The 288,358-nt window shown below is 37.4% G+C and overlaps 2 protein-coding genes, 1 long non-coding RNA gene, 1 other non-coding gene and 4 pseudogenes across 16 annotated transcripts in view; 3 read left to right on the top strand and 5 right to left on the bottom strand.

Moving 5' to 3' along the window:
- Nucleotides 1-78,111: 78,111 nt before the first annotated feature.
- On the bottom strand, nucleotides 78,112-81,759 carry BBS10 (Bardet-Biedl syndrome 10). Its single transcript, XM_019755070.2, has 2 exons — nucleotides 81,511-81,759; nucleotides 78,112-81,118 (listed from the first exon to the last, which is right to left on the bottom strand). The coding sequence occupies exons 1-2, from the start codon at nucleotides 81,693-81,695 to the stop codon at nucleotides 79,153-79,155; spliced, it is 2,151 nt and encodes a 716-aa protein (XP_019610629.2). The 5' UTR covers nucleotides 81,696-81,759; the 3' UTR covers nucleotides 78,112-79,152.
- Nucleotides 81,760-83,025: 1,266 nt separating this feature from the next.
- Nucleotides 83,026-236,038, bottom strand: OSBPL8 (oxysterol binding protein like 8). 13 transcript variants are annotated; one of them, XM_019755048.2, is made up of 26 exons: nucleotides 235,633-236,038; nucleotides 213,970-214,114; nucleotides 189,771-189,879; nucleotides 174,523-174,561; nucleotides 168,384-168,420; nucleotides 158,626-158,763; nucleotides 132,242-132,312; nucleotides 126,929-127,006; nucleotides 124,869-124,970; nucleotides 122,739-122,942; nucleotides 118,090-118,174; nucleotides 116,629-116,800; nucleotides 112,682-112,919; nucleotides 111,890-112,074; nucleotides 108,857-108,938; nucleotides 108,469-108,567; nucleotides 106,621-106,717; nucleotides 103,105-103,203; nucleotides 100,696-100,793; nucleotides 99,097-99,186; nucleotides 97,701-97,837; nucleotides 95,915-96,100; nucleotides 95,484-95,571; nucleotides 91,320-91,425; nucleotides 89,546-89,648; nucleotides 83,026-87,797 (listed from the first exon to the last, which is right to left on the bottom strand). In XM_019755048.2, the coding sequence occupies exons 3-26, from the start codon at nucleotides 189,810-189,812 to the stop codon at nucleotides 87,668-87,670; spliced, it is 2,706 nt and encodes a 901-aa protein (XP_019610607.2). In that variant the 5' UTR covers nucleotides 189,813-189,879; nucleotides 213,970-214,114; nucleotides 235,633-236,038; the 3' UTR covers nucleotides 83,026-87,667. The 13 variants fall into 13 exon arrangements, with proteins under 13 accessions (XP_019610607.2, XP_019610609.2, XP_074181493.1 ...); XM_019755050.2 differs by having other exon boundaries at nucleotides 158,626-158,754; XM_074325392.1 differs by lacking the exon at nucleotides 168,384-168,420.
- Nucleotides 147,670-147,743, bottom strand: TRNAT-GGU (transfer RNA threonine (anticodon GGU)). The gene has a single exon. It is a non-coding gene; the product is annotated as a tRNA-Thr (tRNA).
- LOC141568551 (kinetochore protein Spc25 pseudogene) lies at nucleotides 161,189-162,042 on the top strand (annotated as a pseudogene).
- A 7,673-nt stretch (nucleotides 236,039-243,711) lies between the features above and the next one.
- On the bottom strand, nucleotides 243,712-244,078 carry LOC109460029 (large ribosomal subunit protein eL30; annotated as a pseudogene).
- A 15,201-nt stretch (nucleotides 244,079-259,279) lies between these two features.
- On the bottom strand, nucleotides 259,280-260,202 carry LOC109460036 (MKI67 FHA domain-interacting nucleolar phosphoprotein; annotated as a pseudogene).
- A 15,084-nt stretch (nucleotides 260,203-275,286) lies between these two features.
- LOC109460030 (14-3-3 protein theta) lies at nucleotides 275,287-276,201 on the top strand (annotated as a pseudogene).
- Nucleotides 276,202-286,454: 10,253 nt separating this feature from the next.
- The window catches only part of LOC109460037 (uncharacterized), an 8,368-nt gene continuing 6,464 nt past the window's right edge, over nucleotides 286,455-288,358 (top strand). Inside the window, exon 1 of the long non-coding RNA XR_012491695.1 lies at nucleotides 286,455-286,576. This is a non-coding gene — a long non-coding RNA (uncharacterized LOC109460037). The remainder of the gene's footprint in view (nucleotides 286,577-288,358) is intronic.

The raw sequence follows: 288,358 nt of genomic DNA, 5'->3' as shown, positions 1-288,358 counted from the left end.
TGATTCTGAATAATACACTTTAACACCAAGTTTGAAGATTGCTTCGTGTGGTACAGATCATTCATTGCACATGGATATCTTGCCAAGGGGGCAAGTGAGGCTGAAATATTTTTGGTTTTCTTTATTTATGTTTAATTCCAAAGCTTCATTGTGACTCTTAAGGATAAAGCCTGGAAGGCTCAGAGTAGAAATTGCATGTCATAAACCACAGAAGTGGAAAGAACAGATGATAATATCACAGAAGACAGAGAATGCAGCCATGAGCCATACATTATGAATGTCTAGATAATTCATAAGACCCTTCTAGAAATTTAGATCAGATCTGGAAAACCCTGAATTGGCAATTTATCTAAAGAAAACACATTTTTCAAAAATGACTGAGTTATAATGATTTGGGAAGATTATGTTTTCTGCAATCTACTCAACAGAAATTGAGAACCTGAGATCCAAATTCAGTTATTAAGCTTTTATTAAAAAAAAAAAATACTGAGTATGTGCATACCTGAGTAATAACGTGTGGGACTACAAAATTTATACCCAGCATACTTGGGTTTATTGAGCTTCTATAGCATTGTGGGCACAATGCTAAGAGCCTTATACACATGGTCACATTTAGTCATTCCAGGAGGATAAGTAGTCCAAGAGGCTGGCTGGATAGTGTCCATCTGCCTCTCCAGATCCTTATGCCCCCCGTTCTGTACCAAAGAACGCTGACCAATAGAAACCACATCAACTGGTCACCTTACCCACCGGCTTCTTGTTGGGTTTGGCCAATGGGAGGGCTGGTGAAGAGTGAGAGCAGGGCATTTATTCCTCTGGTTCTCTTTATGTCATATTGCCATTGATTGTTGTTATCCCTCTATTAAAGGCGGTAGTTTCTATCAGGCAGCCCTCTCCATATTAGTAATTATGGACTCCGAGTTTGTGTCCCTCCACGTTGAAGCCCTAAACCCCAAAGTGATGGTATTTGGAAATGGGGCCTTTGGAGGTAATTAGGTTTAGGGGAGATCATGAAGATGGGATTAATGCCTTATAAGAAAAGGAAGAGAGACCAGAGCTTGCTCTCTCTCTGCCATGTGAGGATGCAGTGAGAAGGCGGCTGTCTGCAAGCCGGGAAGCAAGTTATCATTAGGAACTGAATCTACCAGCACCTTGATCTTGTACTTCCCGGCCTCCAGAACTGTGAGAAACAGTTTTCTGTTGCTTAAGCTACCCAGTCTATGGTGTTTTCTTATAATAGCCCCAGCCAACTGAGACAGCTACTCTCTCAGAGCTCCAGGAACTGCTTGTTGCCTTCCATTGCCCCTCAGATACAGGTAAGGTAGGGTGCTCGCTGATACTGCTAGTCTGCGAAACTACTTTTTGGTTTCCATAAAGACTGCCACAATTTTGTCAATAGTCACTCTCCAGTTAGCCAGCTGGAATGTGCTGTCTATTTCCTGCTAGGACATTTAGTGATAAAGATGTAGTTCCTAAGCAGACATTTCTTAGCCGGGATTTTCCTCATCTTTGGGCTAAATAATATTTAATGCCTTTTAGAACTCTGAGAGTCTTTCTATGCTGCTTACAGTTGTACCAATACAGACATTATGTTTTTATTCAATTATACATGAAACAGCAACACTTTCCCATAAAAACTCTACATTCTGTTGAGCAAAACCATTTTGTCTATCCTCCCCAAAATGCTCTTATTTTGTGACCCCTGCATTCAATTGAAAAGAAAACAGAATGGGAGAAAAGTGAGTGGCGGTCCAATGTCAGTACTGAAGGGTAGCCATCGACTCAGAGTCCCTCAGGAAAGAGGCCCAGAGAGTCTGTGGCCTCGCTGTCTGGGGCAGCTAATTCAGAACACAAAAATGCTACTCACCAGATGACATGTTCCCGCCAACAAGCTCAGCTAGTCACAGGGCTCAAAGCTTTTGTTTCCAGATGCATCTTAATACTTCTGAAAGCAGCATGTCTTGGTGCTTCCTGAGTATTCAGCTCCCCTGGAGAGACTGAGTCTTGCAAACTCTATGGCAAAATACAGCGAAAAAAAAAAAATAATGAGGGAAAGGACCCAGTGCTTCTCAAACAATTGCAAATCTCTATTTCATCTCTTCTTGTCTTAAATCAGGAACAATAGCCAAATTGTTGTACATGTGCAAACAATACCTCATACTTGTCTAAGGTTCTACAATTCATGGAACCTCTCATTTTTATTCTCTCAAGAATATCACACACACAACTGTGAAAATAGATAGGGCAGGTATTCTCTTTTATTTTTATTGTTGGTATTTTTGTTTTAAAGGTCTCTCAATGTCTATCTATTTCCATTCCAATCCTTTAATATTTTTTATGAGATCTCATAAATGTGACTTTTCTGGATATGAGTAATATATTAGTAATACCATATGTTCTATATTGTTTGTTACATATTCATTTGTCGACTATTTTCTATAAATAGAGGGCTATGATAGGTGTTGTGGGGAATAGTACAACAGTGCTGTCCAATAGTACTTTCTGCTATGATGAAGATATTCTATACCTATAGTGTCCAATAAGGTAGCAACTAGCCACACATATGGCCACTGAGTACTGGAAATCTGGCTAATGCAACTGAGGAACACAGTTTTACATTTTATTTAATGCCAATTTAATTTATTTTATGTTAATGTTATTTAAATTTTAAGTATTTGAATGTATATAACTACTATCTCAGACAGCGCAGCTGTAGAATGAAAGTAGCTACTCTTATTCTGTAGGACCTTAGAATGCACAGGGGCTGTGTTGCAGAAGTGGGTGGCCAGCAAGGACCTGGTTTCAGAACAATTGCAAACTAGTGCATACAATTTAAATTATACATACAATTATATCTAAACACTAACATTGTCTGGTGGAGTGACCTGAGTGGGATGACGTTAATAGAAGAAAGTCTTTCAGAAAAAAATGGAATTTCAGAAACTGCTATGATGGAGGAAGGAAGAACAGAGAGAAATGAAAGAAAAAGGACTGCTTGGAGGAGTAAAAGAGATGCACGAATAAAGAATAGTTAACGAGAAAGAGACAAGTGGTTCACACATCTTGATGAAAGAATTTGAGGCAAAAGTGAAGTGAATATAGATATTGACCCTAATGATTAGTGAAGGGTGGCAGAATGGGTGACCCCCAAATATGCCTCATTGGCATAAGGATTATTTTGAGAAACAACAGACACAGGAGAAGCTCTGAAAACAGAATAGAAGTTACCCTTTTGTAAAGGGAATTAATATTTATAAAGAAATCTCCAGGTGTAAGGGTGTCTCCTTCTCTGTACTGGGAAGAGAAGGGTGAGTAAATTACAAAAAACTCTTATCAATGGAGAAGGTACCAACTTAAATCTGTGTAACAAATCTTACTCTTGTTTACTATACTTTTCCTCCTGATAACTGGCCTCCTCCATACCCTCTCTCTTTTGTCTTTAGCTGAAGATGGTATTTAAGCTTGAATTCTAAGCCAGATCTGAGTTACTCATTTTTTTCCCTGGGAATCTCCCATGCATCCATGAGGCACACATGTTATCAACTTCTGTTTGTTTTTCTCTTGTTATCCTGTCTTTTGGTACAGGGTTCCCAGTGTAGACCTTAGAAGGGTAAAAGGAAAATTACTTTTCCCTCCCCTAGATTAGTAACGTGGGAAGCCATTATTGAATAGTGTGTACACTGTAAGCGGAAAATGAGTGGAGAGGAAAAAATAAATCAGAGAAGAAAAAAATACTAAAAATGTTCAAGTGCTGTGACCTGGCACATCTTTTGTTGTTTCATTTATTTCCTTAAAGTGGTTTCAAATAATAATAAGAGATTAACTAACCCATTTGCTGGCTTATGAATTTGTTTGTGGAGGGGAGGAAAAATTTTTCCTTCTACCTATCTAGGTTCTGTGGCTGACCTAACAATCAAAATGACATAAGATAGATTAAGAGAAAAACAAATTTAATTACATATGTGTAGGAGGGGCCCCATAAAGATAGATAGAGACCCAAAAGGGAACAAGGCAATTGGAGCTTCAAAGGGGGGAAAGCAATTCATGGGAAGGTGAGAGGAGAAAATGTTTGATAAACAAAGGTTGCCCTGTTAGTAGTAAGTTTCTTCGGTAAAAAAAATGATCTGTGGTAGTAGCTCTCTTCCTGGTATAGATCCCCCCCACCCCAACCCTTTCTAATGTACTTGCCTTTATAATTGCAGATTTCCCTCACAAATGGAGAAATGTATTTTTTTAGGCAGTTAAGGGGGAAGTAAAGAGCTTTCCCTGAGTCTGCTGTATCTTAATTGACTTCAGCTCAAAATAAGCTCCATGTCAAAGTGCCATATTTTGGAGGGACTTGTTCTGAACCACTTCATTTGCATCATATTGAGAAATTGTAAGAACAATGCCTAAATATATATGGTCTTTAGTTATTCAACTCCAGCTATTTCACACAGGATATTTCTTTGATCTAATGACTTTCTGCTTCACCTCTTTCCCACGCACACACACATACTCTATTCCACACTACTGCCAAACACCATTTTCAGGACAGTGCTTCTCAAACTACCCAAGGTAAAGAACCAGCTTTTCTTTTCCCAATCCATCATGAACTCACAGTTTTATAAAATACAAAATACATAAATAAATAAATAAATAAAAATAAACAAGAAAAATGGAATAAAGATATATAGGAAATACAATACAGGTTTCTATTCTTAGATTCAACATATAGAAAAGCACTCTGATGTATTGGTTTGTAAGTTTTCAAATGCTTACTCTCAATTTATTGTGTATTTCCTTACAGACGGTGTTAAAAAATGATTAAAGAATACAACCGAGGTGATAAAAACAAACTTGAACACTTCATGAAGCTAACAGTCTCCTTTTGAAGAACTGCAAAATGGGGTAGAAGCCAGGAAGCTTTTATAGCATAAACAATAAAGAACAAAAAAAAAAAAAAAAAAGAAAAAACAGAAACTACCTGAAGGATTAGAGCCCCATACTTAGCCTTGTTTGGGGTGAGAAGGAACAAGGAAGTAAGTATAGAGCCCATTGGCTTGGTGTGTTGGGATTGGCTGATGGGAGATACTGTGTTTCTGGCCAAGTGGAGCCTTTACAGGGACATGAGAGCTAAGTTTCAATTTGCTGACGTGGCTCCAGGGCAGGAGCGGCTCCATCTTGGGCCTAGAAATTTATGTCAACAACCGAAAATAAATAATTTGCTATTTGGCACCTGCCGATGGACTACATTTTGAATAGCATTGACTTAGATACAGGAAGATTCACTGAATATTAAATTTCTATATTGACACAACACACTACATATGAGGTCGGACAATTAAGTTTGCAAACTCATCCTAGAAAAGGTGCTACATACCTTATCACTATGGTCACCTTCAAAGTACTCCCCTTAGGAAGCTATGCACAAACACCAGTGCCTAGCCCACCCTTCAAAGCAATTTTGAAAAGCAGAGCTGTCGTCATATTACCCTTGATGTCCTGAATGTCATCAAAATGTCTTCCTTTCAATGTTTCCTTTACCTTTGGGTAAAGAAAGAAGTCACTGGGGGCCAGATCAGGTGAGTAGGGAGGGTGTCCCAATACAGTTATTTGTTTACTGGCTGAAAACTCCCTCACAGACAGTGCTGTGTGAGCTGGTGCATTGTCGTGATGCAAGAGCCATGAATTGTTGGTGAAAACTTCAGGTCGTCTAACTTTCTCATGCAGCCTTTTCAGGACTTCCAAATAGTAAACTTGGTTAACTCTTTGTCCACTTGGTACAAATTCATAATGAATAATCCCTCTGATATAAAAAATGGTTAGCAACATCGTTGCAAGAAGTTCTCAACTTAGTTGTTAGACCTCGTAGACAATACAGTAGTCCTCTTTTCCGTGGGGGACACGTTCCATATGGACATGTGAAACTGGACGGTCCTGAACTCTATACATATGTTTTATCCTACCCGTACACACCCTTTCACTTAAAGGAAGCACTTTACAGCTTCTCTTTGGCATATCTGAATTGACAGCATCACTCCTCTTGTGCTTTGGGGCCATTATTAAGTAAAACAAGGATTATTTGAACACAAACATCGCAATACTGTGACAGGTACTACGTGACTAATGGGTGGGTAATCTACACAGCGTGGATACACTGGACAAAGGGAGGATTCACCTCCCAGATGGTGTGAGATTTCATCACCCTACTCAGAACACTGTGCAATTTAAACTTATGAATTGCTTATTTCTGGAATTTTCCATTTAATGTATTTTCAGACCGCAGTTGACCACAGGTAACTGAAATTGTGGAAAGTGAAACCGTGGATAAAGGCAACAACTGTATTATATTTCTGATCTTCAATTATTTGTGCCTTTAAGAATAAAGCAAATCATTTGAAGATAATTTTTAGGAAGTCAGGATTTTGTTAGAAAAGGCCTTTATACTTCTTTTCTCATATTTTAAAAAGTTAGTCTTTCCATAGACTCTTGGGCTCAAATAAAAACATACTGAAAACTCCAAATGAATATCTAAGGGTATTGATCTCTAATACCCAATGCTTGTCTGTTTAATGTGTTTCTTCTTAAGAACACTTTCATTTTTGAATAAAATTGTATAAGATAGATGCTTATAACATTACAGTGTGTTGCCATGAAACAGAATGAGCTATCGGCAAATGACTGAGTTTTCATAAACATCAATGTTTTACTGCCACACATGAGGACACAGAAAGAAAAGTTGGACCAAAAGAGAGGTAAGAAAATCAGTATTTAATACTGCAAGGATTTGCAAATATGCAAAAGCACAAATTTGTTCATTAAAATCACATGAGCACAACTGGCTTAAGGTTTGATTTACTTAAAAAATTCCCTCATCTGACATTGCCTTTATTCCTCTTAAATTTTAGGATTAATGACGTCAAATTAATCAAGCCATAGCAGAAGCCTACAAAAGAAAAAAGTAGATGCACATCATTTAGCAATAACAGCCGGGGAAAAACCTGTGAAATTAAAGCTTGAAAGCTGTAGGCATTTATTCTCCCCACACTCCCTTAAAATTCTGAAGACTTGGTATTCTATTTTCATAAAATGTGTTTAGTGTTTTAACATTTCCACCAATTACAGTGAGGAATCTAAGTTGACTTCTGTTTATAATAAGAGAAAGGCTTTCTTGGTGTTTTCATCATTTCACTACTACACAACATGAAACACAAATGTAATGGGTAATCCTTGATTGGATCCTTGATTGGGGGGGAACCCCAAACAAAAGACTCTCAACAGGGCATTTTTAAGACAATGCAGAGTAGTTGGAATGTAGGCTATATGTTAGATAATTTTATTACAGCAACATTAAACTTCTTTCATGTGATATGGTACTGTAGTCATATAGGAGAATATCCTTGTTCTTAGAAAAACACATAGTGAGGTAATTAAAGTGTCATGATGATGTCTGCAACCTACTTTCAAATGGTCCAACATTTTTAAAAACAGGCACAATGACATAGATAGATGATAGATGGATAGATACTGAGTTGGTGCAAAAGTAATTGCGGTTTAAAAGGTTAAAAAATTTAAAAAGTGCAATTACATTTGCACCAACCTGATGATAGATAGATAGATAGATAGATAGATAGATAGATAGAGCAAGCCAGTGTAGCAAAACGTTAATTCATATATTTAAGCAGGCCTGTTCCTAACCCTGCATGGCCTGGGGCAAAAGTAAAAATGGAAGCTCATACACCTTGTGTCTAAATATTTAAAATTGTAAGGCAAACTAACAAAATAATGATATGTGTTATATCCTCTACTTTGACCAATATATCTTCATAATGATCTAGAAGTCAAGTTCAAATTTAGAATTCACAAACCCCTATAAGTTTCATGCTAGAATACAGCAATGCAAGGGGAGGGAGTCCTGGTCTTCCGGCCTGCAGCCAGTCCCCTTTTTCTTCCCACCCCTAGGTCCATCCTGCATCATAAGGGGCCGCATGCACGTGTGTGAACACCTCAGTTCATGTAGTCAAGCACCATCTGAAGGGTAGAAATGCCACTCCCTAAAATATGCCACTTTGGTATAATAATAATTTTGAGCTGAAGGCAATGGAGAAGAAACAGATACAAGAAAGGCTCCCCCTCTTCCCTCTATTTGCCTAGAAGCAGGACATAAGTTGTCTTTCCTGCTCTCTCTACCAGGAAGGACAAAAGTTAACCACCAGAGAGAATTTGAGACCCTATCTACCTGGAAATGGCACCAGAGGAATCTACATAACAAATTTTACTAAGCAGATTATATCTACTATCAGTTTCCCACCTATTTGCCTTCCCATTATTTGCTGCCCATAGAGACTCAAAGTATTTTTTTACCTTTGATTTGTCACTTCTATAAACATTGATTGTTTCTTTGCTAAAATACTATATAAACTCAAGTTCTAACTAAACCTTTAAGTTACTCATTTTTCCCTGAGTATGTCCAATGTGTATATGAAGTATACATGTTAATAAACTCCTGTTATTCTCTTATTAATCTGTCTTTTGTTATAGGGGTCTTAGCCAAGAACTTAGAAGAAGACAGGGAAATTATTTTTTTTCTCCCTGATACATCCATACCACCGCTTCCTACTTCCACAAACAGCTGTTTCTTGGCCACCTTTGGGCCAAGGGTGTGCATAGTGGCTATGGCCTAAACTCAGAAAGTCAGACCCCCCGCCCCAAAATATGAAAGTAGCAGGAGTTCTGGGGCCTATGATACCTGAAGCATGGAATAAAAATGAGGACTGTGGGTGGAGATGAGCTCAGATGGGTGTGCCTCTTGTCCTAGAATATTCCTTATGCCTTACGAACGAGCAAAGCTGGAGGACATAAAGGGCCCTCTAAAGTGTGGGGCAGTATTGGATCTAGGTGAAGGGGTATGGATTTTCAATGAGCTTATTTTTTCAATTTTTAACTTTAACATATTGGCATATTTTTCCTACTTTTCTAAAAATGTATCACAGATGATTTAGAAGAAACAATTTTGTGACTTTTTTTCATATCATTCTAACAATTGTAGGGGAAGAAAATAATTTCCTCTCCACCCTCTGAATTTTTAGCTGACATCCTTGTAATAAAGGACAGATTAACAAGAGGAACACAAGAAATTTGTTAACAGGCACGCCTCATGTATACATGGGAGATACCCAGGAAAAATGAGTAACTCAAAGAAACAGCTTTAAGAGTCAGGAATACCATCTTAAAAGGAAAAGTGGAGAGGGGATGCAGGCCTTTTTGGGGAGAATAAGTGATTTTTAGGAAAGATGAATGGGCCCTTAGAAGAATAGATGGGGATAGTTGTGACAAAGTCTTTTCTGTGATAACAGTCAATCTTCCCTGGTTGATGAAACTCCTGAGAGGGGATCTATGACAACTGAGTAAGGGGCAGGTAAGGGGAGTTCAGAGAAAGCCTCTCCTTGCCTTTACTGTTTTTCAAGTGTCTACAGCTCAAAATAATCAATATACCAAAGTGACATATTTTGGGTGGCATATTCTGCTCCATTGACAGTAACAATATTTACATGATTAAAAGTTCTTTGAAAACAAACAAGCACAAAGTCCAATATGGACAAATTGAATGTTGAAATTATACTATTTCTTAATAGAAGCCAATTATCTTGGTCCAGGATGCAGGGCGTCAGCCTGGTGTCGAAGGAAAAAGAAGATTTCAGTACCTAGACAGAAGAAGAACAGAGAGAACATTCGTGGTGGAGAATGGCACAGGTAACAAGTAGTAGGAACACCTTTGACATAACTGGGAATGCGAAACATCTGCTTGACCAGTTTCAAAATATCTTCTGGTATTATCTCTGAGGTGGAGCAGAGTTTTGCCACCCCCAAATAAGCCTTTTTGGGGATATTGATTATTTTAAGATGCGTATTTTGAAGAAACAAAAGACTAAGGAAGAATCTTTGCCCTTCCCTCAAACTGCCTAAAAGAATTTAGAGGACCTGCTCTACAAAGGGACCTATCATCATAGACAACTATACTTTAATAGGAACTAAGTGTGGCAGACAGGGAGGAACCTAGCAAAGTCTGTTTGCTAGACTCCCCTCTGTGTCCCATTGCTTCTGGGGGGACTGGCAAGAATTTGTTTACTGAATGTTTGCTCCTTCTCATCTACCTGTGAATCGCCTACCTTCCTTTTGAAATCCAAACCACTAGCCCCTTCACCTTAGCTCAAGATTACACACAAGCCTCAACTGCCGATTTGTCTTCAGGTCCCATATTCTTACGGAAACCCCATATCTACATACCTAAAATATGTGGTTATTTTCTCCTGTTATCTTTCTCATGTCAGTTTTATTATTAGACCAGCCAGAAGAACTTAGAAGTGTAGAGGAAAATTATTTTTCCTCCCCTACACCTCCCTCTGTAACAGATAAGAAAAGGAAAATAAACTATCTTCACTCTTGTAATGAAGAGCCCTTGCTTGAATTTATAGAAATTGCTTCCCAATGGTTTCTCTGCATTTTTTAAAATGATGACTTTCTTACAAAGGAGGTCCAAGTTACTTATTTTAGTTTAAAACTATGGTGTTATTTTTGTAGTTGGAGCAGAGAGTGACTGTGTGCTATTCACTAAAATTTCCAGAATATGTCAGGCCTTAATGGATTTATGTTTCAAACCTTCTGACTTCACTTTTTTTTGCATTGATTTTAGGTATTGACTGAACATATAATCAAGTGGAATGTCAGTCAGAGTTGGAGAACACTCAGAGGCTGTCATGCTAAATAAAGGCTTTAACCTAGAGAAGTGGAAGTTAAAAAGATAACTTTAGATTAAAGGATAGGGGTTCATGAAAGCCTCTCTGGGGAAAAAGAAGAAAAGAAAAGAAAAGAAAAGAAAAGAAAAGAAAAGAAAAGAAAAGAAAAGAAAAGAAAAGAAAAGGCCTCAAATTACCAAAAACTGCATTAGCCCTCAGGATGTCTCACTGGAAATACTTTTAGCTAGTGGGACTAGCAGTTAGGCTAGTGGCCAATGTTTGCTCCCACGGAGCAAGAAGGTTGAAGTTGACTTCAGATAGTTAGTCATTGATACACACGTGGAAATCTGCCAAAGAATCTTCGAGGAGCGGAGACTTGGGTGCAGAAGGGCTCAACTCAAATTTTCAAAATATTGGGGAAATACATTAATAAGACTACTGAAGATACTAGTTATGTTCCTTAGAGGCAACATTAACTCTGAAATTGTTTTTCTGTTGCTTTAGGAAAAAAGCTAAAATGAAAGAGATGCCAGAAATATGTTGCTATACATAAATTGTTTACTGTTAGTGAAACATTCATTTACTCAACAAGCATTAATTAAGCATTGGTGCTAAGTACTGAAGATAAAGTAATAAATGAACTGAAGTTTCTGCCCTCAAACAACAGGTAGCCTCAAGCAGAGGACAAGAATTGCAAACAATGTTTTAGGGGCTGTAATGGAGGCATGCATGAGCGGTGGAGAGGGCATAGAGACGGTTTGGATAGGGTGGTCAGGAAAAGATTTACAGCAAAGACCATTGGGCTGCTTCTCAAAGGATGAACAGGAGTTTGTCAGTATTGTCAGTATAAGCAATGCTTTCTTGAGAGAGGAAAAAGCATACCAAGGCATATCAGACTATAAAGGCAGGCAACAACTTTCAAGTCAATTCAGGTCATAAGCTCTTTTCATTACAGAACGTTTTTGATTTCAACTTTTCCCTTTTAATTTACTTTTCTTTATGTTTTAGAGGAGGTGTGTGTGTGTGTGTGTGTGTGTGTGTGTGTGTGTGTGTGTGTACGCGCATGCCCTGTGTGTGCACAGGGCAAGAAGGGAGTATCTAATGGAAAGCCAAAGCAATCTCACCATTGTGGAGTCTATAGTACCCAGGAAGACATCTTCTGAATCTATTCTGCCAATGTAGTTTTCCCAACAGATTCCTGGCAGAACCATATAAATCAGATCATGAACATTAGAAAAATAATATTTTAAAACTCTGGTTTTTCTCAAAGAAAAAAAATGTACTCTTTTATTTAGTCACATAGTTATTCAGGGAAATAAGGATGGAATTTAGGATGACCAAACCAGCAAAAATAGAGAAAAGTAAAAAGAAAACAACAGAAAAGTTAATTTAAAAAAATCAGAGTAAAATGGAAGAATTAAAATCAAATATATCAAGTTTCTATACTAATTGTGAATGAACTGAATTTGCCCCTTAAAATCAGAATCTGAGTAATTAAATTTAAAAAACTGTCCTAAATGCTGTTTATAAGGACCACTTGAAAACACAATGACAGAAATACGATAGTAACAGAAATTTGTAAGTTACCTCAAAATACACATTTGCTCATAATTTTAACTTTTCTTCATCAAACTTCATGCCTCAAGTGACATTATAAAAGTTAAACTGAACTTCTCGTCAAGATGGCAGAGTAAGTAAACTCTGTGTTCATTTCCTCTCTGGACCACATTAATTACCACCAAACCACAGAACCACCATTATTGGGTATTTCCTGAAGTCTAGCTGAACTCTCCTGAAGTCTAGCCCTACAACCACATACAGAAGCCACCTTGAGACTGGTAGGAGGGGCAGAGACACAGATAGGCTGGTTCCACACTTGTGTGTGACCATTACAAACTGGGAGGGATATCTTGACTGTGGAAGTCCCCTGCTGAGGAGCAAGGGGACCCAGCCGCTCCCAGGCCCAGGGTTTCAGTGCTGGGGAGAGAAGTCCCTATAACTTCTTGCTGTGAAAACCAGGAAAGGTTGTGGCTGAGTGAGATGAAGGGCTGCTGCACTCTCAGGTAATTCTCTTAAAGGGCCTGCGCATGGACTTACCCACCATCAGACTCACTTGCTCTGAGCTCCAGCACTGGGGCAGCAGCTCGGAAGGCACCAGAAACACACGGGGAGGAACTGAATTGTCTAGCTTCAGGGTGAGAGCTGAAGGGGCAGTTTTCTCCTGGATGGAAGAGCTGGTGGAAACCATTATTTCTTTGTTGAAAACTCTCCCTCCCTGCATGCAGACACACGCAGATGCATATCTGAGTCTCCATCAAACTGGCTATCACCTTTTGTCTGTCCTGCCCTAGTGATTCCCTGAGACCACACCCCACCCAACTTTCAGGCACATCCAAGCTGCTTCCAGTGGCTACTTCACATAAACAGCTTGCCTTGGCTCATGCTGCAGACTTTCCTAAAATCAAGATTAACAAAACTCAAACAGGCAGCATCTGGCTTTGGCGTGTCCTGTTCCTCTGGTTGAGTAGCCCTAAGCCTAGCATTAGTGACAGCTGGCCTTGGTTTGCGACTGACCTGTCAAGGCACCTCCAAGCACAGCACACATGGCAGTCATCTCTGCATTGCTTTGTGGCTCATTCCAGGTGGCCCCAGGCAGGGCACAGATTGCAGCTGAACTTGGTCTGCAGTGGATCCTCTCCCAGGAGACCCAGGGCTGGCAGCCCCAGGGGCCAGCTTTGAACTGAGCTGGAGCATCACCCAGCCACCTCTAAGGGTGACACCCCCAAAGGGCACACTGGGCAGGCACCAGAGCCCCACTAAAGCAAACCCTGCTCTGTAGGGCCAGCCCCTGCACCACAGCTCCTCCACTGTAGTCACAGCCAGGCCTCACAACCAATCAGCCTGAGGGTCAATGTCTCCCATTGACATACAAATAGCAATCAAGTTTCAACTGCAATAGGAAGGCACACACAACCCACACAAAGGGACATACCTGGAACACCCTGCTCTGGTGACCAGGGAAACTGCATCACTGGGTCCCATAAGATACCTACTACATAGGACCAGGAGGCATAGAAGCCCTACATAAAACCAAACACAGAGAGGCAGCCAAAATGGGGAGATAAAGAAACATGTTCCAAATAAAAGAAAAGAACAAAGCACCAAAAAAAAAAAAAAAAAAAAAAAAAAGAACAAATGGAGATAAGGAATCTATCAGATGCAGAGTTCCAAACACTGGTTATAAGGATGCTCAATGATCTCAGCAGGGAGAATTTCAACAAAGGGACAGGAAACATAAAAATGGAAATAGAAAACATGAAAAAAGACCATCAGAAATAAAGAATACAATAACGGAAATGAATAACACATTAGAGGGAATCAACAGTAGATTAGATGAAGCAGAGGATCGTAGCAGAAAACACCCAATCAGAACAGCAAAATGCAAAAAGAATCGAAAAAAAAAAAAAAAGGATAGTTTAAGGGGCCTCTGGGACAACATTAAACATACCAACATTCACAACATAGGGGTACCAGAAGGGGAAGAGAAACAGCAAAGAATTGAAAACATATTTGAAGAAATAATGACTGAAAACTTCCTTAACCTGGCAAAGGAAATAGATATACAAGCTCAGGAAGCACAGAGAGTCCCAAACAAGATGAACCCAATGAGGCCCACAGCACGACACATCATAATTAAAATGCCAAAAGTTAAAGACAAAGAGAGAATCTTAAAAGTAACAAGAGAAAAGCAGTTATCTACAAGGGAGCTCCCGTATAACTATCAGCTGATTTCTCAATAGAAACTTTACAGGCCAGAAGGAATTGGCAGGAAGTATTCAAACTGATGAAAAGTAAGGACCTACAACCAAGATTACCCTACAAAGCTATCATTTAGAATTGAAGTACAGATAAAGAACTTCTCAGACAAGAAAAAGGTAAGGAGTTCATCACCACAAAACCAGTATTACAAGGAATTTTAGAGGGACTTCTTTAAGACAAATGAAAAAAAAAACAGAAAAGAAAAAAGATAAAAAATATGAGTAATAATAAAGATGGCAATGACTACGTATCTTACTTTAAATGTAAATAGATTAAATGCTCCAATGAAAACATAGGTAGTTGAATGGATAAGAAAACAAGACCCTTACATATGCTGCCTATAAGAGACTCACTTCAGATCAAAAGACACATATAGACTGAAAGTAAAGGGATGGGGAAAAAATATTTCATGAAAATGGAAAAAAAAAAAAAAAAAAAAAAAAAGCTGTGGTAGCATTATTTATACCAGACAAAATAAACTTTAAAACAAAGGCCATAACAAGTGACAAAGAAGTACCCAGTATTCCCATTTCTGGGTATTTACCCGAAGAAACCCAAAATGCTACTTCGAGGAGGCATGGGCATCCATATGTTCATTGTAGCAGTGTTTACAATGGCCAATATGTGGAGGCAGCCTGGGTGTCTGTCAATGAATGAATGGATAAAGAGGAGGTGATACATATAAACAATGGAATATTGCTTGGCCAGGAAAGGGAATGGGTTCTTGCCATCTGCGGCAGCATGGATGGACCTGGAAGGTACTGTGTTGAGTGAAGCATGTCAGATAGCAAGACAGATGCAATGTGATTTCACTTATATGTGTAATCTAAAGAACAAAATAAACAAACAAAACAGAAACAAACTCATAGATACAGAGGAGATTTTGATAGTGGCCAGATGGGACAGGGGTTGGGAATGGGTGAGAAAAGGGAAGGAATTAAGAAGTACAAATTGGTAGTTACAAAATAGGGAAATAAGAGGTTCAAATTTCCAGGTATAAAACAAATAAGTCATGGGGATGTAATGGACAGCATGGGGAATGTAGTCAGTAATATTGTGACAGCATGGTACAGTGTCAGACGGTTGCTGGACTTATCATGGTGATCACTTCTTCAGGTAAATAAATGTTGAATAACTATTGTGCATACATGAAACTAATATAACATTCTACGTTAGCTATATTTTAATAAACATCTTTTCAAAAAAGTCAAATTGGCAACTTTAAGTAGCACTAATATTCACCTACAGTGCAATTCTCTGATAGAAATATAAATAAGAGTTTATCTTATTGAAGAGTATATCTCAAAGTCAGCTATGTCTGACAGGGTCCACTCAGGAACATGGAATTGCACTCAGTACTTCAATATAGAAAAGTTAATGTGAGAAACTAGTTACATAAGTGTTGGGGGGATGTAAGAGCAAAAGGAGATCAGTGAGGTGTTGCAGAGATAACAAGTGCAGGAAACAGCTACCACTACTACGGTTGGGGGAAACAAAAGGAAAGTGGGGGTTAACAGAATCTAGAAGCTTGGAGAAGAGGTCATGGCTCTGGAGCTCAGGCCGTAGAGCTGCCAAACTCGTGCTGACACCTCGGAAGTGGTGAAATATGACTGGTCCTAGGGGTGCCAGAAAGAAGCTGGAGTTTGTAACCAATTAACACTCCTGGGATGAAGTGCTGTTGCTGGAGTAATGCTGACAGAAACAGCAAGCAGGAAGAAGGAATTCCCCTGTCCCTTCATCCTGCCCTTTTCTAATGTGCTCTATTCGCAAACCCAACAGGAAGCGAGCTGGTAAAGAACAGTAGATTTGGAACCCAGTGATAACAGGTAAATTAACCAGCACCATCTCTCCCCTTTGACTAATCTGCATTCACACACGAATACATGTAAACTCTTTCTCTCTATCTATCTATCTATCTATCTATCTATCTATCTATCTATCTATCTATCTATCTATCCATCCATCCATCTATAGAGAGAGCACATATATATATATATATATATATATATATATATATATATAGAGAGAGAGAGAGAGAGAGAGAGAGCACATTAGAAATACATATATATATACTTGAACATCCACACCTCAACACTAACATCTTTATGCTTCTACCTGACAAAATGCAAGTATCCTTTGCACAAATGAAGGTGCTCTAACACTTTCCCCCCCAAAATATAAAAGCACCAAGTCCCAGGAGTATTGATATTCATTTATGGCCGATGATCACAGTATCCATCTCTGGATGATGTTGATTTTTCTTCTAGTTCAGTCATAGTCCTATCTGACATTAGATAACCTAAAGACTATATTATAAAAGTAAACAATAAGGAGAAAGGAGGGGGGGATTAAAAAGAAAATTAGCCAGGAAGAAAATATGCAGAACTGCCACTGCCATGGTCTTCATTTCTGTATCTGCTCAAGATCCATCTTTGATATTTATAAATTCCTTATTCTGCCACGTGTTCTGTATTTTTACCTAGTGAAATGGTCTACACATTTACTGTCAAAACTCTGAATCCTCCATTGTCTTTTTTTTTATTGGATTGCTGCTGTTTTCCATTTTTTAAAATTTAAGATTTACATCTAGTGCCTCTCCTTCATTCACTCTTTTTTTTTTTTTTTAAGGAGGGCATACCTCACAGTGGCCAATGTGGGGATTGAACCAGCAACATTGGTCTACCCCACTCTCTAAATAACTGAGCTAACCGGCCACTTTCCATTAAAGGTTTTTATTGGCCCCATTCTCAGGGATGCTGCCAGAGGCCCCCTGGGACTCCAGAAATAGCTCTCTCTACCCCACAGCAACCCAGTTTCCCCTTGATAATCAGGATCCATTATCCAGCCACTTTGGTACCCTCTTCTTTGCCTGTGGATCTAAAATTCTTGAAAACTGAATCAGTTGCTAGTCAAGAATTAAATGTCAGACACTTAACTGTATTTACAAGCTAACAATTTATCCCAGTACAGTTTTGTGGATACTAAAAGACAAAAGTCTCCTGGATCAGCCCCAAAAGATGTTTTATTATTTACAACAGCATTAGCCAGAGTATCAGCATTTTTCACCAATTCCCACAGAGCAAAATGAAGAAGGCCAGATGATACATGGATACAGAGAGGATTGTACAATAGGAGACAAACCCTGAGACTAGGGAATGGGAATTTTTTATAATGGGCACCGAGCGTATTCTTCACTCTGGAGAGAGGCATTATCTTTATTTTCCAGAGTTATAAGAAAAACTGATGTTTGCTCTGGAGGCAGAGATTATATCTTCCGAAGCTGTCACTATTTAACGATCAAGAAAAGATAGTATGGAGAACAAAGGGCCGTCGGTACCTAACTTGCGACACCGGCAGACACAGAAAGACGCTTGGAGAATTGTCTCCCAGCACTGCACACTCTGAGCCATATTATAAAGATCTATGTAGTAGGCATGCTCCAGGAAAATTCAGTCTGTTCATTACCATAGGTTTATCCTTCACCCTAATTGTTTCCTGGTAAAGAGGATGGACCACATGGAACCACAGGGTTTCGTTTTATTTACAGAAATTACCTCTAAATCCTACAACCCTAAAAGTTGGCCAAGTAGCCTCCTCTAGGACATACCAAAATTGTAAATGTGGCAAATAAGATCATTCCATTGGAATGGGAAAAAGTATAACCCAAATCATATAGTTTGAATATTTGTGTCCCCTCAAGATTTATATATTGAAATCCTAACTCCAAGGTGGTGATATTAGGAAGTGTGGCCTTTGGGAGGTGATTAGGTCATGGGTGTGGAGCCCTCATGATTGCAACTATCACCCTTATAAACGAGACCCCGGGGAGCTAGCTTGTCCCTTCCATGTGAAGTTACCACGTGTCCTGACCAGACCCTGAATCTGCTGCTGCCTTGATCCTAGACTTTTCGGCCTCCAGAACTGTGAGAAATAAATGTTTGTTGTTTATAAGCCGCCCAGTTTATGGTACTTTGTTATAGCTGCCCGAATAAACTAAGACATCAACAAAGAAAACAAAGAAAGGAATGGACTTGGGATTGTTTTTATAGCCCAGAGCAGAGCTGATCTAAGCCATTCCAGGTCATTCCATAGAAATCAACAATTGCAACCTCATAGGACATGGACTATATCCTCCCAGGAGAAGATGTTTGTGGTTTCTGCACAACTTTTTCTGAATTCCAGATAACAGAAAACATCTTCCATCAACCCAAATCAAGAACTTCTTCTTGATTTATATATATAAAAAAATTATACAAATTTATTTTGTATAAAAGCAAAAGCTTCTATTCTAGGTCACTTTTCACCTAATGGTCAAAGGATATTCACTGGAGATGGGCCTTCTCTAATTTTGCTGAGAGAACACCTGGAAAGGTAATACAAAACAGGGACTGTCACAATATTGTCACACACGGGTGCAGCACCTTGGACAGGGTTTTAATTCATTGTAGTTGATCTGTGCCCCCTGAGAGCTGAGCCCTGTGCTGGAAGCCATAATAAGATTATGTGACTTTCTCTGCCCATGTTATCAATCAACCCTGTGGCTGATGAAATGACATAAAATAATCAGACAAGACTTTGATGCGATGATGGCGATGACAGAAAGCGGTGAAATAAAATAGGACCAGTACAAATGGATCCTCTTGTGTAAAAGTTCAAGGTAGAAAGTTTGGGAACCTAGGACAGCGCCATTAGATATCAGGATTTATCATTTACAACCAAACACTGGATTATCACCATTCCATAAGGCAAATATTTCAAGACTCTCAGGTTGAAAGTACCTTAAACATTATTAGTTGCAGAGATAACAACCTGACCATCGGCCAAATGTGTAGACATGTTGTGTGGCTCATAGTGTTTTTTCTTTTCTCCCCAATGGAATTTTTGATAGCACATTTAAGAATCAGGCGGTTTTACATAAAAATGAGAATTCCCGGCTCCTCTTGAAAAACAGAAAGATTTCTCAACACAGGACCCATATTCCTGCACATAAGCTATTGATGCTAAATAGCAATTGTCCTCGTCAGAAGGACTATGCACAGACCCTATTACTCTCTATTTCCAATTTAGAAGCTGAAGGCCAGCCCCTGTTTGTCATGATGCTGTAACTACTTTACTCGGTGTTAAGGGGGAAATGAGTACTTCTTACACTTGTCCTCTTCTCTTATTTATGCTTTGTTCCTGGATTCTGTAGGCATCTGAGTGTGGGACCCTGCCTGGTTGACAGCCCCCACTCCACTTGAAGCTTGGGTCCCCATATAACATCTTCAATCTATGTATAGTCATAGGGAATTCATAAAGATGGAGGCAGCCAACTCCATCTGTAGTCAGATTTGGACAATATAAAGTTCTTAATGTTGAATGGAAATGCATCTTCCTATAGTCTCCACTAGTCCCAGTGTGGTTCCTGGACCCATAAAGCATGCAGAACACGAACAAATACCAAAGAATACAATGATTTTTGCAAAGCACTTACCCCAGAGCCTAGCATGTAGTAGTTGTTCAATAAATGTTGGTTTTCTCTCCCACTTCATTTTTTCATTTCACAACCATTTGACAAATATTTGTTGTGTGCCTACTATGCACAAGGCGTTATACTGGGAGCTAAAAATAAAAGGATGACTAAAACGCAGTCCCTGAATTCTGAAATCGATAATCTAGTAGGCTGATATTGGTCATTCTGTTACAATGCTAGGTTAAAAATATGTACAGGGTTCCCAAACTAGAGCGGGACATGCTATTTGATTTTTGTGGGGAAGTCGGGTAGTCCGGATGTGTAGTTTGAAAATTATTGGTTTTGGTTTAGTACCTAAAGACTGGTGTATACTTCGGGAGCCAAATCATATTGCCCATGGCTTAGTGAGAATATACAATACATTTGGCTTTGTATTAGTGAGTTAAGGACCTAAAGAGTCTCAGTATCAGTTGGAACATGACTTCGTTAATACTTTCATTTTAAAATCTTAGGAATGCGATAAATTCTGAGATAGTAGTTAGAACAGTGAGCTATAGGAACAAAGAAAAAGAACATCTGATCCATTTTTTTTGTTATTTACAATGACCATGAAAGACAGTTTCAAGGGTAGAGAGGAAATAGGGCAGGAAGATGTAAAGAATCCCTCCCCAGAACTTGGGGTCTATAGGTAATACTTAACTTGGTGGTTTCCTCATTGTCCCCTTGTAGCTCCACACATATACTCTGTTTCCTTTCAGAAAGGATTCAGAGGGTGACTTCAGTTTGTTACCTCTGCAACTAGATAATGTTTAAGGTAAGATACCTAAAGGGGAGAATTCTGACAAGTAAATGGGATGAGAGGTTTTTTAAATACATATTTAAGAAATTCTCTGACACTAAAACCACAAGCTATAGAAGAAAAATCAGCAAGTGGGACTGTATCAAAGTAAAAAAGCTTCCACGCAGCAAAAGAAAAAAATCAACAAAATAAAAAACAAACCTATATAATGGGAGAAAATATTTGCAAATCATGTATTTACCAAGGGGTTAATATCCAACACATATAAAGAACTCATACGACTCAATAACAACAAGAACAATAACAAAAACCCAGCAAACAACATAATTAAAAAATGGGCAGGGGAACTGAATATACATTTTTCCAAAGAAGACGTCTAAATAGCCAACAGGTACATGAAAAGATGCTGAACATCACTAATCATCAGGGAAATGCAAATCAAAACCAGAATATCACCTCACAACTGTTAAAACGGTTATCACCAAGAAGACAAGAAGTAACGATGTGGAGCAGAGGGAACCCTTGGGCACTGTTGGTGGGAATATAAATTGGTTCAGCAACTATGGAAAACAGTATGGAGAGTCCTCAAAAAATTAAAAATAGAACTGCCATATGATTCAGCAAGCCCACTTCTCGGTGTGTGTTCAAAGGAAGTAAAAGCAGGATCTCGAAAAGATATTTGCATTCCCAGTATTCATAATAGCTAAGATATGGAAACAACCAAAAAATCTGTCAATGGATGAATGGATAAAGAACATGTTATTATATTATTCAGTCTTGAGAAAGAAAGAAATTCTGCAGTTTTCAACAACATGGATGGACCTTGAGGGCATTATACTGAGATAATTCAGACGGAGAAATACAAATACTTTATGATATCACTTGTATGTGAAATCTAAGAAAGCCAAACTTTTAGAAACAGAGAGTAGAATGATGGTTACCAGGGGTTAGAGGTTAGGGGAAATGGGTAGATGTTGTTTAAAGGTACAAACTTGCAACCAGAAGATGAATAAATTCTGGATATTTAATGCACAGCATGGTGACTATAGTCAACAATACTCTATTATAGACTTTCAAAGTTGCTAAGAGATAAGATCTTAAATGTTCTCACCACGTTGGGTTAATTACGTGACCATAGAGGTGTGCGCTAAGCTACAGTAGTACTCCTATTGCAATACTTAAATGTAGCTAATCAATACATTGTACACCTTAAATTTATACAATGTTATATGTCAACTACATCTCAAGAGAGAGAGAGAGAGAGAGAGAGAGAGAGAGAGAGAGAGAGAGAGGGAGGGAGGGAGGGAGGGAGGGAGGGAGGGAGGGAGGGAGGGAGGGAGGAGGAAGAGAGGCAGGGACTCTGTTTTACTTTGCCCCAGTGGCTCTTGCCAAACTGCCTGGCAAAGGATGTGGGAGAGCTGAACAGCATGGCCTCTCTGAGGAGTGACACAGAGCAAGCAGGCTTCCTGGAGTTGCAGGGGGAGAGTCCAAACCAGGGCACAGTCACAGCCACAAACTGCAACCAAGGCTGTTTCCAGAGAGGCCACCTGCAAGGCTCCCAGTCCTGTACCTGCTGGGCTGCTGACAGGTACGTGCCCAGATATAGAACAGCACCTTCCAAGGAACAGTTTCAGGCATGGAGGCAGCGCTGGGTCATGTGTCCACATCCTCACTCACTGTCTCCTACACTCCACATCTCCATCCTTGATCTCTATGCCACATAAAACTTGGGTTTATATGGAACTGAAAATCCAAGGTCACAGACCTTTCTAGTCCTGATTGTTTTATTCTGCATCTCTTTGGGGTGGATACACTGTCCCAGCTTTGTATTTAGACGAGTAAGAAAATTTTTTTCTCAGATCCTCTTTGGAGTGTTTACATTTCCAAGAGTCAGGATCATACCATCAATAAGATGGACGCTATCAAAGTGAGAGCAAGGCTCTGCCACCCTAAATAAAAATATAGGCTGTAGGATAAGAAAAGTGAACAGTCAGGTTAACTATGTCCCAAATTCCTCTGAAGTTTGTGTTCTGTACAAGTGTTACACTGGAAGAAGGATTTTAAATTATTATTTTTCTTATATCTCTACCTTTTCCAAATAGAATTTAAGTAATTAGACACATTGAAACATGTTTAAAGCTGGCAAACAGGATAGTAAATTTCCTCCAAACCATGTCAGGTAAAACAGGAACAGAAAGTTGCTCTCTTTGCCCTAAGTGTTCTCAGTATCTTTGTTTTATAAATCTTTCTTACTGAAATAAAAGCACCAGCATACACAGCTATAGGTACTGGGATATTTTTTGAAGCATTATTGTTTTCTTCTTTTAAAATTTTTATTACATCCATACATTCCATCATCAATATATAGTTTCATTTTATATGTTTAATGTTTTATGTAATAAGTAATTGTATTCTGTATTTTTTTCACTCAAGATTGTTTTTAAGAACTAAACATGTTGTTACATATATATCTAGTCCATCTATTTTAACTATGGTATTTCATTATATGACTACATCACAGTTTACTTATTGATTACTATATTATGAAGCATTATCTTTACTAGTAAAGAACAGGAAATAAAGAGCATATCCACAAACAAAGAAATTGTTGAATAAATAATGATATGACTATATCATTGAATACATGCAGCCATTATAAAGAATGAGGAAAAGGCATTAACTTGGAAAGATGTTCGTAATGAATTACTAAGCATATAGAATGATCATGTTTTTGTAAAAAGAAAAAACCTCATAAAACCCTACATACACGTATCATGTATATGATACACGCAGACGTGAGTTTGTATAAACATGAAAAACCATACCCAATAAGCCCAATGAAAAGATACTCAATAAAAAAAATGTTAATATGGCATTTACATGGCAGTGGAAGTAAATTTGGGGAGGAGGAGACTACATTTTATACGCTTCTATATTGTTTTATTTAGCATGTGCTACTTTTATAGTTTAAACTAGCAACAGTAATAAAGCATTATAGAGAAAAAAGAAATTGTTCGACTTAATTTTTGCCTCAGACTCTTCTTTCTAGATAATTTGTGTTAAAATATCATCTCCCAAACTATCTCTCCCTTCCCCCTCCCTCAAAATGTCCTCCAATGTCTCAATGCCTTACTAATGTCTTATTTTGGTGCCAGATAATGAATTAATTCACAGTAACGATTGACTGACTGATGTCATCTTAACTGTTAACCTTCCCAGGGATGTTTGCATTTTTTGGAAAGGCTGCAAACTATAACTTCATTCATCTGAATGGTTGTCTAATTTTAGACAAGGGTAGGGGCAGCTTTAGGGAAAGAAGCCTTTGTGGCAGCCCTCACTCCTGGACCCCTCGCAGACCACTTACTCCAACTATATGTGCCCAGGCCCAGTCAAGGGAGAGGGGCCCTGTCAGCCTGTTATGATTACAATTTCAGGAAACCCCTTTTCATTTCATATTGAAAAACTGATAAGGGTTTCCACAGTTCCATCATGCTGTGGAAACTGAATCATCCAAACAGATTCCAAGAGGACAAATTTCACATTCTGGACAGCAAAGGTGAAGAGAAAATTTTATTTCTGTTTTCTTCCTGCTTGCTACACATCAAGTTCCTGAATCTATAAAGAAATCAATGATCAGTCACTTATCTTTCTTCAAGTGGACTGGCCACCTGGCTTTATCCTGCAAGGATAGAATTGCCTGGGGCAATCTCAACAACTTGAGGCAAACTATTAATAAAGTTGGCGATATCTCTGAAGCTGTAATTCCTCTTACCATGGATCTGCCTGAGGTCCTGGAAATCCTGGGTCCAGTTGTCAAGTTGATGTTTTCAACAATCTAATTTGGGAACTTTCAGTTGCAATGAAGGTGGATGAGAATGATTCACTCTCCATTTCAGGGTCACTTGAAATGCTGGAGAAAGAAAGTGCAGCTGGCAAGGATCTCTGACCCACCCCCAGCCTCCCACTTAAGGTCCAGAAGGCACCTGGTGGGCCAGCGAGGATCCAGGTGTTTGTTCTTACTTACTTTGAATGTAATGTGGCCTTTAACTAGCTCTCTGATGTTTTGCTTATTTCCCTGCAATACAAAACTATTTAACCAAAGGGAAAGAAGCAAGAAGAAGGGAAGTTATCATGGGACACTTCCCTGATTTCCTTTAGAGCACTGTTCTCAACTGCAGAGTTTGCCCCCAGAGAACATTTTTGGCAGTCTGGAGACATTTTTGGTTCTCACAGCTGGAGGTCAGGAAGGAGGTGCAAGCTACTGGCGTCTAGTTAGTAGAGACCAGAGATGCTGCTTGTCATGCTACAATGCACAGGACAGCTCCCCACAAAGAATTATCCAGCCCAAAATGTCAAGAATGATGAAGCTGAGAAGCTCTGCTTTTAGATAATTTGATCTATTGCTCAGGTGTAACTCTTGGTGAAGTATAGGCGGCCCAAGAGCATATTAAGTACTTCTGTGCTCTCTGTTTCAGAAACCAAAGTGGCTTGAATGCCTTTTGAGTTCTAGAGCACCAAAATAGCATCAGAATAAAATCCTTTGCAAACATTAGATATATCAGCGTTAGAGAATATACATTAGATGTTTCTGAATCTGAATGAAAACATACCTTTTTGCAGCGTTGAACTAAACAGGGTAGAAGAGCGTTTACACTGCTTGAAAGGGTATAGTTTGTCTCCGCGGAGTAATCGGTGGGCACCTGAGCTAGAATCCTGGAAAGTGATACTAAAAACACCGGTTCCTGTGCCCCACCCTCCATCTACCATGTCAAACGTCAAAATCTCCACGGGTTACACGTTGTTTCCACCTTTGCCTGTCAGCCCCCACCTCATAGCAGTGAGCAAATGCCTATGTAGCACTCAGAACACTCTGGCATCCAACAAAGTTAATGATTAATGTTATTTATCATGATCATTTAGAGATATAATAAAAATGTGGTTTTTGTCCTTGATTCCTGGTACAGAGCTCCTAAAACTCTTGGAATTTACTGGCTATGTATGCTAATGAGATGACTCAGGGAGTGCCCAATATAGCCAGGATGGGGGGTTGTTTGCCACCAGCAAACATCTGTGTGATCAGAGAGTTAGAATTTTAGGCCCACCTCCACCCCTGGCTCTGGAGAGGGGAAAGGGACTGGAGAGTGAGTTCAATCACCAGTGGCTGCTGACTTAAGCAATAACGTACAGATATATAATGAAACCTCCATAAAGCCCCTAAATGGTGAGGTGTGGACAGCATCCTGGTTGGCGAACACATCAAAGTGCTGGGAGAGAGGTAAGGCTTGAGGGGTACGGAAGCCCCACCCCAGCTCCCCATACCTTGTCATATGCATCTCTTCCATTTGGCTTTCCTGAGTTACGCCCTTTATAATAAACCAGTAATAGTAAGTAAATCACTTTCCTGAGTTCTGTAAGTCACCACAACAAATTATGGTATCTGAGGGGGAAATTGTGGGAAGCACTGAACTGATAGACAGAAGTGCGGGTAGCCCAGGGACCCCATTTGTAGATGGAGTCTGAACCTGTGGGGTCTGTGCTAACTCTGGGTAGTTAGTGTCAGAATTGAATTGAATTGTTGGAAACCGGTTGGTATCAGAGAATTGGAGAATTGGTTGGTGTTGGAATGATATATTTGGTGTCAGAAAAACAAAACAAAACCAAAAAAATGCACACAATTATTTTACCCTCAAGTAACAAACAAATCATGGAAAGAGAGTAAATCAGATACCAAGAAAATAATATAGTCTTAAAATCTTAACAGGATAACTTAAATGATATTTTCAGTAACTTAAACTAGTCTAGAAATGCTCTCCTAATTTCTGATTCCACATATATGTTGTGCTTAAATATATCAAATTGTAAAGTATGGATTTCATGTTCAAAACAAGATATTTAAATTTTTTTCACTCCCCACAAATGTTCCAAGATATTATGTAGGACATTTATTAACTCAGAATCTATAGTTTATCTAGGAATGATTCTATCAACAGTTAGTAATAACTCCCAAGGCATGTCATTGATACACTACTTAGAATATGGCACCCACAGAAATGAATGAGTGACACATTTTTAGATGTTTCTATCCACACTGCACATTATCTGTGGGAGGACAAGGAGAATCCCCATAGACTCAGCTTTACACATCATTTACTTCTTAATGGCAAACTGACAACACGTGAACAGTGAGAGAGAAAATTGAACTCAGTTCTTTAAGAAAAAAATAACTGATACTGCAACTTTGCCACTGGGGACAAGACTTGGTGGACGGCCTGTTCATCATCCATCAGGAGAATATTGTGGTCATTCGTTTACTCTTCCTTCTCTGTGTATGAAGGTTACTTTGCACTACTTTGACTTTCTCTGGATCCCACTGACCTAGACCAAGATCACTGGCTCCTACTAATGCCGGCCGAGCATGAGCGGATACTTACTCTCGGAGTGTTTTTGTCTTTACCTGTTTATGCTGAGGAGCCAGCTTCCTGGACTTCATTCCAGTCCCTGCCAAAGGCCACTCAACTTCCCAACCCAAAGTCTCTCACCCTCCTAGAAGACAGATGATGGAAAGAGGGTAGGACAGGGATATTAGGACATTAGGGTTAAAAAATTACATGTTTTCTTCCCTTTCACATGTCAAACTGTGAGCATCATTTGGCCAACTCACATCACAGCATAGGAAAGGACACTGCCAGCAGGGATCAGCTCCCTTTCTCTGACCCTCTTTTGTTCTCCTTAATCCTCAAAGCATTTGAGCTTTTCGTGTTCAGTAAATGAAGAGGTGACTTCAGGTGCTTGACAAAGAGAACTTGAGGCTTAGGGAAAGCATATAAATAACCCCCCAAATGTATTTTTAAATTGTACATATATGTTTCATTTTTTAAAAAATGACTGGAAATCTCTAAGGCAGCTCCATTCAATAGAAATACAGCTACCTATGTAATGTTAAAGTTTCTAGTAGTCACATTAAAACAACTAAAAAGAAACCAGTTAAATTAATTTTAATATTGAGTTTCCATACTACAATCCCTTCTATTTAAATCCAGCCTGAAATTTTCCATGTAACCTTTACAAATGGGTATGAAAAACGTTAACAGGGGGTTGCCAGATGGCTCAGTTGGTTAGAGCACAAGCTCTTAACAGCAAGGTTGCCTGTTCAATTCTCGCTCAGGATGGTGGGCTGCACCCCCTGCAACTAAGACTGAAAATGGCGACTGGACTTGGAGCTGAGCTGCACCCTCTACAACTAGATTGAAGGACAACGACTTGACTTGGAGTTGATGGGCCCTGGAGAAACACATTTTTTCCCAATATTCCCCCCCTCCAAAAAAAAGAATCTAAAAACCCAAAACTTTAACAGGAAACCCTCATACATGCAGTGAGTGAAGCTGGGATAGACAATTGATGGTGTGATACAGGAAATAACCGACAGTATTTGGAAGTGATGAGAGCGATCTTTTCAGGTAGTTCTCAACATGCTCTGTGACTGTTGTTTCAGTCACTCTGTGACTGAAAAGAGAGGACGGATCACCTAAATCAGAGCATTCTGTGACACAGAATAGACAGCAATTTGTAGCCTACATTTTGCAGCCTATATTTTTACAGAACTGTCATTGTACAGATCAGTCCTGGAACAAATAAGAGAACTATCCAGAGTTTTAGGAAAGCAGTTGATGAAACCTCTGTATGACCCCTAAGAAAATCTGCCCTCAAGAAATGTTATAGTTCATTTAAACTTACCGTGTTTCCCTGAAAATATGACCTAGCTTGACAATCAGCTTTAATGCATCTTTTGGAGCAAAAATTAATGTAAGACCGGTATTATATGTTATTATATTACACCCAGTCTTATATAAAATAAGATTGGGTATTATATTATATTATATTATATTATATTATATTATATTATATTATACCCAGTCTTATAGTAAAATAAGTCCAGGTCTTATATTAATTTTTGCTCCAAAAGACGCAGTAGAGCTGATTGTCCAGCTAGGTCTTATTTTCAGGGAAACACAGTAGTGTGAATTTCTTTTTTTTTTTTTTTAAATCTTCTCCCGTTCAGTTGGTTGCCTCTTTATTTTTTATTTTTAGTTTTTTTTTAAAGATTTTCATTGGGGAAGGGGAATGGGACTTTATTCGGGAACAGTGTATACTTCCAGGACTTTTTTCTAAATCAAGTTGTTGTTGTCCTTTCAATCTTAGTTGTAGAGGGCGCAGCTCAGCTCCAGGTCCAGTTGCCATTGATAGTTGCAGGGGTCGCAGTCCAGCATCCCTTGTGGGAGTCGAACCGGCAACCTTGTGGTTGAGAGGATGCGCTCCAACCAACTGAGCCATCCGGGAGCTCAGCGGCAACTCAGCTCAAGGTGCTGTGTTCAATCTTAGTTGCAGGGGGCAGAGCCCACCATCCCTTGTGGGACTCGAGGAATTGAACCAGCAACCTTGTGGTTGAGAGCCCATTGGCCCTCAGCTCCAGGTCCAGTTGCCATTGCTAGTTGCAGGGGTCGCAGTCCAGCATCCCTTGTGGGAATTGAACTGGCAGCCTTGAGAGTTAGGAGCACGGAGTTTCAACCACCTGAGCCACCGGGCCAGCTTGGTAGTGTGAATTTAAACACTGTCTCAGGAGTATTTGCTTTTTGATAATAACTGTGATTGAGGATGAGATGGCTTAGTGCAATGCAAGATATTTAAGGCCCTTGTGAGCCGAGGAAGAGCTATTTCTGAGGAAGGAGCATCTTCCTGTCACTCTGTCCCAGTAGGGGCTCCATAAGTCAGAGCCAAAGGTAAACAGTAACTGTGGAGGGGGCGGGGGCATGTGAATGCTTTGCCTTTAGGAATAGAAGCGGCACAGGGATGGGATGCGGTGCTGGACAGAGGTGATGGGGTGGATGGTGACTATTCTGGGGGTTCTCCAGGCATCAATCATCTCTGGGAACAGAAAGGAGGGTCATCATCATCATCGTCAGAAAAGAAGGCTCCAGACATCTGCCTCTGAGAAGTGTTGCTCTTTATTCCTTTCCTTTCCTTCCCAAGGCTCGTGAATGCAAAGTCCCCTGAGCACTCCAGATGCAGAAGGAGCTGAGAGGAGCGTGCTCACCGACGTCTGAGAGGGCACACGCAGAGGGCCACAGACAGAGGCAGAGTGACTGTGACAGGGGCAGGGAGGAGGACTTCTGCTACGTAGGAGAGTTTCCTTCTTCTCAGAACCACCTTGGAAAACACCAAAGTAATGTCGACTCTTCTGACCATTCCCAGTAATGACAAAAGCAGGGACAGCAATAGCCACACCTGTAGTCAGAGCTTGCCTCACACTGTGGCAAGCTCTGTCTGTGCTCAGTCTTTCCTGCGGGTCGTTACACTGAATCCTCACAATACCCCTTACAGAGGTATAAGCACTGTTACCGCTGTCATTTGGATGCGAGGCTTGCCCAAGGACAGTCCGCTAGCAAGCGGCAGAACAGAACAGAGAGGAGTGTTGTACCCAGAAGAGCCTATGCCTGTGATAGGAGTCCCCGGTCCTGCCTTATTCCTGACGAGTAAGTGGAGAATCTGAGGACCTGCTTGGCTCTGTGCAAAAGTACAGACGAGGCTGAACCTGAAATGCAAACATAGCTGAGATATTGAGACCCCTTTCATTGAGTTCCTAAGAGCCCAGGTTTTCTTCGAAAAAAGGAAGCGCAAAAGGAGAACAGCCCTCACGTATCTTTTCATTTTTCTCAAATTGTATTATTTTCTGGATCAATATTTCTATAATTCCAACTCTTAAGGAAAGAAGTTATAGGATATTTTTGTATAGTCAACAGTCCCTTCTCAGAAACCTTTGTGGCTGGATATTTCATAATTTAGAATTTTAAAGATTTTTAGAAAGGTTACGCATTTGTATATCATATTTTACATAATACCTCAGTGGAATCTGCAGATGCTATGAACCAGTTTTGTCCCCCAAAAATTCATATGTTGAAGCCGCAACTCCCAAGTGACTATATTGGTGATAGGACTTTTAAAGAGGTGATGAAGGTTAAATTAAGTCATAAGGCTGGAACCCTGATCTAATAGAACTGGTGTGCTTATAATAAAGGAAGATACCAGATCTTTCTCTCTCTGTTATGTGAGGACACAGTGAGAAGTTGGCCACCTGCAAGCTAGGAAGAGAGTTCTCACCAGAAATCAAATCAGTTGGCACCTTGATCTTGGACTTCCCAGTTTCCAGAACTGTGAGAAATTACGTCTGTTGTTTAAGCTATCTAGTCTTTGATATTTTATTATGGAAGCCTGAGCAGATCCCCCAAAGCAAATATATTAATATTTCTGCAGTGAAACATGACTATTCAAATTAAGTGTGCTAAAGACTGTAAATAGTATTATAGTTCATTTATATAGTAACAAATTGGTAAATAAAATAGTGAAATAAATATTAACCAAATATTATGTTTTATTTTTAAGAGAAATAATCAATAAAATTTCAATTATACACAGGTTAAAACTAAGTTAAAGGTTTTACATACACACACATATAAAGTTATGTGTATGCATATGTATGTATATGTTTACTCTTAGGTGTGTATACACACACACGCATACATACATATACACATTCTTGAAGATCTTAGAGAAGTGGATATATTGGTCATTTGGATACAGTTAGATAGTAGATGATGGGTCAAGACCAAGATTCTCAAATGATGAAGCAGCAGCACTATCCATGGCCTTTAAAACACTTGCTCCACCTTTTGCTTCTGGCCATGATTGAGTAAGTGGGTCCAGACTTGCTCTCCTGCTATAAAAATGAAAACTGGATAAAATACATTAAACAGCTGTTTTTGAACATTCGATAGTATTCAGTGCAAGACTGTGATGTCCAAGAGAAGGAAAACCAGTAAGGTGAGCCCTTCCACCCCCCTTGCTTTCCTGGTGGAGGCACGCTTTGGACCACAGCACAAGGAGCAGGACCCTAAGCGGAGCATGGTGGTATCATTGACTCACCTCAGAGGTGGAAGCGGCTGGAAGTTGTGACAGGTACACCAGAATGGAGGGTGTGATGCAGAAAAAGAGCTCTAGATATCTGACTAGGGCTCCCCATAAGTCTGTTGCTGAAGAATAAACTACAGATACAAAGAGTGCAACTCCAGGAGGCCCGGCGGAGCCAGACCAGGGATCTGTATGCTGAATAACTCCTAGAGCTGACACAGAGTTGGGAGACTTTCAAGTTCTCACCAGTCAGAATGGAGAGTCCTTGTTGAACACCAAAGCATTTACTAGATACCCTAGAAAAATTCCATATTATCAGAAAGACTAAACTAGCCTTAAAGCAAAGACTAATCTTAAACCCACCATCATAAGGTTTAAAAAAATAAACCTTGAAACATTCAAGCTTTGAAATAATCAAGCCTACCACAACAACATCCAACACTCTGTAACGAAGGAGACCAACGAGATACAATTTTACATTCCAACATCCAATGTCCATCTACTAAATACTTGAAAAACCAGAGAACTAGAATGCACACCTACAAGAAAAGGATCAATCGATAGAAACAGATCTAGAAATGACAAAGATGAGGGAGTGAGCATTTGGGACTTTAAAGTAGCTATCATACGTACGCTCAAGTATTATACTTAAAAGAAAACATCAACAGAATGAGGAAAGCAACAAAAGACATGAAAAATTCACTGGATGGGCTTAACAGAAAATTAGACATTACAGAAGAGAAAATAAGTGAACTTAAAGATGTAGTAATAAAAACGATCCAAAGTCAAGCAGAAAGAAAAAAAAGACTGAAAAAAGAAACGAACGGGGCCTCAGTGCCAGTGGGACAATATCAAGCTAATATATATGCAATTGATGTCCCAGAAGGAAGAGGAGAAAGACAGAAAAATATTATATTTCAAAAACTAATGGTTGAAAAATTTTGAAATTTATGAGCATTAATTTTCCATCACTGTGCAATAACTTAACCACGAAGTTAAGCAATCCTGCCTCAAGATGCTAACACAATAATCCTGTCTCAAATTTCTAGCTTGTTTACCTGCCCTACAGATTTTGGAATTGCTAGCTTCCACAATCATGTGATCCAATTCCTTAAAATAAATCTCTTATGTATATACTTAAAAAATAATATCCTATTGATTCTGTTTCTTTAGAGAACCCTGACTAATGCAGCTGCCTGCTGACTATTTGCATTGTTTTCAATGTTTAATTTTTATAGTATATGAGTATTATAACTTGCTTCATGACCAAGAAACTAGTGGTATATGTTCACGTCTCCATTGTCAAATACATTTTACCAGCACATGGTCATGATCTGTACTGTTTGTCCTTTGCGATGTTTTCTTACTTTTCTTTAGTTCTTGATCGTCACTATACAGGAAATCTTCCACAACATGCCATTTTGGTTTTGTTTGTATATTGTTTTTATATTGATATTCTATGTTTCATTAAGACAGACACCATGATATGTCTTCTGCAGGACAATTACGACATTATTGATTACAACAGATACCGTCTTTTCTTCCTTTCCTTCTCTTACTTGTTACCTACAGAGGCAGCTTTAACTCGTCAAAGAGTGAAAGTAAACCCAAGTTTTAAAATAACAAAAATGCCTACAGCAGATGTGATACTTATGGGTAGGAACTCTGAGACACAACTAATGTCAGAACTGTTTTTGCCACCAAATGAGTTTTGTCCCTGCTCTTACAAAAAACACAAAAACAAAAAAACACTTCTCTTTTTCAGACTTTTGGGAATTTGCAGAGAACGGATTATGGACCTGTACCTGCCTCCTGCTAAGATGTCACACATTTGAAATGTACTTGTCCTTGTTTGACTAAGCAATAAGACAGAGTGTTCTGTGGGAAGAGAACTCTCCCTGCCACCTACTTTTGTTACACATGGGACATTAAGAAGGTGACAGTGATCTCATCCTCCTGGCTTGAGTTCCTTGGCTGAGCTTCCAAAGCGGGGCAGTCGGAGGCTCTTGATCCATCAGGCAGAGCTGAGTGATGAGCTGACCTTGGCTTTCACACCTCTTTGCTGATCTAGCATTTTGAGTCCTGGGCAAGCTGGCACCCAAAAGGAATCCCTTTTTCTGCTAATACCAAATCCTATAAAAGCTTCCCTCAATCTCTGAGGGCCTCTACTGCCGGCGATGAATATGCTTGGTTGGTCCATCAAATGTGCCACCTATTAGAAATATTGGGTGATGAAGGGATTGATGCCAAGAAACTCTGCACACCTGAATTCTGTTCTAGAGTGAAGTGCATGTACAGAAAATGATACTGGTCAATGAAAGCGTGTTATAGTTTGTTGGGCTCTGGCCCAGCCCAAGTGCACACCTACATGACCTAGAGCAGACCACACGCAATTTGGTGAATGTATTTTGCCCAGACTAATCTGGGCTCTTAGTTTTTCTGTCTTCGTTTCCATCCCTATAAAGAAAAAGGCACGTAGAGCTTACAGCATGTCCACACTCTTCCATTTGGGGTAAAATGAGGGGACCCCAAAATGAGGGGATACCTCATTTGGTGTGAAATGAGGGGATCCGTGGGGAGAGTGGGAGAAGCTATGAATATTTCCTAGTTAATAGATTCCCTGATTTTTATTCTTTGAGCTATTCTCCCATAGACTTAACTTCTAGGCCCATCTCATCTCATCTCGCCTTGTGGGATGACAAGTACAGATCGAGTCAGTATCACCAGAACATTGTCCCTAAAATAGAATAATTTGAACCCTTCCAGTAAGACTATACTCCCCAGAAACCTATCTCAGCGACGCTTTTTGCTGTTGATCCTGTTGTTGAGGGAAGAGCAAAGGTAGCAGAGAGGGTGGAACTCTGAGCTTCTCATGGCCAACATGGTGGATGTTTTACAAAGTGATGGTTAATACATGAAAATGGAACAAGACTTCTTATAATCACGATCATCCCCTATCTCAGAATGTGGCATAAAGGATGCTGCTCAAGTCATTTGCTTACTTACTATCCTGGGGGGGGGGGGACAATCTCTTCAGTCTTGGGCTAATGGTGAGCTGAGGCAATAAGAGATTGAAATGCAGTATATGTTGCATTTGGAAACAAGGGATCCATATAAACCCCAACTTCTCTCCACTTGTGTTTCTTTCTCTTTCAGAAGCGAATCAAAGGCATTGAAGATGTTGCACTGTCACATATATATCAGACCTCAACACATACTCTGTAACAGAGGTCGCCCTTTAATAAGAAACAACAACCTCACAAAATATCCTCATCCCACTTTGTGAATTATAATCTTGACTTGATGTACTTGTCTGCTTGTGTTGTTTTCATAAGAGTCTAGACCAGAAATCTAATTATACTGCATATTAGAACACTAATGCTGATGTTATTCCATCAAGGCCCATCTTCCTTTATAGGCTATATATATCTTTATGGCCTAGATTTGTCTTCGTTTACATAACTTGAGCCCTCTTGATGAAATGCTCTGAATTAGGCTGAGAGAAAGTTCATTCTGATATGCGGTCGGATCCAGAACTATTTATTCTCAAGTCTCATTGGAAACCCACTAATAATATGCCTGTCTAGAAAAAGTTGATTGCTTTTTCCTATGATGGCTTGACTATCTAAATGTGAAAAGGAAAATGATACTTCTAGAGGAAAATTTAGGAAAGGACCTTTATGATTTGGGGCTAGGTAAAGATTTCTTAAGACAGAAGAACAGCAGCCATAACTAAAACAATAGATTGGACTGCATAAAATTAGAAATTTCTTTTCATCAAAACACACCATAAAGAGAATGAAAAGGGAAGTGGGAGAAGATATTTGCAATACTTACAACTGACAAAGGATTCTTATCCAAAGTATATAAAGAGTACTACAAATCAATAAGAAAAAGCCAAGTGACCTAATAGAAAAGGGGGCAAAGGTACTTCACAAAAAAGAGGTTATCAAAAGGGCCGTTCAACATATGTTTATTTGTTTTGAAGTCTACCAAGCATGTGGGATTCTCAATTAATATCCAAGGATCAGAGAATCCAGAAAAGTCAAGTGCTGCGCTGATGTGGTCAGAGAATCAAGTATAAATAAGACAGGATTTGTGTCCACAAGGATGAAATCATTGAAAGACACAACACCGTAAAGAGCAAGGCACAGGACAGTATGAAGACAAGATTTAAAACTCATGGTGACTACATAGCTTAAGTCTGAATAAGAAGCAAGGCGGCTTCAGAGGAGGTGACACACAGCACTGCCTGCCGGGTGCCTGATGGGTGATCAAATGCATGAGCTAATAACGTGTAACTCCCCTCTCAAGGGGCTTTGCAGGTGGCACTGTTGATGGTGGAAGGGGAGGAAGCACAAGGGAGCAAGTCTGAACAGTTTTCCCAAAGCAGCACCTTGTCAAGGATCGGTAAGACATGGGACCAAAACCTCAGGCATCACTCCACAAGCACTCCAAGAGAAAAGTGATCAAAAGGCAGCTCCTCTTTCAACAGTGTACTCTGTCCACCGGTGGAATAGACCCTGCCCCTGTTCTGGCTCTTATTCTTTGCACCCCTCCCCCAATTCCTAGGCAGACCTTGGCTTGCAGGCCACTGAAATAGAGATTCCTCTTGGTTGTTCTACGTTTTAGTCAGGGGTCAGGTTTGATCTGTTATCAGCACAACTCGTTTGAATTTTGTTTCTACATCTTCCGTGAAGCCACTTTTGTAGGTCGTCAGCCTTTAGCCTCTGGAAGCTTCAGGATGCTACTATTTCAGTTAATTTCTCCTGGGTGTGGGACACAAAATCCTGCTCCTTTAAAAGATTTCCCATGTGAGGCTTCACAGAAATAATGAAAATACTGTCAACCAGTCAGCAAGAATTTCAAAGCAACCCTTTTATCTCTGGTGTGAGGGCATTGAGGTCGGCCTCCTTTGCTGTCAGTCATTCCAGCTCAAGGCACGATAGCTTTGGTGTTCTTCTCAGAAAACAGTGAAACCCTCCTGGAGCCATTTGGTAAAGGCATTAGAAAAAAAAAAAAAAAAAGACAAGAAAGAACAAAACATTATATGACTTTCCAGAGAAAATAAGTCATTTGCAAGTGGGTCTTAAATGGAATTGTAGCGACACCCTCCTCAGTGCAGAGCTAAGCAGAGGTGTGTGATGCTTACTGACACACTTTGCTCCAACTCATTGAAGTTGTAAAGATTTAGGTAGACTGTTTTATCTTTTGGTATTTCCATTTTTTTTTTTTTTTTTTTTAGGAGAGTCACTATAAATTGTCTAAAAAATAACAACTCCCTTAAAATTTCCTTATAGTTTTGTGTAGGTCAATGGGAAGCAGGAGAAAATGGCAAGACCTAATAAAGATTTGAATTGGATTTCTGATGGAAAAAGGGAAATGTAACAAGCTAAAGAAAGTGGCTTCAGTTCTTCAACAAACTTTCCAACAGATTAGAAGACACCACGTGGGAAATAGTAGTGGATGGCTACAAGAGTGGGGTGAACAGCAATTCAGCCTTAATTTCCGCTATCAGTCTATGTGCACACTCTTTAGATGTGTGGTTTTCAGACTGTGTTCCATGGAGCCCTAAGGTTTTCCTAGGGTTCCCAAGAGACAGAAGTGTCTCAGGCATAGAGGTGCTAAACTCGGTACATCAACGAGGTTTTGAACCCTCATGTCCTAATTCAAACACTATGATCTGGGCTAGTATCTGTTTTACATATTGGTGTTCCTTGTAAGATTTATCTGAAAACTATATGTATATGTATATGTACATGGATATGTACGTGTATGTATATGATCAAGAGAGAGGGATGGGGAAACGAGGGTTTGGAATGGATCATTTCCCTTAGCATCTTCTAAGAGTCTCTTAACTAAACCTCCAGCCCTTCAGTACAGTGCGACCTGAAAACCGTAAGCACTACCTTTAGACATGGGCAGGCAGGGCTGCTGTCTAAGGCCCTGTGGCAAAGGGGGCCTCATGTTTCAGAATGCCTTCCTTGAAATTTTCTACACTCTCTATTGCCTGGTGGTTCCATTACCACCGTCCAGGCAAAGCACTGCTGCCCTACATAGTTCTTGGCCCCTGTTTTTTTTCTTTCTCTTCAGAGTACTTTCTGAAACTCTATCTGGTATGTGTAGCCCACCACTTGCCCCAAGGAACTGTGGAACCTGCCGCTGTGGGTTGTTCTGAGGTCCTGTGGCTGGACCCTAGTTCCAGGAGTACAGCCTGACCCACAGATTGTTTTTACTGAGCAGTGTGGCATTTCTTTCAAAGGACTGTTTAAGATTGGGTTGCCAGAGAAGTGCTGACATTCTAATCTGGGGTTATTGACACTCCTAACAGGCATGAGAAGAAATCCGGCTTTGGGCAGCTGACAGCCCTCTGCCTATCACTGCACTTGAGCTGCCTCTGTGGGCATGTGCATGGGCTCTGGAGTGTCCCTGCTCCGACTGCAGTGCCATCTCTGGTCTCCAGCAATCAAGGTTATTGACAGCAGTAGAGGGAACCCATTACCTCCAACCCCTTGCTATGGGCACCCAAGGCAATCACCAGAGTCCCTTTGCAGGCTACCCACCACATGTCAGGGAGTCTTCGAGGAGGGACCAGGCCCGCCTTCTCCAAGGGCTTTTGAGACCGTTGCTGTGCATGGCAGCAGGGTCTCTGATCAGTGTCTTTTCTTTCCTCTGATTGATATGGTGGCATTGTGCTCTCAGGTTGGTCTTCAGCCTGGCCAGATGAGGGATGGATGCTCCTTGAGCGAGTGGACTGTGCTCCTCCTACTGGGCCCACCGGCTCTTCTCCTATCCTTATTGCAGATGGTGAGGGGGAAGGCAGGAGTGTGGTAAAAGATGATATTCTAGGAGTGCAGTGATTATGGCCTAAAGAGTTCAAGAGAAGGGTTCCTTGGAATATGTGCTATTTTACAGTGAGGGTATGGTTCTGAACCATAAATTTCCCATAAGTAGAAAATGAATTATTGCTCGCATTTTCCTGCGTACCCTGGGCAAGACTTGCATTGGTGGTCATCGTCAATGCACAACATAACCACCTCCGAGGGAACCACTGGAAGCCAGTGTTCACAGGCAGTATGACGGATGGCGCCACGTCATGAGCAATGAAGTAACCAGCATGAAATAACTGGTGTTAGGGGACTGCAAGAGCAGAAAGATCTATACTGTTGCTCTACTAACAGATTACAAAGAGCCACGGCACTGCGAGTAATAACTGCGCTGTACTTATTTTTCTTGCAGTGGGAGGTATAAATTAGCCAGGAACAGCGTATTTAAAAATAAAGAGCATGAAGTGATATTTCCTGGACCTGAACAGGAACAGCTGGGGCCTGGACACCATGAAGAATCTTTGTATGCACTAATTGGATAGAAAATCGTTATAAATACCTCTCCTCTACTTATGTTCTAAGTCATCAGTTAATCATCTTTCATGGACCCATAAACTTTGCAATACATTTTTAATAAAAAAATTTATATAGAAAACCCCCCCAATATTTTGCCTAGGGACTCACACCATGGGAACGGCCCTGCTAAGACCCTCACCACACCTTGCCTGATATTTTGTAATAACCTCCTACTTGGTCTCTGTTTTGTTAATGTCTACACTTTCCAGGGCATCTTCCAAACTGCCAGAGTGCTCTTTCTAAAATGCAAATCCAATCAAGTTTTTCCTGCTTACAACCCTTCAATATCTAGGGGACTAAACCAAAAGTCTTTGGCTTGGCACATAATTTCCTTCGTGATCTGGCCCCTCCTGTCTCTTTTAGTCTCATCGTCTACAAACCCTAATAGACGTTCTAATGACACACTTGGCAATTTTCAAAATCCTCAGTGCTCTTCAATGTTCTACTCTCTCTTGGGATTTCCTTACCATCAACTAACTGTCTCCATAAACGATTCCTACGTGTCCCACAAGACTCACTCAGGCTCCCACCACCACCTCCCTGAATGCCTCCTTCCATCCCACCACTCCCAGGCTGAAGAAAAGCAAGGGGACCAGTGAAGTCACAGAGAAGTAGGGGAGGGAGGGAGGGAGGACGGAGTTGAGGTCAGAAGCTGTAGGGTACGATTCACAGAGATCTTCAGAGGATTTTATTCTGAAAGAGATGGGAAGCCATCAGATGCCTTCCAATGAATTACACCTCCCAGTATTCACATCGTCTGTAGTCTTTCCCACTCTGAATCTAGGCTGGTTGTGTGACTCAGTTTCACCAGTACAACAAGGCAGAAATGACACTGCCAATTTCAAGTTTAAGTTATCAGAAGGTATGGCAGCTTCTGCTTTTGTGTTTTGGAAATCCCTGGGTGCCTTGTAAGATGTTCAGCTACCCTGCTGGAGAGACCCCGTGAGGAGGCCATATGGAAAAGGAGAGGCCTGAGTCGACATGGGGAAAGCAAGACACCCAGCCACCAGTAGCCCAGCTGTGTCCAGCTTCTAGCTGTCCTGGCCAAGGGGTCCAACTTGTGAATAAAGCATCTTGGATGCCCCAGCCCCATCCACAGCTGCATGAGGGTCCAGTGAGACATCCACCTGAGCCCTAGTCAATCTTGTGGAATCCAGTGAAATAAGAAAAAGGTTATATCAAGCCACTAAGTTGACTGATGACTGAACCAGAGCTCAACGGGTAAGAATGGGTCTTGGCATCAAGCGTCAATGAAAGAATATTGGATGGGGGATGTGCAGTAAGTACCATTAGCAAACCCCACAAGTGGCATTGGGAAGCAGGGCTCAGAGACTGGATGGGCAGGCAGGATGCACTAGGAGGCATCCAGCGAGACTGTACCTACACTCGTTGATCTTTCACACTCCCTATGATGCTCACTCTGTCAGTCCCACACTTGATCAAGAGAGATAAGGCCTCAAACAAGTTCAGTGTGACATCTATCCATAGCTGTGCCAGGGCAATAAGGCAAGGGGCCCATCCAGCTGGCAGGACACTGAGGACAGGAAGCCAATACCTGATTAGATGTTACAACAGAAATGACTGGAGCTGACCACCAGTGAGTCCTTTGCTCTTCTGTTCAAGGGCACAGATTCCATCCCAGTTAATCTGGCTTTATTCCATGGCCACAGACTAAACCTTTAACCCAGCCAGCTGTCCAAATTGGATTCCCTCCATACATCTTGGAAAAGATAGGATGAGACACCATGTCCAGTTCACAGCTCTTCTCAGGGAAATGCTGTGTCGTGAGTGAGTCCGTCTGTAACAGTGGCATTCTCAGAAAAATCACTGGGTTCTAAAATCCATTTGCTCTTCCCCTTCCTCCCCACATTCCAGCCTAAACTGGTTCCTCTGTTTGAGTTCACTATGTGTGGCAATGGGACGAAGAGTCTCCACTCCATCCCTCAGGTTTCAACTCTGACATCATTTTGAAGTCTGTCTTCTCTCTGTCCCCTGTACTCAATCTATAATACAGAAGGTGCCAAAAAAAGTATACACATTTTAAGAGAGAAAAAAAAAACAGTATTAAAATGGTAATAATATAAACCAATAACAAAAGATGAATTCAAGTCTTGTGTATACATTATTTTGGCACCCCCAGTATACCTTTATGTCACTTCTGCAATGTCTCTTAACAGTCTTTTGATTCCCACGGTTCTAGTTTAGGTACGTATAACCAACACGGAGGGTTCCGGGGACTTCTTAACTGGTATTGCAGTTTCAACACTATTTTTTTCTTCTTCTCCAATCTATCCCTCACATCTCTGCAAGAATAATCTTCCTAAAATATGTTTTGAGCGTGTCATTTCCCAACTCACAATCCACCAGTGGTTCCTAATTTTTGCAACAGGGCTACAAACTCAAATGCCCTCAGGTGCTTTAAGTATAAGATGTGACCAAATGCTTAGGACAACTGCGTAGAACCTCTGGCAAGCGGAGAGAATGGATCCTGCTACAGGCATTTACAGTCCATATTTTTAGAACTACTGTTCTGACCGAATGAACCACAAAATCCCACAAAATAAATGCCAGACTCTTCATTCTAATATTCAAAGTTTCTAGGACTAGATTCCAACCTACTTTTCTAAACCCAGACTTCCAATGTCAATGTGTAGTTCAGAGACGGTATGTATATGGCCATGACCATTACGCTTCCGTCCTGGGTCTACGGCAGACACTGATCATGACCCTCTTTCCTCTTGGGCTCAGGAACAGCCTCAGGACCCTCATCAAGACAATGCTCCAGAGAGCAGCTATGAGCCAGGCAGGCCTAGTGTGCCAGTTAAAACCTATTTGCCATTGTGTGGAGCATATTTCTGATCAATCCCAGCCCAGGCTGAATCCTCTAGGTTCACTCTACTGTGCTTATCATGCAGAGGAATTCAGAATTTTGACATAAACTGCCTGATTTAGCTATTTTTCTCTTGCTGACACTCTGGGCTCTCTCTTAGGCTACTATGCTCTAGACTCAATCCCAGTTTAGGTGAATTGCCCCACTGGTCACTATAGGTCATGGGAGAAGACTGACCTGATCCTGGCAGTTTGCTCTGGAGAGCGTCATAGATGAGGTTTCCCATCTTAGCAAAAGCAGATTTCTTGGAAAGTCTGCCATCCCCACATCCCACCTTTACCCTTTTAGGGGTGAGTGATTTCAGGGAGACCAGATCCACAGTGATGCTGCTGTTTTAACTGGACTGGCGCACAGTTTTCAGTCTGCTCATTGGTCACCTGTTAACATGGTGTACATAGATTCAAGCTCCGTAGACGCATCATAACTTAGGCTGCCAGTTGGATGTGGCTCCGTGGTGTGTGTGGTTTGTGGGAGATATTTATACTACGATACCTACATCAGACTGAGTCCAAGACTTCCCCATTGGGGTTCATTCCATTCTGTAAGCATTGCTTCCACGACTCGGGGGCTGCTTCACTTTTTTTCTATTTAATTGGGGCCTGCACATTCCTAAGACCTCAGTTTAGCATGACGCTTATACCTTCCTCTATAGCAACTGACTTTATTCTTTGTCCTAAAGGAGAGAGTAGGATAGGTGCTAATAATATCTTGCAGACCAACTCAAAAACCCAAGGGAGGGGAAGGAGGAGAAGAACCATTTATTTTACAACATAGTTAATGGAGCCAGTTTGTCTTCGTTTATGATCCTCCTGAGAGGTCTTCAGCCTGGTACCTGCTGTGGTGGACCTCACACCTGCTCCCTGTGGGCTTCGTGCCCCAATAACAGGCGTGGATAAGGCAAAAGTTGACAGAACAAGGAGGCTTTCTTCAAATGTCACCCTAAATTCTACTCTGATTGCCTATACAGGTTGACATGCTTCCTGCAAAGCCTTAGAATGATCTGGTCTCTGGGGCAACCACAGCTAGTGATGCAGCAGTTAGGAGAGTGTGTGTGTGTGTGTGTGGGGTGTTAAATGCCGCATTGCAGCTGGGACCCAGGACCTCAGGGACTCCTATAACCCCATGACCTTAGCCACTGAGTGTTTTTGATCTGTTCAGAGTTCTTGTTTTTGTGTGTATGTGTGTTGTTCTGTCTTGATTTTTTAAAGTTAGGAATAAACTCTGCTATGGACTGAAAGCTTGTGTCCCCCCCAGATTCATATGTTGAAGCCCTAATCCTGAACATGACAGTATATGGAGGGGGAGCCTTTAGGAGGTAATTAGGCCGTGAATGGGCTTAGTGCCTTCACAGGAAGACACATGAGAGGGATGATCTCTGGCTCCACTAAAAAGTGGGTCCTCACCAGACACTGAATCTGCCTGTACCATCACCTTGGCCTCCAGAGTTGTGAGAAATAAATACATGATGCTTACAAGCCACCAGTCCATGGTAATTGTTATAGCAGCCCAAGCTGACTAAGATAAACCCCCACAAATATTTGAAGAAAAGAGGTAAAATCCATGCTAAGGACCATTTGCCAAAATATCTCCCAGGGAGAGTGATTATTTCCATCAGTTTCATCTATACAAGAGGGAGGCATTATACAGTCAGAATCCCCCAGCAGAATGGGAATGTGTTAAAGTTGGTTTTTTTTATATCTTTAATAAAGACAAAGATACCAGTGAGTTTGTGTTTATAACTGAGGTGGCTTCATGGAGAAGGCAGAACTTGGTGGTCCCTGAGGAAATGAGCCCGGAAACCACCCCTGTTTCACCAAAGCTTGTTCCTCATTGGGAGCTCACCTCAACTGCAATGGTAGGGTCAGCCCAGGCCTGGGGAGCTAGGCCTCCCACATGATCCCTGTCCTGGCTCAGGGAATATACATTGTCCCCTGGGCCTGAAGTCCAGGCGGAGGGGGTGCTTCAGCCTTAAGGTCCCCAGTGTACGTGGAGCTGTGTTCTGTGAAAACTCCTGAAAGATGTTAAAATAAATTTTTATGTTTTATTAACCATTTTCCCCAATTAACTGATATGATTACTTTGTGTGTGTGTGTGTGTAGAAAAAATATATATAATTTTACCAAAGAAAGATACTATGGCATTCTTACTCCCACCCCCCCACCCCCCATAACTCTGTTTGATTGTTGACAGGGTGACTCCAGATTAATGTAATGTACCACCCAGTAAGACTCCTGCCAGAAATAGCCTCCCAGCTCAGGCCCTCTGGGCTAAGGATGACAACATGGCTGGTAAGGGGAGACCGGGACCTGTGCTATTCAACAAAATGTTTGCAAAACAACGAAGGAATACGTCTGTTGAAAAACTGACAAAATTATGTCCCTTTCCTGATCATCGCAGGGATCGTAGGATTTTTTTCATAGTTAAAATTTTATCAGGAAATAGGAATACTCAGAAAGACTGAAAAAAAAAAAATCACAAGATACCATGAAGAATTAATTAGGAAAAAGCATAGAGAGAAGGCTGTAACAAATAAGAGCGTATACAATTTCTCTCATGGCACCAACAGTCGATCTCTTGATACTTCTCCTTTTCTCACAGCCACCTTTTATTTTTATCACCCTTCAATTTCTTTCTCATCAAATATTTAGGTTTCTTATTCATTGCCTTATATAAAGTTAACAGTACATCTCCTGTATTCTGTCTTGTCTTTTTTTTCCTCCCCTAAATGCTGCCTGAAATGGCAGGTCAGGGTGTAGGGTGTCTGATGTTCTCTGAGTTACCAGGATTTCTGGGCTGTAAATAAATCATAAATGTACCACATCATTCATGAATTATTCATTTTCACTTGTGGTTTCTATAGAACACTATGCATCCAAAATAGAATCCAAAATACTGAAATCTTAGGTGGTTTAAAATGATTAAAATAGCTAGTTATTCAGCCTTGCAGAAAGATTTTCTAAAAGAGAGCTATTTCTCTGTAAAAATGCTTACCAACTGGAGGAAGTACACTTACCAATGCCACAGTGCTGATGCATTATGCCACAGAGAACACAAGTGGTTTAGAGTCCTAACGTCGTAGGGTCTATATCTCAATTTTTTTAAAGTTGAAAATAGTGCTTTCCTGTAATGTGTATCCTTTTCAGTCTTTGGGCTTGCAGCCCGATTCCATGACTGTCTAAAAGGATATTTTCTCCTCTTCCACAAATGGAACACAGGCTGTTCCCAGCTTACTAAGTTCCAAAGCTTCATTCACAAGTTGTTTAGATGGGACAAATTAAACACATATTCCTATAGAAACAAGATGAGTGGTTCTGTCCCCAGGTGAGCTCACAGCCTATTAACCCACAAAGTACCAGAAATATAGACCTAATGATAACCTAGAAAGTGATCAACAGATAGAAACAAACTTCTGTGGAAAATCATGTTTAGTATTTCAACTTAGGATAGGAAGAACAGATCCCTTGTCATTCCTTCTTTGTTCCTGCCTTCCTTAGCTGTTATGTCACACAGATCTGTGGCTGTTCCAGCCTGGCCAAGACTGGGAAGAACGAGAAAACAGAAAGGAGAGGGTCAGTATACATGGGAGCACCCATGTGGAGGGTTGATTCGTAATTCTAGGGGTCTTCAAATTCAAAATTATGTTTCATGCATGTGTGTGCATATCAACACATATTTTCAAGCAAGATACCCTATTTCTTTCATTGGATTCTTTAAAGGATCTCAGACCCTCAAACTCAAAAAAAGAATGAAAAATCACCACTCTAGCAGATATGAACAAAGAATGGGATGAGCATTGCCAGCTCACCCACTCAGCAGCATTCTTTCATCTTAGGCAACCTCCCAAGACATTTAGGATAAGTGAAAAGGTTCTCCTGCTCTGTGTGCTCCACTAATATCTGACTTTTAAATCAAAGTTCCTCTTCTTTCTGACGCCCTAGGAAACAAGGCCTCCTGTTCTGGAAGCAGTTTTTACCAGTTCTTGCTGACTTGTGTATTTAATCGTGACAGCTGGGGCAAGCGGTTTCAAGGAAACCACAAGATATTTAACCTTGGCTCTAAGAGGTCCAGGTGTGATATCCAGGTTCTGTATCCCCAGTCCAGGCTGAATGCTTCTGCTTTATCCTCTGCTAGGCTTGCACTTTGGATACAATTCTACATAACTCAACATATCACTTTCTTATTTGTTTATATAGTTGCTTTTTTTCCTATACTTTCAGAGGAGTGATTATTGTATCCCAGTATTTTGCATAATGCCTGACATTTAGTGTGTACTCACTAATGTTTGTTGACTAAATGAAGAAACACTGCCTGCTGCCTACCAAAGAGGAGGCTTTTTACCCTGGTTAAACACACCTCGTACGTCAGCCTTCATAAGCTGAAACCCTGCAGGGCACAGAAGACCAGAGCAGCAAGACTGGGTGCAACGATCACTCTAATTTTATGGTCTGCTGCCCTAGCTCTAGGAAAAGGGAGATAAAAATAATATTAATGAAAGAAAGAGAGAGCGAGAAGCAGGGAGGGAAAACAGAGGAAGACCAGGCCATAGACTTTCAGGACCAAATGCACATCTCTCTGTTGAGAGGCACTTTCTCTCTTTTCTCACAGCTAAGGTAGCATAGTAAAAAATTGTTAAAAATGATGCCTGGCCCATCAATGCTATTTTTGTAAGGAAGAATGTAGAGTGCGGAAGAGAGGCTAAGAACACGTATGAGGGTGTGTATGACAGAGAAGAGTGAGTGAGCTTGCAACTGAGCAAGGCAGCTTGCATGAGAACAACAGAAACCGAGTGTGTATAAGAGAAAAAGACAGAAATTGGAAGGAAGGAAAGAAGGAAGGAAGGAAGGAGAAAAGACATAATTCAAATAGTACATACCTAGCATGAAAATAATTTTCTCATTATCAATAGAAGCTTTCAAAACAAAATAAAACAACAACAACTTCATAAAGGTTAAAAAGCAAACATGTCAGCCACATTTGGATATGGGGTGTGGCATCCGTGGTAGTAAGATATACCTGGTTCCCTGGAAATATCGCCCTTAGACTTGGACCAATGGGGCTAGTGTCTCAGAGTGGCCTAGGATTTGGAGCATCTGGAATTTCTTTATGTCTCTTTCTGGTGCTTGGGACCAGCTTGCGCTAGCAATGCCATATGGACAGGGTAGAGCAAGCCTGCCTTAGACTCATGCCTCTGGGGATATCCTGGGATGTTCTTGTCAGGCCTGATGCCAGACGGGCAGCTTGGTGAGCAGACGTTTCTCTCATTATATAAGACTGGTCCACCAGAGTGATGCTGACAAGCTAATTTGGGGAGGCTCCAATTTTTATATAGATGAGCCCCATACACACATGGGGCAGCGTCCCCACTAGTTCTGCTCTTCCATGATCATGTTATTCGCAAGAAAGAAGGAAGGCAGAGGAAAGTTTACCTAATCAGCTGGGGAGGGGATTATTGAAATAAAGGAAATATATTTCCCAGAGGACACTGTAGGACTCTAGAAGTACATCTCCAGTTTGGGGCAAAAGAATTCTGTAGAGAGGAATCTTGCAGAAAGAATATCTTAGTTGTAGAGTATATCTTAAATCAGTCTTGGCCAGAGTGCAACTGATTCAGAGACATAAGAGACAGATTGAAATTTCCCCCTAAAAATGGAAATTTAAGGACTTTGCTTGACTCAATAAAACTATGATCTCAATGAGTAGGAAGTGGGAAGAGTAGAAGATAGAAGAAAATGAAGAAAAAAGGGAAAGAATCAGGGACTAGTAGGGGATGAAACATGATACTATTTCTGGAAAACCTGTTGTCAGGAAGGACTGGAAGTTGAAATTGGGAGCTTTGGTGGTTTTGATACAAGAAGATAATAGCCCTGAGCCTGATAACCTCTCCAGTGTCTGGGCCAACAAGAAGAGCATAGCCTACAAGGATTCTCAAACTTGAGAGATGGGTGACTTGTTGAAAATGTAAATTCCAGGGTCCTGATGCCTTGGTTCTAATTTGTAGTCTTACCTGGGGCTCAGGCATCTGCATTTAAACATGCCCTCAAGCTGATTCTGATCCAGATGGTCCATGGGCCACACTCTTGGAAACACAAAGTCAGGATTCTTTTTCAATGATTAAAAGAAAAACATATTACAAATACAAACACAAGCACTCTCTCCAGGTCACAGGGTTAAATTCCAGGCCCCTGCAGAGCCTACCTTTGGGTTCCACCCACAACTTTCTGCCCATCCGTCAACTTGAGGTCTCAAACTCTCTCCTTTTACGGGCTCTCCAAGCCCCAAGCTGCTTGGATGGAAAGGAAGGCTCTGTCTGAATCTAAAGGCTGTTTTCTCTCATGCAAACAGTTCTTCTACAACACTGTGTAACTGGTTTTTTCCATGGAGAGATAACAAATAGGTAAATGTGATAGTCTTTTTTCTGTGTTCAGAAAGAAAGCAAGAAGTTGACTAACACTTGAGTCTAAGAAGAGCTTAATTTCTGCACATATACTGCAACTTAAAAAAAAAAAAAAAAGTTTTTAAATACTTTCCCCAAGTAGTTGAAATGTAATTACTTACGCCAACATTTGTTATGTAATAAATTAAAGTGATCAAGAAGAGATCTACTATAATTGATAATGAAAGACTATTCAAGAGACTGCAGAACATATAAATAGCCCCTTTCCAATCCTGAGAGGGTGGGAGACAGACAACCTGCTTAATTTCACTTGTGCTCAGAATATGTTTATTAGAATTAAGTCCATTTTCTTTTTTTATCAAAAATCATTTTCTTTAATTTTTATTTCTCATTTATATACCCAGAGAAATGAATGGGTTTGAAGGTTATTTAATTCAACAGGTATTTCCTGCTGTCTTAGAATTTCAGCTGACATCCAAAGCCGAGAACCATAGCTAAGGAGTACTACAAGTTCCAAAGAGAGAGATGTTGGACACATCTACTCAGGACTTGCTAAGTGGCCAAATGTGATCATGTGACTCTCAGCCTATCACCCACTGTCAGCTTGTCGAAGAGAAGGCTAGAAATTTGGTAGAGCAAAGAGGCTATTTTTGAAGAGCGTTGTCAGTTAGGATAGCAGGCTCTGGAATGCCCTTCGACCCGAAGCCAAGTGAAGGAAGCAGCCAGAGAACCTTTTGAAGCCAGGGGTGTGGTGTCTGCCACCAGGGGACAGGGACAGCTCACCTAGTCCCCAGCTAGATGCACACTGAGGTGTGCCAGTTCTCCTACCACAGCCAGGAATCTACATGGGATCACGAGTTTGGGTGTGTACATGATGAAGACAGAGGCTGCCCCTGGTGACCCCTGATGGCAGGTCAAGGAGAGTGGCCTGATCTTCTAAGTTTCAGTGGTGTTGTGGGGCAAGACAGGCAAGCCTACGTAATGTGCTCTAGGGAGCCAAGTGGACATTAGGGAAAGAAGTTTGGCAAGGAGAAAGAGCTATGTGGAAATTACCCAAAGAGTGCATTGGACAGAGTGGGAGTCTGGGTGTGGTCATGGAAAATGTCATTCAAAGAACCCACAAATGTTTGTCACAAGAAAAACAAACCAGCCTTTGAGCTTTTTCAAAGAGAGAGAAGGCAGTTCCAGTCAAGATGGCAGTGTAGGTAAATGCTATGTGTCATGCAGGGTCTCAGCACCCGTTCCCCACATAAGAATGCAGGATATGGTGAGGCCAAAAAGGAACACCCACGGAGCCATAGATAGGGGAGCCATACCACTGTATTCTCGCTGGCGGCCAGGCAAGACACACGAAGTAGGATCCTCACGATCCACAATCCGCCATCTGCTTTTCTGCCTGCCAACCAACCAACCAACGCAGTCACGGAAGTTACATCAGTGGCCAATTGGCCAACTGGTTACAGCTGTTGGCCAACCAGTCACAGCCGATGACCATCCAATAATCACAGCTGATGGTCATTTACTACCCGAGCCAGCACCTTTCCACGTGAGGCCGAGAGCCTGGAAACTGCACTCCTGGCTTGGACCCCATTCTGTGCTCACCTTCTCTCATGACCACATCAACATTACAACTAACTATAAAACAAACATCATTGAAAGTCACCTGAAATCTTGCTGAACCAAAGCTCTACAACTAATGACATACAGAAGAAGCCACCTCATGACTGGTAGGAGGGGTAGAGACATGGAATGGGCTGGTCCCACACCTGCGTGTGACCATTAAAAATTAGGAGGGATACCTTGGCTGTGGAGGTCCCCCCTCAAGAAACAAGGGATCCCAGCAACACAGCAAGCTCCCCAGCCCAGGGTTCCAGTGCCAGGGAGACAAGTTCCTATAATTTCTGGTTGTGAAAACCAGTGGAGACTGTGGTTGAGTGAGATGGAGTCCCAGGTGCCTGCACATAGACTTGCTGACAGATTGCTCACTTTGAGCTCCAGCGCTGGAGCAGCTTCTGAAGAGGTGACAGGGACATATGGGGATGGGGGTGGGGGAGGGAAGGAAACTGAGTTGTCCAGCTTCAGGATAAGGGTAGAGGGGCAGCTTTCTCCCGGACACAGGAGCTGGCAGAAGCTCCTGTTGAGCATTCCCCCTTCCTGGTGTGCAGACACAGCTGCCATATATGAGTCTCTATCAACATCACTAATGTCGTTCATTCACCTGCCCTGGTGATTCTGAGACCACACCACACCAAACTTTCAGGCACAACCAAACTGCTCCCAGGGGCTTTTTCATACAAACAACCAGCCTTGGCTCATGCTGCAGACTTTCCTAGAGTCTCTCAAATGTTCATGGAACACAGACAAGCAGCATCTAACTTAAGGGTGTCCTGTATCTCTGAGCAGCCCTAAGCCTGGGACTAGCAGTACCCAGCCTTGGTTCCCAGCCTGGCCTCTGGGGGCACTTCCAAGCACAGTGTGGGTGGCACTCATCCATGGGATTTCTTTGTGGCTCCTTCTGGATGGCCCTGGGCAGGGCACGGGCTGCGGCTGACTTGGCCTACAGCCGCTGGCCCTGAGGCTGGCACGTGAAGTATCTAGCTTTGAAATGAGCTGGAGCATCACCCAGCTGCCTCCAAAGATGACACATGCAAGGGGCAGATTAGGCAGGCCTCTGAGCCCTGTTGAGGCAGATCTTTCCCTGTAGGGTCAGCCTCTGCAGCACAACTTCTCCACTGTAGTCACAGTCAGTCCTCACAACAAATGAGCCTGAGGGTCAATCCCTCTCATTGATGTGCAAACAAAAACCAAGGCCCAACTACAAGAGGAGGGCACACACAACCCACACAAGGGACACACCTGGAGTGCATGGCTCAGGTGACCAGGAAGCCTGAGCCACTGAGCCCCACAGCATACCTACAATGTAAGGCCACTCTTGTAAGACCTGGACACATAGCAGCCCTGCCTAATACATAGAAACAGACACAGGGAGGCAGCCAAAATAAGGAGACAAAGAAACATGTCCCAAATAAAAGAACAGAACAAAGCTCCAGAAAAAGAAGTAAACAAAATGTAGACAAGCAACCTACCAGATTCAGAGTTCCAAACACTGGTTATAAGGATACTCAGTGATCTCAGAGAGAACTTAACAAACAGAGAGGAAACAAAAATGGAGATAGAAAACATGAAAAAGAACCAGTAAGAAACAAAGACTACAATAATTGAAATAAAGAATACATTACAGGTAATCAACAGTAGATTAGATAAAGCAGAGACTCGAATCAGCGATTTAGAAGATAAGGTGGTAGGAAACACCCAATCAGAGGAGCAAAAAGAAAAAAGAATCCCAAAAAAATTAGGATAGTTTAGGGACCTCTGGGACAACATCAACCATACCAACATTCACACCATAAGGGTACCAGAAGGAGAAGAGAAAGAGCAAGGGATTGAAAGCCTATTTGAAGAAATAATGACAAAAAACTTCCCTAACCCAGTGAAGGAAACAGATATTCAAGCCCGGGAAGCACAGAGAATCCCAAACAAGATAAACCCATAGAGTCCAACAAGAGGTGTACAACAAAACAAATCATAATTAAAATGCCAAAGGATAAAGACAAAGAAAGAATCTTAAAAGCAGCAAGAGAAAAGCAGTTAGTCACCTACAAGGGAGCTCCCAAAAGACTGACAGCTGATTTCTCAACAGAAACTTTGGAGGCCAGAAGGGATTGGCACAAAATATTTAACGTAATGAAAAGCAAGGATCTACAACCCAGCAAAGGTTATCATTTAAAACTGAAGGACAGATAAAGAGCTTCCCAGACAAAAAAAAGTTAAAGGATTTTATTATCACCAAACCAGTATTATTAAGGAATTTTGGAGGGACTTCTTTAAGACAAAAGACAAACAAAAAACAAAAACAAAAAATAATATGAATAATAAAATGGCAATAACTACATATCTATCAACAATTTCTTTCAATGTACCGTGTTTCCCCAAAACTAAGACCTAGCTGGACAATCAGCTCTAATTCATCTTTTGGAGCAAAAATTAATATAAGACCCGTTCTTATTTTACTATAATATAAGACCTGGTCTATAATATAATATAATATAATATAATATAATATAATATAATATAATATAATATAATATAATATAATATATACTGGGTCTTATATTAATTTTTGCTCCAAAAGATGAATTAGAGTTAATTGTCCGGCTAAGTCTTATTTTCAGGGAAACACAGTAAATGGATTAAATGCTCCAATCAAAAGATAGGGTGGCTGAATGGATAAGAACATAAGACCCTTATACATGTTGCCTACAGGAGACTCACTTCAGATTGAAAGACGCACACATACAGAAAGCAAAAGGATTATATGGCAATAATACATAGGTATAGTACCAGGTGGATACTGTTGAATAACTACGAGGTACACCTAAAACTAATACAATATTGTATTGTAATATTGTATATTAGCTATACTTTAATAAAAATCTTAAAAAATAAAAAAAATAGTTTCTAATAAGGAGAGAGAGAGAGAGAGAGAGAGAGAGAGAGAGCGAGAGAGAGCACTAAATGACCAGAAGAGATGTTCAAACACTGCTGGCTAAATAATCAATTTTACCCCTTTCCTATCATCTGTCCTCCTCTGCATGCACCCCTTGCTCTGAATGTGGAGGCGCCAATAGCCTCCTGGAGGACAGGAGAAGACGTGGAGTCAGAATAGACCATAGTCCTCTTCCTGAGCATAGGTAAGGAGGAGAAAGGGAAGAAGCTTTGAACTAGATGAGAGAGCAAAAGTCTGGCATGAGATTGGTCTGGATTTCTTAATTACTGACAATAAGAGTGTTCTCATACTTGGACAGGTAAAGCCAAGGGATCTGCCTGAGATATTGTCTGAGAGCAGAGAAGGAAAAACCAACAGGATGTCTGACGTTAGTGATGGAGGAAAAACAAAACAAAACATGTTTATTTCCTGATTTAGTCCTCCTGAGTCCATTTATTAAACCAGATGTCTTTATAATGTGCACTGGCAGGAAAGAATAGAAACAAGAGTGAGGCTATGCTGTCGCCAGATACCTTGGACAAGTGCAGCAGGGATCCTTATTGAGCTAGGAGCTTGTCACTGGTTCTTTGTGATTTTTCAGCCTCCCCAAGGCTAAGAAGATTGCTGTGCTCACAGGTGCCTTTTGCCTCAGGGAGGTTTGTGTTTCAGGGCAGAAAGTAGAATTATGGAGGACAATCCTTCCTTCTATCTTTTGTGAAAGGTTTTATGACTTTTGTGAACATATTAGGTATACAGTAAAGAGAGGCAGAGAAAAAGGAGTATCTTTGAGGGATAACAGAGGAGAGAAATTTCCCTTAAATGAAAAGGGAATAAAATTCAGCTGTGTCTAAGGGTCGCTGGAGTCTGTCTTTTCTTCCAACAGCACCATAAACAGGGCAGAGCTTAGAGCAGGGGTGTTCAAACTTTTTTCAACGTTTTTCACCAAGGGCCATATGCGGTAAAATACACAAACAGCCGGGCCACTCACTCAAAGTGAAGTACGTATTGCCTCACCTGGTTTATTTAAGTAAACTAAATATATTTTTGGAATTTGCTGCAGGCCAATTAAAAATGAATTGCAGGCCACAGTTGGCCCGCAGGTCGCAGTTTGGACACCCCTGGCTTAGAGTGAAGAGAGGACCACGGAAATACAATATGTCTCAGCCACGGGGCTCCCTTCAGGAACCGAGAAGCCCGGGACAATGAGATCTAACAATGGGCTAGAAACTAAAGGCTCATTGCCCTCACTGTGTGGGCTCCATCTGAGGACCATTTAGCCTCTTTAAGTTCTCATTCATCCCTAGGGAAGACTGAATTCTCCAGCAATCTGGAGGCATTCGGACTCGGAGTCAGATATAATATGGTTTTTGAATTGACATTTACTGACCATTTGAATTTGTAGTTGTAAAGTCATATCCACTGTGTGAGAAAAGAAATAACCAAACTGTAAGTCTCTTGATAAATGCCATAAAAGAGGTATATGGTAAGCGGCTCAAGGAAGAGGTCACCAGCAAATGATGGAGGAGATAGGATTTGAGGGAGGTAAACCTTGCATGATACGTAGGATTCCAAATCGTAGTAGGGCCAGAGGGATGAATGCAAGGCATTCCAATGTCAGCAACTGCATGGAGACGGAAAAGTCAGAGGGGAACAGTGTAGAAAAGCACTTTACTGTAGTTATTCATAGAAGATGCGACATGGGGAAATCAGGGGTGAGAAATGAAATTGGGTGGGGCCTGAATGGGAGTCTGAAGATTTGTATTTATTTTGGCAGCAACCGGAAAACACTGACCATTTTTAAGCAATAATGTGACATCATCAGAGCTAAGCTTTAGAAAAAATTAAGGAGGGAAGGAGAAAGTGATTGAGATGGATGGGAAATAGGAGGTTATTGTAGGAATCCAGGTGAGAGGTCATGGAGGGCATGACAGCAGTAGTGACCTCCGGTTGTAAGAAAGGCTGTGATAGACATTGAGGTGGTTGTCTCAGACCTGCGTGGCTGTGAGACGAGAGAGACTTCTAAGTGTCAAGTCAAGCCCAACTGACAGGAAATTTCATAATGCCATCACAGAGATGGGAAATAGAGGACGAGGAGCTAGTTTGTAATTGACAAGTTCTAAACTTGAAGTTTAACCTGATATCTGGATTTACAAGTAGATAAAGATTCCGGAGAGAGGAAGAGACTAAAGATGAAGCAGTGCCTTCACAGCAAAGTTGCCTATCTCCCTCCGGGGATGTCGCAATGATTTGGGGACAGGAGGCAACAGAAAAGCAAAGTGCAGAGTGGGGCAAAAATGTGGCTCAGTCCAGATACTGAACCTGAACAGTACTGGTTTTAAATCATTTTCTGGTTTACTTGGGATTCCCCATTTTCCCCAGTGCTCTCTTTAGCCCTGGGCCCCTATGTCTTTCCCAGTACCTTTCAGGCTTTCTGTCCCATGGACTTTTCTCAAAAAATGGGATGAGAGCCAAATAGACTTCCTGAGTTTGGAGAGGCTCTGCCACTTTTGACTTGGTGGACCTGGGGAACATTTCTTAACTTGGTCTGCTTCATTACCCGCCTCCAAAATTATTTCTAATTAAAAAAAAATGAAATAAGTAGGTTTTTTTGTGGACAAGAAATGAGATCATGCATAATAAACCACCCAATAGTGACTGGTAAATATTAAGCCTTCAACAAACATTATTCCCTTCCTTCTCTTCTGCCCTGCACTGGCGAGTAGTAAGTGCTGGTAGAGATAAGAGCCCCCCAGGGTAGCACCACTGAATTCCACCCAGAAGAAAGCACAGAGACCTACAGCCCCATTCAGCTCTACAGATGGCAACTCCATCCTGTACTTGCTCAGGCCAGACCTGGAAGTCCTAGCAGATCTCTCTTCACTCTCACATCCTACACAAATCCCTTCGGCAAGCCCTTTTGGCTACACCAAAAATGTGTCCAGAACCTGACAGCTTTGCAGCTCCTCCACAATACACACAGACCTGTCCACAAGTATCTCTGCCATGGATTATTGCAGTAGCCTCCTAATTGCTCTCCCAGCCTCCACTCTGTCCCCCACAGAGACTGTTTTCCACACAGAAGCTGGAATGATCCTTGTAAAAATATCAATCAGATCACGTTCCTCTTCTGCTCAAAACTCTCCTGTGATACGCCGTCTCACTGAGTACCAAATCCAAATGCTGGGCTGTGGTCGAAACGGGCACGTGTCAGCTCAGTTTTGGCCCCTCTCTGCCATCGCCTCCCCCCCAGTCTCCAGCCCCTCTGACCTCCTTGCCTGTCTGGACAGGCTTGCCCCTCACTCTTCCCTGCCTTTTGAATGTTCTTCCTCAGATACTGCATAGCTCCCATCAAGCCGGAGATATTTCCCAAACTCTTTTTTAAAAAAGGAAGAAGAACGAGAGAATCTTCAAATCTTACTTCATTAGGGAAAGCGTGCTCTCTCTCTCTTAGACAAAAAAGCAACCTCCACCCCTTTACTCTTTTCTATTATTCTGCTTTATGCATATTTTTTCCTTCCTAGCATTTACCATCACCTGTATTCTATGTTTACTCATTGAGTTGTTTTTTAAATCTCTTTCCACTAGATCATAAGCTGCGTGAATAGAAAATTTCATTCCCCCCATCCCACCCTCCCACACACTGCTATATTCCCAGTGCCTAGGTGGGCGTGGTGCCTCATTCCTTTTTAAGCAAGAAAAATATACCTGAATATCCCCCACCCCCCGGAAAAGCCCTTCCAGGAGTGCTCTCACTCTAGTTTTTCTTCAGGCACATTGGTTCCTTTCCACCGTGCAGGATATTTACTTAGTGTCTTCTCAGAACACTAAAGTGGTTTGAACGTGCTAGCCCGAGTCTCTGTCACAGTACAGGTAGCCCCGTCTTTTAGAAAGTTCATTGTACACCACTTTGCTTTTACACATGACCTACATTAGTAGCTGTTTTTGCTAACAGAAAGAAATCCAAAGCGGTTACTTTCACAAAAAAGGGATGATGTGAAAATAACATTCAGCGTTTATCTTGCAATGAGCAGTGAGCACCCTGAGCAGGAAATGGGACCCCACCCAGATCCTTCTCTGGGAACTACACTCAGCATCAAGCGCTGTTTCTTCCAACTGTGTGAGCACTGGTGCTTTATCTAGATTTATTTTGTGGATCCGTTAGCAAGATGTGTCCTAAGGTATCGCAAAGGCCCAAGAGAGCTTATAAGAGTGTTAATGCTTAGCCTAAAACTGGACATAATTACGTGGATTTGGTATGATTTGGTAGGTTATTTGGGGGTCTGAGAATGCGCAACATTTTTTTCATTTAAATTAATGGTAATTGCCTTTTCACTTTTCAACATTTCTTCTTACAAAAGTTTTCATAGGAATATTCTACTTTTGGATAGTGGGGGAAACCTATATCTGTTTCTTTCATTACAGTCCTTTATGATTGGCAATTTCTGTTTCATTGATCTGCTTACTCTGTCGTGTCTGTCTTCCCACTGGAATGTGAGTCCCACGAAGGATGGAGCTGGTCGGCTTCCCTCAGGCCGCGCGGCTCTGACAGAGTGGCACGCGCACTGGAGGCTCTCAAACTACTGTTGGACCAATGGGTGAATGAAAGCATGAGAATGACGTGGGGAGGGGAAACTGCTGTTGCAAGCAGACAAAAGAAAATCTGCCTATAGATGCTTCCAGCTTTTCAGGAGGTGGCATATTCCTTGTTAAGGAAGAATAGACTTTTATACTGCTCCCTTCCAACTTAGAGACTGGTGTGCCGAAGAGTTTGGTCTCATTCAAGATTCAATTTCAAGCTTCTACGGGTGCTCTGTGCTACTAACGGGCAGATATCCTGGGAGAATGGCCTTTGTTTAGAAGAGAGCCGTAATGAGGTGAAGGATTTACCAACAGAGGCTTCCATGAGTTCAGAGCAGGGAACTGGAGAATAAAACTGTTCTACATTAAAATGAGCAGTGTATTAGTTTGCTAGTGCTGTCATAACATACTAAAACAGACCGGGGTGGCTTAAATAACAGAAATTTATCTTCTCACAGTTCTGGAGGTTAGGAGTCCAAGATCAAGGTGCTAGCAGTGTCGATTTCTTCTGAGGCCTTTCTCCTTGGCTTGTAGATGGCTGCCTTCTCCCTCTCTCGTCCCATGGTCTTTCCTTAATGGGTGTCTGTATTATAATCACCTCTTCTTGTAAGGACCATTAATATTGAATTAAGGCCCATGTTAATGAACTCATTTTCACTTACCCCTTTAAGACGATCTGCTGTGTGACAGACTTATTCCACTTAGCATCACGTCCTTCAGGTTCCTCCACATGGACCTGGATTTGCTTTTGCACATTGTAGGATTCCCTTCTTTTTCAAGGCTGAATAATTCCACTGTATGTATATACCACATTTGCTTTATTTATTCATCCGTCAGGGGACAGTTAGATTGTGCCTATATCTTGGCTGTTGTGAATAGTGCTGCAATGAACACGGGAGTGCAGGTATCTCTTTGAGATTCTGATACCAATTCTTTTGGATACATACCCAGACGTGGGATTGCTGGGTCCTATGGTAGGTTTATGTCTAATTTTTTTGAGGAACCGCCATACTATTTTCCACAACAACTACACCATTTTACATTCGCACCAACGACATACAAGGGTTTCAATTTCTTCATATCCTCACCAACACTTTTCTTTTGTCTTTATTTTTGACAATAGTCACCCTAACAGGTATGAGATGATATCTCATTATGGTTCTACTTATATGAAGTATCTGAAATACACTCATACAAGCAGAAAGTAGAATGGTTATTACCAGGGCCTGGGGGAGGCAGGAAATGGGACGTTCCCTGCCTTACTGGGTATAAAGTTTCAGTTACACAAGATGAGTAAGCTGTGAAGATCTGCTGTACAACACAGTGCCTATAATTAACAATATTGTGATGTACACTGAAAACTTTGTTAAGAGGGTACATGTCAAGTTACATATTCTTAGCCCCCCTGCCACTCTCCCCCCAACACACACACAAACGGAGGGAGCAGGAGGAAACTTTTGGAGGAGATGGATAGTTTATTACCTTAATTGATGGTTTCATGTCTGTTTGTATACGTTCAAACCAATCAAATTTTTTATATACGTACAGTTTTATTTTTTGTATGTCCAGTTACACCTCAATAAAACTGTTAAAAAACCAAAGACCCTATCTTCAAATACAATCACATTCTGAGCTACTTGGATATTATAACTTCAACATATGAATTTTGGGGAGGGACACAACTCAGCCCACAACAAAGAGGGATCACAAAGAGGTAGGGAAGTGGAGAGAAAGAGATGGATGAGTGAACATGGAGGCCCCATCCCATGGTGGGAGGCCAGGGATCCTGCGGAGGGAGACACGCAGTGTGGCGGGGGCTGCCAGGTGTCTTCCTTTCTTCCAGAGTAATAGCGTTTAGCGGGGCAGATGGTCACCTCACTAGAGGGTGCATTTCCTAGTCCCCCTTGTGGCCAGGTGTGGTCATGGACTGTGCCATGTGCAGGAAAGGGATGCATGGGATGTCTGTTCACTGGCTTAGAAAACATGTGTTCGCCTTGCTTTCCCACTCTGTTATCTGTGAATGCGAGCATGAGCTTGTCTGCAGCCCAGCTGTGACTGTGCAGTCCAGGACCAGGTCCTCGGGGAAGGCGGGGAAATGAATGGAAAGAATTTGGTCCCTGCATGGCCATGTGGAGTCATCCCACACACCCGACTACTCCCCTCAAGACCCGTATGTGAGAATGAAACCAATTTCTGCATTGTTAGTCTCTGTATTTGGGAGACTCTTTTTTATGTTAGTTACCCTAACTAATATAGATAGCAAAATATCTCCTATGGTCCCATGATTAGTGTATTTTTTTAAGTGGTTTTAAGAAGAGGCATATTTTATTTTAAATTATCTACTATGCCACTTGGCAGTATAAAACTATTGATTGTTTCAAACTTCAGTTAATGTCTACTACACGTGAACTTCTTGCATTGGTGAAAAAACATGTGCTGTTTTTTTCTTGTAAGATGACAATGGATGAAGGGAAGTGGAATTTGAGGTGGGTTGAGAGTTTAATGGGACCAGGAAATCTGAGCAAGAAGTGAGCACAGCAATGGAAGCAGCTTGGGCTTGCAGAAATTTTGGGAAAGTCACGGAACTCTCCACAGAATGTATGAGAGGGACCCAGCCATTTTTATTTAAACATGAAACATATAAACAATTACATAGAGGACTTAGGAACACCAAGATGAGAGCCAGCATGTGTTTAGGATGTACATGAATGAAGAGATGGATGAAAGAATGAACCTAGTATTGTACCATTGGGTACAATGCCAACTTTGGTATTTAAACCCAAGAGGGAGGGCTCTCTGAGACCAAGAGGAAAGCAAAATAAATGGAGCACACTTGTATGACTCCTCTCAGTCTTCTGACCCTCAGTCTAGAATTTTAACGGATGCTCCTTCACCTGGGCCTGTACTGAACCTTCATTGGGCTTTGCCTTTGCAATTATTGATGCTCAGCTTCTGTCTCCCCCTCTCTCACAGCTGTGAGGAGGGATACTGTCTAAGAGGTTGATCTTCCACCTGGTTGTTCCATTTGTGAGGTGTTCAATGTGCTTTATTTGACCTTTTTTTTTTTTTTTTTCTCTCAGTAAGGAGTAATCAATCCACTGTGAGCTCTGAGGAGCAATCCCACCAGACCGTGTGTTTCTTGATCCTCTACAGAACCCAGTGTGTGCGTCTTGCTTCCTGATACAAAAAGTCAGCATGAAATATCCAAATGTAAATACTGTGTGTCCAGGAGGCAGGTGGGGGCCAGATAACAGGGGTGCTAGTTTAAAGTATTTTCTTCATGATTTTCAGGCTTTTCTAATTTGGGCTACAAGTCCATATTCAGATATTCTGTTTTGTCTGATTTTGAAATCTTAAACTTATTTCCCTCTGTTATAGAAACCCTAGTTTCTGAGATAGCACTCCATCTGCAAGTACACCTCAAGGTGGGGTGTCACGGCTTGCAATAGGATTTCCCAATGAGCAGGGATAAATTATCCTAATTAAAATGAATGGGGGAAACTAGAAATTTCGATGGCTATTGTGTTGTCACAATGCCCATCAAGTGGATTTGGGGACTGTATGAAAATAGAAGAATACTTTTAGTTTGGCAGCAATCCATAGTGTCATATTTGGCAGGAAATTTCTCAAATTCAGTTATTCAAATCTCACTGCTATTTTAGCCAGTCTGTAGAACCTGTGTAGAGGATCAGATTGTGCCGATGAAATTCTTGGCAGAATCCCTGGAGAAAGGACCCGTTCAAGACTATCTGATTCTACAGGGGTCTGTGTCTTTCATTGTCCTTAACTATTTTGCAAGTCTGGGGAAACTGAAGTTAACTGTGGAAGGCTGATGGTGATGCAACTAATTCCCATTCTTAGAAATACAAATGTATTTTGTCCACTGAAAATGCATCAATTGGGTCGGCCTGGTGGCTCAGGCAGTTAGAGCTCCATGCTCCTAACTCCGAAGACTGCCAGTTCGATTCCCACATGGGCCAGTGGGCTCTCAACCACAAGGTTGCCGGTTCGACTCCCGCAAGGGATGGTGGGCTGCGCCCCCACCAACTAGAAAACGGCAACTGGACGTGGAGCTGAGCTGTGCCCTCCACAACTAAGACTGAAAAGACAACAACTTGAAGCTGAACAGCATACTCCACAACTAAGATGGAAAGGACAACAACTTGACTTGGAAAAAAAAAAAAAGGAAGTACACACTGTTCCCCAATAAAGTCCTGTTCCCCTTCCCCAATAAAATAAATAAATAAATAAATAAATAATAATTAAAAAAAAAAGAAAAAAAGAAAATGCATCAATTTCCATTCTGTGGAAGAGGCCAGTTTTGCATTGGTCAGCAAATTAAGTTCAGAATTCCTGATTGCCTGCCTATAAATGTGTTTCTTCTTTGGATTCTCTTTTGAATCAGTTTTTACTTCTTACTGGTTCTGTCATTAAATAGTGAGTGAAATAAAAAATCTTTTACACATTCATTTTATAGTTGTATGAAATTACCTTTTGGCACCCTGATCTCTAGCAACTTGGTTCATCCCCAAAGGTAGGGTTGGCAAGGGGCGAGGGGAGAACCCTGAAATTCTGACTGAGCATTTACCCCGAAGAGATTGATTGAATGACTTACTTAAAAGGGCAAGATAATGTTTACCCTCATTCCTGGACATAGAGGCTCTAAATTTGGGTGCATTTCAGTATAGAGTTATAAAAAATATTATATGTTTGCGCAGCTAAATTTGAGGACTTCTGTGATTCTCTATTTTTTATCCTACATTTTAACTAGTTCACTTATATAACAACAACAACAACAAAAATGGTAATAACAGATGTTGTGCTGGCCTCAGAGAAACGGAATGGAAAAATAAACCCTGTTGGATCTCTCTCTCTCCCTCCCTTCAGCACTTATCTCCTCACCTGTTCCCATGTTAATTTCATTCTCCCAGGCTGCCTCCTCCACAAGTTTTGACCTACTGGCTGCTAGCATTTCAGCATCTCTTACTCACATCCTCTGTGGAAAAAAACAAGAGAACCATTAGCATAACTCTTTTTTTCAAAACTGTCAGCATGAGGAGCTTTCTAACTTGGGAAGAAGGGTGGAATTTTTTATAGGGCTTTAGCAGGCAGGGTCAGCTGAAGTTCAGATAGTTTCAAGAAAATTTGTTCCAAGATGGTTCTCAGGAAAGGGAGGACTAATTCTGACTAATTAGCAGCCATTGTGTGGACAATTTGGATTTACCAAGAGGAGTGGGAGAATGTGAGGGGCTGAGGTCATGTGCAAATGGGGGTACAAGGACACGGAGGGCCACAGTGGCAACTTTTCAGTCCTCAGACCATAGAGACCCTCTCCCCACATTCAGCTGGCTAACTCCTAGAAAAGGATTTTCATTGATCTGAGTTGGAACACGTGCCTATCTCTGGACCACTCACTGTGGTCCAGGAATAGGATTAAGGACAAAGAGGCCTCTCTCCAGCCGCCCCAAAGGCTAGAGCAGGGGGAGGGGCAGCTCGTGAAAGGAGAGAGTAGCCTAGACCTGACCGCTGAGGGTATCACAGTGAGCAGGGTGATACCCTCAGCTCTTCTCTCCTTCTGTGTCCTTGAAACACTTCTTTTCCTCTTTCCAGGTGAAGGTCTCAACTTTGCCTTTAGGGGACAAGCCTTAGCGGAGGGTCACTCAGAGAACTTTTTGTCTAATGAATGTGAAGAGGTGAAAGCTTCTTCTGGAAGCAGCCCCCAACTAAAACTGCTGAAAGGCTGTACACAGCCCTCATGCCCAGAGTTCTTCTTCTGAAATCCTGAGTACTTTCTAAATGATCACCATGGTCATTTAGGGAAGAAAAACAAGTTTGATTTTCACAAACAACTCAACCTTGGCTGTGCTCTGTGCCTCTTCATTCTTTTCTCTCTTGTTTTTGACAACAAAACCCCTTTCAAACATCCAGTGCCCATTAGCCCTTCTTTCCTATAAAAATGAGACAGACCTAACCCATGAACATAGTTACTGGTGAAAAAAAAATTAAGATTCAGGGGAAGAAAATAATTGTCCTTATCGTTTGTATTTTGCTAGAAGAGCAAGTTGCCTACGTATTATATACTCTACAGTCAAAAGCCCCGGAATTTGAATCCTGACTTCCCACTTACTTGTTCCGTAACCTTTGGCAAATACTTAGCCTCAATAAGTCCCAGTTTTCTTATTTGAGACATACAGATAACACCTACCTCAAAATTTACTTCCCCAAGTTAGAATGCTCCTCATGCTCAAAAAGATAATCGGTGTAAAGAACACACCATTGTATCTGACATATATTAAACTCCAATAACTATCATTTTTTGTGATGAAGATGATAATGATAATTATGAAGGTACTAAACCCTGCTCTTCAATATGTCTCCCACAGACACACCCTGAAATTCTAGTAGAATTTCAGGATTAGAAGGGAACTCACAGAGGACATTAGCCAGTGGTCAAGCCTCCCTGAAGAGATCTCAATTGCTCCAGGGCCAAGAAGGAGAAGAACCAGGTGGGAATTTGTGTGGGAGCAGAGTAAACCTCTGCCCTGCAGAAGAAAGTAAGTGAGCCAGGGACAAAGGAATCCTCATTTTAGAGAGTTGGGTCCAGACTCACTCTTTGTTATTTAGTGTGTGGGTGTGTGTCTGGATCTGTGTATGTTCATGGGATGTGATGATTAAATGGAATGTGACATCAAGAAATTATTGACATTGACACTAATTACAGATCAGCATCTGTAATTAGCAATGTAGAAAAGGGAAATGAAATTTGGCTTAGCTGTGAAAAAGTAACACTAATTACAGTCATTTATATGAGCCCCTTACCATTATGCTGAATTATCATGCAGCCCAATCATAATCACGTGTATCATTAAATATGTGCCCAGTTAACTTTCATGTAAGTTGTCTTGATTAGAGTCATCATCTCTGCTTAACGCAGACACCTGCTCAGAGACACATTGCTTCAAGTCCCTCCTACTTCAGCAGCTATCAAGAGCAACCAGAGTCCCTGAAATTCCGGAGCTGACCGTCAGGTTGTACTGATTAATCCAGTTTGCGAAATAGTCGTCTCAATCATATCCCAATGCAGGGGAACGCACAGAGGTGCTGAGGTCTTCCCCTTCTTCTTTTCCACCAGAAGGTCTTCAGAGAGCCCAGGGAACTCACCTGCCATAGCTGAGGGGACACACACAGTTAAGGGGAGAGAGAGAGAGAACAAGAGATAGTGATAAAGACACACAGAGAGAATGGAGAAAGACATGCAAACCAAGAGACAAGGAGAGAGTCAGAAAGAGACAGATTCAGAGAGGCAGACAGAGGTGGAGACAGAGAGTCAAGTAGGCAGAGAGACGATATAAAAAGTTGGGTGGAGGTGCAGACACGGACGGTTGTTGAGTAAGGAGAGTGCATTCAGAGGCCTCATGGCGCTGGTTGTTTGTCTATGATACTTCATGAGACAAAAATATTTCCCACAAGCAGAACCAGACAATTGTAGGGTCCCGCATTGTCCTGGATGGTGAGGAAACAGGAAGGAGAGGTAGAAAGAAAAGGGGAGGGAGGGAGAAGAGAGGGAGATAGAGCAACAGAAAGAGAGACTGGGAAAGACAGACATGGAAGTGTCAGTGAAAGGCAAGAGGGGCTGGAGGGGGTTAATGAGTTTGCTGGACGCTGGGTCAGAACCCATCTGCTTAAAGGCTGTGGAGACAGTGAAACGGGGGACACATTCAGGTCTTACTTTTGTTGTGATAAAAGTCCCAAGTCCCTAATGATCATTTATTGGGCACCTAAGATGTACCCAGAATCAGGCTAAGTGCGTTTACCCATATTGACTCATCAGTCCTCAAAATGACACTACCTGGCAGATATTATCGTGATGCCCATATTATTGAAAAGGCACGTAACTTGACCAAAGTCAGCCAGGTAGTAAGATTCAAACCTGCCATCTGGCTCCAGATCCTGTGTTTTCAACCACAGCATATCACCAGCAAAGTCACTCATGTCATAAATAATGGTTAAGGGATCCGCAGTTTAAAAGCATTCTTTGTGTGTGTGTGTTTTAATTTTCTTTATGGAAAAATGATGAAAATACATATAGGGAGAAGTATTTAACTGTAATAAACTGGCCCCATAGGGCCCTGCCTTCAAAGAAAAGAGCATTCTTGCTTAATTATAATATATTTCTAATTAATTTAAGATGTAAGTCAGTCGACATTCCCAGAATAAAACATATTCATTTCCATAAAGACTTCAATACCTTATCAGCTTAACAAGAGAAGCAGGGGTAGAGTTATAGAGTTGTGGTCGACAGAGAACTAGAAGCCTTGAGGAGTTTGGTTACTTCATGACTTCACACAGTGAGTTGGACAGATTCCAGGTCCCCCCTCTGTGGGCCCCACTTGCTACAGTGAGTCTGATTCTGTTGCTTTTCTGTGCAGAGACCTTAAAGGGATTGGAATTTGGCTCCTCAGTGACTCCAATTTCCCTTGTGGAAACTTGTGCAAAATATCTTCATCCGCTTTCTAATCTGTTAATAAATAATGATAATTTTTAAAATAAATCATTTGGTTATCATCCTTGGAGATTAATTGGGTAATTAATTTTAGCTAAGTGCTTCTGAAGTATAAAGTGCTCCGTACGTCTTAAGGATTTATGCTCCTGTGTTCTCCGTAGGCCTGTAGGGCAGACATTCTCTGTGAAATGAGAAGCTGGTTTGAATAACCCTGATCAGTGCTGACTCTCACTAGATTACACCAACCCTCCTCAGAGAACTCACTGGGAAGGCGGATGATTGTCAGGATCATATCTACTCCCCAGACTGAAACTCTGAGCACTGAACTGAAAAGCTAAAGGGACTGGCTAGAAAGAATTCAGCCTCCTAGTTGCTCAGTGGCAGGTCATCCATGCACTGTATTAATTTTCCAGTAGGGGAGTCGTTTTGGGGGGTGGTGGTGCCGCAAAGGGCTTCGTATGTCCATGGGACCCTCGCCAACCCAAGGACCTAGGGGATATTGGTGCCACTGAAGCCTGTGCTTCCTTTCTATAGTTGCTGACTTTTGAACATATTGACAACTATTGACAACTATTAAAAAGGCAAGAAGGTAACAGTATTGGCTAGTGATTAAAAACATAAACTTTGGAGTCACACAGCCTGGGTTTGAATCTGGCATAGCTGTTCACTAGCTACATGTTCACCACTTTAACCACTGCTTCTATGCAGATAACTTATATTTATAAGTTGAATTTATTGTATAAAAATGACTATACTAGAACCTTTAGAGAACTTGGTGACTAGAGTAGACTGAGACAAAAAGATATGTCTACATTCTAATGCCAAGAACCTGTAAATATTACTTTATATAGCAAACACACACACACACACTCACACACCACCACCACCACCACCACCACCAATAACAACAAAAATACCCAACAACAAAACCCCCAAAAACGTATATGGCAAATGAAGTGGTTGCGGTAAGGGCTTCTCGAGTGTTTATCCAGGAGTATCCATTTGGGCTCTAAATCCAAAGACAAGTGTCCTTATAAGAATGAGGCAGAGGGAGGTTTGACAGATAGAAGAGGAGGACGTGATGTGACCACGGAGGCAAAGAGTGGAGTAACGTGGCCACGAACGCGGGAACTCCCGGAGCCTCCAGAAGCTGGAAGAGGCAAGAGACAGATGCTCCCCTACAGTCTTTGGAGGGATCACAGCTCTACGGACACCTTAATTTCAGACATCTGGCTCCCAGAACTGTGAGGGAATAAATGCCTGCTGTTTTAAGCCACCCAGTTTGTGGTAATTTGTTACAGCAGCCGCAGGAGACTAATACAGTGGCTACTTAGATTCGGGGAGTAAGTAACAGAGTCGGCCTGAGACAGTTGCCGGTTTCTGGTTTAGGTGATTGGGGTTGAAGGTGGTCCCCTTCATCAAGACTGACAACAGACGTGCAGGTCTAAGGAAGCTGTTGGTGAGTTCCGGTTGGACATGCTGACTGTTGGAACAGACATTCTTCCCTCCACGTCTTACTGAGTATGGCAAGGGTGCAAGGCCCTGACTGCTCTCTACCTGGACCATTTCTCAGGCTCAGTTTTGCAGTGAGTAATCCTGAGGGACTCCTTGCAAGACAAGGAGCAGGCTTGCTCACCGCTTGTAATAAAGCAGCAGGTTCCTAAAGCTCAGTGTCCCTTTCCTGTCACACAATCCAGTGTGCGTACAGGCATGTCATCTGGCCCTCCATTGCACTCTTGCAGGACTTGGAGTATAAAGGACTGGCGGCAACATGCTGAGGCTCATGCTGTCTGCTGTGTTGATTAAGGACCTTTGTCTCTGAACCAAGAGTCTCTTTTCTTTTGCCTGCATCCATAAAACAGTGATAGGTGAACTCACTGACTCAGAAGTAGAGTGAAATCAACCTCACCTGGACCCCGAGTTGAGGGTCTATGTATGGGTCCTTCTGGAAACACCAAATAGGGAGTTGAACAAATTAGTCTGCAGGTCACCAGGGACATTTGGGCTAGAGATAACAGATTTGGAAATTGTCAGTTGAGAACTCAGTCAAAGCTATGAATTTGAATCATGTCAGCCAGGAAAATTTTATGAAGTAGGAAGAAAGGGAAAGGGAGGGGAGGCGAGGGAAGGGGAGTGGAAGGGAGGGGAGGAAACCCAAGAAACACTGATATTTGTGGGGGAAAGAGAAGAATGCAGAGTAGATAAAATGGTGCCAATATTTTCCTACTTAGTCTTTGTATCTCAGTAATCTTTCACTTACTATCTTCGACTCCTTCCTCTGCCATCTTCTCCTGCATCTAATCAGTTTTTCATTTCAGTTAATCTTTGAATCACACTTTGTCCCACATCCATCCTTAGCTGACATGCTTGCTCCACATCTATTGCATAAATTCTTTGCAATAGCCTCCTAATTGGTCTCTTTTCTTTCTGTTATTCCCAAAACAATCCATCCTACACAGTGCTGCCAGATTAATTTTCTTAAAATGTCACTTGGATTGACTCATTCTCCCTGGTTAGAAAGAGTCCATAGTTCCCTAGTATGTCTGAGATTCCTATTCTTTCTGTGTCCGGTGACCCTGATTTTTATCACAGAACAGGAATTGGCATCAGAAGGAATAATTTTTTTTTTTTTTTTTAAAGCTAGAAGGAATAAAATTTAATTGTGAAGAGAGAACCAGCAAAAGGATGGATGGGGAGAAAAATGAAAAGGACACACTTAGGTTGTGAGGAAAAGTCATCTTTGTGGGGTATTGGATGGGTCTCATTTCAGGCTAAGCAAGCTATAACCTACAGACCAAATTCAGCCTCCCCCTGTGATTGTAAATAAAGTTTTATTGGAACACAGCCACAGCCATCCTTTGCATATTGTCTAGGGCTGCTTTTGTGCTACAACTTCAGAGTCCAGTAGTTGCGGCAGAGACTATGTGGCCTGCGAATGCCTAAGATATTTACTCTCTGGCCCTTTACAGAAAAAGTTTGCCAATTTCTGGTGTAGTTACAGCTGCAATATGTGAGGTATTTGACCTCTTCAGAATGTAGAAAAGGATATTTTAAGAAGTGATACTAAGGATTACCAATTGGGTGAGTCGCTGCAGACAGCCTCTGAAAGGTTCCAGTAAAGACATGAATTACTTTTAATGCTAGACAGTTTCTCTGAATATGTCTTCTCAGAGACCGAGCCACAAGGCAGTCCCAATTAAGCACCTTTGTTTACACTGCTAATCTCGCCTCTGAAATTTCTCTTCACATTTCCATGTCTACTTTATTCCTTTAAATTCCTTCCTTCAAATTCCAACTCAAATTCCGCCGTCTTTGAGAAGCTTTCCCTGTCCTATACTGAACAGAGTAGTTAACCCTGCATGCCAATAGCTGCATTTAATCAGAACTCCCCCCATTCGAATCTTATTTACTGCTGTGTCTTTTGGGTCAATCTTTTTGTGGTGTGGAGCTCTCTTCCTATAGATCACAACCCCATTGAAGCCAAGGACTGTGTCTCCTGTATCTTTTTATTTCCCCAAGTCCCTGGCAAAGGGACTTGAAGAAAATTGTGTTTGATAAATCTGCTTGTAAATAGTGAAATCATGAGAAATACTAGAAAACAGATTTTCCAACTTCCAAGCCATACAGAAATGCTATGCACAAAGACTGTCACACATTGACGTCTGGGTCAGTTTTTAAGCAACTGGGTTTATTGTGTAAAGTTGCAAATCTGATAATGAGACAGTGAGGGTGGCTGGGCTCTGATATGTGTCACCTTGTTGATTGCTAGGCTTGATTTGCTGTCCTTTAGCTTTTTAGCCCCTCCTGAGTGTTGCCTCCTACAGCCTCCTGCTCAAAAAGGGGTCTTAGACAGGACAGTTCTGTGGTCACATGTGCAGTAGCCTTCCATCAGAAAGATCTGTGATCATGGTGAAAATGTGGGCTAATGTCCTAAGTTTCTGTTTTAGGACACATGTCTCCTGTAGGTGTTCCATATATTTCTTTTTATTTTTTAAACACTTCTTACTGAAAAATAACATATACACATAAAAGTATACTTATCATAAATGTATCGCACAGTGAAAATCACAAATGGAACACACCTGTGTAACCAGCGCTCAGATCAAGAAACAACATTATCCATACCAAGAACCCATATCACGCTCTTTCAGTGGCTGGCTTCCCCAACCCTTCTGCAAAGGGACTGCTCTGCTGACTTGTAACAGCATTGATTAGTTTTGACAGGTGTTGTACTTCATATAAATGGAATCGTATGATATGCACATTTGTATGTGGCTTCTTTTGTTGTGTGTAGTTGTAAGCTATTCCTTCCTGTTGCTTCGTAATGAGTAAACAAATAGTAGTGCATCTGTACAATGGGATACTATCCATTTTGTTTTCATTAACAGCATCTTATATTGGAAATCTCCAGAGCTCAGCTGTTGAATGTGAAGTCCAATGCTGCAGTGAACACAGTGTTATTCTCAAATTTTTAATTCACGAAAGCTTAACAGCATCAGTGTCTTGCCTAAGGATAATGTTACAGGCACTATACCAGCTTCGGAGCCAAGAAAACCTGTTTTGCTTCATATCTGTTATTGGTTTGTAACAAAATAATAGTCTCTTAAATTCCATTGTTAAGTATCATTGTTGATCTTAGAACTGTATTCATACGGCGACATTTTTTTTCAGAATGAAATTAGAGCAACCAAAAAAGCTATCATGTACATTAAGTAACTTGATTCATTATCTCCGAAAAATTTCCCCATTCATGCTTCACATACTTATGAAAACATCTTACTTTTAATGACAAAACTACTATATTTAGTTTACTTTGATGTGCGTTTATTCCTTTTACACACACACACCCCCTCACTCTCACTGACTGCAGAGTTTTAACTACAGCCCCACTAGTGGCATTAAACTTCATTTTGACCGTCTTCTGTTGATACTGCAGGAATTAATGCTGTTTGGAAGAAACCCAAAACCCATATTATAGGAAAAGTCACAATGTTATGGTAACTCTCCATAAGCGTGCCTGCAGAAAAGGTTTACTGAGGTATAATTTACATATAATAAAATTCGCACTCTTTACAGTTCTTTGTGTTCCAACACTCTTGTAACCTCTACCACAATTAAGATACAGAATAGTCCATCATCCCCAAAAGTTCCTTCATGGCCCTTTGTAGTCAACTCCAACCCCCAGCTCTACTCCCTGGCAAACAGCAGTCTCCTAAAAGAGTGTAAAATGGAGTTTCCCGCTCTTTGTCAGACAGAAAAGCAAAGCAGAGGCCGGCTCCTTGCTGCCTCTCCCACTGTAACCCACAGCGCTTCTCCTGCCGCTTCCACAGTGGCCTCATCCAGTGCCGTGTCCTCTCCATGCTTTCACCCCCGAGTCTTACCCGTCATCCCTCTTCCCTAGAACGCTCTTCTCTTCCCTCTGCACCTAAGTCCACTCCTACTCATCTTTGAGATCTCAGGTCAACATTATTTCCTCAGAGAAACCTTTCCCGACTAGTTCTAATCCTTCTACGTTGCATTGTGCACATGCGAAGCAGCGGTTTTACATTGGTTTATGTATTATCTGATTAATGTCTATCTTCCCATTACACTGGGAGCTTCATGAGGGCAGAACTCTGCTGGGTTTTCTCACGATCCTATGCTGAGCGTGCAGCACAGTAGTAGGTACTCAATAAAGACTAAGTAGATGAATATATACTTTGAAGCCAGCACTGTCCTATATGTTAATCTTTGGTTCTTTCAACGTTGCAGTAAAATCAATATTATTATTTCTGTTCTACAAATGTGATGACCTTAAACCATATTTTTGCCATTCCTCCCTCCACCAAAGGGTGGAGCCTAATTCCCCTTCCATTGAATGCAAGCTGACTCAGTGACTCACTTCTTATGAATAAAAGAATACAACAGAACAGACAGTATCGTAAAGGCATTGTGCTTTCTTCTCGCTCTCTCCGGGGGAAGCCACCTGCCTTGCCCTGCAGACCTCAGCAGCCCTATGGAGAAGCCCACGTGGAGAGCAACTGAGTCCTCTTGCCAACAGCCATGTGAGTGAAGGAAGTGGGTTAACCCGTCAAGTCTTCAGATGATTGTGGCCCTGACCAACATCCTGACTGCAACCTTATGAAAGTCTCTGAGCCAGAACCACCCAGCTAAACCGCTCCAATTTCTGACTCACAAAAACCCTATGACAGAATAAACGTCTGCTGTTTTGAGCTACTAAGTCTGAGGATACTTTGCGCAATAGACAACGAAAAGAACTGATAAGGAAAGTAAAGCAGTTTAAGTAAGTTGTTCAATGTCACTCAGCTAGCAAATGGCAGATCCAGGATCCAAACACAGGTCTGTGTTGCTCTAAAACCCATGTCTCTGTACCGTGCCACACTACCTCCTAAATTTGCTTAGTATGGGATAGATGTCCAAGATGGCGGATTGGGTAAATGCTAAGGATCCCACCAAAATTACAAATAAATTACAGCACACTCAACCTCAATAATCCTGTGAAGACTAGCTGAACAAAACCCCTATAACTAAGGATGTAAAGAGGCCACATTGAGACTGGTAGGAGGGGCTACACATGAAGCAGGCTGACCCCAAGCCCGTGGATGCTGTTTGAATGCTGGGAGGGACACCTCAGTGGCAGAGGTACCCCATGAAGAGGGAGGGGTCCCGGCCCCACTTTGGGCTCCCCAGCCCAGGGGTTCTGTGCCAGGAAGAGGAGTTCCCACGGCATCTGGCAGTGAAAATCAGCGAGGAGTCTGTCAGCCAGTCTCGGTGGGGTGGAAGGCAGCTGGAAACCCAGACACCTTTTTATAGAGCCGGCACATGGACTTGCTGGCTTGCAAACACTCACCTGGTCTCTGGTGGAGGGGCGGCAGCTCAGGAGGCCCATTGATATGCGGGAAAGGACTGAGTTGTGTGGCTTCAGAGTAGGAGCTGGAGGGACAGGAGCCATTGCTGTCCCTGTGTGGAGCCTGACACACCTGTGGCCTATAGGAGGGCACTATCTTTTCAGGGTTAAGCCCGCCCCCAAAGGTCAAGTCTGGGACCACATTGGTCTGGTGGAATCCGCATGTGCGCACTGCCTTGGTGATGCCCTGGGTCCCCGCCCCCCACACAGCTGGTGCTACATCACCCAGGACACTCTTGGCCGCTGGGCTGCTGGGCCCACCCCACAGGCTGCTGAAGCCTTTTAGCCACAGCTTTGGGCCCTTGGTGGCCCAGAAACGTTTGCTAGTGGGCAGTAACCCAAGAACTGCAACACAGCATTTGCTGGGCAGGTCTCGGGAACATGTGGGCCTGAGATGGTCTGTGGCTGGCAGCAGTGCCCTTTCAGGGTGGTCGCAGGCCCAGCACAGTTGCAGGAGCTGACACTGCACTGACTTTGTAGAAACCACTGACCACACCCCTTAGCTCCCTGGAACCCCTACCCACCCACCTAGGGCTGCACTGCCAGGGGCACTCTGGGCGCCTGGGCGACCGGCCCCACTTCACAAGCCATGAAGGCCTTTTACAGCAGTGGACAGAACGCGACAGCCTGGGGAGATTTTGGTGGTGGACAGTGACCCAAAACCTTTGCCGTAGCCACTCTCAGGAAGCTCTCAGGGATTTGCAAACCTGAGGCAAGCTGTGGTTGGTTGCGGTATTCCAAGGGCATTTAACGAAATGATCACAGGCCAGGCACTGCCCCCACGCGAGCTATGGCTGGTTCTGGTGTCCTCAGGGTGTTGTGAGAAGTGGTCACAAGGGGGCACAGGCATAAGAAGTGAATCTGCATTAACTTTGTGAAAACCACCTGCCATGTTATGTGACTCCCTGGGACTCTGCTCTGCCCAGCTAGTGTTGTATCGCCAGGGACACTCAACACTGGGTCAACCAGCCCAGACTGCACCCCAAAAGAGGCTCTTTCAACGGCCGGGCCTTAGGGACAGTCGGTGGGTGGTGATAGGCCTAGGGGCCCCTGGGCTTTTTGCTAAGCTGCCTCAGGCCAATGACTGGTGGCAGCCAGCCTCGGTTCCCAGGAAGGCCTCCAGGTCCAGCACAGGCAACAGCCAACCATATATACCTTTGTGGCTCCTACCAGGTAGCTGCGGGCCGGTCACAGGCAAGGCTGAAAGTGGCCTGCGCGGGAGCCCCCTCCCAAGAGACACCAAAAAGAACACACCCAGAGGCTTGCTTCACACCACACCATAGCACTGCCTGGTTAGCCCCACAAGTGGCACATATAAAGGGAGTAGTCTCAACAGGCACCAGAGCCCATGGGGGTGAATCCCCCTCTGAGGGGTCAGCCCCCACACAGCAGCTCATACACTGTGGGTACAGCCAATCCTCAGTCAGTCAGCCTGGGAGTCAATTCCACCCAGACGTGGCAAAAGCAATCAAGGCTCAACTACAATAGAACACACAAAACACACTCAAGGGACACTCCTGGAACACACGCACAGATTAGGGAGGCTGCACCTGATATTAAAGCAGGTATACCTGAATGAAGTGAGGAAGTGAGCCATATGATAGGAGGGGAACAGTGTTCTACACAGAGAGAACAGCAAGCAAGTGGAAAGCTCAGAGGCAAGGATGAACTTGTGTGTGTTCAAGGAGCAGAAAGACTATTTTTGTACTCATTAGGGCTGTTTGTCAAATGTTCTGGTTGTCTCTCCTTCCAGGCATAAAGTAGGATTGAACTTCCTAGTTCTTCTTTGGATGGGTAGGCCATGTGATTAGCTCTGGACAGTGAGTCCTGAGCAGAAATGACATAGACCATTTGTGGAGTGAGCCAAAGAAAAGCCCTGCAGAGCTCCTTTGTTCTCTATGGCACGGTCATTAAAATGCTCTAGAGAGTGGCTGCTCCATCAGCCTGAATCTGAGTGAGGGAGAAAACAATGGGGAAACAGAGTCACCAGCTGATCCCTAATTGACACGAATGTGGCAAGAAATAAATTTGTGTCCTAAGCCTCTGAGATTGGGAGGTGTTACCTCAGTATGGTATAATTTGTCCCGACTGATACAGTCACTGTAACTGGTGGGGAGAAGGCTAGAGGAAAGGTGAAAGAGGATCTAAGGGACGAGCAGGGGACAGATTATGCAGAGCCTTTCACACAATAATAAATTTGGATTTCATTCTATGTGAAGGAACTTTAAACAAGGGGAATGGCATGACTTGCATATAAAAAGAATCATTCAGTCATGTCCAGGAAAGTCCTTTTCATGGGAAATACATGTTGATGTATTTAGAGATAAAGTATGTCTACAACTTCCTTTCAAGTGGTTCATAAAATGTGTGTGTGTCTGTACAAGCACAACAGGGTAAAGTTGTAATTGTGGGTGAAAGGTATATAGGTGTTGATTGTCCTCTTTTTCAATTTTTTTGTGGGTTTAAAATTTTTTTAAATAAAAAATTGGGAAATCACTTTAAAGAATTACAAAGTTAAGTCAGAAGCAAAGAAGACCATTAGGAGGCTGCTGTGAAGTATGGTTTAGGCTGGAGTAGTCATGGTGAGAAATGGGTGGATTTGAAATGTATTTTGTATGTGGAGCCAGCAAGATTTGCTGAGACAGTAGCTGCAGGGTATGAAACAAAGAGAGGAGTCAAGGTGTCTCGTATGTTTCTGTCCTGAACAAGTGGAGCTAGGTGATGCTGTTAACTGACATGGATGGCAGGGGAAGCACTAGGTTTATGGGATGGCAAACAATTCCATTTTGGACATGCTGACGGTGAGCATCCAAGAGGAGACTGGGCTGGCAGTTGGACAAATGAGTTGGGAGTTCAGAGCAGAGGTTGGCTAGAAATACAAAATGTGGAATTATCAGCATGTAACGGCACATGGAACTGGACAGAGTCCCCTAGGAAGCAAATGTAGGTGGGGAAGAGGGCCAGGACTGAGCACTGGGGAACTGGAGCATGGACATCCTGGGAGGAGGACCATGAAGTTAATTTGATTTCTCTTGTTCTGATGCCATGATTACTGGGCAATCACCTCATTATTAGTTGACTTCCCACCCACACAGTAAGTATTGGTCAGATGAACTTGGAACATTCTAATTCCTGGGACTGTTCTCATTGTAAATAAATTGATCATACCAGTTTGGTTGGAGTCAGCCCGAGACAGGTCTGTTCTCAATGTGCTGACAAAATTTGATGGTGAGTCTGCCTAAGAGGGAGCCAAATTCAGGACCGTGGAAATTTCCTAAGAAAATGAATGCCACACCGCTTGCTGGCACTCTTCCTTAGCTCACAGTGGCCTGCTAAGCAAAAATGTTTCCAGAACTGGTGAGAAAACCCCAAACTAGGTATAGCTAAGAGAATATTCCCTTTTTTGGTTATATCCCATTCTTCTGTCAAAGTTTTACTGATTTGTCACTGTGTCTCTCAAAGTTTTTCTTCCATGTTGATCTTGCATTTTTTTAATATCAGGATCCTTATTACTTTATTACTATTTGGGGAGTAATCTCTGTGTTTGCTGTATTTTTAAATTTTTATTTCATTTTTGGATAGCATTCAAATAGTTCAAAACTCAAAATGATATAAAGTATACACTGAGAATTCACCTTCCCACCTCTTTCTTATGCATGTTTCCCCCCAAATCACTGTCCTTACCCATTTTAGTTTGTGTATCCATCTAGAGTTTAGGTTATCAATCTCTTGCTATTACAAACTTGCAATGAATAACAATATATATGATTTATGAGCTGTAGTTTTTGTGTTCTCTGCTATGCGGTGATGGAAAAGATATATTCTATTCCTCTGAGAGGGGATGAGTAATTTCTGATAAAAGTTCAGCTCAAATTGCATTCCTCTTTCCCTTCTCTTTCAGTCTGAAACACGGATACCAAGGCATTTCCAGTATAACATGACTAAATAGCTCCCCCTAGCTAAAGCAGTTCAGGGATGTTGAACTATTGCCTATTGTTTTGGGGATAAAAATGGCTTGTACTGACCTAATAAGAAAAAAAAGAGGTTTATAAAGGTTATTGGAGAATATGTGTTTATGGGAGGTGAACTGACATGTGACTTCCGAGACCAATAATAAAACACTCAGCTAAGTAGTTCACGCATATTTGTCCTCTTTTCCCTCCCATGGGTGTAGGAGGTTGTATTTTCCAAAAAGAGCTACCTCAATATATCTCATCCCATATGCTCTTCTTATAACATGACAGTGACACTCTTCCCACAGTGGTGGGGCCTATGTTCCTCCCCTTGAACTTCAGCTGACCTTAGTGATTGCCTCAACCAATGGAATACAGTGGACGTCCCAGCTAAGTCCAGGCAACTCTCAGAACCATGAGAAGTATTAACAGTGATTCCAATCTAGTAAGTCTTAAGGTTATTCACTGTGTATCAACAGAAAACAGGAACATGGTCTTGACTTTTAATCATCGTTTTTACATTTTCTTTGGTTTTGATTCTTTAATTTTTATTCAGATTTTACTGTAATTTTGTCTTTTCTTATTGCATGTCACCTCAAATCCTTTGTTGAGGATGGTTTAAGTACAATGTAATTACACATTAAAAAGTGCTCTAGCTAACCCAGTGGTGTAAACCCCCTGGAGTTCTGTAAATGGTAAGGTTAACCCATGAAAGCAAGACTGATCACCATTTTTGAGGGATTTTTCTAATTAAAAGAAAGACTGCTTTGTGTACACCTGTCTACATTTTCTGCTTCTCCCCCAAAACAGATCCTTTGTCCATGAAAGTTTGATAGAAATAATTATGACCTCATCCATGAGGACCAAACGACTCATTCAACAAGCAGTTCCTCAACAAACACTTATTGGCTACTATTGTGTGCCAGATAAAATTGTGTGCCAGATATCAGATCAGGTGCCAAACATACAGACTCATTCCCAGCTTACAAAGGGACTCTTGAACCAGTGATAATTTATAGCTACAAAACACCTACAATGTGCAAGTCACTGGGCATGTCTGCAAAAGTCTTCAAATGCCTTCAATGATGGAGGGGTATTTAAAAAAACAACAACAAAAATAAAGCAAGACTATCAAATGACCTGTCAGGCAATTTAAAAAAAAGTAAATGGAAAAAATTATACAGCAATTTTACAATAGGTTCATGTATCTATGAATTCGTATTAGAAGTAGAGGTAATTTATTTTCTCCATAGTCACAGAAATTAATGTTATCATATGGCATTAACCTTACAAAAATGAAATTATCTGTGGGTAGATGCAAAGTACTATTTGCATTTATAAACCTTTAAAATAAAATACAAACATTTTGAAGTTCACATTAGGAATAAATGTCTTAAATTATTTGTTACTACTGAATTCTGGCTATGCACCAAATACAAGAAAAAAACAGCAAATACATTAATTATTTTTACAAGCTCTTAGAGGCCAAGAGAAAATTGAAGTATGAATTTCATATCCTTTTTGGAATTAACTTTTAACTACAGAAATGAAAATAAGTTCATAATGCACCAAATCGTATTTTTGGTAACATATCTTCAATAGAGTATGGATGCTGAGAATCCCTTCAGGTTTTTCCACATGAAATTGAAATAAGGGTCATATAAAGTAAAAACCAATTTTATGTATATGCTTTTTGAGGAAAAAAAATAGACTTTTTACTTATTGTTTTAGAAATGATGAGTAGGGGAAATAAATTATTTTAAATGAAGCAAATAATATGTCTTGTATTATAGAAAATTAATAGGATGGGATTTCCAGACCCCATCCAAATCTGAGATTAAATGAGTCTAAGAACTAAATACAGAAAGGTAAGGGAGTAAAGATGAAGAGAGTGAAAAGATACAGAAAAGTAAAAAGAAGGATCTTTAAAGAAACACCCTACCACAAACACACGTAGAGGTGAGACACAGGGACATTGAGGGGGACGAACACACTTAGTCAGATCTTGGCTTCCCTCATTGGGAAGGCTTCCTCCTCAGAACGGTTCCATAACACAGTCTAATACTTGTGTCTGAATGTCTGCTGGCCTCTTAGTGTACTTCTTCTGATGACTTTTTAAATTAGGCTGTTTTCCTAACTACATTGAATGGACTTGAGAATCAGCGGTCACATAACTGCTTTATGTCTTGAGTTGGAGTGTAACTTAGGGTAATAAAAATGTTCCAATTTTACAGTTCCTCTTCTGAATCTAGATCATAAGTTTCCTGAGGTTGTCTCTTAATATTGATTACCAAATCAATGGTTAAAATTTTTGTCAAACACTGAAGAACTGAAGTTAGTAACTGGTACTTACCAGATACTGATTCTAAACCTGTCTGACTGCTTACCATGGGTTGATTGGTTTGCAGTGAGTGAAGAGCTCTTATATATATTTGTGGAAAGCTGTGAATTCCTTTCTTAGACTTATACAGGATTTTGGGAATGCCTAAAAGTGCATTAGCTATGATCCTACCAACCATGGCTGCTTCTGACTGCTGGCATTTTTTGGCATAGATGAGAAGATAGTAATGTAACAAAATCTCAAAATTACCACCCACTGGCAAAACACAACCTGCTGGTATAGATGAGAAACAGTAATTCTGGGAAGTACCCATCTCCAGTGACTTATATCTCACTGGTAACGTATACCCCTTTCCAGCAATTTTTGTGGCCTGTAAACTTTCATAAGAAATTTCTATTCTAGAGTTTTCTCTTGTTGAATTAGTAGAATTACTCTCAATAAATGGATCATGGTCATCAATTATCCTGGTTTTGTTTGGAGATAAACATCTCAGTGTGTCATCTGTCTGGTATGTATCTGTTGGTGTTGAACATGGACCATGTGTTTCTAATTCTACACTTGGAACTACCAAATTTGAATATACTTTTACATATGTTTGAATTTTTTCCAGTTCATCTTTGTTCTTTACAATAGTGCCCTGATATGGCCTTTGTATTGAGCCATTAACAATTTCTGGTAACTGACTACTTTCTGTTGTATTCTTATAAATAGGACTAGATATAAAATTTTGGTCACTAACTTGTGTCATATAATTTAGATCAAGGTCTTTAAATAACTGCCGAAGCATTTTAAATGCTCCATGTAAAGCATCCTCATGTTGTTTAACAAGACCCTGCACTGGTCCACAAAGAACTAAACAGTGTGGTATAAACGGGCATGTGGTAATCAAGCCAAGATGAACATACCTTTTAGATCTAAGGATAAGGGGCTCACAAAATTTCACCAAAGCAGTGTTCGAGATTTCACACTGTGAAGAGGCCTGTGGTAGTATAAAGGGAGAAAGACCAGTGATCCTCTGAATAAGAGAAATTTCATCGGATGATAAACACTCTACCACTGATATGCTATTCAGTCCTGCATAATAAACAACAAAGTCTGGTTGTTTCACACTAGATAGGAGCAATTTTACATTCTGACTCTGTAAATGTTTCATTATTGCTTTTGTCCTTTCCATAATCCAAAACTGAGATGTCTGAAACTGTGCCTCTGAATTTAGAATAAACTCTGTCCCAGAAGTTGAAAAGAGAGGCTGAATAGTTTCTGTTACTAGCACTATTCTTATGTCACCATCTGCTGGACAGTATACAGAAAAGTCTCTGTGAAGCACAAGCCCAGCAATGATCCTGGAATCTGAAACAGGAAGGCCGGTTACACCAACATTCAACTCTACAAAACAGTCATCCACTAATTCAAATACTTCTTCAAACCCACTTTCACAAGGCATACACTTGAAAAAGAAGTCACACATCAATTGTGAAATAAAGTTGTGATTATTTCTTCCCACTCTTCCACAAAAGTATGCCCCTAACAGCAACTCTAAAGAGCTCCTACACAATGTTCTCTCTTTAGTGGATGAAGAAAAGATGGACAAAAAGTGTCTACTTAAGTATTGGTCCATAACGTAGTCTAATATTTGTGTCTGAAATGTTAGAAGAGCTTGAGAAATAAATTTCCATTGACAACAATTTTTCCAATGTCTTCCATGGGTTTGAATATTTTTGGAAATAAAAGAATCTTTTTCTTTGTGTGTGACAGCAGTAAGTCCTCTGAGCAAATGGCAAAGAAAGATAATAAATGTCTTAGCACCATCTCCTGTTTTTCTTAGATGACTGGAAACACATGCCACCATCATCCTAGACAAAAAAGAAACAAAGCAACTCAGATTTTCAGTGGACTGCCTTCCTAAATGCCCACAAAGTTGAAACCATGCTTTCACAGCTATAAGCATAAAATGAGAACACTGTCCCTTTGAAATGTCCTTAGTTTCAGTTTTTCCTTTTCCAAGTTACTTTGTTCTATTCCAAGATTCTAGGGTTGGGTAGGTAGGGGAGGAGCGTTCTTGGGACTTGGTAAGATTTGACGAACGGGATGTTCCCTTGGGCAGCGCTCTAACCCTGAGCGTACACCGGTCTCATCCAAGGTCATTTTCCCAGGAGCATAGCCTCAGGGACAATAAATTCAGAGAGATGGCCTGGGGTGCCCGTCTATAGCATGCCCTAATGGGCTGGAGTGCGGGACCGAGTACCTGGCTAAGGGATGCTCTAAGTGTAGCGCCTCCAGGAGGCGGCCTCCATCCAGGCTGAGCAGCACCTCACCGGTGGGCTTCGTACACAGAACTTGACGACCCTCGGGCCCCACACAGCAGCTCACGATGGTTTCCAGCACCTCCGCGACCTGTAACGCCGCCTTCACAGACCCGGCAGCAGCCATAGCCCTCCGGGCTCGGACCGTTCTCAGAACAGCAGGACAGCCAGGAGGGGCGGGGCGGGGCGGGGCGGGGCATGGCCGGAAGCGGAAAAGGCGGGAGGCCGGAAATCCGGGCAGCTCGGCTTCTTGGTTGGGCGAGGGGGCTGTCCTTCTGCCCCCTCAGCTGAAAGCCCCGCTATTTTGACAGTTGGGGCTAGCGCGGTCCACTAGCTCGTGAAGATAGAAAACAGGTCAGGACTTTCGGGGAATTGTCGGTGGAGCGCAAACCGCAAGCCCTTCCCCACGTCCCTCGGTAAATTCATTGCCCCCCAGTAGCTGCCGCCAAATCCCTCCGTCTCCCAGAAAGCTGCTTTCCGAAGTCGGCACGATAGTGGGGCCTACGTGAAGGAGGGAGTCGGCTTTATGCTTTCCTCAAGGGGGCTCTGCCACATTTCCTGGGCTCAGTTAGCACTGTGAAGTCTCAGCCACCATAGTTTATTCTTTAGCAGAGGTGACAGATGTGAAGGCTTAGCCACATTGGTGGTAAATAGCATGCTTTAAAAACAGTAGCCTAACATTGGATACAACAGCAGAAAAAAGAACACGTACTGTTAGGCAGAAAGAACATACTGTTTTATATATTAAAATGCACTCTTGTAAGGATGAAATGGTTAAGTGTGGGCTTACGATTCAGCCTTGGATTTGCTCTGCCATTTATCTGTGACATTCAGCAAGTAGCCTCTTTTGTCTTATCTTTTTTAAAAAACGGAGATCATAGATATGTAAATGAAAAATCTAATAAGGCTTTGGGGAGGGTGGGGATGTTTATAAAGCGCTTTACCTGCATGGTGCCAAGCATATACTAAGCACTCGACAGTCAAATATTTACAGCTCACTCACCAAATTACTGTGACATTTCACCACTGTATGGGCCCACTGTCTCTACAAGAAAGGGCAATTTTGTAAGGCGCAGAAGAGTTGAATAGCATAATAACATAACATAGCATAATAGCATAACTTAAGAGTGTGATCAGTATTAGTAAGAAATTTATTTATCTTGTAGATGTTTCATTGAGATTGAACAGTGCGGGGCTGTTTTCCTTACCCCTTATTATTCCTATGCACAGGGCAGGAGAAACTTGTAAGCCCTCCCCCGCCTCCCCCCAATTATTAATAAGACAGAACAAACTATTAGCCAGAAGCAATTGGACCCTGAGGAGAGAGTAAGAAAGGGAGGGGAGGAGGATGGAGGAAAACCAGAGGCATAATTTGTTGGAACTCAACTGATGTTGACTCAATATAAACTAATAGGTGATTTGAGGGGGAAAAAACTTTCATATGGGTTTTGTGTATATGCTTAATAGTAAGGTTTTTATTTTTTCTGGTTCTACGCACCACAAAGGGATTACATTACTCAATATAGATTCGAGCAGTGGATTATTACAAACACTTAAAAGTGAAGTGCTGGGATCAGAGTTCTATTTAAGTGTACAGTGGAAAGAGAATGGACATTGAAGTCAGACATAGATTCAAACTTGGGCTCACTATCACTCTTACTATGAAGCTTTTGAAATCATTTAACTTCTCTGAGACTCAGATTCTTTATCTATAAAATCGGGCTAACTTCCACTTATTTTAAGGTTATTATGAGTACTCAAGAAGAAAGAATATAAAGCACCAAGTAAAGCATACATTAGGGATTCTGTTAATCCCTTCTAAGTCCTGTACCACCCATCACAACTACCCCCACACAAAATTTATTTTAATTTAAAAATTAGCACTAATTTAGTCACCACATGTTATATTCAAAGTCATTTGGTCACAATTTGTTCTTTTTTTAAATTTTTATTTAGAATGCCTACTTGTAGAAGTTAGCATAATTTTACAGATTTTTAGAAAAACTCTATTCTTTTGTCTGCAAACATTTATAATAGGTTAGGAATAATAGATTAGAAATGTAATACATTATAAAACAGTAGCCTATGACTATCTATACATTTACAATGCACCTTAAGGAAAATAATCTGACAGTGTGCTGTACTTAACACTGCAGATAACATACCTTTATTCTATTACACAAAACTGACCAGTGGTAGTATTTGAACTTAAAAATGGCCATCAATCAGGTTATTTATCTTAGATGTATATTTAGGCATGCTAAAAAAGTGGAAAATTTTTCAATTGAAGTTCTGTGGCTCATCAGTTCAAATATTTCATGGCATTTTTCTTTAAATAAATTTCAATCTTGTAATACTAAAGTAATTTTACATGATAAATGCATAAAAGAATTTTTCTAAATATTTTAGAAGGTATATTCACATTCATTTTGTCACGGGTTTCTTGTGGCTCTTCTAAATATGTTAATCATATTAAGGAGACACTGGTCCTACATAATTTTAACAGTCCATCTTCAATTAAAAACTGTAACTAAACAAACAGTATGTTAACAGTAACATAAAGTAAATATACTAAATTCACACTATAGGTAAACGAAATGAAACTACATTACATAATAGTGACAGGTTATACATTTTTAAGCATCTCTTTTTCCATATAGTCAAATGAGAAGTTGAAATGCAATGTTAGTGATTTGTGTTGGGTGTCCCCCATTGGTTCAAATTAGAAAGTTTGGTATAAATGCTAATTTTAATATTTTATTTCTGTGTATTTAACATAATTCAAAATAATCTGCAGCATCACATATGGCTCATCAATAATGCCATCATCACTTTATGTCAAACAACCCCCCCAATATAGTCATTGCTCACTAGAAATGCTAAACATGGGAAAAAATGGAATTTTATACATTTGTTTTACTTAAATATGTGACTAAGATATTCTTTAAAAAGTTAAAACTGCCTTTAACAGAATTTTGTATGTATATGGCACAAGTTGACACCCAAAACAGTGTGAATTCCATCAAAAAGGCACTGTTTACAATACTCAGAGTAATCTGACAAATCTACTTCAATGATGTGATAAAGAATATATTTGAAATAAGTAAACAGACAAACCCTTGTAAAAGTACAGCATCACCAACTTAGATATACGTAACTATATAAAAGGAAATAAGGTGACACAGAGAAATGACCCTTTTATGACAAGTCTATAAACACTTTGAATCATATAATAGTTCTGTAACACAAAATGACAAAAAGTATTCTCTTAAAGGCACAAAAGCGTGAATACTAAATGACGGCTGTATTTAACAAGGCCAACTTTTTCAGTGGAATGGTGACAAAGATTACACTGTACCTTTACAAGTGGTACAAAAAAGTGCTGATATGGAATACAAGTAAAATATCTATTGCTGAAACTAATTTCACATGCCCTATTTATTGTCTTTTCCTGGGTCAACTACATCTCAATGGTGAACAACTGAAGGCATAGCACATTTAACAATTAAAATAGAAATGCACATTTCAATAACTCTTACCTAAATTTTCATGAGAAAAAAATAAATTTTTGATCAAATGAAAAAACAGGTCATACGGTTCTAGGTTAAATCCTAGAAATCATTATGAGGCTCTCAGACAACTGGAAACTGTAAATCACAATTTTTATGAATCCATGTGTGAAGGGAAGATTAATCTCAGGTAGAGATCATTCAAAGTCAATTACATATATGGCTAAATACAAAGTTAACTGCGAGTTTTAAAGGATTCATATAGTTAGCCTGGTATAAGCAGTGATCTAAAACTAAGCCACCAGTTCCTGAGTGTTTTCAGTTTGCAGAAAGGAACTCACACAACTAAAAGCATAATAAGACTACTAGATTAATGCTTTTAGAGTACAAGAAACAGTGATGAGTAACCCTGCTCTTTCTCATGAAATAGTTTTTGACTCCTTGGGTAGTAAGAACGCATAACATCTGCCCTAAAAAGAAAATTCAAAAAATAAAACAACTACCTTTCCAGTCTTAGAAGGTACTCATACAAATAAAACACTATTTAGAGCAAATGAAAATAACCCACAAGTGGATTAGACTAAAACCCCAAAGGGGGGATACCAACAAGAAATTTTAAGTTTTCAGAGTTTAATGATGAAATGACTTTTGTGATCAGCCAATCAAGTTATATATAATATAAATACTAATTTCAACCATAAAAAGATCAAATTGTACAATATTTACAAAATGTATATCAGTGAATAGGCAGTTGAGCATAACATTGGAAACAAAAAGTGAGTACAAAAATTGTATTGACAAGTATGAAATACAAATGAAAAACCCCCATTTGTTCCAGTGTAGTCATATTATACCTATACTTATACTGAGTATAGGTATATCTTATTTATATTTTAATCAATTAAAAAATGTTTTCACATGTACATATGGAATATAGCATAATTTTGCCAAAAAAAAACACAAAAAACCATGGGAAATGGCTCTTCATAAAACCTAAGGATACTTAAGGTAGCTACATTGATTAGGCAGGAAAAAAGCTGGCTCTTTTTATCATTTTCAATTTTCATGATTTAGCAACCATTCTTTAGTTTTATATTTATCATGGCATTCAACAGTTGATTATTATTTTACTAGTGTCTAACAGTCTCTTCTCAGTCAAAGGCAAATGTAGCCAGAGCAATTATTTTGACCTACATTTTCATTAAGAAACATTTTAAAACTATACTTTCAAGGATTCTACGATATATCTGAGAATAACATGTTCCTAACTTTAACTTACATTTGCAAAAATTGCTTTGAGGACTATAAATATTTATGTAAAAACATGAAGTAAAAATATTAAAATAAAATAAAAATTAGGAAAAAGTTTGCCTGAGCCTGAACAAAAGGAAATCTTGAATTGTGGTTTCTGATACAGAATGAAGTTACTAAGAACCAAGGAGGAGAATAAAAAATTAAACTTCAAAACCTGATGTTCTTCTTAGATGCTCAACTTATTGCACATTGTAAAGAAACCAATTTTAATGTACACATAAATGCCACCACACAAAGCGTCTTTTCTTATTGCCTCTCATATTTGGCTTTTGAAGTAAAATATTAGTTATAATTTCTTCTATCCTACTTATTCACTGAACAACTAGGGTCTAAATGAAAGATAAAATAAGTTTTTCATAATGAAAAAAACAAGAGTTATCAGCATTTCATATGCCCTATAAACATCTCTAGAACTTGGCCTGTGTTATTGGACCAACTGAATTAAAAAACAAAAATAAGAAAAAAGGACAGCAACTAATTTTGATCACATTTTTTTAAGCAAGTGCTTAAGGTGGTATTATATAGGTATGATAAGATATAATCAATAGATCCAAGTAGCTGCATACCATTTTTTATGTTGATATACACATACGTGCATTTGTACCTGTATCTATAAATATTAAATTCTAGGCGTTAAAAAAATCTTGTGTAAACTTTTAAAAAAGCAATTTACCACCTTGTATCTCTCAACAAATCAATTTTAACCACACTTTGTCTTGCTGTTTCTAAGAAGACAATTGAGCTGGGTGCTTTGGAAATGATCTTTTTTTTTTTAACAGTACAGTGTATTGAACTATTTATGATATGTCTATTATTCCATCATTTCCCATTTTGTAATTCCTTATTAATAAGTTTTGTGCCTGTTTTATGAAGAAAACAGATTATTATACATGTACTTATAATATTGATAGCTTTTTTTGTTATGAATGTTAGTGCTGTACCTCAGAACATACTATAGAATACAAAGACTACTGTCAGGTATACATAAAACACTACTGTGTATACATGTGGATTTATTATACTCACATGTAGACACATTCTCACAAAAGCTAGAAATGGTCTGGCACTTAACACATAGTTCACTTTAATAACCAAACAGAATAGCTCTTGTTTCAGGTTAAGGATAAAAGGTATGAAAGGTCAACACTTCTACATTTAAATCTAAGATTTTGTTTCTGAAATATTGTGATGTATTAATAAAGACCAAACCAGTTTGAACTTTGGTCCCAGGCCAAATCTGATCATTCCAGTTCATTGATTCAACTGTGAAGAACTTCTATTTAAAAATGAAGTTTATTATGACTTGAAGCAAGATCAGGAGGAAAATGATGAAGTAGTCTTTTTGTTGTAGAAAATCTGTGGCAGGTGTGCTTGAAACTAAATGATTTCGAAGAGCCGTAATATTTCTATAAAAATAAGCAACAATAAATTTTATAATTATTTGTCAAAAAAGTTAGCACAGAACCCATATTTGATACATGGTCACAGAGCACTTAGTTACGTTAACAAGTACTTACCAGGATTATGCTATGTGGAGCCATTATTAGGTCCTGTCTAAATCTATGTTCCACATTGTACCAAATATATAAATTAATGATGCATCAAACATAGTTATTAAGTTTGATAATGTGAAATATATCACCTTCTCTGTAATCACAGTAGTTTTAAAACAAAATTTTTGCTTCTTACCGTGTTTCCCTAAAAATAAGACCTAACCAGAAAATAAGCCCTAGCGTGATTTTTCAGGATGACATTCCTTGAACATAAGCCCTACTATGTCTTTTGGAGCAAAACTTAATATAAGACCTGGTTTTCTTTTTGGGGAAACACGGCAGTTGGCCCACTAAGATTCCTTTATCTTTACGTTAGGGAGCTAAAGGGAGAATTGGAGAAAAACCCTAAACTGCCCAGGAAAAAAATAATACAACAGATTTTATGGCATTCCTAACTTGAAGAATACTCTACAGGCATTTCATATGCTAATAAAAATGTTAATTTAGTCTTGAAATGAGCTTAAATTATCCTCAAGCCACCCTAAATGTTTTTGGCTAAGAAGAGCTCATCAGTGAAGACCGTTAATGCAGAAGACACACTCCCCGCTCTAAAGGAGCTCATGGGCCAATGGATGGTAAACACACACAACAACTCTGTAGTGTAGTCAGCACTCAAAAGGAGTATGTATAGGGAGCTGAACCAGTGAAGTGGAGGGATTATTAACGCTACCGGGCAGGGTGAGTGATGAGAAATGTCACAAAAAGGGTGGCATTTGAGTTATATTCCGAGGGATAAACAGAGATTTTCTTGACGGGCAGGGTAGGAGGAAGGGCAATCTAAGAAGTGGACTGAGTATGCACAAAGATCCAAAGATAAGAGAGTGCACTATATTCCTGAGATGTGAGGACTCAGGACTTGAGCATGGGATAGGTGTAGGGGAATGGCAGGTGAGGCTGTAGATGAAAATAGCAACTCAATATGAATCATAAAATCACCATGAACAGAGAAAACATCTTTAAAAAAATCTTCCAGATCACCTAGCACTAAATGAATACACAAAAGCAAGCTGGCTAATATTTAAAAATGTAACATCTGATATAGCAATGAGAGGCAATCAATCTGAACTCATGATAGCCTTAGCAATGAAGCAGGATAAGGACCCTTTTCCCTCCAAGGAACCTTCCTAAGTGTTAATGACCTTTATTTTAGTTGCTGGATCATGGGAGAGTGTGCGGGGAAGGTGTGGGACTGCAAGTGGAGCACTCGAAGGACTCAGGGTAGTGGCTATTTACCCACTGTTTGGAAGTATTTCAATAACTGGTGCACTGCAGTTGAATATTAACCACATACAAAGGGGACTGCAGAGGTCTTTGCTGACTCAGAAACCTCCCCACATCCACAGCCAACCCAGCTACACTCCTGGTATGCTACTGCAATAACGTAATGAGATTCCACTCTACCCTCACAAATGAGGAAAAACCTCCCCCTCTTCCCCAATATTTTAGTGCTGAAAGAATTTCATATGTTTCAGTCATCAGGTGACAAAAGTCAAGGTTCTATTTTAGCTTAGAAATGATATAAAAATGTAGAGTTTGCATATGATTTCCTACGAAACTACTCCTCTCGATTCAAATGAATAGTCACTTTCAGTATATATTACCTTTTAATTTCTTCTTGTGTTTGTTTTATAGATTCGATGGAATTCTGAATGTCTCCCAGCTCTATACCTTTCTTTCTTCTTGTGCTTGGTTTTACTGATTGAGCTAAAAGGACATTTAGAATAAACTTGGTGAAAATAGTGAACATATTTAATTGTAAACAATCCTCAGCTTAATAATTCTCATGTAATAAAAATTTTCCTAGGCATTATTTTATAGTTTAGAGATTAACATAATAATACTAATACTCTGCATTTCTGAAGTTTTAATCATTATTTCAAAACTAGAACACTACAGGTATATTTAAAGTAACCACGAATTAATTTCAGATGGCATCAGTTTTATTTTTTAACAAATATAAATGGACAAAAATAGTTCATTAAAAATACATATATTAATTTGGAGAAGGTATTGCTCTCTTCTGTCTCTTGTACATTTGTCTCCATCTGAAGAAGTCAGCTTTTCTTGCCCCCTTTTCAGTTTTTTATTAATTGTTAATGTTATCTTTATTCCCCTAGTCTCCCAAACTTTAAACCTTTTCAATTGGTTTTGGTATCTTTTCTAGAAATTTTTATTGTAATTCCCCTCTCACATCTGTTCCTTCCTTTCCATTTTTCTTCAGATCTTAACCTCTTTCTCCCAATCTCAGTTTTGTCATTTGTAAAATAGGGATAATAACACTCAAACTTCATATGGTTGTAATAAGGTGTATTTAACATCCAGTTTGTCACATGTTAAGGACTCACTAAATGTCAGCTGATACATTATAGGTAATATAGTAGTGGAGGGATAAGAGAGTAGCCAAAATATCTGCATATGCAACATATGTATGTGTGTGGCCTTGGGCAGATTAATCTCAGTTTCCTTTTCTGCAAAATGGAAACAACAGTGTAATTCTCCATTGTAGCACACTAGTATCATGCATTTCCTGCTGTTAAACCTTTATTAATTTTATCCCTCTCCTATTCCAGTAGCCTGTACCCTACCGTGCATTCTCAAGCCTAGATTGCTGTAGTCCACTACAACTCACTAGGGTTGCTCTAAGAACATTCCCTCAGACTGAATTCAGCTACTTTTCCTTTCAACTCTTTACCATTTTCATCTACTAATTTCCTGATATTTATAATTTATTCACTTCTAGTGTTATCTCTGCAAAAATGAGCTCCCCAGCTCAGTGTAAGCTTAATGATTATGGCATTAAAAAAATTTATTTTTCAGTGTCTCAGACAGTACCTTAACTTTTTCTTGATTATATCGCAATGTAGTTCAACACAACTGACACATTATTTGACTTAAGAATGGCACACTAGTTAATTTAGTCCATAATGTTGATACAGTTCTTTTTACTTGTCTGTGATGTCTAAACAATACAATAATTTTGAGAATGAAAAACTGTTTTGAAGTGTGGAACTGAGCTCAAAGCTCAAAAAATGCTTCCTGCATTGAATCTAGGAAGCTATTAACATTTTTTTCAGAAGCTAACAGGGCATAAGAGCCACACTACAGTGTGGTTCTTGATTTGCATGTTTCACTCTTTTGTTTTCATTCCTCGTGCCCTTATCTGTAGCCTGGTCTTGAAATTTATCTATAATGTAAAATAGGGTTTTTTTTGTTTTGGTTTGGTTTTTTTGCATACCATCCCTGCCCCCTTCAAAACTCTTGTACATCTTCTTAAGTTAATATGAAAACTATTTTGGTATATCAAACATAGCATAGTACTATCCTTTTAAAAATTTAGACTCCTATAGTGAATTAATCTGCAATAAATATTTTTACCTTCACTTCCCGATGAGTCCTGGATATCAGGTTCCGGGGAGGAATAGCCTTTTGCCACTTTCTTCTGTTGCCTGGTTGGCTTATGTTTCAATTTTGGGACGCTAACCTAAAAAATAAATCATGCTACAATGTGAATTTGCACTGAATTTTGTAATTAAAGACCAATGTTGTAGAACTGTCAAAACTATTTGTTCATGGGCACAATACTTAGAGATACAAACAAAGATGAAATAGTCTAACTAAAACTTAACAAATAAGATGTGATACACTTATATAATCATATTGTCTTATTTAATTTTAATAGGAAATATCAATTTGGCACAAATATCAAAAAGCATAAAAAATATACAATGAAGAGTTTCCCTCTCACTCCTGATCCCTATCTACCCCATCCCCTCTCCACTAAATAGATACTCACTGCTATTTGTTTGTATATCTTTCAAGAGATATTTTTATGCACACACAAATATGAATACATATCCCCCCCACTGTTCTAACTCCATCAGTTAGTACCTCTAGTTCAATGTTAAATAATAGTGTTGTTTTTAATCATCTTATCTTGTTCCCAACATTAGAAACATTTCCACTGAATGATGTTGGGTTTCCAATGAAATTATTTAGATTATTTACTTTTTCTAGTATCTGCATAAGGTAGAAAGCATCTTATAATAAATAAAAATGATATTATTTTGCAGAGCATGATTTAAATTTACTGAAAGCATTTGAGTGCATGCACAAGATTCAAAAGCATATTAAACCATCAACTAGGACTAAATTTTCCGAGAATAATAAACTTTAGACTTTATCCTATTAATAGGCTTGCAATTTTGGAAGTAAAATCTTAAATTTAAAAACTCCAATGCAAGAGAAGAAACTAGAATCAGAAGGGCAAGGTAAATTACTTAGAAAAACAGGGAACCAGTGGTCATACACCTTTAACCCTGCTCTTCCCTGTTTACTGTTTTAAATAGAAATGATCCCCAAATAATTTTCTCCCCAACTTCACATTCTCTCCTTCCCTCAGTCCCTAGTAACCTCTAATCTTTCTATGAATTTTCCTATATTTTATTTTATATTATGAGTAGAATCATACAACATTTGTTCATTTGTGTTTCACTTATTTCACTTAGCATAATATTTTCAGAGTTTATCCACGTTGTAGCATGTAGCAGAATTTCATTCTTTTTATGGCTGAATAATATTCCATTGTAAGTATATACCACATTTTGTTTACCCATCTATTGATGGACACCTGAATTGTTTTCACCTTTTGGCTAATGTGAATAATGATCTTCTATCCATTATTGCTAGTGGTAGACTTAAGTATCCATCTATTGTTATAGAATGGTCTATTTCTCTCTTTATTCTGTCAATGTTTGAATCATATATTGGGGCTTCACTGATTTGTACATATGTAATTGTTATATATTCTTGACAAATTGACTCTTTTAACAAAATACAATGTCCTTGTCTCTTAAAAGTTTTTTAATTAAAGTCTATTTTGTCTGATATTAGAATAGCCATCCCAGCTCTTCTTTGGTTATTATTTGTATAGAATAACTTGTTCCATCCTTTCATTTTACTCTATTTGTGTCTTTGATCTAAAGTGAGTCTCTTGTAGATAGCACATAGTTCGATCATGTTTGTCTTCATCTATTCTGCCAATCTGCCTTTTGATTAGAGAGCTTAAGCCATTTAAATGTAATGTAATTACTGACTACAAAGGACTTACTTCTGCCATTTCACTGTTTTCTGTATGTCTTACACTTTTTTTGTTCCTCATTTCGTCCATTACTCCTTTTGTGTTTAGCTGATTTTTTTGGGTAGTAAAATCGTCAATTCCCTTCTCATTTCCTTTTGTATACATGTTTTAGATATTTTCTTTATGGTTACATAGGGATGACATTTACATCTAAATTTATAACAATCTAGCTTGAACTGATACCAACTCAATTTCAGTAACACACAAAAACTTTGCTACTATACAGCTCCATCCTTCCTCTCTTTAGGTTGTTGTCACAAATTACACCTTTATACACTGTATGCCCAATAATAGATTTGTAATTATTATTCATTCTGCTTTTAAATGCCGTAGAAAACAAAAAGTGGAGTTATACTTGTAAATTAAAACTATAATAACATTGGGCTTTTATGTTTGCCCAACTATTTATTTTTACTGAAAATCTTTATTTTTCATACAGCTTTAGTTTCATTTCAATCTGAACAACTCCCTTTAGCATTTCTTGGAGGGCAGGTCTAGGGGCAGTGAACTCCCTCTTTTATTTATCTGGAAATGTCTCAATTTCCCCCCCATTTTTGAAGTACAGTTTTGAAAGACAGAATTCTTGGTTGACAACTTTTTTCTTCCAACACTTCATGCCTTCTGGCCTCCATAGTTTTTGATGTAAAATTGGCTGTTATGCCTATTGAGGATTCCCTCATATGTGACAAGTTGCTTCTCTCTTACTGCTTTCAAGGCTCTCTTGGCTTTTGATAGTTTGTGTATAATGTCTCAGTATGGGTCTCTGCATTTATCCTACTTGGAATTTGTTGAACTTCTTGGGTTTGTAGATACATGTCTTTCACTAAATTTGGGGATTTGGAGGACTTCTTTCTTCAAATATGCCTTTGCCTCTTTTTCTTTCTCTTCTATTTCTGTGACTCCCTTAATGCATATGATCCACTTGATCGTGCCTCATAGGTCCCTTAGGCTCTGTTCGCTTTCCTTCATTCTTTTGTTTCTCAGACTGAATAATTTCAATTGTCCTGTACCTAAATTTGCTGAATGTCTTTTGTCAGCCCAAATCTTAGTTTTAGTCATTACATTTTTAAGCTCCAGAATTTATTTGATTCCTTTGTATAATTTCTCTTTATTGATATTCTGATTTGATTTATACATCTTTTTCTTGATTTCCTTTGGTTCTCTGTCCCTGTTTCCTTTAACTCTTTGAGCATATTTAAGACTGCTGTACTCAAGGCTTCGTTTGTTAAGTCTGGTATCTGTACTTCATCAGGGATAGTTTCTGTCAATGTATTTTATTCATTTTAATGGGTCATACTTGTCTGTTTCTCTGTATGCTTATAATTCTTTGTTGAAAACTAAACATCTGAATATTATAATGTGGTGACTCTGGAAATAAGATTCTCCACCTTCCCCAGCGTTTGCTGTTTTCTGGATTGCTGAAGTTGTTCAGTGAATTTCCCAAACTATTTTTGCAAAAACTGTATTCCCTGTTGTGCACGGTCACTGATGTCTCTGTTCCTTAGCTGTTCAGTTAGTATTTTGACAGAGATTTCCTTAAACACCAATAGGTAAACAAATAAAAACAAAACAAAAACAAAAACAAAAAAATACTCTCCCAGTCTTAGCAGACTGGCTCTATGCAGGGGCACTCCTTCAACACTTAGCCAGTCTTGCATAGAACCTTGGTATTAGCCTTAGGCAAAACTTAGGGTTTTCTTTTCTGAGCAAAAACATCTTGCCTTGGACATTTTCATGGCTTTCTAAATTTCCCTGTTCATATGGGGCTTTCCAATGCCCTAGTTTGCCAAAAAATCTCTCCCCTGCTTTTGTTTCTGTCTATTGTATGTTTCAATGGTAATCTTTTTTCCTGGGTGTCTGCAGTTTGTTAGTTTGGCTTGTAGTACTTCCAAGCATTGCCTGCAGCCTTTCTAGCTGAGCTCTGAGTTAGATGAAACAGAGCTGTGGGCCCTGCATATATCCTCAAGTAGCCCCCAGACAAATTACAATAGATGTACGAAACAATTTGTGAGCTCTGCTCTGCTCCCTGTGGAACCATGGCTCAGGCTGTGAATCTGGGAACCCTTCAATGTCACTGCATCAGGGAGGAGTTGGTGCAAGGGCAGTAAAAATGCCATAAAGCTTTCCTACTGCTTTGAACTTACCTCTTTCTTGAGTCAATGTTCACTTAATTGCTACAAACCTCGAACTGTTTCTCAGATTTCTGGGAAATTTGGTTCTGGCAGTCTGCTTGTTTTTTTTTACGTTTCTTTTGGGGGGACAAGAGCTTGGAGCTGCCCAGTCTGCTGACCTAAAATTTTAAACTTTGAAACCAAATTTTAAATGTTGGTGGCCAAATATACTAGTAAGGATTTAAAACTTTTATATGCCTAGCAGATCTAGTTAGTTTTTTTATCACATACCATTGGAGTGCGATGTTTCACTTTGGTCTGGATAACACCATCTTTCTCGAACTGTATCATATCATTAAGTGGGTCCCATGGTCTAGTACTACATAAGTAAAAAGAACACCATTTGTTTAATGACTAAATAAAACACTCAAAAATTTTCTCAAAGTTTAGATTAGATGAGATTTTCATTAGTAATTATAAACCCAGCTGTTAGATTAAGATTTTTTATATCTAATCTTCTGATTCTCAGCTTATTTTATAGGCTAACTATTATCATGGAGTCAAATTAATAATGAATGGAACATCAAATTTAAAATCTCACACTAATTTATATATCTATGACTTAATAAAAAACCACTCCAACTAACAATAAAAATTCTAGAAATGAAGGCAACAAACTATGTTCATACAGTGTTTGTAATGTACTCTCTTTAAGTACTTACTCTGCAAACTTGTAATGCCATTCTCCTGTGAGTGGATCAAGTTCAAATAATTTGCAAGTCCACTCTTCATTTTTTGTTTTCCGATTTCTGGCAGCTTGTCTTTGAGCTTCTTCTAAAACACATTTCTCTTGTGTAGCTTCTGTTTGGTCTTTGGCATTTATGGCTCGAGTTACCCGCTGCCAGAGTCTAATACACGTGCAAAACAGTATTTAAAAAGCAACAGAAAATCAAATCTACATTGAGTAGGTTTGAATCCCCGTAAGAGAAAATGATGCCCATGTGGGTTTCTGGCTTTGACAAAGCTTATGCTTAGCTACTTGGAAATGAGTCAAGATATAATAAGTGGTACCTGGAGTAGAGTAACACAGTGAAGACTAATTTTTTTTCTTGGCAAGAAAAATTTATTACATGGGTTCTTAAACATATGGCAATGAATGGCTGACCCAATGATAGGAATGTAATGAAGTCTAATAAGATCCACTGGCCTCAAAGACCCAACAGTGTAATGCCATGCTTCCCAACCTTGAATGCAGGAATTATCAGGGAACTGTTAAAATCAGAATCTTTGGTAGGCCCAAGTATTGGTTTTTTAAAATGTTTCCCAGATGATTTTAATGTTCAGTCAGTGTTGAGAACCACCAATTAAACAGAAAAGACTACTGAGGTAAAATTTTTTCCCCTACTAAAGTTTAGTTTTTTTATCAGATAAATAAAAATTTAATACCTATATTCCACCCATCTGGGAAGACAACATGTTGGGACTGAAAGAACCAAAGGCTTTGGAATTAGACAGACGAGAGTTGAATCCTAGATCTGCAACTTCTTGGCTGGGGAATTTAGAGTTACTTATACTGTCTATGACTCATTTTAAAAATATGTTAAATTATACCCACACCTCAAAAATTGTATGCCTTGGTAAAGCTTCACTCTGGATGAAGAGCATCATGTGATTACAGCTGGAACAGAATTTTTAGAACTGGTGCATACATATTCTTCCATCTCTGACAACCTCAATTTTGAGTGTAGAAGGAAAGTACACATAGATTTGAGTCCCATTAGACAGAACGATAACGCACGTGGGAACATGTAGTGAGGACTAAACTGCATAATGTATATACAGTACCCAGTATAGTGTCTTTTACACAGACGCGCCCCCACCCCCCCACCCGTTTCTCCAAACATAAAGAAATATATAGTAAGAATAAAACTGGGCAATGTATATACAATATTTTGGTTCAAAAGTATTACAGATCTAATAAGATATAACAAAGAACAGAAACTATGGCCTTAATCATTACCCAGCCTATGTAAGTCCTCTAGAAGCCTGCATGTCCAGGGGCATTTTTTTTTTTTTTTTGCATTATTCTTATATTTTAGAAAATGAAACAAAAGTAGATTTTGTGCTACATCCTTCACCGAGAGTTTTACGTGACTCACCCAGGTTAGAAAACAGCTACTAGATAAAAAAACCAAGAATCATTAGTTACTCCCATAATTTTATGAACACAAACTAGAAGTTGTTTTTTATTTTAATAGGCTCTGGAACACACAAGAAAAGAAAGGAAAAAAAATGAGAAGTTTTAGTTTTGAGCTGCAGGAAAGCAGTATGATTTGTATTATAGGTATTTATTTGACATTTACATAAACTAAAACAGAATCCCACAAATGTTAAACTATTTTGCTGAATTAAAATGACTGAAGACAGAGAAAAGTGCCCACGCTATTGAGGGATTAAAGAAAAAATACTCTTTATCATCATGAAATTAGCTGAAAAATGTACACTTACTTCTCCGATTCAAAGTCTCCCTGTTCTTCAAATTTTACGGTGTGCCTTATTAATCTCCATTGCTTAATGTCTGGTGTTGGATTCCAGAAAACCTCGGAATTATCAGTCTTTTTGTCATTAATAAAAACTTCACTATCCTGTATTTTAAAATATTAAAAATTAATGTAGAGAATTATATTTATTTAAAAATTATTGAAAAGAGGATTATATAGCATAGTAGTGATACTTTCTTCCTGATACTTAATCCCACAGTTAAACACATTTTTAAAACAAATAAAACTAGCACTTTTCCAAAAGCCCCAAATCTCTTGTCATTTTAATAAAAACATTAAAATTAAATAGTGAATACTAGTCATTTTAAAATTCGATTGAATACACAGGAAATCACAGGATTTTACAAGTTTTACTTCAAAAAGCAAATTTCAAACAATTACATGCAAAGCCTCAACAACTATGTCTGAGCTGCCAGTGGACCAGCATTTGCTGCAGCCATAAAGAGATACACACAATCTATGTAGAAAAATCCAACAGAGCCTTTCTTGGCATTAAAAATTTGAGCACAATATTAGAAATTCCATTAAAAAACACGCAAACTTTTATATTTTTTTCCAAACGATATTCAGATAGAATTTTAAAAATTACAAAGCGTATGTGGCCTCTTAGTTGAGTTTCTAGGGCGTTTCATTTCATTCTCTTCTATTTCTTATCATTTTCTGCTTATTATAATGCAGAAAACAGTATACATTGTTCACAGTGAGAGTGCATCTAGGCAGTAACATGATATAGTCCTTTTTATTCATTTAAGCTTGTCTTAACAAAATTACATAGTGTGAATTTAGGTTAGCAGAGAATAAAAGCCATTGCTCTCATTTACCACTATATAATTTCCATGTTCCTCAAAAGGAAATATAACTCTAGTTGGAAATGGCCCTTCGTTCTAGGTGAGAGGCAGTATACTGCTGTTCATAAAAGCACAGCCCTGGAGGCAAAGTACCTGGGCTAGAATTCTCACTCCATCACTTACTTTGAGCAAATTATTTAAACTCTCCATGCCTTAACAGTGTCCTCTGTAAAATGGGGACAATAACAGACTCACCTTATAGGATTATTATATTAAATGTTAAATGAGTTAATATAAGGAACATTTTTAAATAATTCAGTACATAGTAACTGATATATAAGTGTTAGCTGGTTTTGTTGATTTAAAATTTTGGAAACATAAAATATCACGTAAAACTAAGTATTATTGATAACAGATCAACATCAAAATACTTGTTAAGCTGAAGCTTATGTTAAATAATGATGCTTTTATCAATGGAATAAGTGAGTTTATAAAATGTGATTATTTTTTCACAGAATAAAATTCTTTTGTTAAGCGAAAATAAAAAATACTTACCCAATGGCCTTCCAAAGTAGCTAGGACTTCTTTTCCCAGTTTAAGTTTCCCTGATATTTGATTAACATAGTCACTGCTACCTAGAAATGGCTTTTAAAAGAGAAAATGTTAAAGAAACATTTTGCTTTTAATTTGTATTTACATACAATGTAAACAAAAAACAACAACAGAAAAAGTAACTGTATAGTTACAGTGCTATTGAAGGCCCAAATAGTGAAATACTGACTCAAATTTTAGTCAGAAATGTTCAATAAAAAGAAATGTGAATTTGTTGCTGTGGAAAAGGAGGTTAAAAAGCATAAAATGTGAAGTGCAGATAAACATATTGAGAAAGGTCACACCGACATAACTGACTCAAATCCTGTGCTCTGTTACTGTCACAATATATGAAGCAATAACAACTCGGTAAACTTAAGGGATTTAACTCAGCTATTGAAAGAAATAACACCCCTTCCTTCAAAATAAAACAGTAAAACAATACCCAACCATACAAACAAAAATTTGCTAAAATGAAAAAAATAAGCAAACAAAGGGTACTGTATCTAATAATACTTAAAAGAGAAAATACTTATTAGAGAAAACTGGTTATCAACATAGGAGCTACTAATGAATCTTCAACAGTTCATATTAATAGAAGTATTTTTATCTGAACACAATGTACGGTCTTACACCAACCACAGTGAAAAGGTCTTAAATTTCTTTCACTCTAAGCCAGACATTATTTTCCAAAGATGGTCGTAAGCATACTTACCCTTCCCCCACTAGCCCACATGCTTTTCCCCAGTGAGACCTTGCCATCCTCCCACTCACTGAGAAGTGAGGCCTACATGCCTTCCCCCTTGAATGTGGATGGGTTTATAACTCTTCAACTACTAGACTATGGAGGAAGTGACATAATTTGATTTTTGAGGTTAGGTCCTGGGCGGTGATGCAGCGTTCACCTTGCTCACAAGGACACTCGCACTAGGAACCCTGAGCTGCCAAGTAAGCCAGCACTCTGTGAGGAAGCCAAGCGCCATGGGAAGGCTGCGCGCACGGTCATTCACATCAGCAGTCCTCGTCTCTCAGTCATCCCAGCCAGGCCTGGGACATGTCACTGATGAGCCTTCTGTCACTCGTAGCCTGCAAGTCTTCCTGAGGCTCCAGACATTACGGAGCAGAGACAAGTCATCTTCATGTGCCCTGTCCAAATTCCTGACCCACAGAACCCCTAAGGGTTGGAACACGGTTGTGTTTAAGCTTGTGAGTTTGCGAGTAAATTGTTAGGCAGAAACAGTAACTAACACAACTCTGTCAGAATGCACACAGATATAGCTCAAGCTGATACAGACTTTCTGGTATTTTGTAAAGCAATGCTGTAATTTACTGAAAAATTTCTATCCATTCACATTTAAAATCTCAGCTCCTATACAACACTAACCATTTTATAATTAAAATAAAAAATAAAAAAATGATGGCTTTGTGTTGATTTGGAGCTTCCAAGGCTGCCCTTTCATGAATTCTGTGTTCTTATCTTTAGTCTTTAATTAGGCACTAAACTGTACTCTTTGTTAGGTGATAATTCCTATTAGGTGATACCTCCTATTACTCTCTACTAACCTTTAGTTTGAATTCAAGTATTGCACTGTATCCAGTTTTTTGACATGTAATATTGACTGTTCCACCAAGCTCCAGCGTCATTGTGCCATAAAGAATTCCTAAAGGAAAACACAACTTTGATAAAAGGCTGAAGAGATAGAGACAATGGTTAATAACAAGCATCTTTAATCTAAATTTGTTCTAGGAGAAACTAATAAGGAAAAGATATTCTGTCCCACTCAATAACAATCTGTAATTAAACACATAAAGTTGGTTTCGTAGGATTTAAATAGATAAGAGTTGATCTACATTATCTGCAGATTCCATATTTGCAAATTCACCTACTCACTAAAATATATTAGTAACCCCTAAACCAATACTTATAGCACTTCTGCAGTCAATCATGGACATGGGCAGAGTGGCAAAAATTTTGAGTTGTTCAATGTGCACATTCCCAGCTGCGGTGGAACAGGGAGACACTCTGCTTTCTTGTTTCAGCTCTCAGGTCGTAGGGAAACAGGTGTCTTTTTTGCAGTATAGTTAGTGCCACAGTTTTGTGCTTTTTGTTCATGACTTTACTGTTTAAAATGGCCCCAAATGTAGTACTGACATGCTGTCTAGTTTCCTAAGCACAGAAGGTTGTGATGTACCTTACGGAGAAAATATGTGTGTGAAAGCTTGGTTCTGACATGCATATATAGTACTGTGGGCTGTTAGTTCCATTTTCATGAGTCAACAACATATATTAAATGAAGTGTCTTTAAACAGAAACAAGGTTATGTATTGATTGGTTGATAAAAATGAGACAAGAGGCTCACAGAAGTGTTTCCCCTAGGAGCAGTGGCTCAATATTATTTAATTCAGTGTCTGTGGTTAATTTATAGAACAGAACTACTGCAAATAAGAAGAATGAATTGTATAAGACAAACAAAAATACCCCAAAATAGGTTCTGTAGCTAAAAGCCGGGGAAATTATGAGTTTAATAAAGTTAAACAAAAATTGTGCATATCTGTTGTTGGAATAAGCTGTTAAGACAGCCTTAATATACAAATACACAATGTTAATTTGTTGGGGAACAACTATGCAATGTTTCTCATATTTATTTGGCTATGGAACTCTTATTTTGTAAAATAATTTGTGAGACTAGTGATTTGGGGAACACATCCTAGAAAATACAAAGGGTAGAAAATAATCATTTCCTATGCTCATTTATAAGGGGTTATAATCACTTCTTTTTTCCATCAATAAAAACAACGCTATGAAAAAATTTTCCCCTGTTGATAGTTGGGTATGGTACTGGGTATCTACATGAAATATTTTATTTACTTCAAGTGATATAAAATTTTAAAATATATTTATCAATTCAATTCCTAATTTCAGGTATTTAACATCATGCTTATTTCTAGAACCACATGTGAAGCTCTAAGATTATCTAGCCTCAAGCCACAAGTTGGCCACTCTTGTACTCCGTACTAGGTAGGTTCATAGTACAGTAAATAGGAGTCAACGAGCCCGGATATTAGTCTCAGCATTCTTACTGACTAGCTGGTTTAGCCTTGGATAAGATTCTTAACCCCAGTTTTCTCATCTGTGAAATGAGGTCATAGTATATTTCTGTTTTCATGAATCTGTTCCTAGAATAAAGGATGATTACCCAAAAAGTTATTTTTAAGAAATGGGTTGGAAAGGAAGGTACAGACAATGAGCAACCTGAGTGTTTCAGCTGCTGCTCTATAGCACAGCAGTGCAGATGGCAGAGATCTTGGCACTGCCACATCCTAGTGGTGCAATATGGGGCATATTAACCTCATCGTACCTCCTTTTCCTTTTCCATAAAAGAGGGCTACTATTGCCTACCGTACAGGGCTGGGGAATGACTGGGTTTATAAATTGTAAAGCATACAGAGTAGTCGGGAGGTCTGGACTGTTGTAAACGATAGTTATTATTTAGTATCTTCACCTATGTCCTAAATAATAGGGATAAAAAAGCATAATACATTAAATTTTAAGAAGTTTCCAAATGAGGATGAAAACATTTTTTAAAGAACTTGGTACAATGAAAAGCAGTAAATTAGAAATTTAAAAAGGGTGGTGGTGCAAGAAGATAAAAATCACTTTTAAGGATTCTGAAATAATAAGCAGTCTCATCAAATTTTAAAGCTTGCCCTTAAGGCAAATGAAATTCCATTATTGTAATCTGTCTCTTTCAACTAAAGTACGCGTCACAAAAAGTCCATTGTTGCTCAATTAATTCACCACAGAAATATTCAGCAGATGATAGCAATGATCTAAGTATCTGTAAACCAAGGACACTGTCAATCAAAAGGCTGACTCCTACCATTCTCAAAACATAACAATTTACAGCCACCGAGTAGTCATTTATTTAAAAGGTTTAAGAAATATCTAACTCAAGTATGAAAAACATTTACCTTTACAATGAGCATATGGCATTGTCATTACATAATCTTCACCTCTATTCAAGAAAGTCAACCGTGCTTCTCCTTCTAATATTGCAGATAATGAGTTTCCTAAAATAAATAGTTCACTAAATTTTACAAAACAAATTCAACCAATTCAAAGCAAGCAAGGTACGCGTATATTTAGGACACCTACCACACAGCTACAGTGGAATGTCTTAAAAATGTCTCAGTCTTAATGCGCCCAAACATGTGTTTGTTGTTTTATATCCAAAACACATTTGATCCATATTCCCATTCTTATGAGTACTTTTAAAAGTATAGTTACATTATTATGTTATTTTACATGAGGGTCTCAAGAAAAATCTTAAACATGTAATGCATGCAATAAAACACTGACAGTTTCACTGTATAGCTTAATTTGCCCATTTTTGAATAAAAACATTATTTCTTATCCACCATCAGTCACATTACTTAGTGAAGGCTCAAGCTTTAGGTACTTATAACTGGTATAATACTATAGATACTTTAGACAAATAAAAATATGCATAACCTATTACCCAGGCAATCAATGATAAAATTTCATGGTATTTTCTTCCAGTTTTTCTCCCATGAGTACTTTTCATTCCCCCATCACCAGTTTTATTGAAGTATAATTTACATATATTGTGATCTATTTTAAGTGTGTATTTTGATAGTCTTGGCAATTGTATATAGTCACGTAACTACCACCATCACAATCAAGATGCAAAATTTCCCATCATCCCAAAAAGTTTCTCTTCACTCCTTGGAAGTCAATGCTCTCCCCCAGCCCCAGGAAACCACTGATCTGGTTTCAAGCACTATTTAACCTATTCTAGAGCTTTGTATAGGTGGCATCATAAAATATGTAGTTTGTGTCTGACTTCTTTCACTTAGCAAAATGTGTTTTAGATTCATCCATCCTGTTGTGTTCACATTTCAGACAATTTTAACACTATTAAGTAATCTAATATATGAACATAGTGTAGTTTTCCATTGGTCTTCTTTAATTTTCCTCAACGTTTTGCAGTTTTCAGTGTACTCACGTATCGTTCATTAAATTTATTGCTAAATATTTTATTTTCCAGACACTATTAGAATCAAAGTTATTTTTTAAAATTTCACTCTGCAAGTGTTTTCATTTCTAGCATATAGAAATAAAATTGATATTTGTATTTTGACCTTGAATCTGGCGACCTTACTAAATTTACTTACTAGTTCTAGTAGTTTTTTGGCATATTTTAAAAGTTTTTCTATATAAATTTGGTATGTATATGGTTTAACTTCTTGCTAATCTGCGTTTTAACTTGCTTACTGCACTGGCTAGGACCTCTAATACAATTTAATACAGAAGTAGTGGGAATGAACACTTTTGCCTTGCTCCTGATTTTAGGAAAAATTATTCAATTTCCACCTCAGTAGTATGAAGTTGGCTATATATTTTTCATAAATACCTTTAATCTAGTCCTAATTTGTCAAGAGCTTTTATTGTGAATGGGTGCTGAATTTTGTAAAATCCTTCTCCCACATCTCTTAAAAAATGATACAGTTTTCCTTCATTCTATTAATATAAATTACACATTGGTTGATTTTCAGATGATATACCAACCCTATATTCCTAAGATAAACCCCACTTGATCATGATATATTGTCCTTTTAATATAATGATCATGAAACTTACACTTTTAATATATCCTTTTATGTGTATTACCCTTTATATATATTGATTTGTTACTAATTTGTTAAAGATTTTTTTTCAAGAGAGATTGATTTGCTATTTTCTTGTAATGTCTGGTTTTTGGGCTTAGGGTAATGCTGGCCTTATAAAATAAGTTGAGAAGTGTATCCTCCTTTTCTATTTTCTGTAATAAGTTGTATAAAATTGGTATTACTTCATCCTTAAATGTTTAGAAGATCTCAAGACATCTGGGCCTGGAGTATATCTTTGAAGGAAAATTTTTAATTAGTAATTCAATTTCTTTCACTGATCTAAGCCTATTAAATTTTTGTATTTCTTCTTGGGTCAGTTTTGGCAATTTGTGTTTTTCAAGCAATTTGCCCATTACAATTTAAGCTGTCAAATTTGTTGGCATAAAATAGTCTATAGTATTTCCTTATCATCCTTTCAGGGTCTGTAGGATCAGTAATGATACTTATTCTAGATGTGTATTCTCTTCATCAGTCTACAATCAACTCCTGGATTCTCTGATTTTCTGTTTGTCCACTTTCTACACTGATATCTGCTCTTTATTATTTAATTTCTTTTATTTTCTTTGAATTTATTTAGCTCTTTTTCTAATTTCATAGGGTATAAAGTCAGATCACTGATTTAGATCTTTCTCCTTTTCTAATTTAAAATCATAAATTTCCTCTAAGCACTGCTTTTGCTGCATGCCACAACTTTTGATATGTTATATTTTCATTATCATTTAATTTAAAATATTTTCTAATTTCTCTTGTGATTTCTACTTTGGCCTATGAATTACTTAGAAGTATGATTTTTAATTCCCAAATATTTGGAATTTATCTTGATATCTTATGTTTATTTTTTATTCTATTTCATTGAGGTTGCAGAACAATATACTCTATGATTTTCAGTCTTTTGAAATTTATGGAGAGTTGTTTTATGGTCAAACACATGCTCTATACCAGTGAAAACACCATACATATATCTGAAAATAATGTAAATTCTGCAACTGTCCACTGTAAAGTTCTAGAAATATCAATTAGGGTAAGGTGGTTGCTAGTGTTCTCCATGGTCTTAAGCCATTTACACTATAGTTATAGAGTGTGGAGGGATGGAAGGTGTAGTAGGGAGGGAATAACCTAAATATATGTAACATTCAGAAGAAAACAATCACACTCTGAAACAAACAAAACATGAAACTAGGCCAAAAAAATACAAAAACAAAAATAAAACCCAAACAAAATTAACATTAAGGGAAATAAAAGACATCTTGAAAAACAATAAAGGCATACATCATGTTCCTGGATCAAAAACTATCAGATTCTCCTGTCACAGACTTATCTATGGTTCTCTGCCCTCTCAGGTAACCAAACCTTAGATTTCTGTTGACATATTTTATTTTTCCTATTTTACCGTAATTATTTTTTCTCCCAAGATTGAAATTCTTCAGTTGAAATTTAATTTGATTTTTCTCCATTTAAAATTTAATTTTAAAATCCAAATAAAAGCATTTAAGGTTATATGTTTTCTACTGGTGTATAACTTTGGCCATTTGTTTGGATTGTCATAGTTTTTAAATTAAGTTTCCTACTGTAACCGTATTTCTCTATATCCCCTTGTACTTAACAAAACCTTTTAAGGGTGTGTTATTTATAAATGGATAAAGACACTATAAAAGGCTATTATCCAGGTAAAAATGATACTTAAAATGACATACAAATTCCTTACTGAAAACAGCCGAAGACACTGTCTAAATAAAAACTCACAAGAAAATATTTCTTCCCAGAAAAGGGAGCCAACTGAGACAAGGGGAAACTCACCATAGAACTTGGACTTAGCCAGGATACTACCACTAAGACAAAATCCATCCTTTCGGTTACTAACATAAAAGGCAGATATTGGTGGGTGATGAGACACCTATTGAACAGAAGAAAAAACATAGAATACAATTAGCATATCATTGTGCTATTATCAAAAGTTCACTTCTTAAACATATACTCTATTAATGAAGAAGAAGAACATTTGGTAAGTAGTAAAATCAAATATTGATGATTGTAATAATCAGCCGCCAAGATGTCTCCTCAGGAAACTCACCTTCTGGTATTCACACCATGAGGTGGGCTCCTCTTACACTGTTCAAATCTGGTTTATGGGGAAGTGATAGTATGTCACTTCTGATATTAGGTTATAATCCAGTCTCTCTCTCTCTCTCTCTCAGATTATTAGCTCTAAGAAGCCAGCTTCCACATTGTGAACAACCCTATGCAGAGGCCTAAGTGGTAAGGAACTAAGTCCCATTGTGAAATAGCTTGGAAGTAGAATCTTCCAGCCCAGTTAAGCTTTCAGAGGATTGCAAAACTGTCTGACATCTTGACCACAACCTCCTGAGAGATCCTGTGCCAGAACCACCCAGCTAAGGAGCTTCCAGATTCCCAAACCTCATCGTATCAGATAATAAAGATTGTTTTAAGCAATTCAGTTTTGGCAGTACTTTGTTATAAATATAACTAACACAGTGGCTATTCTTCATATAGAGTACTGAATAGGCGGTAGGAAACTAATAAAAGCTTTGACAAACATGTTATTTTAAGAATTGAACATTATAAATATAAATACATCTTGTGTTTTCTGAAATGACACAAAGCTAAAATTACACTCTTCCTCAAGCATCTCAATTTAGCGAAGCATTGTAACAAAGTAAAATGCAAGGTGTTACAATCATTAATTGAAAAAAATTAATACAAATAAGTGGTTTGAATCCGAGAAGGATATTCAAATCTCTAAAGAAAAGGAAGGTTTTTCAAATGCCTCATGGTCTATGCATCCTCCTTACACTCCCAGCGAGAATTAAAATAATAAGGATCCACTGTATGGAGAGATAACGTCATATTCTTCAGGTTTGTTTGGATGAGGGTGGGGGAAGATTAATAATCATGAATACAGATGTATAAAAGTTTAAATTAATAAAATATTAAAACTAAGAAATATTTTATGACTGCCTACTATGTGTACAATAAAAAATGTATTATGGGGAGGGTACACCTTCAAAGGGCTAACAATTCAATTGGGGAAATAAATGTTCTGTAAAAAGTTAATAACAAGTGTCAACATAACAGCTTAATAGGTAATCACAAAAAATAATACAGAAGTTTGAGAAGGAAAACATCACTAGTCATCTGGATCATGAAAGATAAGCAGGTCAGGGTTTGTTTAAATGAAGAATTGCTGAGAAGAAACACTGGGGTGGGAGAATTAAATTTAAACATACTGAGGCAAAGCAGCACAGTATCAGGTCACCTAACTGTGAATGCACAGGTTTAACTGCAGTGGAAGGCTCAGAAAGACATGTAATTTGAGGTAAATTTAAAAGATATGGAGGACCTTGGATACCAGACAAATGGATGTAAAATTGTTTAGTAACTGGGGAAACACTGAAGAACTTTGGCAAAAAAGGTGGGGTGGGGGCACGGTCACAGGATTCCATGACTTTAACAGGAATCCTTATGAGGACGGCATTCAGTAGTACTCAATACTAAAAGGCAAAATGCTTACCAAATGTTCACAAATAAAGGTTAATCAACAGTGAGTTTACTGAGTTAATATTTTCTATGAAAATATCCCAATAACTTCTGATTCAGTTTTGTTTCAGTAACACGCATTTCTAATACCTGTTCAGCAATATAAAAAGTTTTGCTGTTTGTTCTGGGATGAATCCACAAACAACGGAAAGTCTCACCAAGTATAGGATTATAAGGTTTCTTCAGACCCTAGTGAAAAACACAAGTTTCAAATTACAAATGTGGAAGATTCAAAATAGTTCAAACCAATCAAGATGGGTTTAGCTGTATCACCTGGGAGCTTATCCTTATAAAATTTCACAGTAGTGATATGAAATAAAGTTAAATGACTTTAATCATAATGCAGGTGTAAATTATCAAGTATTTTGCCATTTTGCTAATTCAAAAAGACCGTGCGAATGCAATTATTAATAAATAAATATAACATAAAAAATACAGAACTCATATAAGGCTAAAGAAAGTAAAATATAAAAATTACCTTTGGCTTTTTATAGAATCCTGACAAATACCATTTCACTACTTTCTTCAAACGAAAATAAGGATTTTCTTCAAGAGCAGCCCTAAAAAACAAAATGGTAAACACAAAAACTTTATAGAATCTATCACAAATTCTCCCTCACATTTATTAAGTCAACAACTGAATATGAGATATGATTGGGAAACATTTTTAAAATAGATGGCAAAAACAACCACGTACATCAGTTTGTAAGAATAATTTTTCAAAATCTGGTTACTTTTCTCCCCATTTTTCCTATTCTTTGATGTGCTTGCTGCCCAGGTCTTTGCTCAAGCAGTTTTTGAAAACTCTCTGAACTAAGATTTCATGCATGACTGGGGTTCTGGAGAAACCTAGATGTTGCTAGGGGTTCCCTGAGAAATTGTGATTGAAAAAAATAAACAGATTTTGAGATTCATGCACTGTTTGATGCCTCACATTTGCAATAAGGGGCAGTGGCCGAGAAGGCTCATTAACAACTTTGTTAGAGCTCTTCAGCCCGTATGTCAGAGAGAGAAGGACCACATGCACTTGATTTAGTCTCGTCTTGGTTGTTAATTACAGGAGATGAACGGTAACTGGTGAGTGCTGTAGCACACGGAGGGAGGACACCCGGAGCACGTTAGCCTCTCCTGCACAGACTGCCTCCCTAAGTGTATAGGACTATATGCCTTTTCTGCCCCTTGTACACAACACAGACGTTTCAAACCACAAATATGGAAGTTTTAGAAGAATTTAAACCAATCAAAAGCTTTTAACACATTTTTAGCCTTAACCTCCCCTATGTGCTACCAAATGATTTTCCAGAGTGAACAAACTACCAACATAATGGGTAATCAAAGAATAATTTTCATTTTAAAGAAGAAATTTTTAGAAGCCATGACTCAGCTGCCTTTTTGCCGTTGACATAAACATTGTAAAACACTGACTGTGTACGTCAGAAGTGAATTCTACTGCAAAGTTAATCTGTTTATTGATTATTTATCTATTTTATTATACAATTTAACTATTACACTCTTCAAGCATGTCGGATGGTCCAGTGTGGTGAATTCTGAAGATGATGTGTGAGATGAAGGAGGCTAGGCCTAGGCTTACTGACAACTATGTCAAGTTGGAAGGCCGCATTTTCGGGAATAACACCCTTTGATTGTTCTCTTCCTCTCCGGTTTAAATTCTCTTACTATGATATTTTATTTTAAATTTTACACATATATAGACTACATAGTTAAAAACTCAGAGCAAAATAAAAAAGTATAAAGCAATAAAAGAATACACATGTCCTGTATTGCCCCATCTCTCCATACTGTTATGCTCTATAGGCAATATTTTTTAGCTTCCTTTTTTTAATAAACAATTTTCTTTATACATAAAGAATATAAATATATAGTCTTTCTTTAAAAAGAAGGTAGCAAACTGTACACATTCTTCTGTGCCTGGCTTGGTTCACACACACACATACTCCTGAGGATCCCTGCATATCAGTTTACAGAGTTCTTCCTATGTGTGGGTACACCATACATAATTTAACCAGTCAACTGGGGCTGGATAGTTGAGTTATCTAATTTTATGCTATAACAAACCCTGCTGCAACAACCTTGTATATATGTCATTTTGTATATGTGGAACTATGTCTGTAGGGATTATTCCCAGAAGCAGGATTACTGGATCAAAGGGTTGAATGCATCTGTAATTCTGGAAATACTGCCAGATTCCTTCCAAAAGTGCTGTGATAGTTTGTATCGCCCAGCAGCTGAGTATGAGTGCCTATTGCACACAACCTTGGCAATAAAACAGTGTGTGTTCCCAGAAAAGTGCATCTTTTCAATTTGGGAAAGTGGGCATATCTTAAGAAGATCTTACTGTGATTCATACACTCTGAAAGAAATGAATTTCTAGACAGATAAAAGAAAGAGCTATAATAAGACATAGGCCGAACTGGGGTATAAAAGTTTTTGACTTTTGGTTAATGTGATGGATGAAAAACAGTATCTTACTGTAGTTTCAACTTGCATTTTTCTTATTTTGTGTGATGTTTACATGTTTAAGGACTGTTTCTATTTTTTCAATGTTAAACTGGTCTTATCCTCCTTTTCCTATTAGGTTTTTGATCATTTTAATTCACTTTCTAAGAGTTCTTTTTTATTTCAGGGAGATTAACACTTTGTATATGATTTAATTTGCAAAAATCTCCCACAGTTTATCAATAGTCTTTTGATTCAGGTTATGATTTTCTTTTTGCAATGTTCATTAATGTAACTAATAGACTAATAATGCAACTAGTAAACTGAATACAGATATTGATGGGGAATCTAAACATCAGGTCATAGGGTCAGAACGTAGTGTCTTAGAAAACAGTGCCTTGAAACACCACAGCTGCTAAAATGGGCACGGCAGGTGAAACTTGGAAAGGTATGCACAGAGTTGCTGCCTTTTATTGGTTCTCCAAGCAACTGTTGGGACACAGGTGGACAGTTAGTTCCTCCTCTACCTCCTTTGTGCCTGCCTTTTTCGGAACTGTACCCAGGATCAGCGGGCAGGAAGAAAGATGAAAGTGGGGATTTATGCCGAGAGCCAGCATGTGGCAGAGCATTCTGGTTCTGGTAAGCTGCATGTGCCTCACAGCATGCAGAGAGGATAAGTATAAACAAAAGCACAAGCCCCAGGATGGGACCTGAACAAGGGCTGAGGTGGGAGAACAAACAATGCCAACCACCTGTCCCTGTGTTAGGTCAGGAAGCAGTCAGGGAGCCTGTGACAGCAGTGCTGTTGGGTGAGAGGTAAAACTCCCGTCCTCCTCAAGCTTGTGATCTTAGTTCAACTTCATAAGTGAAAACATTATACCAAAGTATTAAATATGCTTCTTATTAAGGTCAACTGTAGGAGTGGTGGAGAAGAGAGAGGGATAGCGCAGTAGGGTCTGATTTTGGTAAGGCGTAACTATTAAATAGTACTCTAGGAAAAAAATCTAGAAAACCATGAAGTACCTTCTATTTTAAGAAATGAGAATCTACTTACTCAGATAGGAAATCTGCATGATAGTAATAATCTGAAAGTTTATCCAGGAAAGAACGAGGTTCCAAGATAAATGTAGGCAGAACCACCCTGGACAGGTCCATGCCAGGACGAACTTGTTTCAGCAGTGTCCAGATAAGGCTTTTGTTTTCTTCAGACACAGTTTCTGTTTGAGAAGCCTCACCTGCCTTCAGCAATTAACAAAAATACTGAAATATTATATTTATTTCAGACACACAGATGCATAGAAAAGACAGCTAATGTTGAAAATCAGAATTCTCTATTTGACTATTAAGCATCGTTAAAATGTGGAAATAACCCATTAGGTAATAAATAAAGTCTATAGCTATAAAAGTTATGTAAAAAGGGTAGTTGCAAGAGATATCAAAGTGAATCATATATGCAAAGAATCCATCACAAAAAATATTATACTCCATTATATTATTATCTTTACTTCTATGCACAAGTAATAACAAAGTTACAAACTCATGTTTCCTTGCAGTTTACTTTGTACCTGGCAATGACATTGAGCAGTATCCTATTTTAAAAGCAAACCTGAAGAAAATGTGAACTTTAAATTTAACAGAATAGAGTCCTATTTGTATGAGTACTATGTATTTTTAGCTGTTTATAAATAATATTTCATATGTATGCAACTTTTAAAATACAATAGGTATCATAGAAATATTCTTTTAGGAAAAATAAGCAACAGGTCAAACAAGTAATAGATTCAATTACATTTAAAAATTCCCAAGAATTAGAAAACCCAAATCTTTGAAAATCACAGACTTTTACCTCTCCAAGTTCCTCATGACTCTGTTCAGTGTAGGTCGTCTCCTTTAAAGGCTCAACGGGCTCAGGTTCAATATATGAATCATCTTGCCTTTCTGATGTATCGGTGTCACTTTCTTCACTTTTCCCCATCACCTCATTGTCAGACTCATCATGCTCTTGATCATTTTCTTTATCAGATTTATCAGAATACATATCTTGGTCCTTAAAATGCTGTCGTTCAATTTCACTATCATTTAACCTTAAGGGAAAGAATTATTAGAAGGAAGAATAAAAAGGGGTTAAGAATATTTAACTTACAAATAAAGATGCTGTCTAACATTCATTGAGAATTTACTATGTGCTGGGCACTGTTCTTAGTGCTTTATGTAGTTTTACTCATTTATTTCTCAAAATAACCCTATGAAATAGGTAGCTATTCTCACTTTACACATTAGTAAATGGCAGAGAAGTAAAAAAAAAAAAAAATGGGGAAATGTAAAAGATGACACACTGAACTCTTTGTCTCTACCACCTGGGGCTAAAATCTTCAAAAGCAAAATTTTACACTATCTCTTGCTTATTTTCTTAGTTTTGTGATCATCATCACTGGAACCAACCTCACTGTCACTTCTGCTCTGAAACTTCAACTCACAATCATCAGATTCTGAAGTGAATGCACATGAATTATGACTTTCCACCTGTAAAGGTATCCAAAGTCACTTAAAATAAGTTCAAGAATGAGACAAGAAAATGTAAAAGATAACTAATTATATTATTTAATACTTGACCAATAGGCTTAATCTTAAGGAAAAAAATCCAGGGAGAACTGGAAACGGAAATTTCAGCTTAAGGAAATGAAACTATAACCTAAAATTGACAAACTGCTATACTCAACTCTGTTTCTACTAATCCTAAAATGATTAGGTTTGATAATATGTACAAAAAGGAAGATTAAAAAGAACAAACTCATTGTCAGAATCAATTTTTTAAAAAGAAATTTCTTATTTAGGAAAGTATCTGTGGGTTTCATTTGCTATAATAAAACTTACAGGGATGAACACGAAAGTATTTTAAAAATGAATACACAGTGCCATTATATTTAGCTGATATTTTAACAATGCTGAGATAGTAACAGAGCAAAGACGTCCTATTTGATTCCTATGTTAGTTTCTATTTTTCCAAAATCTTCATTTGATGGATTTTTAACCAGAGAATTTCTAATAGAAATACATTTTTATATGCATATTATTTTCTTTCTTTCCCTTTATAACCATATTTTTTTGTTTTGTCTTTTTTTCTATGATAGCTGCATTACAATAGATTTTTACAAAGAAGACTAAATTAAACTCCCTATGCAATTTTATGAAGTCATATTTCTTTTTTCAAAAAAGATTTTTATTAAAATCTAGCTAACACACAATATTATATTAAGTTTAGGTGTACATCATAGTTATTCAACAGTACCCGCCTGGCACTATACATAGTTATTACATTATTGATTATATTACCTATGGTAAAGAAGTGGTCACCATGATAAACCCAGGAACCATCTGACACTGTATCATGCTAACACAGTATTATCCGCCTTTCCCTCCCTTTTAAAATTTTCAATAATAGTTGACATTCAATATTATTTTGTATTAGTTTCAGGTGTATGCACAGTGGTTAGACATTCATATAATTTAGGACGTGACCCCCCTAACTAGTACCACCTGGCACTACACGTAGTTGTTACCATATTATAGATTGTATTCCCTATACTTTACATCCCCATGACTATCATATATTTTTAAAAAGTAGTCTAAAATTGCTGTCTCTGCTTTCTTACCATCTATTCTCTCCTTGACTACTAATGATCTGGCTTTCACTCCCCTAAATCCAGTGAATCTGTTCCCTAAAGGTCACTAATGATGACTTAGCTGACAAACCCAACAGCCTTGTCTAATCTTCGCCTCCTGTGACTTCTCTGCATCCCAGGATTTTGATGATGATTATTTTCCTTCAAATGGTCTTAGTGCTTGGGTTCCATGTAACCGTGGTTCTACTTTTTAAGCTCTCTGATCTCTCTTACTTCCTTCTGTCCTTAGATATTTTCATCTTCCTTGGCCCTTTTTTATTTTCTATATCCTCTCTCTCCTTTGCCAAGCTCCCCAATTTCAAGGCTTCATTATCATTTGTATGTGATTTCCAAACCCATGCATGCAGGAATAAGCTTTACACCCATGTTTTTATTTTAAATGCTTGGCTGACATCATCTATTTGTCCTGGGACCACTGCAGCCTCGACATGTACAATATTCAATAAATTATTATTTCCCAAACATGGTCCTTTGTTTTATTTTACCATTATCTTCCCAGTTAAAGCTTGGTGACCTTCTTTAACTTCACACACTTCCTGTTTATATCCCAGCAGACTACAAGTCTCGGAGACAGGCTCCCACCCCGTCACCTCTGCATCATCAGCTCCCTGCTCATTTTCTGTCATATAGCCAAATAAACATGTTGATATGTTGAGTCTATTTTTGAAAAAGTCTGCTATATTGATCCTCTCCCTGATTGCCTCGCTGGGTGCTATGTTTTCAACTTCTAAATTTTCCTGATCTTATGTATATTATCCTGAAGCATCTCTCCTTTGGTTGTTTATGTCTTTTTCTTCCTACTATTTATAGTTACCAGGCATTTATAGGTTTCAAACATAACAAAACAAAATAAAACATCTCTCCAGGATCACACAGCTAGTGAACTGCTATGATGTATTCAAATTTAGGATCATATCTGATTTATCTCCCTATTCACAATGTGATGAGTTATACAGAAAATGTATAATATCTTCTACTAAAAAGAGGTTCAAAAATTTTAATGAATAAATATGTGAAGCAGATAAATTTTTAAGATCCCCAAATTTACAAATTACCTGGTAGTCAATAAAAACAATGAACAGTTTACAGCTGAAGAGCTTCAAGGGAAAAATGTCGGAAGAGGCCCCAACAAACATCTATTCCCACATAAATTGTGCCCCACCCCCCAATCTTATGCCATTCAGGCTTTCATATTGGGGATTAAGCTAAAACTCCAGATTATAGGTCTGCAAGGAAATGATGTAAAAGCTCATGTAATAGAGGTTTTTAAAGAGAGTAAAGAGTCAAGCAAAAGGTTAAGAAAAAACCCCAAAATGTTCAGCTCAGGTTACATGGGGAAGAGGAGAGTGGCAGTCATACTTTGAGGAGAGTAACCCCAATGCTGATAGGTGTAAGTGGCTGTACAGCAGAAGCTGAGCACTGGGGTAAGGGAGGAAAAAAGGAAGTCTACTGTTTTCCTACAAAGCACCAAAAGAGACATGAACCTCAACAAACCACTGAATCTCAAACAAAGTACTTCTTAGTTTCTGTGGAGAAAATGTTTTATTATTATTAACTATAATAAATGCTGCAGGGACTAAAATCACAAATAAGATACAATTCCAACTCGAAACACTTACAATACACTAGAAGAATTCCACAAATATCAGGTAGAATAAGTCAGGTGCCATTATTAAAAAAAAAAAAGCTACAGGACAGCAATAGAAGGGCATTTCATGGTTCCATTTCATGGTTATGAGGCAGGAAAGTCTTCACATATGATGTCATATTTGAGATTGGTCTTGAAGAATACATAGGATTATAACAGGAGAAAAGAGCAAGCACCAGAAATCATTCTTAATGAAGGGAACACCATGAACAAAGACAAGGTAGACAGCATGATTGTATTTGGGAAGTAAGTTATTCTCATAGGCTGGAATCAAGGAAATAATTTTCTATACCTTACCATAGTCACTAAACAAATCTTAAACCAGGCCTTGGACATATAATGAGAAGAAGACAGCCAAGTTTCAATCCTAGAAACACTACAAAAATCCTAGGCCTGTCTACTAACCTAGTGAACAACATGATCTCTAAAATAATGACCAAATTAGTGGCAATATCTACTTACTGGAAGTTGTCACCACTGTGGAGATTGTTAGCACGTAATAAGCCATACAAAGTCACATGTGTGCTATCTGACGAAATGCTCAGGTCATGTTCCTTTCCTTCCCTGATCATTGTACGTTTAAGAAGACTAGAACATTTCAAAGCCAATTCCAGAGCATCCATCCAGCACCTTCCTAGGAGAACACAGATTCATAAGGAGTATAATTCAAGAAACTAGAAAAACTAGCATCCATCTTAATTTAACACTGTTAGCCTTTAAGCATACTATTATTTCTTTGAGAAAGATGTACTGGTAAAGTTAATTTGAACATAAAATCTTGTAAAGGTTTTTCTTAAATGCAATTTTTTAGTTTAACAAGTGCTTTTTACATACTAAGCACATACAAACCACTGGTAAATGAATAGAATATAGCATGAATTAGAAAGTAGCCTAAATAAGTGTACTTAAAAGGAAAAAAAAATCTTAGAACATTAATATGTAGTATAATTTGAAGGTACCAAACAAGGTACATAAAATATACTACAGGGGTTATGTTTCTACTATAAACAAACGATTGTCTAAAATAATGTTTTGTTATTGATAATAGGTCTACCCCCAGGTTTAGCATCCATTCCACTTACATGTTTAAAAAATTTTAAGTCAAGGAAATGCTTGTATAATACTGTCATTAACTGCCACATTAGTTAGTAGAAACACTAATAACTGATTTTTTAATTAAAATTTAGAACTGTAATTAGCAGAAAAAGAAATGCTGGTTGCTCTTAAATTCATATACATTTGTTTCAAGATCTGTTGGAAATATCAGCCAAGTTAAACACTTTTATAATGAAAGCTTGTACCTATTTTAATTTTAAAAATAATATCTGGTAAAAGTAAACTTGGAAGATTACAAGATTCCTTAGGCTAAGCGAGTCTATAAAATATAAAAGTGAGGAACAAATCCACTGTCGATTATTAAGGTTGTAAAGTTACCGTGCTTTCATATAAGTAAGTTTTACTCTTCCTGTATTTGCTTCAGGAATTAAGTATTAATTGACTGAGCTTAGTATGTACTTAAATGTCTATGTAAGAAACGCAAAACAGTTTATATGTCTTATAAATGTCAGTATTTAATGATAAAATATAAATAGTATTAAACATACCTCTACAGTGATAAAACTGTGCGTTACCATAGAGAACACCAACCAGTCAAAAGGTGTTAACATGTCAATGGAGCCTGGAGAAGAAAAATCCAGGCTGCTAACTCATCACTCAATTACCCAATGCTTCTTTCCTATCAGATTTCCGTTTGTCTACCAAGTTAATGATAGAACTGTGTTCTAACCAATTTATGATTACGGTAACTCTGCTGTTAATACCATACTAAAGACAGACTTGCCCAAAGGAAAAATACACAGTGGTATATAAAATAAATATTTAGCAATGAGGACCCAAATCCAATCCATCGAAACCTATATTTACCATCTGACTCTGAAGTAGCTCGGATGATCAAATAACTGCTAGGTAAGGGCTGAGTTATGGATCCAACTGCTTCACCTTTTGGACCCTTAATATAAACAAATAAAATAAAAATGAGCAAAATAAATGATTTACTGTAAGTATTATGAGATCTCAACTTATATTATCCATTATTATCAGTAACAATCTAAATTAGGCATGGATTATAATTTAAAAGCAAACAAGCTTTAATTTCATGCTTGCTGACAAAGCAAATGTTAAGTATTAAGGAACATTTTCCTCTTCCAACAAATATACCTCCTTACTAGATAATTGAACTTATAGTTAATATTAGTTAAATATTACCTCTGCGTATTAGTCACATATTAAAGAGAAATTTAAAATTTACTGTAAAAGACCAAATTTTAATTTAACAGAGAATTTCCATTTCATATATACTAGATGAAAAATACTTAATTTCTAGAAACCATAAAGACACAGCTGGAAATACAGTTATAATTTATAAGAAAAAGAGAAAAGAGTTCTGAGTAGGTCTAGGGAAAAATAAATCTCCACTTTATAACCAATGATATACTTGTTTCTAAATACCAACTATAAAACCTCATTTTATTTTTCCAGAAACAAGAAAGAAAAAGGAATTTTTTTATTATTGGTTGGGGTTATTTGTTTTAGAAGTATACAACACCAAGAGCTCTATATGATCAGCGTCAACAAGGATAATCTTACATGAACACAGGTCTAATCTGGAAAGAAAATCTGATGACTGAATTTAGAGTATAATTGTAATAGAAAAATCATAATTTTTAAGTTGTCAGATCAAAGAATAAAATGGACTTTTGAGAAGCATAAACATTAGAAAGATGCAGGTTCAAAAAAAATTACAAAATCAATATGATTTTAACAAATCCTATAATATCCTTTGGGTATTTTCAGATAGCATTATAATTTATGGGCAGTTCCTAGAACCAGTATAGAGTAGGATCTAGAGTCAGACTGCCTGGGTTTCAAATTTGGTTCCATGCTAGAAAAATTATCTAAGTAATCCTTTAGGCTTCAATCTTTTTGTCTGGTCAATAGGGGAAAATTGTATCTTCCTTAAAAGTATGAAAATTTAAAAAATGATTCTATGTAAAATGCTCAAAAGAGTCCCTGACACAAAGAACTCATAAACACTACTTTTTCCTAACCATAGACACTGACTTTGAAGCTGTTGTTTTTTTCTCTTTCTTTTTTTAAGTTAAAGTTTATTGGGGTGACAATTGTTAGTAAAGTTACATAAATCTCAGGTATACAATTCTGTATTACATCCTCTATAAATCACATTGTGTGTTCACCACACAGAGTCAGCTCTCCTTCCATCATCATATATTTGATCCCCTTTACCCACATCTACCACCCCCCAACCCTTACCCTCTTATAACCACTAAACTATTGTCCGTGTCTATGAGTTTTTATTTCTCTTTTGCTTGTCTTATTCTTTTGTTTTTGGTTTATATACCACATATCAGTGAAATCATATGGTTCCCTACTTTTTCTGTCTGACTTATCTTGCTTAGCATTATAATCTCAAGATCCATCCATGTTATCACAAATGTTCCTATATCATCTTTTCTTACCCCCAAATAGTATTCCACTGTGTATATATACCACAACTTCTTTATCCATTCATCTATTGAAGGACATTTTGGTTGTTTCCATGTCTTGGCCACCGTTAAGTAAAGCTGCAATGAATACTGGAGCATACTTGTCTTTATGGATAAATGTTTTCAGATTTTTTGGGTAGATACCCAGGAGAGGGATTGCTGGATCATATGGTAATTCTATTTGTAATTTTTTGAGGAACCTCCACACTGCCTTCCATAGCGGCTGCACCAATCTGCTTTCCCACCAACAGTGTATAGGGTTCCTTTTTCTCCACAGCCTCTCCCACACTTGTTACTATGTCTTGTTGATGATAGCCATTCTGACTGGGGTCAGGCTTTTATTTGCATTTCTTTGATGATTAGTGATGTTGAGTGAGCATTTTTTCATATGTCTATTTGCCATTTGTATGTCTTCTTTGGAGAAATGTCTCTTCAGATACTCTGCCCATTTTTCAATTGGGTTGTTTGTTTTTTTGTTATTGTTGAGTTGTATGAGTTCCTTGTGTATTTTGGATTTTAGCCCCTTAGCGGAGGCACTGTTTGTAAAAATCTTCTCCCATTCAGGTGTTTGCCTCTTTATTTTGTCGATGGTATCTTTTGCTGTGCAGAAGCTTTTAAGTTTCATATAGTCCCATTCATTTATTTTAGCTTTTATTTCCCTTGCCTTTGGAGTCAAATTCATGAAATGCTCTTTGAACCCAAGGTCCGTAAGTTTACTACCTATGTTTTCTTCTATGCAGTTTATTGTTTCAGGTCTTATGCTTAAGTCTTTGATCCATTTTGAGTTAATTTTGGTACATGGTGACAGATAGCAGTCCGGTTTCATTCTTTTGCATGTGGCTTTCCAATTCTGCCAGTACCATTTATTGAAGAGGCTGTCTTTTCTCCATTGTATGTTTCTTGCTTCTTTGTCAAAAATTATCTGTCCATATTTATGTGGGTTTATTTCTGGGTTCTCAATTCTATTCCATTGGTCTAGTCCATTGGTTTTTTTGCCAGTATCATGCTGTTTTGATTATTGTAGCCCTGTAGTACAAGCTAAAGTCGGGGAGTGTGATACCTCCAGTATTGTTCTTTTTTCTTAAGATTGCTTTGGCTATTCGGGGTCTTTTGTGGTTCCAAAAAAATCTGATGATTTTTTGTTCTATTTCTGTAAAAAATGCCTTTGGGATTTTGATGAGGATTGCATTAAATCTGTATATTGCTTTGGGTAATACGGTCATTTTAACGATGTTGATTCTTCCAATCCAGGAGCATGGAATATCTTTCCATTTCTTTGTGTCTTCTTCAATTTCTTTTAAAAATGTCTTATAGTTTTCAGGACATAGATCTTTCACATCCTTGGTTAAGTTTATTCCTAGGTATTTTATTCTTTTTGTTGCAATTGCAAAAGGAATTTTTTAAAAATTTCTTTTTCTGAGATTTCATTGTTAGTATATAGGAATGCAATGGACTTTCGTACGTTGACTTTGTAGCCCGCAACTTTACTGTATTCGTTTTTTGTTTCTAATAGCTTTTTGGTGGAGTCTTTAGGGTTTTCCATATATAGCATCATGTCATCTGCAAAGAGTGACAATTTAACTTCTTCATTCCCAATTTGGATGCCTTTTATTTCTTTCTCTTGCCTGATTGCTCTGGCGAGGACTTCCAACACTATGTTGAAAAGCAGAGGTGACAGGGGACAGCCCTGCCGTGTTCCTGAACGTAGAGCAAAGGGCTTCAGTTTTTCACCGTTAATTATGAGATCAGCTGAGGGTTTGTCATATATGGCCTTTGTTATGTTTGAAGCTGTTTAAACAATGTCCTAAGCAGGTTTTGCTTGTGTAGAATATTCTTATGTTCATATAATTGTACAATTTTCTTCCCCCAAAATATGGAATTAAAAAAATTTGACATTAAATAAAATATTTTCAGTTATTTAAAAATTCATTATAATTCTTACAATTCCTAAGAGTAGTAGTAAAAAATAAATACTATACATAAAAGGCTTTGAAAGTAATTTGTTTTCACTTGAGAATCTCATGATATATAAATACCACAGGTTCTATGGGTTAAGGTTCTGTGGGTTAAATTCTTTCCCCTGTGGGAAGTATCTAATTCCAGCATGGAACTAACTTTGTAATCCTAAGTTTATTCCTGCTATGACTCCAGACTACTGAAATAAAGATAAGAGGTCCAGGTATTTTCCTAGGTGCATATATATTGCCTAATTAAGCAATACTAAAAAAGCGGGAGTTACTATTAGTTAGCCCTAATCTCAAGTAGGTGGTTTTCTTTAAAGGAGGAATTCTAAACCCTTTATTCAAATATAATTAACCTTCTTACAAGCTAAAATCAAGAAACACTGTAAAAACTTTAAATAGACTCATTTATTTAGTTAGCGTGTATACTGCATGTCTATTTTTTTGTAGAATTCCTTGATGACTAATTAAATAAGGCATTGCTATTTTCCTGATGAAGTTTCTGCTGTTCTAATACAGAGGTGATCACAGTAATGCTTTTTAGTTACAAAGCACTAGAGCGCCACCTTCAAAGAAAGCTGCCTCTCAAGAGTGAGTAGGACTGAGTCTGCTTACAGTCTTCTTGCCACATATTTACATCACTGCATGAAAACCACAAAAATAAATGGCAGCTTCTGTTTTAGGGGATCTCACAATTTTGATGAAGAAAAAAACACAGTAAACATGACACAATACTACAAAGCAAAATTAGTAATTGTAAATTTAAAAAAATGGTACAAATTGAATTCCCATCACAAAGAGATAATACGGTACAGTATGAATTAGGAAAACATTTTCTGGATAAATTTTAAAATTAGATCTTAAAGGTAAACATGGAGTTTTGGTGTGCATTTCATTGTGGGAAGAGACAGAAAGAGGAATAACGTGCTTGAAAACAAATTTATAAGTCTTGCCAGAGAACAGCAATCATTAGATTAATGGATTTATCTCAGTACTGCTCACAGATTGTCATCTTTACCTTTTACCTATAAAACAAGTGCTTACTTACCTTTACTGCCCAAATAGACTGTTCCAAAGGATGAAAAAGTTTGAAGCAAAAGCCATCCTTTTTTGATGGACGCTCAATGATTTCACAGGCATTCAGAAGGACTGTTCCTACCCATTGACCATTTTTTTGGGTTTTATAGATCAGTAGCACCCCAGGTTTCAACACACACCACAACTTGGTCCAGCTCTTCAGAGTACCACGAATCTACAGAAAGATAAGTTGTTGTTGTTTTTTTAGAAAGCTGTTTTTCTCCTCCTGCTCCACAAGATACAAACTGAATAATGGCAAATAGGATGCTTTAACCTAAAATTTCCAGAAAATGTGCATGTTAGTTTTTTTTTAAGCTACTAAATGGCAAACACTGCTAATACACATAAAAATAGCATGGCTCTCTGCTTCTGAGACACTTAATTTCTAGTGGGAGTCTGGGTCAACAGTTTCAAAATACTATATAAGTAGAATGGTTTTCCTAACCTTCCGGGCCAGGTCAGGGGCTATTAAAATATACGTTCTAGTACCAAGATTCTCATACTCTTAGCATCTGTCACAGCTATAATTTTATTTGTGTGTGAGATTATTCTACTTTTTAATATTTTTTCCCTCTTTACTGCTGCATCAAGAGTGATGAAAACACCGCTAGCATACACCAGGCATTCCCTGAATGTGTGGTGAGTGTAGAAAGAACCTCCTTCTAGCCCCTAAAATTACCTTCTCTAAATTGCCTTGTTCTTAGTAATTACGTGAAGTGTACCATATAAATTTCGTGGGGCATTTAAAACACAAGTTACACAAATCTCTCTCTAGTCTCAAAACTCTTCCTCATCCCAGAGTTTAATGCTATGTCAAAACTAAGTCTATAACTAGCTTTTCCTATTCCATTTCCATAATCCATTAAAAGTATTTATATGCAAAGTCACTGAATTCACAATACTGAAAAGGATGCTGATATAATAGAGATTAAAAACTAGGAATCATCCTCACTTTTATTACTGTTCTCTCAATACACTTACAAGAAGTATGGAATACTGGGATCCCTAACCCCTCAAATAGGCATACTACAGTAACTCTAAACAAGAAAAATTTATAAAGGGGGAACTTGGAGCCAGGCATGAAGAGAAAATCTTTAAGAAAAAGTACGTGTGTATGTAAAAGAGATGAAAAGAGTTATCCTGAGGTAACATTCTGGATCTTGGAGATGTGACAGTAGAAAATGGGTGGCAAATTATCAGAATGAAGGTAGGATTTAGAAAGCAAGTCAGGGGATGTGTTGGGGACTTTTGGGGAGTTAGAGAAAAACCAATGTCAAAAGACAAGAGTAGGTTTAGCTGTGAAAAACCCAAGTGAGATCTGGAGCCAAATTAGTTAGAAAGTGTCTTCTGCACTACACAGACAAAGACCTAGCATTAGTTGAACTACTAGGGAAACCATCACTAGACTCCCGTGTTAGTGAGAGAATTTCCACGACAGATCTCATAAATGTTAGGCAGAGGTTGCACCAACTCTTTGGCAAAGTGGAAAGCTTTCAGGGTTGGAGTGAATTTCAGGTCAATGCCAAAAGCTTCCTAGAGGAAAGTGTCTCACAAGATCATTCTTAGTTTGAAAGGTTACTACAAATGTCCTTCAGATAGGAAGGAGAAAGAGGACAGAGTGACTAGGGTGCTAGAAAAGGAAATGAAATAAGTGGAAATCACCAGAGGCCAAAAGAAGAAGGTATGGAAACAGCAGTGTGTACCTTTCTCTGAAAATTAATCCTTTTCAAATGATAACTTGTATTAACTTTGTCTCCGATCTTTTCAATAATGCATATACCAAGACTACAATATTAAATAATTTGAATAGCAAGGAAAATATTCCTTTACAGCATATTGATTAAACTACATAATGTCACACAAATCAAAAGCGTTTTTAAAAGAACTGTTATAAATATTTGATGTTGTTGTCAAGAGAGACAACATTAAGTCTCCTTCTCCCCATTAAGACTGGAACACAGACCTCTGGGATACAATTAACCGTTTGTCAGCGAAAAACAATCATCTCAGTACTTGTTTTTATCTTGTAAGCTTCAGTGCAGTCTGGGTTTTCCTATTCCTATTTCCAGCAACACGAATTCAAAATTCATTACAAACTGACCTTCAACCAATCAGCCATAACAATAACAGCAGGATCTGTGATTGTACTGAGTAACTCCTTTGTGGCTCTTTTCTTTTCTTCTCGGTAATTTTTCTTTTGTACCTATTTTACAGAAATAGAAAAATTAAAAATTTATCAGTAGTGGGGCAATTTCTTTTCAAATGTTTTAGAATTACAGAATGTAAAGCATAAAATTTTAAATCTCTTTTTAGAATTCTAGCATCTTAAGATAAAATAACTATTTTTTAAAATTTTGTTTTGTTTTTAGAGCTGGTAGAAATTTTTAGAGAAGGTTAGAATCTATAATATTTTTTCTGATCACTAGTCCAGTTCTCTGTATCTTTTTAAATAATTTTACCTTTTTTAAATTACAGAATAATACATGAATACAATCTCATGGGAAAAATTTCAATAAAGCTAAAAGCCATCTTCATTTATACCCTATCCTATTTCAATCCCCAGGATTGTTAACCTTTCAGAAAACCACAGGCTTTTTCTATGTATAAAACCTATAGAAATATATAGCTTTTGTGTTTGTTTTGATTTTTCAAACACATAAAAATGTTCTCCCATTCAATATTTTTTGGAGTGTTTCCATGTCTATCTCATTCTTTTAACTGCTCCACAGAACTCCTAGTATGAATAATAACAACTAACATTTACTGGGTACATTCTGTGTACCAGTCATAGTTCTAAGCACTTCACATGTATTACCTCATTTAATCCTCACAATAAACTTAGGAAGTAGGGCTATTAGTATCCTTATTTTACACTTGAGAAAAATGAGACACAGAGGGTAACTTTCCCAGAACTACACAGCTAATCAGACACGGAGGCAGGATTCAAACAGAGGTAGACTGGCTCAAAAAGACATGCTCTTAACACCATGCTCTACTGTTTCTCTAATTTTTCTTAATATATTGCTTGACTGATGGAAATCTCTGTTGCTGTTTTTTCATATTACAAACATGCTGCAATTGCTTGCAACTGATGATTTTGTTCTTTCCTAATACTAATATGAAAAATATAAATAATTAAGAAACCACGACAATGAAATTAATTCATTCAAAATATCAAAGTTTTACATTCATAAGTCACTTCTGAGATAATCTGGGAAAACAGCAGTCAATTAATGCAGTCTTATTACTGCTTGGTTGTTATTATGTGGATAAGAGAGAATGGTAACAACTTATTGGCAATATATTTTTTAAACTATAACACAAAATCTTCCTAGTTCCACTTAATGGTAAAGAGACTACATACAAATAACAAAATTTTAATAATTCTACAGCCAACAAACTTTAGACTTTTGTCTGTATTATCATGTATATCTGAATTAACAGTAGATTTAATATGATATTACAAATGCATACAAGATCAAATATGGGGGAAAAAGAGGTAAGGTAGATTACTCAGGGATCAGAATCCATTGGAAGGCACGTGTTGCTTAGGCTCCACGATCTGTGGCCAATCTGGAAGGCAGGCCCAATATTGCATGTTTCTTAAGAGAATTTGGAAATCTGCACTTGTAATTAATAGTTGGCTCAAATTTTACAAACATTGTGTAGGTCAAACAAAATACAGTGGGTCCTCGAATAAGGTTGTTTCATTCTGGTTTATATCAATTAACCTATGGTAAAACTGGTTTTCTTATACGTATTGACAATGTTAAGTGCGGACTTACTGCATATCTACCCAGGGGCCAAATTCAGCCTATGACCTAGCAGTTAGTCAACTCGAATTTCCAAGGGCACCAGCGCTTCCCATCAGGTGTTCTACAACGCAGTGATGTCCCTGACTGGGGTACAACTCTGCAGAGATATACCTGGTCCTCAGCCAGGAGTCACCAATGAGACCTGAAACAGCTGTGGGATAGCTATTAAGTAGCCGTTTCAGATAACTCCAGAACGCCATTCAAATATTAACATTTTTATGTGTGCCTGTCTGGATATTTTTTTTCCTTCTTTTAAGAAGACATATTTATTTCTTTATCTAATTAGCTTACCTTCAAAAGCACATGTGAAGCATAATATTAGTTATGAAATGACTATGGAACTAACCTTGAGAGATTCTTTTTTTGTGAGCTTGCTTGAAGTTGAACTATCCTTCTCCGAGCCATTATAAAGTTTAGATTCAGACTGAAATCACATAGGAATGAATAAAAAAGAAACAATAATTAAAACCTTCACTTATTCTACACATCTGGCATATAAAAATTAATGTTCAAACTATGCTTCCCATTTATTGCTGTGATTTAGGCAAATGTCGATTTTCAAATAACGATTTTCTATGTAGTATAGTATTTGGGTTTAAAAACTATAATCCATGTTGAACCCACAAAACCATAAAAATAAACACTAATCAATAAATTAATCTACAATGTGAGGTTAAATAAGATTATTTGTAAATTTTTGCATTCAATTTCCCAGAGAATTTCTAAGAAACATACGCAATTATTTATTCTTAGGACAAAAGTATCTAAAGCAATAGAATTTTTAAGCAGATGACATATTCTAAATAAAAAACCAAACAATGTGCATTCTAGCAAGTTGCTGCGCACACTGATCGCCCTGTTGCTACTCCTCCTCCAATGGAAAAAAATACAAACATCTTCAGAAACTAGTATTAAAACACTCTAATTTGCACACTGTTTGAAAACCAAAATTCCTAGCATCTACTTCTTACTTATCCAGTCAGTGCCCTTAAATTATTATTAATGTCTTAAACTTGTTTCCAGATGTTGTTTATACTTCACATTTTCATTTGATCTACATAAGAACCTTGAAAAACAGGCATAACAAGTGATTTTATCTCCATTTTACAAATCATGCCAGAGAGGCTTAGGGAGGTCGATTTTCTAAACTAACAATCAATAACATAGCAGGGATCACAACTTGCATCTCTTCATCTACTATTCTTTTAAGGAGACTACATTCTTTCATCAGATTAGAAGAGAATAAAACTAAAAGCTGCTTCTACAAATCCTGAAACAATAGAATTAAACATACTCTTTCAGTGTTCTGTGATTTTCATTGTTACCTACTGTTCGACATAGCAGATAAAGTTCTTAGCATTACTCCTAGTGCCAAGAAAGTATATGGGGCTTGATCCATATGGTGGCTTTCAAATGGTAAATGGCCAGATGTGCATATTACTACTACATGTGATCAAGGATAAAAAACTCTGGGTATATACTCCATCACTCAATTTTAAGATCCACGAGGGCAGTGACTATGTTTACTTACCAGTGATACCCTGGGGAAAAGGGCTCAAAATATATCCAATAAATTAATAAAATGAAAATGAAACTAGAATTTGCAGCTCATTTATCTCTTCTAATAACGCTTCTGTTAGTTGGTACAAAATATGGGTTATTACAGTGACGGTAATAAGTGGCTGAACTAGAAGGAAACTGCAAACTATGCTCCATGCAGAACGTGGGGATTAACCTAATTCAATTTTTGTTAAAGTTATTCCTTTAAGAAGCAGACTGGAAACATCACATTGCTTACTCCTATGACAAGGGTATAGATTGTGATACCCAAACAATTTCACAAAATTTCTCAGGCCAAAAAGGTCTCTCTTCTTCTTGCCCTGCAAACCTAAAGAGGGCACAACCACTGTCAGAAGAACATGACAGTTTCTAGTATTAGCTTAAAGGCTAATGAAAATTATTGTCTGTGTGCTCCTTACCAAGTGCTATGCTAAACACTATTGTATACCACTTCATTTAATCCTCAAAGCAACCGGATGAGACAGTAGTAGAACCCCACTTTTGCTAATGAGAAAAGGAAAACCAACTGATTAAATAACTTCCCGAAGTCTCCAAACTAGTAAGTAGACGAGATGATATTTGTACTCAGGTCTAACTAATTCCCAGTCTCATGTTCTTATTGATTTCTCACTATACTGATTTCTCACCTTTTAAAACTATTCCTATGTAGTAAGACTCAAATTTAAAACTTATCTTCATGAACAATAGAAAATCTGTTTCTCTGACATGACAAAATCTGGCTTGGTGATTCCTAAAAGATTCCAGTACGTAAGGGACCAGCAGGCCAGAAGGATGTCACATGAGCTTAATTAGAGCACACATACTTTAAGAAATCCCTGCCATATTGTGTAGCTAACTCTGAAAAAAATGATGATGCAGTGACCAAGTTCTACAGTCTTTTTTAATACATTACTCCCTAAGTTTTCTGAATCAACAGGTTACCTTTCAAATATCAAAAATCATAAACTAGTTTTGTTAGAAGTATTTTACTAAATTTTCTATTGTTTATAAGCTTACTGACTACTGTCTTAAGAATGGCCTTAGGGTTTGATGCATAGTACGTACTGCTTGTTTCTTCATTAAATGGCCTCAGGATGCTCTCAGCATGTTACATACTGTTTTCCCCTTGTGGGTTGTACAACTCTGGGAAGCTATTCAATCTCTTCCAGTCTTAGTCTCATTAAATAAGGAGACTCCTACTAACTGACAGGGTTGCTCTGGGGATTAAACAAGGTAGTGTGCGTGATGTGTTTAACATAGTATTGGTATATATATTGTGTTTCAGGTTTGGGATTATCCTCTAGATTGCAAGTGCTGTCAAAAATCTGACCTTTAGATAAACGGGAACATAAACATATGAGAATACTTCTGACTTGCTTTGAAAACTATGAAATACTGAAGATATAAGGAATAATAACAAGTTACTACGACTATAAGAATATTTTGATTTGGAAAGGTTTTTTAAATATCCAGGTAAATATATTTTTTACAGCAAGTGATAGATGACTTAGCAAACCTACAAGTAAGCAGACTGATGGCTGGAGAATCGCAATCAAGAGATCTGGGCTCACAACCCTTTAACCTTTTAATAGGACTCCTTTTAGCCCACCAGACACATTACTCATGCTAGCAATTCCTTTCGTTGAGATGGACAAATAAAAGTTTATTTAAAAATGCTATGAGGAAGATGGACTGATTTGATTAACTGATTTTTCCAATTCACATACGTATAGGATGTGTGAGAAACAGGAACTGCATTTATTTCTAAAAATGGAGGGGGCGGTAAGGAGGGTATATTCCATTGTGTTTACTGATCTCAATTATGTATTTTAAGAAGTAACACTTAACCCCAAATTCTATGACCAAAATGACAGTATTGATACTTTTTGCACCAAGTTCATAAAGGATAAGTTTAAAATTATTTGATGGTCTGTAATTATGCAGATTGATCCCAGAAGGAATAACAAAATTTTGTTTCCCAAGTTATTTAGGTCAGAATAAAATCTTCTGAATTCCATGAGAATGATATTTAATGATCAATGTATAAACTTTAGGACTGCTCTGAAAAACAACAAAGTGGGTTATTTGTTAAAATATTTAAGAATAAACTAGTGACTGCATCTCTTAAACTCACAGAATAAAACAAGATTAACTCTAAGATAGAATCAGTAAGTTTCAGTTCTTGGAAAATAATAGGATGAGTACAATTTTACGTATACCAAATAATTACCATGTTAAGAATCCCACTCTGCAATGATAACTGTAATGATTTATTCAAAGGAAGAAAATGAATTCTTATATACCTGTAATTAACCAGGTACTCTGTCAGGCACTTGTAGCATCATATTCTGGGAGGCAGATCTTAACGCCTTTGCATAGATAATAAAAAAACTGAAGCCACTTACCATTCTAGCTCTACCACTTTGACCTGTGGAGTTATTTAATTTCTCCAAGCTTCACTTTGTTTACTTATAAAATGGGGCCAGTGATACCTGTCTTCTAGTATTGTTTTGAGAGTTAAAATGACACATAGCAAGCTCTTAATACAAAGTAGCTATAAATACTGTAATTAGCTTCTAAGAAGTCACAGGTAATGTATGAGACTCAAGATTCAAACACACTTTTTTTACTCTAAAGCAGTGCTGTCCAGTAGAACTTTCTGAATGGCAGAAATGTTCTATGTCTGACTTGTCCAATATGGTAGCCCCCAAACACATGAGCACTTGAGTTGTGGATGGTGTAACTGAGGAACTGAATTTCTAATTCTATTTAATTATAATTAATTTAAACTTAGAGTCATGTACAACTAGGTGCTAATGTATTCAAAATACAGTTCTACAGCCTATACTTATTGTTTTCATTAAGGCACACTACTTCATTAAGGTATGTAAACTCTTTTTTCAGGCTCATGGTGGCCATCCTCCCAATTCAAAGACTACAATTGGGGAGGTGGCCGTGATATGTAGGAGTGCGGTTTAAGTGTTTAGACTTTTGAGTAGGGATACCATTAACCATACATCCACCAGTTCTGGTATTAACTGTTTCAAAATAAGTTTTTTAAATTCTATAAATTTCTTTGTATTTCTAGCACAGCAAACCCAAGCTAATAATTTCCTTTTTCATTTTCTTTAATTACATTATCTCATAAAATGATCAGGGCATTTATCATGTATATGTTATATACATACAAAATACTATTAAACTTCCATCCTAAGAACTTTTACACATATAAGGTGGACCTTTATATAATCAATACTTAAAAAGTTAAGTGGAAATAAATTTTTGTAAAATTAAACACTAAAGCATATCATGGAATCCTCTCAACCTGTCCCAAGAACAGGAACAAAAATGTAGTTTTAAATGCAAAACCCACTGCTGAAAATAGCAGAGAATTTACTAACTTAATAGGTTTTCTTACTTCAAGTCATTAAAGTTTAATTTCACAAACATAAAAGTTTCTCCTGCTATAGTACTAAGCCTGATCAGAAATAACAAAGTTAAATCCCTTCACAAATTATGGAAATCTAGTGAATTACAAACCCATAGGAAAACCAATGTATCACATAGTGTCCCTCAGTTTCTCAAATATGTACCCTAAAAGAAAAAATTCTCAAAATTATGTACAAGTATCCCAGTTTGAGAATCACTAAGGGAACTATATTTTATTCCAAGAAAATGTCTTTGAATTGTGGGCTATTGCTGTAAGAGGTCTTTGGCCTTTAACTGGTAAAATGTACATATTTTGGTTGTAATTCAAATAAACTGAAAACACTTAAAATTTTTTGTTTTCTAAAACCACAAACCGAGAATTTCTCTAAATGGAACTCTCAAACTTCAGTGTGAGAAGTGCTCTGTAGCAGCCATACCAGAAACAATGTAACTCTAGAGGACAGTGGTTACCAATAGGCTGTATTTCCAAGCAAACAACAGCACTAAATCAGCCCCAGTGGAACTTCCCTTTTTTCATACACACCACATGGTTTATGTACTAACATAAAAACATCTCATGAAAATCTGATTGGATTTTGGTGTTAGTTCCCTCATCTTCAATACTAGAAAAAGGTGATAATCATATATTTGGGGACAACAATATGCTTACCTTGCTCTTTGACATAGAAAGTGAAGATTCATCTTTATTTTGAGAAATATCTTCCTTTCCTCTTTCAAAACCTTTAAAAATATTGTATTATGTCAGTATTTCTACTTTTGAGCATATGTAGGCATTAAAAAGCAAAAGCATGTAAATCATTCAATTTCAAATACACATTATATCTGATGTACATCAGTACAAGAAGTCGAGACTGAACATACAGTTTTAAACTATTGTAAGGTTAAATCCTTCTAAGGGATCCTCTCTAGTACAGTAATTCTTTAGAATAAATTAAGGCTTTCAGAGGCAACAGTCTTTCCTTGAATCCATCAACGTCCAGTTAAATACCTCTTTACTGTGCTCCTAGAGCACTTTGCATGAATTCAGGCCTCATGGAGCTTTTATTCTAGTGAGCTGTTTTCTAACAAAGAATCTGAACTGATAGAACCAATACCTCTTGCAAAACTGTAAAACAATTGCAGAATTGGTGATAGGGGAAGATTAGGGAAATAAATCTAGATTGAGGGACTTAAAAAATAAATCTAATAATGTGCTTGCTTGCTTATCGTGAGCATTAAATGAAAATGCATAGAAAGCACTTAGCATAGTATTGTGTGCCATAGCATACATTCAATTAATGTTAACTCTTAATATAATCATTATCACTGACTACTGCTATGTAAATTCTAAAAGGATAAATCTACAATACAGGAGTGCACGAGGCCAAACATGCACACATCCCTGCAATTGGTAACATATTAATATACAATACATGAAAAGCAATGAACAAATTAATGTTATAAAGGGTATAATTAGAGAAATGTTAATACTGAGATTTATGTGGCAGACATAAAAGAAACAGTACTCATTTTAATGAAGTTCTTACTACTTTTGAGGGCAAGCATTATTAACTCATCCCTAAAATTATTTGTTCTGAGTCCAATAAAAGCCTACAATAAAAAAATACATACAATTATTCATAAAACATCACTTAAAAAATCATGACTAGCACCAGTGCCTGAAGCACTTAAAAATAATTTCTAGCACATCAATGATACCGTTTACTTTGTCTTGGTTTATATTAGCTAAAAACAAATTCATTCCATTTTCCTAATCCAGAGATTTTATTTTTTTTCTGTGATATAAAGACAGAATCTTTTTGCCCCCTCTCTGGAAAAAAAGAAACATCACTCAATACCAGTATTAGGGGAAAGAATTGTTGCATAAATTCAACATGGAATGAAATGAAAATGAAAACTTACCAGAACTTGAAACTTTAGTATAAAGCAAACCAAAGTTACATAACTCAGTTTAAAAATTCTAAAACATTTATTCAGAGTAATAAACATATTCTAATAAGTCATTCTCAATACTAATAAACTAATATAAATTACTTCAAAGATCTTCTAAATGTATGTACAAGAGAACAAAGATTTTCTAAAAGTATATATTATACATGAAAAAAAACACCCCACGATGTCTTTTATGCTCACAAAAACAGACCTCAGTTTCTCTAGTGAGTTTCAGCTGAATCTAGACCAATCAAACCATTTATTAGATTAAGAAAACCACCATTTCACTGTATCTACATTCATATATTATTTTAAAAACTGAACAGTAAATTAAAACAAAAGTAGAAGTTCTAAGTACGAATAGACTTTAACATGAAACTCTTGCCTTGGAGAAAGTTTCAAATGCTGTAAAATGACCCCCATAATCCTAGGTTGTATGTTACCTGTCAAACCCAGTACACGAATAGCATTATAAAAGATTCTCCATACTTTCAACCTGCAAATCAAATCATTATTTTAAAAGTTGGCCATGATGACAATCAAGTTACTTAAAATTATAGAGCGAAGAAGCAAAATGCTTTCTAAGTTTGGTCAAATATTTTGAGTTTCAACTAAAGGAAAATAAGTAGATTATAGCATAAACTATAAAGAACATATAAAAATGTTCAAAAGCCTTAAAAAGAAAATATTGCCATACTGTACACTAAGTTTTCAAAGGTAATTCCAAGGTAAGAAAAGCAAGAAATGTCATAATAGGGCCTCTCTTTAGATTGGATAAAGCTGGTTTCCTAAAAATGTGCAAAATAATCTTTATTTTAAAAAGTCAGTCACAAAAATATATTTATTAGAAGACAAAATGACTCCACCAAAATACTTCTTAGGCTTTTATTTATTTTCCACCATGTGTGGGAATTCAAAATTACTTTAAAATGACTCCTTTATTTAAAAAGTGGTATTTGTAGACATAATCCCGAATCCTACAACACATTATTGACATTATCAATAGTGCAGAATAGTTTCAGATCATGACTTTTCACCAAGTTTCCTTGTTAATGATTTTAGGTAGTCAATTATTTTCCTACTATCCTCCACATTGCCACAATGAGATGGAAACCGACATCTCCATCAAAATGGATAAATTAAAAGGGTTAACACCATCCTATTACAGGTGAGAATGTGGATTAACTGAAACTATTCACTACTGGTGGGAGTATAAAGGGCACAACCACTTTGTACAACTACAGAGGGTGCTAAAAACATGTATGCACATTTTAAGAAAGGAAAAAACTGTATTAAAATTATAATAATATATACCGATCACAGACGATGAATACAAGTCACGCTTGATGTCTGCAGTTACAAGAGGTGCTCAGAGTGGTTACCATCAGTGTCCAGACATTTCTGATTACGGCGAACTACTGCTTGAGCAACACTGAGCAAAGTATACACTTGTATATATTTTTTTGGCACCCTGGTATTTGATAGTATTTACTAAAGCTGAATGTGTGCATACTCTAACACTCAGCAATTCTGATTGTAGATATACCCAACAGAAATGAGTGTATATGTTCATCAAAAGACAGGTACAAAAATGTTCACAGCAGCTTTATTCATAATAGCCCAAATCTGGAGCCAATTTAAATGGTTATTAATGGTAGACTAAATTAATATATTGTAGCATATTTACACAATGGAATGTTACACAGAAATGGAACAGAACCAACTACTACACAAAAGACATAGCACTGAGTGAAAGAACCCACCTCTCTCCAACAAAAAAGGTACATACTGAATAATTCCATTCATATAAAATTCAGGAACTGGCAAACCTAATTTACGGTGTTAGAGGCTGCAGCAGTGGTTTACCTTTGTTGAAAGAGGAACTGACTGGGAGGGGCATGAGAGAATGTTCTGGGAATCTGGGAAGTAGTTACACATGTCTAAAAATTCGAACTAAAAATTCGAAAAATGGGGCACTTAACTATATGTAAGTTATGCCTCAATAAAAAAGAAATAAAAACTCAGATATCCTTCTCTATTCTTCCAGTTTAATAGACCTGTCCTGTTTTGACATTCTTCCTCACTTAGTCTATATCCCTTTAATCAATTCTGCACTCGGCTAATTCTGATTCATTCATGAACAATGATGATAATTAACATAACATTAATGAAAAGAACAATAAAGCAACCAACATCCATTTGTAGGAACACTTATGATTATAAGATACTATGGTATATACTTTTCTTATTTTCTAATTTTTAAAACAATGCCACAAAAAAACCCAAATATTAACTAAATTTTATATTATTGAAAAACCTCAGGCTCACAGAAATTAAATAACTTGACTAATGTCAATAAGTGACCATATCAGAGCTGATTCAAATAGGTCTAACTTTAAAATTCATGCTGTTTCTAGAATGCCAGGGAGCCTCTAAAAAACGAAAGGCCATATCTTCTGGGAGGTCTTGCTTTGTGTAGGCATAGTTAGCTGTCCTTTTCTCTGACACATGCAGCACTTCACATCTATTTGCACAACTGTAGTTATCACAATTACTTCAATTATTTGTTTTCACGTAAATGTTCCATACTTGACTTGTGAGTTCCTGAAAAGAGGGATCTAATCCTTATCCTCTCAAACACAAAAATTTAATAAATTGATCTAAAACTTAATAGAAATAAAAATGGACTCCACTTTTACTTGTAATGATTTTTTAAATGTGAAATATAGTATACCTTCAGAAAATGCATAATTATATATGTACAATTTAATGTATACAGTTAATATTTGCATAACCACCACTGAAATCAAGAAAGAGAGGACTGTCAGCATTCCATAAGATCCCCATCACAGATACAGGTAAGTAGATAAAAACTGAAAAAAAATATTTTTAAAATTGTACTATGGTGCCACTATGAGAACATGGGCAGGGGTACCATTTTCATATTATATAGTGTCTTATAAATAAAAAGGTCATACCAATATACTTAAGATAGAAGTGACAAAAAAAAAGATTTTCCTAAGGACAACAAATGGAAAAAGTTTTGTGCTCAAAGACAAAGTTATCTTTATATATCACTAATGTAGAGCCTCTCCTTTCTTAATGTGAGATAAAAACAAATGCATGTAAAATTTTTTTTCAGTACAATGAAATGACCAAGAAGAAATTTATTTTTTTACTTTTAACTTAAAAAAACAACAACAACAAAAAAAACTACAAAAAGCCACTTCTTTGAAGTACCTAATTCCATTCTATTTCTTATCTGATAAAATAAAACATATTTTAAAGACCTTTTTATCATGGCTGGTTGTAATACAACTGCTGGCTGTATTAAGTGGAATATGGAAGCATCCCTATGAATATGATTTTCTCTACTTCAAGAGTTAGAAAACAAAGCCAACCATTTACTTTTCCATTCAGATACATTGACCCAGGATTATCTTCAATATATTCTTTGGTAGGATAAATGGACAATTCTGCCTTCAATAACCTAATTCAGTAAATACCAAACTTTTGAAAAGAGAAGTTTCCTATTTTTTATTAGGGTCACATGATTATTCTTTTTGTTCAGTAGATTCAAGGCATGAAGGTCAGCAAGCACGTGCTACCGAGCTTGCTGGCTTAAAAAAAGAACAAGGAGACAAGAGACAAATACAGAAATGCAAGTCACACTGTAAAAGCAAATGGAGTATTTAACAATATTAAAAATCATTTTCAGGATATTGTCTTTTTCAAAGCCACTTCTGAAAAGAGACAAATACTAAAATTTATACCATTTTGAGAACATAAGAAGAAGCATAACAGTACCCATGCTACACCAAGACGATTAAATATGGATTACGAATGCTGTTTGAAGCTTACACTACTTAGGCAACAGTTCAGGACTATGGTTTCCAACTCTTTTCAGAAACACTGTTAGAAAAGAAAATGAAGTCAATGAATTTAAAATAATTTATTTAATTGCCCAGGTAACTCCTTCTCTTTTTAAAACTATTTTACTAAATTTACTGGGGTGACAATGGTTAGCAAAATTACATAGGTTTCAAGTGCACATTTCTATAATACATTATCTATATATCACATTGTGTATTTACCACTCAGAGTCAGTTCTACTTCCATCACCTTATATTTGATCCCTTTTACCCTCATCTACCACCCGCCTCCACCTTCTGTAAGGTATTTCTCTGTCACAAAAGAATGCATATACCACCTATCAGTATAAATATTCACAAAAAGCCAAGAATAAAGGTCAGTGTGAAAATAGAAAATATAATTCAAATTTAACAAAATATAAGTGTTAGAGAAATATATAAATGGTTAAAGCACCCACCAGTTTCAGGCAATATTTCTTTGTCATGAGTATTAAAAGATTATTTTTATTATAAAAGAAAAATATAACCTAGAGTAGATATAATTGTGTAGCAGTTTAAAATTTTGAAAAGAATACAAAAAAGATTCTTTATATTTTAAAATATATATCCATATATTTGCTACAAATCTTTTTTCAAACAACAAAAGATCAATTTATATCTATCTCTCATTGACCAATTATTTAATATCTAAATTACAATTGTCAAACACCTAATTTTATTTAATATTACCCTAAAAGTAACATTTTTAAGCAAAAAATTATCATACATAAATATCTAAGAACAAGGAGTAAGGCATTTCAAAAATTATACTTAGGCAGAAAACTTCACTTTAGTCAGGACCTGAGTTATTAAAGAAACTAAACATCAATTTTAATATAGTTACTATTCTATAGAAAATAGTCAAACAGATATCAATATTAAATATCTGGGTTTCATTTGCAAAAACCTCAGAGTAATTTTCTTATTTATAGAATTTCACATTTATCTCCAGTGCAGAAAAGGCTTTAATTTTATCAATGGGTCACACTATTTATATAGTTAAAACAAAAATTCATGCTATAAGCACTGAAGATCCATACTTTACTGAATTGTTAGTTCTCAAGTTTGAGCTTAAGAGAGAGACCCTAAGAGAAAATATGGAAAAGCCAAGCCACATAGCAGCAGTTACTAAAACCTAACCTTCCATATAGAATTATTTTGTTTAAACCAAAGCAGTTTTAAGATGTTAAAACGTCTACTTTATTATACTGAAAACCGCAAGAAATTAAGAAAAGAATGTGAGACTGAACAGACAAACCTGGCAACGGAGAAAGTTCATTGTATCCTCCAAATGAAGCATTCCGGACAAGCTTTCGGCCATCAATTCGTGGAGGAAATAAAACAGGCGAAACCACAGTACAGGAAGAAAATCTACGTTGTTGTGAGTTCTCTTCTTTCATGGCTTAGAAGGTCTATTTAATGTATATGCTCACCCAGAAGCTAATTAAGCCAGTACGGCAATGACAGGCTTTTCTCTCACATCCAAATGTAGCAAAACCCACCAGCACAAACAAAGGACACACACATTTAACAGCAAAGGAGAAGGACCAGAGACTGTCAAATCAGCAATAAACAGATAGAGAGAGAGACTGACAGAAAAGGCATTAAGCCATGCTGCTGACTTCTTTTAAATGAACTGATAAACAAGAAAGGCTATTCTACTAATGTTTTACTTTCCAATAATGCCCTGCACTGAATTGCTGCTTCAGGAAAACAAAGCAAGATCAATAGTCAGGATGAAGTAATAAAATCAGTTTCTCTTCTTTACTCACAAATGCAACCCTTCTCTCATATCCATTATGTTTTTGTAGTATCCGCCCCACTACCCACCTCTTCCAATTCTTTCCTTTCCAGTTTTCGCTTACTTCAAAAATGGATATAAACATAACACTGTTTATCTTTCCTGAAGCCTCTAGATTTATATCTAACCCACTGCTTGCCTCAGCCATGATTAAAATTCATAAGGAAAGATACTCTTTCAAGTACAATTTTAATGGATTCCAACAGCTAAAGCAGAAAGCAAACATTTAAGTTTTACCTCTAGCAAGGATATGTGAGTCATTAATACAAGGTTAATTCAAACCAATCAACAGAGAAGATAAAAAAGACACCGTAATAAGGCTGTATGCTCCAATACACATTCCCTTAAAACCGATACGAGCTGCTACCGTTCTTCATTACACTAAAATTTTCAAAATATATAATCTACCAATGAGTATTTTGCATTTAAAACTCCTATTTTAAAAAATGCACTTTTATCATCACAGTAACAAATGGAAGTCTCCTTCTTTACTAGATTGAAACTAGGTGACTGGTGTAAATCCCACATTATTTAAATCTAACAAGAAAGTACTTATAGGCAAAATGATAACTACGTCATCTCTTTATACGTAATTTTAAAATTCCAAAAAAATATTTCTAGGTTATCTAAAACTTTTTTTTACCTTATGCCACTTTAATTGAAGTGAAAAAAGCTCTAGTCAATTATTTTCTTTTCATATTCTAGATTGATTTTTGCCATCACAGTTCTTGCTTTCAACCTGGAAGTACATCCATTTAGCTGGACAACAACTAATTCAGTTACAACTGACTTAGTGGTTCATTTTCATAGGTACCTTACTACAAGATCTCAGTTTCCTGTCTCATTGTGCATACACTTCAAGGCTGGTTCTCCACTCATATAAATAAGCATTACATATAGTCTAAGGCTTTCTTTTTACTAGACAGGACACTTAAAAATAAACAAACTCTATTTCCTATAAAGAACATTCTTTCTTGGGCAAGGGCATTTCAAAATCAATTAGTGATAAAAATAAGTTTATGGTTGATACCCACAGCCACAACAGGTTTTTTTTTTTTTTTTGCTTATCTCCATGTCATGAAATATAAATTAGCATTAATTATAGATAACAGAGAAATAATTATAATTAATTCATGCAATGGTGTTTGCCTCTTAAGGCATAAAAGACACAATACCACAAAAGGCATAATAGTACAATGGTTAAGCAGGATTTGAAACTCAAACTGCCTGGGTTCAAATCCTACTTCTAGCCTAGCTGGATGCATTTGAACAATTAACTTAATTTCTCTGGGTCTGGGTTTCCTCCTGTATAAAATGCTAATAATATTACCTCTATTATAGGGTTATTATAAGGATCAAATTGGATAATAAGTAATATCTAGAAAGGTTCAGGTTAATATAGCAGAATGAAGACAATGACCTACTGTGTTCCCTCCTAAAACTTGACTAAAATTACAAAAAGGGGTGTTTTTTAAAAAAAATCATAAACAAGTATGGGTATGTATTCCACAAGTATGTGTCCAGGGGAGGTTACATCAACAACATAAATTTGACACTGGAAAGCATGAGATAAACAAATAGTCACTGGCTTGCAGATCCAAATAAGTCAAATCACAAACCAGCAGTGGTAAATATTGAGAACCAACCCTATTTATTCCAAACAATAATTTTGCATATAATTCACAGTACCAAGTTCTTCTAGATCAGGAATCAGATAAGTTACTGATATCAACAATAATAGTGGAATCAGGACAAAAATATTAATATAAGTAATGTCTTCAAAATTAGAAGTAAAATGACTTCCAATTTAGGATTCAATACCCAACCAAACTATCAATTATATATTAATGTAAAACAAAGATATTTTTAGACATGCAGGATCTCAAAAATTTACTTGCCATGCACATTTTTAAAGAATTTGCTAGAGTAGCCCTTCTCACCTGTGTGGTTCTACAATGGAATTAGGCCTAATGAACTAAAACATCCACTCTTCAAAATGAATTAACTTTTTCTCCCATGCATCCATAATGGCGCTAACCATGTACCATATCCTTTGGAGAATGGAGAAAATATTCACTTAAATTATTTTCTATAGGCTTTACTTCCTGGGAGCCAACAGACCCCAGTTGAGAAAGGCTGTACTAGAATATATACTCTATCAAAAAGTGATGGCAAATTAAGAATGCTTGGGATATTGGAAACTGGGCACTCAATACAAAACAGCTGTCATCACCAAACAGTCCCCTACTCCTGTACCATCTCTTTTTAACCCAAGGACATATTGTTTGGGTGAGCTCTGCCCAAATTCTTTTCTGACCTTGGCTTGTCTTGACTGTTTCTTCTCTTCCTCCCATGCCCTGATGTTTGGATGAGCTGAGAATACTTCTAATACATTGAAGTGTTCACTATTTCTCTCTTTCTCTTTTTAAAAAGACTATTTTTAAGAGCAGTTTTAGGTTCATAGCAAAAGGGAGAGGAAGGTACAAAGAATTTCCATATGACCCCTGCCTCCATACATGTATGCCTCCCCCATTATCAATTTCCCTCACCAGAGTGATACATTTGTTACAACTCATGAACCTACAACGACATATCATAATCACCCAAAATCCATAGCTAACCTTAGGGTTCACTTTTAGCATTGTACAGTCTATGGGTTTAGACAAATGTATAATGACACGTATCCATCATTACAGTATCATACAGAGTATTTTCACTGTCCTAAAAATCTGTGTTCCACCTATTCTTTCCTCCCTTCCTTCTAACTCCTGGAAACCGCTGATTTTTTTACTGTCTCCATAGTTTTGCCTCTACCATAATGGCCATGTAGGTGGAATCATACAATATGAAGCTTTTCTTAGGTTGGCTTCCTTCACTTATTAATATGCATTTAAGGTTCCTCTGTGACTTTTCATGGCTTGATGTCTCAATTCTTTTTAGCCCTGAATAACATTCCATTGTCTGGATGTACCACAGTTTATTTACCCATTCAAATACTGAAGGACATCCTGGCTGCTTCTAAGTTTTAGCAAAGACAAAATACTATACACATCCTCGTGCAGGTTTTCGTGTAGATATAAGTTGTCAACTCCTTTGGGTAAATATCAAGGAGTGTGACTGCGGGATCGTATGATAAGAATACTGGGTACTTTTGTAAGAAACCACCAAACTGTCTTCCAAAGTGGCTGAACCATTGTGCACTCCCATCAGCAATGAATGAGAGTTCCTGCTGCTCCACAGTGATGAGGTCAGAGTTCTGGATTTTGGCCATTCTAATATAACAGGTATGTAGTAGTACATTACGTCATTGTTGCGTTATCTGCATTTCTTTTCACCTGCTTATTTGCCACCCAAATCTCTTCCTTAGAACTCTATCTTTCCTACCTCATCTGAATGGTGGTGAAATAAATATGGTACTCATATTTACACAAACTTCACAAAGCTTCCATTAACATTCTTTATATGAAAGATTTAAAAATTCTTGGTAAACTCAAAATACTTGATGAAAATACCTGGCAAACTAAAAAAAGCATTACTTCAATTAGAACCATTGGAACCAACACTAGGAGCTAATATTTCTGGGGCCTAGATCTGGTTGAATTGTTATCTATGACCTGCCTTGTGTCCACATCATATAATTACAAGGATAAAATCTGTGTTCCACCTATTCTTTCCTCCCTTCCTTCTAACTCCTGGAAACCGCTGATTTTTTACTATCTCCATAGTTTTGCCTCTACCATAATGGTAGATATATATACATGTGTATATATAATGTTTTGATCAATATAAAGTGTTTTGTAAATGTGAAATAGTAATAATAACTTATACTTTTCAAATTCAAAGAAAACCAACATATTACAATGATCTTAGGAAAAGATATAACAAACTGATAGGCATTAACTGCACAAAGGAAACACAAATATTCTTCTTCAATAACGGGGAAAAAAAACACTTTTACAAAACAAGTTTTTAAAGGCAGCTACTAATTTAACACCAAAATCTAGGTTTATTAATCTAAGAACTAAAGATCTATTTTTAAAACATTTTATGTATCTCTTATAATTTCAAATTAATTTCAGAATTTCTTATAGTCACAAGAGATTTCATATCAATTATATGTCAGACTAAGGGTCAAACTATATTCAAAGCCTGATTTACCTCTCTTAAAGACCTATGGTGTAATCACATTTACTGTGTTATGCTGGCTACATTCAACTACTGTAAAGTTTACGCAAGGCTGAACACTCTTAAAACATATCTGGGTTAACATCTGAATCTACCATTTCTTCCATTTTATATTCCATTATCTATATATGAATACTAGTAAAAATTACAGAGAAAGAATGTTCCCTGATCATTAAAATAGTTTTGAAAGTCATATGAGACATTTATATTAGAAACAGATTTTGATCTATGAATAAGCTTACTTATTTAAAAACACTTTTGAAAATTCAAATCATCACTTACTGGTAAATTGAAAAATAAATTTAGTAGGTCACAAATAGCATTTCTAAAAATAAAACAGACTAGGCCAGGATAGGAAATATTAGAGTGCATCATACTCTGGTATTAAAAGGCAAGTTCTTTCAAGTCATTTATTTTAGGCTTTATATAAACATATGGATCATGGTCAAAATTGGAAAATATGATGTAAACAATAGTATTTCTTTTGAAATTCCCTAATATTAAAAATAACTAATTATAAAATTTTATTACCATCTTGCCACTGAAGAGACCAACTAAATATATTATCTCTGGTCTAGTGGCTCTTTCCATATTAAAGTGGCAGACATTTGAACAGAGGCAAAAAGCACAAAAGACCATAATAAAAAGATTCTCTATGTTCCTGCTATATGTCCAAAGAAAATGCCCAGCCTTAATTTCTCTTTCTATAGAGCTAAAAAATTGAGACTGAAGGAGGCATCTCACTGTAATATTTCAAACTCTAATGAGTTCTCTGGACAAATTCCAGACCATCTCTATTTTAAAAACAGATGAATGGCAAACATAGCTAATATTTTGAAATAATCTAATTTGGCAGCCGGAAAATCCACTTAAATTCTATAAAGTTCCATATGCACACTAATAATTGGTTTAAATTGGGATGAAAGTATTATAAGACCTACATACTTTGTCTCCAATCCCAAGATAATAAAATTAGGCTTTAGGAGATTTTAAAATCCTTAAAGCAGCAAAAAGAGTTGGAAAAAGAGCAAAATACTGAGAACAAAATCAACCAGCAAGAATTTTAAAAAGTACATTGAAACATGAAGAGAACAACTATCCTATAAAATGAACTTAAATATCTGAAGATGGTACTATACAAATTCAACAGTAAATTGCTTTATAGAGCACGCAATTCAAATAAGAATATAGTTCACACATTGGAGCAGCTCAGGCTTAGCAAACAAATCTATTAACCTTTCAAAGGATATATAAATTGAGATAGGCAGTAATAACCTTTGCTTTAAAATAGAAAACACAACAATAAAGCTCTATGTCAATGTCCATCCTCCAATGTGGCAAAGTAGTTTCTTAGATGTAATTAGTAAAATCTTGTTGATGATTATATGGCTTGAAAATTATCCAAAGAAATCTTATTATCCTGCATTTCCTCATAAAATAACTGTAGATTCTCAACACCAAATGTGTTCTCAATATAAAAGCACATGCAAATAAATGCACATATAAAATTTAAAGGATGACTCAAGATAATTTTAGACTGAATAGCACTTGTCTATATATTCATATTAATGGCAATCAGTATAAGATAGTACTTTTCTTTGGATGACAAGTTCTTCATATATGTATATTATATAATCATTCATTCAATAAAAATTTAGCGAGCACCTACTGTGTGTTCAGAATTATGTTAAGTACAAGATAGCTATGAACATAATAGTCCCTAGTTTTTGCTCTTATTATGTTCAGTATGTGTGTGAATACATGTTCATAAAAAGTTAATTAAAACGCAGAGAGAGAGTCTAACCCCACAAAGTAAATGTTAAATGAAGTGCTTAGGTTTATAAGACTTTTCATAAAAATCTATTTAACTGAAAATGTACTAAACTAATAATACCTATGAATGTAACCACCATAATACTACTACCTCATAATTACACAGTAATTACTATCTTTTCAAAAGTGTTTTCATATATGTTCTTTACAGACTCAAATAACAACAATATGACATATAAAAGGAGTATCCTGGTTTTATGGGTAAGATAATTAGGCTCTGAGAGACATATACCTCAAGTCACATAGTAAATGAGAATAGAGCCAAGATCCGAATCCAGCCACAGGAGCGTTTACTTTCCCTGCTCTTCCTTCCCTAAGCCTGTCAACACAGATGCCAGCATCAAGCAGTTCTGTGTCAGGTAAGACTCCAAGACCAGGGATAAAAAGAGATGGTCGCAGGCAACAGTAGAGTCTGTGGTAGGAAGGGAGAATATGAGGGACATCCTGAGGTAAAGGAGAAAGAAGAGACCATAGGACATAGGCCACTCAACTAAATCATCCTTTACACAGAAGAACATCCTTTACAAAGAAGGACTCAACTCAAAACTTACAACAAAAAAAATCTGTTTCAATGATTCTTCCATTAGAAATCTGTGCAAATACCATGTTAGGAAAAAAGCTATTACTCTTTCCTTCTATATAACTAAGTGCTGAAAACATAACAGATAAAGGAAATCCCATTCCCCACCTTACCCATATGAATCTCTTAGTGTTCCAAAAGTAAGTCGCTTTCCAGCCGTTCTCCACAAGCATGGGAGCCAAGTTATAAGACAATATTGCTTGTTCCAGGATGAAGAAGCATGGATACTGATCTCCCCACTCCCTCTCCTAGCTGATATCCAAATATTGGTGTCAATGCTCCCATATTTTCACTTATCCACCAGAGACTTTATCCGACATAAGGAGCTTTGGAGTTGGACATAAATTAAATTACAGGCTGCCACACTCCAAAAACTTTCTAATGATGAGCCTAACAAGGTCCTGAAGAAGGTATTTTGGTTCCACAGGTGTAACCACATATCTAACTTCATGTCCCATCACTTCACATCCAACACACAAAAATTTCCATCTTTATCCTATATCCACAATCTTATCACATAGGTAAGTGACATAAACCTATGGTTCCTAGATTTGACTTCCGTGGACCAGTAAAATATCCTCCCCAAATTGTGACACTGCTATTATGGTTTTCATCTTATAGAGACATTTTTAAGAAACCTATAATGCACAACCTCCATCAATTCACAACGGAACACTAAATATCATATAGCAGGAAGACTATAATCTCATAATAAAAAAGTCAGTCCTTTACATTGAAGGAATTTCACCTAATGACAAACTCATAATAGTGTACTTGTTTTTATTTAATTACAGAACTAAGAAAGAACCACAGGTACCAGCATCAGTCCACAGACTATACTTTTTAAAAAATGATACATTTATTCTATATATCTATACACAAGGGTATATACTCATATAACATGTATATTATTGCTAAAAATGAAAATCTAGCTAATGACCACCACCTTAAAAAAACCCAAAAGATTGCAAGTACTTTTGAAGGCTCCCATAGGTGCCTGATGGCACCTCCTTTCTAACCAGAGTTAATCATTATCCCAAATTCTGTTTTACTCATTCCATTGTTTTATCATGTATATGTCCCTACACAATGCATTCACTCATTTTACTTGTTTTTAAACTTTATATAAATGTCATCATACTGAGCAGATTTTAATTTGTTTTGCATATTCTTCCATATTGATGTCTGTAGCTTTAAGTCAATCACTTCATTGTATGCTATTCTGCTTACTGTATGCATATATTTTAATATTCATTCCACCGATGATGGACATTTGGGTTTTCCGAGATTTTTTCCTGGAAAAAGTTCTGCTGGTACACATCCTGTGAGAGTTTCACTAAGTCTAGGACATACTAAGGAGTATAAAAGCTAAGGATTAGGGTGTGCTCATCTTCAGCTTTACTATGCTATGCCAAACTGTTTTCCAAAATGGTTCTACCGACGTAAGCTTCCACCCGCAGCATACAAGAGCTTCTGTTGTTTCACTTCCTCACTGACACCTGTAATGCTCAGTCTCTAAAATTATTTCAATCTGGTGGATGTGAAATGGCAATTCATTATAGTATTAATTTACCTTGGTCAGTTTCCTAATGATGTTAAACATCTTTTCACACTTACTGGCCATATGTGTTACTTCTTTTGTAAACAGCTATTCATGATTTTTGGACAGCTTTCTAGGGGGTTTTGGTCTTTTTGGTTGATTCATAGGAGTACTTCACTTTTCCTGGATATTAATTCTTTGTCAGTTATATGCACTACAATCTGTTTCTTCACTATTTTTATGGTGTCTTTTTTTTTCTTCTTTTTTTTTATTTTAAGAAGGGCACAGCTTACAGTGGCCCATGCGGGGATTGAACCGGCAACCTTGGTGCTACCAGCACCACGCTCTAACCAACTGAGCTAACCGGCCACCCAATATGGTATCTTTGATGAACAGATGTTCTTAATTCAACAAGGCAGAATGTAAGTCTTTTCAGTTTGTGTTTGTGTGTGTGTGTGTGTGTGTGTGTGTGTGTGTGTGTTTCTTGTTCAACCCTTTCCTACCCCAAGGATATAAAAATATTTTTCTATATTTTGTAAAGTTTAAAAGCTTTATCTTTCACATTTAATCTGGAATTGATTTTGTAAATAGTGAGAGGGATCTATTTTCATTTTTTTCTCATATAGTTTAACTAATTTTCCCCAAACCATTTATTGAGTAATATGTCATAAATTGGATTTCCACTTATGCTTGGGTCTGTTTCTAAGTCTCTGTTGGGTTTCATTCATCTCTTTGTCTATTTCAGCACCAATACCTCCCATCTTATGTACTAGAGCATTATAGTAAAGCTAGGTAATCCCTGACCTTGCTTGGGTCTGCTCCTTCAGGAGTGTCTTGACTCTTTTTTTTTGCCCTCTGCTCTCCCTAGAGAGTTAAGGATGACCCTATCGGGTACCATGAAAAAGTCCTGTTAAGCTATGGATTCAAAACACATTGAACAGATAAATTAATTTGAGAAATGACACGCTAATAATATTGAATTTCCCAATCAGAAACATGGTATGTCTCTCCATTTATTGAGAATACATAATGTTATATTTTTCTATGTAAAGAGATTTCACATCTCGTTAGATTTATTGCTATTTATTTCCTGTCATTCGAAGTGGTATTTTTTGAATTGCATTATTCTAACCATTTGTTTCTGGTACATAGAACTGCAGCTAACATATATCCAGTAACTTCTTAATAATTTAAATAATTTATCTGTGAATCTGTATAAACAATTATACTAGCAGCAAGTAAAGAAAATTTTTCTTCCTTTACTTTCATTTCTTTTTGCCTTATTCACTAGCTAAATTTCAAGTGCAATGCTGAAATGAAATGTAGATGGTACACACCTTTTTATTATTCTTAGTTCTACCTTTGCAATGTTAAGAAACTTCCCTTCTATTCTTATATTGCTAAGAGGTTTTTGTTGTTGTTTTGTTTTGTTTTTTAAATCATGAATGGACGTTAAAAATTTCATATAGGTTTTCTTTATTAGTAGGATGACAACATAGTTTTTCTTCTTTAATCTGTTAAAGTGTTAAATGACAATCATAGCTTTTCCAATATCAAACCCATCCTGGAACAACCCCGATGTGGTTATAATGTATTATTTTTTTATATTTTGCTTGATTCAGTTTGCTAACAATTTGTTTAGAATTGTTGCATCTAGCGAGCAAGAATGTCTTGTAACTTTTCTCTCTTACAATGCCCTTGTCTGCTTTTCACATATAAGCCTCATATAGGGAATATTTCTTTTTCCATTTTATCAATTCTAAGATGCCATCAACTATTAGTTACATTCCTGACTTTCAGAGATGCCATAAAATACAAGGGAAGAGGAGGAGACCGATAGCAATTTTAACATGTGTAACACATATCCCAGATACAGAGATATTACAGTGTTTAACAATGGCCAACAGAGATTGTAAAACACTATCAATTAAAGATCCAAACCAATTTCAGGATGTTAATATGGGGGTGGAGGGAGAGAGGTGCCTTTTAGAATTAATGAAATGCAGTATAAATGTAAAGTTGGAATTATTTTTTCCCTAAATGTTTGGCAAAACTTGTTTGTAAACCTATCTGGGATTCATGCTGTCTTTGTAAAGGTAATCTATATTACTAATTAGATTACAAAATTCACTAAAATTTTCTATTACTGAGTCAATTTTGGGAAGTAATATCTTTCTAGAAACTTGCTCATTTCATCTAATTTTTCAAATGTACTGACTTTACGTTATTTATATTATCTTTTAAACATCTGCTTACATTTTCAGTTGTTGACCCTTTTTTCATTCTTGATGTCTATTTCTTTTTTCCCCTTAATCTTGGCAAAGGTTTGGTAATTCTTATTTGCCTTTTTGGACAACCAACTCTCTTTCCTGATACTCTCAAGTGGTTTGTTACCCCATGTGTATAAGTGATATTTCCACATCCTTGCCAGCATTTGGTATTGTCAGTGTTTTGAATTTTAGCCTTTTTAATAGGTGCGTAATGGTATCTCATATTTTTGCTTTTTTGCTTTTTAATTATGAGCTCATATTTAATTATTTGAGGCCTGTGTTTAAATATTCTCTAAAGAGGATCTGTGTCAACTCTCCTGAGCACCTGAGAATACTAATATAACACAAGATTAAACTAAACTGGGGGGTGTGTTTGTTTTTGTCACAGAAATAGTATGAATTCTGGCCCCAAGTCTACATAAGTATGTATTTGTGCTTCTCAAGGAAGTGTCCCTCTCTCTACCCATTCTACCTTGAGACGACACCAAGACAGGCAAATACATCATGACTTCCTCCGTGGGCGCGTTTTCCAGTTTGTTCCTTTGTTTTTAATTAAGAATACTGCCCTTTAGGACTCCTAATTTCATATGGAGAGATCTCCACACCAAATTTCCATTGTGAATGAGCCACAGGCTTTTACTCATTTCTCTTGTAAAAACCCAAGCTTTTGATCGTCATATTAGCAAGTGCCAGTCAGGACAAATGCTGGCTCCAGAGCTCACCACCTCTCTGAATTTCTGCCCTCCTCCTCACGCCATTACTTTATTGAGAGTTCAGCTACACTTCAAAAATAAATTTTTAAAGATTGTAGTCAGCATTTTGATGTTCTTACTAGGAAGGCTTTCTCTGAACATCCAGTTTGCCATGTTATTGGAACTGAAAGTTCACTTAACATATTTTCATGTTTCCTTATGTTTCCCTGTCTTGTCCCTAAATTTCCCAATTACAAATTAAGCTCTTGAAGGCAGCAGCTGAGAATACCATTTTTGGTTTGTTTTTGCTTTCTAGTACCGAACTATGTATTCTAAATAAAGACCAGCATGATAAAGGAGACCCTTAGAAAATCCTGTACTCCCCAGGGGGTATTTGCCCATCTGTCACAAACATCTTTCCTTCACCTAGAAAGAGATGAGTGTGATAAACTTTCACTGTTTTTCATCCTGAAGTAAAAGTTACAACAACCAAAGGAAATGGAAACAACCAAAATACTCCCCAGTGTGCCTACTGTTTGTCTTCTATCAGAAAATGTGCAAATGTTACTTGGTAAATTAAATTGATATTATCTTGCAAGATACTTATCAAAAATACAGAAAGCTTGCCACTACATGCCTCAAATAAGAAAAGGAAAATTATAGCAGTCAAATCTACGGATGAATCTCTTATCTTACCACTCTTGCTAAGGAGGAACCTCTCAGACTTTGGAAACAAATTGGGGGAAATCACAATAGTAAAGAGCTGAGAAACTAGTGCATATAATATTTGATAATCCTTTAATGTTACCTTAAGTAAAAAGAATACATCTATGACGTTTATAGGGGAAAAGTATCCTTTAGTGTTCTTAATGTTCATCTTACTGCTCTGTTAAAGAAGCAATTAATGAGGTTTGGCAAGGGTAAGCTGTCTTATCCTTTCTCTCATCTTTGTAAAGATGCTGAAAACAAAGCTGAATTATTCATTCTCACTTTTCAATAAATGCTTTCAAAGTATTTCCGTTTCCCCTGTAGAAGCATAGGAACAGTTGAAGAACACAGACATTCCAACATTTCAGAAGAGAAATTTAGAAAAATATTTTATTCTTATTTTCTTAATTTGCCAAATATTATATTCTCTTTTATTATTTAGTATGTACTTTCACAGCTCTGTGAAGCAACTACCCAAACACAAGGAAATTCAAAAGAGAAAACAACTGTGTCTTAAGAAACAACTTCAGAAATCTAACATACTGAGGATTAAAAAACTCAGAAGAAAATTAATATGAACTCTGATTTATACTAATTCTAAAGAAAACAACCTATGTCTATAAACCAAAGCACAGGATTCGGGGGGGGGGGAAATAAAAATTAAAGACAGTGGGGTTGGGGTGGGGAGATAAATTCAAGCTCTCTTTCTGATAAAACAATTTTCATGAAATATAACACATATATTCAAGAATACATGTTATGTGTTCCATACACACATGGTCTCATATCTGTTCAGAGTTGATCCTAGAGGTGTCATATCAAGGCAGAAGGAACTGCCTTGGTTCACGGAGGAAACCAACTCCCAGGATTCCTTTTGTCTGTGAGCCACTTTAATGAAGCCATTCCCAGTTAGTCACCTGAGATTATACCAGCAATGTCTACCACTGTCACCCTGGGGAAGCTGGTACATCTGCAACCAGGTAAATCTGTCAAAGAAAACCCTCCTTTACTTTGAAGTTTCCTATGAACTTGTAGATATAGATCTATCATGTCATGTTTAATGCTGGCAGTGTATTCAAGGTGAAGGGACTTTTCAGGTTTAAGAGAATTTACTAAAAGAGAAACAGAGTATTAAATATATACGTTTTAATTCAAGATCAGATAAACCAAGCATGGTCTAAGTAAATTTTAATAAAACTGACTAAGCAGGTAAAATTTTTAGTTTCAAGTTTTTAATTAAAAAAAATTTTATTAAATATATTGAGGTGACATCGGTTAGTGAATTACATAGGATTCAAGTGTACAATTCTATAATACATCATCTATATATCACACTGTGTGCTCACCACCCAGAGTCAGTTCTCCTTCCATCACCATATATTTGACCCCTCTTCACTCTTCTATCACCCACAAACGTGTAAAAATTATTTTGAAATGGACTTACTAAGTTTTGTCAAAGCAACATTTCATATCCTGTCACAAATCACTACAATTTAAAAATGTTTTTTTTAATAAATAAAAGCATGTAAATTAGTTTATGACCAAAGAATGAAAGGGTAGCTACAAAACTCATTAAGCTTTGATAACGATCTCAAACATGATCCAGAAGGAATAGACTATCTGTCAGTGAGATGAGCTATAATGTTATCGCTAGGCTCCCTGGGCATTGTCCTTATTCAAAAGTAGAGGGGAAAAGGGAGACAACACCCTAATTAATCTACATGTCTTTCTTTCTTGAAAACAACTGGAATACATTAAGCTCAAACAAGTCACCGTAAAACGAATACCATCCTATTTAAGAGACTGTAATCAAACTTAAGTTAAAATTATTTTGAAGTAAACTGGTACTTAATCTTTGAATAAGGGGTAAAGTTTGGCAAACACACAATTTTTTGGAATAATCTTATTTGTTGCCATAATCTAAACATATAACAAATAAAAGATTATCTTGATGCGTGTGTGTGCTTTGGTGAGAAGAGTCAGAGTATCCCCAGTTCTTCCAAACAAAAAAAGAAAAGAAAATTCTAAATTTATGGAAGGAAACCACACTGCAAAAAACAAACTTAAGAATCGCTTTTAAGGGATATAATGACCTACATTAAACCGGTATGAATCAATGAGCATGAAGGAGACGCAGCCAGAAAATAGGAACCATGAGAATCCTTGACATTCCAAGGCACAGGCAAAACAGAAAGTTCTAACACCTTGGCATTTGTATAAAAAACAAACAAAAAAAGCTGACACTGTAATTCACTCCAGTGTAGTACAGGAGCTAAGACTATGGGCTTTGACAGTCCTGAGTTTGAAACCTGCCTCTGACATTTACTAGTTTTGTGAACTTGAACAATTTTTTTTAAAATGCCTAATCCTCACAGCTTTCTCTTATAAAGCAGATACAGTAACAGTGCCTATATGTTGTGGGGTTGTTTCAAGAGTTAAATATAATTTTGCACATACAACTTTTAGCAGGATAGCCAAACTCAGTAGATAGCTCAATAAATGGCAGCTATTAGTACGAATCCAACAAATATCACCAAAACAAATACCATTATTTTCCTGCTGCACAGTCATCCACTCGCTAGCAGGACTCTTTCTGTAGCCAACACAGGGACAATATTTCATGTGAGGCTCATGTTAGATAACAGGCTCCCAGCACATGAAGATCACCCCCAAACTGCATTTATTCATTAAAAAATGAGACGGTAAGCTTCCAAAGAGCAGGGTCCAGGACATAACATGTGCTCAATAAAGACACTTATTCACCTACTAAATACAAAAGTACCTATTATGTTCCAGGTAAGCATGCGATTTTTTTTTTTTAAAGAAAGATACATATAACCACCATGCTGTACACCTGAAACTGACATAAATACTGAATGTCAATTGTAATTGAAAAGAAAAAAATTTCTTATAGAAAGAAAAATCTGCCCTGAAGAGCTTACTATCATATTTATTCCCTGCAACTTTCCTCCTTTTACACTAATCCCAAATTACTTTTAGCAGTTCCGTATTCATCTGTTGGGGAGCCCTTGCCTCAGCCCCCACAGCCACTTCCACAACGTTTGTAAACTGCCCACTGATTCTGACATTTCCCTGTACAGATCCCACCTCCTCCACCACAGCAACTCACCAAACTCATCCATGAAACCTCCACTCTCAGGCCAGCATCCCACACTCACTCTGCCACTATTCTCTGGTTGTACTCACCTAGTAACACCCAAGCTGACAGAAAAAAATCCCACACTATGGGAGATTGACGCCAACCTCAAGGAGGCCTACACTCTCCCTGACAACCCCAGCACTGCGGTTCCTGCACTTTCCAGCTGATGCCTAGTCCAGCCCATCCCTTCGCCTTCACACTGGATCCCATCGATGCTGCCTCTCTGAGAACCTGACCTATTAACCCCCCCACCTTTTCCCTATATTTTGTATTTCTCTTTCTGACTCTATACTGTCATTTTTTATTTTTTGAAAATGTTTAAAAATCTCCTATCTTAAAATAAATCTGCTTTTTGCCCTGTCTTTCTCAAGCTACCATACACTTTCTTCCCCTTCAAGGGCATAATTCCTAAGAGTTCGCTATCTAATTGTCTCCAGTTCCTTATCTTTCTCACTTCTTGTCTTATTGCCATCTAGCTTCTGCCTTCATCACTATCTCCAAAACTTATTTCACAAATATGAGCAATGATATCTTGTCAATGGGCAATTTTTCAGTTGTCTTAACTGGCTTGACTTTTGAGCTGTATATAAAACTATAGGTCATCACCCCTCTGTCATAAAACCCTCCGTTGCATTCTTCTGGGATACAGCACTCCTTTAGAAATCTCCTTTGCCAATCCCTTCTCCATCGGGTCCTTAAACGTTGGCGTTTTTTAGGACTGTATTCCAGCTTTCTTCTTTTCTCAAGCTACAATTCTTCCCAAACTTTTCACAACTCACAATCAGAAATACATTTTACTTAAGATAGTGTGTGTGTGTGTGTGTGTGTGTGTGTACACATATGAGTATCAGATAAAAATGTCACCGATCAGATTAGCTCTGATCTTTTGATCCCATTCTATTTCATTAAAAAACAAAAAATAGTAATGTCTGGGAATCACTAAAGTGAGCTACATGATTCTTTTAACTCTGTCTTTAATTACTCTATTTATGCTGACGACTTCCAAATCTACATTTCCAGTGCAGATGTGTCTGTTAAATCCTAAACCAATAAAACCAATTTCTCCTTAATAACTCCATGTGCATAACTCCAAAGTACTTCAAACTCACCATGTCCAAAACTGGAGTTCTCAGCATCTTTCTCCCAAACATGGTCTTCCTCCATACTTCCCTATGTAAACTACTGAACTAGTTTCCCAAGCAAAATATCTAGGAGTCACTGCTGATTGTTCCTTCTTTCTTTCCACTGTCACCCCCTACTCAGTCACTCATTAATCCTTAACACATTTTCCTCTAAATAGCTCTCCACTTTTCCCCCCCCCCGCACTACTGTCACTCTCAGCCAGGCTGTATTCTCCTCAACTGGATAGTACAGACTAGTAATGAGTCTTCTCAAATATACTGTATTCTTCCAAATTTGTAAATGCAATTCTAATCATTTTGTGTTACTTACTATTACAGTTATATAGTACTATACAATAAACCACCCAAAACTTAGTGGTTTAAAACACTAAAATTATTTTCTCACAATGCTGCAATTTAGTAACATAAGGTGTGAGTGGGGAGTGGGGAAGGCTTGCCCCTGATCCATACAGCATCTGCTGGGACACCCAACATGGCTTCCTCACTCCACGTCTGGTCTTTCAGCTGAGAAGAACAGAATAGCTAGAGGCTGGTCAATTTGAGCTTCAACACAGCTCAGTAGTGTCTGGATAGTGAAACTTCTTACATGGAAGCCGGCTTCCTCCAATATGCAAAAGCAGAAGTTACCAGGTCTTTTTAATGCTTGGTCTCAAAAGTCCTAGGATGTCACTTCTGCCACATTCTATTTGTCATAGCAGTCACATGGCCAGTCTAGATTCAATCGGGGTAGAAGTGAAGGAAGAACAAACTCCATTTCTTGGTGGGCAAGTTGCAAGAACACAGAGAAAAAGAGCACACAAAATAAAAGGTAATGCTGCAGTGGTCTTTGAAAGTGAAATATAACACAGTCCACCTAATTCACATTCCTTCCACATGCAAAATATACTCAATGCCCTACTCTCGCCCTACCCCACCCCCCCAAAAAATATCCTATTACAGCCCTGCCTGTAAGGCCAGGATCATGTTAGCTTGGAATCAGATGCGAGTGCAGATCGTACTCCTAGGGTTTAGTTCCTCACATACAGCTCCTTAGATACAGCTTCTCTTAAGCCAAAATACCATCACTTCAAAAGATAACGTATCTGTCCCACTGCAGTAAGCCAGGGATAGGATTGTAAGAGACACTTGAATTCAAAAGATGGAGGGGATGGGGAGTTACACAGAAGGCATCTAGCAGTGCCACAGCAGTTGTGAAATCTGCTTGGTACACGTCATCAGCAACTTGATTAGAAAAGAGTTCTGCTTCCTGAAAATAGTCCTCAGTGCCTCTTGATTCTGCCCCTGGGCTCCTGGCTCCATCCTCTGAGTCATTCTTCCTATTTCAGAAGAAAGAGTCCATGTTTCCAACAGTGTAGCTTTCTCAGCCTGCTTCCTGCCCATCCAAGATTGGGATACCCCATTCACACAAAGGCTCTTTTTAGTCGAACTATGTCTATCCTTTTCTGTCTATACCAGTAGTGCCTCCATTAGAACCACACTTGTACAAAGTTGTGGGTTTCCTATGAATTTTACTGCAATTAACTCCTCTGGACAGATGCCACATCCACAGATCTCTGTGACAGGCCACTCTCTACTTCTATCGTGCTGTGGGACAGAGGACTTAAGAGACTTAGAAGCTTTTGAGTAGCTGAGACATTCTAAAAAGGTCGGCATTTAAGACTCTTTGAAGGCCCTTTGTCTAGCTGAAAATCTCTGAGAGGCATTGCCTTAAATCTTTCTGGGGTCTCAAAAAAATTTTTACAGAACGTCCTGATCTGATGCTTACTCTGAGGCCATTTTTAACTGACAGCACCCTGGGATTTGAGAAGTATCAGATAAGCAAGGGGAAGGGAGAAGATATTCCATAGTGGAAGACCAGAATACATTAAAGCATAGTCTTACTGAGGAATAATGAAGAAAGCCATCTAGCTGGGTTTATGATTAGGGAACACAAAATGAAATGGGAAAGGTAGAGTAAAATAAAACATACCAAGAGCCCTGACTACCAGATCATGCAATTTTCAATTTATGCTCTCAACTAAGTGATTTCTCAGACACAGCCAGGCTTAGGAGCCACTGCTCCAGGCGACAGCCATTGCTGACTTTTTGAGAATGGGAATGACACAAATGCAGGCATCTAATGAAGTTTTCAGTTACAAACCTGAATAACAAAAAGTGGCATTTTCATTTACAATTTTCTATTTCTCTTTATTTGCATTATTTCTCTCAGAGACCCACTCACAGGACCCATGTATTCCCTGGCCATATAAGCGTTTACCATGTTTCCCTGAACATAAGACCTAACCGGAAAATAAGCCCCAGCATGATTTTTCAGGAGGACATACCCTGAACATAAGCCCTCATGCGTTTTTTTGGAGCAAAATTTAATATAAGACCCGGTCTTATTTTCATTGTGCAAAGTACTGCACAATTTTTCACTTAAAATAAGACCCGGTCTTATTTTCGGGGAAACATGGTACGAGGCCAGATTTTATTCATATAGTACTTTAATCAAATCATCACATCACAACAGACTAACTACAGAAGCAGATATGAAAATTTAGGTGTCTTTTTTTTAAGCTAGACATTAAAGAGATCTGCAAAAACTGTGAAACAGTAGTTCTCAACCAAAGACGATTTTGTCCCTCAATGGACATTTAGCAATGTCTAGAGATAGTCCTGGTTGCCACAACTGGGGAAAGTGCTACTGGCATCTCGCGGGTAGAAGCCAGGGATGCTGTGAGACATCCTACCAGGAATGCACTGGGCAGCCCCACACAACAGAAGATTACCCAGCCCAAGATGTTAATGCTGCCAGGGTTCAGAGACCCTAAGGGGAAAAATATACCACTCTTCTCACTCATTTTGGGGGTAGGGAGAGGGAATATAGTTATTTTTCATAAAAAATATGTTATCCATAGTCTCATGTAATGAATTAATAATAAACAATTTAAAAATTTCTCGTTTTAATTTATAATACAGTCAATATCAATAGGTTAACCTCCACACATAAACAAAAGCTCTTTGGGGTTGTCAATAATTTTTACCAGTGTAAAGGAGTCCTGAGATCAAAAACTTTGAGAATCACAGAATTAGAAGAATGATATAACCAAGTATGTAGGAGAATATGAGCGACTCTAAAAGAAAATTTACTTATTTGAAGAGTATTTTGAGTGACCGAAACACACAAAACACCCTGTACCACTAAATAGTTCAAAAGAAAAAATGTCATTCTCCCCTCAAAAAAACCAAAACAAAACAAAAACAAAAGAAGGAAACGTTGAAACCACAACTTCTTACCCTGGTTGTGAGGACTTGCTGGACTAAAAGATGCCTGATACAACTCTTTGGTAGGAGTTGGATAAGCTTCTTTCCCTTGGCGCTGACTCATCTTTCCTGGTGTCAGAAGTTGAGATTCGTCACTGTTTGCTACCACAGCTCAAGGAAAGAAGGGAAAAAGAATTAGTACCTCCGCCCTACATTTACATAATGGCATAATTAATAACATGGAATAGAACTATGATTGAAATCACCTCAATGGTTATATTAATTTTACTCGTTCAATGCCTTAATATAATTGTTTTGTTTTCTTTTAACTTTAGTTGGCTATCAATACAAAAGAAATTGACAGGTAGGCATGAGTAAAATAATACAAATTACAGACATTATAAAAATGAAACTACATATTCAACCGATGATAAAAAGTACTCCACGGTTTATTGTGTTATTAACTCTATATTTGCTAATAGAACAATAAGCAAAAGACAAAATCATTTCACATAAGAAATACAAATGGCCAATAAATATATGAAAAGATACTCAACCTCATTAGTGGTCAGAAAAATTACAAATTAGTAGTAGTATAAAATAATATCTTACATTCATTAGAATTTGTATTCTAATTTCTAATTTTTATAGATAGTAGGCATAATTCTTGTTTTAGAGATGGGGAAACTTGAGGTTCAGAGATTGCCTTGCCAAAGATTAAGTAATAGAGATTAAGTAATAAAATTCTAACTCAGGACCATTTGGTTCCAAAGTTTGGCTCTTAAAAGCTTGCTGCCCCAATAATCAATTTAAACCATGTTTAAGACTGCAGTTCACCCACTTGACCAAGCTATGAACAGAGGAAGGCGATGCCCAGTTCCAGAGAGGACAGAAAAAAGAAAAATACTCAATGAAGGAATAAGGCAAATTGTGAGCAAGCCCACACTGCCCTAGGATCGCCACATTCCTTCACTTTGTATTTCTTGTACTTTCAGCTTATAAAAACCTTAGTTTTATCTTGAGTAAGAATCATTGTGTTTTCATTCTAGACTTAATTTTTCACTTAACCAGAACTTCACATTCACATTTTTATCACCATCTTTTAAATCAAATTGCTTTAACACGTTTTCTATTGTGCTAAAGTTTTAAAATTATATTTTAGCTCCTTAAGTTTCAAAGTAAAAATTAAAAAACTCTTTATCTTCCAAGTAAAGACATAAAAAATGTATTTTCCCATCAAGGCCATTAAAAAAAAGAACCTATACACTGATGACTCCTAAATTTGTGTCTCCTAAACTCAAACTCATGTATCCAATAGCCTGCTTTATAATCACCTCTAGTATTTAACAGGCATCTCAAACTTATCCAGAACATAATTCTTGATTCTGCTTATTCTCCAAACCTTCCTCTCTCCCATCTCAGTGAGTGGAATCACTATACCCCTCTCCCACTTTCTCAGGCCAAAAACTTAGATGTATTCTTTGATTTTTCACATACAGTTTACCTGAGATCTTTATACTCTACCTTCAAAATTTATCCGCAGTCCTTCTACTTTTCCCCACTTCCACAACTACCGCCCTGTTCTAAGCCACCACTACCTTTTCATTGGATCACAGCAGCAGACTTCTACCTAGTCTCCTTACTTGTGTAGAGTCCTTTCTCACGTGGAAGCCCGAGCAATCTTTATAAATCATAAAGCTGATTTGCATCATGCAGAAATATCCTCAATGGCTCACCATTATACTTGCAATAAATTCCAAGGCCTAAAGATTCAGCAATGTCTGGCCCCGGCTTCTCTCTCCAACCTCATCCTCTACCACTCTGCTCACTTGGCTCCAGCATTCTTGGCCTTGGTATTCCTCAAAACACACCATCTTGCCCCAGTCTCTTGTTTGCTCTACCTGAAATACTCCTACCCCCAGATCTTATTATTAACCCCTCTCATCATTTGTTGTTTGTGTTCCAATGTCATCTCTTCAGAAAAGCCCCTCATGGTGCCTTCGGATAAATAAGTTATTTTACTATAGTACAATTTAGCAGTTCTTTTGGATGTTTTTGGTTAGTGCCCACTCCATCACAGTTATACGCTATCACTTTACATGATTTTTTATGATAGCTCCTATCACTGTCTGAAGTTATATCATTTATCTGTCTATCATCTGCCTTCTCTATATATTCCATATATTATCTGCCTTCTCTATAAATTCCATAAGAAAAGGGACTTCTATCTGCTTTATTTTCTCATAAATCCTTGAGTCCTGGTATGGCCCTACGGTTCTGGCATACTGAAGGTGTTCAATAGAATTTTGTTGAATGAATCAATCAACAAATTTTATATTTTATGAAACTTCATTTCATAAAGTACATGGTGGTTCGTTCAGTTATTAAATCCAAGATACATTTAACTCCCAAAAATTATTATTGAAATAAAAATGTACTGATATAAAGACAGACAGATTGACCTAAGGAACAGAGAGCTCTCAGAAACAAACCCATAATTATGTGGAGCCGAGATATACGATAGAGGTAGGGAAAGAAAATCATTGATACTAAGAAAATTGGTTGTGAAAAATAGGTCCTTACCCTCATACCACACACAAAGAATAGTTCTATGAAAGTCAAAGACAAAAAAAGCAAAATTTGAAAACTTTTAGAAGAAAGCATAAACTTGGGGTAAGGAATGATTCCTTTAAAAGACAAACAGGAGACAGACGTTAGGCAGAACTGGTTCATGCCTCGTGTAGGGAAGACAGCGGGGCTCAGGCCTCCCAGAGAAGCAGTGTCTTACAAAATGGTAGAAGATGAACTGGCATTGTTAGATGAAAGCATAAATGAATTCTGGGATACATTCAAAAGCAATGTCAGTGACATCTGTCAGATGGTGGGACTAAGAGCTATCTACAAGGACATTAAAAGCATTTGCAGAAAAGCTGTCTGTGAAATTAAAGGAAGAAGAATGAATGGTTCAATGTTTCTAGAATATCAAAACCACATCTGCTGGCAGAATAAGTTCATTCAAGAAAAAAAGGATAACTTGTTCAGGTTAACTGTTGAAGTACAAGGCCAAAAGTAGGAACTGAAGTACTTACTGCAAATGCCCAGAATCCTAAGGAAAATATGCCAGGAAGAAGGAAACTATTTCTGCTGCTGAAAAAACTAGTGAAGAAAGGTTGAAAAGGCTACAGAATCTGTATAATTGTATAAAGATCAATGTGGACTAGAAATTTGAAAAATTTATGGTGATAAATTGCAGTTTATATTCACTAATATTGACCCTAAGCATCCTATTTATGTTCGGCCTACACTGAAATGTAGCAAGGGACTCGGAAGTGTCAGACAGTTCTCACTTGTGTGCCCAGCAGAATTTCAAGAGAATGCAAGGAAGATAAAAATTTTTCAGCTTTTTTTGCCAATGCTCGGAAAGCTTTTAGTACGATGGGTTATGATTAACGTATATATAATTAAAATAGTACGTAAAACTGTTTTTCTTCCTTACTGTGTATCTCTTTTAAAAAGAATTCTCATTATCCATTGTTTGTCTATAATCCCTTTGTATTTTTTTAAATATTTCTGTGTGGTGTATATCTTTAAAGTATTTTAATTACTATCTTAGGAAATAAAAAAAAAGACAAAAGAAAGCAATAACCATAAAAGAAAGAATTGATAAATTCTATGGGAAAAAAAAATTAAGCATTAATTTAATCAAAAGATACCATAAAGAAATTGGAAAGAAAAACACACACAGGAGAAGGCGCTAGCAACACATGTAATTAACGAATGGTCAGTATCCTGAATATGTTTTTCTTAAAAAAAATCCTCATAAATCAATTAGAAAAAGACTAACAATGCAATATAAAAATGGGGTCATGCATCAAAAAGAATAAAATACCAAGGAATAAATTTAACCAAGGAGGTGAAAGATCTGTAGAGTAGTCCCCCTTATCAACAGTTTTGCTTTCCATGGTTTCAGTTACCTGGTTTACCATGGTGTGAAAATATTAAATGGAAAATTCCAGAAATAAATCATCTGTTTTAAATTGCATGTCATTTTGGGTAGCATGAGGAAATCTCACGCTGTCCCACTCTGTCTCACCTAGGACGTGAATCACCCCTTTGTCCAGTATATCCATGTTGTATGTACAATAAAATATTTTGAGAGACCACATTCACATAAATTTTATTACAGTATATTGTTATAATTGTTCTATTTTATTATTAGTTATTTGTTGTTAATCTCTTACGTGCCTAATTTATAAATTAAACTTTCTCATAGGTACTCGTATGTATGTACAGGAAAAAACATAGTACATACAGGGTTTAGTATTATCTGCGGTTTCAGGCACCCCCTGGAGGTCTTGGAATGTATCCCCTACTGTCCACTAAAAACTATACGACAATGATGAAAGAAATTGAAGACACAAATAAATGGAAAGATATTTCATTCTGATGGATTCGAAAAATTAATATTGTTAAAATATCCACACTACCCAGAGCAATCTAGGGATTCAATGCAAATCCTATCAAAATTCCAACAGCATTTTTTACAAAAATAGAACAAACAATCCTAAAACTTGTATAGAACCACATAAGACCCTGAATAGCAAAGCGATCTCGAGAAAGAACAAAGCTGGAATCATCGTACTCCGATTTCAAACTACATTACAAAGCTAAAGTTAAAAAACAAAAAATAAACAACAACAACAACAAAACCAGTGTGGTACTGGTATAAAAATAAGACATACAGACCAATGAAATAAACCCAGAAATAGGCCCACACATATATGGTCAATTAATTTATGACAAAGGAGCCAAGAATATACAATGGGGAAAAGGACAGCCTCTACAATAAATGGTGTTGGAAAAACTGGACAGCCACATGCAAAAGAATGAAACTGGACCACTAACTTACACCGTACACAAAAATTAATTCAAAATAGATTGAAGACTTGAATGTATGACCTGAAACCATATGATTCCTAGAAGAAAACATAAGCAGTAAGCTCCTTGAGATCAGATTTGGAGATATTTGTGGATCTGACACCAAAAAAACAAAGGCAACAAAAGCAAAATAAACAAGTGGGACTACATCAAACTAAAAAGCTTCTACACAGTGAAGGAAATCAACAAAATGAAAAGGCAACCTACTGAATGGGAGAAAATATTTTCAAACCATGTATCTAATAAGAGGTCAATAGCCAAAATATATAAAAAACTCACACAACTGAATAGCAAAAAACCCCCAAACATTTCTATTAAAAAATGGACAGAGTATCTAAACAGACATTTTTTTCCAAAAAAGACATATAAATGGTCAACAGGTACATGAAAAGATGGTCAACATCACTAATCATCAGAGAAATGCAAATCAAAACCACAATGAGTTATCACCTCCTATCTCTTAGAATGGCTATTATCAAAACAACAAGAAATAAAAAGCATTGGAGAGGATGTGGAGAAAAGGGAACCGTTGTACACTGATGGTGGGAATGTCTGGTGCAGCCACTATGGAAAACAGTATGGAGGTTACTCAAAAAATAAAAATAGAACGACCATATGATCCAGCAATTCCACTCCTGGGTATTTATCTAAAGAAAATGAAAACACTAAGTCAAAAAATATATGCTCCCTCATGTTCACTGTAGCATTATTTACAACAGCCAAAATATGGAAACAACCTAAGTGCCCATCATAGGGTGAATGGATAAAGAAAATGTGGTACATATGTACAGTGGAATATTATTCAGCCATAAAAAAGACAAAAAACTGAACCTCTGCAACAACACAGATGGACCCCAAGAACGTTATGCTAAGTGAAGTAAGTCAGACACAGACAAAGAGGTATGATCAGACTTATATGTAGAATCTAAAACAAACAAACAACAAAACGAGCTCACAGACACAGAACAGATGGGTTATTGCCAAAGGTGGAGAGGTTGCGGGGTACAAAATGGGTGAAGGGAATCAAAACATACAAACTTCCAGTTATAAATGTCATGTGGATGTAATATACAGCATAACGACTATAGTAATACTGCATCGCATACTTGAAAGATGCTAAGAGAGTAAATCTTAAAAATTCTCATCACAAGAAAAAATATCTGTAACTAGGTATGGTGATGGATGTTAACTAGACCTATTATGGTGATCATTTGGCAATATATGCAAATGTCAAATCATTATGTTGTATTACCTGAAATTAATGTTGTATGTCAATTATAATTCAATAAAAAATTTTAATACAAAAAAAACGGGGAAAATGTGAATGGTGATTTCTTGTAAGAAGAAACGCAAATGGTTAATAAATATACAAAAAGATGTTCACCCTCTTTAGTAATCAGAAAAATACAAGTCAACATCAGAATGAAATAAATATTTCACTCTCAGTAAAATTAACAAAAACGAATGTCTGATAATGGCAAATAGATAAGGACGGATCAGTGTGACTTTTTAAGCACTGCCGGTGGAGTACAACTTGATACAGCACTTTGAAAAGCAATTTAGATCTGTCTTCTAAAATTGAATTTCAGCATACCCTATGGGTACAACAATTCCACTCTTAGCTTTAAAACTTATATGTGTGTACTAAGAGACAAGAATAAGAATGTTCATACTGTTCATATAGCAAAAATCAAAACAATTTAAATATTCATCAATTGAAAAAAATAGATTAATATATTGTGGTATATGCATATAATAGAATAGTATGCAGTATTGAAAAGGAATGATATACAGCTATAACCAATAATGAGGCTAAATCTTGGAAAAAAGATGTTAACTACAAAAAACAAACCCTAGAAGAAGACACACAAGTACATCTTGATACCATTTTTATAAAATTAAAAACCAAGCAAAACTTAGTGATACATATGTAATTTAAAAGCAACAACAAAAACCTCTTTTTTTAAAAAAGCAAAGAATTATAAACAAAAAATACAAAATACTCATCACCTCTGGGAGACAGACACAGGAATAGAAGACAGAAGAAGTACACGGATGTGAGGTATTTTTAAGATTGAAGTTCTTAAGTGGTAAGTTCAACATGTACATACTGAATCATTATACTTTATAATTTACATATGCTACATTTTTGTAGTATCAGACAGTACATTTAACACTAATTTAAAATACATTATGAGAAAGACTAATAGAATTAAAGTATGCTGTAGTATTCCATCAGTAAGACACAGGTATCTATGTCTTGCATAACTTTACTACATAAAAACAGAAATAGTGCAAAAAGTATAAATTTAGTTCTATTCACCCCTTTCTGTTTATGATTTTGATATCCTTAAAGTGAGAGGGTATGTAGAAATAGTAACATACAGAATATACTTCTTTCTGTTTTGTTTTCTCTCACCAAATTCACAAACATTAACTACTAAACTATACAGACAAGAAAGGATTTGCATTACATAAAAATCATTGTGACATCCTACATCATAGTCAGACGTAAGCTCAAGAAGGGCAGTGACTTTGTTTTCATTTGTATCACTTGGCATAAAACTAACAATAAATACTTGCTAAATGACGGATTAAATATTGGATGGAAGAATCCCTGCACGATTTAAGTGTAGTTTCTGACTTTACAATTAATTGCCTCACCTACTAAAGATAGCATTACAGTGCCCTCTCCTGGTGGTACTTTGTACTGGAAGTAAAGTAACCAACTTTGCTATTCAGTGCTTTACTATCTAAGTAGAAACCAATCACCCTGGAGTAATTAACAGCAATTATAATTAACATACCAGCTGCAACTTCCAAGGAGTATATGATTCTATATTACCACTCTTTACTTTCTGAATTCAGCTCAATATAAAATCTAAAGAATTTTATAAGCTTCAAAGTCTGTTGTTTGCCCTTGAAGTAAGTGAAAGCTAAAATAAATTATTTTGAAGTCATAATCTCTACGCAAATCCAAAGTTTCTCTTTATAGGTGGCATTCCTTTTCTCAAATACTTAAAGAATTTAAATACATTGGTATATATAATATTATAGCTTTTTCATTCAATAGTAGAGAGCCTAATAAAGTATTATACTATATGAAATTCATTTTCACTCTAAAAGGTACCTGGTCTCTAGTAAATTATTATGCAGTCCCCTTTTAATAGTGGCAGAGTACAATATAAGCTCATATCTAATATGTGTTGTATGTATTTATTTATATATGCTTAAAATATATAACCACAATAAATTTCGTTTATTCCAAGTAAAAATTAAAGACCTCCATTTATAAAACCTAGTTCCTAAAACAGAACCATTTCAATTGATATTAAAAATTAAATTCCATTTGTGAAATTCATCAGTGCCAATCAGTCAATGAGTTCACCTACGACATCTAAATATATGAAGTAACTAAAATAACTGAAAAATCCATTGAAAATATCTACCAGGTATCATAAGTAAGGCTGAACAAGAAAACATAAAAATGTTTTGGGATTTGTATGCTTTTTTCTACTTTGAAAATTTCTACTATATTCTGATAATGCTGCTTGTATAATAAACAATATATTTAAAATACTATGAATTGTTGCAGTTAAAAAAGGAATTTTAGCATATTACCTTAAATCATCTCTCTTTTTAGAAAAAAATTATACACATATTATCAACAGTATTAGAAACAAATAGCAACTATTCTAGACCAAAGAATTTTTCAACTAGAAGAAACATTGCCTTTGTCTTGCTCAGTTGCTTCCTTTAGCCAATGGGTAGTGGTGGTGGTGGGTGGGTGTGGGTGGGTGGGTGGGTGTGGGTGTGTGTGTGTGTGTGTGTGTGTGTGTGTGTGTGTGTCCCCAAATCAGTAAAATGACTTGCAACAGTCAGATAACTATTTAGGAATAAACATTAAAACTTTCTAAATCATCATAATTCCCATATTGCTCTTCAATACAATTAAAATCTTTGTCTGATTCACAATGCAATAATATTTTAATTATTCGGTTAAACTTGAATTCAGCAAACTGAGAGTTTCATTCTGATTTCTGAAAACCAGTAGAAGATACTCTGGGCTAATAACCAATTCTAACTCCTTGGATATTTCAGCTCTTAGCTGCAGGCTTTTCATCTATAAAATTGATGCTTTTTAAGATGACTTCCGAAATTCCTTTCACTTCAGTAATTCTATGATTTTTAATACAAAAGTTGCTCCTTTAACAATACTTTCAAATTACCTATTCTTGGGTCTAACTCCTTTGCTAGACTATAATGACCCTTATGTTTTATTCATTGTGTATCTCCCAGAGCTAGCACAGTGCCTGGTTAAAAAAAAAAAAAAGTTTTTGCAGGGGACATAAATTTAAAGGGTACATCTTCTAAATGACTAAGAGAAAACATGTTTCACTTATGAAATCCCCAAAGTATAAACAAATTTTTTTTCATAACCAAATTATCTGTTATGTAAAAATTCTGACAAAATAAAATAGTATTTCTCATTGTCATAGGGCAGTGAGTTTCTTACACCATGTGCAGCCTCAAAGTAGTTTGATCTATGCCTTAGGATGCATATGGGAAGGAATACTTTGAGGAAGAGGTCCTAAATTATGAATTAGATAATTGGCTGAGGAAATAATCTATCTTTAGATAATCAAGATGTAAATGTACAAATATTACCAATCCCAGATGGACACTGACAATAGATGGGCACTGAATGACTATTTATATTCTTTGCTTAGTATTTCAATGCCTGAAAAGTAGAAGACTTAATAATCAACACAGAAATACCATATGCCTTTTACAAATACACATCAAAATATTATCATGTCTCCCAATGTGTCATTCAAACTTTAGCTACTTACTTGATGGCCCAAGGACATCTTTGCTATCACCAAGAAGCTTTTAATGCAGGTAATTGAGCAGCAAAGAAACACAATCCAAACCAGGAAGAAGCAAAATGCATCAGGATTGAAGCAGCAGTGAAACAAAAGGACAAGGAAAACAGTATTAGTTTATAAGTAGAAAGCACATGCACGTAAATCCTAATAATCACAATTCACAAGGAATTTCCTTTTCTACACATAAAAAGATCCTGGCTTAGGCATTATCAAATATTTGTTTTATTTTGGAAAATGAAGGCAGAAAAAGGAAAACGAAGTCACCCAAGTATTTTCTTTTTAAAATTGCTCAAGTCAAAAATTACTTCCAATTAAAATTCAAGATATGGGTTAGGAGTGGTAAAAATTGTTTAGAAGTGTAAGGGACAGCCAAAAGTTATTCATTCTTTAAATTTAAGTGGTTTAAAAATATAGAATACCCATGCACTACTAAATATTAGTTCTGCATGCCATGAAAGCATTTAACACTACCATAGTAACTCAGTCTGCTTCTTCTACAAAAGGAAAGGAACATTTACTGGTTATTATGTGCCAAACATTGAGCAAAAAGCTTTTACAAAGACATCAACAAAATAGGACAATTATATTTTCAAATGGCAAAAACAAAGAGAAATACGGATTAGAACAATATATTTTATTAAGTCAGACAATTTCCTTAGGACCTACTAAATATTAAGCATATCATCTGGAGCTACTGGTCTTTAGGACGTTAGAAGACCCCATTCTTAAATGGGTAACTGTAATCAACTAAAAGAAACAGAAAACAGACTGCTAACCTTTTGTCTAGTACCTATTTAATGAACAGCACTACACTAAATGTTGCCTGTGGACAAGTGTTTTGGTTGCCCTTGGCAGGAGCAAGGTCTTCAGCTCTCCTTCATTTCCAATACCACCTATGGTAACATAATGTATCAAAACTAAAGTAACAGTGGGCCGGCCCGGTGGCTCAGGCGGTTGGAGATCTGTGCTCCTAAGGCTCCGAAGGCTGCTAGTTTGATTCCCACATGGGCCAGTGGGCTCTCAACCACAAGGTTCCCAGTTCAACTCCTCGACTCCTCCTGGATGGCTCAGTTGGTTGGAGCGCAGGCTCTCAACCACAAGGTTGCCAGTTCGATTCCTCGAGTCCTGCAAGGGATGGTGGGCTGCGCCCCATGCAACTAGCAATGGCAACTGGACCTGGAGCTGAGCTGTGCCCTCCACAACTAAGACTGAAAGGACAACAACTTGAAGCTGAACGGCACCCTCCACAACTAAGATTGAAAGGACAACAACTTGACTTGGAAAAAAGTCCTGGAAGTACACACTGTTCCCCACTAAAGTCCTGTTCCCCTTCCCCAATAAAAATTTTAAAACAACAACAAAAACTAAAGTAACAAAAGATTCCCACTGAGTACATTATTGTTTGGTCTTACTCAAAGGGAATGAGAGAATCTCAATTGGCAGTGACCAAAAAAAAAAAAAAAAAAAAAAGTTGTCTCCTAGAAAAACATGGTGGCCCTGTTACTTCCCTGAAGTGATGGCTATTTCACAGTGCTTGAAATTATGTTCTAATGCCTTTCAAAGGCATTTGCTCAAAAAAAAAAAAAAAGAAAGGTATTTGCTCTATTCATTCTTCTGTTGTTGCCCATTTAAGCTCATTCTCCTATAAATTGATTTCAGTTTCACAGGATAAGCTTAAAAAAAAACACAGCTTTAGTGACAATGAACTAATTGTGCTTATTACCATGTCAGAACAACTAGCAAGCATGCGGGGAGAGATTAAAGTATTGTGGCAGGCAACCTCTAAAACCGCCCAGCGATCCCCACTTCTTGGTATATAATCCCCTTTCTGAGCCTATGGTGGACTTGCTGAAATCACTTCTAATAAACTGAAGATGGTGGCAGGGAAGGGATGTCACTTCCAAGATTAGATTGTAAAAAGACTACGATTTCCATCTCGGTTGCAGTCTCTCATTGTTAGATCAAGGTGTGTGTGTGTGGGGGGGGGGGAGAGCAGCTGCCCCTGAGGCAGCTTTGTAGAGAGGCCCATGAGGTGAAGGAGCTGAGGTCTGTCAACAGCCTCGAGTGAGCTCTGATGTGCATCTCCCACCTTGATTCACCCCAGCTCCTGCCCCATCCCCCTGGGCAAGCCTGCCGATAAGGTTGCAGCAGCCCCCTCCCCAGTAGCTGAACTGCAACCACACAGAGATTTTGAGCCAGAGACAACTAGCAAAGCTGCTCTTGGATTCCTGACCCACAGAAATTGTAAAAGAATAAATGCTTGTTATTTTACATTTAATTTTAGAATGATCTGTTATCACCAATAAATAATATAACAGTGGAAAACTGAAAAAAAGTTAAGACACGGATAATTGTTACAAACTACAAATGCTTCATTGGCATCTTCTTTCAAAATCTTCCTGCACTGATATGAATAATGACTAGTTTTCCCAGATTTACCAGGAACTTCCTAAAGGAAAGCAATGGTTCTACCCATTTATACATGGTTGGCAGCATTTACTTTCACAGGGCCAGTCATTTTAAAGGGTTTTGAGTTGGTCTTATATTTAGGATAAAAGATTAAGTTTGCTTTCATTGTACGGTTCTGTGACATTCTCAAGTTTTGCTGATTAACACAGCGCTATGTCAACTTCTGTGCAGCTGTACTCCTTACCTGCTTACTCGCAGGAAATAAGCCCCAGCATATACAGCAACTTCTGAATACTTGTTTCAAATTATACTGGCTTTCAACATTATAGCCTCAAGCATGTTGGTGTCATATAAATCTTATTCTACTTAATTAATCCAATATTTTTTCGACTGAGGCACTGAATTATAATCAAAAGAAACAACACTGTCTATTCCTATCATTGATCCATCCACCCAAATATTTCCTGAGTACCTACTATATAGACAGGTATCGTTTTGGGCCCGAAGTAAACAGAACAGACAAAATCCCTCCTTTGTGGTAGTTATGTTCTAATGGGGGAGATGAACAATAACATAATAAACAAAAGTAAAGTTCCGTTATACATTTTATAGCATAAATACTAAGGAAAAAACAAGCAGAGAAATGACATATAAAATGTTAGGGAAGAGGGAGTTAAAATTTTAGAGAGGGCGGCCTAAGAAGGCTTCACTACAAAGCTGCCTGAATAAAGTGAGGTAACTTCATAAAGACATAAAGGGGAAGAGTATTCCAGGCAGAGGGAAGACAGTGTAGAGCAGAGGAGTGACATGGGACCAAGTTTGGAGTGTTCGGGAAATAGTGGAAAGGCCAAAGAGGCTGAAATACAATGCAAGTAGGAAAGCAGTCGGACACGAAGTCAAAGACGTAAATGGGTGTCAGACTGTGTAGGACTTCACACGACCTCGTCAGGACTTTGGTTTGATCCTGAATGAGATGGGGGCCGCTGGATGGTTCTGAGAAGAGGAGTGACATCATCAGATTCTGTGTTAAAGGCTCGCTCTGGCTGCTGTGTTGCGAATAGGCTAGAGGGACAAGGGTATACGCAGGAGGTCACTGCAATGAACTAGCGGAGAGATGAAGGAGACCTGAACCAAGGTGGTAACAGTGAGGGTGATGAGAAACAGTCCAGTTCGGAATATAATTTTTAAGGTGGAACAGGATTTTTAGATAAACCAAGTACAGGTAAAAGAAAAGAGGAATCAAAATGATGTCAAGTGTTGAGCTCTGCGCACCTGGAAGGATGGAACTGCCATTATCTGAGGTGCAAGACAGTGAGGAGGAGCCGGTTCTCAGGGAGAAATATAAGCAGCTCAGTTTGAGACAAGTGAAGTTTGAAATGCCTGTTAGACATGCAAGTCAAATGTCAAGTCGGCAGTTGGACAGACAGACCTGTACAGGGGAAGGTTCAGGCTGGTAAGAAAGTAGTATAAACTATGACATGTGTGAGAGTTAGGATAGATGATCTGAATGGCTTAATCGCAGTAGGTTGAAAAATGCCGTAAGATAAAAGAACAGGCACCAGAAAATATATATTACAATCAAAGAACAGAACTAAGAATCAAGCTGAAACACTCCAAATAAAAGCAGAAACACAATGAAAAAATAAGCACAGCTTCAGAAACCTTTCCCAGAAGGATGTGGATACAAAGGCATTAAATTGGGATGCAAGTAAAATCATCCTCCCAGAGTTGCTTGCAAGTGACGTTACTGGGAAATGGGATATAAGTAACTGAAGATTACACATTAAATTTACCGAGTGCCTTACATCACTGAAGTCTTCTGCACATGGCTAAACTGCACACTACTGATTTCTTACTCTTACCACTTTTAGGACCTGGGTCTAATTTGTGCAGTTCCATGTTGTATAACACATAAATAAAGACAATGTGAAAGCATTCTACACAAGTATGTTGTAAAATATTTTAAATAAACAAAAAGCTAGCCACTTTTCTTGGCTTTTATTAGCGAACCAAACTACTACTAGAATCTCAAACAATCCAGGAATTTCTCCCCAGCTTGTCCAGAAAAAGGCCATGAAGATATAACAGACACGTTTTCCCTATTTGAGTAATTTATCATGTTTACCATTACCCCTTAGACAATGTCCACATAATCACCCCAATAATTTCTTTATCACATAAATAAATCCTCTATTTTGGCAGAAGGTATGGGCTGAAAATTGTAAAATAATAGTAACACGCCAGTATACTACCAATGTACTTTAATTAAAAGCATGAAATATAGCCATTATCTAAATCTTTACTGATTTTAGTCTACAAATCTCAGGAAAAGAACATTATACAAAAAAAGTGATCTTATTTTAATGTACTTCTAAATATTTGCCATGACATGTATAATTAGCATAACACTTGCAATCTTTAAGAAGTGTAAGGAATAGGTGAAGATCCTAGTCACACCCCTTGTCCTGGGAAACCCCTCAGTCGTGAGCAATCCAGGACAGATGGCCACCCTGTTCGTACAGAAACGATCCCACGAGGTCTCTACAGAAGCTTGATCCCAGTGCCTTGACCACAGCACCTCCCCTCTGAACATACATATTGATTTGATTTAAGTCATCTTTTGAGCTTAGGCAAAGCACAAAGTGCTTATCAAGCACTGGTATGAGTATAATCTGAAAATAAAGTTTCAGGCAGGTGTCACCTCTTCCCCCAATAAAGTTGATCAAGTTGTACTTGCAGAAGCAATCCTGCAGCAGCTGGCTCTCAGAAGCCACAACTCAGAAGCAGGTTACATAAAACATCTTGTGTGCTAAGTATTATCTTTGGCCCTTTGATTTGTAATGCAGCTGAGATCTGCTCGTTCTTTCAACAGGAATCATCACTCTACACTTAACTGACTTTTTCATATTCCTGCAATTGTCTGCAAAACACATACATGCACATTTTAGTCTTGTGTTTTACAGGTCAGATCCTAAGGCAATACTTTCCTGGGAACTAGAGCTTATCAATGTTAGAGAGAGTATGATCTGGCCAGCCAGGCAGTTATTTAAAAATAACCTAATCACATGTTTGATCCTACTTTTGATTCCACTTCTAGGAATGTATACTAAGGTAATCATTCAAAATGTTCAAAAAGATGTGTCCATAGATATGTATCACATCATTTATAATAATCTAAATCGGTAATCCATTTAAAATCAGGTATTAAATAGATAATAATACATTTACACAATGAAATATTATGTAATCATTAAAGTTTTTTTTTTTTTTTCATTGACTGAAAAACATCCATTATATATTGGGTTTTAAAAGCAGGTTATAAAAAATTTGTATGATATGACTTCACTTTTATAAAATTTCATATGTAAGATACACACATATGAACACAAGAAAGATGCTACTAAAATATTAACAGTGATAAGTTTTATAAGGTAGGATTTTATGTTTTGTGTGGTTTAAATATGCCACACTGGTATTCATTATTTGTAGGCAAAGATGAAACCTATTTACATTTTAGAAAAAAATGTAAACAGTTTCTGAAACTGATCTTTTCAATCTACATTAGCTACTTCTTATAATGACAAACTCATCTATGATTAAATACAGTAAAAAATATATTTTAAAAATCCAACTTGAAATCCTGAAAAAAATATTAAATGTTAACATTTCAAACATAGCACCATATATTACTCACTGTCTCTTGAACTTCAGCAACTTCTGAATATGGCAAGATCTAAAAAAAAAACAAATGTTCTCAGGCGAGATTTAAATCTTATATACCTGAACCTGAATCTAGAGAGCACGCACTGTTAATCCAGTGAAGTAAGTGGTGCAGTCATCTTTTAAGAAGTAGCAAGGGAAAAAAAGTGCAACAGTACATTTACACTGGAAACTAAATCCTTTTTCAAAAAAAATCCTGAGGGTTCAGGAAATTACAGTGAACCCGCCAACCTGTGAAGTCCTCTCTGGAAAGTTCTGGGGCTTCTTCGCAGTCCATATCCTCCCAGCATGACTTAATTCTATCAGTCTTTTCACCAAACAAGCCCTCTTCTCCCTTGGTTTCTAAAATGTTCCACTGCTCTGGCTCCCCTTCTCCTATTTTCCTGTCTCCATTTTGTTCTCCTATTCAAGTGAGTGAGTGGCCATCACCAATGCTCAGCCCTCAGCTATTTGTTCTTCTTTCTGTACCTGTTCTTTCCTTGAAGATTTCATTCCTACTCAATTTATTACCTTTATTCAAACAACTTCCAAGTTTTTGTGTGTTTTTTTTTCCTCCAGACATATCTTCATTCCAAAACACTGCTACCTGAATGTTTGGATATTACTGCAGATTAACTTCTGGTTCTCAAATTCTGTTAACGAAGGAAGGGCTTTAAACTTGTTTTAGAAAAGATCTCTATGTGAAAAACAGCACTCAGTAGCTCCCTTCAGAAACCAGATTCCATGCCAGTTTGCCTAATTCTTTCAGTGGTACCATCTTTCTTTCAATCACTCAGACCTACGCCCTTGAGTCATCTGCAACTCTCTTTTTCCCCAATATTTGATCAAATCATTAAGTACTGATGATTTTTAACTCGACCATGTCTATCTAACATCTAGTCCTTTCTTTCAATTCCCAGTAATATCACCTAGGCCAGCTCCACATCACCTCATTTCTGAACTTTTGCATCTCCCTTTCAATAGATGTCCCTGCATTCAGTGCCACCTCACTCATTCATTTACTATGAATTCAAATGCACGATGAAGACATGGTCCCTACTGCCAAGAAGATCACCATATACTGAAGACTATATATATATATATATATATATATATATATATATATATATATATATATATATATATATGTATTGTATGGTAATTTATTTGACATTGAGGTAAGTTATCGCTAGTCTTCCCAATGTTACTCATTCTTCAAGCTAACCTGATCATTAATAAGTCATTTAGCATCTCTGAGGTTTATTTACTTCTCTGTGACTACATAATAATAAAACCTTACATTTCAGAATTGTATACTTTATAGGTTTTTAAAAAAACAGTATATAGACATAAGGCAGAATTACTTAGTAGTACGACAAATGACAAAGGACCAAGAAGGGAATAATTATTTACCAACTTGACTCCCTAAACTATCAGTTTGGCCATGTTGCTCCTCCACTTAAAAACATTTGCTAATGTTCATTCTTTAGAAAATAAGCTCCAAACCCCGATAATTAAATCTTCTACAATTTGGTCCAATTACTCATTCCACAGAAATGTTGCGATCTATGATGCAACCTTGCACCTCTAAAACTCCATTTATCTAAATTCTGTCTAGTAAAATTGATTGCTCAGAGTGGTCTGCAATTTAATTCCCACTTTCTTTTTGCTTCCTTGTTCAATAGCTCGAAAGATCCCTGACCCCGAAGGCTCAACTCAAATTGCCAATTCTGCTACCAAAGTTCAAGGTGAAATGATCATTCCCCAACTCTGACTTTCTAATATCAGTTCTTTGACAATGCAAAGTTATAGTACTTCCTCTATTGCTATCATAAATAAATTAAAAAATTAAACTGTTGTTTAACTTTTCCCTAATATCATAATGGTGTAGTACAGTGCTGTCAAGTAGAACTTTCTGCAATGATGGGAAAATTCTATATCTGTGCTGAAAAATAAGGTAGCTACTAGCTACATATGGCCATTAAATTCTTGAAATGTGCTAGTGAGACTGAGGAACTCAAAATTTAATTTAATTTAATTACTTTAAATGTAAATTAGTCATAAATGGCTACCCTATTGGACATCTCAAGTCTAGCACAACCTTCCCTTCCCTCAGCTCAACCTAACTGACCGTTCTCTAGCATTTCCCACTGCTGGCCATTCCTTTTCTCAAAACTGTCTCCCATTCCTTAGTTTTCCAGCTATTTTTCTCTCCTTTCTCTTATTCCCTCTCTCTGCTTGGCTCAGTCCCCTTTTGCCCCCTCAAGATAGTTAGTTCCCAAGGATGCATCTTAGAATCTCTTTTGTACCCATTCCACATGCTTTCCCTAGATGATTTCATTGACGTGATTTTTTAATGGGCTCTTTTCATTGATAGCTCTCCCCAAATTAGCTTCCCACCTGACCTCTCCTGAGCTCCAGCCCCTGAAAACCATATCAATCACCCTCCGGGTACACTCATTCTTCTTAACCCAGAAAAAATATCACATCCTTGGTTAAGGGCTTTCCTGACCTCCCACTCCAGGCATAACAAAGGGATACTCCATCTGCATTGTCTCTGCATCCTTCTATCAGGCAGAACTGCAGGGAAGAGACTACAGAGCTCTACTGTTTCTAAGAACACTACTCGTGCACCTCCATCTTTCTGACTAAGGAGGTGAAAAGACCCCTCACTGACCTTCCCCTCAAACCTCAACACCTACAGCCTAACCACAGGTCTGCCTAACAGACCCGTGAGCTCCAAATTTGGCCCTTATCTCTGCCTAGAAAAATACCCCGAGAACTGTTCGAAAGTCATTTCATCAGAATACTTCCATGGTATTCCCAGAAAATAGCAGCACCCATCCCCTATTCTGGTACTCTCTGTCCTTCTTACCCTGCTTTATTTTTCATTATAACAATCATCACATAACAGTCTATATTTATGCACTGTTCTGTCTTATTCCACTAGAATGTTAGCTCCACCGGAGTAGGAACTTGGCCTATTTTGCTCACTGTTGTAGTATCCCTTAAGATTAGAACAGAGCCGGACACATCATAGACACCCAACAATATTGAATGAATAAATAAATACGTGAATGAAAAAAAGGCTTAATCATCATAAGTCTAATACCTGTCAAAGGATTCCTTATATGTAGTTCTCTATTCATTAAATGAAGTAGTTTAAATTCTCTTATGGCAAAAATATCAAGTCTTGCTCATCTTTGTACTTTCCAAATCTTAACATTCTGCATACTTAATATAGATACACAAAGAACTAATATAGACTAGAATCATGAAATCTGGGTTCTAAGCCTACCTACAATATTCCCTGAGTAAACCTGAATAAATATCTTGAATTTAGCTTTCTTATTCGTTCATGAGATCTGGTACATTCCTAAAATTCTGTTATACAAACAGAGAAAATTACCTCAATACTAAGAACATCCTTAGTTATGCTTAAAGCATATTCATATTTTCTTCTACTATTAGTCTTTGGCCATCATATGCCCAAATTCCATTGTTGGAAATTCCCCCCTACTTTCTCTTAAATAATATCTACCACACATAAAAATGCAGTTAGCAATTGCTGGTCATGTCTCAGCAACTATGTGTTGCTTAAATGCCAAAATATTCACCCCAGATAGAAAAGTCAAAACTAGTTACAGGAGAACAAAGCTTTGGGTTAAAGGAGATCAAGTATCACATACTTTTCAAAGTAGACATTAGGTAATGCATATAAAAACTTTAAAAGGAGGCTTAAAAAGGCTAGGTGTAATAGAGATTGGTTTATAATATAAACACATTAGCCTTTACATTCAATGACAAGAATAACAGAATTAGAGTACCTGTATTTAAATCCTAACATGGTCCACTGACTAGCTACGTGATCTTAGGAAAATTACTAACACCGTGAGAGCCTCGAGTTTCTTCATCTCTAAAAACAGAGTAACATATACTTCACAGTATTATGGAGAGAACAAATGAGAAAGCATGGGAGATATTACACCGAGATCAGGGCACATAGTAAATGTGCAAAAAATGTATTTTTTCTCTCCACACAAATACAGTAACCCATACATAGAAAGTGAAGATTTTAAACACCTAAGGGGGAAAAGCAAAATCCAGAAGTGATATATTTTCTGCTCTGCTACTACTACCCTACAGGTTTTAAATGCCTTTTACCTACATGACACAATCGCATGCTAACTTGTTCCCTAGGCTAATCGCCTCTTTTTTCTGTGGTTCTCGACCTTAGTTGCATAATGAAATCACCTAGGAGACTTCAAAAGTATTGATTCTGCGTCTCACCCTGTGGATTCTAATTCAGTTGAACAGGGATGCAGCCTGAGCATTGGGATTTTTCAAAACACCCCAGATAACTCTACTATTCAGTTAGTTGCCCCTCCAATATTCCATAATTCTGCCAAGATAATTTTTCTAAGCCACAACTCTGAGCAGTTTGTTTCTCTGGGGGGAAAAACAATCAATGGTTTGACAGTAGCTTAAAAACAAAAATCCCAAACTATAAAATCTGTATAATCTGATTCTAACATAAATGAGGGCAGTCATTAGAAAAATGATTATATCTTGGCCTCTGGAGAAAAAAATGTATATTTTATATTACATATTTACTTATATATATATTATATATACCGTGTTTCCCTGAAAGAGCTAGCTGGACAATCAGCTCTAATGTGTCTTTTGGAACAAAAATTAATACAAGACCCAGCCTTAAATTTATATTATATTTATTATCTTATCTTATCTTATCTTATCTTATCTTATCTTATCTTATCTTATCTTATCTTATATATTATATAAGACCCAGTCTTATAGTAAAATAAGACCGGGTCTTACATTAACTTTTGCTCCAAAAGACACATTAGAGATGATTGTCGGGCTAGGCCTCATTTTCGGGGAAACACGGTAAGTGATCTGAGGTCTGGATGAAAATCTTCCATTGCTCTATTTCTCACTAGACAGTTGGACAGGTGAAGATTTTCTTGAACTTTTAATCGAATTTTACCTTCATGTATCTTCAATATGCTAAAATCCTAATCCTTCACATAAAACCTCTTTCTGAGGTTTTATGGGACTCCCATTTTGTTTTTTTAAACAGTAGGAAGAAATTTATTTTAAGATTCTTAATGTACCTAATTGTAATTCAGAGTTAAATGTAGAGCTGTGGGTGTCTTGGCTTTAATTATATCCTGCTTACAAAATGCACCTGCATGGCTTAAAACTAAGGCAAAAACAGCAAGCGATAATACTTATGAAAAATCTTTAATCTGTACTTTAAAAAACTGAATGATTGCATTACTTATGGACATGGAAAGATATAATAAATATTTAAAGCTGGTTTTCCTCCTGAAGTCTAGTTTAGCAAAACAAATAGCTTTTACCAGGCAAATGACCATCTATTTACTTGTGAATTCTCCTTCTGCTGTTTAAATTGTGGGCATGTCACAGCTGGCAAAGATCTTAATATGAATGAACTATCCGACAGTGCTTCTGTTCTTTTGAATCTCTGGTCCATTTTCAGCCACACCTCAGCCATTCCACACACAGGGAACAGAGAGCCAAAAAAAGTAACCAATTTCTTTTGCAAATGGAAGCTGTTACTTACAGTGAAACAACTAGCACTTTCCCTTAAACCCATTCCTAGGGATGGATGGACGGGGAGCAACTTTACAACGGAGAGTACAGTATCACAGATGGAGAAAACGTCAGGGGGCTGGGAGTAGGAGGGAGGGCTGCGAAGCATCTTCCTGTGACCTTTTCTCTTTCTAATACTGGACAGATCGTTGCCCATCCTGTCTACTACCAGAGCAGAATCTGATTTAATACCAACCAGAGGCATTAAACACAGTTTGAAACACTTTTCTTTTAAAACTGTGCACGGGTCCAGCTGCAGCATGCGCATAACAAGCAAAGAGGCTCACTTCTACCCTCCACTGCCCTTTCCCCCAAATGAGCTAAGTGATTACAACTAAGGAAGCAGTTTGTAGAAAAGAACTATGGCTCAGAGCACAAATACAAAAAAGACCCCTAATAAATAGAACACATGAATTGAAGGGGCAAATGAGGAATGATGAATATATGGTCTTAACAAGAGATTCTCTCCCCTGAGACATGTATTCCCTGGATTGACCAAGAGTCCCTGGTCTCTTATCTTTACATCTAGGACAATATGGGACAAGGCAGTTGATATTCCCAGCAGAATATTATTTCCAAGAAATTAATGAAGACTCCAAAGAGCTGTTGTTTATGTGGATTGTATGTATCGGTATCTGCTGTATTAGAAATTAAAAGTGAGAAATTCACTATCTTAACCAGGTGATCAAGGTCAACATCAAAGGTGATAAGTCATGTTGATAATATACTCATATACCCTTGATAATGAGGTGATAAAATGGCATTTTACCTTTGTGGTCTTCTCCAAAAAAACCTATAAGGCCAGTCTAATCATGAGACAAATCCCAATTGCGGACACTGTGCAAAATACCTGGTCAGTACTTCTCAGCACTATCCAGGTCATCAAAAACAAGAAGAGCCTGAAAAACTATCACAGCCAAGAGGACCCTAAGGAGACACGAGGACTAAATGTGATGTGTTATCCTAGATGGGATCCTAGAACAGAAAAAGATCATTAGGTCACAACAACTAAGGCAAACTGAATCAAGTATGGACTTCAGTTAATAATGCGTTAACATGGATTGATTAATTTCATCAAATATACGAAAGTAATGTGCTAATAACAGGGAAAACTAGGGACAGGTACATGGTAATTCTGTATTATGTTGACAATTTTTCTGTACAGCAAGTTCTGGAATAATGTTGTTTGTTCAACACTGCTGTCTTATAACATTGAGGAGCTGGCCGAGGAACGTAATTCTTGTTTCTGTCAATTAGCCTCTGGTAAAATGGGTTTTGTTACATGTCATTTCACTTAACCTCACAGAATCTATCAACAATATTAAGTGAGAACTTACTGTAAGCCTAAAACTATTCTTAAAAATAAAGTTTATTATATTAAAAAAAAAAACACACAAACACTGCTTAGGAAAAAAAATTAAACTAAGAAAACTTGAAAACAAGAATACATAAGCACACACTCCATTAGCCAGCAGAGCAATGATATCGTATCATCACATCTCATGCAGTCTCTGGAAAGGTACACAGCACACTCATAAGAGAAAGAGAAAAAAGGCTAATAATATCAAATACCATCATATTACTACAAAAATAATTTTGACCTCACGGATCCTCTACAAGGGTCTTTATGTGTTCCATAGTTCTGAGAACACAATTTGAGAAGATTGTCAAGCATAATGGAAACACAAAAGACGTTAAAGATTCTGGCTTGCAATTCTGCTGATATACTGTGTAGACGACTGGCTATTTCTTTTACTTTTTCAAAATTAACTCTCCAACCTGGCTCCCTAAATTTATTAAACAGTCCATCATATACCAGCAAACTTTTTACACTATGTTATTCAAGCCTCTAATAACAAACACCTCTAACAAATCCAAAAGAAAAAAAAAATGAAGATATAGTAAGATAGAATCTAAGTACCCAATACAATAGGAAATACTGAGTTTTATTTTCCCACTATGGTAGTTCAAACATTACAAATATCTAAGTACTACTAATTTGTAACAGTCAGAAATTAATATAGCATGAAGTATACTATCAAATTGTTCTATGCATTTTAAAAAAACTCTCCCTTTAGAATAAGGTTCAATAAAGTTCTAGAATGCCAGAACGATTAATCGTCTAGAAGACAAACATCTAACAAATCGTAGGTTGTTTGGTTGACTTGTTTTAAGGTCATAGTCATTCTCCCCAGCCCCCATTTTTCTAAGCCAGTTAGGATATTAATTTATACCCCTCTTGAATTAATAGATCTAGGCAGTAGTCACAAAAAGAGAGCAAATCAGACTAATTATATGCCTCCTGATACTATTACACAACATCACCAATGAAGTATTATTGTCAAAAAAAGAAAAACTGAATCTGAATCCGAGCAAGCCTCTAATTCTAATGACCAATTTGCAAGAAATATAAGCAACTGAAGAATACATTAAACAATTGCCATGGGGAAAAATCCAGATTGTGGGAAACTCTACAGGACAAACTACCTTATTTCTTCAATACACTGAAAAGAAAATTTAAAAACTGAAAATTACGAACAGATAGTGGGAGACTGAAAAGATTAAAAAAGACTTAAGTGGAGTGGCTGGATGGCTTAGTTGGTTAGAGTGAGAGCTCTCAACAACAGGGTTGCCAGTTCGATTCCTACATGGGATGGTGGGCTGCACCCCCTGCAACTAAGATTGAAAAAGGCGACAGGACTTGGAGCTGAGCTGCGCCCTCCACAACTAGACTGAAGGACAACTACTTGGAGCTGATGGGCCCTGGAGAAACACACTGTTCCCCAATACCACCCCCCACCAAAAAAAGACTTAAGTGACTTATCAACCAAGTCCAACACAAGGACTATAAAAAGAATATTTATGAGGCAATCAGGGACGTTTAGGCATTGGCTAGCTATTTAATCATATTAAAGAATTACTGATTTTTAGGATAATAATGATATTTATGGTTAAAGTTTTAAAGAAAAGTTTATATTTTAGAGACATATACTGAAATACTAGTGAAAAAAATGACAGAGCTGGGATTTGCTCCAAAATATATGGGGTCGGAGGGTGGGAGTACAAATAAAACAAGACTAACCTAAGTTGCTAATTGCTGAAGATGGGTGCATGAGGATTCATTATACTAATCTTTTCTTTGAACATATTTAAAATTTTTCATAATAAAAAGTTTAAGAAAGATAACTTCTATTAACATTCTTGACTGTGCGGTTAATATAAACTGCTACAGTTAGTAGCTATTGGGAAGATGAAGCTATTTTACTATAAAGAGAATGAGTACGTAGGTAATAAATCGGTGACTGAAATTTCTAGTTATTTTATGTAAGAATCTCTCTGCAACCTAAGACTTACATAATTGAGGACCTCACTTCTAACTGGTAACTCCCCTGGTGAGATGCCCCAACCAACCACAGACTGGGTTATCCAGCAGTTGGACCCACTCCACTAGACTTGTTGGAACGGTTTTTTCCTGCGAGCACAGCCGCTAGAAACTTTCTGTCCCCCTCCTCCTCCTATATCTTATTGGAGCAGTTTCCCTGCGAGCACAGCCTTGGGAGCTTTCCGTCCCCCTCCTCCTCCAATATCTTATCAGAGCAGTTTCCTGCGAGCACAGCAGTTAGAGGCTTTCCCGTCAAAACAGTATTGAGCGATCACAGCTCTTAGGGACAGACCTCCCCGGCACCCCGGACAGATTTAACCAATCCCTAGCGCTGGAATAGCAATGGCGCGAATCCCCCCAACCCCGGAGGCCTAACCCTATTAAACAAAGCGCTTGACCCCAGGAAGTGCTCAGTCTTTGGGAACAATCCCGCTTAGCCCGCCGGCGTAATAAAGCTGTGTTCTCCATGATCTCTGCGTGCCGCTTGAGTCTCTCGGTCCTCGCCGCTTTTCCGCAACAGACTGGGATGCACCAGAGGTTAGTACAATGACTGCGGTAGGCAGAATAACAGCCTCCCACAGATGCCCACATCTCAATCTCTGGAACGTGTGAGTGTTACTTTACAGGGTACAAGGGATTCTGAAGGTGTGATTCAGTTAAGGATCTTGAGATAGGGCAGTTATACTGGATTATGTGAGTTGACCCAACATAATCACAAGTGTCCTCATAAGAGGTAGGCAAGAAGGTCAAAGCGAGTAATAGTATGAGACGTGACAACAAAAGCCAGAGGTTGAAGTGATGGGAGGAAGGGGCCATGAGACAATGAATGAATACAAGGTCTAGACACTGATAAAAGAAAGGAAATAGATTCTCCCCTCAGAGACTATAGAAGGAGCACACACGTTGCTTTTAGATTTCTGGTACCTAGAACTGAAAGATAATAAAATTTGTGTTCTTTTAAGGACAAAACATGTGGTAACTTGTTACAGAAGCAATAGGAAACTAGCATACTGACTAATGGTGAAATTTAACAGAGAAACCTATTTCAGTATAAGTACAATTTCAGCTGCCTTTAGAGACAACTGAGTTAGCTACAACTACTTGTGTTGATGCCGAGGGTAGACGACCAGTTGTCGGGGAATACTGTAGATAGAATTCTTACCTCAGACAGACCATCAGACTAAATAATCTTTAAGTTCCCCACAAAGACTAAAGGGAAAGGCAGCCACAGGACTGAGAAGTTTGCAGAAGGCTCTGATGATAGCATAATCATTGTTAAATGAGAAGAAAAGCAAAGAGGCCTCTGCCGAGGTAATCCTGAAGTACTTAAGCATTAGCCAAACACTTAATAGGCAGGTCTCAAAGTATACTCAAATAATAAAAGAGAATATGTACCAAATTTGTTGGCCCTCCAACTTTGACTAAGGCCCTTTTATTATAGAAACTTCACAGCCCTTCCTTTCCCTCATTCTCACTTTCTGGAGGGCAGAGGAAGAATTCTAATTTAAAAAACCAAATGCCACTGTACAACAATACTTGAGGAAGACTGGTAATTAGCACATAGTTTATAATTGACTTGAATGCATAAATGTCTTACAGTTCAGTTATTAAGAAATTGTACACCAAAAATACTGTCATTACAAATATGCTATGAGTAACAACACACAATATACTGAATCAATAATGATAATGATGAAGCTAAACTAACAGCATTTATAACAAAAGTAGCAATATCTTAAAACTGTAACTCACTCAAAATAATACTTGATGTTACCTAAAACTGGGGCAATTCCATTAGTTTGCATGCCCATATATAGCTGTACAACGTTGCCAAATGGTAAATGTAGTAGCCATACTTCTTAAAATACGATTTAAAGCTCTCAATAAATTCTAATAACATACTAATGTTTTATGAGCACCAAATCACAGTAATCATGGAAAACTTACCGTAGTAAGTATGTAAAAATCAAAATTTCAAGAAGTTGGATCATCTCTAGGCCCTTCAGGAAGACATTTCTTAGTGGTTAATTTCTAAACTGATATAAACTTTGGACTTTCACAAAAGATTTTAAGATATATGTTCAATGTACCCTTGTGTCCTGAAGTATATTAGTAACACACATAGAGGATTCAATCCGTATTTTTTGGTATTTATACCTAAGACAATATTACCACAAAAATAGAATTATAGGCAGCTGGAATAATGAATGAGCAAATGAATTTTTTTAAAATGGAAAAAGTAATCTCATGTGGAAGAAGAAAATTAAATGGACGCTAAAGTCAGACTGAGTCCAAGCTTTCACAACTTCATGCCAAGACTACTATAATAGTATCTCGATTAATAGCTTTATCTCTCACTCCTCCAAACCATTTTATAGCCCACTTGCTGATTCATCTTATCCAACTCCATAAAAGTATTCAATGACACACCATTGCCTAAGAGCCATTCAAAAGTTTCCCATAAATTTGGTCTCTATCTACCATGTCAATCAGTACTCCTGTAAACACTACTCCCTTCCAATTTACCTTAATTTTTCTACTCATTTTTCCCTGAATAAACTTTGAGGAATTCCCCATTTAACCTTGAGTCTTGCTATCCTCTCTTCCTAGGATGCTCTTCCTGTTCATTTTCAATCCTCTCAATCCTATTACCCATGTTATTCAAAGTTTATGTTCCTTAAGAAAGCTTCTCTGACTACCCCAGTGTACGACCGCCCAATTTTCACAACTTGTGAACTATGCTTTGTTTATGTCCCTCATTTAACACTCACTAAATGCTGTTATTACCTTAACTATCCGTCCCTCTATTTAATCTTCCCCAAAATACCGTAATTCAGACAGACTGCACTGTGTATCTCTCAGCATCTCCCTCACCTGTCACAGTAACAGTACTCTGTACGAAGGCTGCATTCAAAAAAAGTTTACTAGTAATATTTTTAAAACTAGTGCCTGCAATCAGATTTTTAAAAACTTTACTACCTCATACTGACATACTGCTTTATACAGTCAAAGAACTTTCTGGTTTCACTAGATCATTCTGTCCCCATCAAGTAGGCAGGATGAATATTCTTGGCTATATAGTTTTTATTGAAATAGAATGTTTGCCTCAATATTTTAGGTAGAAAAACTGAGAATCAGAGAAAGTGTAAAGCCAACACCAACACACAATACACACAACACAACAGAACATACAACACACATAAAAAACACAAGACAACCACAACACACAATAGACACACCACACACAAAACAACACAACACAAACGACATACAACACACACTGAATACACAACACACAACATAACAACACATAAGAACACAACACCACACAAAATGTAACACACAACACATCACACACAGAAATAAACATACAACACAAAACAAAAAATACAATATAACACACAATACAACTCATAACAAAACAACACACAACACAACAGCACAAAACAAAAACACAACACACAACAGAACACAGCACACTAAACCATGCAACACACAACACAATGGAACACAAAATACAAAACACACAACAAACACACAACACAACATACAACAAAAACACAAAACACAAAGACTGAATAGCATAGGGCTTTTTTCAATGTTTTATTGCCTCTCCTGCTTTCTAATTATTTATCTTTTTAAAGAGAAGTTTCAATATTAATACTTGTATTAATAACAACAATAGTAGCTTTTATTTATTGGCTGTTTACAATGTGCGTAGCTTTGTAATAGGTACTTTATTATTACCGTATTTCCCCGAAAATAAGACTGGGTCTTACATTCATTTTTGCTCCAAAAAACACATTAAGGCATATTTTCAGGGGACGTCTTATTTTTTCATGTACAACAATCTACATTTACTCAAATACAGTCATGTCACCTTCTTCTGGAGCATTGTCATAATGTACTAAATGCATCTGTCTGGCTGACAATCTTAACTGGAGCTAATTTTCAGGGTAAGGCTTATTTTCGGGGAAACACAGTATATTATCTCAATTAAAACTCAAAACAACTCTGGGAGGTAGATATTACTATTATCTTTATTCAATTGATGAGGAAACTGGAAACCTGGAGAATTTAATTAATTACCCAAGTCATACAACTAAGCGACAGGGCTCAGATTTTAACACATAATTAAATGTCCACAGAGCTCATGTTCGTATCCTACTTCCCCTAAATCTAAACGATAACTAGCTTAGGCTATGCAGTTCAAAGGTGATATTTTATAAGTAAGTAACTCAAAAGTGGATCTCCAGATTAGTTTCAAATACAGAATATTTCAGTTTGCATTGAAATTATTGGTATTCTCTCTTAAATGAGCTATGTCATAGAAGAAATTTAATGATCAAGTAGAAAAATAATTGCTCTCACTGTTTTTAAAATAATTTGCTCCAACTCTCCATATTAACAGAATTTGGATAAAAAATGATTAAGACTTTATTAATACAGTACAGGTATTCTGGTATGGAATTTATCAGAATAAATAAAAGTAGATAAAATAAATATCTACTTAGATATTTATTTTAAAAGGTAATAAATTTTAAGCAATTCTATTCAGAAAGACAGGTACAGAGTCAACACCTTAGTGGCAAAGTATTCAGAGACAGACAGACCTCAGTTTCACCACTTAAGCTGTGAGCTCTTAGAGAAGATAGGAAACCTTCCTGAGCCTATTTCCCTACCTATAAAAGTGAGGAGAAACAAACATCTACCTTTAGTGGCTCTTATGAGGATAGTCTGACAAAGCATACACTTAGAAAATAGCAATTATTGTTATTATTGGCATTTTTATCAAATATTTCAGCTAAAAATCTTAAGACAGTCCATTAGCATTAAATAAGAAGGTATTTATGGAAAAGTAAATATCATGTTCTAAGACAATGTTTTAACATTTTCCCTGAAATTACAGTGAAAATAAAATAACCTATCATCAGTTTTCCATTTATAATCACCATGAGAATAACCTTCACAAATCAAGTTATTCCCATGTCCATTTTATTCTGTATTAATAAGTTATCATTTTAAAGTTTAACTTTTTTTTTTTTTTTTTTTACCATTTAAGAAACTATAAGAAATTTGATCCAGAAATTCAAGAAAGGTTGGGACCAAGTTATGCAGATAAGCAAAATAATATTTTGCTGTCAATCATTAGACTGTTCCTACATCTGAGCCTGAACAAAGGACATTCAAGTTAAAATTTACAACCACCTCAATATAATAGTGACTCTTAACTTCATAGCAATATGAAAGATAGAATGTTGGCCTCCACATTATCCCAACAACATAAATTTGTCAAAGAATCTTCTACATAACAAATCATAGAACTACCAGCTGACTACATTTTACACAGTAATACCCTTACTTAAGGTAACAGAAATATTCCTAATAAAGAGTGTATAACTCATAGTTAATGGAATCTCTCAAAATGTAAAAAGTGAAATTATCATGGGACAAAAGTTTTTTGGTTAACAAATCATCATTTAATCTACCCAATCAAAAGGCAGGAATGTTTATTACATCTTTATACTTTTATAGACAGACTATGTGTGGTAACTACTCTCAATTCCTAATTATTTTAACTGTTTCATTCCCCCCCCCCTCCACCTGCTCATAACCGCGCATGATCTGAGATTTGGAGGCATTTAATTTCCTCAACTGTTAACATCTTCTTGATTTTACTAAGACAAAAAGGTTTTTGGGAAAAATAAACACAAACTATCGCATCAGTATGTCTCACACTATGTCTGGGAAGGTGTGGGAAGAGGAGGAGATGGAGTAAAAATATCAGAAAACTAGGTTATGCTCCAATGGACTTGAAACTATCTGTAATTTTCATATTATCTGAGGAGTTAAGGTATTATTTAAAATACTTTTTTTCTCCCTTCTTCTGCGCAGCACCCCCCACCCCCACTCTGGTTCAAGCCGCTGTTTCTCAGTCCAGTTGTGTGTAGGACACAGCTCCCTGGCCCAGCAGGTTATGAGCCTTGCGCTCCTGGGGGCTGAGGCACTCGGTAGGCGGTTGTTGGTCGGCTGCTCACAGCAGCTCAGGGCAGCTCTCGAAGGCCAGCCACTCATGGCAGGACATGGTAACTAGCCCACAGCAGCTTAAAATTCTTTTTTAAAGTTTGTTTTAAATACATTTTTAACATAAAATCATGGCTTACATCATACACTTTATAGCTGTAGATGATAGTACCTTACTATGCTGTATTTGAACCACTCACCAAAGTTCGTTCAGGTTCTCCATCTGCCAAACCGGCCTCCATAGTGAAAGAAGATAGGTTTATGCTTCTCTTTCCGTTAATGTTTAGTCATTCTGTAAATCTGGAAATCCTAGAAGAAGAAAATCATATGTATTAGGACTGGTATAAAATTGTGATAAGTGGAAAATAAAGCATTAAGTACATTAGGAGGGAGAAATCATTTTAGGCTAAGGATACTGGGAAATCAATAAGGGAGAACAGGGTTTGACGTGGCCTGAGGAATGATAAAAGTTCAGAGAAAAATGAAAGAAGAAAATATTCCAAGTGAAGAGAAATAGTAAGAACAAGATTAAAGGCATGACATTGAGCAAAATTTGAAAAGATGCTTAAATCTGCTTTTAATTAATGAAATAGAATTAGACTTTTTTTTTTCCATTATTACACTGGCAAAAAGAAGTGTGCTAACACTGGTGAGAATGTAGGAAACAGATATTCTCATACATTTGTGTGATAAGAATATAAATCATAATTTTTCGGAGGACAATTTAAAATACATATGCTTTCATCCAGCATTTTCTAGGCTAGGAATTATCCCATACATATACTTATACAAATGCACAAAGATATATAAATAAACACATCCAACAAAGTAATAGATATGATGGAAACTAGAAACAACCTCAATATCCATCATTAGGAACTTGCTTAAATTATATTACAGATATAAACAGAACACCATGCTGCAACATTTTTTTTAAGGAGGTAGATCTATATACACTAAACTAGAAAGAAGGCCACAACACATTAGGTAGAAAAAGCAAATGATAGGATGTTATATATAAACAGTCTTCGTGTTTCTTTATTTTTCAATTTTTACAATGAACATGTATTACTTTTATACTTATTTTTATTTTGCAAAGTCTTAGACAAGTATGTCTTCATCACAAGTCTTTCTTTTGAACTTTTAAACAAAACCTCCAAGCTGAACTCCTATAATAACTGTACATATTCCAAAATCTCTAATAATGTCTTTAATAATTCTTCCTTAAAACAGCTAACAAAACAAAAGCCAATACATCAGAAGACCCCTAGTCATTTCTTGGAGTTCCAAAAACATTTCTTTTTTTCTGCAAGCATAAAAGGTTGCACTGATGTGTCAATGCTGGTGAAAATAATTTTTTAATTGTGCTTTGGAGGGCTGGCATTAGGTTTCTCTGATATAACCAATATGATTAGCCCAAACTAAGTTGACTTCCAACTTATGAGCCTTATGTACACTTCCTCACTATATGTATTACACTGCATTGTGATTATTTGTTCTCATGATCCAATTTTCTTCAAGGACAGAGATTATGTTTTATTGGTCTATCCAGCACTAGTTCATGGTAGACATTTAATAAACATTTGTTGCACTTAATTAATACTGTCAATTCAGTTTCCTATATGAATAAATAACAATCCAAAAAAGCAGATGATACATAAATTATATAGTTATTGTTATAATCCAAGCAAGAGACAATGATGATTTGTGCCAGAATAGTAGCAGGGGATGTGGTCATCCTATCAAATTCTAAATATTCATAAGCACTTTGGAAAAAAAAACAACAACTAAGTGATTGCTTGATTAAAGCAGTCTGTCTATCCAAATGAATTTCAACAAAATTATTGTAAAATAGTACAGTATTTATAGTATAGTTTGGTATGCGTCTTAGAGTATGATAATATTTTGGCCCCTATGAATTATGTTAAGGTTCCCTACATTCTAAAAATAACAACAATTAGGATTTGATGATATTGGAAGACCAGGAGGCAGGCAAAAATCTGGACGCTGCTGGGCAAGGGGGAAGGGCTAGTTATCTCACTGTGGCTGTACAACCTGAGGACAGACAGAGAGAAGAAACAGACTGAACTAATCACACCAACTCTTTGAAGAGGGAAAGGCATAGTAAATGACCTAAAGATATAAAGGTGAAAAGAAGGCAAAAAACCCAGGTGACTCCACTTATCTGGATTTCTCTGGAGCATGTAGGTATGTATGCACTCCTATACCTACATGCTCCAGAGCACTACCTCTTTCCAAAAAACCCTTGTAAAAAAGCACCTTATTACTATGCCTATGTGTATCTATTTCACAAAGTCATTCTACTCTAGTTAGCATTTATTTAATAATTACTTGACAATACATTAAATCTCAATAAATTACTTAAATTCTGAACTAGAAGGGCATCCAAATACCTTTTACATCTTCAGATTAGGCAAATTCATTAAATATTTAAGATAGACGCATTGTTAGATATATGTACATATGTATCAATCATCCATCCAAATGGCAATGGCTACTAATAAAAAACACAAAGAAAAATGTACTAAAGATTTTCTTGATTTGTTGCTTTATAAAAAAACACACTACTTATGTCGAGTCCATCCAAACAATATCATCAGCACTTTACTCAAGGAAAAAACATCAGGTAACATAGTGTTAGCCTAAGTTCAGTGAAAAACAGGAAATCACTTCTACCAAACCTCTGGCAAGGCACAAAACAAATTCCATTTCCCATTATCTCTGGACCAAGGCACTAACTAACACACATTGTTCATAAAATTTATGGTTTATAAACTTTAACACATTGCGTACAGATCACGAGAATCTTCACGAGGGATTTAAACCCCGCCGTACGCAACATGTTAATACATACTGTTGCTCCCCCATCAATTATATGTCCTTCATAGGGCTCAAAACACATTCATCAAATATTTATTTACACCTTGTCATGTAAAAGGTACTGTTCTAGATTCTGAATATAGAGAACAATAAACCTCATTCCTGTCCTAGCTGAGACAGTAAAATATACTGGCCAGTATACTGCAATGCAACGAGCTTTATGACAGAGGTACAAACTACATGATGTTACCTACAGCAGTACTTAAGGATATTAAACCCAGACTTCTGGAGGTGGTAGAGTGAGAAAACCAGACCCACCACACACACACACACACACACACACACACACACAACTACACAAACCACAAAAACCCTTGCAAAGCCCCTTTTATATTAAATACAAACAAACTAGCAGAAGTAGATTATATAAATAAACCTAACTAGGATTAATTAATGCAGAACCTTTTATAAACATTTACAATCGAAGGGCTTTCTTATCTTATGCAGTCTATTTTGAACTCAGGTTTACATTTTTTTGCGATTCATCTATTTGGTTTTAGACTCAGTAACAAAACTATATTCCAATAGATACATAATGCTACAAAAGAATAAAGAAAGAAAGAACAACTAACACAATCTCAAATTACTACACAGCAGTTTATAATTTTTTTTAAAAAGAATGTGTGGAAAAGGAATAGATTAGAAAGATCATTTCTTAATTTGAAAATAAACTTTGGTTACAGAAAGATTCTATCATACATATAAATTACTGAACATTTTACAGAGTTGGATACAGAGAAAAAGTATTTATGATAGACACTATAACTCACTTAAAGTAATATAAGTTTCCCTAAAGGTATCAAGCCAACCTACAGAAAGGTACACAAGACCCCTCTTACTATACATTCATAATTCCTCTTTGAAACCACAAGGGAAGAAAAAAAAATCATTCCAAAGTGAAATATATACCTCTATGTGTTTCAAAAGAAATAGCAAAATAGCACAGGGAAATAACAATCAATCCAGTAGCACCCAGACCCCAGCACCAGTCAGTGGTCTCTAAATATCACTTCTCATTAAAAGACAGCAGGGCTTCTTGGAGAAATGGTACATTCCAGGTCTCAGACAACAAATGTACAAGGTGAGCCTACAGTATCTTACATTCCAGGAACTTTCATATCTAAGCAAAAAGTCTATCAAACACTACTGGAGTCATATAAAGAAGACTCAAGATCAACCTGAAGGGGCTCCCAGTAGCCAAAGGTGGGACAGCTTTGCAAAGAAAATTTATATCTATAAAAGACACATTTAAAATCAAAGAGCTCATCATTTATTTCAAAAAATTAGAAAAGCAAATTAAACCTAAAAAAAAGTAAAAGGAAACAAAGAGCAGAAATAAATGACAAAACAATAATGCAAGAGAAAATCAACAAAGTCAAAGGTTTGTTCTTTGAAAACAATAAAATAGACAAATGCCAGGTAAGACTAAGCAAAGAAAAAAAGACAGCAGAAATAAACAATGACTAATAAAGGAGACATCACAACAAAGTCTCCAAATATTAAAAGTATCCTAAAAGGAAATTATAAATAACTCTTTGAAAATTTACAATAGACTGATTCCTAGAAAAACCCAGCTTACTGAAACTTACACAAGAAGAAACAGAAAATCAGAATAGTCCTATTGTATGCATTATAAGAAACTTTCCAATAAAGACAAGTCTCACTGTGCATTACTTCACTAGTGAATTTTATCCAACACTGGGGATTGGGGAGGGACAGAAATCTTATATGAATTTTTCCAGAAAAGCAAAGATGAAGCAGTATTACCCAATTAGTTTTATAAGGTCAACATAACCCCGATATAAAACTAGACAAGGACATTTGAAGACAGGAAAATTATGACTCAAGACGTGTATCTCAAAATCCTAAACAGAATATATGAAAACCAAATCTAGTGATACGTAAAAAGGATCACCATTAAAATCAAATTAATTTTATCTGTTCAAAAAAAATCTATATAACCCACTACATCATATTAAAGGAAAAAAGTCACATGTTCATTGTAATAGATGCTGAAAAAGAATGATGCAGTTTATACCTACTCATGATAAAAACTCTTACCAGACTATAAAGAGGAAAAAAAACCTGCCTAATCAAATAAAATTGACATAAAACATCACACTTAATGTGAAATGTTGAATGTTTTTAAAGGTAGAAAAGGATTTCTTAAATACAAAGCACTAACCATAAGTACAAAAACTTATCAACTACATAAAAAGGAACTTATATTCATCAAAAGACATCAAAAGCCAGTGAAAAGGCAAGTGGCAGTGTACAAGAGAGTTGCCACACATGTTACAGACAAATGGCTCACAGTCCAACTAGTATGAAGAATTCCTATAAATCAATAAGACAAACATGTAACCCAATAGAAAAAATGAGGAAGAGACTTGAACAGGCATTCACAAAAGCAGACACTCAAATGGCCAATAAACATATGATATGGAGCTCTAAAACCATAGAGATGCAACTACAAGCCCATAAGAATAATTGGAATTAAGAAGATTGACAATACCAAGTATTGGTAAGAAATGAAGGAATAAAAACTCACACACTGATGTTTGGGAATAGTAAGTTAGTATAACCACTATGGAAAAAGTTAGGCCTTACCTTCCCTCTAAAGTTGGAGATACGTAGCCCCAAAGATAACAGCAATTTACACTCTCAGGTACATATATACCAATATTTGAAAAAGTGCATTCACAATTACACCAAGAAATATATTCAAAAATATTCATAGCGAAATAATAAACAAAGAAAACAAACAAAAATATATTCACAGCAATATTATTTATAATAGCCAAAATCTAGAGGGGGGCATATTCACCAACAGAAGATATAAACAACTGATAAATTCAAACAATGGAACACAACAAAAGAAAACTACCATTATATGGATTATTCTCCATAAAACGTTTTACATAACAGTATATATAATATATAATCCAATTTAAACAGGGTTAAAAAAATAAGACAAATTAATCAATGGCACAGAAATCCAAATAATGGTTTATCTTTGAGGAGGATGGATGGGGTAATGATGAGGATGGGACACGGGGTTTCTGAATGCTATCAATGTTCCATTTCTTGACCTGGTCAGTGCCTACACAATTTTAACAATACACTGAACTCCACATTTATTGTATAAATGTATAAATGTGTTATCTTTACAATAAAAAAATTAATCATTCTAAGGCAAAAATAATTTAAATAAGAGGTAGGTGGGGAATACCCCTATTCCCCACCTACCTCTTATTTAAATTATTTATTATTAAAATTAAATTATTTAAATTATTAAAAGCCCTTTTAGAGGTTTCGAACTCTAAATTTCTGATAAAATCAGTGGCCCACTAAATCTAATACACCATCATATATTATTAGGTTGGTTGGTGCAAAAGTAATTGTGGTTTTTGAAATTATTTTTAACCTTTTAAACCACAATTATTTTTGCACCAACCTAACAGGCGACAGTTTAGCATTCTTACATCACAGTGAGGAGATACCCTAAGTCTATCCATTGGATACAAGCAGAACTACTTTTTAAACACAATCACCTTATACCTCAGCTAAATAGCTTGAGTAAAAGATAACTGGATCTTCCTCGTACTCAATTGTACCACAGAATTGAAAGAATAAGGTGACAACATAAAAGCAGGCAACAGAAAATAAAATTAAAGCTTAAAGGCTAATAAAATAACAACCATTTTCATGCTCTCTAGAACATGTTTCCGGAGAAAATTATAATTTTAAAATTTCAGGCGAGGTCTTGAAAATATTTTATGCTGATTACCTAATATACATGAAATTTTAATTATAAAAATAGTTTTATCAAATATCAATGGCAAATATTAAGCATAAATAGTATCTATTAATACATTCATTTATATTATTCCATCACCTGGTACTTAAATTGTTTTAAGAATGGTAATTAACAGCTCTATAACTGTATATACAATACAAACAGGTTATATTTGCTGAGATAGATGGCAATGGTAAATTTCAAACATTTGGCTTTAAGAACATAAGAAATCAAAATGACATACAAAGAATTTATTAGTTTAATAAAAACGACCAGAAACAATAATCACAGTTTTCCCTTTCACTTGCCTCCCACACAGGGTCCTATAAAACATCTCAGAGAAAATGACTTGAAACAAAAGGCTACAAGACAAAAAAAAAAAAAAAAAAAAATGGGTCATTTAATTGTTCTGGAAAATTTTGTTATGAACTTCTTGTCATAAACAGATATTCCAAATGTTTTTAAATGAATGAATGAACTTGAAAAATGTATACTAATAGCCTATTAGTTCTAAAAAAGGGCCAGACAAGCGCAAATGGACTCCATTTCTCCTCTGCGCAGTGCTGTTTCCTCCTCTGTGCACTCAAAGTGCTTCTAGCAGAACTGATCACACTATATTTCTAAATATTTGTTTATACATCTGCCTCTCCCATTTAGATCCAAAGATCTATGATGACAGTTTACACAAATTAATGAGTGCCTGATACGTGTGCCAAGCATTACGCTACCCTGGAGAACCACAGTGCACAAAATACACATGATCCATGACCTCTGCATGAGGTCATGGGAAGCTTCTCATTGGAAGCGATGTTTTAATGTTTTAAGCTGAGACCTAAAGGATGAGCAGCAGTTAGCTAAAGACGGGCAAGAAACACATCCCAAGCGAGAGAATGCATGAGCCCTAACGCAGCAAGCCACTCCTATATTCTTCTGTATTTCCAGTAGCACTACACATGGCACGACTATTACATCAGTGATAATGAGATGATGGGGCAAGAGGTGTGAGTGAATGGAAGGATGGAAGAGAAAAAATTAAGTCAATGTAAGATCAGCCCTATTTCACCCAGCCCTGGGTACTGTGAATTTGACAATTCACATTTAAACATACTATTTAATTAGACCATTTTAAGAAATAAAAACAAAGAACTGGTGAGGGCCCATTCAGTAGCTGCTTCTCTTAGTCATAATAAGCTAACATGGAAAAGAAGCAATTACAGTGTGTAAAATTTTGATGTTCCTCTACTCTAGAACAAGAAAGTTCTCAAAAGAATAATGTGTTAAATAGAAAGAGCAAATTATTTTTTCCATCACTTTACTTACCTGCTATTTTCTTCCTAAAAGCATTTCTTGTACTTTAAGAATCCAACAACAGGGTTCAAATCTGTCTCACACCCACTAAATCAGCACTTAACATCGTGTGAATATAACATCCTTAACTGTTCATAACACACACCTTTGGTTTTCACAGTAGCCAAAACTGAATTCCTAATTATGCAAACCTGTTGCGACTGTAAAGGAGTGTGAATAATAAGACAACGCTTCTGCCTACCAAAACGAGTTATTAAAAAGTGGTGCGTGGCAAATGTGGAGAAACTGGAACCACTGTATACTGTTGATATGAATGTAAAAGAGTTTGAGTACTGTGAAAAATAGCATGGTGGTTCTTCAAAAAATTAAAAACAGATGACCACATGATCCAGCAATCACACTTCTGGGTACATACCCAAAAGAACTGAAAGCAGAGTCTTGAACAGATCCTTGTACACCCATGCTCACAGCAGCATTATTTACAATAGCTAAAATGTAGACATGTCCATTGATAGATGAATGAACAAAATGTGGTATACAAGTACAGTGGAAATTACTTACCCTTTAGAAAAAAGGAAATTCTGACACATGCTACAACATGGATGGACCCTGAGGACATTATGCTAAGTGAAATAAGCAAGTCACACAAAAAAACACATACTATATGATTTCATTTATATGAGGTACCTAGAGTAATCAAAATCAAAGAGACAAAGTAGAACAGTGGTTGCCAGGAGCTGAAAGAAGGGGAAATTAGGGAGTTATTGTTTAATAGTATACAATTTCAGTTTTATAGAATAAAAAGAGTTCAGGAGATGAATGGGGGTGATGATTATACAACAATATGAATGTACTTGACTGCACTGAATTGTACACTTAAAAGTGGATAAGATGGTAAGTTTTATGGCATGTGTGTTTTACCACAATTTTTTTTTTTTATTTTGGGGAGGAAAAAGCGGTGTGGATTTTTCCTATTGAGAGATCAGATTCAAGACATATAAACTTTTCCTCAACAATGACAAAATTGTCTAGTTCTGTCTACAAATAAATCAGTTATGGTGGCACTGTAACCCCTTTCCCTGATGTACTAATTATTCACACTGAATCATTTAAACCTGATGATTTCTTGTTTCACTTGTGAGCAAATGACCCTGCCCTTCCTATAACAGGTTAAATCTTAAATCTTTCAAGTAAGCTAAACTATAACTTTGCTGCTTCTTAAGGACTACCCATAAACTAAGTAGTTCTAGACCTCTTAAATTTTTTAAACAGAAAAAAATTACCTACATAAAGTCAACTATAACACCTGAAAAATAGAAGTTATATGGTTAAGGTACATGCACATGGTCCTAAGCCAATACTTGATTTACTTGAATTTTAAATTGTCTACTTTAAAATTGGAAAAAAAAAATAATTCAGGACCACAACGAAATTGCAGATCAAACAAGACAAATATTTTAGGTTAAATTATGAGGGGGGTATTAAAAATGAAGTATTTACTAATACTTGAAGAAATATCTTTGAGGATGCATAACAAATATAGAAAAATGGTGAAATGTAATAACATTTTAAACATTTGAAAAAATAAAAATTATAAAGAAAAAAAACAAAATTGTAAAAACTACAAGATTAATAATTATAATGTACAAAGAACCCCTTAAAGCATATACAATCTTAAGACCTCATTCATTTACTAAACTAATATTTTTCAGCACATTCTATGTGCCAACCACTATTCTAGCTTAATAAGAATCAGAAATAAGTGATTATCCTTATTATCATAAAGGGAGTTACTGACCAGAAGAGGGCATGAGAGAGCTGGAAATGTACTATATCTCGAGGAGTAGTGGTGACTTGGATACAACATGTGAACAATTCATTAAGCTGCACATTTATGACATTAGTCTATGTAAGCTGTACACCAACCTTTTTGTGAAAGCTCATTCACGTTGCCTTCCATTGTTGCTAACTGGTCTTATATATATATTACTTCAATTTTAATTCAAAGAACCTTAAATTTCTGGCATAGCCAAAGAGTATTACATGTCTCACTGTGATCACAGATGTTTTAAATAACCCAAAAGGAGAAAAGAGATGCATATATTTAAAAATATTACCATTAACAGTCAAATACTAAATTAAATCATTGGGTTCTATTCATCAACATATAGCTCAAAAGTATTAACTGAATTTTCCCCAATGCTCTGTAAGCCATAATGAGGCTGTCAGATATGAACTTAACAATTTTTCTCTGTTATCACTGTTTTTCAGTAGTGACTGGTGTACCAACTTCACAAGTTTTACATATATACCAGGATATATGTATTTACTTAATTTTTAAAATCGCCTTTATCTTTAATTAGCCTTATCTAATAAATTTCAAGAATTTACTGGTTTGAGTCATAGGTTCCATTTTTTTCTAATACACATAATATACAACACTCATCAATAACACTCATCAACATATAACACTCAACAACAAAAATGTTCATCAATAGGCCAGTAAAAGTCATCTCACACCACCATACCAAATATTGGGAGACCTAGCCACAAATTGTTTCACCCCTTTGATCATCCTCAAGGCATTCTTTCTATGTCCTGACATAGCAACATGAGATATAAAGAGTATTAGTGAACCTCATTTCAAGTCCACACCTCTACTGAAACTAACAGTGGACCTTTAGGCAAACTATTTTATGTCGCTGGACCTCAGTTTCCTCATAAGTAAGATTATGAAACTAAAATGGCCATCACTGAGATTCCTTACAATGCTAATATTCTACAACGTAACAGCTAGCAGTTCTACCACTTGTCTAAACATTGCTGACATAATCACTGCAATGCAAATGAATATAAGTTGTATCAAGTACCATCTCAACTTCAGGTCCATACTAGAACATGTCTTCAGAATAATACATTAAGGAAAAAAAAAAACAATGTGAGGCAACTTACAATATCCACAGCAAATCAATAAAGCACATTATAGTTTTCTAAGTTTATTCAAATTCAGGGTAAAAGCTTTTTGCCTTACATGATGAGTACAGTTAGCTCCTCAAAAAAAGTCAATTCGAGTAGATGATCAAAGCAATATGTACATTGTAAATATTTTATTACAACTGAAATGCACATACATATGCACTCCCCTCCAATCTTTTGATGAAGGACATTTTCACTGACTATCGATCTGCAAATTAAGAGTTGAGCATCATTTGCCTTGCTTAAACCACAGCTGTGATCAATCATCTGCGATCTCTAGTTTAGTTCTTTAAAATGAAGCAAAACTTAAAACCACTTGCAAAGCCATCAACTTAGAAAATCCTCCTAAATGTTTACAATTAGTTTTCCTATCTTTCCTAGTTATCTACCGTGTTTCCCCCAAAATAAGACCTAACCGGACCATCAGCTCTAATGCGTCTTTTGGAGCAAAAATTAATATAAGACCCGGTATTATATTTTTATTATATTATATTATATAAAACCAGGTCTTATATTACATTAAAATAAGACCGGGTCTTATATTAATTTTTGCTCCAAAAGACACATTAGAGCTGAAGGTCCAGCTAGGTCTTATTTTCAGGGAAACACGGTAGTTACCGTAGCCACACCAAGTCCCAAGGGAGCCATGTGCACAGGCCCAGATGGATGCCTGTAGAAGCAACAGGATGCAAAGCAGAAGAGCTCTGAGCTTAAGAACCCCATTCGTTTTTGTAATGGGCAGTAAGCAAACCTGTCCTTTCCTCAGGAGGAAGACATTACGTAGTTCTGCCTTCCAAAGCCAGTCCCTATACAAACATCCTTGAAAAGGTAGTCCAGAACAAAGGGCAGTTAGTGTTTTACTTGAAAGATATGCAGAAACCCAAGATACCAATAGAGAATTGTCTTACAACAGCCTGCTTATCCAACACCCTGTAACATTTCACCTTATACTATGTAAGTGTCATTGTTAATAATAGATTGAATCATCAGTGATTCATAAACCATTCCTAAGAGCATTTTTGGAAATGTCTACTGAGTTGTGTAATTAGCAAATTCTTTTTCATCAGCTTTTAAACAATTTAAAAACTCTTTTTATATAAATCACACTTTGTCAAGTCCAATCTTAATTATTGAATGACTTCTGCATCAGTTAACCATCACCCAAAAGGATTCAGGAACCAACACAGTGCCACAGGAGCCCCCAGACTCCATTCTCCCACAAAGATAACAATTAGACAGTTATCCATGAAAAGAAAAATAGCTTTGGGTGAGATGTGCAATCCATTTAAGAAACTTCAGCAACACACTGAACGAAAACATGAACTGCTGCACAAAAAGGGAAAGAAAACAGCTTTACTTTGCCTGAGAGACAGAGAGAGAGAGAGAGAGAGAGAGAGAGAGAGAGAAACGCTCAGCACCAAGAAGGAACTCCCTAGCAAAGTTCGCCATGCTGGGAAAGGGACAGCAGAGTGAGTAACCAGCTTCCCCAGCCCTTACAGGAACTGCATGAAGGAACTACTTCCACTTCACCACATGAAGAGAATGGCAAAGCTGAGACATAGAGACAAGGCTAGGAACAAGGCAGAAAAGCAAGGGCTCCTAAGAGCAGCCACGCAGTGGAAGCAACCAGTTCAGGGACCTGCTCTGCAGAGGACCCTAGCAACTCTCTACACTGGAAAACACAGCTACCACAAACTACCTGTAGATTTCTCCAGCTATTGCCCCACAGGTATTTGCATTCACTGATACCAGCTTCCTGAACTCCGCTCCATTCCTTCCCCTCACCTGCCCCCACTGGAGCCTGGGGACCCACACAGACAGCCAGTCCAGGCCTCTGTGATTGCACAAGCGCCAGCCTAGTCCTGCACCGCTGTGTGTGCGCTCTGGACTAGCCTCTCCAGTTGTGTACTTATATGGCAGTGGCCGGATGCCTGGTACCATCCTCCATGCTGTGTGCATGTTCAGGGGGAGAATGTGCAGCCATGGAAGAGCAAACCAACAGCCAGGGCACCCGGAGCTGCTTGGAGGTCCAGATCAGGCCCTGTCTTCTGTTACTGGCCTGTACCACTGCACCACCTGCAGCTAGCCCCTCCAGCCGTGCACCTCCATGCCCCTGGCCTGACCCCCATCACTAGCCTCCACTGCCATGCACCCATGGTGAGATGCGGCAGTCATAGCAGCACACGCCAACAGCCAAGGCCCCCACAGCTATCTGTCTGCCTGATCCCCATCACATGTAAGTTTGCAACCACACCTGCCACTACACAGGCACCTGCAACTGGCCCCCACAGCTGAGGGTGTGCATACCACCAGTTTCGGCCACTACTACTACGTGCCCTGAACCCTAGCTCCTGAACCTGGAGGTGCTACTGAGGACTCCAACAGCTCTGGAAGCCCCTGTGGATCCCCCACAGTGGTAACCAAACACTACATAGTTGTTGATGCTGTGGATTCCAATGGCCTGAGCCAGTGAGCCACCAGGTCCCCTAAAAAGCCAGTGCTGTCACACACCCCACACTTGGTACCCTACACACTAGATTCAGGGTCATAGCATGTTTTAGCATGCTCTCACCTACAGGTGAAAGTCTCCCCTTACTGAAGTCAGTCCATAAAATCTGGAAGGGATTTACTGTTTCTTCAAATGCACAGCTACCTACCCAAGGTTATAAGGATCACAAAACACCAGGGAAATATAACTCAACCAAAGGAATACAGTAAATCTCCAGTTTCAGGCCCCAAAGAAATGGAGATCCCAGAATTGACCAACGAAGAATTTAATAATTCTAAAGATGTTCAGAGAACAATAAGAGAACAGATAAATGATTTAACAATATCAGGAACACAATACAAGAAGAAGATGAGAAGTTCACAAAAAAAGATGGAAAACAAAAAGAACCAAAATTTTGTGGCTGAAGAATACAGTAACTAAACCAAACAATTCAATAATCAGCATAAACAGCAGACTAGACCAAGCAGAATAAATAAATCAGTAAGCTCAAAGACAGATCTTTTGAAATAATCCAGTTAAAGGAGCAAAAAAGAAAAAAGAGTGAAAAGGAATGAAAATAATCTGTGGGTTTTATGAGATACCATTAAGAGAAATAAGGCAAATATCATTGGAGTCCCAGAAGGGGAAGTCAGGGAGAAAAAGATAGAAAGCTATTTAAAGAAATAATAGCTGAGAACTTCTCAAACCTGGGGAGAGATTTGGGTATTCAAATACAAGAAGCTAATAGGTTACCCCCAAATTTCAATCCAAAACAATCTTCTCCAAGACACATTATAATAAAGTGGTATAAAATCAAAGACAAAGAGAGAATTTTAAATGCAGCAAGAGAAAATACATTCTTGCATACAAGGGAACCCCCAAAAGTCTATCAGTGGATTTCTCAGCCGGGACCTTGCAGGTCAGGAGAGAATAGAATGATGATATAGTCAAAGCACTGAAAGAAACTGCAACCAAGAATACTTTACCCAGCAAAGCTTCCCATAAATGAAGGCAAGATAAAGACTTTCCCAAATAAAAGCCAGAGGTGTTCTTCACTACTAGACCTTGACAAGAAATGCTGAAAGGACTTCTTCAAACTGAAACTAAAGGATACTAACTAGTAACATCAAAACTTATGAGGCAAGTATATAGTCAGATTCAGAATATTCTTATACTGTAATGTGGTGGTGTGTTAACCACTTACCACAAGCATAAAGGTTAAAGGACATATATTAAAAATATCTATAGCTACAATAATTTGTAAATAGATACACAATTTAAAAAGATGTAAAGTGTAATATCAAAAACATAAAATGTGGGGGCAGACAGGTGGCTCAGTTGGTTAGAGCGTGAGCTCTGGGTAATGGGGCTGCCGGTTCAATTCCCACATAGGCCAGCTCCTGGGTGGCCAGATGGCTCAGTTGGTTGGAGTGAGGGCTCTCAACCACAAGGTTGCCGGTTCGACTCCCACAAGGGATGGTGGGCTGTGTCCCCTGCAACTAACAACAGCAAGTGGACTTGGAGCTGAGCTGCGCCCTCCACAACTAATATTGAAAGGAAAACAACTTGACTTGGAAAAGTCCCAGAAGTACGCACTGTTCCCCAATAAAGTCCTGTTCCCCTTCCCCAATAAAATCTTAAAAACAAAACAAACAAACAAAAACCATAAAATGTGATGGAAGGGAATAAATAAGCAGTTTTTTATGAAACCACAGTTAAGTTGCTGTCAGCGTAAAGTAGACTGTTATATCTATAAGATGTTTCAAGTAAGCCTAAGGGTAACCAGAAAACAAAAACCTACAGAAGGTACATACAAAATAAAGAGAATCAAAATATAGCATTATGGAAAATAATCAATTCACAAAGGATGAGAGCAAGAGAGGAAGAAAAGAACAAAGGAACTACAAAATTGGCAGAAAACAATGAACAAGATGGCAATACTAAGTCCTTACCTATCAATAATTACTTTAAATGTGAATGTATTAAATGCTCAATCAAAAGGCATAGAGTGGCTGAATGGATAAAACAAAAACAAAAACAAGGCCAACTATATGTTGCCTACAAGAGACTCACTTCAGCTTCAAGAACACATGTAGGCTCCAAGTGAAGGGATGGAAAAAGGTATTTCATGCAAATGGAAACCAAAAGAGTGCAAGGGTAGTAGCTATAGTTATATCAGTCAAGATAGACTTGAAGTAAAAACTGTACCAACAGACAAAGAAGATCATTATATAATGATAAAGGGGTCAATTCAAGAGGATATAACAATTATAAATATATATGCATCCAACATCAGAGCAACTAAATATACTAAGCAAATACTAACAGATCTGAAAGGAGTATTAGACAGCAATATAAAAGAGTAGGAGACTTCAATATGCCACTTTCGATAATGGATAGATCATCCAGACAGAAAATCAATAAGGAAGCACTGGACTGAAATATACTTTTGAGAAAATGAACATAACAGACATATACAAAACATTCAATCCAACAACATCAGAATACACATTCTCAAGAGCACATGGAACATTTTCCATGATAAATCATATGTTAGGTTACAAAACAAGTCTTAGCAATATTTAAAAGACTGAAATCATACCAAATATTTCTTCTAATCACATTCGCATAAAAGTAGAATAACAGGAGGAAAATTGGAAAATGTACAAATATGTGGAAATTAAACAATACTCCTGAATAACAAATGAGTCAAAGAAGAAATAAAAAAATATCTTGAAATAAATTAAAATGAAAATACAGCATACCAAAACTTATGGGATGCAGTAAAACCAGTGCTAGGAAGAAAGTTTATTTTGATGAATGCCTAAATTAAGACTAAGAAATAAATGTCTCAAATAAACAACCTAATTCTGAAGCTCAAGGAGCTAGAAAAACTACAACAAACTAAACCAAAACTTAACAGAAGAAGCTAACGATCAGAATAGAAAGACATAAAATAGAGAATAGAAAAACAATGCAAAACAACAACAAAACTAAGAATTGGTTTTTTGAAGATAAACAAAATTTACAAACCTTTAGCTAGACTTATCAAGAAAAAAAAGACGGAAGACTCAAATAAATAAAATTCAAAATAAATAAGACATTATACTGATACCACATAAATACAAAGGCTCATAAGAGACTACAATGAAAAATTATACACAAGTTGGACAACCCATAAGAAACAGATAAATTCCTTAAAAAAACATACAACCTACCAAGTCTGAATCATGAAGGAATACAAAATCTGGACTAACAACAAATATGAAGCTTGAATCAAATATCAAAAACCTCCAGCAAAGAAAAGCTTAGGACCAGACACTTTCATGAGTGAATTCTACCAAATATTTAAAGGATACCAATTCTTTTCAAGCTTTTTCAAAAAACTAAAGAGAGGGGAACACTCCCAAACTCATTTCCCGGAGCTAGCATTACCCTGATACTAAAAGCACATAAGGATACGTATGCACATAAGAAAAGAAAACTACAGGCCAAAATCGTTGATTTATTTAGGTGCAAAAATCCATAACAAAATATTAGGTTGGTGCAAAAGTAATTGCGGTTTAAAAGATTAAAAATAACTGCAAAAGCTGCAATTACTTTTGCGCCAACTTAATACTAACAAACAAAATTCAATAGCACATTAAAGGATTATACACCATGATCAAGTAAGATTTATCCCTGGGGTGCAAGGGTAGTTCAATATATGCAAACCAATAAATGTGATACACATTAATAGAATGAAAGACAAAAATTATATTGCCATCTCAACAGATACAAAAAATTCATCTGACAGAATTCAACATCATGATTAAAAAAAAACACAAAAAAACCTTCAACGAATTAGCTATAGAAGGTATATATCTTTTTTTCTTTTTAGTTAAAGTTTATTAGGGTGACAATGGTTAGTAAAGTTACATAGGTTTCAGGTGTACAATTCTGTATTACATCATCTATATAGCACATTGTGTGTTCTCCACCCAGGGTCAGTTCTCCTTCCATCACCTAGATTTGATCCCGTTTACCCTCATTTACCACCCCCCTCCCAGAAGTTATATATCTCAACATAAAGGCCATGTATGACAAACCCACAGCTAACACCACACTCAACAGTGAACGGTTGAAAGCTTTCTCTGCAAGACCAGAAACAAGAAAAGGATGCCCACTCTCACCACGCCTATTCAGCACAGTACTGAAAGTCCTGGACAGAGAAATTAGGCATGAAAAAGAAATAGAAGGCATTCAAATAGGAAAGGAAAGAGTCAAAGTGTCTCTGCTTGCTGATGACATAATCTTGTATGTAGAAATAAAAAAATTAAGTGAAAAAACTATTAGACCTAATAAACAAATCCAGTAAAACTGCAGGATACAAAATCAATATACAAAAATCAGTTGTATTTCTATAAATTAACAATGAACTATCTAAAAAGAAATAAAGAAAACAACTCCTTACAACAGCATCAAAAAGAATAAAATACCTAGGAATAAATTTAACCAAGAAAGTGGCAGATCTAGACACTGAAAAAATGACACTCAAGAAATAGAAGACAACGAAAATAAATGAAAAGATATCCCATGTTCATAGATGGGAAGAGTTATAATATTATTAAATGTCCATACTATCCAAAGCTATCTACAGATTCAGTTCAAACCCCATAAAAAATCCAAAGGCATTTTTCACAGAAATAGAATATGGAACGACAAAAGACCCCAAATAGCCTAAGCAATCTTAAGAAAGAAGAACGCAGCTAGACGCATCACACTTCCTATTTTCAAACAACAGTGGTACCTCGGTTTTCCAACGTAATCCGTTCTGGAAGACCGTTCGAATTCTGAGACATTCGAAAACTGAGGCACACTTTCCCATAGAAAGTAACGCAAAATGGATTAATCCGTTCCAGAACTTTAAAATTAACCCCTAAAACAGCAATTTAACATGAATTTTACTATCTAATGATACTATAGATCCATAAAATGATACACAATGAAAGCAATAAACACAATATACTGTATTGTAAAAGCAAAAATAAATAAACACAATGTAAAAACAGTACTGTAAATGATAAACATGAAAATGTAATTTTTTCTTACCTGCAATGATGATAGTCATGGTTTGGATGGGGGGCAGTCCCCTTCAATAATCACAATAGGTGACTGTTCTTCAGGTATTCTGTAGCCCTCTTCCATAATCGAATAGGTGAGTGTTGTTCAGGTGTTCTGTAGCCCTCTTCTGTAATCACAATAGGTGAGTGTTGTTCAGGTGTTCTGTGGTCCTCTTCCAGAATCACAATAGGTAACTGTTGTTCAGGTGTTCCGTAGCCCTCTTCCATAATCACTGTAGGTGACTCCTCTCCTGCCATTCCTTCCCTTGATTTTTTTACACCACTGACACCTGGTTTAGACTCACTGGATCTTTTCCTCACTAAAAGTTTTTCTATCGACATTTGCTTTTTCCGATGTTTTAAAATTTGTCTAAAGTGAGACATAGCATCATCACTGAAAGTGTTAGTGGCATGACTTATAGCAGCTTTATCGGGGTGATATTTTTCAACAAAAATTTGCACTTCAACCCATTTTGCACACATTTCTTTGATCAATGCAGTAGGAACTCTTTCTCTTCCCTCCTCCTCCGAAGACAGTTCCTCAGTTGCCGCCTGTTGCTGCTCCGTCAGAATGTTCTGAAGTTCTTCTGTGGTGAGTTCAGTCCTGTGGTCTTCTACTAACTCCTCCACATCATCACTACTCACTTCCAAGCCCAAGGACTTTCCCAGAGACACAACATCCTCAACAATAGGAGCATCCTCTTCAACATCCTCAAATACACATTCAGGGACAGCGTCTGGCCAAAATTTCTTCCATGCTGACTTCACTGTTCTGTGAGACACATCCCTCCATGCTTTGTCTATGAGATGCAAGCAATGTAGGATATTGAAATGATTATTCCAGAACTTTCTGAGGGTTAGTTCTGTGTCCGAGATCACCTCAAAGCACCTTTGGAACAGTGCTTTGGTGTAAAGCTTCTTAAAATTAGATATGACCTGCTGGTCCATAGGCTCGATGAGAGGAGTCGTGTTGGGGGGCAAAAACTTTACATTTGTAAAACTGAACACTTCCATCAACTTGTCCACCAAGCCTGGGGGGTGAGCTGGAGCATTCTCCATAACAAGTAGGCACTTCACTGTTTGCCTTGGATGTATTTTTTTACACTTGGCCCGAACACTTCATGAACCCACTCAATAAAAAATTGCCTGGTTACCCAAGCTTTGCTGTTTGCCCTCCACATCACATGCAATTTGCTTCTTATGACATTGTTTTTCTTAAATACCCTGGGATTCTCAGAATGGTAGACTAGCAAAGGCTTCAACTTAAAATCCCCACTGGCATTCCCACAAAATAAAAGGGTTAGCCTGTCTTTCATGGGCTTGTGTCCTGGCAATGATTTCTCCTCCTTTATTATGTAGGTCCTCTTTGGCATTTTCTTCCAAAAGAGGCCTGTCTCATCATAGTTGAAAACTTGGAGAAGAAAACCCTCTGCCTCTACATAATCTTTAAATTCCAAAACAAATTGGTCGGCGTCTTCTTTGTTGGCACTGGCAGTTTCACTATATCTCACCACATTGTGTATGCCACTTCTCCTCTTCAACTTTTCAAACCACCTTCTACTTGCCTTGAAAATAGCACTCTCAGCACTTGTTCCAGGGGTGTTTTTGATGAGGTCAGCATGCAAATGTAAAGCATTTTCGCAAATTATGTTCTCAGAAATGCTGTCACCGGCCAACTGTTTTTCATTTATCCATATGAAAAGCAATTTTTCCACTTCTTCAATTGTCTACGTTCTTTGTCTTGTAAGTATTTTAACACCTCTTGCAACACTGGCTCCTTTAATGGCTTCTTTATTTTTTAAGATGGTACAAATTGTAGATTTGGCAATACCAACTGCATTGCCATATCACATACACGGACATCACTTTCATGTTTGGAAATAATTTCCTTCACCTCTATTGTTGTTCTGTTAATGATTCTCTTGGCTTTGCAGCTTTTATCCATTTCTCACAGCAAAGGAGGGATTGGTAGAGGGCTCCTGAGATGACATGAACACAGACTGACTGCACACAGTCACAAAAACAAATTGATTGCAAGAGTGCTCCTGAAATGAGATGAGCACAGACTGACTGCACACAGTCACCAAATAAGCCCAAATATCACCTCTGTGTTGTGTGGGTGCTCAGGACTCTACAGCTGACAACTAGGCCTCAGGATCTTGCACTCAGTGGGAGTCGCGTGACATGTTCGACTTCCGAGGCGTGTTCGAAAACTGAAGCACTTACTTCCGGGTTTATGGCGTTCGTAAACCAAAATGTTTGTCAACGGAGACATTCAAAAACCAAGGTTCTACTGCATATTGCAAAGCTATAGTAATCTAAACAGTATGGTGCAGGCATAAAAACAGACACACAAGCCAATGGAACAGAACAGAGAGCCAAGCAATAAACCCACACATGTATGGTCAACTAGTATTTAGCAAGCGAGTTAAGAAAACTCATTGGGGAAAGAGTAGTCTCTTCAATAAATGGTGTTGGGAAAACTGGACCCATGAAAAAGAATGAAACTGGACCCCTATCTTACACCATACACAAAAATAAACTCAAAATTAAGGACTTAAATGTAAGATTTGAAACCATAAAATTCCTAGAAAAAAATATAGGGAAAAAAGCTCTTTGACATCAGTCTTGGCAATTTTTGGATGTGACACCAAAAGCACTAGCAACAAAAGCAAAAAATAAACAAGTGGGATATGTGAAAGTAAAAAGTTTCTGCATAGCAAAAGAAACAGTCAATAATATGAAAAGGAAAAGAAGAAAATATTTGCGAACCATATAACTGGTAAAGGATTAAGATCCAAAACATATCAAGAACTCATACAACTCGATAGCAAAAAATCAAAACAAAACAAAACAAACCTGATTTAAATATAGGCAGAGGACTTGAACAGATGTTTTTCCAAAGACATACAAATGGCCAAAAAGAACATGAAAAGGTACTCAACATCACTAATCATCAGGGAAATGCAAATCAAAACAACGAGATATCACTTCACAGCTATTAGAATAAAAAAGACAAGGGATAACAAATGCTGGTGAGGGTGTGGAAAAAAAGCAGCACTTGTGCACTACTGGTGAGAATGTAAACTGGTGTAGCCACTATGGAAAACAGTATGGAGGTTGCTCAAAAAATGAGAAATAGAACTACCTTATGACCCAGCAATTCCACTCCTGCCTACTTATCTAAAGTAATGAAATCACTATCTTGAAGAGATATCTGCACCCCTGTGTTTACTGCAGAATTATTCACAAGAGTCAAGACATGGAAACAACGTAAATGTCCATCAGCAGATGAATGGGTAAAGAACATATGGAATGTATATACAACAGAATATAATTTATAATAATATTACAAATAGAATTTATAATATTCTATTATAAAAAGGAAATTATGCCATTTACAACAACATGTATGGAGCTTGAGGGCATTATGCCAAGTGAAATAAGTCAGACATTTACTGTCTGACTTCACTTATATGTGGAATCTGAAAACATCAAACTCATGGAAACTGTCGAATGGTGGTTGCCAGGGGCTGAGAGGTGAGGGAAACAGGGAGAGGACGGTCACGTGGTACAAACTTCTAGGTGTAAGACAAACGAGTTCTGGGGATATAATGTACAGCATGGTGACTCTAGTTAACTATACTGCATTATATACTTCAAAGTTGCTAACAGTAGAGCTTTAATGTCCTACTAACAATAAAATAATAATTAATAATGTGAGGAAGAATGTGTTAACTAACCTTATTGTGGTAAATATTTCAGGACATATGCATTTATAAATTATCACATCATAAACTTTAAATTTACACAATGTTATATGTTAATTATATCTCAATAAAGCTGGCGGGGATGCATGTTAGCTTTTATTGTTGAAACTTCAGTTTCTTACATAGTACCTGGCACACAGCAAGCACTGAAAAAAAAATTCATTGAATGAATAAAGGAAATAAAGAAAAAATTTCTTAAAAGTAATTATAACTATATACTTTAAGTCATTTATTCACTTAAGGGCATGAACAAAAGATGGCAAAAGCGACTGAAGTGTAAAGCAGACCAGTTTTCACAGACATTTAATAAATGCTATATTATAATCACGGCAAACCTATAAAGGCTGGAAGGTTTGGGTTCAGCCAAGAAATAGTTAATACTGTGTTATAAGATTAAAGAAATATTATGTCAGCCTAGAAACTACACTAGTAGTGGATTTTTATTTTTAACCTGTCCACATCCACTGCCCCTTCCTGTGATAACATGCACCTTGATCTTCCTTTGAGGAGAGCAAAGTTGCTGAAATGTCAGTTCTTTATAAAACTCAGTTTTTCAGTTTTTACCTTAAGAGGGCGAGCTTATTATTCTGGTATTATTTGAGTTAAGTTAGCCAAAGCTTCCTATTGCTTCAAGTATCCTAAATGGACATAGATTCTATCTCAGCCATTCATTTATAACCAAAATAAGTGACCTTTGAATATTAAACCAAAATGAAAGTTAACTTCAAAATATTTGTAAATGAATTTACAAAAGTGAAATCTATGCCAGACCTAGAACATAAAACACCATATGCTATCATAAGAAAAGGAAAAAAAAGAGTGTAATATTCACCCATGTGTGTCTAGCTAGATGTTTTAATTCCATTAAGATTTATCATATTAATATAAACATCACACAAGATCAAGTTTTGATCAGAATCATAAGGAATAAAAACCATGCTTAATCAGAAATGTGATCTCTACCTCACTTTTAGTTTGGATCTTACTATTCAAGGTGCTTCCCCTGGAACTCCTGCTTCCCATCTTCTCACTATCAAATGAAGGATTTGTGGTCAACTGCATGTTTAATACCACGTAAGAGAAGAGACATATCTAAAATTATCTATTTGAGCAGCTGACTGGCAGTTGCACTTGTCTCGCTGATCTTATAATCCACTGCAGTCTTTATAAAGCAAATACAGGAACAGAAACAAAGTGATGACCAATCTTTTAAAGCCCTGGACCATAATCAATTTACACTATTAACTTACAAAGGGGAAGCTATTTATCCATCTCTACCTCATTGCCTACCTGGTTTCTAAAATTCCAAGTTGTGTCAAGTGCAAAGCTTAGAAATGTGTTTCAAAAAAGAAATGTGATTTCAGTAGAAAGAAAAAAATGCGTGTACATTTCTACCATAGCTTAGGACTTATTATTCACTAGAAAAAGTTAATTAAAATGCATAATCAAGATCCATCAACATTTCTAGTATGTAAGAAGTGAAGAAAAGGGATACAAAATAAACAGAAGATAAAACCCCTATCTAGGAAAGCACAGTTTAATTGGAAGGACCAAAAATATACAGGAAAGAAAACACTGATAAATAAAAAGTAACATATAATTGAATACTTTTACATTTACCTTTTCTCCTATTATTTTTATCCTAAACTAAGGTAGTTTAAGAAAAGAAGAAAAATGAAAGCATCTGGGTGCCGTTTTGAAACCAAGAGTGGTAGTCACTAATCTACGATTTTTTACTTCCATTTACACGTAGTCAGAAACTAAATAAATACAATCTGAATCTACTAGTAATATTTTTCTTCAATTCAACATGTTCCCACTAAGCACACACTATAGTTTTGGCAAGTGCCATTACAGCTTCTCAAATATTCATGCAATAGACTGCTTTAGGCAAGGCTAGGATGGTTCTGATAAAGAGAGGAAGGAGAGGGAAAAATATGATTTTAACGTAATTGAAAAGTGTTTTAACTTCATTTCCTGTTAAGTTTCAGACTTGGGATTTAGACACTTAGATTCTAGTACACACTTTTGCTATTGCAGCCCCGATTTACTGACCTGCTCAAAAATCATGCAGATGAACCACTGGAACTGAGAGTCGCTTACCACCAATGATAGTGTGGCAAAGAAGAACATCAATTGCTACGTCCTTCGAGCCGGCTGAAAGTGCTCAGCATCTTCCTTAATACAAACAATATGTGCCCTGGAAAAGACAAAGCCCCTGTTGGTGGCAACATCTTTGAAAGCAGAAACAGAAACAAATGAAAAACAAAAATCAGCAACACGTACACAGACACAAACAATGAGGGCAAAGAGAAAACTATGCAAAGATTTATCTTCTATTTTCAAAATGATTTTGGGTTGAGGAATTTACACAACTTCCAAAAATCACTATAAAAATAAAGTAAAAGTGTGATAGTGGCATGTCACATATATATATCAATGAAACAAAACAGGGAGTCCAGAAATGGACCACCATATATATGGTCAATTAATTTGCAACAAAAGCACCAAGGAAACCCACTTGAAAAGAAAAATATTTTCAATAAAAATGGATATCAAAAGAATAAAAAAACAACTCTTGACTCTTACACTAAACACAAAAATTAACTTGAAATGAATCATAGACCTAAATATAAAAGCCAACACTTCTAAAACTTCTAAAATAAAACAGGAGAGAAAATCTTCAAAAAATTGGGCTGGGCAAAAATTTCTTAGGAGACTATGAGATTTACCCAAGAGAAATGGAAAATGTCCACTCAAAGACTTGTGCATAAATTTTTCATAACAGATTTATTTGTAATAGCCAAAAACTAGACATAAGTCAAATGTCTATCAACAGGTGAATGGATAAATTATAGTATATTCATTCATACAAAGGAGCAATCTTTCATTTTATTTGCCAAACAATAGTACATATTCTACAATTTCATTTATATGAAATTTAAGAACAGACAAAAACAGTCTATAGTGGACAGAAACCAGATTAGTTGTTGCCCGGGGAAGAGCTGGGAAAGGAGAAACGCTAAGTGGAAAAGGGTACAAGGGATTTTGGAGACCAAAGAAAATGTTCTATATTTTGATTGTGGTGGTAGTTACCTGGGGTATCCATTTGTCAACATGCACCAAATTATATAATTTAAATGGACGCATTTTACTCTATGTAAATTATATCTGAATAAAGTAGCTCTTTTTTTAAGTGACATCAGTAGGTTACGTGGTAGAGAGCAAGAAAACAAAGACTACAGAAATAGGGAAAGGCAGAATGACATAATAAAAGCAATGCTTTTAAAACTATGAAAAAAGTTCAAATTCTAGCACAGCTAAAACTAGGATTGTAACAGGGTATTCATTTAATTCCATCTGTGAAATGGAAGTAACTCACAGGATAGCTGTGAAAATTAAATGAGCTGGTTAAACACTATACCTGGTACATCAGAAACACCACTACGATTAGTTGACTCTGTATCTATCCATGTTAAGTGTTAAGGTAAAACCAAAAAAATAAGCAACAGTTACATAGCATAAATCACAAAAGAATTTCTAGAGGGAATGATTTTAGATGCCAATTTTAAAAGAAGAAAAGGAACTGGATGGAAAGGAAGATTACCGCAGGTGGAGGGAATGGTAATGTGCAGAAGAATGGAGGCGGAGAGGAGCGAGCAGTGTGTAGGAGATGGCAAAATTAGCAGGCCTGTGACAGCAAGTCCATATACGGAGTGACAAAAGAACCAGGGTAATCTTCTCATCTGACGCAAATATTCATTTAAATTTTACAGTAGGATCCAAAATAGTAACTTCATCCAGTTGACGCTCTGACACAGGTATGTACACTTAACTGTTTAAAGTAGGGACAAAGAAAAGTTCTGTCTTTCTGTAGAAAAAAAATATGAATCCTTACAAATCATAAGCTTCCATTTGCTGGAGATTAGCCATAGTTCTTTCCCCAAATAAAAAAAATTATTAAAATATAATTATAGCTAAGCAACATATGGACTTGCTGTGCAGCTGTCACTGCACTCTTGTAATTATGAAAGCCTTTGTATTTTCCAGAATCTGAATTCTATAAGTGACTGTTATTTTGGAAAGTAAAATATAATAAATCTCCTCAGAGATCTATTCAGCCACAACAAGAATTATTCATGGCATGCTACTTAAAAGGTATCAGAATGCTAAAATTGTATTTCAGGAGACTTACTATGACCAAGATCAGGATACTTGAACGTTCATAAGTTTGAAGTGTTTTTACATGTATACAGTTAAATGTGTTTAATAAGAGAATGCAGCTTAGCATTTTTATGGCATTCAAACTAACTTAAATCTTTATTAAGATGTTACATATTTGGCAGAATAATTCCTTTCTATATTTTATATATAGAACAGAAAAGTGCCATTTCAACATCTGTTCTCTGGAAAGAGATAGCCAATATAGCTAGTAATAACTGAAGCTAATTTAGTTCCCAGAATGAGAGAAATGTAGAGAAATGTAGAATGAGAATGAGATGCACAATGAGAGACGAAATATTAAAGGGCAATACTACTGACCTTTAAATAGTGTAGCAGCAGTGTAGCTGTGGTGAGGACAACAAAGCCACAGGATTAAATTCTCAAGTCTCTTATTAAGAAAAGATGTTACGTAGTGGCAGTCAGCTAACAAGGTTTCATCTGCTCTGTCTAACATCAGAGCTATATCCAGTCAGAGGTGACTCAGAATAGAACATGTAGAGACTACAGAATGACCTTATCTACTTTTGCTTTCTTGGGCCCAATTGTTACACATTAATGTAATAGCTGAAATATTTATGGACACATAAAAAATTATTGATGTATTATATCATTTAGAATCATAAATGGTTTTCCATTTAAAAATGTCTTTTCACAATGACAGCATTTTATATTATAAAATACTTTTCAAAGCCTTTCCTATATACATACACTAAAAAGAAGTTTCTATTTTAAGATACATAAATTAGTAAAAAAGTTTTTAATATGATTAACAATGATATTAGTTAAGACCCACCACTGTTTGTTTTTTTGTTGTTGTTGTTTTATGTTGAAAGGAGATTTTAGGAGGCCAGTATTGCTAAAGATTATTGTTTTTAAAATGAAGACTGGAAAACTTTTTATATCAAACACTTTCAGAATGACAAACAACATGAATGGAGTCCCTATAAGCATAGTTCAAAGGCTTTATCACTATAAATAAACTTACTTTATTTAGAAGTGGGAAATTTGCCCGTGGTACACCTGCATTACTCAGACTAGAGCTTTGAGGATGAGGCTCAAAATGTAAAGGAATAAGCAAGTCTCTATTGAGAAGCCGTAAGAGCTACTATTGGGTAAGTGGAGGGGGAGGAAAGTATCCTGAATCTCTTGTTGAGAGCTATTTTGGGCTCTCCACCTCAGAACCATGCCACCCAACAGCCATGAAAAGGAACACACACATATCAATGAAAAGTAAATTTAAATTAAAGCTCTCCCTGGGCAAGCCACTATTGAAATCATTAGTTTTCTCAATTATTCTCCTTTATACTTTTTTGTGTCTCTGCCTTAATAAAATCTTACTTGGAAAAAATAATAATTACATTTTTTAAAAGTTTAAGAAAAAAACATCAAATGAAAAGGGCAGAGAAACTTAAAATATATAAAATGACAAGAAAAATAGAAGCTAAAGATTAGGAAAAAGAAAAGAATACATAAATATTAGTGGGCAAAAAACATTATGGAAAAAGATGAAAATGACTAAAAACAGATAAAAATAAAAGGAAATCAGCAACTTAAGACACTGAAAACAAGGAAACAAAAACCATTTTTTAATCAATATATCATTAATAATAACATAGCAATGCTAATTCAAAAACTGAATACCTTTCACTGAAAGATTCTTCAAACACTGCTTTGCCTTCTCAAGTATTTCATGAACATTTAACTTAGCCAATAATCTCAAGGTGCAAAGCCAAAGAATAGAGACAGCACAGCTCCTGGATTCACACCAATGGCTCCTGTCCCTAATGCCCTTGGCTTTTCTAAGACACTTATGTGAAGATGACACATTCTTTAAAGAATGCTGAGTGGGCTGTAAGTCCCATTCCTCTTCCCTCCTACGAGCAGTCAATGAGTACAACCAAACATAGACCCATCCATATCTGATACCCCCCAAAAGAAGTGGTGTGAATTTTCGGTCAAAAAACGTAATCAGCTCTAGGAAAGTTTATTTATTTATTTATTTTTTTCCCCAGTGATATCCTAAAAGTAGCAGGTAGGCCTACTGAGTACACTAGTAAATGATAGGAAATTTTTTGTTTGAATCTTGTTTCTAACATGCTTCCTCCTCCCACTATTGTGTTAACCTGGCAAGAACTTATCCCTGTAAGAATTTGCCAGTGGGTTAAGATAATCACTTTCCAATAAAATTCAAGGAAATGAATGCCCTTTTAAATCCTAGCATTCCCAAATAAATTTTAGAGCTATTAGAAATCTTCACATGAACCATTCACCACCTCTAAATTTTTCAGATAAAGAAACTAAACATGAAGGGGTTAAGCAACTTGCCCAGTATCATGGGGCAAAACAGACCAGAACCCAAGTCTCGTAAGTCCCAGCCTAATGTTCTAAGAACTATAAAATGAAAGGGAGAAATTATTAGGATTCAGCCTTTTAGATTTAAGATGTGTTAACTGGCGAAAAAAAACTGCAAAACAGCATTGCTTTATAATCCCAGTTCTGCTTTTTAAAAAATTATACATACAAATATCTATTTATCTATACATATGTAGAGAAAGAAATATCTAGAGTACCAAACTGCTAATAAGTGGGCTGTTTTGGACATAAAGTGGAATCTAAGAGCAACAGAAAATAACTTTATGAGATTCTACAGCTGTTGAATTATACAGTGAGCAAATGTTGATATAAAAATCACATTTTTTTCTGATGAAATACTGCCATTTGAGACAACATGGATGATCTTGAGAGTGTCATGCTAAATGAAGGAAAAGGACAAGAACCATATGATTTCACTCATATGTGGGATATAAAACAAAGCAACAAACGAACCAATAAGACAAACCCAAAGAAACACACAACAGTATGGTAGCTACCAGAGGGGAAGGGAGGTGGGGAGTGGAGGAAGAGGATAAAGGCGGTCAACTATAGTGACAAAAGGAGGCTAGACTGAGTGGTGAGCATGTATGCAATATACAGATGTTGTAGAACTGTACACCATATGTTATTATACGTTATTAACTTACATGTTATTAACCAATGTTACCCCAATAAATTTAAATAAAAGAAAAAAATTACATTTCTCTAATCAAAATTTAGACAAGCAAATATATATTTCACTTGGAAAAGAAAATGCATCTCAAAATGGCGTAAGTCTCAGTCTCCCTCTCTCCCCCTCCCCACTCGTGTTCATGCCTGTGCATGATTGTCTACACACACACACACACACCGCGCCACAGATATTACTATGTAATTGGGATTGACCTTGAAATTACCTTAATTTGTCTTCACGTTAAATGTGGTCTTCCCTTGAGAAGAGCATAACATTAACATGTTAGAATAATTCTAACAAATTAGGGTAATTTTAAAACGCAAAAGTCTGAATTATAAAATGCATTTAAAGGCATTTTCCTTTAGATACATAACAGTAATATAAAGTGAATTAATGTATTTGTAATGAATAAGAGTATAATTTAAAAATTATTTTTATATAAATGCATATTGCTAACGTGGTTTTAATTATGTTACAAACAGCATTCTTAGTAGGTTAAAGCCAAACATCCCCCATCCTCCTTTCCATAAGTTTAACTATTATATACAGCATTCCTTGCAAGATGGTAAAAACAATGCTAAACTTGAATTCAGTCCTCTATGTATATTATGAATTGCAGAAATCAACAGGTCCAAACAATGAGATTTTATTATAGTGTTCTCAATAGATTTTTATACTGGTTAGCTGCCCCTTAAGGTTACTTATTTTCATTTCTCATAATTTTTGAATATTAAATAGCTACCCAAAGAGTAAGGGATGTTCTAAATGAGTAAATTATATTTCCTTCACTCTTTTTCTCCCCATTTCCTTCTCAACCTGTTCAAAGCTCGTGCCCACCTCTGTAATTCCACTACAAATATTCACACAAAGAAAATTCATTGCCAAATGTAATGCTTACTTTTCCACACTCTTACTCAAAGACTCTCCTGACCTGGTTCCTCTAACCCAGGGGTGTCCAAACTTTTTTCAATGGTTTTCACCAAGGGCCATATGCGGTAAAATACACAAACAGCCGGACCACTCACTCAAGGTGAAGTATGTATTGCCTCACCTGGTTTATTTAACTAAATATATTTTTGGAATTTGCTGCGGGCCAATTAACAATGGATCGCGGGCCGCAGTTGGCCCGGGGGCCGCAGTTTGGACACCCCTGCGAGTCTAACCAATCCTTTGTGGATTCTTTCACTAGCTCCCCTCATTCTGTCCAGGGCTTTGATGCTAAAGCGTCTCAGGGTTCTTCTCAATGAAAACCTCTTCTCTTCCTCTCACTTTCAACTACCACCTTCATGCAGTTACTGCCTGTCCATATCACCAGCCTAGAACTTTCGTCTACATTCAAAAACCATATATCCAATGAAAATGACCTGCAGCAGAGGTTCAAAAACTTTAGGAACATCAGAATCATCTGGAAGGTTTGTTCAAAATAGGATTTCTGAGCCCCATCCCCAAAGTTCTGATTCAGTAGGGCAGGACAGAACCCAAGAATCTGCATTTCTAATAAGTTACTTGGTGACACATACTTTGAGAATCACTGGTCTACAAAGTTCAAAATGCTCCCTTGGAAAAGCCCTACAGGTACCTTAATTTCAATACAACATAATGGATCTCCCAGCAGCTACCCTTGTCGCCTCCAAACCATTACTTCATACAGCATCCAGAATGATCATTCTAAACCCGATCATTTCATGATCTTCATTTAAAATATTCTAATGGTTTCCAAGGGCCCTTAAAACAAATTAAAATCCTTACAATGGTTTATCCAGCCTTGCACGACCCCATCTTTGCCTACTGTACCACACTGCTATCTTTTTTTTTTTTTTAATACTCCAGCCATGGTGAACCCTTTCAGATAGATTCTAGCAAAAGCTATGCTCCTTGCTGTTCCAGGATACTTAAACAAGATGTGCTACCAGAAATATTCTTTTTACCTCAGCTCAAGTCAGCTTCTTGCCTCCCCTCTCCCCACAAGTCAGCAAATTCTTATATTACCCTGTGTTTCTTCTTCTTAGCACTTTCCACAATGGTGATTACACAATGAATTGTGCAATTAGCAGTTTACTCTCTGTTCCTCACCCTTCCCACACACACAAGCTCAGGAATCACATGTCTACCTAGTTCCCATTGAATTTTCAGCCCCTTGCATACTGACTTGCACTCAAATTATCTGTTGAATTAACTATCTGTCTTGTTACATTAAATTATTTTGAAACCTCAATAAAAAGGTATTACTAAAAAGGGACTAGAGAAGTTTTTTAGTATTCTTTAATACTTACAAATGAGGAAGCTTTATTAAACTCCAATATCTGGGAGTTTAAATCATGAAAACTAATACCTTAAAAAGATAAAATAAAATCTTCCTATCACAAGTTCCTCTGCAATTAGATATATAGGTACGTTATTGTCTAATATCTGCGCCAATAAAGCACAGCACTGATGTCCAAAAGGCATTTAATAACAATAAGTGTATAAGGCAGCCTAAGATAATTTTTGCAAAAAAAAATGTTTAGTTGTAAACCTGCATCAGAGTACACTCAGCTTAGCAACAGAAGTGGTTTTAGTTCATGCTAGGAAATGAGATGGGATAGCTGTCTGGAATTAAACTTAACCATGGATAACCACAAATTACATAATAAATACGAATTAACCAAGAATTAAATTATTATGTAAACACATGCTCTATAGATTCATATCTCCTCTAAAATGGAAAGAATACCTGTCGTCTATAATTCATTTAGCAACTCTTTCTCTAAAGTGCATGCTAAATCAGCATAGCACTGGTCTAGGTGTCAAAGGGAACTAACAGGTATAAGTACCTTAAGATGTCATTTTAACTAATATAGCAGAATTTACATACAAATAAAGGTTATCTTCATTCAGAGTAGTCATTTTTAGAGGCCATTTCAAATTGCCACCACACAAAACAATTTCAGAACTCCTCTTTTCTAATCACTTTCTTTCTTAGCCACCTTATAAATCACACAAGAATAATGGGTTTCATCCCTTTGGTTAGGGCTTATTTTTAACTAAAAACGGCATTCCTTATTTTGATTCTTAATTTTAAGCATGAAACTTAGTTCAGAATGACTTCACACCTTTTCCAAATATCAAATCCGTTCTCAAAAGATGTCATTTGCCACCATAGAATGTAGGTAGGTTACAAGAATGAGGCTGAAGGCACTAAAGAAATGACAAAGGAATCGTTCCAAGTGTTTTTGGAACAGTAACATTACTGAAATAAATTCAAGACAATTTTGAGCACACCAATCATCTCTTAGACACTTTAAGTTCTAGTATGTTTATTTAGAAACTGGTCTCATTTGTACTTTGAGCATAACTCACAGGCCTGTTCCCTGACTTCTGGTTTTCCCAAATAACAGATACTGCGATGCAAAATGGGAATTTCCATCTGTAAAATGGGAATACCACCATCTATTTCGGCGCTATTATAAGGATATATTATAGAAGATATTCTCTTACTGCAATTCTAGTCCCTAATACCTTCAAGGAATCCTCAAAAGAACCTAAAAGGCTATCTGTTCCAAACTCTCCATTTCACTAAGACCCACAGAGATTAAGTGGTTTGCCAAGGTCACACAGTTAGTTAATAGGAAAGACAATACTTCTGGCAGGCTCTTTATTTTCCCAGGACATCTGTTTACTAAATCAGTTGGTGCTTGCAATTCTAGGTTGCACAAGCGTGTGACAGCGGGTTTCAAAGAGGATTTCTGAGACAGTATTTAACCATGGACACTTAGGACAGTGCTTACACATATAATACTGGCAATTACATAGTAATAATTTAGTCCTATGCATGTTAAATGTCTCCCTTGGATGATAAGTTTTTGTTTTTAAAGTTAGATATTTTAATTTGCAGCTAAAACTACCTGATTCTGCTTAAATTTTCAGTTTTCTTGAAAGATCCTTTTCTAAGGAAAATATGAACCTTGTTTTAAATCAAGATACTAGAAAAAAAGTGTTTCTCATTTATTAAGTATGACAACTGGTTACAATAAACCAAAAGGGTTACCCAGTTTCCTACAAGTAAAATTTATCCTCATACTTAAGCTGAAGGTTCTTTATTAAGCATCAAAACTTGAAATGCAAGATCTAAAGTTAATTCAAGACAATCTCAAGGAATTTTATTATTGATTTTCTTAATCCCAAAAGCAATTTCTTCATATTTTGATACAGATAGAGAATGGCTTTCTATCTTGAACATGAAAAAAAAATGAGTATCTGAGTGCCTCACTCTGGCCTAGATGCTTCTGGGTTTTGAATTCTAGGTATAAATTACCACAACAAAGCCCTCATCATCTTTAATTTATCGCGTAAGTAACCAAGACACATAATTACACTTCAGCATACCAATTCAAAAAAGATCTATGAGAACCAACATAACTTTCTATACTTGAATTAAGAATGACTACCAAAGGGCCAGCCCAGTGGCTCAGGCAGTTGGAGCTCCGTGCTCCTAACTCAGAAGGCTGCCAGTTCCATTCCCACATGGGCCAGTGGGCTCTTAACCACAACGTTGCCGGTTCGACTCCTCGACTCCGGCAAGGGAGGTGGGCTGTGCACCCTGCAACTAACAATGGCAACTGGACCTGGAGCTGAGCTATGCCCTCCACAACTAAGATTGAAAGGACAACAACTTGTCTTGGAAAAAGTCCTGGAAGTACACACTGTTTCCCAATAAAGTCCTGTTCCCCTTCCTCAAATATTTTTTTAAAAGAAGGAAGGAAGGAAGGAAGGAAGGAAGGAAGGAAGGAAGGAAGGAAGGAAGGAAGGAAGGAAGGAAAAGAAAGAAAGAAAGAAGGAAGGAAAGGAAAGGAAAGGAAAGGAAAGGAAAGGAAAGGAAAGGAAAGGAAAGGAAAGGAAAAGAAAAAAGAAAAGAGTGACTACCAAAAATGAGAAACTATGGAGGTAACCCTTATATTGAAAGCCTGTTCCTAAAAGAAAACTGATCAATATAACAATGAAAAAAATCTTAAGAGAATACCAAACAGCATATATTTTCTGAATTTAATTATAATCATAATTTGTTTCATAGCCACAAAATATGTCAATGATTAATTTCAACTTTTGAGTTTGAAGATGGTAATTACTACTACTGTGAATGAAAAAGCCCCAAAAGGTAAATAAGACTTTGCTAGTTAATATGCTAAATATGTTAAGTAATCAATCTCTGAAGTGAATCTCTTTTTTTACAGAGGAATTGTTCGTCAATAATGACAGGGAATTGTTTTTGTTTTGTTTTTTTAATTCCTACATCCTAATCATAAATTATTGGAAAAATAAAGAAATAAAAGCTATAATTTTCCAAATAATCAAAGCTTTGAAAATAGTCACAATATTACCTATAAATGTTGAAGATTCTATTTTAAAATGTCAAGAACAGTGAGAAAAAGTACCAAAAACTATAAACATAATAGAAACAATAAAGGATATTGTAATGAGCCAGTCGAGAAAGAAATTAACCATAACAACAGATATCTGAAAGGGAATGATTAGAATACATGAAAAAGGTAAACCAAGAGACATATAACCACTATCTAATCCAATCTCTGGGTTCTAAAATCAAGAGTTTCACAGAATATAAAGTTCACAAAATATTCAGTACATAGATGTCAACTACATCAGGAAATATTTACAATTTTGACTTTATTATTTTAGGCATATGAAGAAATTGCACAAGAGCCAATGTATTTTCTAAGCTTCTTTAAATTTCAAATAAGTATTTACTACGCAGGTTCTATAATATCTTATGTAATCAGGTCAAATCTGGGAGTTTAAGCCTTCCAAATCACAACCCTCTGACACGATTTCAGCTTCAAAATAGTCAGTATTTTTAAAATATGGATTGTAAAAACTTCTCATTGCAGAAGAATTTATAACTCCAATCATAAAAGACACACATTCTAGCAGTTGAAACCATCCATAGCTGTAGAAGAAAGAACTACAAAGTCTCACGAGAGAAGAGCTGAACAAGATTGACAGGGAAATGTAGCAACATCATAGAAGAAAGGGGCAAGAAATAGATAAGTTTACGTTTATTTGACTAAGATAATTTATAGTCAACAAATATGGAGCCTGAATATTCATGACAGGACACTGAAAAACAAAAGACAGAGTAAGTTAAAATTTAGAACAATGCTAGGAAATTTTTATGACTATAAAATGAAAGGAGATAAAAATTAAGGCTTTCAATGAACTAGCTAGGCAATCCAAATTCAACATTTAAAGTGCCAAAGATTATAAGTCAGAAGAGAAGGAAAAGTAATAGAGAAAAATATCAATAATTAACCAAAGTAGTTATAACAATTAAGACAGAGAAGTAAATAAAAAGAGTAACACCTCACTTATCTGGCCACAGTTAAGAAACAGACAATAAGTAATGATTTCTGAAAAATCAAAATGTCACAAGAGTCATGTGTTTAAAGGTGACATGCCATTCTGTAGAGCAAAGTCACTATTTTACGCTCAAATCTAAATGGTCTCACTCAGTTTCCAAGTAGCAAGAGAATCATAATGATGTGCAAGTTAGGGTAGATGACAACAGGAAAGCAAGCAGAAAAACTAAGAAGCAAACAAGAATTCAAAACAATACAAGTTTTGGGGCCAAATGGCATAAAGATACAAACATCTAGACCAATCAATGGTGAAGGAACATCACGGTATTTTAACACAATATCACGATCATAATTTCTATGAATAAACCTGCATTTAAATAAAAGTTTGTTCTGTACCTTCTGTTTAAGAAGCTAGAAACAGATTCCAATAAAAGATGGTAGACTAAATATAAAATTTCTTGCCAGTTACTAAAATATCCCATTGCAATAAAAACAATTTATAAAGAAATAAAACCATTAGAGCAAAGAAATTAAAATTAGGGCTAGGAGTAGAGAGGGTATTCAACAAATTTCTGAAAGATCAAAGTAGATGTGAGATTGATTGATACAACCAGCAAAGAAAGCCACAGCCTCATTATATTCTTCAAGATTGATGCAAAAGGGTGGGAACCCACAGGTCTGGCAAAACCCCAGAGAAGCATGATTGCAAAGTAAATGGTAGAGCAAAGGCTGGGAATAGTGGGGCTAAAAATAGGAGAATTAAATATTACTTGACTAACTGTATAAGATACAACTACATTTCCCATCCCCCATCTCCAAGCAGCACCGAAACAACTGACATTTACCCCAAGGCAAAAAGATACATAGTTGGTTTTTCTCTAAAGATAGTGAATGACTACCTAAGAAAAGATAAGTAGGGATGCTGGGACAGAGTAATAAACCCTTCTCATCTCGCATTTAGAGGGCCCACAGCCTTGAATCTAGCTCCCCTCCCTCTTACCCTAAAATAATGCTTGCCAATACATAGGCCCTACCCTGTACAGTCCTGCCCCCTAGGTGTTTTGGCCAGAATTCCTACTCAACGGAAAAATTTAATGGAGAAAACAGTTCAAGGAACAGGGTGGGAGGGGGGAAGAACCAGACCAGAAACCCATTCTTCTTTGTGAAACATGAATGGAAAACCAAGAATCACGAGGCATATAAGAAAAATTCACCATGAAAATGAATGATCATATAAACAAACATAAAAACTAACTAGAGGAGAAAAGGAGATAATTGAGGAAACAAGATATCTTTTTAAAAATCTACTTTATATATTCTGAGACTAATGAAAGTATTACAACATAAAACAAGAAAATAATGGCAGGAAAATACTGGGGAAAAAAAAAAAAATTCACAGATTACTCCTTCTCCCCCCCCACCAACACACACACAAATCAGCCAAAAAACTAGGGGAAAAAAATCCCGCAAACAAGAAAGTGAAAGGAGGCACATATCAAAGATATAATAGAGAAGAATTTCCTAGAGGTAAAGAATCTGATTCAGACAATAAGAGCAACTGAGTGCCTAGAACAAATAAGCAAAACAAAAACAACCTATACACCTCTTTATGACTTTGTAGCAGAAAGATAAAACAGAAGATCCTAAAAAGCCTTCAGACAAAATAAAGAACAAAACATCTTAAAAGGATAGTGAATTAGACAACACACAACTTCTAGTAAGCATCCATAGATACTAGAAGACAACCAAGCAATGCTTTCGGCATTCAAAAGAAAAATTGTTTGCAGCCTACGATATTGTACCCAGCCAAACTATCAGTCTAATGTGAGAATAGAATGAAGACATTTCTGTACATAAATCAAAAAGTTTGCTTCTCACACACTTTTTTGAGGATGTACTCCAGAAAATAAGATCAAGAACATTTAAAAGACAAGGAAGCTCTGTAATAGAATGGATCCAATTTAAGGGTACAGTGAAAGGAAACTTCAGAAAGAGACCTAAAAGGCAACTAGTACAAACTGAGGCAGAATTACAGGCAACTCCAGATAAATAGGGAACCCAGTGCAACAGGTACTATGCTGAAGAGTTGAGGGGTGGGGGAGTTGAGAGGCTATAATAAAGGCATACAGTATAAGAAGGGGGGCAATTAGAAACATCAAGAAAACAGGAAGTCATGTCAATTTTTTTTAATTCAATGGCTAGATTTTGAACAACTGATAAAATATATAAAATCCAGTGGACCTTGATATTATCAACATTTTTCCTCGAGTGGCCCAAGGGCTGCTTAGTACGATCTGTAGAAAATAAATCACAATCTGAGCATACCAACTGGTCCAGCATTAAATAACATTTACACAATCATAATACAAAACTATTTATTGGTTTTCATCATTTAGAAAGAATCTATGGGTATGACAGGTGGGATTATTTGGGCAGGGAGAGGTGGAAGGGATATGTTTATCTAGGCAATAAATATAGCTAGCAGTTCAGAAGATAAAGAAAAAATGGAAAATTCTGATGTCTGAGTTGATAAATTAATAGAACTATGGTGCAATATTTAATAGAAACTAATGTGTTTCATAAAAACAACATAGCTTTCTTTGTTGCATATTCATAAACAAACCTCCTCTATGAACTCCACCTTTCTTCAAAGAGGAGAAAAAGTCCTTTAATTAAAGGTAAGTTTCTTTCAGTTTAAAATCACTTATTTCAGGTTAACTCAGTTTTTAAGGCAGTGGTTCTCTACTGGAGGTGATTTTGTACCCCAGGGCACATCTGGCAACGTCTGGAGACATTTTTGGTTGTATAACTCAGCAAGGTGCTACTAGCATCTAACAGGTAGAGGATGGGGATGCTGCTATACATCCTACAATGCACAGGCCAGCCACTCACAACAAAGAATTACCTAGCCCTCAAGGTCAACAGTGCCATGCTGAGAAACCCTGCTTTAAGGGAACTCCTCAGACTTTTATAAAAAAAAAATAAATATATATATATATATTGCAGTTTCTTTCTGTTTCTCATTCTTACCAAGGTATCTGGGCATAGAGAAAACTGGTCTGAATGCAGACCCATGGACTGCCCTCTGGGTGCTCACTGGCCTCTGACATTTGGCCATTGGTCCTCACAGAGTCATAATGGCATATGCCAATGTGTATGTTGGAACACTACCCAGTGGATCTCCTAAATTGGCCCAGCAGCTCTTCTTGGTATGGACATTTTTAGGGTCTCAACAACCTCCGCTATGCAGCCCGTGCTTATAGTTAAGGCAACACTACCTGCCTAACAAATAAACCCAAAATTTTCAGTAACTTCACACAGTTTCTTATTAAAATTATCGTCTGGTGTGGGTGCTCCTGTTTGGCGCACGTGGTAATTTAGGAACTCTATATCCTTCCAATCTTATGGCTCTAACACCCAGTTAGCACCCCAGCCTCTGCATCTGGCCTTTGGAAGGGAAAAGAGAAGGTTAATGAAGAACACCTGCTTTTCAGCCACCTCAACCCAGAAGTTACAACATATCATTTCCATTCGCATTCCACTGCTGAAAACCAGTTATATGGCCCCACCTCAATACAGGGAGGGAGGACGTGGTAGAGGAGAGCATGACTGAGAAATGTGTTCCTGGTTGCGCAGCCACTTCAGTGTTAACCACACTATAACGAGAGGGAACACAAACTTTGATGGGCATTAAGCTGCATCTGCCATAGCCGCCCTCCCAAAACCTCTATTGCATAGTCCCCTCTCTCAGTAGTGGCCTCATTCGTGACAGGCTTTCTGGCTCTCACTGTGCTAACTTCTATCTCCTTCACTAGGATTGTGTGAGAACTTCTAGATCTCTTTTATACCACACAAGAGCCATGGAAAACTCACAGGGTGTATCTCTGGCCTCTCACTCTGCCCAAATCCACCATTTCCTTCCCCTGAGATCACCTCATGTCAGCATAGGGCCAGTTACAGGGCGATCCGCTGGTGTCTGCGCAGGTTCTGACCTTCAGCAGTCTGGTTTCAGAGACTGTGCTCTTCTGTCTCTCTGTATTTCTAAAATAATAGGTAGTAAGAGATTCCTTCCACGATTATCAATGAATATTTATAAAGCATCCACATCTTACACAAGAGCCAAGAAACTATGACCAACTCCCCACTATGATGCACAGCACAGTTTTTCTTTACTTCTGGATTGCTGACCTTAAATGTTATCATAGTCAAAACAAAAGGCAAAATTATACAGTGAGCAAAGCGAGTCTCCTCTCCAGCTTAACAGTGGGCCTGTGCTCTCACGTCCAAGGCACCCACCCCACCTCATTACTCTCACCCAGTAGTAACGGTACTTACACTGACTGCACTGTCTCCAGTAAGAGGACTGCTCTGCTCTTACCCTACTCCCATCCCATCAAAACATATCTACACAGATTGCGTAATTTCCTGAGCTCTTTGTATGAAACTATGTAACCTGATAAACTACTCCTGCTAACACGTGGCATTCGGCAACCAAAAAACAAGTTACTTTAATGGTGGAAATTTCAGCAGGAGATGGCTTTAGTAAACTTAACTTAAACTGGTCTTGAAAAACAAAAAAGGATAGATTTCAATTATAGATTTCTATCCCTAAAATACACTACATAAAAACCATCCACACTGATTCTATATATCAGTCTTATTCATAAAAGAGCTTTTGGGCTGGCCCTGTGGCTCAGGTGGTTGGAGAGCCGTTCTCCTAATGCTGGTTCAATTCCCACATGGGCCAGTGAGCTGTGCCCTCTACAGCTAAGATTGTGAACAATGGCTCTCCTGGAGCTGGGCTGCCATGAGCAGCCGGAGGTCGGCATGAACTGCCCTGGGCTGAGAAACAAAGTCTTGAACGAGGGGTGGGGTGGGGGGGTAAAAACCCAAATCTTTTAAGTACGAATTTAAAAAACTGTAACAAGTCACTTTAAAATACTGTATCTACCATGTTCTTCTATTTCTAGTAGAGTCTGGAATTGCCTAGTGAGAAAATGGCAACTGAATGAACAATAAATAATTTGCCTTACTGCAAATATTTTTTAAGATTTAAAAAAATGTCAGTCAAATACACATGAAATGAAAAAAATTGAGGCTATACACCATCTTATTACTAAATGAACTTTTCACAAATCATACAGTCAAAATAGACTCACAAATATCATGAAGATCAAGGCTTGTCATAAGGTGCAACTGCAAATAAACTATACAAAGCAGTATAGCAGCTCAGACACTTAAGTTCACAAACTCATCCTAGAAAAAGTGCTACACACCTCCTTGCTGAATATCACTACAGTCACCTTCAAAGTACTCCCCTTGGTGGAAGCTATGCACCAACGTCAGTGTGCCTAGTCCACCCTTCAAAACAATTTTGGAACTCTTTTTCTGGAATGGCCATCAGAGCTGTCATCGTATTACCCTTGATGTCCTGAATGTCATCAAAATGTCTTCCTTTCAATATTTCCTTTACCTTTGCGTAAAGAAAGAAATCATTGGGGGCCAGATCAGGTGAGTAGGGAGGGTGTTCCAATACAGTTATTTGTTTACTGGCTAAAAACTCCCTCACAGACAGTGCCATGTGAGTTGGTACATTGTCGTGATGCAAGAGCCATGAATTGTTGGTGAAAAGTTCAGGTCGTCTAACTTTTCATGCAGCCTTTTCAGCACTTCCAGATAGTAAACTTGGTTAACTGTTCATCCAGTTGGTACAAATTCATAATGAATAATCCCTCTGATACCAAAAAAGGTTAGCAACATCGTTGCAACAAGTTTGCAAACTTAACCATCAGAACTCATACTTCAGTGGTTAAAAGGAGAAGCTCTGAAACCAAAGGTCAAGTTAAACTTGAAATTTAAATCCTTTTGGTAGGCTCCACTAACTACTACTTAATCTCTCAGTGTCTGAGGTTTAAAAAAGGACAAGAAAATAGTCTGATTTGGGAGGTCACTGTGAGGAATAAATAAAACATATGTCAAGTACTTTTAAAGCAGCATATAGTTAACAGCCAAACATATTATGGCCAACCATTCCTAAGACACCTTTGGGAACTAGAACAATATCCCTCTGAATCTATCACATTTTTAACAACCCCTATCCAAAACGTTTCTCCTTTCTTTCTAAAAAGAGTCTTCAAGCTCTAAAACCATTTCCTCTTTTTTTTTCAGTTCTTTGTGAATAAGGAAGATGGTAGGTAAGTGGCTTCTTTATCACTTGAAGACTTAAGATACTTTTTAGTCTTCTTATAACAAAATTCCCTTTCAATTATTATACAAAGGACAGACTGCTCCACGAATTATAAACACTACAACTTCACAAAGTATAATGAAATTTTAAGATTCATAAACGGACAAAGAGCTACTGGAACAAAATTTAGTAAGAAATGATGCAGAAGTCTATTAGCCTGCTCAAAAGATACTGAGTTCTAAAATAAAGCACAGCAGGTAGAGAGATCCTTCATGGGTTATAATCACTCAGATCAGTATTAAGCAAAGGATATTTTGGGAAACTTTCTCCTTAATAGCAGGAAAATCCCATTTCTTCACAACAACGAATAGATACACGGCATGACAGGAAAGGGCAGTTTCTTCAAAAACAAATTCTGTACAGAACAAAAGCCTGAAGTCTCAGATTTTCAGATTTTAAAGCCTTACTTAAAGCTTTAAAAACTTGAGGCCTCCACCATTCCTTGAGGAAGTAACACAATTAAGCCTCATTTCTATCAAAAACCGTTATGCTTGATTGAAAGAAAACTGAGCATCTAAAATTTTGACACAGATAAATTTAAAGGTAATACCATGGGTCAACTCAAAGTTCTAGTAGATATTAAAGTTCATGATAAATACATAAAAGTATTTTTTAAAGATCTAAAGACAAATGTTTTAAATAATTTAATGTTCGTTGATTTCTCCTACATGTGAAATACTTAGGTAGGCACTTTCATATACATCATGTAATTTCATTTTCCCAACAATCATGTGAGATAAGTATTATCCTCCTTTTACAGATGAGAAAACTAAGGCGCAGTCATTTGCCCAAGGACGCTTGCTTGTATAAGATGTAATCAGAAATCCAATTTAAATTATCTCACCCCCAATTCAATGCTGTTGCTTTCACTGTACCATCGTCACCTCCAAAACTCAAGTATTCTAAGTCTCAGCTCTTATAAGGTATGCCAATCTTCTTATCTGGGAGATGCAACAGTTGTGAGAGGAAAAGAAAAATTCTTCATAATGTTACCAAAAAAGACTCACTGTGTTTATCTGACATAATTAGCCAGTCTGATTTAAATGCTTTGGTTCATGCTGTCTACCCTGTTAGAAAACCTGTTTATCTTCAGATATACAGCTTTCAGCAAGACCTAACTCAAGAGTCACCTCCTCCAAGAAAGTTTCCTAGATTAAATGACCTGCTCTCTGCCTCCCAAGCCAACATCTTCGTTTATCACCTCACTGCTTGTATCTAATTTGCACTACATTATCACATACTCCTCCTTGTTTTCTAGTCATATATCTGAAACTACATTTTTTCATTCAATAATTACTAAGCATTCGAAGGGTCAATGGTGAGCAAAACAGACAAGGTCCTTGCTTTCATGGAGAGATTACATTGTTTGCAACTTTAGCAAAGGTAAAAAAATGTATAATGTTCCAGGACAAGGATTCCTTCCCTATAAGATCTTTGAAGAAAGCCTGCAAACTTGATAATATTTTTAGGGAGGAAAAAATCCCTTCTATCATGTCTTCTAGATGAAACCTTCAACTTCATACCTTTTTGAAGATATACGTATGAGGGGATAGGAACCAAGGTGGAAAGACAGGTCTAAAATCTCTCAGTGGTTTCCCACACACTGACATGAAATCTTCACACATTAGTCCAGACATCTCTTCCTGGGTCTCATCCATAAGGAAACTATACTTCAGCCACAAATGCTACAATGAAGAACCTCCATCCACTTTCATGAATGAAGTATTCAGAGGCTTTTTAATTTAACTTGTATTTATGTATTATTTGTAGGTCATATTCATAAAAAGAAGGTAGGGTCTGTATCTTCTACCTTTGAATCTTCCAATGCTCAAAGACCATTGCTATAAATGTGTTCAGCTTTGGATATTATAATATAAATATTAAAATACAATACTTCCGGTATTGTTACCAGGATAAGATTTTCGAAATTAATATTAGAAGAATACTTCTAAGTACCCATTCTTCATTTTGTTGTTCATGTTTTAACACAAGTAACCTGCTCTTGAAGGTTATTTACAAACCAAACCAAGTTTAAATGTACTAAGATCACTCACTAGTTAAAGAAATTTTGCAGTTTGTCCTTTAAAAACAAATGATCCTTTTGTGTAAGTAGATTTTGTTAATTCATAATTTTATCACTTCTTTCTGAAATCAAACTAAAACATAACTGCATTACAAAGAAGTGTATATTTCTCCCCAAAGTATACTTTAATGATTTTCAATTTGAAATGAACCAAGAAACTAGACATTGTCAAATTTATCAGTGCCATAAATGTGTGGTAAGAAACATATTTGATTGCCTCTAAAATGTAGTAACATTCTAACTGAAACAAATATAGCAGCATCTGTCACAGGTCACAAATACAACAAATATTATGATACAGTGGAAAAGAACTAAACCATGATCATTTTTAATTAAACTGGCATTTCTAAACACCTGTACACAATGTATTGCGACTCAAACAGTTCACATGGAATTTGACCGCAAGGGCTTAATCTCCATAATTAAAGACCTAAAAGGCAGTTCTTATGTTTCACCTATTCCCTTTCCCAGTATTTTCAAAGGGCATATTATAGTCATTCCACAAACAGTTGCTATCAAAAAAGAGGTAACAAATATTTGAAATTAGTTGTACTTTCACTAGCGGACAATTTGCATGCCCTTACTTTTCCTTCCCCAACCTTAGTAATTTCAATGCAAAACAGGTTCTAGCCAGCACAGAAATTGACCATAGTCTATCAGCATAAATTTAGATGACCCCTGATGAGATGGAGGAACCCTAAAAAGCAATTCACCCATGTTTCTCCACAATCCTTGCTCTCCTTGGAATCCTCAGGAGGCAAAACAGTTTTAAGTGATTATTTGAAAAGACCTAAAGCACTGCTAATTTGAGGCTAAGTTTCAGGGGAAGTTAATAAAAACTAATAACCCTATCCTACACAGGGCATTCTAATACTACGCTGGCGTCATGTATAGTCCTCCAGCATCAGAAAAGCAAAAACTCCATTAAATTATGTATTTAGAGCAGATATGCTTAATCATCAGTTAGGTAAGTTCATCCCCCCATCTGCTTAAGTCGGAGCCCATGTTACCTATTATTTCAGACCGCATTTAGAGAAAATGAAATTAAGCATGTTCCCCAGGGCAGATGTCTCTCATAAAGAAGAGTGTTAAATGACTTTTGTGAATGGAAAATCTGCATATACAGTTGCTTCGCAGGTCTTAAGTGGGTGGTTCAATGAACCAAAAGCACGCTCCATCTGAAGCTCATTGGAACCTGAGTCCACTCTTGAAAAGGGGCTTTGAAACAAACATTAAATTTAAAAGTAGAGCAAAGGCTTCTCCTTTCTTCTACGCTACAAGGCCACAGGAACTGAGGTTTAGAGGAACAACACCGTGTCATTCGGCTCCGCAAGGGCGGGTGCGTTCTGCGGTGCGCTGCACAGCCTCGGAGCTGTCACAGGAAAACCGGAGCCTCGCCTAAACCGCACCAAGTGACAGCTCCAGCTCTCCCGGGCGCTAGGGCTTCCGGCGATCCCCCGCCTTCCGCCCAAACTTCGGAAGGAGGCACACATTCACGCGGCCAAAATGCTATGACAGCCCCCCGCCCCTGCCGCGGCTTTGTAAGGTTGCAGACGCACCTACTGCGGGCCCCAAAACACTCCACACACGCCAGCCTTTGAACCCACCACTCCAAAAGGGGACAAAGGCGCCTGAGGAACTCCCCGGCGCGGGGTGCCCGGACTCCCCGCCCGCCAGAGCTCAGGATGTGGAGCTACGGAGGTGCAGTCGCCAGTAGGGGTGCGAACCCTCCGCCCCCAACTCAGGGACCCACCCGCGCGACACTCACTGGTGCGGAGCCCCCGGAGAGGCGGGGCGCCGGGGGCCGGTTCCTCTGGGTCCCGGCACGCGTTCGGTCCGACCCTAACTTCGCTCCTGTCGCCAGCGGCAGCTGGGGAGCGAGCACAGACCGAGGGCGCTGTCTCGCCGCCACGGAGGCGCTGCTGGCTTGGCCCGCGAGAGGGGCAGGAACTCCGGCCTCGCGGTCCCCCGGCCAGGGCGGGCCCCCACCTTCCCTCTGTCTGCGGGGTATCGGTGGCGGCTGCTGCCGCGGCGAAAGCGAACGCTGCAGCCGCTCGGGCTGCCCCGACCACTACCGCCCAGCTCCGAGCGCGTCGCGGCCTAATGTTGTCATCCGCCGCGTCGCTGCCTCTGAGTATCTAGAGCCTCCAAAATCCTTCACATTCGAGCCCCCTCCCCCACCCCTCCCGGCCCCGCCCACCAGCTCGCGGGCGCGGCCACACCCCCTCCCTGTCACGTGACGGCTGGCGGAGGCGTCAGCTGCGAGGCCTACAGGGCTGGCGGCTACCACGCCCAAGCAAGTGGCAGCACCTTGTTCTGCCAGAGTCTTATCGCCACGGAGTCGCATGCACACGCCCAAGAGCGGCCGCGGGATGCGAGCCCACCGCCGCCTGTCCCGTGCATGTGACCTGCTGAGGCAAGGCCTTCGGCACCGGTCTCTCTGGGCGCTGCCCAATCTAAGGACACTGCCCTATAAAGCTCCCTACTCAGGGCTCAGGACCCCGCGCCCCAGTGTGGGACCCTTCTCCCCAGCCTTGGGCTTGGCTGAAGTTTTAGCCAAGCAAAGGTGGAAAAAAAAAAAAAAAAGCTTCGTAGTGTCTGACTTGAAAAGCAGTAACTACTTATTCCTATTTCTAGTAGCACGTTAATTGTGGCATTTGATTTACTCTCTTCTTCATTAGAGGTTTTTATTTTAAAGGAAAGGATGGTGCATTTCAGTCACGCTGGGATGAAAATAGCCTCGCAAATTTATTTTTGTTCCTAGTCATGTTCAGCCAGTTCTACAGTCATTAAGTTTTACAATGTGTTAGGTTGGTAGCAGTTTAAACAAATACGCAGAAATTTGGCATTTCATTCCATTTGAAAAATAAAGCCTTATTTTTTGAAGTACCTTAACTTTTGGACATCACCTTTTGCATCCTTTTTACCCATGGTCCGAGGAACTCTTCCCAACCGCCCCCCCCCCATCCTGTTGATGAGAGGAAAAGAGTAAAATGCTAATCACCAAAAGAAACAAAACAGAAATAGGGAAGGTAGAAAAGCAGAAAGATCATAATCAAAGCCTGCTAACCAGGAAGGCACGTGAGAAAGCTTTCTGTAATAACTAAACTCATTTTTCCTTCCAGCCCAAGAGTAAGATTTTTTTCTTAAGCAGTTCTCATCTCACTGCATTTTCTAAACAAGACGTCAAAAAGCTTTCTGATTGGCTGGATACTCTGAAATTAATAAGCAATTGTATGGCCTATATAATTCTTATTAATATATTTCATAGAAACTAAGAAATCATGGATTTTAATGGTGAAATAACTCACCATTATTTCATATTATCTAAGAAAGAAAAAAAAAAAAAAACACTGCCAAGTAAACTGTGCCATGCCACTGATTTTTTTGACATCTGAAATTCAGACATGTTAAAATGTGAAAAACAATGAGTCTTAGAATCCATGAAATACTGTAATGAACTGGTGTTCCAATGAGGAAAAGATTTTACAGGTTCTGTTATGAAGTCTTGAAAGGTGGTACTTGTAGTTCAAGTAAATATTAGGGAAATTTATTCTGTCAATGACACTAGAGCAAAGCTAGTAACTTTGGAGTTTGTCAACAGATTGAAACCTGTCTCCTATTTTCTAGAGCAGTTTTTTTTCCAGCATGACTCAAAAATCCATTTTTCTCTTTAATAAAATAGGCTAGAATGGAATAGAATCAGAGTGCATATCTAGTAAGGGCAAGAATTGCTTTCTGAAACTTTTTCAGTTATGGGGGAAAACGAGAGTATGTCCTAATTTGTTATTTAAACTATTTCTTATTGTGAGTTACAATCAAATAGATTTGATAAAGAATGTTCCTAGAGCATAGATAGCATACAGAATATACCGTCTGGGCTCTGTTTCTCTGGTGCTTTTCCTTTATTTTGGAACTAAGATTTAAGATTGGAAAAAGGCAAATTGCCTTGCCTAATCTTCTCCTGCCTCAGCCCCACTTTCTTATATTGGCTGTTGAAAATAAGTGGTCATTTATTGGAATGTGAAGTACTGTACTGGAAGCAAGGAGGTCTGGGTTATAGACTTAGCCAATTAGATGTGTGACTAGATAAATTACTCTCTACATTTGAAGTTCTGATAAAAGTAGGGAATTGGACTACATTCTCTAAGGAACGATACTCAACCTTTTTCTCCAATGGATGATATTCACATTTGAAACAAACAGTCATGGGATACCTAGGATTATGCAAATTGTTATCAAACTAGTTGCAACTGCTTTCAGTCACACTCAAAAAACAAACAAACAAACAAACAAAATCAGAATGCAGGTAGATATTACAGGAAAACAAAAGTAAATATATCTTTCTCAATCCTCTATTTTAACTATTGCTAGTAATACCATGTTTCCCTGAAAATAAGACCAGGTCTTATATTAATTTTTGCTCCAAAAGATTCATTAGGGCTTATGTTCAGGGGATGTCATCCTGAAAAATTATTCTGGGGCTTATTTTCTGGTTAGGTCTTATTTTGGGGGAAACACGGTAGTTTCTTATCATGAATAACTAATGATTTTGACATACCTCACAACTGACTGCAACAAAATGATGTATCAGTACACTACAGTTGGAAAATATATGCTTTTGAGATCTTTTCAAATCGAATATTCTATGATTTTAGATCATTCAATCTAGCATTTTTAATGTAATCACAACATAAATGGAAACTAATATGTGATTCTGCATTATAACTGAAAAATATCAGATAACTCCCATTTGCTATATTAAGAGATACTTTGCAAGTTTGCTATTCTTAAAATGATTTTAAGATTAACATTTTTAAATGAAAATTCTTATTATAACTATCAATTTCAACTGCAATGAAAATTCATTTCTTTTGCCTAGTGTTTAATTAATTATTCATCTCTAAGAAAGAGAAGGTTGTTTTTTTTTTCCAAATCAGTTTAAGCACTGACAGGTATGATTACCTTTCCCACAGAATATATTTCAACTCTGACCTCGAGTGAGAGAGATTTAGCTTGGGGTTGTTTTTTTTTCTTTTCCACTTTAGCCTGTCTAGACACTTATACTGCCAAAGGTTGCTAATGAGGCTTTTTCTCGAATGAGATTGAGAGCAACCTCAGACATAAATAAGGTATTCAACACAACTTTGAAGATTGTGGTAGATTGTATTATTACTCTTGGTCATGTTACTTGCTCTATCTAGCCAATGGTTTATGAGCATATGTGACATATGCTAACTGCTTTAAATCTGAGTGCAACGTTCAGGTCACTCTCAGCCTTGTGCTGCCTGCCCTGAGAAAGGCATGCTCCAAATAGGGTCTCTGAATGAGAAAATATGTGGAGCAGATCTAAAACTGACCTTTACCCTGGAGCAGTTCTGTAGCAGTTGACCTGCAGTTACTAACGCGAAACAAGAGTAAAACATAAATATTTGATGTTCTAAATCACAGAAATTTTTTAAAATTGTTATATAGCATAATCTCACAAATCACTAAAGTGAATTTGAGGCAGCAGATAAGTGGTTCGAAGGCTAAATTTACTATAGAACAATATTTACTATAGAACAATATTTTTCTAAATTTACTATAGAATAATATTTAAATATTTAAATAATATTAAAACTTCTATTTAGTAAAATAAAATAATAGACATATACAAAATAATCAACCAAATATGTGGTAGACATCCAATTAATATTTGTATTGTAAAGTCATGTAAGGACTGGCCGGTGGCCCAGGTGGTTGGAGCACCGTCTCCTAACGCCGTGGTCTCACAGGTTTGATTCCCACTTGGGCCAATGAGCTGCACCCTCTACAGTTTAGATTGTGAACAACAGCTCTCCATAGAGCTGGGCTGCTGTGAGTAGCCGGAGGTTGGCATGAGCTGCCGTGTGTGGCCGGCGGCCAGTAGCCAGCATGAGTGGCCGGCAGCCAGCAAGAACTGCCCTGAGCTGCTGTGAGTGGCCAACTGCCGACAAGCGACCGACTGCCTCAGCCCCGGGGAGCGCAAGGCTCATAATACCAGCATGGGCCAGGGACCTGTGTCCTACACAACTAGACTGAGAAACACAGCTTGAACTGGAGTTGGGTGGGTGGGGGCGGGGAGAAGAAGGGAGAGGGAACGAAAGTCATGTATATATAAAATCTACAGATTGCTTGCAAAATATTTGCGTCTTGATTTTAAGTATTTCTGTTTGGTATTATTTGTTTTAAAGAAATATCCCTCAAGAAAAGTTTAGATAATAAACAACATGTAAAGAAGAATCTAAGCTTCTGTTTCTGGCCATATCATGGACCCAAATCAGTGATCACACTGAAAACAAATAAAAGTTCTGGAAAAAAATTTTTTAAATCTTACTACATATATTGATTAACTAGAAATAAAATAAGAAATTATTAAATCAGAAAATGCAACGAAGGCAGAAATCTAGAGAGTTGAGTAGATCCTAAAAGCCGCCTTTACCCTAGAGGCATTTACCACACCAAATTTGGTTTTCATTACCTTATAAGAGGCAAAGCTCATGACCTGCCCCTGCACACACACACAGAAAGGTGGTTCCAAGGATTATTCTTTCAGCTTAAATATGTAATAAACTTGCCCCTTACTAGCATACACACCCTTCCCTACAAAGAAAATTAACTGTCCTAAACCTTGGCACCTAGTGGAGAGGGGAAAAAACAAAATCATGTCTAGTAACTTGGAATCATAACCCAGCTCTCACACAAAACTTGGATTCATACTACCTGGGTGATTCCAAAACACCTGAAGCTGATAATTAAGAATGATTTTGGAATGATAGTGCTCTCAGATCTCTGTCAGAAGCAAATACAAATCCTCTCTTGAGGAACCCATTTTCATCTTAAGCCTTCCAGAACGACTGTAAATAAAATTCTGAGGAAAATTATCATCTCACATTTTAAAAAATAAGCACAGAAGAAAATAAGACACCATTAGTGAGAAACAGTATAAACCTAAGACAACAGAAACAGATTCAAAATGACTTCAGATAATGAAATTACCAGGCACAGGGTATAAAATAATTATATAAAATATGAATAAAGGAATAAAAAGCAAGCTTGAAAATATATACAGAGAACAAGAAACTATAAAGAATGATTGAAGATATTTGGAAAAAATAGGACTTAAATAATTGAAAAACATAAATGATTTAAAATGTAAAACTCAGTGGGTAAGTTTAATAGTATATTTGACACAGCAGAAGTACAATCTAGTGAACTGGAAAGTAGAGATGAAGAAATTATCCCAAACACAACAGAAAAAGAAATTAAAAATATAAAAGAGATTTTAAGTGACATCGAAGACATTGTGAGAAGATCTAAAATAAATCTAATTATAGCTCCAAGGGCCAGGAAAGAAAAAATGGGCAGAGGCAATGTTTGATTGAGAATTTTCCAGAACTAAAGAAAGACTCCAACCCACAGACTTAAGAAGTCTAAAGAATAATAAATCCACACTTAGATACATCGTAGTGAAACTATAGAACACCAAAAATGAAAAAATAAACCTTAAAAGTAGCAGAGAAAAAAATACAGATTATCCTCAAAGTGTCTGGTAACTAACTTTCATCAGTAACAACAGAGACCAGAGACAGAATAATAGCTCCAATGGGCTAAAAGAAAATGACTGTCAGCCTAGAATTTAATACTCAGTGAAAAGATCTTTCAAGAATGAGGCCGAAATAAAGCCATTTTCGAGCCAGCAAAAGCACAGTTTGCTGCTAATATATTCTCACTAATAGAGAGCCTAAAGAAATTTGTTTCTTTAGACAAACATAAAATGATCCTAAATGAAAGGTCTGAGAGTTGAGACTAGAGGGGCATTGAAAATGGTAAATATTTGCATAAATCTAAAAACAATTGGCTGTGTAAAACATTGAGAATTATTAAAATTATTTTAATAATATGTTTAAAAGAAAAAAGCAAACACTCATATGCCTGACATCAGAATAAATCCAACAAAATTCTCACTTTATACCTACTATTATACCAACCTCGTCAGACCAAGTATCATACCTATTTGTATTATTATCTCCATCTGGTATATGCCTTTAAAAGCAAAAACACTAAACATTTCCATTTAGTTTTTTTCCTTTTTTCTCATCCATATAGGCAAAGTTATATTAATATTTTATTGGTATTCTCTTTTTAAATTAACTGTACTGGTATATCATTTTAAGTGTTTTTCTTTATAATGACATTCCTATTTCAAATTTACATGATGTACCAAGGAAGATGATTTATTAATATCATGAAATTAGCATATATTTAGGAGATCATGATTCAGAGTAATAAAAAGCAGCATATGTACTATTTTTTACGTAACAATGAAGCGTTAATGATTTCCACCATAGAAGTCTAAAAATGAAAGTTCATCATAATGAATTATATAATTGAGTATTCACAGGGTAAGGACAATTAAGTCTTATTGAAAAGTTCTGCCTACTCTCTACCCACGTTGGCAATTCAAAATTAGATGCATGCTATGACTTTTAACACCATCTCTGGAAATAGTTAGAAATTTATGCTCAGGGTATAAGAATTGACTCCTGTATTTTAATTCAGCTCAGAGGGCATCCTAAACTCCAAATAAATTTTAAAAAGAAGAACCTAGTTCTAATAGCTACACAGATTACCCATTCCCAATTGTAAAAATATTTTTTATTTCAATTTCATGACAGTGTATAAAAATTTGTTTATTATAATTATGTAAACATGGGAAACATGGAACACATAATCCCTTAAATTTCCAAAGTTGTAACTATAATGCAAAGAAATTATACCTTACAGATTTTTACCAAGTGTTACTCTCTTTCTTTCTCTCAATCACATGACATTATTCAAAATATACTTTTGTAGTACTTTCTTGATAAAACTAAATCTATAATTTCACTGCAGAATGTCCAAGTGACTTTTATGTCTTTATATCATTTAATATATAAACGCTCATATATTACTAGTATAGATTATTCCAGTTAGCTTTGTCTTACCCATATTTATACATCTATAAACTTTCTGAGAGGTCACAAGTAATTCAGTTTATATAAACTAGATTGTACATTAATTCTTTCAATTTAATAAGTTAATCAGTTTTTACTGAGTCTGAGGCCCATCTTTTGGGGAAAAAAAAAATTACCAAATATCTGTAGGTTACTCCACCTATTTCCTGAAATGCATACAAAAATCAGCAAGAGGCCTCGCCCTATACACTAACAATGTTTCAAAACTGTCATTTCTGCTGTTAGCTGCTGGGAGTGAAGGTACCATCTACACAGCATTATCAGGTAGCAGCCATCTACCACGATCCCAACTATGATACCTAGATGCTTTCTGCCAGAGCTCCTAGGTATTTAGTGTCTATCTTACCCTTTCAGAACACTGGTGCCCAGAGGCAAACATTTGTTTGCTATGTTTTTGTTAAATTCATCCCTCTGTTGATATTCCCTCCCAGTTGTTTTAAGTCAATTCCTATGGGAGCCTTGTTTTTTTCTTTTTTTGGTCAATTATAGTTTACATTCACTATTAGTTTATATTAGTTTCAGATGTACAGCATAGTGGTTAGACACATATAATTTATGAAGTGATCCCCTGATTAGTCTAGTACCCACCTGGCACTATACATAGTTATTTTAATATTATTGACTATGCTGTACTTTACATCTGTGACTATTTTGTAACTACCAGTTTGAGCTTCTTAATCCCTTTACCTTTTTCACCCAGCCCCCCAACCCCGCTCCTCTCTGGTAACCATCAGTTTGTTCTCTGTATCTATGAGTCTATTTCTGTTTTGCTTTTGTTGTGTATTTTAACTGAGCTCTGGCCAATTTTATTAAAGAAAAAATTTGCATGATTTATTATCACCAGTATGTTCTGGCATGCTTCTAATGACATCAGAATCTCTTGGATCACTGATAGCCAGTGTGCATACACTGTAGTATTTGCACACGCTGTGCCTAATTCAGTATTATTGCCACTGTAGGGATGGACATCAGTCTTGGCCAACATAGCATAGTACTCTGTTTCAGATTACCTCAAGGCTGGGCAGTTGTTGGCAAGGATTACCAGTTTCACTTTGCCTTGTCTGATCATTTTCAGAGTCAGCTTGTACCCCAGCACATACTTTCCACTTTCCATAACAAGTGGGAGCCTGGATTGAATGACTCCAGCAACTTTTTCGTCTTCTTTGCAGCCACCATCTACCTGCCTTAGGTGCGGGATGGCCCCCAATCAAGAGCAGCTGCCAAGATGGCTGGGGAACAAGAAAGATATTTCTGGGTTTTCTGTTTGTTTGTTTATTTTTTTCTTTAGATTCCACGCATAAGTGAAATCGTATAGTATTTGTCTTTCTCTGTCTGACTTATTTCACTTAGCATAATACCCTCTGGGAACATCCAAGTTGTCACAAATTGTAAGATTTAATATTTTTACAGCTAAGTAATATTCATTATCTATATGTACCACATCTTCTCTATCCAGTTGTCTATTGATGGGCATTTAGGTTGCTTCCATATCTTGGTATTGTAAATAGCACTGCAGTGAACATAGGGGTACATATATCTTTTTGAATTAGTATTTTGATTTCTTTGGATAAATACCCAGAAGAGGAATTGCTGGGTCATAAGGTTGTTCTATTTTTAACTTCTTGAGGAGCCTCCAAACCATTTTCCATAGTGGCTGCACCAACTTGCAATCCCACCAACAGTGCACGAGGGTTCCTTTTTTCTCCATATCCTCACCTACACTTGTTTATTGATTTATTGATGATAGTCACTCTGACAGGTGTGAGATAAAACTATACAACAAGGCCATAGTAATAAAAAAAGTATGCTACTGGCATAAAAACAGACACATAGATCAATGGAACAGAATAGAGAGCCCAGAAATAAACCCACGCCTATCTGGTCATTTAATGTATGACAAAGGAGGCAAGAATACACAATGGGGTAAAGGCAGTATATTCAATAAATGGCATTGGGAAAACTGGACAGATGCATGCTAAAAAAGTGAAACTGGACCACCTTCTTACTCCATATACAGGAATAAATTCAAAATGGATTGAAGACTTAAATGTAAGACTTGAAACCATAAAACTCCTAGAAGAAAACATAGGCAGTAAACTCTTGGACATTGCAACTAGTAATATTTTTTCTCATATATCTCTTCAGGCAAGGGAAACAAAAGAAAAACAAATGGGACTACATCAAACTAAAAAAAGTTTCTTGCACCACAAAGGAAACCATCAACGAAACAAAAAGACAACCTACTGAATGGGAGTAGATATTCACCAATGATACATACAACAAGGGGTTAATATCCAAAATTTACAAAGAACTCACACAACTCAACACCAAAAAAACAAACAATCCAATTAAAAATCGGGCAAAGGACCTGAATAGACATTTCTCCAAAGGGGACATACAGATGGCCAATAGACGTATGAAAAGATGTTCAACATCACGAATCATCAGAAAAAATGAAAATTAAAGCCACAATGGGAGCCTTGCTTTAGCCTGGTATTTGTACAGGCACAGGTGAGTCCAGACTCCCAATCGAATTCCTCCAATTGTAATCCCTAAAACACCCGCCTGGAAATAGACTGGAGTTGGCACACCTTTGTTTAAGACTTCGTCTTTGAATGTCAGCTCCTTTCCAGAGATGGCTAAAGACTTCACGCTGGTGGTCCCACATTGTTGATTACTTCTCACTAACTTATTTCTTCTGTCAACCAATAGCCTTGGACCTGACATCATTTACATCCTAACAATCCTTCTTTAAATTATTACAAAAGTAGTACACTATGTGAATACAACGAGCTAAACTAAGAACAGGGAAAATTCTAGAAGAAAATTACCTTTATTTAACAAATAAAGGCAAGGAAAAACAAAGGAGGGACTGTTATAGATTGAAAGAGACTCATCAGACATAACCAAATGCAATGTGTGGACCTTTTTTAGATTCTGATTCAAACAATCCACTTCTATAAAATACATCAGTGAGGCAGCAGGGACATTTTAATACTGACTAGCCATAACATGATATTAAAGAATTGTTGTTAATTGTCTTCTGTATGATAACATGTGATTATGGTGTTTTTTCCAATGTCTTATTTCTTAGAGACATATACTGTAAATTGTAACTGTGCCTCTGCTTTAGGAAAAAAAATTCAAATTTGTTACTTTCTTTTCTCTACCTGTAGGTCAGGTCCATGGGAATGTACTCTACAACTACAACTTGCTATTTTCTACCCTTAACCATGTATAGTAATAATTTTCTCCTTATCATGTCTATAGTGTGTTTTTTTTTTAGTAAAAGTATTCAATTCAAAAGCAACTTATGCTGTTATTTACTCCAAACTTCCCTTAAGCCCCTATGAAAGGCTAACATCACATGACCTGTGTTAAATACATCAGATGAAGCACATTAACTTTTCAAATTTATATAAAGCTTTCCACAAAGTACAGATTACTCTAGAGATGCTAAGAAGCAGATGTACTGATCTCCTTGGCATTCACGTGATTCAGTTACAAATAGAATTTGAACAGATTCCAAATGCACAACTGTCAAATTCATAAACAGTAGCAAAAAATGTCAAGTAAAAGTTCAGGTTTTGCCTTGAATAGCACTGACTGTTATCTGAAAGCAAAAATTGAAAGTATTCTATTAATGTTTTATTTCTTCAGTGCTAATATTTGACAAGAGCTAACTCCTTTCATTTCATGCATAGATGCCCCCCTTAGGTTAGCGGGGATTACTATTAGGTCCACAGAAAATCTCAAAATCACTTCAACCAATATTACAAAGTTCATTAATATAAATTTGACTCACTGAAATTGTATAATGTAAGGGGATTGAGCTCCAACGATAAGTCAGATAGATGTCAGTTTTAATCCTAGTCCTAGTATCACTTACTAGTTGTGTAACCTCAGCGAGGCTCTTTTTCTCATCTGTAAAGTGGAGTTTAAAAAAAAAATCTGTTTTGTGTTGTTATAAGAATTAAAGAACTCTTAAATAAACTGTCATAATTACTATTTGGGGGAATATTATATTCTACATGATATTAATAACTGTATTTTTACTCGACTCAGTTATAAGAAAATGACACACAGACCATACACTCTACGAATCTTCCATTGATACTAAGGCTTTTGCAGCAACTGCCCTAATTCTGAGAATTACAGAAGACATGGGCCTAACCTCAGGTCATGAAAACAGATTTAAGAATTTATACAATTCAAATATCAGGAACTCACATGTGATGTGAGAATGAAAGCCACTTCTTCAGCAGCCAGGAGCTAGACTCAATTTCAGAGTTGTGTTTTCCATTTAAGCAAGACTCCCAACCAGACCTCCTCTTGCAATACATGGAGTCAACACTCTACACCAATCCACTCTTGCCAAACTTACTAAGTACAACGAATCAGAGTAAAACAAAATTTATCTCTAAGCACAATACAGTAATGCATAGATTTCCTTATTCTTCTGCCGTCATGGTGTTGCTTAGCAACCCAGAACATTTTATCTATGATTTTTTATAAATGTAAAAATGGCTTTTTGAAAGCTAATATCTTTGAAAGAGATGTAAAGACTTAATGGCTTCAAGTTAAACATTTTGGGCTAGAGTACTTACAGGTGATGAAGTATATTTTTATATAGCATCTTTCACGCTGTTTGATTGATGCACCATTATTGATGTTTAAACTGGTAATTGAATTAACGATAATGCAGTCTCATCCCTACTTTATAAATTTCTCACTAGGAAGTAATTTGTATCACATTATTTTGATACTATACAGATGTCCAATTTCCCTTCAAACTTAAACCTCATTCTTTAACACTTGTTGAAAACCCGTACACAAGTCAATAATTTCTGAGAATTGAAAAATCATTCTAATTCCATAATTCCTTCTATATTCTGCAAACTGGAGCTTGCCTTTAAATGAAACTATTTGGTTATCTTAAAATATGTTTCCTACAGAAAAGGAAACATAATCTTTATTTTCAGTTACTAACTTTCACAGTAAAGATTAATGGGAAAATCTGAATTTGGGTTTTAGATAAAATGAAAATGTATTGACCTCAATGTAATTTTAAAAAAAGTAAACAGGTTACAAAAATGTACATTAAATATGATACCATTTTGGTTAAAAAATGCATATTTATTTATATGTATATGTATACATATATGCATATATATGGAAAGATAAAGATACGGAAAAATATACAATAAGCTGTTAACAGTGGTAATCTCTGGATAAGAAATACAGTTGTTTTTATTTTTCCGTTTTGCTTCTATATAGTTTCTGACTTTCTATCATGCATACACTGCTTTTATAATAACAAAAGCTTATTTTTTAAAAATCACTATTTCCTACTGAGCCCACATATAACTTCTGAATCATCACCGTCACGAGCCTGTACATTCCCACATGGAAAGCACAAGGGCACCAGCCTAGCCGGTTAGTTCTTCAAAGCCTCTCATTGCCTGCTGATTTCTTTTGTCTCCGCATCTTACCCAAGGGCTACCTTAGCACTAAATCCACCTAACAGTTATCACCAATTGGCAACTTCTTTACTTGTTTCTTGTTTGCCTGTGGGCAGAAATTCTCTTTTTCTTTTGTTTTTCTGTCATCTATTCTCTCTGTTTTCTTCCTATCTTTCTGACTCCTCAGTCTCCTTTGCAAGTTTATCTTTCTCTACTTTCTTTACTTGCCCCCAAGTTCCATACCCAGCACTCTTCTCTTTTCACTCTACAACTTCTTCCTAGAAAAAGGAGAGAATAAATCATGTGTTCTTATTCTTTTCAGTCTATCATCTATATCTCTATCCTTGCCCTCTTTCCTGTGCAACATAATTATATGCATAATCATTAATTATTGTAATCTCCAGTTAGACATGTCACCACAAATATCTCTAAAACTTAAGTCATCATCTCTATTTATGCATTAATTTTTCAATAGTTATTGAATGCCTTCTGAGAGTCAAATTATGCTAAGAACTGAATATATGCTGTGGTGAGTATAATAGGCATGGCTAGACATTAAACTGAAGAAGTAAATAGAGACCAGATCCTGTAGGCGGCTACATGGCATGGTTAGAATTTAAGATTTTATTCAGAGTGCAGTGCGAAACCACTGGATTGTTTTTAGCAGATACATGACCTGACCAAACTTGCTTTTTAGAAAGATCACTGTAGCTTCTCTGTAGAGGCCTGGAGGAGGGCAAAGGAGGAAGAGGCAGAGAGAGAATATGAGGGCTAAAGTCCAGGCAAGAGCTAAATGTGGCCTAGACTAGGATGGAGCTATGTTTTGGAGAAAGAATTAATAGGTTTTGATGTTAGCTTGATTTTGGAGTTGAAGAAAAAGGGAAGGGATATATATATATAGTTGGTTCCTTTTCTCTGGAGAACCATGATTAATACTACAAACTTAAAATTAGTTTCTATAGAAGAAGATTAGGAAATGATACTTTATTAAATTTTAGGTTAAGAACAAGATCCTGTGCAAACCGTATTTACTTTGATCTTAGAATGTTGTGTGAAAATAGCAGAATCCTAGAATAACCTACAGAAATAAGTTAATGTTTATTATATTTTATATAAGTTTTTTTTAAAAAAAACTCATTGGTTATAAAATGCATAGATTTTTGCAAAGAACTTTGTAGACTGAAAAAAACAAAAACAACCCAAACAATCTGCTACATATAGGTCTTAGTCTGTGGTCTTATAATCTGTCTTCTTAGGGGAGTATTATAATTACCCTCACAATTTCAGTGTTGTGAGAATGTGTGGCGAGGCGTCAATTATCATTTCAAAAGGAATTCTGAAATGTTCTCCTACCCAGTTCTCCTACCCAAAAGAGAATGCTAAGTTTCCAATTTTAATTTGTTCTCCTGTACACCGTGCTATTTCTGAAGCATTTAGTTGCCCCCTGCTGGTCACACAATTTTAGAAAATATATAGTTCTCAGTAGATTTGCATATGATGACAAACTTCTAAAAAGATGTATTGAACCTCTTCATTAAATAAATTCATGATGGATTTCTAGCGCTCAATTGGCTTATGTAAGCTTACCCAGAATTCTTCTTAAACACAATCCTCTGTCATGTTTCATTTCTCTTCAGGTTCTTTTGAAACCATGTAACAATAACATCAAATTGAGAGGGGGAAAAAAAGGACTTGTCCAAAAATCTGAAAAATTGTATTTTTGTCCTGTCTCTGCTACCACCTCTCTGGCTAATCTTGGCCAAGACACTTTAACTTGTTGATACCTACTTCCTCATCTGTAATACGAAGTACAATTGACATTCAATAAACTACACATATTTAAAAGATAATTTGATACGGTTTTTATATATGTATACAACTGTGAACCTATCATTACAATCAAGATAGTGAAAATATTTATCACTCCCTAAAGTTTTTGCCTGCCACTTTGTGTTTCCTTCCTCCTCCTCCTCCTGCCCCTCCCAACCCTCTCTTATCCTCAACAAACCATTCATATGCTGTCACTGTAAATTAGTTTGCATTTTCCAGAGAAGAACATTCATTTTTAAGCTCACTAGTTGAAGAGACTGAAATGAGATATGGAAAAACTTAAATTCTTTTTAAACATCAAAAATTTTTTTTGAGATTCCCTATCTTGAAGCTTGAGGCAACCAGGTGATACAATCGTCAAAGGCCTTAACTTGAAGTCAGCGGACAGGAGCTTGGGTCTTGGCTCTGGCATTTACTAGCTGTGTGACCTTGGGCAAGTTACTCAACATCCTAACTGAGGTGAACAGTTTCCTCATACTTAGGGGAAAGGATAATAATAGCATTTATCCTCATAAAGATGTTGTGAAATTACATACAAAGCAATGAACTCAGCGCTAGACCTGTACATACCACACACTCAACAAAATGGTAACCACCTATCTTTAGACATTTCAAACAGCACCACCCCCACCCCGGAAAAAAAAAAAAAAAAGAAATGAGGACTCTGACCATGTAGCCAGTGTAATCTCAAGACAATCATTTTAGAAATTTTATGTGAGGGTTATAATAATTCGCTGTGCTAGATGTCTGACTTAAGTCCGTCTTCCCAGCCAGATACGGTTTTCCTTATAACACTTTTCCCGTGTCATGGTTTTCCTTTCTTTGTGATTCCCTCCCTGCCCCCACCCCCAAACATGTGATCTGAACAGTCATCTCATTTCATCTTTCTGGTTTGACAGATACCTTGGCCAAAGTAGACTGAATGATAGTCACTCAACCAGAGTAGAGTGAATGGTAGTCGGACGCCATGAAAATAGAGACAACTGAAGACACTGATATTTTATGATACATGTTCTTTAGTAGTTCTCTCCTTTATACTCAAATACTTCTGTTGCTCTTTTTGAGCTGTCAAGCTCTGGCAGGTTCATATTTGATAAAGTTCTCTCTACAACAGAAACTAATTGAGCTCACTTGCCAGCCTAGCCCCATCTAGTATCCAGGGAGAGTTCTGGCTTTATGAAGGAGAGAGTTCAGATACTGTATTTTGGAATCCTTTTGTGTGCTTTCTTACACGGAGTTTTGGCATTGCTTCATTAAAGATACTCTAGAGAAATTATATGGAGAAGAGGGGTGGGGCATAATTCTGTGGGGAGGAGAACCTTCTGCTTAATATCCCTCCTATTTCATAATGTACCATTTATATAGGTTTACTCAATCCTTCATCTTAACCTCCAAGAAATTAGAGTCTGAGACAATAATTTATGTGCAGGTACTTGATTTGGTGAAGGGATCCCAATGAATAAGAGTGGAGAATTGGGAAACTAAAACATGGAAGGAAGGAAAGCCAATGCAAGAGCACATTATCAATTTAGACATTGCTATAGGCAACTAGGCCTTGTTTTTGTAGATCTTTGATTAGTTGTTTAGAATTCATCTCAAACTGGCTTCCTGAGTGAAGAAGAGGGGAGCATTTATCCATTTGTCTCCATCCCTCATTGTTCAGGGTGGCAGATAGATCCTAAGATAATTTTCAGTGATCCCTACGTTCTGGTATTAATGCTGTTCCTTAAGCTCCTGAATATAGGTAGAACCAATAGAATATGGCAAAGGTAATGAGACTGTTACTCCCGTAATTACATTACATTATATGGCGGATGGGATAGGATACGTCACTTCTATTATTATGTTATATTATCGAAGAGTACACTCTACTACTAGAATTACTCTTTCTCACTTTCCTGCTGGCTTTGAAGAAACAAGCTGCTATGTTGTGAACTGCCTATGGAGAGTACCATGTGACAAGGACCTTAGATGGCCTCTAGAAGCTGGTGACAGCCTTTGGCTGACAGCCTGCAAAAACCTCTGACACTTTCTTTCCTACAACTGCAAGGAAATTAATTCTGCCAACAACCTGAGAGAGAGAAAGAGAGAGAGTTTGGAAGCAGATTCTTCTTTAGTTGAGCCTCCAGGTGGGAACTCAGTCCAACCAACGCAGTTACTGCTGCCTGGAAAGACCCAAAAGTGGAAACCCCAATTAAGCTGTGTCTAGACTCTTGACTGACAGAAACAGAGATAAATGTGTATTGTTTTAAGCTGCTAAATATATGGGACTTGTTACACAGAAATAGAAAACTAATACAGATTTTGGTACCTAGAAGTGGGGTGCTATTGTAACACATTCTTAAAAATGTGTCTGTGGTTTTGGAACTGAGCAGCCAGTGGAGGCTAGAAGAACAGTGAAGAACATCGTAGAGGAAGCCTAAATCACCATGACCAGACTATCAGTAGAAATGTGGACACTGAAGACATTTCTTGAGGGCCAGAAGGAAGTGAGGAACATGTTAGTGGAAACTAGAGGAAGGGAAATCCTGGTTATATAGTGGCAGAAAACTTAGTCAAATCATCTCCTGCAATTATGTTGAAAGCGGAACTTGTAAGTGATGTACTTGGTTATATAGTTAAGGAGATTTCCAAGTGAAGTGTTGAAGGTAACAACTTGTTTATTCTTGCTACTTATAGTAAAATGAAAGAAAAGAGAAAGAGTTTAAGGGAAGAATTGTTAAACAAATAAAGATCAGAACTTGATGATTTTGAAAATCTTCGTCTTCCCCAGATGATAAAAAATACACTAGGACATGGCTTCTGAACACTGTCAGGAAAGCCTGTTCTAGAGAAAAGGCCCAGGGAGTAACTCTATCACCTTTTGTTAAAACCTCAAAGAGATCAAAAGGTCAGGATGTTTAGTCATACACCGGGCCATTTCAAGAGATTATGGGTATGCCTCAGATATTCTGACTCAAAGCACTGGGCCTCTAAGAAGTTGAAAGGTGCTGTTTCTCAGCTTTCTGCTCTCAGCAGGAGACAAAGATAGAGATGGGATCATTGTGAAACAATCTGTGGATTGTGTGGTTTTTGTCTAATGGAGTGAACCCCATTGAAATACACGAAGAGAAATTTATTTCGTAGAAACAATGCCAGTTTGGGATGAGAAGGATAGACAGAGAGAGTACAAAACAAAAGGAGGCTGTCAGACCACCAAATTTTACTGGCAAGACGTAGGCTGATAAACCTACTCACTTGCGAACACATGCTAACTTCCATGAAAAAGGAAGGATGACTCAGAGGCTGAACTAATAACCCAGAGGGCAGAGCTAAGAGCAGTGAGGATTATTCTCAATCCAAAGAACCTAATCAAGAAACTCCCAACATTCACCTAGTTGTATCTCAAAACTCAAAACTGCTATGAGCCCAGGGACTCCTTTTTATCTTCCATTCCCCCCTTTTTGAACTGGAATATCTATAGCCATTATACTGTATCTGTCCCACCATTGAATATTGGGTATGTTGGAAGCAGATAACGCCCATTCTAGTGAATGCTACAGATTGTGAGAGTTTAGACCACTTGGTCATCTAACTATAGTGAAGATAATTGGAGTTTTATTAACTAGGAAGGGTATGATTCAGCAGAACAAGTTTCACAGGTCCGTAGATAAATAGTAATTGTACCCAGGAACTATCTCCTTTTCTGAGTCCACTCAAAACTGGCAGCCTTCCGAGTTACCCAAGTGTTGTATATGATGGTTCACCTTACCTCCTTTTCAGTGGTGAGATGCTTCTCCCCTCATTCTTCCCTCCAATCTCCCACCAGAGCTTTCTATCGGCTTAACCTAACCAGAAGTCAATTGGCAAAGTATACTGAGAAATATAGTTTAAACTGGTCATATCCTGTGATTCAAAGTAGAGCAAGAGAAAGACTGGGAATGGTGGAATGGGCTGGTGACCACGACAGGGTCTCAATTTAGAGTGTTTTTGACACTTACAAATTTGGTACAACTCAGCCCTAATTTGGTCTATTTCTCTTAAGAAAGAGTGATCCTTCCTTCCCATTTGCACCCTGTTTTTGTCAGTGTTTTTTTTTTACCTTTTTGGTCAACATTTGTTTTTCCTTTATTAACTTTGTCTGATTGAGAGGACCATTGCCTACAATCAACACAAATAATTTGACTGTTTTTCCTTTTCATTATTGAATTCCCCTATAACAATAATATAGCTCTCTACTTTTTAATGTCAAACCCTCCCTTTCACATAAACTATGTTTTCCATGTCCTTCATCTCGCTTACTATACTGTATCCATGCACAACTAATTCAGGGAACTACAAGCCATTAAACTGACCTGTAGATGCTCATTCATCAAATTGAAGCAGTCCCCAAGGGCTAATCCAACTTAGAGAAACTCTTTTAAACAAGAGACGAAAATAAACTTGGGGCTATTTATGAAATCTCATTTCTAAAACTATCTAAACATTATCTGATCTCTTCTTGGGCCCCCTTCCCACCATCAAAATAATAAAACTGCATCTTCTCTCTGTTTTCTACATCTACCCCATATTTCACCAGTTTCTCCTCTTCTAAATCAAAATAAACACCCTAGTTCCTTGCATCCCATACTCTCCACTCCCATTCTAGTGAATGATACAGATTGTGAGTTTAGACCACCTGATTATCTAACTATAGTGAAGCTAGCTGTAGTTTTGTTAACTAGAAAAGGCATGATTCAGAAGAACAAACCTAGGACCTCAGCACTCAAATCCACACATTACAGCTAGTCTGGGGGGTTCAATTGCCATTAAGCCCAGGCCCTACTCTGTCTTCTAGAGGCCACCTTGAGGTGAAGGCATCAGAACTCTGAGTCACTAAAGCAAAAGTTTGGATCAGACATCAATAAACAGGGGAGGCAGGTAAACCTAACTTCATCTGACTCTCAGATTATCTGCTATTTAGACCCAAAATAGATTTGAACAATTTTTGGACTAAGGAAATACAGCCACTTATACAGTATAACTACCCTCTGTTTCCCAACAGGCCTAAGAAGGCTGCCCTGGAGTGGGGCTGTTGAGGGCTGCAGTTCTTAAATGTTTGGTCTCAGGGCCCATTTACACTTTTAGAAACTATGGTGAATTCCAAAGAGCTTTTGTTTCTGTGGATTATATTTGTTGATATTTACCATATTAGAAAGGAAAACTGATCATTTAAAAAAAGTTTATTGATGCCTTTAAAATTTTTTAATAATAAATCCGTTATATTTTAACATAACACATATTTCATGAGAATTAACTGTATTTTCCAGAATAATTTAGTGAGAAGAGTGGTATTGGTTTTACATTTTTTCTCATCTTTTTAGTGTCTTGCTTAATAGAGGACTGCTCGATGCTTATATCTACTTCTGTATTCAGTCTGTTCCGATACGTTGTTTTGGTTGAAAAAAATGTAGAAAACCCAGCCTGACATACATATGTAATTGGAAAAGGAAGTAGCATTTTTTAAAAGATAATTATGAATATTGATCTTTGATATCATGCCACCAACACCCTACAAGTGATCGTTTCTTAAAGGTTAGTAGCAGGTGGAATCTGAAAACATATGGATGGACACATTTGTATTCTGTATTAAAGTCTATTGGTATATTGTAGTGCACCTTGAACTTCGAATGGACCTTTTACCCAGGCATTATTTTGTAATGTCATACACTGGTCACTTGGAAAATAGTGGCTCACCGAGTTATGTGTATCTTCCAAATGCTGACACATTTCATTTTGAAATAGCCAAAACTCACGTTCATTAATATCACTGTTAATCTCATCACCAAAGTCCTTAAGAATTAGAAAATTGTCAAACTCAGGGGTAGATACAAGTTTTCCAAAATTCTAAATTTTTCTTGGAAGCTCAAATTTTATCCTTAACAACAAAGGCTGTAAGTCGTTTTCATTGAAGTGATAGACTTACGTCACTAAGTTTTGAGACGATATCTGCCAAATACCCAAGTCTGAATAACTGTAGTTTATCATTCTTTCAAGTAAAAATAGTGTTCCATACAAAAAGTGGCTTGATCCACTCAGAACTCAATCACATAAATCCTTTTACTTGAGACAACCATTGTGCTTTGTATGTAGCAGGAATGTTTTATGCATTTTGTCTGACAGAATTTTTAAAAGACACGTAATCAAGGGTTCAGAGTCAATAAAATAAAAAATTATTACTATTTGATTGAGCATATTCATAAATGAAACTCTTTTTTATTTCCCCTGTGAGTATATGGCAATGAAGAATACAATGACTGCTGGTACAGTTTGGTATCACTGCCATCATTTCTGTTAAGGCACCAGCATTTTTACCCACCATTGCTTTTGTATCATAGTACAAATGTCAACACAGTGAGAAAGGCAAATAATGTCTTAGTATTATCGTGAAAATAGTGTTGACCATTGACCTTGCAGCTACTTGAAAGGTTCTCAGAGACTCCATGGGGTCTGCAGACCACATTTTGAGAATCACTGGTCAAGAGCAGAGCTCAGTCCTAAGTGATAGTAATCCATTTTTTCACACAATTTTCCTCTGGGAGGAGCCTGTGCTGTTAAACCAATCCTGGCCCCACTGCTCTTTCACTGACCTTTTCCACTTGTTGATAATCCTGACCCACCATATTCTGTTTTGGGTTCTAGCTCAGTTTTCCATTTCTAATCCCCCTTTCTTCCTGTCAAGGTAAGAATTCCTTGCCTCTATTTTTATCGACCTAATCAAACACCGCACTAATCTTCTAATGATTCCATTTTAATTCTGGATGTTTTTGCCAGCAATCAACCTCAAGACAGGGCAGAATTTTATTTCATTCATTTATAATTCTATTTATACATTCATTGAATGATTGATTTAATTAATGTGTTACATTCATTGGTTTCAAAATGAATTTTCTGCAAACCTACTATTTCATCTGCTAGAGAGATGACATTAGCTTGTGGCCTTAAAGGGTGATAGGATTTGAACAACTGCAATGAGAGTGTAGGCTTTTCAAAATATAAAAAATAATAGATTTATGGAGGTAAAAAAAACCCAAAAGTTAACTTCTTAGGGACAGGCAAGGACAATGCAGATAATAGAGTAATTAAAGACAAAGCCAGAAAGGCAGTGTAGGGTCAGCTTGTGGAAGGTGTCAAATGACTGGAGTTCATTTGCTAAGCCCTGGAGAGCTACTCAAGACGTTTGAACAGAAGGAGAGGGCAAACAGCCTCAATAATCGAAGCATTATTTACTTAAGATTTATTTGGCAACTACAGATGAAAATAATTTCGTGGAGAAAAGAGACTTGAGGCAAGAAAACTAGGTTGGAGGCGTGGACTAGGGTGGTGGACCTAGCAATGGAGATGGGTGAGATAGATTTTGAGAACAATGCAGAAGCAAGATCAGTAGGTGTTGGTGCTGGAGAAGTGGTTGTCAAAAATGATTAGTTTCAAGCATGAGTTACTGGGAGAAAGGTGATGCTATGCAAAGAAATCAGGAAGTCAGAAAAAGGAAAGGTTTGTATGAGGCAAGATGATGACTTCAGTTCTCTACTTGTTAGTCATATAAGTGGCTATATGACTAATTAGTTCCCCCATCAAGGGGGGCACTAATTTTATAGCACTTAAAAAACTGGAACCTAACAGATATTACAAGATTGTGGTTATATCTGGACTGGCTTTATATTCTCTCTTTACAGTAAAATGTAAAGTGGTAAATGAAAAATACAGTCACTATTTTAATTACCTGTAGTTTCTCTCTAGACAAATCTAGCAGGAATCTGTAGCTTTTCTGTGTTCCATATATCACAAAGACAATTCTTATAAATTTATATACATACATACATATATATATATATATATATATATATATATATATATATATACACATACATATATATTCACTGAATGATTTTTGTGTTATTTCTTATGCTAAATTTTATGTCAGTTAATCCTCACAACAGCCCTTAGATATTATTATTTGGTTTTCCATAAGAGAAATCAAAGTGCAAAGAGGTTAAGTAACTTTCCCCAAGGTCAAACAGGAAGTGATAGAACGACATTTGAAACCAGGCTCTGTGTGGTTTCAAAGTCCTTGTTTCTTCTCCTCTATCCGGCTAAAGTATTTATTTGCCTTCCGCCCTTTTTCTTTTCACAAAATAAACAGGAAATAGTGCCTTTTAATAAGGTCTGTTGGTCTTTGCAATATGATTGTATCCAGAGTTTGATTTAATGCCTGCTTAGGAGACCTATCTTAGGAAAGGCTTGTGCTTGGGCGCTCTCCTTTTTTGTTCTTTGAGTTTTATTGAGATATGACCGCTGTGTAAGTTTAAGGTATACAGCATCATGGTTTGACTTACACATATTAAGTGATTACTGCAATAAGTTCAGTTAGCATTCATCTTCTCATCAATAAAATAAAAAGAGAAAGCAAAAAAAGAAAAAAAAATCATCTTCCTTATGATGAGAACTCATAGGATTTCCTCCCTTAACTTTCTTATATATCGTGCAGCAGTGTTAACTATCGTCATCATGCTGTACATTACATCCCTAGTATTTATTTATTTTGCAACTGGAAGTTTGTACCTTTGACCATCTTCCTCCAATTCCCCAATCCCACCCCTCACCTCCGGTAACTATAAATCTGATCTCTTTTCCATGAGTTTTTTTTTCGTTTTTGTTTTTTAAGATTCCACATATAAGTGAGATCATACAGTATTTGTTTTTCTTTCTTTTTTTTTAAGACTCTATTTCTTTATTTGATGGTAACAGCAAAGACTGCAGTTTAGTACTTAAACCTGTAGTTAATGGTGAGCCTTCTATCCAGGCAGTAACTACAGACAGCTATGAGATCTGTAAAGGAAACTAGAAGAGACTGGAACAAAGCGAGTGTGAGCCTGGGTACTGCAAGCTGGTATGGACTCGGCGAGGGGCAAGGCAAAATCACTGGCTGCTTTCCTTACTGAGGTGAACAGTGTTTCTTCAGATAATCTTGTCAACAGTTGCATTCCATTGTATCTGGTTAAATACAAAATCAGCCCTCACAGTAAAATCACATTTTCCAGAAGTATTGTACGCAATACCTTGAGAATCACCGACTGCTGTCTCTTCGTCTTTTTTTCTTTGAATGTGTAGGTGTTTCAGTCTCTTGTTTCTTCTTTTATGCCAGATAAGGGCTGTTTGAAAACTATTTCATTATCTTTATCATCATCTTTCATTTCAGGCACTTCAGATTTTCTTTTCTCCAAAAATATTGGTGTACAAACTGGTGGGGGCCCTGGCTGTCCACAGTCTTCTCAGGAGTGTTAGGAGCAACTGAAACCTTCTTCTCCTCCTCCTCCTCCACCTTTATCCTCCTCTCTCCCCCTCCTCCTCCTTCCCCTTCCTCTTCCCTTCCCCCTTCCTCTTCCTTTTCCTCTTCTTCTTCTTCCAGGCTTTTTTTAGATTTCCAAAGATCAGTGTTTGATGCATTGCTTTTTCTCCTCTTTATGTAAAATCAATGAAGGAAAACCATAATCAATGCCTTTCTTAGCTAATCTCTTCCTGAGTAATTTTTCTTTCTTTTTAAAGCACTCCTCCATCCCTAGCTTTTGAAGACGTGTCCGGTTCTAATTATACGATTTCATTGCTGGATATGATGGCTTAAATGGAACATGCCACTCTCTAAAAAGTTCTTCATGTACTTTCTCAGGTGGTTACCATGACACTTCTTGGCAACATCTTCAGATTCAAACTCCACGAAGGCATAGCTCCTGCTATTTCCAGTCCTTTTACTTTTGGACAGTCCGAATCTCATAATGGTGCTGAAATGGGAGAAATATGCTTGGATCTGGGTTTCATAAAGCGCTGGAGGTAGGTGGCCCACATAGATTACTCCAGGAGTAAATTTTCTTTTTCTTGCTTCTGTTTCTTGCTTGCACGTCGGCAAACCTGAGCCACCAACTTGTGAAACTTGGCATCCTCCTGCGGGTTCAGGGCCAGGAGTGGCTTGGCTGGGCCTGCAAAAACCACCATGCCAAAAGGGTCCAAGCATAGGAGCTCCATGCAGCAATTCCAGAAATCAGTATTTGTCTTTCTCTGTCTGACTTATTTCACTTAGCATAACACCCTCAAGTTTCATCCATGTTGTCTACAAATGGCAGGGTTTCTTTTTTTTTTTTTTTTATGGTTGAATAATGTTTTACTACATATATCACAACTTCTTTATTTATTCATTTGTAGATGTACATTTACGTTTCCATATCTTGGCTACTGTAAATAATGCTGCTATGAACACTGGGGTGCAGGTATCTTTTTGATTTAGTGTTTTTGTTTCCTTTGGCTATATTCCCAGAAGTAGAATTGCTGGATCATATAGTTCTGTTTTCAATTTTTTTGAGGATCTTCCACATTGTTTTCCATAGTGACTTAACCAGTTTACAATCTCAATTACGGTGTACAAGTTTCCCTTTTCTCCATATCCTTGCCAGCATTTAATTGATTGTTTTTTTGAAGATGACCATTCTAACAGGTGGGAGGTGATTTTGATTTGTATTTCCCTAATGACTAGTGACATTGAACATCTTTTCATATACCTGTTAGCCTTTTGTATATCTTCTTTAGAAAAATATCTATTAAAGTCTTTTGCCCATTTTTAATAGCATTATTGCTTTTTTCCCCCGCTATTGAATTGTGTGAGTTCTTTATATATTTTGCATATTGACCCCTTATCAGATATATGTTTTGCAAATATTTTTCCCATCCCATAGGTTGTTTTTTTTTTAACTTTGTTGATTGGTTTTTTTGCTGTGCAGAAATAAGCTTTTTAGTTTAATATAGTTCCACTTTTTTCTCTCATTCTATTGCTTGTGCTTTAGGTGTCAGATCTAAAAAATTATTGCCAAGACCCATATCCTATGTTTTCTTCTAAGAATTTCATGGTTTCAGTTCTTATGTTTAAGTCTTTAATCTATTTTGAATTAATTTTTGTGAGAGGTGTAAAATAAAGGTCTAGTTTTATTCTTTTACATGTGAATATTCAATTTACCCAGCATCACTTATTGGACAGGCTGTCTTTTCTCCATTGAGGGGCTCTCCTTCTTGGGGCAACTACTTTCCCCCATTGGAATGAGAATTCCTATCCCTTTTTTAAGATGGAGAGAGAGATATTAAGTAATAAAATTAATTTAATTGAAATACCACAACTTAAGAAGAGTAGAAAAAACAGTTTTGAAATGTAGTCGTAGTAAAGTCATTAAAAAATAATAAAGAGCCAGTAAGTTCCTATGTAACCACTTTCAATGTAGGAAAACAGCAGAGAATGCCCTTAATAGCAAGTCTGAGCATTCAAATGTGAATGTCTTCCTCTACATAAAGGAAAAGCGAGGGTGACTAACATTCTGGTTGGATGTTCCCACAGAGTGCAATGAGCAGAGATCCAAGAACATGCCTGTGCTACGTACTGTATCTTTCACATGTGCTGCCCGGCACTTGGTGAGTGTTCAATAAATGCTACATCTCTTTCCCTTTTGCATTTTACAAAACATTTCCACACATCTCATTTTATTTACCCTATGTATTAAAAAGAAAATCCCAAAGAATAAACTGTTATCATTCTTATAGTACTGGTACATCAGAACCTTTACTCGTTGAAGGTGAGAAGGACTGGCTAATTCTGCAGTTCAGTCACTCTAACATGAATGTTCTGGATTTCCATTCCCCTATAGGAATGGATCCTGTGTTCCTCTGGCCATTCAACTGTCATGATGAGAGGAAATATTTCTAATACAAAAGGTCTTCCTGTTTGGAGTCAAACTGAGCATGGATCCCTCATAAGTAAAAACCCATGACGCTTTTTGTATAACATCACTGAACTTCCCTCATGCAGTAGATGAGGACACTACTGTTAATCCCTTTATCCCTATGGTTGAATGGGTGACATTTTGTATTGCAAAAATATGCCAGTTGGTTAATTTGACAGAGTTTTCAAAGACAGTTCTGTTCTAATTGTTATTATTTCCTTCCTTCTGATGACTTTGAGTTTCATTTGTTTTTCTTTTCCTAGTTCTTCAGGAACTATTATTAGGTTGTTTAGTTGGGATTTTTCATGTTTCTTGAGATACACCTGTAATGATATAAATTTCCCTCTGAAAACTGCTTTTGCTGCATCCCAATAATTTTGATGCAATGTATTTTCATTCTCCTTTGTTGCTATGTATCTTTCGATCCCTCCTTTTGTTTCTTCTTTGACCCAGTTGTTCTTAATAGCATGTTGTTTAATCTCCATGTATTTGTGGTTTTTCCTGCTTTCTTTTTGCAGTTGATCTCCAATTTCAAAGCCTTGATGTCAGAGAATATGCTTGGTATGATTTCAATCTTCTTAAATTTGCTGAGGCTAGTTTTGTGTCTAGCATATGGTCTATCCTTGAGAATGTTCCATGTGCACTAGAAAAAAATGTATAGTCTGATGTTCTAGGATAAAGTGCTCTGTAAATGTCAATTATGTACATTTGCTCTAATGTGTCATTTAAGGCTGATATTTCCTTACTGATTTTCTGTTTGGATGATCTATCCATAGCTGTCAATGGCATATTTAGATCCCCTACTATAATTGTGTTTTTGTCAGTTTTTCCCTTTAGTTCTGTTAGTAGTTGCTTTGTATATTTTGGTGCTCCCTGATTGTGGGCATATGTATTGATAAGTATTATGTCTTCCTGTTGTATTGCCCCCTTTATCATTATGAAATGTCCATCTTTGTCTCTTGTTACGTTTTTTATCCTGAAGTCTGTTTCATCTGATACAAGTGTGGCTACACCCACTTTCCACTGGATGCTATTTGCTTGGAGTATCGTTTTTGTACCCTTTCACTTTGAGGCTGTATTTGTCCTTGTAGCTAAGAGGTGTCTCTTGCAGGCAGCATATGGTTGGGTTTTGTGTTTTGATCCAGTCTTCTACTCTGTGCCTTTTTAGTGGTGAGTTCAGTCCATTTACATTTAGGGTGATTATTGATATATAAGGCTTTCCTATAGACATTTTATCTTTTGTTTTGTGGTAGCTCGGTGTCTCCATTGTTTCTTTGCCTTTTTGTTTCTGTCTATTATATGAGTTTGGTGGTATTATATGGTTTTTTTCCTTCTGTTTCCTCTTTCTTACGTTATGTGTCTCAGTTCTGGATTTTTTGTTTTGTTTTGTTTTTTAGTGGTTACCATTAAGTTTATGTAAAACAAAGTTTCATATATACAGTAGTCCTTTTTCTTCAGCATTCTTCCTATCTTCTTTACCTTTTGCAAATTCAGACCTTCGTTCCCTCCACTTTTATGTTTTTGTTGTCACAAATTATCCCTGTTTATGCTGTGAGTTGATTTCTGAGTTGCAGTAGCAACGTTTCTTCTTTTTCTTTTTTTATGTTTTTATCTCGTTTACCTTTTGTGTTGTGTTTAAGTGTATAGTGTCTTATTTTGTGTAGGGTTGTCATTTCCTTCGTCTGTATGTCTGTTAGAAATCTTACTCATAGTTTTGTATCCTTTTGTCTTTTTGTTTCAGGTAGAATAACCTCCTTCAGTATTTCCTGTAATGCAGACTTTGTGGTTGAAAATTCCTTTCAGCTTCTGTGTATCTGGAAAGGTCTTTATTCCTCCTTCATATCTAAAGGATAACTTTATAGGATATATTATTCTTGGCAGCTAATTTTGCCTTTTCAGTAATTTGAATATTTGATTCCATTCCTTCCTGGCTTGTTGAGTTTCTGTTGAAAAATCTGATGATAAGCTAATGAGCTTTCCTTTGTAGGTTACCATCTTCTTTTCGCTGGCTGCCTTAAGGATTCTTTCTTTGTCATTAATTTTAAACAGTTTAAATATAATGTGCCTTGGAGAAGGCCTTTTTGGATTGAGGTAATTAGGTGTTCTGTTTGCTTCTTGGATTCAAGGATCCAGTTCTTTCCACAGGTTTGAGAAGTTCTCAACTATTTGTTTGAATAGGCTCTCTGTTTTCTTCTCCCTCTCTGCTCCTTCTTATATACCTATTATTCTTATATTGCCCTTTCTGACGGAGTCAGATAGTTCTTGTAGAGATCTTTCATTTCTTTTAACTCTCAAGTCTCTCTGTTCTTTCATCAGTGTCATTTCCAGATTTCTGTCTTTGATATGACTAATTCTTGCCTTCCTCTAGTCAGGAGCTATTTCCTAAGCTGACTATTTCATTATTTATCTCTTTTATTGAGTTCTTCAGTTCCAGAATTTGTATTTATTTTTAATTTCAGTGTCTTTGGTAAAATATTCATTTTGTTTGTTCATTTTTATTCTGAGTTAATTAAACTGTCTATCTTAGTTTTTTTGCGCCTTGTTGAGTTTCTTCAGAACTGCAATCTTGAATTCTCTGTCATTTAAGCCACATATTCCACATCTTTAAATTCATTTTCTAGAGATTTTTCATTTTCTTTCTGAGCTGTCTTGTTATCTCTGTTCTTCATGTAATTAATGGATTATTTCTTTTCCTGGGCATTACAGGAATGAATTCTGCAGCAAACTGATATGAAGAGGTCTTTCTTTTGTTTTTCAGTAGGTGGCACTGGAGCGATTTATTTTCTCTTCCCCTATTCTGTCTTCTCCCGGTGGAGGATTTCTGGGGGAGGTGGGCATCTCCTCTGTGACCAGGTCCCCTCATCTCATGGCACCACGGGGAGGACGTGGTGGGTGATGGGGTTCTGAGCCCCTGAAATCCTGGTGCTGCCCCTGCAGCAGATGCAGAGCTGTGCACCTCAGCAGCCCTAGTTTCCCTCTCTGGGATCAGTCATGAAAGGTGGGACTGGGGGGCTGGTGTGTTTGTGTCTTTGTTCTCATCTGAGTGATGGCAACTGCCAGACCACAGCTGCCTCACCCCTTTAGCTCCTCCCTTGTCAGTGGAATTAGCCTCAGTATGTGCCTGCCACTCATGAACTCTCTCCAGGCTCTATAATCCAGCACCGGCACCATTTTTTCTGGGTCCTGCTGGTAGCACTGGAAGGGTGCGAGGGAGATGAGTTCTGGGACATTGTGGGGGAGGCAGCGAGGCTCCATGGCTTTGTTTTCTTTCTGGCAGTGAGAGCTGTTAGACCACAGTTGCACTTCTGCATTCAGTCTTTGCCCTGAGGTCTCTGCCCCGATTGATGGGTTCAGCCGTATAATATGCTGATCAGTTGGGCAGAATTGCTGGGGCCACAGAGAGTGTACCTGCAGCTTCAATTCTTCCGTCTCTGGGGACTTCAGGCTGTGTCCTGAAGCTCATGTCTCTGTACTTCTTCCTTCCTCTGCCCTATTCACCCTGATTCACCCACTTTCAAATATTTTGATGCACATATCTCTCAGACATGTTTGTGTGTTGTGTAGGGAATCCTTTGTTGAATTATAGCTGTTTAACTTGTAACTTCAAGGGGTCAGATCAAGGGGGACCCCTCATACTGCCATGTTTCTGATATCTCAATTTTTAAGATTATAAATTTTGACCATAATGTATTTAAGAAATATTTGGTTATTGAAAAGGGAAGAAATTATTTACAAGTAAAGCCACATAACCTTGCTTAAGATATGTTCTTATGCCTATATTTCAGGTTCCTTCATTCTGTGAAAATGAAAGGAGAGGAAATCATGATGGCTGAGTAACTCAGGAGAACCATAGACCTCATGTTCTCTAAAAGAGAGTAGGAAGAGTAACTCCCAAAACAGTACAGGTGAATTGTTCTTACTTTACTTAGTGTCTGACAAGAATCCTAGAAACTAGGAAATTTCCCTTACTGTATTAAATTCAGACCCTTACAAAATCAGAACCCTATATGTCACGAGATGGTTGAATAAGGCCTCCTTTTATAGGTGTATATAATCACCCATAAAAAATAGAATGGCATTCTGGGTAAGCCAGAATATATGCAAAATAGATTTAAAAGGACCTGTATTGGGTTTAATATCTGTATATAATACCTAATATCTATATTCTATTTGTTCATTCAATAAATATTTATGAATTCCCTACTATATGCCAGGCACTGAGGATACAGTATTTATAAGACAGATACGACCCCTGACCTCCTGGTTAAGTAGGCATTAAATAAATAATTACATCCATTTTTTACTTGTATAACTTTTTAAAAATATGAACACATATCTTCTGTGGTATGATGCTAATTATAGGAGATGTAAAAATAGCCATCCTCAAGGAAGTGAAAGTTGAATCTACATGTCTGTGAATGGATTACACTAGTAAAACCTTTCCAGTTGTTGCCCTTAATACCCAATAATGCTGTCTCCTTTACTCCCTAACATGATCCCACTCAAATCTCCTTTCTGTTCAAATCCTCACCATAATCCACTTGCACCAATGATAGAATACTATCACTTCTTACCTCTGAAGGCTAATCGGAGGAGCCTATGAATTCTTCCACTAAATGGAATTTCTCTGCCATATTGAACCTCAGCCAACATGAAACAGGCCTATTCACTCCCGATTCAGAAAGCAGAGAGGTGCTTTTTCTTTGATTTGAAGGTTTATGGAACCCATAAAATCTGAAAGTCCTGTTTTAGAATACAGCACAGCGCAGAACTGAACATGAAGCCCCTGATCCAATACCTTTATGTCTAGGACTTGTCCTTAAGTGTTAACAAGAGATTTGGATGTAAAAAATGAATTCCCTCACATCTATGGGTTAGGCCTCTTTAAGGCAATGTAACTAGAGGTAAAGGTAAGCTGATCACACTGCCCTCAAAAAACATCAGAAGGATATTTCTGAGTCTTCAGGCAAATACAATAAGAACTTACATCTCTTGAGTCCATCCCTCTAAAAACAGACTAGGAAAGTCTCAAAGCACATATTCCTGCGTTGGTGTATCTATAAAGCTTTTAGATTTCTGAGTCCTAATTTTGGAGCTCTACTTGTGTGGTTATTCATCACACCTATAGCTGACAATCATTCTTACAAGAAATCCAAATGCCAAGACTGATAATGGTTCTAATAAGACTGCAATAATTTGAGATAGATTACTTTTGTGTAATAATTTTAAAATGAATACTCTTTGAAAAATTCACTTGGGCTCCTCCTTCTAAAAGAATACAAAAATATAAAACTCAAATAGCATTTCCTAAAAGTTTCCATGATCTCCAAAATTTAGAAATCTCTACTGAAGTGAAATAATTTTTTTAAACAAGTGTTTCCTGGAATGCCTTCTTCTTCTTCTTCTTTTTTTTTTTTTTTTTTTTAATTGATGGAATCAAGAGAAAAGAGATATATGCAGGGTGTACTGGTAAACTGGTTTTCTGGAAAACAGAACTCTGATTTGAAATCTTTGTTGATTTCTTTAATACAAATACTTCTACCATGGCCAGTTTCAAACTACCAACCTGAAGTCACTGAACACAGAGTTGGGAAGAGATGTGCACAATTGGCTCTCATGAGCCCGTGTAAGTCAGCTCTAGCGCAGATTGGCTGTTACCTGGGAAGGAAATAAATATTAACTTATTTTCTGTTAAAGAGCCCAAAGTCTACATCTTCTCTGACATAGTTCCCAGCAAATCCAGTGGTTGAAATTATACTTACATTTGGTTTTATCACTTTATAAAACTAAAGATTCCTTTTTATAAACCTTTTCAATGCTGCACACTTTGATGTGATTTAGTTTTAAACATGGCTATCAATTTTCCCTAACGAGAAATATAGATAAAGATGTAAGTGTTTGTTAGTAAGACAATGATATTAAAAAGATTTGTGTTCCTCATCTTGGCAGTAATGTTTCTACGCCATTGGATGAGGTAAATTTATAGTACTCTCCATGACTGGCCACCAGATGGCAGCCATTTCCCAGCAACCTTACAAATAAAGCACATCATTTCTGCAAGGCTGAACAATAATTTTTAAGATGCTAAAGGAAATAAAAGCACGTTTGATTAAACAACAACAAATATGGAGCACATTTACAACTTGAATTTTACTCTTATTTTTATCCCCTTCAGAGCATTTGGGGTTCTTTGGGCATTATCGATTGTTCTGTCATTCATGGAAACATCTGCATTTGAACATGGCTAACACTGAACTTTTGATCTTTCTATCCCCTCCAATTTCACTCCCTTTTCAGCATTTTTCCAGCTGCTCATCCCAGAAACCCGTAAATCATTCTTGATAATTTCACTGTTCTTATCTTCCAGGTCTAATCCATCAACAAATCCTATTGATTTTTATCTGTCACCTTTCCTTGGGCTTACTGCCATTGCCTCCTAACTCATATCCCTTCTTCTATTTTCTGTACAACAGTAACAGCATTACTTTAAAAATATAAATTGGAACATGTTATTCTTTTTTTTTTAAATCCTTCAGTGGCTTCCATTAATTTAAAGAATTTTTTTCTTTCACTTTTGACATTTTTTTCTTCACAGTAATTAACTTTTTACTTCATATAGCAATGTCTCAGAATAAACTAATAAATGTGAGTAGATAAAACGAAAAGCAATAAATGGACTACAATATTCCACTGGATACAGCTTCTTGGTTCTGTAGTGCAGTGCCTTTGCTCTCAACAGAAAATAAGTTGTTACTTTAGTATCCTCAGGGTCATAATCTACATGCCACCTACCACAGGAAAATTATCTGCTTGTCTACCTTCGGGAGGTTACAGGTAAATCTTCAGATCTTATTTCAAAGGATATAAAGCACTCTTGAGAGAAATTGTGAGGGGAACTTTGGGGTGATGGTTCGATCTGAAGAAAATAATATGAAGTGCTTCTGACAAGAAAATATTAAGAGAAATCTGCCTCAGTGCCTTGGGAGGATTCTTCAGTGTTCCAGTTATCTATAGCTGTGTAACAAACCACCTCAACTCAGTAGCATAGAACAACACGTTTTATTCTCTCTCCTGGTTCTAGGGGCTGATGGGGCTCCATTTCACCCAGGCCCTTGTGCTTTCAGTTAAGACTGTGGCTAGAACTGCAGTCATCTCGAGGCTTCCTCATCCACGTCTGTACAGGAAGATGTGGGCTGTTGGTTCGGATCTCCGTGGGGTTTTTGGATGAAACACATTCACATGGCCTTCTGTGTGGGCTGAAATTCCTCAGAATAACTGCTCAATGTGGGAGCACAAAGGTTAGCCATTTTGGCCCAACCTGGCACAGCTCTGAAGGGCCATTCCAGCTCCAGAGATCCCAGTGGCATCATCCAGGGCTATCACTGCAACTGTATCGCAGCTTGACTTCTTTCTCTGTCCACTTCTGCATCTTTCCCTTTCCTTCCCTTCCCTTCCACAGGTGCTTATCCCAAGGCACTCCTTAATAACGTTCATACACACTAACTCAGTCTTAGAGTTGGCTCCTAGGGAACCCAGCTTGCAACAACGTGAGAACTGTAAATTCAGCAGGGAAGGCTTGCTAGCGAGAGGTACATGAGCTGTATACATGAGGCCCCATCCACATTGGTGCCAGAATGTCCATTTGGGCACAGTGGGTACAGCATTCTCTTGTGTGTATGTATTTGAGGATATTGGGGAGGGGAATGAATTCACTTTGGGGACTTTGAAGTTGCTAGTCTACCTACAAGTACACTATGACTTAGATTGTATATTTATTGGTGGGGCTTGTCCGGGCACCTGATGTGGATATGGAGAATTAAAGTCCCTGCATGCACGTACACATACATCCTGCCCGCCCCACACACACGCACCATAGCCACTGTTAGGATGGACATCTAAGCTTGGCTGCAAGAGTTGTGCATTCTCCAGAAAGTCATGTAAAGAACTAAGGCACTTAGCATCATGGTTGGTGCTTTGTGGTTGAAGGTGAGCAAGAGATTAATCATGGGGAAAGAACAAGAGCCTGCAGTGGCAGGGCTGATGGAGGACACAAGAACCAGTGACTCGCTGCCTAAACTAAGAATCTTCCTGGAGGAAGATTCACTTAATGACTTGAAGAAGGTTGTTGGAGCCTATTTGGGAATCAACCAAAACTCAGAGCTTCAAAACTCATTATCTCCCACATATTAGCATGGCTTACGCCTTTCATTTCCTTCAGATTTTTGTCAAGTATCCCTTTTCCAGAAACGCTTCCTTGACCATTTACTCTACTTAAACTCACACCTTTTCCATGCTCTCCCTTTATACTGCTTTTATTTTATTTTTTTATATTGCTTATCACCACCTTATGTAATTTTACGTATTTACTTATTTACTGGCTGTCTTGCCCACCAGAATGTAATCTCTGGAAGGGGAAGGAATTGTATTATGTTGATCACTGTATGCCAAGCACAGACAATAACAAAAACTTCATAGATATTTGTTGATTGAATTAGTGAATAGGCATTTTCTTGAGTAATCATAGTTTCTCCAATTCTCTATATTCTGGTAGAATTTCAAACTCTCCCAGAGATGGAACCACAGGCAACAGCAACCTTTTACTGAATGTTTCCCAAATGGCTTTTATTTCCTATCTGTGAAATTAACAAAACGGATTACTAAGATATCATATGTAAAAGAAAATAGATCTCTCTGGTAAAAATCAAACACCATGAGTACTCAAACTTTGGTAAATTGGAAAATGCCTCTTCTATTGCTTGATTCTCCTCATTAAACAAGATAAGGCCACTGTTTCTCGGTGCTTATTGACTTAAAAACACATTTTTCATTTTTTAGTGGAGAGTTCATGTGGGTCAGAATTACACATTAGCATATGAACTTGTTTGTTCCAAATAAATCAGTTGGAATGGGAACACTAATTTATTTGAGTGGGGCTTTCAGGGCTGCCCTAAAAACACCAACCATCACAAATAAGCACTGATAATAACCCTGAAATGTATTGATACAGAGACATTGCATTTCCAATGTAATAGAGTGACTTTACCCATGAAATATATTTTGCAAGAATTTGCCTATGAGTTGGAAAGACAACCACAGACTAACTGGTGTGCCCAGTCCTCCAGCTTCCTGGGAACTGCTTTCTTTCTCCATATTCTGGGAATTTGGGGCTCAACTTCTAAATGCATATAAAGATATATTCTTCCTAAACTGTGGTACTTTCCCCCTTTCTCAGGGATAGACTCGCAACCTGGGGACCAAGCTGGGCCAAGGACATCCCTCCCTTGGAGATTTGGAATTTGGGGACCAAAGATTTCAACAGTCTAGAACAGAGGACCTAGGAAGGGGTTCGTTAGTGGTGGATATTGTCTGAAGAACAGCGACAGTCAGTGTGCAGGGAGGCACAAGAAGGGAGATGTGGAGAGGAAGTGGAGACCGGGGAAGGAGAGCCTCTCCTGATTTCCGAATGGTGCTTGGGGCCCCGGTTCCTGGTGACTACTGAGGTCCTGCTCCATCTTTGCCCTTCGGTTCAGTGAGACAACCTCATTCCTCATAATAGATGAGCCTTTCCCCCTCTCCCCTCCCCCCGCTTCATGTAGCTCATTTGGGTCTCTATCAATTGCCACCAAAGGTTCTAACAAACATGCTTTAATACATTTTCTTTTCTCTCTAACTGCCCCAGAACATTTTCAGAAAAGCGAAGAGAAGGAGATTTTTCTTTATCCCATTACAGAGAAGCAAATCGTGTTTAGCAGCATAAAGATATTTCTCATAAAGGGTTGAATATAAGATATTCACAAAAGTATCAGTCTCACTTTTCTGTTCAGTTTGGAACGCTGGTAGAAATATATTATCCTGTACTGTTTTCTGTTATTATAAAATTCTCTCTCAAAGACATTTGTACACCGGAGTCTTGAAGACAACCAGACTTGGGGAGAGATGCTGAGTCCCCTGCGACCTCTAACAGTCTGCAATTCTAATTGATTGTCTTAATAATTTGCTTCCCTACTAATTATATTAAAACTGACAGCTCTACTATTTAAAAGGTAATTAAATGCGTGTGAGGTTTCTTTGTTAAACCCGAAGAAGAAGAGTTTTAGAATGCCTTGTTCCCCCTTTGTGCACAAATGAATAGCACACAACTCCACTCTTGGTTTCCTTATTGAAACAAACAGGTGAGAGCTTTTGTCTCATTACCCTGGGCCAGTCAGGGTTGCGACTACTTCCCATTTTAAACACATTCCTATTGCTATTACCCAATTTATTTTCATTAACTGACCCCCTCATCTTAGTAAAAGTATTCAAATTCCATGTGTCTTTACTGCCTATCATTTCACAAACAATATTAAAAGATGAGGGTTTTCATTTCTGTGGTATCAACTTACTGCTTGTCAGGATCCAAGGAGGCTGAGCATGAGTGCTACTGGAAGAAAAAATAATTTGATTTCTGTGGTCTCTTAGGGAAGCAGAAAACTCTCTGCAAGATCATTTTGTGAGAAAAGCAAACTCACTTTTGAGTGCATGTCCACCCAAATAATATTTATCTTATCTTATGTGCTTGAATGGTATCTCTTAGATTTTAGAGATCTGCTTGGTTCTATGGTTGTTTGATACATATAGTCCAGGCCTGGGAAACGCAAAGTGAGGAAGGGGACTAACAAGTTGCTGATGATTTGGGGTCTTGTATCATTGATGAAACTGGGCCAAGGAATCCCTTAAACTAAAGCTGCCTAGGGTTTCTCAAGTGCTTATTTTTTTTGCCTGATTTGTCCAAAGAATGGGCTTTGCCTTCTCTCTTCTTCGTTATTCTTGGTCCATACTGGGCAATTTACCTATCACATTTCAGCCAGGCAATTAAGACACAAAGCTATTGTAATACATGTGGGGAAATCTTGGTGCACACATTATATACACAAAGGTAATTTGGTTCACAGACTCTAATTTCTTCATTTTCATCTAGCCCATATAGAGAACTCTTTTACTTTTCCTGATTTCTTCGCAAGTGAGATTTCTTTCCTTCTTTGTTTCTCTAGGGTAACTTGGGTTCAGAATAAAGCTTATTTTATGACAGCTTGTAACATCCTGTATATTTATGCCCTTTCAGTTCCTCACCCATTGAAGCTTCTCTTAACCAGTTCCTCTTTTCCTGGACATGTAGACCTGGACAATTACCCTTACTTTTTCCTCTTTTAAAAAGAATTTCCCAATTGTTGGATTTTTAAGACCACATAGCTAGTAGATGAGGAAGCCAGAATTCAAAACCAGGCAGTCTCTTCCTAGAGCCTGGAATCTTATTTACTGTGGTATATTTCTAATGAATGGACCTGGGGTAGGGATGAGGGGTAAGATGGCAGATAAGAGAGAGGTTCTAGTGCAGTTGTTTCAAACACCAGTTCAGGTTCCTTTTGAAAGAGGGTGGGGTAATAGAGTCAGGATGGCTTAAAAAAAAAAATCATGGGCAGGGTGGATCACTGTCTTTTAGGAAGTATTGTCGTGGTACACTATGAACCTGAATATCAATCCCAAATCTTTTTCATACTTTCTTCCTTTAGACCTTTGTGTCCTCGTGAAAATAGAATTCCTAAGTAACATATTTTTGCAGAGTTTCCAAAGTAAGGCATGCAGATGGGTATCCCCTCTCCAACCCGGCACACACACTCGTGAGCACGTACACAATCACACATACACACACACCCACACACACAGAGAAATCCATTTTCTATATGATACATAGTATAATTAGCTCTGTAAAAACTGTCAGTATTCAACTGGCATCCTGAAATCTTTGCAAGGTGTTACATGCCACTCCAAAGATTTATAAATTCTGTGGACTAAATGTTTGGTATCCCTCCAAAATTCCTATGTTGAAGGCCTAATGCTCAATGTGATGATATTTGGAGATGGGGACTTTGGGAGATAATTAGGTTTAGATGAGATTAGGAGGGAGTTCTCATGATGGGATTAGTGCTCTTATAGGAAGAGACCAGAAAACTTCCCTCCCCCAACCCACACATGAGGCTATAGCAAGAAAGCAACCACCTTCAAATCAGAGGGTCCTGACCAGACTCCAAATCTGCTGGCACCTTGATCTTGGACTTCCCAGCCTCTAGAACTATGAGAAATAAATGTCTGTTGTTTAAGCCACCCAGACGATGGTATTTTAATGACCCAAACTGACCAAAACAACAAGGAAATTGAATATTTGGATTTAGAAATGCATTTCCCATAGAAAACCTGACTTAAATAATAATTCACTTCTGAGGGGAAGCCACTAACTGAATCCACAGTATAGTTGAAATATCAAATATTTTTTAATCAACGTATTTTTTAAACTGTTACAACGTTGTTTTTAAAACAAAACAGGAAAAAATAAGTCATTCGTCTATGAAGCCGGAGCCCTGGTTTCAGGCCTTGGATGTGCCGTGTGAATCTGACCAGATCATTCACCTCTCCGGCCCTCAATGTCTTCATTTGAAAAATGAAAGGGTAGGAAAGGTTTCGGTAAAAGTGTTTTTTATTTTATTTTTTTAAAGTCTCCTTCCCATTCCTATACCCACTAAAAGGAACTGAAAGAAGCTAATTAGAGAAGGAAACTATCGCTATTGAACTGAGAAAGGCGCTAACCTCATACGATAAACTGAATAATGCTATTGACCAAGAACATCACTTGAGGTAAGCCAGCAGAAAAGCCAGGTTCTGATGCAGGGTTCCCTTGCCCCCAGAAACATGTAAACTCTGGGGAGCAGGTTGAGGCACCTCCAATTCTATTCAGTTTAGAGGAATGAAGTCTTCAAAGATAGGTGGGCTTCTGGAAAGATAGCAACCGCCCTGCTTTGAGTCATTTTCCTGCTAACGGTCTCCAGGAGGCAATGGTATGTCCAGATGTTCTATTCAGGATGGATTAGAGATGCAGACTGGTTATAAGACAAGCCGTAAAGCTGATTGCAAAGCACCTTACATTAGACTGAGGGAGTGTCCAAGGTCAATGTAAAGGAATTGAGGAGGGGACACTGGTGAAATGATGGGACCAGAAACCCCTTGGCTCTGCCATTGCCAAAAAGAATGGGACAGGAAGAGGTTGCCCTCAATAAAGGAGAACTTTATTTTTCTCTTCTTAGAAACTACGTGGAGGGCAGTAGTGGGAAAACACTGAAGCCCCAAGCTCAGAGCACCTGACAGCTGTGCCGTCGTTTCTGTCTTACTCGGTGTCCCTAGTGTGACAACAGGAGTGGGGAATTGGAGCCACGAAAGCCGAGCAGTTAACCTGTCTCATAGCTAGCTCTTGTCGAGTGGCTGGATGGGAGAGCTTCACAGGTTTGGCATGGCTCAACAGAATAATTGTTACTGGTCTGGCAAAGAGGAAAGCTGGAGTTCCAGCCCCATCAGAGCCACCCCTTTGGCAACGGGTATGAGGAACAGCGCAGCTGTTACCCTATTTCTGGCTACAGTCGTGGCTTTGTAGTGAGTGGAAATTAACACAACTAACTTTCTGCATGGCAGACCTTTGGACACCCGGCTGAAACTGGTTTTGCCTGAGGAAACCATAGCTCTGGCTGAAAACCAAGAGGAAGACCCACGAGAGCTGTCCAGTGAGTGTGCAACCTCGGCTCGGGGGCCTATAAGAACATCGCTGAGGGCTGTAGGTCCACCTGGGGGGTCATCCTGGGCTTTGAGCAGAAAGACCAACACTTCTGACAAGAACTTGCATCTGATTAAGAACTCTTTGGAGAAAGTAGAGTCTGAACAGCGATGTAACTGCACCACCATCCTTCAATTGTACTTAATAGCCAATTCGACTAATCCAGAAAGCAAAGTCTTTTATCTGAAAATGGAGGTTCCTTCTGATAAATTTGTTGCATGAGGTGATGATCAAAAACATACTATAGATAATTCCCAAGGAGATCCCCAAAAGGCATTTGATACAAACACTGAAGAGATGTAACCCACACACACAATCAATCCACCTCAGACTGGCTCTTACTAGCTCTTCTCTATTTTACTATGAGATCCTTAGTAGCCCAGGGCTTGCATGCACACTGGCTAAAACCACTTTTCATGAAGCCATTTATGGAAGTCAATTCCTCGTGCTGATCAACAGGTGGCATTCAAGTAGTTTGGATGCCAACTGGAACAAAGGATGGAAGTAAACATTCAGGATAAAGGCAGCCTTTGGATGAATGTGCGGGGAGACAATGCCACCGGCTGTTTATATTCGAACATGTCCTGTCTCTCTCAATTGTTCATTACTTGAAGTGAGGAACACTTCCAAAAAAGTTGTACTGAACCTTTCTGTGCCTTGGTTTCCTCCCTGTAAAATGAATATAATAGGGATGCCTACCTCATCGGGTTGTTGTGAGCAATAAAGAGTCAATGCATGTAAATGCAACAGGGCAGGTTACAGAGTAAATGTTCAATAAATATCATTCATTAGGACGATGCACAGTGACCGTGAAGCATATATTAGGCACCTGTAATACCAGCAGGTATTGGCGGATGCATAATTGGACAGGATGTTCACAAGCCTGATATTTATCTCTCAGAGATTATCTGGCATCAAAATATCCATAGAACAGATTGGTAAGACAATAATCATTTACACTGGTCATGTGACTCTTTAAAAACTATATAACCGCAAGAGTTCATTGAAATGGGATCTCTCTGAGTGTCATTTAGGGTTTATGTACTTGTATACTTCATAGAGTCTTTCCAGAGAGGTGTTATATCAGTTATTTCAAAGCTAGCCAAGTGTCAGTCCCTACCGTGTTCAGCTCTGCCTAGACATAGCTAATAAAGGAAGACCTTCAGCTTTATGAGCTCAGTTCTGTCGTTAGCTAGAAGGCCTTTATGATGAGCGGAATGTTAGAAGAAAGGGCCAGAATTAGTCTTGCTGTTCTAATAATCAGTGGATCAGAGGGGAATTCTGATCAGCCACCAAGCTGTATTTTGCCTTCTTAACTTCTGAGTCTGAAAGTTCACGTCTTACAGTAGGGCTTCTACCCACGCTCCTGGTCTCCACGTCATTTCCCCCTGAAACTGTAGCTCAATTCTGGACCCCCGCCAGGGCCTTGACAGCCTGCCTACCCATTTCTCACCCTCTTATCCTAACACTCAGACTATGCTACTCTCCTCAGATGCTTCAAACCCTATTGATCCCTCTGGAACAATTATCACTGCCCCTCTGACAAGTACTTCTATAGTCTGGGAAGAGGTAGTAATCATCACATCCCGTCTTGGATGTGGACCCCAGCCCAGATCAACCCTGCATTGCCCATGCCACTTCAGACCCTATTTTTGGAAGTACTGACCAGGCCAGCAAAATCTGGCCCAGCTGCTGGGTTATCCTTCCCTTCCCATGCCCGTTTCTACCTCCCTTTCCCTCTTTCACTACCGGCTCATTCATGACTGACAGGAAGGGAAGATTGGAATGGAATAAGAGAAAAGCAGATATTACAAAGAAGAGGAGTGATAAAAATACTTTTAGCTCCAGAGATGTAAATACAATGCATAGAAAATGGAAAATAAAGCAATTCTGAAGTTTTAACATGAGGGGGCAAATATAATTTCATAGAGGCAATATGGAAATAAAATGAGATTTAGCCCTGAGCCTTGCCTCTTACACTTGCTGGTTATATGACTCAGTGCAAGTTCAAGCTCTCAGAGTCTCAGTTGCCTCATGTATAAAATGGGGTTATAAAAATGTTTACTTTGTTGTGTGGATTAAATAAGGTATGCAAAAGTGCTCCATTTCTGGGTGGTGCCTGCACTGCCTATGACCATTCTTAGATTAGAAGTTGAAAATAATACCTGTGGGCTGGATTTGGCTCAAAGATAATTTTGGTTTGGCCTCATGTCCCCAAGACTAACCCCAGGTTCGCTGATTCTCTAGAAGGAATTATAGGACAAAACATATATGTGTGGCTGTCATTTATTATGGCAAAAGATACAAAGCCAAATCCACAAAGGAAAAAGCACATGGGGCAAAGTCCAGGGGTCTCATGGAATCACAATACACATGCTCAGTTGTCCCAGCAGTAAGTAGTAACAACACATGTGACATGCTGACGACCAAGAAAATCGACAGATACTTAGTACCCAGGTTTTTATCAGGTGCTGGTCATGTAAACAGGCACATACCAAAATTCCAGACTCCCAGGAGGAAAGCAGTTGCTCAGCATAAACTATGTTGTTCATACAAACAGTTTAGGCCCAGTGAGTCACTCATATCAGTTCTGGGAACATTGCGAACCCTCCCCCAATTCAAGTTCCTAGATGCCAGCCAAGGGTCAACCTTGTAAGTAGGCCTTTCTGAGAATAAGCAGATAGGCCTACTGTGTTAACCCTTTTTGCACAGGCCTGCACAGTGTTTGCCCATGCAATTTTTTTTCTTTGTTTTGCTTAGTTGTTATACTTCAAAAATTAAGAAATTTCACCCAGGACTTCTAGCTTCCTGTGAAAAGTCAGATATTGTGACAAAAATAGAGCCATAGTCCCACATGACAACAATTGATAATTCCCTTTAAATAAGACTTTAAATCCACCCCAGTCTACACCACTGTCAATAGTCTTTTCCCAAACTGAGTACCAATTGCAATTTAATGTCATGCTTTTGTGACTTTGGCCATGGGCTGTTTGAACCAGGAGTGGCCACCTGATCAGAGGAAAAGAGAAAGAGCCATGGATGTGGAATGCCACTGAGTCACCACAATTAACAATGGAAAAGGAGGCCGGCACGGTGGCTCAGACAGTTGGAGCTCCATGCTCCTAACACTGACAGCTGCCAGTTCGATTCCCACATGGGCCAGTTCAACTCCACTCCCACAAGGGATGGTGGGCTGTGCCCCCTGCAACTAACAAAGGCAACTGGACCTGGAGCTGAGCTGCGCCCTCCACAACTAAGATTAAAAGGACAACAACTTGACCTGGAAAAAGTCCTGGAAGTACACACTGTTCCCCAATAAAGTCCTGTTCCCCTTCCCCACTAAAATCTTAAAAAAAAAAAAAAAAAAAAAACATAATGGAAAAACAATGTCATGTTATTGAACTCCTGCTGTTGAGGTCCCCAGAAATGACTTGAATCCAGAACTTTTCTCTGGCACTTCCTATTATAGCAATTACTCCTTGGTATTCTTGGATTGATATAATACTTCTATTGCTATATACAAGTCCCTTTTATTTAAGTTAGCTTGAATCAGCGTTTGTTCCTGTCCACCTAAAGATTGTTGACCGGAATAAAGATAATATAAATAAAACATTGCGTGCATTGTCTGTTAGTATTTGTAAATCAAACTCATTATTATCATCACTGCCAAGACTTGTCAGAATGGGACTAAACTACGTCAGCAGAAACGTAAATCTTGTTCAAAGGAAATAGATCCAACGAACAGTGAAAGGGGTTCTGCACATCAAATAGGAAAGTATCGGGGAAGAGCGGCAGAGATTATTGCAGAGGAGGGGTAGTACAATTTTATGGGGGGTTATTCGAGAAGGCCTTACTGAAAAGAGGACATGTGAGCCTAAGCAGATGAGAATGAAGTCTGTAGATATCCGGGTAAACAGGGACAGGAAACAGCAGTGTGTATATGGGTTTGTACTTTGCACAGTGAGCCAGAGTAGTGTCAGAGATGAGACCAAAGATTGTAAAATGCTTTGTAAGCTATTGAATTTAATTTTACTCTGAGTTCAGAAGCCACTGAAGAGCTCAAGCAGAGTAGTGACTAGCTGACATTTAAAAATGTAGACTGAAGGGAAGAAACAGGATTAGGTAAGAAATTAGTGAGGTAATCTAGATTAGAGACGTTAATAGTTGAGACCGAAGTGATAACAGCGGACTTGGTTAAAAGTGATCAGAATCTGGATACCTTTTGAAGATAGTGCCACCATTATTGAATTAGCTGAGATGGAGAAAACTGTGGGAGAAACAAGTTTGGGGGAAAAAAACAAGAGTTCCGTTTTAGACATACTAAATTTGTGATACCTATTATGACTCAAAGTGCAGATGTCATAGGCAGTTGAATATATGAGTCTGGAATTCAGGTGAGAGTTCTTGGCTGGAGAGTTATTAGTATGTAGATGGTATTCAAAGCCATGAGACTGGGTGAGATCACTGAAGGGGAGAGAGTGTAGAAGATAAAGAGATTCAAGAATGTGGTAGTTCAATGTTTAGATGTCAGGGTGATGATACGGAATCAGCTAAAGAGACTTGAAGCTAAGAAGAAGCAGCCAGTGAGATAGGAGAACATTTAAGAGAGTGAAATAGTTTGGAAGCGAAGAGAATAAAGCACTTCAAGGTGCGGGGGGGTGGAAGGGGGCGGATCATTCTGAAATGAAGAGAGGTCAAGTGAAAATAAAGACTGACCTTTGGGTTTAACTATGTGACAGGAGCAGTTTAAATGGTGTAAAGGTGAAGAAAACCACATTGGAGTCTTTTAAAGAGAGACTGAAAAGAAAGGAATTTGGAGACTACAAATATTAACTAACAACAACACAATTTATTTCTAGGTGTTTTGCAATAAAAGGGAGCAGAGAAATGGGGCAATAGCTAGATGAGGGATGTCAAAAGGGGATTTTATTTCAATGGGAGAAATTTACATGTTGCTAGAATGATCCAGTGGAGAGAGGCAACTGCTGGTGTAGGAGTGTGAAGACAGAATTGATGGAGCCGTGTTCTTGAGGAGACATGCAAAAACAACAGACATTCACTACGAAACATGTGGGAGATTTCAGAAAAAAGGATTTCTAAAAGCCCACAGTAAAGATAAGTATGACCTTATGGCCAGATTATTTAAAATGGACAACAAATTACGAAGGATGAGCGAGACTGCGGGGTGGGAATCTGATGGAGTGAGGACTCTGGCTTGAACCTAAATTTTAATCACCATTGGCTTTCAGACATGTCTGCATGTGGTGTCAGCGCATAAATCCTCCATTATTGTGCCTGAGGAAAGGAGTCTCCTGGGAAAAAATTCATTCTGAAGGAAGAGAAAGTAGGGCGCTTAAGTTTGGACCAATAACTGGCCAGAGGAGAGGGGCAACTAGTACACCATGAAGTCTGTCTCTCAGATTTACCCTCTGGCTTAGCCGCGATAAACACATGTTAGAGTCTTAGGGAGAGGGGAATACAAGAAATAAAAGCTCTTTTACAATACACTATGTAAGATACTAGGATCTCACGACAATCTTATTTTGTTACTCATAAACTGATGCTACCGTGTTTCCCCAAAAATAAGACCTAGCCTGACAATCAGCTCTAATGCATCTTTTGGAGCAAAAATTAATATAAGTAAAATAAGACCGGGTAATATAATATAATATAACATAATGTAATGTAATGTAATGTAATATATAATACCAGGTCTTATATTAATTTTGGCTCCAAAAGACGCATTAGAACTGATTGTCCAGCTAGGTCTTATTTTCGAGGAAACATGGTAACGCACAAAGGAGAAAAGTCTTGATCCCACTTTGGGGCAGCATGGCCTCAGTTCACTAATGACCCTAAAAATTGCCTCCCCTCAACTTTATTTTTTATTTGTTATAATTATTATTTTTTATTATTAGTTTCAGGTGTACAAAACAATGTAATATTTAGACATGTCACCCCTCACAAAATAATAACCCCTCTCCCCCAATCTATTGCCCCTCTGGCATCGTATATAGCTGTTACAGTTCCACTGACTCTATTCCCTATGCTGAATTCCATATCCTGTGACTATATATATTAAATTGTAGTTGACATACAATATTATTCAGCTTCAGGTGTCCAGTGCAGTGGTCAGGCATCTACACCATCCATGAAGTAGTCTCCCTAATAAGACATGTGCCCATCTGACACCCTACAAAATCTTTATAACATTATTGATTATATTCCCCAAACTGTCTTTCATTTCCCCTTGGCAATATTTAACTACAATATTGCCCCCCGTCAGCTTTAACATTTGATGAGTCTACAATGGAGACCAGTCCTAATAGAAGTCAGCCCTCATCATCCTGCAGCAGTGGGAACCGGTTCCAAAAGTAGGAGGGATTTTAATTGCACCTTCTGGAGCCAACACCCTTAGCATGGACATCCCCTGCAGTAGTGGCAGTGGTTGGGCAATCTCAAGTGACTTCATGGGAGGCAAAGGCTTGGGCGTCAGATATCACCCAACGGGACCAGAGAGAATCATGGCAGACACAGGTGATAGCTGAGGTGATTCATTTACACGTATGAGAATCTGTGTCATATCACCTTAGAGCCTCCTAAAGACAACTGCATGAGATTTTGCAGGTTGCTAGAAGTCCCAAGACAGAGGTTTAGGATGAAAATCAGAAAAAAAGATACTATTATTGTTACTATGGTTCCATTTTCTCCTTAGGTTGGTGTGGCTAGAAAACATGGGTTATAAGAAATTACAATCCCATAAAGTTAGTGAGGAAGAAAATACTAAAGAAACACATGTGGCTGAAGAGAACTGAGATATATGACGACGATCCAAAGTGCTGTGCACAACCGAGGACACTTACAGAAGAGAAAGCTCAAGAAGGATACAGTGCAGAACCAGCTGACACTGAGGATAACAAAACAATTGCAGTTAAAAAACAAAACAAAACTATGTTTGGAGAAAGAAAATGATGTAATGCTGACAGATTGCTTTCTTTCTTTTCTTTCTTTCTTTCTTTTTTTTTTTTTAAATAAAGAGAATGGCCATCAAAATGAGAGGGAGAAAACATAACTAAGCAGGAACTGATCTGGATGATGTGATTATGAGATCCTCCACATTATTCCTATTTTTCTCTGTTTTCTGAAAGTTTTAGAACTAGTAGTACTCAAAAATTATTAATATTTTGTTTAAAACAAGGAATTAAAATTTGACATACATAAAAGATTCAGTAAGAGTTCAGCTCAGTGCTTTAGATGATGTAAAGTCTACAGCCCTGATGAATTATTTCCTGAGGCACTAAGAGAACAGATGTGAAGGTAGGTCAACAGCTGATAGTCTTTAAGGCATGATGGAGATCAAGTAAGTTGCCAATAGAGTATATGTAATGATTTTTACAGTTTATACAGCAGCTTTATATGCCTGATATTGGCTACTACTATCTGCTACATGCTACATGCTACACGTTATGCTAGACCAGGAGCCTGCACACTATGGCCCACAGGCTAGTTTAAGCCTGCTGCCTGTTTTTGTGCCAAGTATGAGAAGTGAGATGGTTTGGAAAAAATCAAAAGAAGAATATTTCATGACATGTGAAAATTATATGAAAATCAAACTTCAGTGTCCATAAATAAAGTTTTATTAGAACACAGCCACGCCCATTTATTTATGTATTATCTATGTTGCATTTGTGCAACAATGGCACAGTTGGGTAGTTGTGACAGAGAAGTATGGCCTGCAAAGCCTAGAATAGTTACTATTTAGCCTTTTACTACTACGACTACTACTACTACTGCTGCTACTACTGATAATAATTTACAATTCCTAGGCTAAATGCATATCTGAAGTTATCTCTAATCCATGGCAACTGTGAAAGTTTGTATTTCACCAGGTCCTCTCCAGATCCTGCCCAAAGGAGATGGGCTGGGCAGCCACTATTATCCCTGTCATAAAATGGAAGCTCTGTGCATCTAAATAACTTGCTCGTGGTCACACAGATCACATAGGACTCATGTTGGTCTTCTGCTTGCAAAGCCCACACTCTTTATGCCACGCTATACAGCTAGAAGACTAGTGCTGTAGCCTGATGTGTCACTGTCATGCAGGGCGGCCTGCGGGGTCTCTGCTCCCGCTCCCCACATAAGAACACAGGACATGGTGAGGCCAAAAAGGAACACCCAAGGAGCCATAGAGAGGGGAGTCATACCACTATAGTCTTGCTGGCGGCTGGGTTGGAGACACAGGAAACCAGGAGCCACACGATCCGCAACCCTCACTCCGCCGCCTGCTGGCTCAGTCACCATCTTCTTGCTAGCCCCCATTTGCTGTTAGTGTAGCCACAGCAGTTATATTAGTGGCCAATGGCTCACTGGTTACAGCTGTCGGCCAACTAGCCACAGCTGATGGCCATCCAGTCACAGTTGATGGCCATTTACTACCTGAGCCAGCATGTGAGGCCAAGAGCCTGGAAACTGCACTCCTGGCTCTGTCCCCACAGTCACCACTTTTTTTCAATGGAGAAAACAGTACTCCAGAAATTTTAATCTAGTGAGTTTTACTTTAAATCTCAGAAAAAAAATTAAAATAAATTGCTAAATGAAAGACTATAAAATGTAAAAAGGAAAGTATTCATCAAGGATACTTCTGATCATGGTTCTATACTCTGAAACATATCATATAATATAAATGCATTAAGATATAAGAGAATAAAATTACAGTGCTTTACAGATTTTCAAAGTACAATTACATGTACTATTTTATTTGAGGTCACAGCTCTGTGAGTTTGGCAAGGCAGGGATGGTGGGCACCACTTTGCAGATGAAGCTCAGAAAGATAAAATGGCTCATCTAAAGTCATAAAATGAATTAGTGACAGAGCCAGAACTTGAACCCAGATCTTCTGACTTTCAATTCCGTGTTCAGCATATAATACAAATGCTAATGTTTATCGCACTTTTAATTTGTACCAAGAGCGGTTCTAAATGCTTTACCCATATTGACTTATTTGAGTTTACAATGACACTGTGAAATACGTTTGCTTATTATTCTCTTTTTACAGGTGAGAAAACGAAGTCACAGAGTGATCCAATCAGTTGCTCCAGACCACAGAGCTCACAGTAGATGGTGGAGCCAGGATCTGAACTAGACTACATGGCTCTAGAGCGAGTGTTTAACCCCAGCAAACTGCCTGTTCCTGGAGCATCTGACAGCATCCCAACATACCACTCTGGACCAGCAGCAAACCTGTGTGCTGGATAAAATGCAGGTAGGCGACCTACCTTGTATACAGAATAACAGTACTAAGAGTAGTGAATAAAGTTTTGCAGTAAACTGAGTGGATGTTCCTCAAAATGAGAGGATTGCCTGAAAAGACCCATACAAAGAAATGGTGTGTGGTGAGCAGTTCATAGATATATATATATTTACATATTCTAATAATGCAAGCACAACCAACAAAATGATAGCAGAGCCACTCCTTGTAAAGTAAGTGGGGATCCTTTGTGAGCCACAGTGAGAAAACAATTGATAATCTGATCAGACCTAACATATGTAATCTCGTTGCACTCTCTAGAAATAGTATTCATAATATACAGAACAAGAAAAAATCATTAATAAAAATAATTTTGCAATCAAAAGAGTTGGAGCCAATGGACGTACATACACAAAGTAAAGCTGAACCCTTGGGCAATGAGCTGGAGCACTGAGTTCAGTAAATACCAGGGACATTCAGATAAATGTTTGGGGCTTGTTCATATGATGTGAACAATTTCTGTTTTCCTCTTAGTTTTGCAAATGTCACAGAATGTATAATTCGGGTATTGCAAGCATCTCCCTGGAAGTTGTTTGCAATCAGTCAAGCCAGTGGCTCAGAGTAGGGTCCCAGGACTAGCAGCATGAGCCCTGCCTGGGAACTAGCTAGAAAGGCAAATTTTCGCCCCCCTCTACCCTCCAGACTTACCAAGACAGAAGCTTTGCTGGGTGGGGCCCAACAACCTGTGTTTGAACCAGCTTTCCAGATGATTTTGTTTATAATTTGAGAACCACGTGCTGCTTATGTCTAGAACAGTTAAATTAGAAATAGCTGAAAGGATAGAGAGACATTTCTCAATACTTAAAGATAATTAGTATTGGACAAAGGACATTTAAAGTGCCTGCACTTAAACGAGTTTTACAGTCTTGTTATTCAAAGTCAGGTCCCGAACCACATCAGCATATTGGGGAGCTTGTCAGAAATGCAGCATGTAGAGACCCTCCTCCAACCTAGTTGTATCATACTCAGCATTTTAACAAGATTTCCATGCACACTAAGGTCTGAGAAGCTGTGTGATAGGAAATAGTTTTTAAAATGTTTGATTGGGAATTAACTTTTAAAATGCTGATATTTTGGCTTTTCCTGTTTGGACGAAATCATATGATAGTGTAACAGTCTTCACCACTTTATGTTTGACTTTTGGAACAAAAATAATTTGAGGGCTTTGTTATTTTCCAAAGGCCTTCTTTTAATCTTTGATAATCAGATCACTGTCTTTTGAAGTGCTTCTCATCGTCCCTGTTTATTTTCTGTTAGTATATGCACATCATGTCTAACGTTTGCTTTTCCACGGCTTTTACGTGACTCAACAGTTTTCCAACGTTATCTTTACTGACTTTATGAAAGATATCTTGTTTTTAAAAAATTCACAGTCCACTTTAGAGTCAACTCTTATATGTGTGAATGTTTACATCCAACATTAGGGAAACAGCTGCCTGCCAGGCACTGGCACAGGATGGGTGGGGATGGAAGCTGGCGTTCAGCTGTAGGATGTTTGGGTGGAGACTGTTTTTATAAGCCATCAAATCGCTAGTTGAATATGTCCATATCATGATAACTATCGCTTTCTTGGGTAGCCTCATAACTGGAATAGTGGGATAATGGAAACCCAGAAAACAATGACCGAAATATTAAGGGTGATTATATCTGGGCCATAAAAGTCAGGTAATTTTTATTTCCTTTTTTTTGTGCTTATCTGTATTTTCTAAACTTTCTAGAATAAGTGTGTGTTATTTTTGCAATCATAAAAATACTCTGTTCCTTAATAACTTTTTAAATTGAAATATAATTTGCATTCAATAAAATGCACAGAGATCTTAAGCGTTCAGTTCACAGAATTACGACAACTGTATACATCCCCATGGCAAACAAGATATGCAATATTTACATCACCCAAAGTTTCCTTTGTGCCATTTTCAAATCAGAAATTACCCTAATAGAGCACTCCTCCTGTAATATAAACACTGCTTCCAAGGCTTTCTAACCTCCTTGGTGGTTCTACTGTGTTGTACGGGAATAGCATACTACACGCAGAGTTTAGCAAACAACTTTTTGTTGGCCTCAAGCATAGAACCTGGGTATACAGAGGTGCTCAACGCTGCATTCTGCATTTCTTTTCACATATTCCCTTTGTATATTTCTAGCTCATACTTTAAGTAGAAATTGAGAAACATGTTTTCCTCCCATAATTTCCCATCCCCCACAGCCATTCCTTTTTTCTTTTTCCTTCCTGCTTTGAAACAGCTATTTACTGCACTGCCAGCAGAGGATTCTATTAAGATGAAAGCTTTGTCCTTGCCAAGGCAGACAAAGGGCTCTCAATAGAGCTTGTTTGCTGGGGTCTAGGAGAGAAAGAGCTGTGCTGCATCCCTCTATCCTATGCTATGCCCCATTGATGCCCACACCTGCCTCTCAAACGTCTCTTTCTTACTGCTTGGGTTTATGGTAACAGTAAAAGCAGTGAAAATAATGCTGATTGAAAGATAAAGTTTAAACACACACAGAGCGCTTTCATAAAGTTTATTTCATTTTGTTAGGCTCCCCTGCAATACCCTTGAATTCTGTGGGGAAATCCTAGTATTCATTAATTCATTCCTTTGTTCATTCACACAGCACATTCATATATTTAGATACTATGTGCCAAGCAAAACACTACCAGACAGTAAGTAACAATGGCAAAAAGAAAAAAGAATAGTCCGTCACAGAGCTTATTGTCCAGTGGGGGAAACAGGTGAGTAAATAGGCTATTATGACTCAGGGTATAACAATTTACGTAGTAGCATATTGAACCCAGGTTAGTTATAATACTGAAAAGTTCGGAACAACCTATCTTAACAATATATTGTGTTTCCCTGAAAATAAGACCTAGCTGGACTATCAGCTCTAATGTGTCTTTTGCAGCAATAATTAATATGAGACCTGGTTTTATGTGATATTATATTATATTAAAATAAGACTGGGTCTTGTATTAATTTTTACTCCAAAAGACGCATTAGAGCTGATGGTCCGGATAGGTCTTATTTTCAGGGAAATGGTATGTTACATTACTGCACAGCTGCTTAATGGAATGTTTTGTGGCCATTAAAAGTTAGTTTTTGGAAAGCATATTTGAGTATATTGTAATTGGCACGTGTGACTTTTGTAATCAGATACAAAAATTGTAAGGTGAAAAACATAATACTATAAGTGTGCCAAGGTACTAGCGAGCGTCCAGTGATGGTTATATTTATCTTCCAATACACCTTAAGTTAAAATGTGTTTTATAATGAAATTTTAATTTTTGAATGTTCCCTTCTAACTTTTCTTTTAATAGACTATCTATAATTAGCTTTTTGGCTTTAAAAATCTAATACTTAAAGAAGCGTTTTAGATCTATACCTACTATGTTTATGTAGTATTTACAGTGCTTTCATACATTTCACTTTCTTGACACTAATCCTGTGAGGC

Source organism: Rhinolophus sinicus, linkage group LG02 (assembly GCF_036562045.2).
Source record: "Rhinolophus sinicus isolate RSC01 linkage group LG02, ASM3656204v1, whole genome shotgun sequence".
In the NCBI taxonomy this organism is placed as follows: Eukaryota; Metazoa; Chordata; class Mammalia; order Chiroptera; family Rhinolophidae; genus Rhinolophus; species Rhinolophus sinicus.
Note: the sequence above shows the minus strand (reverse complement) of the source record. Positions and strands in the feature narration are given on the sequence as shown.

Excerpts from the sequence above, each read along its gene's own strand:
- BBS10 (XM_019755070.2), bottom strand. The coding sequence starts at position 81,695 with ATGGCTGCTGCCGGGTCTGTGAAGGCGGCGTTACAGGTCGCGGAGGTG. Across the intron at positions 81,119-81,510 it reads TTAGAGCATCCCTTAGCCAG|GATGATGGTGGCATGTGTTT; the intron begins GTACTCGGTCCC and ends TTTTTTGTCTAG.
- OSBPL8 (XM_019755048.2), bottom strand. The coding sequence starts at position 189,812 with ATGGAGGCCGGTTTGGCAGATGGAGAACCTGAACGAACTTTG. Across the intron at positions 168,421-174,522 it reads TTGCTGAAGTTCAAGAGACA|CTTCTTGGTGATAGCAAAGA; the intron begins GTGAGTAATATA and ends CTGCATTAAAAG. Across the intron at positions 108,568-108,856 it reads GATTCTATAAAAAGCCAAAG|GGTCTGAAGAAACCTTATAA; the intron begins GTAATTTTTATA and ends GTTTTTCACTAG.